The sequence below is a fragment of the Parasteatoda tepidariorum genome, chromosome 1 (assembly GCF_043381705.1).
Source record: "Parasteatoda tepidariorum isolate YZ-2023 chromosome 1, CAS_Ptep_4.0, whole genome shotgun sequence".
NCBI classification, from domain to species: domain Eukaryota; kingdom Metazoa; phylum Arthropoda; class Arachnida; order Araneae; family Theridiidae; genus Parasteatoda; species Parasteatoda tepidariorum.
In genome coordinates, this window is record NC_092204.1 from 31,765,604 (window position 1) to 32,035,287 (window position 269,684).

The following is a 269,684-nucleotide window of genomic DNA, read 5'->3' on the forward strand; positions in this document are numbered from 1 at the left end:
AACGATAGTGAATAAAAAAAAAAGAGAGGAGGTACATAAAAAAGGTAAAAGGGAAAAGGCGATGGTATTTTTTCATCATAAAAACTATATGCATGTAATATATATATAGAGTGTGAGTGAGAGGTGAGTAAATAGGAATGGGATCACTTTAAAAATTAAAGGGTGTACGTAATTTTTAAAAGTATTCTGAAAAAGTAAAGGCAGTCAGTGAAAATAAATTAATAAATACAGTTGTGTGTAATTAGTTCCATAACTGCAGATTCACATAACATTAAATTATTGAACTAACTGAATATAATGTGTGTTAATCACTGTATTCAGTTATTAAGTAAATAGTTAAAAAAAACTCAATCTTCAGAAAACAGATAAACATTTAACGGCATGCCCTCTTTGCTAACATTTTACTAAGTTAAAAGAAAAGATTTTTAGATTAAATTTAATCCCTAATTCATCATAATCAATCTACAATAAAATAAAAGTAATTAATTTAACGGTACTGAATGGGAATAAAATTGAAATTAAGAGTAGCTGATTCGGCGCAGTCTTGCATAAATTGGAAAAACTAAACATAGAACATGAAAGATGTGTTCAAAATCAGGATATTTAACTATCTTCCATTGCCCTATATAGATGGTCCAATCATAGGTTTGAGTTTTATTCTTCTAAAGTAAATCAACACTGATCTACAGGAATTGATCTTGATCACTGGGAATCATTTCATAGATGAAATGAATCCCAAAATATTTAAATATAATTCTTATTTAATCTTGGGAAATTTATTTAAATTTAACTTCTACACCATTCACATATGAGGTTTTCATACTATATCTCATATACACTAGCTTCATGTTTCTCTCACTTTATTAGATTATTTTGTTCAAGCTTATTCCCTTCCCACCATTGGTCAAACCTTTCTCTTTTTTGGAAGAAAGAAAGGGAAAAAAAAAGAAGAGACAAACCACATGCTTGTCTCCTGTTTTCATTCTATCATTTTGTGTTTTGTCACTGAGGAAAGTTATTGTTTACTTAACCAAAAACAAATTTTGCGAATTTTTGTCTACCACTTGTTCTCTAATTACATTGAATTATTCATATACAATAGTTAACTTTTGGTGTAGTAAAATAGTGTTTTCGGAATAAATTTTTGAAACCCTGTAACTACATTGAAAGCCTATAAAAATTAAATAAATTTAAAAAAAAATGATATCATGGTTAGTAAAGAACTGAAAAATAAAAACTATATTTATTTTAAGCATAATTACAGGTGTCCCATTCCTCACCTCTCTACCTAAATATATATGCAACTAGAATAAAAAATAAAACCTAACTAAAACTTTTAACCTTGAGATTAATACCTTGTAATAGCTTTGTAATAACCTTGAGATTAATAATTTCAAATGGCCACAAAATTATGTGTCAATATAAGTATGGTTATCTGAAACAGTAAGCCTCTTATTATAAGTTCAAAATTCTTTTTTTAAAAATATTAATTCATAAAATGTTTTATGTATTTATATTGGCAGCAACTAATAAGTGTTGACAGTGCACTTTGGGTGAGGTAGGTTGAAGAAGTGAAGGATAATAAATAAAAATAAAAATCAGGAAAAGAAGATTTTCATGTTCAGATTTTGTGAATTTTTGATTATCAGATTATTTTTCTTTCACATATTGAAAATAATTATTTTACAGGCATGTATTCATAACAACAATGCATATCAATCAAAAATTATTTAAAAATAAACACAGATCGTGCTTGATTAATGATTAAATTTTAAAATATCTAAAATTTGTTGAAAAATCAATTAATAGCAACAATTACAGAAAAAAAAATTATTGCTATCTTTAGTAGAGAATAAGAAAAATTGGAATGTGTAAATAAAAATATACAGGGAAAAAAATTACAAATAATTATAACAGGTACAGGAAATGACAATTTAGATAGAGAAATAATATTTTCTTACCGCAAATAACAAAGAAAGAATAAAAATTATGTTAAAGACACCTTTGGTAAAAAAAAAAACATTTAAAATTAAAAAAATTAGAAGTATCAATAGCTAACTCTGAAAATTTTTTTCGTAGCTTGAAACAAAAATTTTATGTGATTATTTATTTTCATTCAATAAGTTCTCTTACATTCTTTTATTTCTTTTTTAAAATAAGCTCTTCCACTTATTTTTTAATAACATTTTGAAAAGTTAAGTTACATTATTAAAATGCAAAAATATATAGATTAGTTTCATAAAATCTGACAAAATAGAAAAGGCTATGATTTTGATTATTTTTTTAGTTTAAAATATTAGCTATGATATTTTAAAAGATACATAACAAAGTCAAAATTAGTTTTAATTGAAAAATGCAATTTATTCATCTTGATTGAATTAAATATTTTTATTTGTAAATAATTATTATAAAAATATCAAAAAAAATGTTTATTTTGGTAGAATATAAATTAGAGTTAAGGGGAAAAAACATTCATAACTCTTTTCTATTACTTTTATTTTATTAAAAATATTTTGTCTCGGGATTAACTCACTTATTTGAGGAACTATTTTAATGTAACTACATCATCAATTTTAAATTTAACCGAATAAGCACTAAATAATCAGTTGTTTACAGACAAAGGTCTATTTAAATGTTGATCACCTTTGCTGAAATTAAGACCATCCCAGAGGCTTAGGATAGCAAGAGAGAATTATTAGACAGACTTGGCGTGAAAACCCACAGAAAATTGTCGGACACAAAAAGCAATATTTTTCAAAGTCATCAAAAATTAGCATTAAGAAATCGCCAAATTTTTTATTTTAATTTCTAAAATAAAAAATAACAACTTAAATCTTTTTAGAAAGCATTTCATTTAGATTAACTTTACATTTTGATTGAAATAAAAAAAAAAAATAATGTATCATTTTCATCAAAACAAATTTTATCACCACCCGATTCTGCACGAACTTTGTTTTCTTTTTTATATTTTAATAGAGTTGCTACAAACAAACAGATTAGGATATAATGCAATATTTTAAATAGAGCATTGATAGAAAAATTTATAGAAATAGAAAGCTGAAATTCTATATTTATCTAAAAAAGCACAATTTAAAAATCTAACCTCAAAGAACTAGGTGCACACTAGCTTATACAATATCGTCATGCCATTGTTCCAAAATCAAGAACATTATGGTTCTAGCATTAAAAAATAAAAACATATAAGCAATGAAAAATGTAAAAATCACTTGGGATGAAATTATGATTAAAATAAATTAAATTTCTAAAATCAATTAATTAAATCATGGAATGTATAGTAAATATTATGATAAAAATTTCACTCTATTGAAACAAAAGTATCACTAATTATAAACATTAAAAATATATCTATCCAACCAAACACGCATCCGCACAACAAAAAAGTGAGTCTTTATCTAAACATATTATGAGCAGCTTTCAAATTTTAAACTCACAAAAACAATCAAACGACCAAGCCTGCAAATTATATCAAATCAAATTTAATAAATCTATTAATTCTTATGTAAAATCATACTGCCACTAAAATTTTTTATATAACTCTACAATTTTAAAAATTAATGCTTGATGCACATGCAAAATATTTCTTCTTTGGCAACTTCGAATTACAAAATGCGAGTATTATTTATACTTATCACAGTCAAAGGCACCATCAAGACACATGTGTTAATAAAAATTACATGCAATACAGTAATTTATTTGTAAGTTAAATTGTATATAGATTATATTTTTCCAAACCCAATTCGTCAGCAGCTGAAGCGAAGATGTTTTGTACTGTTTAAGTATATACTTATGAATCTGAAGAGTCCTCCATTAATGCAACAGCATTGGCAAATGCCCGAAGAGAAGAGTGTATTTCTAAAAAATGAGGTCGTTTTTGAGGTTCGTATTCCCAACATTTGCACATAAGCTCATATACTGTAGGTGGGGTGTTGTCAGGAGCATGCAAACGATAACCTATAATAAATAAATAAATATAAACTACTTTACACAATTATGAATATAGCAGAGAAATAATACAGTCCTAAGAAAAGAGGTTAGGCTATGTATCCACACATGGTAATTTTGAGATCTTACAAATTTTGGTAAACAAAGCTCAGCCACCATGAAAATATTAATAGCTCCTTGAATTGTTTAACCGTGTAATAGTAACATAAAATAAGTATAATAAAAAAGAAAATGAAAAATGGAAAAATTCAGAGATAATATATTTTTGCTTAGGACGCATGAATAGAATAACGTACAGTACCAGGACGTAGAAATAATAAAATATAGGTTAAATTATAAAACAAACATTTTAGAAAATGTTAAGAATAATTATCCATTTATTGTTAAAGTTTTTAAACTTAAGAAATAGTTAAAAATTTTAACTTTATTTTTACATTTTATATCATAACCGTTGTTGAACAGCTGACCCAATTTTAGGTTTACGACTACTAATGTTGAACTCCGTAGCCTAGTAATTTTGAATCAATCCAGAAGACGAGGAAACTTCTGGATCAAATATTGGGAGAAACATGCCTACGTGGAGGACTTTTTGATGGAACTAACCGGCATATGAGTAACACCGAGAGGAAAACCTAGAAAATTATCCTCAGAGGTATGATTTGTTATAGAAACATGGAGGACATTGTGACTCGACAGATTTAATGTGCATCAGTCACCATTTACTACACGAGGTAAAAGAAAAATTCACTACACACTTTTAAGTCAATAATAAAAATTTCAAAATGTAATTATTTCATTAAACAAGCAAGCACGAGTGCAAAAAAAGTAAAATAAATTTCTTTTTAACAATTTGATAATTTTGATGCTTTATTACATTTAAAAACACTTTTATTTTAAATAAAATTTAAAATAAAAATGTTTTGATAATTTTATTATTTACTAAAAGATTTATAGAAGGTGAGTAAATTAATTCATAACACTTTTTCTTCTTTTTTTTAAAAAATAAGAATAATTTAGTTATCATATGTTAATTTCATGTTAATGAAATAAATCCATTTTTATGAGTTTAATACATATTTTTATTAGCTATTCAGAGATTTAGAATTAATGGATAAATTATTTTCTCGTAGTAATTTGAAATAAGTTTTGAAAAATACAAGATAAAAGAAAAATTTACAACACACTTTTAAGGTAATGAAATAAATTTCAAAATGTAATTATTTTATTAAACAAGCAAGCAAGAGTACAAGGAAGGTAAAAATAAAGCTTAGCATTGAAATGCAAACATAAAAGCAATTAACTATTTTTGGAGGATATAGATTGTTCCCAAAGGAAAAAAAATGATTGAAATCTAAAAAATAAATTTCCTCAGTAAGTAGTAGGAGAATTATACTTTCAACCAATTTTTGGGTGAAACAGAATATTTTGAATACAAGGCCATGCTAAGAATGTAAATGATAATATCTATTTCTTAAACAGACAGATGTGTCATTTTGTTAAACAGAGTGAAAACTAAAATTTTAATATTTTGTTAACCTTAAGTAAGCAACCATTTTTTAAATTAAACCTTATAGTTTATTTGAAAATTTGATTTAAGCTATATGAAAACCTTTTATGAAACTGATTTTTTATGTTAAAATTAAACTAAAGAAATCATATTAAAATTAACCAACACAATAATAATTAAGAAATTAAATTACTAATGAAAAGTACCATTTTCCACTAATTCTGCAGCTTTGTTATTGGAAAGGCCAAGATAAGGAACACTTCCCAAAGAAAAGATTTCCCACATCAGAATGCCATAACTCCAAACATCACACATAGTTGTATAAATGCCTATTTGAAAGATTAAAACTCTTAGAAAAAGATGTAACACATAAATCTGGCACAAAATCAGGACATAAAAATTAACAATTTTAATCCCTTCAGTTGGTATATTGAAATAATTATGCGAAAGTGTTTTCTTTTGGTACATAATTTACTACCCAAGATGACCATAATTTTTTCAAACTAAGCTTGTGAAATAATTTTTTAGAAATTTACTGGATTTCCACACAAGAAATAAAAATTTCCAGAAAATTTTCTTCTAAATATGGAAAATATTTTATGATTTAAGTATTAGATGGATTAAGTAATTACTTGAAATAAACCTAAAATAAATATAAGTTGCTAAATTATGTCTTAAAAACAAATGTAATGAGTTTTTGTGAAATATCAATTAAAATAGTTTGACTCTTAATTTTATGTTGTTATTTATCAGAAAATAAAAAATTATAATAAGACAATAATAAGTATCTTTAAAATCAAACAAAGCCAAAAGATTGTGTTTCTTATGATTATTAATGAAATTGATGTTTAGTTTAAAATTGATGATGGGCTATGTCAGAAAGGTTTTACATATGAAACAAAAAGAGTATTACTTATATTACATGGCATATTTAAAAAAATTAACAAGCTCAATAAAAATTGATTTGAGACATCAAAATGAAATTTTTATCCATACTCAAATATTGTTTTATGCATAATGCAATTTAAATCTTCAGTTTTTTATTTATTTATATCACCTAAAACAAATTGAAAATCATTTCAATGAATATAATTTTGGTCGCATATACAGACATAGTTAATGCTGATAAGATAATGCTTGATACTTTTTAATGAAATTTTTTGGTTAAATAAGCACACTGCGTGAAAATAGTTCTTTACAAAAATATGGATTGACCCTCTTAATGTGAATAACTTGAAATACAAATTATATTTAATAACATATTCATCAAATATTTGTTAAGGTCAATTACAAACTTCAAGATTTAAAGTTAAATCTAAGAGATTTATAAAAATAATTTTTGCTATAGCTACGGCAAAAAAAAAATGAATAATAATAATCTCAAAAAACATATTGATGAGTAATTTTAAATGTGACACTTTCTAAGGTTACTCGTACACTGTCAGTTGCTAAATGCGCTTGAAACAGTCTTCCACTCTAAAAAACTCAAAGACTATCACTTAGTACTTTCATCAACCGAAATCTGCTAAATGTAAAGACCCAGAACATAAATTAATGATATATCATTAAATAAGACTAAAATAAAATCTTTTTCCTAGAAATCTTAAATTTTTCAAAAATGATGAATAGAACAGTCTTCCACTAAGTTTTTCTATTATAATATGCAGATGACAGCAAAAATTTATACTTTTTATACAATTTATACTTTGTCATTCTATAAATATAAACATCTAAACAAAGTTATGAATATAGCTAAAGTACCATAATTCAAAGCTTCTGGTGCAGTCCATTTAATGGGTATCTGTTTCATGCCATCAGTCACAACATACTCTATTGTTTCACGTGACATCCCAAAGTCTGATATTTTCACTACATTATTTGTCCCAACCAAGCAGTTTCTTGCAGCCAGATCTCTAAATTAAAGTCAAAATATATCCTTTTTGATCAAAAAATATTTTGCAGTTCAATAGTGTTATCACTAAACGTTTGATAGATTACCTATGAATGCAACTCCTACTTTCAAGATACTCCATGCCTGCAGCTGCATCAATGCAAAAAGAAAGTAGTTGATTCTGAGATAAGCTTTCATTATGTCGCTGTAAGTAGTTTAGTAAAGAGCCACCTGTTTTAAACAGAAAAGTTAATCATTTACGAAGCTAACTAATTTACTCAGTTGAGATAATATAAAACATATCTAAGATACAATTATATTTACCAATACTTTATTTGTTTTTCTCGTCTTTATTTATACATTTAAAAAACTACTCCTACAATGGAAGTTAAAAGATGCAACATTTGAATATAAAGTATTTAAATGGGGAAAATTTTATCTAAACATTATTTCATTAAATAAGACTAATATAAGGTCTTAAGTATGCAGTAACTTGAAATGGTACTGAAGTCCAAAAAAAACAACCAATAATTTCAATGAACAGTGCTCATTGTTGTTTTAGAAGATATAAAATATTGTAAAATGAAATAAAAGTAAATAATTTTATTAATAAAAAATTTTTTAAAAAAATATTCTAACTTCATTAAAATATAAGTAATTACAAATTTCAATACTTTAAACAATAAAATTTAGAACAGTTTAAGTACTTTTATTAAATATATATATATATATATATGTATTTGTTACTTATTTTGCAATATTCTTTTATTGAGGAAATTATTTAAATCACTTAGAGCAATGAAAACTTCATGTTTTACTGATTATCATCATTGCCTTTTAACATCAAACATTTTTAGAGGACTGCATTCTTAACCAGGAAATTTTCACAGTAAAAATAGACAAAAAGTTACCAAATAATACATTATCTTTTCAAAGGTCTTATAGAAGAAGTTGCATTTGCTGAGACAATAAAATTAAAACATAAAAAAAAAGAAAAAAATTGAGACAAATGAGAACAAAAGTTACCTTCGAAAAAATGTTTTTCCCCTTCATATCACTGAAGTAGATCGGATTGCAAAAGTCATTAGAAGTTGACTTTATTTTTTATTCAACATTTTTCATTATTATTTTAATCAACATTTTATGTTCAGGGAATAAATATAACTTTATATCATTAAAAAGACACTAGAAGATCTTTGTAAAATAAAAATACTAAAGTTTAAATATGGCATATATTTCAAATGAATTACAAAAATTACCCCCATTAGTTAAAAAATAGTGTTATAGACTGTAATCAAATGGAAATTTTAATAAATTAAGTGTTAGATATAAACTGTTGAACTTTAATCATCTAGCATTTCCAGCCCTGAAGAAATTCTGAAGATGTTTAAGTGCTTTTTATACAGAACATAACTAAAGCATGCTTAAAAAATAAATAAATAAACAAGTATTTAAAAAAAAATTATACTATGATTAGAAAAATCAAAATTTCAGAATAATAACAATAATATGTAAGAAAATAAATAAGATCAACATGAAAAAAAAAATCAGACTTAATATTTTTGATATTTAATTGATCACTCCTTAAATATGGTTTAGTTTATAAAAATTAAAATTTAAAGTTTGGTCACTTAATTTACAAAAGTGACCTGTTTTTTTCTTAAAAATTTTTTTGGAAAAAATAAGAACACAACAAGTATTAAAATCTTCTGTAGCTTTTCACCTACATACTACGTAATTGAAACAATTTTTATTTATCCTTACTTAAAAACTAAAGGCGCTCCTGGTTCAGTAGCCCACTATTTTTTTTTAAAAAAAAGGTTCATGATAGAAAAGCTATACAACCACCATTTTGTTTCCTATTGCTTTGAAAAAAATTCAAAATTAACACTTCACTAGTTGTATAATTAAGACCTATTCCAGAACATTGATTTTTTCATTGTCTTGCTAAAAAAATTTCTCACATGCTTATTTTTTCTACTGTTAGAGTCGCTGAAAATTTAGAGTGACCTAAACCTTTAAAAGAAACATTACAAAGATCTATAAGTGAAAAAACGAATATCAGCAAGTACAGTCTTGCTATCATGAAAATTCCTCCCCATCCCTGTAAACACTTTGATAGCAAGACAGTAAAATCTCAATACGAAGAGTAGCAGATTATGAATAGTTGAATAATTTATTTCAGAATCATTTATTCTCTAATGGCAAAGCATTCTAAATTATTCTGAAATAAACAATTGACTTTTTCAGAAAGTTAATTGAGTAACAACATAGAAACATATCTAAGCTAATGTATTTAAAAATAAATTTCTTAAAGACAAAAAATTTAATATAATCAGCAAAATTTTGAAACTTTGTAATAAAATCATCAAAACACACAAATTTATAATTGTCATACCTGGTACGAGTTCCATTACTATCATATATGGCAGCTTTTGAACACAAATTCCTATAAATTTAACAATATTTGGATGATCATAGTCCATTAATATGCGGCCCTCTTGTAAAAACTTTCTCTTTTGTACATCAGGAAGATTTACATGACAAGTCTTGACAGCCACTTCCTCAGGATAATCAGCTAACTGAGCTTTGTAAACGTCTCCAAAATTACCCTAGAAAATATTACATAATTTATATTAAATAAATTTACTTGAATATATAGGAAATTTCTTCTTAATCATTTAAATGAAATAAAACTATTTTGTAAAGTTAAATTTAATCTTTAAATGCCATAAATCATGTTGAGACAATAGTTTAAAATTGAAGTTGAAGTAAAACATACGCAATTTCAATAAATGAAAACAACTTCGAAAAATGTTTACTTTCATAAATGTTTCCTTGTCTATGTTGTAAAAATGTAAACGTTCCCTTGTCTATGTTAACTGGCATAAACCAAACACTGAATTGACAAAGCACAAAAAGAAAATTAGTGGGGTGTTTTATGAGAGTACAGTGGGGATCTAGTGATTTGTACGCTGAATAACTTAACTTTTAAATATTCATTCCACCAGCAATGTTTCGTCTATCCAGTTAATAGTTTCGAAATAACATAATTCTTTATTTAGTTGAACAATATTAGAAAAATTTATACAAAAAAAGAACTATAATAATACAGATTAAAAATATCACAAATAATATTCAATTTATAACTCTCAGGCAATTTAAGATCATATCCAAGATTTCCAATTTCTCTAAGCTATACCACAATTTCCATTCTCATTTCTAGATTGCATTTCTCATAAAAAAAAAAATTCTGAAGCAATAAGTTATATAAAAAAATACAGCCAGCATATTGAAATAAAATATTTTTCATTACAAATAAAACAAAAATTGTTATAAAATTTTATTTGTAAATAAAATGTTTGTTTACATAAAAAAAGAGAGAAATCACGAAACAACAAAATCTACAAAATAATGTGGCTTTGCTTCAAGCAAAGAATATAAAACTTGCTAACATAACAAGCAATGAAAATAAATTTGTTAAAGTGGAATGAAATATGATTATAATAATATTTTTTTTAAAAAAGTAGAATAATTAGATATAGCTAAAATTTTACAAATGAACAAAAGTAAAAAATACTAATAAGAACTTCTTTAATTACACAAGTAAGTAAATGTAAAATATCATATAAAGAGTTTGGGACAATATGGTAATAAGCCACACTTTTCATACATGAGCCATTTTTACATCAAACTTTTTAATATAGTTTCCAGATATATACTTTACAATATTCTAGAATTTCCACTTAATAGCAACACAATACTTAAGAATTTTTTATAACTAACATAAAAATAGTGTATTTTTCACCAAAACTCATATTCTGCAAAAAAAATGGGAAAATGTGGCTTACTATTGCCCCAAACTCTTTAGATAAATAAAGAAAAATAATGCATCTTTGTCTTACAGATCCAATCTTTTCAATGAGATCCACATCATCATTATTAAGCTCCCACCTTTCACGTGGAATGGGTCGTCTCAGTATTGCTCCAGATTTCATAGTAACAGGTTGACCAGATTGAAATTGATGCATGATAAGCTCCTGAATGGTATTGAAACTTGGTCCCTCAAATCGATATTTTCTCTAGGAATTTAGAGAGAAAAAAAAAAATTTATAACCATACTATAGAATAACAGCAATCACTAAACTTTTGCCGCAACTCAATTTTTCATTTGTTGAATTCTCACTCAATCTAGATTTAATATAGAATGCTCATTTATTCAATATAGATTTTTAATAACTTAAGCCACTTACATATGCATATTTTATTAACAATTTAAGACCTTCATTCATTTCTCTTTGATAAATGAAAAACAAATTATGATTAATAGATAAATGTAGCTGAGTTTATCATTATGCATCTATAATCAAAAATTTGCATCTATAATCAATAATCAAATAGTCAAAATCAAGTTTTGGTCCATTAAAACGTTTAGGGGTGATAATACTCCTCATAATGTTAGAGTAAGAAATTTTCATTTTTCTTATTCACATTAACTGACACCTAAATTTTAACAGAATTCTCTTAAACACATAAATGAAACACTAAATGATTATATAACATATTATTTATATCTTTTCAACAAGTATTCAACAAAAATATTTTTGAAAAATTAAATATTGGTAAATAATTTTGCTTTTTAAAATAAAAAACACTACTGTTTTATTCTACAACAAATTAGAGTTAGAAATATTACAAAAGCTTATTTCTCAAAAAATGATCTTAAAGTCAAATTTTATTAGAATTCCTTGAGCTCAATTATCCTTTTAAGATATCTGATTTTAAGGACATTAATAATGCTCAAAACACATAAATTCTAATAATTTTTGAAGATAAATGCTTAAATCAAATATGAAACATCAATTACTAAAATGAGTAAAGAAATCTGATACTTTATCAACAGGGCTAGATAAAAGCACTTTTGTTTTTTTCCTCTTATAGGACATTATTCTTTTCTTTTTAGTCTTTTTTTGTTTGTTTTTTAGACTGTTTTCTTAACTTTTTATGAATTTTGAATATTTTTACATTGTAAGATTATTTTGCTCTCTTTTTCATTATAAATTCCACATTGAATCTGTTACTTTAAATATCTTTTAATAACAAGTGATGTTCTTGGACAAAGTTTTTCAAAATGTAAAAAAATGGATTTTGGGTAATAGGAAAATTTTTAACCATAAGAATATCAAAAACATTTTATAATACAACACATTTCTGATGTTCTTTATGATTGTAACTGAAAATTAACAAATTTTTTATTTATCTATATCAGGTATTAATTTTCATTTTATTTTATTCATTAATTACACATTTAATTGTTACTTTATTTTAAAATAAATTTATAGATACAAAATATGATTTAAAATTCCCTTTCATTTAAAAAAAAATGGTAATATAAGACACGTTTTTGAAAATATTTAAGAGCACAGTTTTTTATTTTCAAGTAATTTTTCACTGTGATTTTTAGAGGCTTTTTTAGTCATAAAATTTTTTCTTAGATCATAGACATCCTAACCGGTTATCAACAATTGCAACAAAAACAACAACGAATTGTTTTTCATATATGATGAGGATAACTCTAGCTGGATATTAGTTTCCATACAAATTCTATAAAGATTTCTCAATTCATCTGAAAGGTTATTTTTTCTAAATTTAAATATACTATATTTTTTAAATTTCAGATGTCCCTAATTTTCCCCCACATAAATAAATAAACTAACTAAAGGTAATTTTTTTTTCTGGCAGTCTAAAAGATAATAGTTTCATATTTGTTTTTTATTTTTATTTTTATGATGTGATTCTTTACAACATATAATTAATAATTTAAAATTCATACAAGGATGCATAGGATTTGCACTGCAAAATAAATTAAATATAAACTAACAAGTTTAAATAAACATACGTCACTAGTCATGTGAACAATGAAATGTTTGTATCCTTGAGAACACACTGATAAAACCAGCTGTTTTGAATCATTCCGAATGGTTTCACGGACAAGGAAATCCCCATCGTTAACAAGGAGTCTAACAACTTCTTCCCTAGGCAAAACACCATGAAACCAGTCCTCAGTTTGATAGCTTGTGTCTTTTATTTCCTAAAAATATTTTTTAAAAATTGTTAAGGATTTGTTAGGAAAGCTTTTATTAAAAAAAAAATCAAGTTTTAAAAGAAGAAAAAAAAATTATAACAATAATTCGAAATCTTTTAATTAAATGCAATTAATTCTTCAAATGTTAAAATTATATTTTTATGAAATCTTAAACTTTTATTAATGCTTTATAATGTATTATTAAAATAACAGAAAATATTTTAAATTAAAAAACTTTGCATAATAAATAAAAATAATTAATTATCAGAAGTACAAATTAATTTTAAAATCTAGAGAATCCTTACACTTTTTAACTGATAGTAATCAAATATTAATCATACTATGAAAATACAACAATGTCAAAACATTTTCCACAATAAACAAAAACAAACATTATTTTTAAATTTATTAATCACTTTACATTTTCGAAGAAAACTTTTCAAACAATTCAAATTCATTACTCTTTTAAAAGGATTTCTTTCATTTTCAACAACATTATCTAAAAAGTCTTTATTTGGTGGTGAAGGTGGGCATGGAGTAACCTAAAAATGAAAAATTTCAGAAATGAAGCATGAACTTTATAATATATTTAAAATAAACTTGACATGTTTAATAAATTAAAATTAATTATCCCTTACTTTAATAAAAATAAAAGCAATTTATCTTGAATTGTATGCATAGTATTTTTGAAGGAAAAAATATTCACACATTGCTCAATACAAATAATAAGAAGTTTGTCTATTAAAAATTTTTCTTTAGTGGAAAAATAATTTCAATATTTTTTACAGCATAAAAACTACTTTCATATTTATTCTAAAATACTGGAACCACATATTCCTTTAACATTGTATGTTAAAAACTTAATATTGCTAAAACTTGTATGTTAAAACTCTTAAATGAAAAATTTAAAGCACATTATAAGATTTTATTATTTTGCACAGGAGTAATTCAGTTTATAAATTATAGTTGCACTACTTTTCCCTCCGGGGAACAAGAGAACAAAAACTTTATTAAAAACTCCATGTTTTCTAGTAATAATATTCCATCAAGCCACAACAAGAATGATGGCTGAAGTAATAACTTTCCTTAATTTATTAGTCGTTTTCATCTGGACTCTTTTGCACTCCATATTTCATTTTACTTCAACTACAACTCTTCAATTTCGCCAAAAAGTGTCCTCCACACCTGTAGTGATGTTTCTTTTGTTACCGGATTGCAAACTGGAATTTGTTTTCTATATACACATATTTCAAAACTCAAGAAAAATATTATATATACACAATGGGAGTAGAAAAAAAAACATGAACTTTTTCATTTTTAAATAACTCTAAAAACTTGAATGCATAAAACGGTAATAATGATTTTATCAAAGTATGGTTTTAACATGTTTTAATGATGCAATGATTCTGTTTTTAAAGATTTGATTTTAAAAAGTAGCTGATTATAAAAAAAAAATCAGTGATTTTATTAGTGGTGGTCACTATAATTTAAGTTTTAAGAAATAGTGTGCTGCAAAAACATTCTTCTGTGGCTCAACAGTTCTGAGTGGGCCCTGGCCTTCTCCAGCAGTTTTCTAAATGCATCTCTACATTTGGCGACTACTCTAAAGCTCTTAACCCTAAGAATGCATGGGGCCATTCATAACACAGCCAATCATTTTAGGGGGGGGGGGTCGACCCTGAGGTCTTCTTTGAAATTTGCAAAAGACTTTCTTACAACATCAATCTTCATGCAGCAAAAACATATTAGAAGAGTAAATTTTTGTGAGAGTTGCTTGTGCATGCACTCTGAACTTTAAATAGTGTTTGTTAATTGAACCTTAATGAACCTGTAGACTGAACCTATATGTTATTAAACCTTAAATGGTGTTAAGAATCAAAAACCATTTTGCAAAATAATATTAATTACCCTTAACAAATTAAGTATATTAAAACAAAATTATTAAAAATCAAATAATTATAACTCTTGAAGGGACATAGAGATTATTTCTGAAAAAATAAACAAAATAATACATAAGAGATAATAATAGTAGCAATAAAAATTCATCACAAATCAGAATGAAACTATTTTTTATCATAAGCTGTCTTTTTTAATGATATTTACTAGTTCTAAAGAGTTTATCGAATCAAAATTAGATTTTTGAATTTTGGAAACATAATAGTAATGTGAACTGTTAAAAATTATAAAACAAATAATATTTAAATATAATATGTAATAAAAATGATGTATAAAAAAGAATTTATTACAGTACATTGGTCTTTAAACTTACATGCTTCTGTTTAAGAGTAAAGAAAGGCTGTTTCAGTTTATCCATTATTAATTTAGATTTCCTTCCCAATGTAATAGTAGATTCTTCTTTCTAAAGAGAAAATAGAATGTAAAATTAAGTTAATAATGTTATAGAAATTTTAAACTGCGCACTCCACAGTTTCAAAAACATAGTAATTTAGAACACACCCTAAGAATAGCATATTTCCCCATATTAAAAATCATCTAACACTACTAATGTTTGCAGTATTCAATACTGTGATCAAATTTGACTGCATTAAAAAAATCCAAACTTTAAATAATTCTGTGAATTATTAGATTGAACATAAAGCTAAGTAACGATTAGTTTTAAAAAAATGAATAAAAAACGTCTACAGACTTAAAAAACCATAAAAAGTTATAAAAAACTTCTACAACTTTATGGGAAAAAAATTGTTTCCTAATAGAAAATACAATTTTACAGCAAAAAGTCAAGTCAAATATAAAATTTAAAATAGATGGCAAAATGATAAAAATATTAATACTGTTTTCTCCATTTTGGGGCAATTAAATAAATGCAAAAAAAAAAAATTACGTATGTAACTGAACAATCACCATCTGAACAATTATCACTGAACAATCAATCATTTCGCCATCTGATTGAACAAAACATTTGATATTTAAAATACTTTTAAAATTATGCACTGTTAATTTTTTAAAAAGTTAATTTTTGAGGAATGAAAATTGTAGTATTTACAAAATAATAGGGACAATTCATTTTAGTTAAATTAAATAAGATTTAATGTAAATCTTCAAAATATAACTAAATAAATGTTTTCCTTTCTTCCATTCTTTCTTTTTTGTTTTGTTAAATGATGTAAATATTTCCAATATATGACTGAACTTAAATAAATTAAGGCAAATTTTCTCAAGGACAATTAATAATTTCCCCAATGATAGATTTAAACACAGGCAAGCAAAATGTTCTTTCAACACAAACCACCATAGAAAGAATTTCAATTAACACAAAGAATTCTCAACTCTCTAAATGAAATAAATACAGCATGTAAAAGTTGAAACAATTTAAAGGCCAGTTCTTTAATTCTAACAAAAAATGTCATGCAAAAATGAAATTTTTTCTTAAATTCAATTCAAAAATTTGTTCAAAAATTAAACTCAAAAATGTATTAAGTGAAGAGACATTAATTATTAAAAAAATAATAAAGTATTAAGTTTCAATAATTCACAATAAATATATTTTTAAAAAACTGCTTTGAAAAAAAAAATGGTACAATTCAAAGATTTGAAACCAAACATTTACTAGAGACTTAATATTTTATTATTTACAACATATTACTTAATACCTTTTGTTTAACTTGTTAGTCCTCAAGCTACTTGGACAAAAACGTTCATACAATTTAAGAGTACAAAACCTTTATCCAAAAAATTTCTCTACCACACGGTGGTTTTTTGTGAAGCATAAATAATGAAAATGAAAATTAGTTTACTATGTAGTAATTACATTTCGTCTAACTCATTCACACATGCATGTGATTAACATAGAACTACATAAAATATTATAATAGCTAGAACTTGCTTCCTTTAATCTATTAGGATCAAGTGCTTCAAATATTTCTATGAACGAAACTGAAAATATTCCTAGTTTTAAAACAGAGTAAAACAAATTAAACATAAAACATAATCACAAATACAATATAATGCTACAAAAAAAAAAGTCTACCTGTTCACTTGGAACATTTTTAGAGGTAGCTTTTGACTCATCTAGTTCCATGCCTTGAAATGGTATGTCATTCTCTATACACGAAAGTGAAAAATTGATGAGATGAAGTTGTACATTTAAAATGTGTTCAATGCATTGCAGATGACTGAGGTCCTTCACTAAAATGTCAACTGCACGTTTTTTAACTCTAAGTCTAAAAATACATAAACAAATTGTAATAATTACTAAATCTGCAAGTAAAGCAATAGAATAAAATTTATTACAATTTATTCTTATCAATCCTTAATCATCTCTATTATGCAAATATCCTTTTTAAATATATTATTAGAAATAATTATCAAACCCTATGAATAGTTATTTTCAAATATCTAGTATAAATGGATTAGTAAAATCTATTTATAATTAAGAGCATTGTACAGAGATATAAAAATAAACTTTTAGAAATTTATTTTTAATAATTTGTAATCAGCTCTATAATACATATATTTTTTTTATATATTAAGTTTATGGATGCTTATAAATAGTTATTTAAAATTATTTTAGTAAATGGATTTGGAAAATCTATTTATAATCAAAATTTACCTTCTACAGAGCAATAAACTTTTAAATTTGTCCTTGCACAGAAAAATAAATGTTTTGAATTTTCCTTCTACAAAGCTGAAATTATTTTTAACTGTCCTTGTTTAGAGAACAATCTTTAAATTAAAAATTTTAAACTTTAAAGAAATAGTTATAGGAAAATGTATTTTAAAAAAAATTAAAAATCTGGTATAAAATATAAAGGAAAAAAAATAGGATGATTTTCAAGCTGTTAGGGAGCAAAAAACTTATGTATGCACAAAAAGTTTCTCCTCCTCCTCTTTCCAACATGGGTTTTGAACCAGAGACCTAGACAAAAGTTACATATCTAGGAACCCTACTGTCTTAAAAAAGTTACAGTCTTTGGAACCTTACAATAGCAGCAACCAGCACCTTTCTTTGAATGTCTTTGTGAATGACTTGGGAATTTATTTAAATGGTTTCACACTATATAACACATTTAACTTTTTCAAATAAAAATGTAAAGGAAATTTTTTCATATATACATAAAATTTTATGTTTCACTTAGTGTCTTTTCTCTGGTGATAATCTGAATAAAACACAAGGTAGAGCATTAATTATCCACTACTTAAAAACTAAAAAGAAAATTAACAATGCATTTTGATAAGATATTTTGCAACTTTACCCCATAATTTCTGATTGTTGTTTAGATAATAATTTTAAAAGAGTTAAGTATGGAGTTAAGCATGAAATTACAGATAACTTTAAAAAAAGTAACTACTTTGTGCAATCTCGTTCCTCAAATTGACTCAGTTTTATTTCATCTTCATACTTTTGTAAATCTTCCTGTTTTCTTAGTAGCTCTCTTTCACATTTTCCAAGCTTTGATTCCAGATCACACTTTCTAAATAAGCAATAATAAAAATTAAGTTTGTAATAGCAACTTTTGAGAATTTTTTTCAAAAGTGTATTGTGTAATTTTATATGCATAAAAAATACTGCCCTTGAAATAAAAAATAAATAAATACAACTCATGTTAAATACAATATATTCTAATTAATAACATGCCTAAAATTCAATAATTTATTTAATTTTTAATTTAAGCAAAAACTGTTTAATAACATTTAATTGATTGTTGAATTACATTAAATGTTAACTACATTTCAATTACATCTACGATTATAACATTATATTTAATTTAACATAAATTGAACATTGGTTACACAGAAAATATATGTTGTGCATTATGTAACACATTTTTGCCATAACATAGTGCTCATTTTAGAAAATATAATAAACTTTAAAATAATAACAAGATAAATGAACATATGATGAAGAAAACTTACTTGTCACGAAGGCACTCTATAGTATAATCATCAGCAATCAATTCATTAGGTCTTAATGGTCCTGTAATCTCTCTTAAAAGAGAAGCATCATACCTGAACTCTATTGATGGAAGAGGATCAGAGCTAAAAAATATGTCAAAAATTTAAATTATTATCACTTTTAAAAATCAATTTCAAGTTAAAGAAAAACAGAAAAAAAATATAAACACTGGAACATGCTTACTGTATTTAAACAAAACCTCTAATGTTAACACCTTAAAAATTTGTGACACATATTAAACTGTGACAGATTTAAAATATTAAGTAAAATTTGGATTTTAAGAGGAATTTTTTAACAACTTCTTAATAATTACATTGAAATAGTAAAAAACAAGGGTACAAAACTATTCAAAGATATTTCATTACCTTTGTAAAAGCTTAAAAACCCAGATTTAGATCAAAATGTACAATAGAATTGTTAAATGAATTCCCTGATCTTTTTGCAATGAATCACATAACCAACAAGATTTTGAGGCTAGAGCTGGTAAACCAACAGAGAAAATAAAAATTAGCATTCATTGCAATGGTTAACAAAAGTTGTCCCTATAAAACCATTGAATGAATTTTATCTGCTATAGCTCATGCACAAGATACATCTGCAAGAGACATACACACTAGCCTAGTTATTTATTTAATCATGTGCCTGATTTGCTCTTCCTTTTTTGAAAAGCATAGATTTTTTCAACACACATCATTCATAATAAAATTGTACACATGATAATGCACATCGAATAATTACTGAAAGGCAAAAAGTTAAATCACTAATAAAATTTAGTTTTTCCCTTCAATGTAAATGAAATATTAAAAGTAAGCCATTTTTAAACATTTTATAGATTATTTTGGAGCATTATAACACTTATTTTTGATGATTTTAAGTAAACTCAGGTTTAACAAACAAATTGTCTTACTCTTAATGTTGAGGTAATAAACAATTTGACTTAATATACATGAGGAATGCTCACCGATTTTTGCGAATGAAGTCATTATATTCATCAATACTATCAATCACTTCAATGCTTTTGCTCATTCGAGAATGAACTGCCTGCATTTGTTCAGAGATAGGATTGATGATTTCAAAAAACTCTTGCAAAATGGATTTCCTAAATACAAATTAAAACATATTTTAATAAATATATNTATAAAGAAAAAAATGTGATGAATTTCAAACCGTTAGGGAATAAAAAACTTATGCATGCACGAAAAGTTTGAGTCAGAGACCTAGATAAAAGTTACATATCTAGGAACCTTACAGTCTGAAAAATGTTACAGTCTTTGGAACCTTACATTAGCAGCAACCGGGTTTCTTCTTTGAATGCAGGATAAATGTCTTCGTGAATGACTTAGAATTTATTTAAATGGTTTCACACTATGTAACACATTTAACTTTTTCAGATCAAAATGTAAGGGAATTTTTAATATATACGTAAAATTCTACGTTTCATTTGGTGTATTTTCTCTGGTGATAAGCTAAATAAAACACAAGGTAGAGCATTAATTATAAATTACTTAAAATTTAAAAACAAAATTAACAATGCATTTTGAGAAGATATTTTGCAACTTTACCCCATAAATTTTGATTGTTGCTTAGATAATCATTTTAAAAGAGTTAAGTATGGAATTAAGCATGAAATTAAATATAACTTTAAAAAAAATTTTACTTTGTGCAATCGCGTTCCTCAAATTGACTCAGTTTTATTTCATCTTCATACTTTTGTAAATCCTCCTGTTTTCTTAGTAGCTCTCTTTCACATTTTCCAAGCTTTGATTCCAGATCACACTTTCTAAATAAGCAATAATAAAAATTAAGTTTCTAATAGCCACTTTTGAGAATTTTTTTCAAAAGTATTGTGTAATTTTATAAGCATAAAAAATACTGCCCTTGAAATAAAAAACAAATAAATACAATTTATGTTAAATACAATACATTCTAATTAAAATCAGGTCTAAAGTTCAATAATTTATTTAATTTTTCATTAAATCTAAAAATGTTTAATAACATTTAATCGATTGTTGAATTACATCAAATGTTAATTACATTTCAATCACATTTACTATTGTAAAATTATATTTACTTTAACATAAATTGAACATTCGTTACATAGAAAATATTGAGCATTATGTATTATTATAATTTTGCAATAAAAAATTGCTGACAAAATTTAAAAACCTCCTAACTAAAGTTTTGGATTTAAAAAAAAAATCATCAATTAAAAATGTGACAAAGTATCTATAAATACCATTCCTGAATAAAAAAATAACGTTCAAAAATACAAAGATCTCTACAACTTTTTTTATTGTAAAAAACATTGATTACAAAATTAAAGTCTGCTAAAAAAAATTATAAAAAAATAAATAAATTTACTTTTAATCACTAATTCAGTTCTTTTCCTCTAGCTGGGTACTGATGTATCTGTCCAAAATATTTATCCTTACTGAGGACATTCTAGCATCAAATTGAGACTGTACAATAGCTAAGGTATCAAAGTGCCACAACCCAATTTCTACACTTGCAATAAATTTTTATAAAAAAATAGGTAGTTGCAGGCTTGGAGGTGGCTAAAAATACCAATTTAACATTTGTCCCTTTCGGTGATGCTTTCTAGTTTTTTGCATGTCATCAACACATTTTTGCCAAAACTTAGTGCTCATTTTAGAAAATATAATAAACTTAAAAATAATAACAACAAAATAAATGAACATATGATGAAGAAAACTTACTTGTCACGAAGGCACTCTATAGTATAATCATCAGCAATCAATTCATTAGGTCTTAATGGTCCTGTAATCTCTCTTAAAAGGGAAGCATCATACCTGAACTCTATTGATGGAAGAGGATCAGACCTAAAAATATGTCACAAATTTAAAGTATAATCATTTTTAAAAATTAATTTCAAGTTAAATAAAAACAGAAAAAAATATACAGTGGAACATGTTTATTGCGTTTAAACAAAACCTCTAAATTTTACACCTTAGAAATTTGTGACAAATATTAAACTCTGTTATTAAGAGCATAATTTGGATTTTAAGAGGAATTTTTCAACAACTTCTTAATAATTATATTGAAACAGTAAAATACAAGTGTACCCAACTATTCAAAGACATTACATTACCTTTGTAAAAGCTTAAAAAACCCTTTGTTAGATCAAAATGTACAATAGAATTGTTAAGTGAGTTCCCTTATCTTTTAGCAATGAATCACATAACCAATTAAAATTTTGAGGCTAGAACTGGTAAACCAACAGAGAAAATAAAAATTAGCATTCATTGCAATGGTTAACAGAAGTTGTCCCTCTAAAACCATTGAATGAATTCTATCTGCTATAGCTCATGCACAAGATACATCTGCAAGACACATACACACTTGCCCAGTTATTTTTTAATCATGTGCCTGATTTTTGGAGGAGCAGAGATTTTATTTACACACATCGTTCATAATAAGAAAATTGTACATATGATAATGCACATTGAATAATTACTGAAAGGCAAAAAGTTAAATCACTAATAAAAATAATTTTTTCCCTTCAATGTAAATAAAATATTAAAAGTAAGCCATTTTTAAACATTTTATATATTATTATGGTGCATTATAACACTTATTTTTAATAATTTTAAGTAAACACAGGTTTAACAAACAAATTGTCTTGCTCTTAATGTTGAGGTAATAAACAATTTGACTTAAAATACATGAGGAATGCTCACCGATTTTTGCGAATGAAGTCATTATATTCATCAATACTATCAATCACTTCAATGCTTTTGCTCATTCGAGAATGAACTGCCTGCATTTGTTCAGAGATAGGATTGATGATTTCAAAAAACTCCTGCAAAATGGATTTCCTAAATACAAATTAAAACATATTTTATTAAATATATTTAAATACAATACTTAGTAAATTCTCAGAAGTACGTATCAGTTTTTAAAACGTAATAAAAATCAGAACGATACATATTAATAGAAGAGTTTGCCATTGCTGAACTAAAACGAATAGACAGTTTAAGCATTAGGGAGTTAATAAATAATATAAATAAAGAAAAAAAAATTTAAAAAATATTAATGTTGCAATAATATGATAATATAATTTGACACTATATAAAGAATTAATTTAAAAATAAATAACTTTATTTTTAAATATATTTTTTTAATCTAAAGATGCAGATTAAATTTTAAGATTAATTATTATTTAGACGAAACTAAAATTAAAGAACCATAAAGAAACTATTAAAAATCCTCAACATTATGACGTTCATTAACATATTATTGTTGAGTAATTTTTATTATGGAAAATAAGTGGGTGAAAAATACAATAAGCAATATAAATTTAAAACAAAAAATTATGGCAATAACTCAAATAAGTTTATCATTGCACTATATTATATGTGTTAAATAAAGTTACTAAATGAAGATAATAAACTTTAAACAAATGAAAAAAAAAACAATAATTAAAACCATTTATCTTCAGAAAAGATTTTTAAACAAGAGAAAATTTTCTTTTATGTTTTACAAATAAAAATAGCAATACTAACAAAAACCATTCATTCTTTTTTGTGTAGAATAAATATTAATAAAAAAAAATTTAAATAATTATTTTTGCTTTTAAAAATATTTAAACATGAGTATTGACTTATAACAACTTGAGCAACTGTTTTAGTTTAAATATAGAGACAAATTATAATAGAAAAATAGTAGAAAGCTGATAGGATAATAACAGAAGGCTGAACTAGAAAATGCATACCATGTTTCAGCTGAATCTTCCATTACAATCTGTTGATAATACAAAAGTCCAGGCAACAAAGTTGTCCGAAAATGTCTTTCATATTCTGATGCTTCACAAAGAGTAAGAACCAAATCATTGTGCAAGACATGAAGTTTTTTCGCAACTTTCTGATAACGCTCTTTTGCCTCTTCCACTTTTTTTGCTCCTTTACCTACGAATTTCACATTACAATGATTTAGGAAAACAAATATTTTTCTCTTAAATATATGGAGGAAAAAAATGAAAAAGAATAAATTATACTGTTTAACATGTAAAAATTTTATATAGGAAAAATAAATTCAGTGAAAACTCCAGGTAAGACCACTACTATATAGTGACCACTCTTGGGAGACACAGAATATTTTCCATAGAGTTAGTGTTGAAGAAAATCTTTAGGAGAGACCATTAAAACTCTCCCAACGATCGGGCACGAAATGTGGAAAAGGTCAAATAAAGAAACACGAAAAATACCAAAACAAAAAAACTAACAAAACAAATAAATAGATAAAAATGTATTTTAAATATTTGTGTGAGATTCTTATTTATAGCTCTTTTTGACAACAGAACCTCATACTGCAATCAGAGTGTGCTAAAGACGATGCTAATAATGATTTACTTTTAGAGCTTGTAAGAATCATTGCCAATAGATGGCGTATACCCTCTAAAAAGAATACACTTTTAGAACAGAAAACTGAACTATTTCACATCTATCTTGGACTTGATGACTGTCTGGTAGTTTTGTCGGGTGCAATTTTATTTGTCCATTATGTGTGTAATTGTTCTATGCTGCTTAAATGACTTAATAAAAAGTTGCAGCTGAAAATTTGTTTCTTATATCATCATAAGTGAATTCATCAACGCGACGAACAACGAAATATAGGGAAACCCGTACTGAGCTGAAAGTTAAATTTAAAAAAAAGTATTTAAAAAAAAATAGTTTTATCCTTAATAATTGATAAATTTGTTTTTGTAAATAATTATATCAGTAGGGATTATTTTTATAGAGCTAAATTTAATTCATAGACTTGTTTTTTCATGACACCAACTCCATGTAGCATTTCCACTCCAAGAAAATAACACTAATTAAAATCAGTTGTGAAGAATCATGTCCCTTCGATAACAATTAAACTAACGCAGGTAACCTCTAAGAATGATCAACCTCCATCACGATTATTTTACTGTGGAATGGAGAGTGGTCGCTCCCAAGAGGTTTCACTGCACAAATATTTATTTACCTTTTATGTAATGTTCTTCATATTTTGCTTTAGCCTCTTTCCACATTTCCAACAATTTCTCATATTCAGTTTTCATGGAATCTACAGCATTTTGCAACTAAAATATATAATTAAAAAATTAATAAAATGAAAACTAATAAAATAAATTGATCAGCACAAGTAAATATTGAAACTATAAAAAAGATGATTAATTGTATTGTTTAAAGTACAATACACATTAGCTGGGAAGATATTTTATTTAAAAAATATAAGACTGAAATAACTAAATATTGAAAAGATTTATATTAGTGTACTTAGACATTTAAAAGATGTCCCCTTTAGCAGCACTTAAGGCAAAGATTTTTCCTTATATTGAAGTAATTAAGTCTGACCCCAAATGGGCTTGGTCCCTCCTAGAATTATTTGATTCCTCAATTTCAGTTTCAAATAACAAAAAGGAAAAATAATTAGACCTATAATTACTCTTTATATTAGTTATTGAGGCTTAATGAAGGATGATGACATGAGTCATTTAAGACTAAAGGACCATGGCCAACTCAAAAAAATTTTCTTACACCATTTCCAAAGAGCAAAAATAAGCTTGATAGCAAATCCTTCCTGTTTAAATACTTATTACGGTTGATTTTTAACAACTTAAACCAGTTTTCTAATGCTTGTCATGCATCAACCATTTTTTGATATCATAAAGTTAACTCTGTACATTTCTAAAAACATTTTGACATGCAAGAAAAAAGTAGTATATGTTTCTTACAAATGTTCATTCTTAGTTGCCTGACACAAATTAGAATAATTTAAGAAAAAAATACCAAACTTCATTTTGAATACTTAAAAAAAAAATAAACAAAAGAAAAAGCTTACTCTAGCTAACTCTTTATGCAAAGTATCATGCTCCTCTACATAAATTTTTTTGAGGGCTCGTTTTTCTGATATTAAACTGTTAATAGATTCAACTGTAGCAGAAGTCAAGCTATCAGCATTTCTTCGGATTATTTTGCTAGTTGTTTCCATTTCTTCAGATATAGCATACCAGGCCTAAATTATAAACGTAGCAATTGTTAAAAATATCATAAAAATATGCTCAAAAAATGCAATAGAACAAAATAAAAAGACAATAAAAGGGAAATAAATTATGATAATTTTTCTAAATAAATTAACAATTATTTTAATATAGTTAAAATTAAACAGATGGAGGAAATTTTCATATTGATACCTTTACACGCCAAATGCAATTACAAAGGCACCAAAGGGTTTTTGGCTACTTTCTGCAAATTTTTTTAGTGCTACAGCTCAGAAGTCACCAAAACATGGCTATTATTTTGGTGCAGGTACCGGTAAAGAATTCTTTTGTCTATAAGCTGTTTCTTATTATATGTATGACAGAAAAATTCAACCCTATCATAACAGGTTTAATAATTAATAAGAGAAGTCTATTCTTAGAATAAGTAAATGACAGAACACAATGAGGTGAGTTGAATACAAAGCGATTTAAAATTCATAAAGATGAGAAATGAGTTATAAGGTGCAAAAAAGAAGGGTACTACATAACCTAATGTGATAAAAGTATGACGTTAAAGAAAATGGAAACTTGAACCATGTTTACCTGAAGAATAAAATGCCCACTTTCCCAAGAGGAATAGAGCAGATGTAACGGGAAATATTTTTTACCAATGCAACACACACATCACATCTATATAAAATTTAAATAAAAGTCATTAAGCACACTTAGTAAAAAAAAAAATGGTTAGAGCATAGGTTTTATGGTTAGAGCATAGGTGAGCACTTCCTACCCCCTTCCCAATGAGCGTTATGTTTCTAAGGGTGCAGTTAAGATTTTTTAGAGGATGTGTAAAAACTTACATGCAAAAGAAACTTTTTTAAACATCACGAACACTTTAAAATTTATATATTTATTTTTTGTATCAAAAGACTAATACAAATTAGTTCTTTAAAATTCTGCATAAATTACATTATCAACGCAGTAATTCAGAAATTTAATGAGAAAAATTATTACTAACTAATTCGGGAGAAAAATTATCACTTTGCTTGATGTTTTACACAATAAGTGTAAACATTTGGAATTTTTAGAGATGATTTTTTTTTTAGATATCCCTAAAAGGGATACTATTCAATACTCTAACTCATAGGTTCTAGAGATGGGTTTGGGCTCGCTTTTAAATATCCAAACTCGAAGAGCTTTAATCTAAGCCTGAGATATACGTTAGATAAAGGTTAAATTTTCGTTCTAACGGTCGGTCTTTGATATTTAAACAAGGGAATTTATCCTTAAAACATTTTTTTTTAAATCACTAACCTGTAAAGGAAAAGCATGGAGCTAAATCAATTGTAACTCCAAGATGTATGTATGAGCATTAGTACTTACCAGTTACAGAAATTAAAAAAGAAAATCAAAATGTTAAGCTAAATGAAAATCATTTAATAATTAGTGTTGGTCTGACAAAGTAAAAGACAGCTTTAAGATTTTACAATTCATAAAATTTGCATTTTTTTTATCCTACTTAATAACTGAATTAAATATTTGTTTCAAAGTAGCAAAAAAGCTTATGAAAATTTTATTATGAGTCCAATTCTCCCCCCTTTCCATCCCAAAACCTGTTTTCAGTAAAGGAACCCTGGCTGTATCTATTATATTTCCAATATATTTTGGTTCACCGACCTCTTTTAAATGTAAATTTTTTTCACCCATTAAAAGTTTTTATTTACAAGTGTTTATTAAACAATTAAAAAAAAAAAGTTTTTTTTAATTTTATTACTTTGCTTCTAATCATACCATTAATTTATTGAAAATTTCAGCTGATTAATAATTTTATATTTGAACTTTTTTTTTATAAAAGTATCTTTTATTTAAGAAAAAACTATTTGATACCATCTTAGTACTGTGTAAAATAACTTTTAAACAAATTACTTAAAACCAAAACTACTGTATCGTTAACATGATGAATAAAAAAAAAACATTTAAACAAATTGTTAAAAATTCAAACATAATAATAGTTTGAATTTTTAATATCCTTTAGATTGGACAGTGTAACTTGGCAGTTTTGAATGTATGTGTAATCGTCCTTTTGTTCATTTATTTACTATATTTATGGCAATTTCTTATCATTAGAAAAACACACTTTTGAATATTTTTCCCAGTTTTTAATGAGTACATTAAAAATTGCTCAAATAACGGGGTCGCTCTAATTTGGCAATCAACTTTATCAAAAAATTATTTGGCTTACGCTAGCAATAAAGCTGCCTTCTAATTCTTTAGAGTGGTCCATCTTTAAAGCCTGAGCACTAACTAAAGATAAAGCTGCAGCATAATCACGGTCACATTTAGCACGAAGCAACACACATTTTTTCATATTATCTAAGAGTTTTAATTCAGCATCTTGTAATCCTACTAAAGCTTCATGTGAAAAAACGTCTTGAAGATCTGTTGAAAATCCCATCGTTAAGTCGGATTCGGATTGTAATCAAGTAGGAATGTTTTACGAAGAAAACACAACCATAAATATATTTTATAAAAAATACGAAACTAATTTCGCAAATGATAAATTTGAACAAATCATAGTACAAAATCTCGAAACAGCTTTCTCACTGAATATACAATACATCAGAATCAATATTACTGCTCATCATCTGGATCAAATACTAGCTGTCAGTCGCTACTGAGAATTTAGAAAATTATAAAAATGTTTTTAGTTTTCTCGGAAATGATTGCAAGACAGGATCGAAATTTTTGATCCATATTCGAAGCTGAGCTGACTTGAGTACTATTGATACGATATTAACATATAATTTCAAGCTTGAAAGAAGTTAGCTATTCAAATTCCTAAATAATTAACATTTTAATTCTTATATTTTAGAAGAATAAGAATCGGCATTTTTAGTTTGTATTTCAATTTTAATCAATTTGCTATTTACTTTAGAATCTGGCATCATGATTAATAAAAAGAGAATACATCATTTAAGACAAAGCAGTCTGGGACAAAACTAAGCAGTCGGAAACGTAAACGATTAAAACAAAACCAAAAGCATCGAACCACTAACAATACAGAACTAAAATGTTTCTCTAAAAAAACTCTATTTTAAGTGAACTACAATATAAATCGCATTGTGTTTAAAAATTATGTTATATTATTTTGTATGCTTTGAAAAATAAATTGTTGGTTTCATTTCAAACATGTTTTGAAATAATTGATGTAGTAATAAATAAGATAAGTGCGCTTAGCTTTTATACACAAAATATTTTACCATTTTCATTTATAATACATTTACTAAAAGCAGTAACAATTTGTTACACTCTGGTGGTTTCTAGTGCATTTAAAAAAACTGAGAAGGAGTTAAAAAAGAAAGAAAAATGGCTCAAAATTTATAAACCCAATAAAAACAGTCTTGTGTGCTAGTCTTGGCATACAACATTAGTTAAATAATTATTTATCTGTAGTGTAATGCAAAGCTGTTTTCTTTCGATCAATATAAGACATGTAATATTTTTATTATTTTAATGAGTTTTGCTTCTAGTACTTATACTGTTAAGAACATGTTTTTGAATGTCTATATAATTGTAATAAGACCAATCTTTTGAAAAATCAACAGTAATGTTCTCACTAAAAGCAAAGTAAATTTTCTATTTAAAAAAAGAAGACAAGTCTAGAAAGAATATCTTGCAAATTCCCTACTAAGAAGATAGTTTTTCAAGATTTAAGAAAAATATAACATTTTATATCAAGGATATAAATATTTAAGAATTTAAAATGTTAAATTTTACCACAGTGATTTAAAATTTACTATATGATTAAAAATCATAACTCTATTTTTGCTGTGCAAATAGTGAACTTGTTAATGTACAAAAACATAATTACTACTTAAGTGCATTATTGAAAAGTCTAGTAAGTACCATTATTGAAAAGTCTAGTTTTTCTTCCGAGAGACAACAAGTTGCATAGATCCTAAAAACAAAACGCTGTCAAAAACTATTTCGTGAATTACATGTTTACATCACAAATTGCTTATAACAAATCAAATAAAAATGTATTTAAGCTGCATTACAAATCGGATTCTCAAATTTTGAATGAAAAAAAATTTGACAAATTAACCAATTCTTATGATAAATTTTTTTTCCCAGTAAAATACACCTAATTCTCTTTTAAAGTATATCTTAAAATTTGTAATATACACATATTTGCCTTACTTTTAAAGTTGTGAATAAAAAAGCTTTCTGAACTTACAAATGGCGGACAAGAAACTTTTTGCAACAAGTGTCACAGCACAATGTTATTGAGAATTGAATTTCAGATTAAAATATAGTTATAAAGCACAAAATTTTTATAATCATGTTATTACATTACATAATGACACGATTTTATTGTTATGTCTTATAGCAATTACACAATATTATCTCATTAAATTTATGCTTCTAGATTTTTTGACCTAGATAGTGTAAATTAAGAAACCAAGTTCATGAAAAGCCAGAGCAATTAATGAGAAATACTGTTAATAAATTGTCTTTTTATACTAATTACCAAGGCTGGGATGATGATGATAAATGCAGTTTTGACTGTTTAAAAATAATGATGATAACTATTTGATGATGATAACTGTTTCCTATATGGAGCATTCATCACTATTTCATTTTTGACGTTTTTTTCACTGAGACTTTATCCTTTTTTTAATATTTTATTTTGAATAATATTTCTCATTTTAAATATCTTTCAATAACAAGTGCTTACCCTGTTCAGTTTTTCAAAATATATAAGAAGTCGCTCTTAGATAATAGACAATTTTTTAATTTAAAGAAAACGATTTCATAAAGCAATGAAATTCTAATACTTTTGCATATTTTATGTAAAAATTAATGAACTCTTATTTAGTGTTCTACCTGGTATTTACTTACATTTAATTTATAAATTACATATTTTAATTACATTTCTTTTTTCTAAATTTATAAGTACAAATTACAATTTTTTAAAAAGGAAATCAAGATAAAACAGGCTTCCAAAATCTTTCTAAAGAATTTATTTTCATTTTAGGGTCATTTTTGATAATTAGCAAATCTTTTTGAAAAAATTTTTAGATTATCATTTTAATCCTGCTAAATACTTATAAAAAATATTTTAAATAATGATAAAAAAATTATTAAGTTAAAAAATGCAATTATTACTCATGATTTTATTGTCTCAAAACACAGCAAACAGCCTTCAGCTAGCCACACTTTCATGAAACTTCTTGTACCTTCTACCAATCTTAAAAAGGAAGATAGAATAAAGAAAGAATTTCATAATCTACAAATATTTTATTGAAATTTTAAATTATAATGAACGAACATCCATCCTACTAAATATTTTTATGCATAAAATCAATCCCTTTAATATGTTATTTTATTTTATTATTGTGTTTTTAATGGAATTTATTTTAAAAGGTATTCTTTAATCAAATTATATCTGTTAAATAATTCAAATAATATGCTATAAACACAATATATAATGGTATTTTTACTTTTCTGATTTTTCTATTGAAAATTAAATTTTAAAAAGGCTCATCATACAAACACTCAAGTTACCAAATGCTTTAAAATTCCTTAAACAGTTTAAAATAAATAATTAAAAAAAATGTTAATAAAAAATTAAAAGTTTATTTTAAAAAGATATTTTTTATGATTTAAAAAGTAAAGTAATATTAACAAAAAAACAGTAAAAAAAATTAAAGTTCATCAATGTTTCGTTACAAAATATCACCCGAATTGATATTTTATGTAAAATAGAAAGGAAGTAATGCTTATGTACTAAAATATTTCTAATCAACTTTATGTACACATATATTTATCTACATAAAAAGAGAACCTTAGTTTAACTTACCTTTAATTTTCTAATACTTGCAAAGTTTTTGTATTTAAAAAAAACACTACTAACGCAAATTTCATAACTGAAAACAATAATAGTTTTCTTAAATTGATATACTGTATTTAAAATGCAAGTCAGAATTTAAAATTAAAATACTATACAAAATTAATCACATAACACAATTCTAGTTAGTAAACATTTATTAGTAGACAAAGTTATACATAAAATGTGAAACGAACAGCTGATAAGAAAATGCTCACGTGAAAACAAAACATACATATACTGAAATAGCTATTGATTAGAAAAATTATAATTCATCAAAGAACAGTATTAAAGAGTTTCCAGAATTCAGTCAATGAGGTCACAAAATTTTGCATATTATTCAACACAATTTACTGGCAATGGTTCATTTAGCAGCTTTAATCAACAAAGCACCAAATACTTTTAAGACAAATTAATACTAATGCTATAAGTTTTTTTTAAATCAAATATGAAATTAATCAAATAAAGTCTTCCAAATAACTTGACACAACAGAAAAATGAAAAGTCACTTACTGATGAATTATTTAAAAATGAAAAAGTTCATAACAGTTTAGAGTCACTAATTGGCTTCAGGTTTCTGAATACTAATAGGCACAACACGTTCATTACTAGGAGGTGGTTCAATAGCTTTCTTAGGAGCCTCAATCATCAAAACACCATTAGGAGTAAGGGTAGATTTCACAGTCTCTGGTTCGGTGCCCTCTGGCAACATGTAACGTCGGGTAAATTCTCTGGATATAAAGCCATGTTCATCAGATTTCTCCTCGTGTTTACCATGGATGACGATGGTGTTGTCCACTGTTTTGACGTCGATCTCCTCTGGCTTAAAGTGGCTGACATTCAACATTACTTGGAATTTATCTTTTTCGTTCTTTACTTCAGACTGTCCAGACGAATCGAGGTTTCCCTGAGTACGAGGACGAAGAACATATCCACGATATAAACGAGGTGGTAGAAGATCCGAATCTAGCAGACCCATTCCAAAATTCTGGTCTTGTAAAGTTGATGGATAATCCCAGGCATCCCACCAGGAATTTCGTGACATCAATGGCAGCATGGAAAACATTTTGAATCAAATAATAAAAATACTCTCACTAATTTCAATGAAATGCGCTTCGTGAGATAATAACTGCAGCTAAACACACTTGTTTAATAAACGCTCAACAATAGGCTATAGAGAGCAACTCCAGTAAGGTAACAACGGGATTAGACTACGATGAGCGCTTCGGCTCTTTTTAAATCATCAAGCCGGTATCTAGAATTTTCTCCGAGCAGCTGGATGTTTCCATAGTAACTGTCATATTATGCAAGTTTTCTTCGTGTTGGTTGCTATAATTGGCATGTTATGAATGTTTTTGGCGTAGCTTTGAATCTAGCTCAATATTAAAATTTATATCGCCAAATGATGTATTTTGTTCTATAATTTAAACGAAATTAGCTTGTTTATTTGTACCTAAAGTCTTAATTATTTATAAATTGCTTATTTTAAGTTTTAATATTGATAGTAGTGATAAAATATTTCTCTGTAAATTGCCAATGTACTGACTATATTCCCTCAGAGAAATACTTTTTGCCCTGTTTTCCTTGTATTTTGAATTAGATATAAATTCATTACTATAACTACTTATATTCATTACTATTAAGAATTAATATCATTATTATTAAGAATAAATGATTTACAAGTAAACTTTAATTTTTTAAATTTGATTGCTTGAAATTTTAATAAGTAAACGTTATTACTGGAAAACACATATGGAAGAATCCTATTCAAGCTTATAATTTGTACAGTGCCCGCCGCTAATAAAATCACTGGATAATAAAATCAGCCGCTTTATAAAATCAAATCGGCAAGAACCGAATCGTTACAATATTAATACGTGTTAAAGGCATCCTTTAATAAAATCAATGCCGCCGCTTTTTAAAATCAAAATTTTGACTACAAAATAAATCAAAAGTGCAATATTTCAGCTTCTTTTGTTCTTATTTATAAAATTTNAAATATAAATTCATTACTATAACTACTCATATTCATTACTATTAAGAATTAATGTCATTATTATTAAGAATAAAGGATTTACGAGTACGCTTTAATTGCTTGAAATTTTATAAGTAAACGTTATTATTGGAAAACGCACATGGAAGAATCCTATTCAAGCTTATAATTGGTACTTAATTTTTATTTATTTATTATTTTCGGCCCTGGAAACAATAAGAAAAAAACAGTATTACGTTATTTAAATTTTTTAAAAGGTACTTAAAGCCAATTATTTTAGATTTATTTTGAATTCAAATTAAATGTAAATATAAAATTTAGAAAACTAATAGAATTCATTCGCGTTTTTTATTTAATTTTTTTTAAGATTGTTTACTTTTAATTTGAAAGCATGTTATAAATATTTTGTCCCTAAAACTATATTTTTAATTTTTGTTATATTTTTTTTATTATTCTGCCCGTTTATTTTCTGAAGCTTACTTTGCGCATGATTAAGACCGTTATTTATAATAAATTTCAAAAGAATTATTAAGACTTCGTGCTTTTAATAATCAGACTAAATGTTTTCTTTTTTCGGAACTATACTTAAATTTTGATTTTATTGATCTAACAAGCGTTATTCCATATTTTTCTATCAAGTCAATAATTAAGTAATAATAGTTAATGACTGAAGAAGCAATTCAGTGTATTAGAATTTTTGTAACAGTATATTAGTGTAACTGTATTCGGGGAATCTAATTTAAAAATAAATTACAAATAAGTTTAGTAGCCTGTATTTCTTAGTTAAATTTTTTTCTTCTTTTCTTTCTTCTTCTTCTATACCGTAATACATTATAATTACTTCTCGATTGGCCATTTAGGCTAATTAAAAGTTAGAATATATATATAACAAATAAATAAACATCCATTTTAAAATATTATCTGGCAATCAAACAATAATGAATCGTCAAATTTTGATAACATTTTTGATCTAACGTCAATCAAATTTTAAACCCTCAATTTTCATGATATACGCATATACAGGGCCCGCGAAATGGCCCTGCATAACTAGACTTTTTTTCTCTTTCAAAATATTTGCTAATAGCTGGCTCGATAACTTCTTTATTCATCTGTTTTATCTAAGCGTTGATTATTATATTTAACGTCGTGAGGAGGTTTTTATTTATTTATTTTTATATATAGTTTTATATACCAATATTAGTCTGTGTAGAGATTATCTATTCTTTTCCATAAGTTATTTAATAGGAATAATTATTTAATATTTTAATGTTACTAATACGACTATCGGTTCTTTTAATAATGTGTTTTAATCGAGGTCATTTTTAATTTATTTTAAACGGTTATTTTCAATATGCTAGTATGTTTGGTAGACAATTTATTACAAGTACGTTGGCACTTCGTCATAAAAACTGTTATCATGAACAATTCTAGATACAGCGAGTGAATAAAATAATAATGGGAGATGAAAGGATAACAATCAATGGATCAGTGAATAAATACAAGTCAGCAATAAATAGCAGTGAATTTCTATTTATGGGCGAATTACTGAAAGACATTTTAGTGAATAGTCGGATGAATGAATGAGTTTATAAACGTATAAAAATTTCAGTAAACCTATAAAACGCTTCTCGACAGTCGACGACAAAACTTTTCATTTTTAAAATAATTTTTTACAAAATGACGACAGATTGATGCAAATTACAATAATGTATATCGAAAATGAAACCGCAAAAGCAACTGGTTTTGGAGATTTGTTAAATAAACAATTGAAGAATTGTTTAAATAAACAATTAGAAAACAACCAAATTAAATAGTTAAAAAAATTAATCTTAGTAACAAATTATTTTTTTCGCGGAATTATTTTTAGATGAACGAGTTTTATAATTATGGACAAAAAAAGTTCATTTTATTGATAGTTGCAGTGTTATGGCAAGACACAAAAAGAATGAATTTAACATTAACAAAAGAATGAAATTAACACCTCATTAAAAAAATAGATATAAAATTATAGAATAATGATATCAAGCACAAAAATTTATTTTTACTAAATAAGTAGAAGTCATGCATCTTTTTCTTTCCTTATTAATTTATTCAGAGATGTGTGTTTTTGTGTCTGATTCTGTGTAACTTAAACACTGCATGCGGGAAACTTGTATATTTATGTTCCAAAAACCACCATGCAGCTGTTTTAGATTAAAATTTAAAGAAGTGATAGGCGAAATTTTATCAAAGCTATCATAAACTTGTCGCTGTAATTATAACTTTTTCTTTCGCCAAACTATTGTAGTACTGAATATACAACTTCGAAATTATAATTAGTTAAATTATATAATTGGTAATAAACTAATGAGTTAGATTGAGAAAAAGTAGCTTTAATATCACATTTTTATATTTTGCTACGATCGCGGAAAGCTAGTGTTTATTTTTATTTTTTCAAAAGGATAAGTGTTCTCTTTTTCCGAGGGAAACGTTTTAAAATGTCATCTGCACTAAGTAATTTGCACATTTAAGAATTTTCGAAGAGCAATTTAAGAATTACTCCTCGAACGACTAAAATTGCAATTTAGTTCGGGCTAATCCGATCATTGATCAGCAGTTATTTCTATTTATTTATTTATTTTTTCTTTCTTAGTGCACTAAACACGAGAGACAATTATAGGAGAACAAAATTTTTTTCAATTTTCTGTTTTAAATTAATAAAAATAAAAAAATTAAATTTTATCCCAATTAAAATTCGGGTTCCCTATTTTAATCCGAAAATTTTACTCTTAAAAAGTAATTTGCATCGAGTAACTTGGCTTTTTAATAAAGAGAGTATATTTCTTAAGAATAAATTTTCAACTCGCACTTATTTTCTCAGAGCATTTTTCATAAGAACCGAAGAAGTTCCTCGAATTTATCAGTTAAAAGTTGGAAAGTAAACAGTAAAATGAAACAAAAACTATCCCTCTCAAAGATTACAATAACTGTTGACTAGAGCTTATTTGGCTCTTATTAGCTTCGCCAATTACTCATGAGGAGAAAACGTTAGCTCCAGTAACCCTAGAACGCAATCAAAACAGAGCGCGTTCTCGTGCAATTCAGAATTTTCTAGGCGCATCTAGAAAACTCCGGAAAACTGTTCATCTATATATATTCCCAGAAATCCTGACCTCCCTATCAATTCAGTCGTTGAATCTACTAATTCGTGAACTGTACTAGCAGAGTATTGTTTGTTTATTATCTACCCTTGTGCTATTCAACGCTAAAAGCTTTTTGGCTACGAAGATAATATACATTGCAGCAATTGTGTTTTTTATTGACATTTTTTGAACTGGAACTGTTTTATTGGTGAACTTAAAAAAACTTATTGCCTTCTAAAATTATTATCATCAAAGACTATTTCTGTGGTTTACTTCTTGTCTACAACAAATTAAAAGAAAATGTTCGCTAGACTTTTACGTGATGCTTATGATCCTTACGAATCCCGGCACTCGCACTCAATTGATCCAAGAGTTGTGTTAGGACTATTGGATGATTCTTATGATCTAGGCCGGCAAGGAGCTTATGAACATCCTCATGTTCATTTAAATATTTTCCGACCCCGACGACAAACTAGTAGTTCTTCAGGGGAGTGCCGAAGCGAAGGAAACAAATTTCAAGTAATGCTAAACGTCAAACATTTCAGGCCTGATGAAATTGATGTAAAGACTGTTGACAATTTCGTTGTTATTCACGGCAAACATGAAGAACAGGCTGACGAGCATGGTTTAGTATCCAGGGAATTTACTCGCCGATACCTACTACCGGATGATGTGGAGCCTGATACTATAACTTCGTCATTGAGTCAAGATGGAGTTTTATCTATCCAAGCACCAAGAAAGCAATTACCACCGCCTAAAAATGAGAGAGTAGTTCCTATTATCATTCAACAGCCAGCTGCTGTTGAAGAGGCGCAGAAACAACAGCAACAGATTCAGGATCAGGCTGCTGCTGCAGCAGCAGTAGAAACATCTGATGCACAAAATTAAGACTTTTCCAAGTGACATTTTTCATGAACTCTTTATCAATTGGTGAAAATTTTATGTTTATAATTTATTGAACTTTTTCATGAACTTCATAGTGTGTATTATTTTTTATAATTAAGTATGTGAATATTATTCACTTTAATTTCATGATGTTCTTTTATATTGTGATAAGTTAGTTAATAAAATAAGTGTTAATGCAGAGCTGCTTTTGTTTTCGTTACACGATTTAGTCAGCAGATGGTAAGTTATTTCGCTTATACTAGCATAAAATTTGTTTATTGTATTTTAATATTGCAGTTTCACTATTAATAATACATGACATACAAAAATTCTACCGTTTGCAAGTAGTATACTATATTATATGTTTAGCTTTAAACAAATGAATAATTCATAAATAAACCTAAGCTCATATATGAGTGTTACATTTATTTATCTTTAAGAACTAAACATACAGCTATGAAGTTTAATTTATGAATAATAAAGCAAATAGTGAGATATAAGAAATTTAAAATGAAAAAAAAAAGACATTATTTTAAGTTTAAATAATGTATATCTGAAAGATTTCAAGATTTAGTAAATTTTGCATGAATATAATGTTTTGAATATTGGTGAATGTCTTATACTCAAATAAGAAAATTGTCTCTTTTGTTCTAATTCTCCAACTATAAAGAAAGAATGAATTTTCTTTTTGATAGGTGGCAAAGCAAAAGAAATAAAATATTAATTAAATGAAGAAAACTTTTAAAAGACAAAATTAGAATGAAAATTCTGGTTATTAAAATGTTAATAGTAAAGTGACTCATGAGTCAAACCTAAAAAGATTTATTTTATAACATTATTATGTTCAAAGCAATTTAAAAAATAAAGGATGTTAGATATTTATAACAGGGCTCCCACATGTCTGGGAATTTTATTTCTACTCTAAAAAGCAGGAAAAGTTTTAATCTTTTACAAAAAAATAAAAAACTGGAAAAATTCGTATATCATATCTGGAAAATAACCAGTCTTAAAATTGTCAGTAAGAATAATCAGTTATTGAAATTGGAGTTAAATGATTCTAACATCTACTAAAATTATTTTAAAAAATTTTACTTTTTATTGAAGCTTATCCATGTTTCCATTCTTATTCTATTAGGTACATGTTTTTGTTCAGAAAATCTAATATTTGACATTACTAATTTTAAAAAAAATCAAGGTTTTCTGATGAAAAGTTGCTAGGTATAGATAAAATGTTACAATTATTGAATTGATTATTTTTATTGAAATTAACCTGACATACATGGAAGTCAGGGAATTTTTTTTCTTTCTGAAATTAAGTGGGAACCCTGTTAATCTTTGATAATACATAGTGAATATTCAAACAGCTGAGAGGAATCTTATCTGAGAAAAAAAAATGAAAGAAAGTAAAAAAGGATTTCAGAGAAAAAAAGGTAAGAAAATTCTTAAAAATACTTTTTCTGCATCATATAAAAAAAATTTTTTTTGCTTAAAAATTCTTTCAATTTCTTCCTACGTCTAACATTATAGTTTTTGTACATAACATATCTTCATTTGATTATTTCTTCTCAAGATGTTAAAATATTACTTTACTTATTTTAGAAAAGGAGCTTAATATTTAAGACAGAAGGGATAACAAACTTCATTAAAATAAAAATTTTATTAATATTAATAACTTAATCACAAAACAGATTAAGAGTAGTCTAACTGTTAAAACTAAAATTATTGATGATACAACTTATCAAACATTGAAAATAGACCATTAATACAGAAAGATAGAAAATATAAGGATTGTATTAATATATAATATTATATATTATTATAATAGAATAGTTGTAATACAGAAAATGTGGATCAGGGTTCCCTGACTTTCCAGGTATATCAGGTAAGTTACAACGAAAATCCATACTATATTTTAGCTAGCTATACCATGAAATTTTTCACCAGAAAACTTAGATTTGTTTTATTTGTAGTGTCAAACATAAGATTTTGTGAGCAAAAACATATTATTAGAATAAGAATGGAAACATGGAAAAATTTTACTATAAAGTGGAATTTTATAAAATAATTATAATAGATATTCTAATTATTTTACTCTAATCTCAATAACTGATTACTGTTACTTACAATTGTAATACTGGTTATTTTCCAGGTATAAAATAATAATTTTCCTTTCATTTTATTAAAAATTTGTAATTTTACCCGATTATTCCCTGAATTTTTAGTTAAAATAAAGTTCCTTGCATCGTGCTTCAAATACTTTTGCGAAATAAATAAAGTTAAAAATAAAAAGTTAATAAATGGATATTTATGAAAATATGATATACAACGTTAGATGCTGTCAAGTACAAGAGTACTTTCACCAATTTAACAATCGAAATTTTCAAAACATTTATCAAATTGTTATAAATAACAAATCAGAACTTAAACACTTTTACTACCCTCTTTTATATTTTTGAAAATGCATTTAAAATTATGGAGCGTTTGCTCAAAACTATTTATGATGTCACGCAGCATTTCTTATTTTCTTTAGATCTTGCTAAACTAGATTATGTGTATCGATACAACTTCAATGTAGAGCAAATAATAGAAAAAGTGAAAGAACGAAACTTGATGAATGTAACAAATATTTTAGATTTTCACAATTTTGCCTTTAGAAATTATGTTGTTTTATCCAGTGATAAAAAATTTTATGCATTAAAAGAAGAGTTTGAAAAATCTCTCGGGGGAATCCGCATCCACAGTGACATTACAACTTATGAGAAAGTTATTAGATGGAGGTAATATATCTAACAATGACATACTACAAGGATGCAAAAAATCTGAAAAATTAATCAAAAAAACAATACAAAAATTCATTAAACAGTTAAAATTAAAGTGCGAATTAATTAGAAAGTGCGGAAGATGTTCGTTTATTGAATGAAGAGGTATTGACAACAAATGAAAATCAACTTGAGTGAGACGAATTTCAGTCAAGAATTAACAGAAGATATTGAAAAAGTTTTGTTAAGCTATCCTGATGTTTTTGTAATTAAAACAGAATGATTGATTATTAAATAAATATTAAAAAACAAAATGACATTTCAAATTTTATTTATGTTAAGTATACAAGTTTTTTATAAGGATACAAGTTTTTTATAAGTATACAAGTTTTTTTATAAGTATACAAGTTTTTAGTAAGGATATTTTCTTTTTAAATTTAAATTTTTTTTTCATAAGGATATGTTTTTTTTGAAATTTGCACAAGTTTTTTGTTTTGGTGCCTTTAGAGTCTTTGGCTTTCTCACATATTCAGTTTTCAGTAATTCTGATGTCCTTCCTAATATATTCAAAGCAAAATTAACTTTATCCACAGATTGAGCTAATTGTATTACTGCCTTTTCAAGATTGGCATTTCATTTTCTAAATCTACTACATCAAATACTGGAATTCCCTTATCCAATTCTATGACTTCCAATTCTGCCAAATCTTTTGACGATTCACCTAACTTGAACTCAGTTGTTTTCATTTCAGTTGACATCTAAAATAAAAAAATTGAGTGATAAATAAAAAAAATTTAAATTCACCATTTAATTTTTTATATTTTCTATTAAAAAAAGTAATTTATGCAAAGTAATTAACTATGTCTACTAAACTTGTCAAATGATTTTGATAATGATAAATTTTTGGAGGTTTATTGACAAATGACATTAAATATTTATGGTTTAACATAAACAATTTAGAATTTTCACCCATTTTTATAACAGTATTTTTATAACAGTAAGTATTTTGATCATATTTGTTCACGTATAGATAGACTGCATTTTGATCAATCAATATGTATTCGTCGTGTGGAAAAACATGCAACAAATGCTTATTTGATTTAATTTCCCCCCACACGACTAAAGCATTTTTTTTTTGCTTTCAATTAAAAATTGTGAACTTTCGAACTGAAAAAAACAATAATAAAAGACATATAATTATGAGAATAAACTTCATTTACTTTGTTTTGTTACAAGTATTGGTCGTCACAATAATTAATTTATTTTATAAACCAACCCTCTTAAAAATGTTTAGTGGTTCACTTAATATGAAAAATCAATCGAGTCGTATTGTTGATACATACTATAATCCCTTCGATAAATTATTTTGTCCCATCAACGGTTTCAAGTGAACAGATGAATATTGTGAATGTTCTCACCTTTGCAAAGGAAATTATGAGAAAATAAATATTCTTCCCGATGAAGAAATGATTTTGTACAGCGAAAGATTGTCGCCCGGCACTTATTGCTTACCTTCGGGAGGATTAAATTGCAATCTAAAAACATCCCTATCCGTCTTTTCTACAAACGGTTGGGTATGTCTCGCGAAAAATGTGTCAAGTCATTTTTGTAAACACCCCTTAGCAAAAAACGATAACTTGAACGTACTGATAGATCGAACAACAAGCGCTCAACTTTAAAGATTTGTACGAATACCATAACNTGAAAGCATGTCCACTGCTGGAGAAGTATTCAAAAGATTTGAATCCACAATGGCTAACAGTTCTAGCTAGGCAATGGCTAACAGTTTTTTTTCTGCCCTATCCATAACTTTGATTGTGTTTAAAACAAAATTTCGTGTGTCGATGCCTTGGAAATCGCACCATTGTTCTATAATGGATGCGCTCTCCATTGGACAAAGGCATTCGATGTTTGGATTTTTGTATTCTTGTGAGAGTTGGAGTATTGGTTTATCTAGACAGGACTGCATAGCGAGTTGAAGGGCCTTTTTGAAATTTATCGTAAAATTTCTTTTACAAAAGATGTTATAAAACTCTTTTTTAAGATGAAAATAGTTAATTATTTCGGATTCAAAATAGTTAATTATTTCGTTTCAATATGCTCGAAGGTATGTTATTTTTAACATTCCTATTCAGAGGAACAACCCATTTGCGATTAACTCACCGCTGCTGCCTTAGCTCTCGGCTGCATTAATCCAAAGGTCCCCGAGAAATTGTTAATGGATTCTCCAAACAAGATCATATTTGGAAAAATTTCTTTCAAAATTGATTAACTTTATCCACAGATTGAGCTAATTGTATTACTGTTTTTCCTGCCACATCAGCAGTTTTTTTTGAGTATCCTGTTCATGATTATTTCGTCTTCCGATTGCAATAATTCATTCAGAGTGATAATCAGTTTGTTAGCTGATGTTACAATACTCTCTTCTATTACATCCAAATTATACATATCTCTTTCGTTAATATTTTTTGCTTCTTTTTCCAATTCTTTTATTGCGAAATTCACCTCACTTTCATCCAACTCTGGTAGTTCTTTTTCCAAAATTGGCAGCGTTTTTTTCATCTCTGGCTGTTCTTTTTCTAAAATTGGCAGCCTGTCCTCCAAGTTTAGCAGCTTTTTTTCCAAGTCGGACTGTTCTTTTGTTAAATCTTCTCTTTTCCAATCTGTCAGTAACTTTCTCAAGATTGGCATATCATTTTTCCTGTCTGTCAGTGCCCTGTTCAAGATTGGCATATCATTTTCTAAATCTACTACAAATACTGGAATTCCCTTATCCAATTCTATGACTTCCAATTCTACCAAATCTTTTGACGATTCACCTGCCAAATCTTTTGACGATTCACCTAACTTGAACTCCGTTGTTTTCATTTCAGTTGACATCTAAAATAAAAAAATTAAGTGATAAATAAAAAAATTTTAAATTCACCATTTAATTTTTTATATTTTCTATTAAAAAAAGTAATTTATGCCAAGTAATTAACTATGTCTACTAAACTTGTCAAATGATTTGGATAATGATAAATTTTTGGAGGTTTATTGACAAATGACATTAAATATTTATGGTTTAACATAAACAATTTCGAATTTTCACCCATTTTTATAACAGCCGTGTAAGTATTTTGATCATATTTGTTCACGTATAGATAGACTGCATTTTGATCAATCAATATGTATTTGTCGTGTGGAAAAACATGCAACAAATGCTTATTTGATTTAATTTCCCACCACACGACTAAAGCATTTTTTTTTTGCTTTCAATTAAAAATTGTGAACTTTCGAACTGAAAAAAACAATAATAAAAGACATATAATTATGAGAATAAACTTCATTTACTTTGTTTTGTTACAAGTATTGGTCGTCACAATAATTAATTTATTTTATAAACCAACCCTCTTAAAAATGTTTAGTGGTTCACTTAATATGAAAAATCAATCGAGTCGCATTGTTGATACATACAATAATCCCTTCGATAAATTATTTTGTCCCATCAACGGTTTCAAGTGTCCAGATGAATATTGTGAATGTTCTCACCTTTGCAAAGGAAATTATGAGAAAATAAATATTCTTCCCGATGAAGAAATGATTTTGTACAGCGAAAGATTGTCGCCCGGCACTTATTGCTTACCTTCGGGAGGATTAAATTGCAATCTAAAAACATCCCTATCCGTCTTTTCTACAAACGGTTGGGTATGTCTCGCGAAAAATGTGTCAAGTCATTTTTGTAAACAACCCTTAGCAAAAAACAATAACTTGAACGTACTGATAGATCGAACAACAGGACAAGAGGCGCTCAACTTTAAAGATTTGTACGAATACCAAAACGGAAAACTACGTTATCAGTGTCAATGCAATTCAGTTGACAAAAAAGGTAACAGAATGGTGGCTTTAGAAGAAGTCCCTTTTACCTGCGTTCCCGATTATTGTTTACAAAATTTAACAAACGTAACGGATATCGGATGGGATTCAGATAAAAAATTTTGTGATTGTAAATACTACGAAAACGAATTGGGTGACAAGAATTTACCTTGTCTCAAAACTAAACAAGGTTTTGAATAAATAAATAAAATAAATAGAAAAAAAAAAAAAACAAAAATCTCACACTTGAAACGTTAAAAAAATGACACTTAATTTTTAATCTCACACCTGAAATATTTTACGCACTGTGTGAGTAAAAAGGTGGAAAAAGGGGGGTAACCCTAATAGGAGAGATCAAACTTAAAAATTTTACAGAAATTATTTTTCAGCCACACCCACTTAAACTTTTTTTTTTTAGTTCATAGTTTCAAATTTCAGAAAAGTTTGGAATCAGTTTTCTGGGTCTGAAACTCGTCTAATAGTCAGATTTCTAGGTTTGATGAAAAACACTTCGTCAACAGTGTTTTTAAAAAAAATAAATGAGTTTTTTAAAAAAACTGTTGATGTTACAATAAGTTGATTTTGACGTAAAAATATTTAATTATAAAGACGTATTGATTTTAATATGTTGATTTGATTAGTTGATTATAAGATAAAAAACTGGATGATTTCGTTTGTTGATGTTGATATAAAAACTTGACTATATAAAAAACCTAGTGATTTTGAAATAACAGTTCATTTTTTTAGTTTCAAAATAAGTTTGAAATTAGTTTTTCAGGGTATTGATGATTTTGACTTCAAAGCTGCTGATTTTGACTTCAAAGCTGCTGATTTTGATTTCAAAGCTGCTGATTTGGATTTCAAAGATGCTGATTTTGACTTAAAAGCTGCTGATTTTGAGCGTCGTCGATTTTAAACATAAATGCGGCCGGTGCGTCGTCAATTTTAAGCGTAAATGCATTCGAATAAAATTTTTAATTTAAATAGGTTATTAAGTATTTCAAATTCAATACATATCAATGTTTTTTTTAATGGATTATTAAGAACGAATCATTTTTTTAAATGTATTTTAATAAAGTGAAATAAAACGTTAATGAAGTGAAATGAAACGTTAAAGTTTCTGAAACGTCTGATAAAATTTCTGAAAAGGATCGTTTTTCTTAAAATCGTTCGAAACTAGTAAAATCGTTTGGAAATTTTTAAAAGATTGCTTTTTTAAATATGCAAATCATTCGGATTCTTCTTTGACTGACTGTGAATGTATAACTCTGTATAAAATGACAATACTAGTTTCAAACAGTTTTGAACCATTCAAATTTTTAATATATAATTTTAATATGTAATGTTAAATCTACCATCTCTAGATTCAAATTTTCAATATATAATTTTAAAAATCTAGAGTCATTTTAGATTTTTAAATACAAATGCTTGTCACAATAAAATAAAATAAAAAAAAATAAATAAAAGTCATTTTTAATTGACTTGGAATTCCAAATTCTATTCATTTGAATTCATTTAATATTCTATTATGTAGAATAAAATTAATTTAAAAATAATCATAAATATTTCATTATTTAAAAATATTCAATGAATGTAGAAATGAATGTAAATAAATTCAAGTAGTAAGGCTAACATTCATTTATTAAAAAATAAAGATATTTACAAAATTTCATCTCCTGAAGCTCTTCCCTGTTTAATTATATCTTCCTGAAGCAAGTCCCATAGAGCTCTTCGATGGATGTTGGATTGAATCCTCAGTTCACGTCGATCCGTTGGTGATATGGGGTATAAGAAACATCGTGGACAGAGATCGGGTGTTCCTTCCCAATACCATCTCACCAAGCATTTTATGTGAAATGTACACCCACAATCCAGTTGGTAGAACTCCTCCCCTTTTGCTTTTAATCAGGGTGCGTAGCCAAATCTTTGAATCAAAAATAAGCACTTTTTAAAAACTTTTCAAGCACTTAACAAAAATTTTCAAGCACTCAAAAAATTCATATTCAATCAATGATATTGAAAAACAAAAACTTTTTATAAACAGTTTTAGCGTTAAAAAAAAACCAAAAAAGAAACGGGCGTAAATTGAAACAATCAGTACTTTCCCACATCACCGAGGGAATTCAACTTGACCCTGAACTCAGAACAAAAGTACCCTTACCCCCTACGTCAAAAAAAGTGTTTTATAAAGAAAAACATTTCATAAGGATCTGATATTCTCTATCCGAATTGGAGCACTCGGGTTTCGGTTTAAAGTGTGCGCGCATGCACAAGTCATAACGTGGGTACGACATGAAGTTCGCATGAATGATTACGTAGCAAACTCCCCATTTTTCGTGAAATGCATGGGATCCACCAGATATCACTGAAGGGAGAAAAAAAAAATTTCGAAAAAAAAAAGCACTTTTTAAAAACGCCAGCTGTAAAAAACACCTTTAAAAGCTTTTAAAAACGAAATCCCCAAAAAAGCACCTTTAAGTACTTTTTACAAACGTTACGCACCCTGTTAATTGATAGCAAACTCTGCACAGGGGTACGGGAGCCTTTATAGGTAAGTCCTCATCATCTCTCATTTTATTTAAATAATATGGCGACTCAGTTCTTTTTGGTACCTGTTTGTATCCTCTCAGGAGTTCAAAATAGAGGTACTCTTCCTCATAAATTTGCCTATCGAATTCCATTTTTTTAAAAAAAAGAACTGAAGGATACTGATGATTGGCAAAGGACTAGAGCTCTATTTATATTACCCATCAGAATTCACCACCAGAGGGCCAACCTATCAGAATTCACCACCAAAAGGTCAACCCATCAGAATTTACCACCAGAGGGCCAACTTATCAGCATTCACCACCAGAGGGCCAACTTATCAGCATTCACCACCAGAGGGCCAATCCATCATGCTATTTTTTACTTTATCATTTTAGAGATGGTATAAATACAGTTTCATTCCTAGTTTTTTTTAAACGAATTATGGATACACTCGATGATGGTTTTTATTTTGCAAATGCTTTAGTGCTAAGACTGTCAGTGTTTGGTGAATTTTATTTCAAACACTGGCAGTCTTGATGGAGGAACTTTGCAGTGCCTCTGCATGAACCCGTGTCTTGTGTTTCTCGAGATAAGTGATAATATTTTCTATATTTATCATTATGTAAAACATTATGTCATTTCCACACCCACTTAAACTTTTTTTAATTTATAGTTTTAAATATTGGAAAAGTTTGGAAATCAGTTTTATAGGTCTGAAAATTGTCTGAAAGTCAGATTTGATGAAACGTCGACAGTGTTTTGAGTTTCTAAAAAAAACTATTAAGCATTTCATTATAAGGACATATTGATATTAATATGTTGATTTTGATCAGTTGATTATAAGATAAAACCTAATGATTTTCGACTGTTGATATTGATGTAAAACTTGATGCTTTTAAAACCTATTGATTTGAGATAACATTTATTTTTTTTTAGTTTTAGAAAATGTTGGAAATTAGTTTTTCTGGGTATTGATGATTAGTGATTTTAAAATGAGTTTTGTTTTAAAAAAACTGTTCATTTTTGACTTGAAAACTGTTCATTTTGAAATAATAAACTGTTCATTTTGACTTGAAAACTATTCATTTTGAAATAATAAACTGTTTATTTTTGACTTGAAAAATATTCATTTTTTACTTGAAAACTGTTCATTTTTGACTTGAAAACTATTCATTTTTGACTTGAAAACTGTTCACTTTTGACTTGAAAACTGTTCATTTTTGACTTGAAAACTATTCATTTTGACTTGAAAACTATTCATTTTGAAATAATAAATGCGGCCGGTGCGTTGTCGATTCTAAACGTACATGCATTCGAATAAACTTTTTAATTTAAATTGGGTATTTTAAAGTCAATACATTTCAATGATTTTTTTAAACGGGTGATTAAGAACGAATCATGTTTTAAAATGCATTTTAAGGAAGTAAATTAAAATTTTCAAGTTTCTGAAAAGGATAGTTTTTCTTAAAATCGTTCGAAACTAGTAAAATTGTTCGATTTGAATTTTCAACATGAAGTTTTAATCTAGAATGCATTGACCCGATTCGAATTCTCAACATAAAATGTAGAATGCAGTGATACTGAAACAAGTTTGTTGTTTTCAAGTCAAAATGGAAAATAATTTTTTTACGTGTCCCGGATGTTTACAGATTATTTTTTCTTTTCAAAATGAGTTTTTTTAAACATTCGGATTCTTTTTTGACCGACTGTATCCAATGGAAACATTGGTCTTTCAGAATAAAATTGTGTAGCTGAAGATCTTCAGTCTTCTGGAAGTTGATGATGTGACTGCTCTATATGGTGATGCATATACACATAGACTGCGAAAGAAAGTTAGTTCAAATAATTATCCATTTTTTTTTATTGCTATTTAGACAAACATTTAAAATATGAAATTTTAAAACATAAAATTTTTGAAATTAATGTTTCTGTAGGAACTGATAATAATAATTAGAACTCTTGTATATGTCAATAAAAATTTGAGAAACAGAAAATTAGTTTCCAATATATATTATTATTTGGAACTATTGTACCCAATTAGAGCCGTAGGAAAGAAATAACCTTAGAGCTGATAATTAGGAATCTTATGAAAAGTTAACTTGGAAAACATAATTTAAAGGTTTTAATAATTTGTTACATGCAGGGTTGGAAAAAAATGGGTTTTTCTAGACAAACCCAACCCGGGTGGGTTTTATTGGGCTTTTCTAGGTTTTTCATGTTTTAATGGGGGGTTTTTCAAAAGAGAGGGCAGGGATAGGTACCTTATTTTAAAAAAGCTTATCTTAATATTAATAGTTAAGTTTAATTTTATAAATTGACTTAACATATAGGTAATTAATACAAATAAATTGGTGCAAAAATCTGAAAAAAGTTTCTTCTGACATCGCGATACAAAATGTTATATGTACTCATATCACACATTTAAAACTTATTTTTACACAGGATTACTTTTTATTTATATTTTAATCTTAAAAAATATTTAAAGAATTTTTTTCATTTGCATAGAAAGCAAATCAATGGCACTGAATAATCAATGGCCGTACAGTCAAATCTAGCCAGCAAGGTGATTCTCAAGTCTCCAACACAATTAATTTTTACACTATAGGTATTTTTTTTTAGGCTAGACAACATATTCTTTAATATAACAGAGGATAAAAGAGAAATCAATTTTAGAAAAACCCACTTTAGGGTGGGTTTTTCAGAGTGGGTTTTACTGGGTAGGTGGGTTCTTTGCAACCCTAGTTACATGTGAATTTTATATGCAGATATAGCATTTAAATTTTTTTAGTCAAGCATTTTACATTTGCCTATCAAATTCTTCAAGTAAATGGAAAATGGAATGTCACTGAAAATTATATTGAGTCATGAAAATAGTTTCAAGGAAGAATAAATAAGTTGAAAATAATAATTCCTTTGATCTTATAACAGAAAATGATTCATAACAATTGCTACAATAACATGCACATTAAAACAAATTGCTTAAAATTTTTAATAAACCTACCACATAAGAAATTTCTTCACGTCAGAGCTTTTAATCAATTCTAACTTTACATTCATCATGTGCATTAAAATTGTAATGTTACAGCAAACAGTTTAAATTAGAATAAATATGATGGGATCAAAGTTATTAATTGTTTTTCATCTCATACTTAACATTAGAAACTAGTATAAAGTATAACATTTATGAAAAAAATTGCAAGCATTTTTTTAAACTTTAGTCAGATTACCACTTATTTTGAATTTACAAGTCACAGCTTTTAATCAGTATTTTATTTTATAATTTCATAAAGTCATACATTTTTAAGCTTCTTATATTACTGCACAGGAAAGAGGGAGACCTAAAATAACTTAGTGAAGGATAATTATAAATGAAAGAAATCAATTATGAATAGAGCCAAAAGAAAAAAATAAGGTGGAGAGAAATGAAAAAGCCTTAAGCTCCAAGTTGGAGTAAAGAGGAATATGCATTAGTGTATGTGTATGCAAATTATGAATTCGTGAAAAAGCAATCAATCAAATTTAAACTATTTATATCTTTTAATAAAAAAATAAAGATACAGGCACGCATTAGAACTTTTTAGAACTCATTGAATCTGAGAAAGATATTTAATTAAGAAAAGAAAACAAGTAATTATTAAAATTTGTTATCTTGAAATGAAACAAAATTTTGTGTATGAGAACTGAAAAGAAAAAACATACATTTTAAAGTACATACATTCTACAAATATACTTTAAAGAGCAGTTACACTGATCATAAAGAGAGAAGAATTCTGGTAGATTTTATTAAATGAAAGAAAGTAAGCTTATGCAAATAATTCCTTATATAATTTAAGAATTTTTCTTTATAATCAATAATGGGAAACAAAATTTAAAAACTTTACTAAACTATTAATGACAAATTTTAATTTGTTGCAATGTTTTACGTTTGTATAGGATATTAAATATAATTTTATTTATTAAAAGGATAAAATTTTTAAATTCATAAAATTGAACAATAAAAGACACCTCATTCATTTTAGATATTAAATATCTATTAATTAGTGATATCTATTGCTTATTTCGAAATACATAAGTTGGAAATTTCAATGATAATAAAAATAATTATTTTTGAATTGATTTAAAAATAGAAAGTTCTCAATAAAAAAATTATAGGAATAAATTATGGGTCGATAGGAGTTTGAACTTTCACAAATTTAGGAAATTATTTAAAATATCAATATTCATGAGACAGAAGAAACAGGTAAAACACAATAAAGTTTGCAAAAATCAGCACATTAAATGATAATTAACTTAAAACAGTTCAGTAAAGTTTTTGAAAATACAAAATTATGAAATAAATGCAAAAATATAGATTAACATGTATTTATTATAAAAATATCATGAAATGCACATTCCCAGAATAAAAGCAGTTGCACGTGGTTATTTAAAAAAACAGAGGTTTTTTAGGAAAACCCGGCCCACTGGACCTTTTTCACCGCCAGGCGTTTGGTGTTTTTTCAGGGCTTTATTAATTCTTCTAAGTAAATTAAACTATTTCATTACTTTTTTTATTCTTTATATTCTAAGACTAAGTCTTGCAGTATTAATTATTGCCATTAATTTATTTTCATTGCATTAATTTAGCAATATTTTAAAAGCAATGTTCATAACTGTATGTAACAAGACTCACGGGTCTGGGAAAATAGTAGGGAAAAAATATTTATATAAAAAAATTATTTTCCCATTTCATTGAATTGAAAATATTCATTCTAAAAATATTATAATATAATATTACATTCTTGTTATAACAGTTTCATTTGTAGTGTAACTGTTGCAAAAAAAAAGAAGAAAAAAAGTTATAATATCTCACATTTTTGTGAAAATATATTAGCACAATATTTGCAATTTCTAAATATATGTGTTTCTAAAAGCTTAAGAAAAAATTTTGAAGCACAGTAAAATATAAAAGTAATGGAAATATATATACTTCAAAGCATTGAGCTTGTATTTTATTCTATTATAAACTTAATATCTAGAGCTAATTTATTATTAAACAAATGTAAGTGTGAAAAAAATATCAGGATTTTTTTTCTCCAGATTGGGTAAAAAAATAACCCTGAAGCTGCATATCCTGCAAGATTTGGGGATTTTGCAAAATATTTATAATGGTGGTATAAAAATAAGGCTTAAATTAATAAAGCAAATTGGACTTTTAAAAACTTTTGTTGGGATATGTCAATTCGTATATCTGACTTTTTATTTGTTACTTATTAGTGGACGAAATTTTTATAATTTTTATTTGTTAAAATATTAATGCATTTATTTTGCCACTACTAGGCAAAATGTTTTCCAGAACTTCGGAAATTATGTAGTAGTCTGAGAGTGTGCAACTGTATAAAAAACTTTCCATAAGACACTTCAGCAATTATCAATTTCGTTTAGTATGTAAGTTATAATTAAGTATGCAATATTGAAAATAATTCACGATATAAAAATGATTTTCACATAAAATAACTGCTAAAAAATTATAAGTTTACCATTTTTGCAAAATAACAATTCTTGAACCTTATTTTGAATGCTTTCAATCAACTTTCTTTTGGCTGTATAATTCTTCCAAATAAAGGTATATTTTTCTTAACTAAAAATAGAAATAAACGATATTATCAAATGAAGATCAACATTTTAGTTTTAAATTTGAAAACTTATGCACAAAAATCCTGAAAAATTACTAACACATTAATAAGGAGAAAATAATTTGATAGAAATGCACACACTTTATCAATAATAGGTACTTTGGCTAAAAACACTTTTTATTGCTAGTAAATAAGTAACTAAGAGAAAATTTATTATCCAAAATAAAATCTAAATTTTTTACTCTTTTGAAAATATACCAAAAGAAATATATGCTGTAAATGTAAATTAACATAAAAAACTTAGTTTTATTTCAAAATGTAAAAAAATGACACTTTTTTTACCAGAAAATCATATTTGATTTTGTATAAATAGTCAAATGAAATTTTACTAGCTAGGTAAGCATAAGTCCACGATTTTCTAATCAATACATTGTATAAAAAGGGAAGATAAAATTGTAATCCCATCACCATTTCCTTTTCTTGTAATTCAAAAATATCAATGCATCAATTTATAAGAAAAATTATAATTGTTAGTTTGAAAGTGACCAGAATGTTTTTCAGAAGAGTATCTTTTATACAAAAGAATATGTTTAAAATATAATTAAAAATCTCCTATACAATGAATTCATTTCAATAGTAAAGAAAAATTTAATTTTTCAATCTTACATTTTAAAATTATTCCAGTTATATGAATAGTTTCATATCTAATAGAAAATAATCTCTTTCACAAAATCTGAATCATTGTTCATGAGAATATGTATAGATATCTTGTTTATATTTTATGATATTACAAATTTTTATAAAAGCCTTTTTTATAATTTTGTAACCAGATAATATACATTTCAAGATCAATAAAATTAATCTTTTTTCCTTCATTTAACATTTAAATAATCATTGAAAACACTATGAAGTTTAAAATTTTTTCTCCCTTATTATTTTCAGTCTTATATATTTACCAAATTTTATAGTACTTGAACCAGTAATGTTCCACCATTTATACTCCTTGTTTTTAAATCACCCTGTACACGCACAGAATTGGATTATTATATAATGTATTGCGCAAAATTATCAGAAAACATTAAAATGGAAATGAGTTTGAATAACATTAACCAAAATTGCACTCACTAATGTGTATTAACACATTTGCTGCCAATCTTGTGCCACAGCATAACTTCAAAAGTATCCTAGACTGGTGTAAGATTAGCAACCAATGAGTTAATAGGAATTAGTATAATAAAAAGTACTGAAATAAGTGAAAAAAAATTTAAAGAAAAAAAAACCCTATTAATTAAGTAATAATTGAAATTTTATTTTAATATTTATTTTCACAATCACATAAACTAGCATTTTAACCTCTGATTATTACTTCATGGTAAAATCCCACAATTTTTTTTCTTTCTGTGCAATAAATCAGTTTTCAGAATGAGAAATAAAATTTGCCATAAAAAATTTAATACAAAAACTACATACATGAGATATTTTGTGTTGTAAAAAAGGTTAGTAAAAATATGCAAATTAAATATATGCATTCAAAGAAGAGAAAAACACCACATTAAAAAGAAGAAAAAAAAGGTCAGTTATCCAAAATTACTTACAATTAAAATATATTTCCCTTTAAACATTTTAAAAATTAATTAACATTTTTTTTTTTTAAATTTTGAAAGTTGTTACAAAAGGTCTAAATTAAATGGCACATCTGACTTCCTTGATACTTGAATAACTATAACCATTGAATACAAATTATTTTTATTTAAATTAGTTTGATTTCAGTTTTTAATTCTAATTATAAATTATTCTAATTATATTATGATTCAAGAGTAGTTAAGACATGATTAGAATTAGTAAAGAAAAAAAACTCATTTTTGGGATACACAAGATAGAATTGGTACCACCCAATTATTATGAATTATTGAAATTATTATGAATTAGCAGGTATAATAAAAATACTGTTATATCGATATACAGATTAGTCTTATAATGGACAATAAAGAAAAAAAAATATTATTATTAACACCAGTTAAATTTTTATCACCCTCTTAGTTTATATATTTTGCTTCTGTCAGAAGTAGAAATGCTTCATTAATTGCAAACAGAAACATAAAAACAGGATTTTATTTTACACAACTATTTTGCAATCACATAAATAATTACTAAATGGAGATGAGGAACATATTTTCAAAATAAAATATATAGATATATAACAATAATAATGGTTAAAAACAATCAATAAAAGGATTATTTAAGGACAAAACTATATATAAAACTATATCTGTAAAACTATATTTAGAAAGATTACTAGACAAATTTAAAGATAGAAATAGATGCTAAAATCAAAATATTATATTTTTTAAAAATAAATACACTTTTATAAAACATTATAAACTCAGTAATTTGAATTTATATTATTAGAAAATTACACAATTCAGTTTGATCTTATAATTTGTAGATAAAAATATGGTTCAAACAATAATATTGTACCATGTCACTACCTTACTTCTTGGTTTTAGCTTCAAGTCTATTAAAGATAAATTAATACAGAACATCCAAAGGTTTTTGATCTTCTGAAAAGAATAAAAGAACTTATAACAGTATACAATGAGAGGTAAAAATAAAATTAAGGTAAAATAAGAAATTTGAACTTTAAGTGTCATCATTTTTTACGATATTATAATTAGAAATTATAATATTGTACAAAATTTACATAAAAGTCACCAGTAAAACAGTAAAAGTAGGTAAAAAAAGTAGGTGTGAATTGTTCAATCATTCTTCAATTCTTTTTAAATATATTAATTTATAATTATAAAAAAAATGCTAGATATTGCTCGTACATATTTATAAAAAAAATATGTAAAGATATTGCTACTAAAAATAGAAATTGCTGGTACATATATATGCATAAAAACTCATACACAATGAAAATTTGAGAATGATTTTAAAACTAATTGACCGTGCTCATTCGAAAAACCTAGATAAGAACAGAAAAATTAATTTGATCAAGAATTAACACTAATAATATCATTCATAGAAAATAGAATCATTCAGAAATATCATTCATAGAATAATTTTTCATTGAGAAATAGTCAAAAGCTTGCATATAAAAAAGAAAAAAAATGCAAAATAAATTTTTCAAAAGACTGCTTGGGGCAGTCAAACAATACAAAATAGCAGTCAGAAAATACAAATAGAAGTCACAAAATAGCAGCTATCTACTGTGATTTTGTGTGGAGTAATACATAAGAATATTTTTGCTTCAATTCTGTCACAAGGGGATATAGAGAATACGAAATTTACTCTAAATAATAACTTACAACAAATGCTTTAAAAGTTTAATTAAAAGATTGAAAAATTATATTGCTATATATAACTAATATAGTATTTGAACAATGGTCAATTTATCTTGGAATAATGAAATAATAGTAGCATAAAAGATAATTAAATAAGAATATATAATGCAATAACATAAACGTATTATATTATAAATATGAAAGACTGAGTATAACTGATCACAGAAAACTCAGTTTAATTTATGAAACTTAACTATGAGCAGTACGCCCATTGGAATTAGGTAACAGCCATTTTTGGACATTACTATAAGGCACTATATGAAGAACAAAAGTGCAGAAGATTATGTAACAAATTAATATCCTTTTAACAAAAAGTATGAGTCAGTTGATTAGTAATGGTTTAATATACTAAAAACCTTATATAGTTACATGATTTTGTAGAACAGGGTTTCCCTTGATTCCACTTCATATCATTTGACATCCATCATGATACATAACGAAGTAAATTTCCCCAGAGTGCTAAGTATAAAGAAATGTATGTTAGATTGTTACATAATTAAGAACTAAATATGAAACAATAACATAAAACAATTAGGAACTAAAAGAAGAACAAACAAGAATGTCCCTCATACCATGCAATAATATAAATTGATTTTATTATTCTATATCTGTATTTATTTCTTAATTTTTTATTAAAAATTCCATAACTTAACATCTTATGCAGTTTATGCAAATTATTCAGAAAATAATAAGTACATAAGTATTTTGAAATTCTACAAAATGTTCCATTTTTATCATTAGTTTTTTTCTAAATTTTACCACTCTACATTCTGTTTGTTGTTAAATAAATAATAATTGGAGAAAACTTAAAAAAATTGATTGTTGATTCAAATATTTCAGTTTTTTTATTATTTTTTATTTATTAATTTTTTTAAAAGAAAAATAATAACAAAACTGATTTAAATAATCTTCCTTGTTTATGATAATGATCTAAAGATATTATGATTTAAAGATACAAACTGCATTAATAAAAATTTTATTTTTAATTTTAGGTAATTACTTAAGACATAAAAAATGGCCTCAAAACACAAAAATTGGTAAATCCATACTTAGTAAGTTTTTTTCAAAAAGCTTTTTTTTTAAAAATTGTAATTCACACTTTGATACCCAGAATATCGTTCATAGAGGGAAAAAATTTATAAAATGCAGATATCGGTCCAAAAGTCCAATATAAAAAGTCTGGACAAACTACACATTTCTGTTCACAAGTCTTGATTAGATTTTAGTTTTAAAATGAAATATTAATAAAGTGAATTTAAATGGAAAATTATAATACATAGAGTGTATAATGCCTTCAACTATGCTATATAGTGACCAAAACAGCTTACAGTCTTTTAACATTGAGGATTGAGATCACTGATTATTTATGGTGGCCCAAATCAAATCTTAATGACCATCAAACCACATAAATTTTTTGACCTGATAAACATATTAAAGTGTCAACTTCCACTTTTTTTGTCTTGGTACCTGTTTTGGCAGAAATGTAAAAGCCTGTTGGTTTGAATTATTCATTTTATGTATTACAGATACACTTATAATGTAATCGTCTGAAATATTTTTTTTTTTTAATTAATAACACTACACTTTTTTTCTTGAATTTTCAACCATTGTCACTACTCAAATAAAAACAACTTATAAATTTCAGATCTTTATAAGGAATTGGCAAAATTTTATTTCCTTACTTCATATTAACTCTACAGTAGAGCGCCGATCATCCGAATTCCTCGGGACCGAACGTGGTTCGGATAACGAAAAGTTCGTATAGTTGGAAAGTTGTTTAAAATCTAGTTTAAATGATTATTATTTATGCACTAACTTCCCTTTTCTCACTTTTTCCAGGCTTAGAACTGGAAGTACTATTCAAAATAGCTCTGTCGCATTTAAAAGTTTTTTCTGCAATTTTTAAATCGTTTTTATTTTATTTATTTATTTTATCATATTTCACCTTTTTATAATTTTTTTGTTGTCAATTACTGATTTAAACCTTTTTTGTTTATTTTCCATTGCAAAAGAAATCCAGCTAAGATTTGTTTCAAAGAAGATGTTCTTTTTTGAGCAGCCCTTATTCTTTTTAAATAAATCAACTGAACTGGATCAACATCATTTTGACATTCTAGAAACTAGACTGTCAAATGAAGCTCGCATTCTTTGAAAATAATTTTCAGTTGAAGAGGGCTAAAGGGGTACGTAGGTTTAACTGCATAACAATACATATATGTATGGCTACTGAAGGAAAACTGCTAAGAAAGGTTGTAAATTAAATATGATCATTAAATGTAGTGGATATTATTTATTCTTCTAAATTTAGAAAAATTGTCGATAAGTTAAAAAGTATTCTAAACTTGAAAGAAAAAAAAAACGAATTCGGACATAGTTCAAATAATTGGACGTTCGGATAATCGGCGCTCTACTGTACTTGGCAGTGTTAATAAAGCTAGAATATAATAATCCATCTTCGAAAATATAATTCTCTGATTTATGTTTTCTCGCAAGCAATTATGTTTGAAAATATTTGTATAAAAAATGAAAGAAATTTTTAAATGAGCTTTTTATATGAGCTATATAGAATTATAGCAATATTTTCACCCTTATTCCACTTTATTTAATATAATCTAAATCAAATCAATTGATTTTACAAACTTAAAATTTGCTTTTCTTGAGACAATTTTTTGTGTGACTGAACTATATATTTAGAAATAAAATTGATTAAGTGCTCAGATCATTTAAACAATGCATTCGTTTTTGAAAGCAAAACACTATTAGTCTTAAAAGAAATAATCATAAGTGAAATAACACTGGTATTTACCATTAAATTGAATGAGATTTAGGAAGGTATTATTAGTATCAGAGCTAAATGTCAATTACAGTGGTCATAGCTACTTCCATGTCAGATTTTTTAAATCAGTTCAATTTTTAATAGTGGTTAATTCGTTAACAGAAAACAAGTATATCATCTTAATTTTAACATACAACTTTAAAATTTTTATAATGCTTTTTAAAAAAAAATCTATTCCTATTATTTTCATTCTAAAAAATATAGTTTGAGTTCATAAATACATTTTGAAATTTAAATGCATTTTTTCATGACAATAAAATTCTATAATTAAACATCTAAATGTTTTCTCTTGGATGTTTAATTATAGAATTTAATACATATAATTAATAACTTATGTAAATAAAGCTACCAAATTAAATTGTATTGGTAATTTGTGTAAATAAGTCCACAATAATGACACATTACTTATCAATACAATTTTATTTGATCATTCCAATTTACATTACAGGATAACAGATGAAATTTATGACAGAGGAAATTATCACAGAAAACATCCCCAATTTTTCTATACCATTAACATTAATATAATGCAATTTACTTCATTAAATGTAAACAGTTTATAAACAGTCTTATTTACCTTCAGTATTTAGGAGGATCAGTTCAGAAACAGTTCATTTATCTTCAGATTTCTGGACATCAATTGGGATAACTTTTTCCTTTGAAGGTGGAGGCTCGATTGCTTTCTTTGGAGCTTCGATGACTAAACAACCATCGGGTGTAAGGGTTGATGTAACAGTTTCGGGTTCGGTTCCCTCCGGTAGCATGTACCGACGAGTGAATTCTCTGGAGATGAAACCATGTTCGTCAGATTTCTCCTCGTGTTTACCATGAATGACGATTGAGTTGTCAACAGCCTTTACGTTGATTTCTTCAGGCTTAAAATGACTGACGTTCAACTTCACTTGAAATTTATCTTTTTCATTTTTCACTTCAGACAGTCCCGATGCATCGATGTTCATTTGGGTTCGGGGTCGAAGGAGATATCCTCTGTAAAATTGAGGAGGACGCAAATCAGAGTCCAGCAAACCCATTCCAAAATGTTGGTCGAGCAGCGTGGAGGGGTAGTCCCATGTATCCCACCATGAATTGCCGCCGGTCAACAGAGGTAGCAAAGAAAACGCCATTTCGAAGCAGAGGTTTCACGATAAATACACAACGAAATAGTAAATCGTATAGCAATAGAGAACAAAAGCAGAAATAGGAATTACTCTTCAGTGAATGCAAAATCGTATTTTGACAATTCGCAAATTCAAATTACAACAAACATGCCGCCGCGTCATTATATAGGCAGGAAGAGATCCAGAAATTTCTCCTAAAATCTGGTTGCTATGGGAACAGTCTCATCGGAAGTGTGTGATCCTCTCGACAGATTTGGCAGTTAATCTATCCTTTTTGCTACAAAAAAGTTTACATGAAGCTTACAAAAGTTTACATTAGTTCAGCACGCTTAAAGTAAGAAGAATTTCAAATGTAAATGAAATATTAGTTGCATATTAATTGAAATGGTACTTTTCTGTGAGCCGTGCACAAGGGAAATATTTTTTTTTAACTTTTTTAGTTTCTTTAAAGAATTTGCTCGATTAAATTTAACTTTTCTTCAAAAGTCTAATGTTTTGTATTTTTATGATTTTTATTCCCCTGATAAAAATAAAGAATGTAACTCCCCCCCCCCCAATTGTTTTCCCTCATTTTTCAAATGAATTTTCGAAGCATTATTCAAATTAAAATAATGTTTGAGGGTATAAAGAAGTATGAATACATCTTCAAAAATTCACAAAATTTTATCCATTAAAGCGTAAATTGGTGAGAGAAACGAATGCAATTGGCAACTCATCAATTTTCACTTAAAAATAAATAAGTAAAATAACTTTTTATGAAAAAAAAACTTGTTTATGAAATAATGTCGTTGATGAACTAAAGAAATAATGAACATGAAAATTTTTTGTCAAAGTTTAACATTTCTGTGTTTTGAACAAAAACATGAATATTTCAATAAAAAATTTAACTTAGATCTTAAAATGCAATAACTAAGTTTCTCTATTTTTTTTCAAAACCGGCGTTGAACAGCCGACTCAACTCAATTTTGAGTTTACGACTTTCAGTGTTCAACTCGTAACAAGATATGTAGTCGTTCACAAAAGAAAAAAATTGGCTCATTTAATAATATTTTTATTTAGAAACTGATTCACACATTCGCCTTTATTCTCAAACTGTTAAGCCCATTTAACCGATAGGAAATTTAACAAAAGAATGGAACGGATGTCATAGTAATGGAAAGCACCAAATGCTTCAAGCAGTTGAATGACACTTGCAAAAATTAAGATTTCATCTCTTTAGACTAACATATGCTTAGAAGGGAGGGAAAAAAAACCCTGAAAAAATATTGTCCCCCCCCCCTTAAAAACTGTACTTTCAAAATATATCATAACTGTATACTTGGGATAGAAAAAAAAGAGAGTACTTTATCTAATTTATAAAGCAATTAATTTCCATAATTTATAAAAAAAAATTTATCACGAACAGGAGGGATAAAAAAAACTTCAATTTTAAATTTATACCATCCGTAAATGTAAATTCTCTAACTTATTTACAAAAGCAAATAAAAAAAAGAACTCTTATTCTTTGAATTTATTTACTTCATGAAATAAGAGTGGGAATAAGATATGATGTTTATTATTTGCTTATTTTGGGAAACTCAAATAAATTTAATTTATCGTAAATTTAAGAAGAAAAGAAAAAAAAAAAAAAAAAAACGACAGATGACAGAATTAGAATGTCATTTTTTTAAAAATAAAACATAAAAGAAATTTGATGCAGCTAATTTCATATCATGTGCATATATTTTCTAAGAGTAATAAGAAATAATAAAAAAATAAATAAATAAAATCTTATTTTTTTATATAATGCAAGAATGAGAAACGAATTCTGAAAGCATGCTATTCGACACGAGAATATTTGGCGATGTATTGGATAAGTTTTCGCCAACTTACACACGCGTTTCTGTCATTACATTACAGTAACCTCCAGATCCATCAAATCAAACAAAAAACGCTGGATGCCCGAGCATTTTCTCGAAAATTCTGCTCGCGTATAGTAAATTGCAGAGTAAATGTTGGCATTGTTTATAAACCCTGTAGAAATCGCTGACTGAAAGATTCTAGAACAGTTCTTGACAGTGAACTTAGTTACTTTGACATTAATATAACTTTTGCATCGAATTACCGAGCTCCAAATTTCACTTGCGAATTTGTTTTTGATCCTAGTATCCAGAGATTCAAAATGGTCAGTCGATTTCTACGTGATGCTTACGACCCCTTCGATTACCTCGTAGCACCTCGTCTTGGTTTGGGCTTACTCGATGATTATTTTGAGCCATCCCATATTCACTTAAATATAGTTTCACCCCGTCCACAAACCAGATCTCCTTTGTCTGAAGGTAGCAGCGACTGCAACCAATTTAAAGTGATGTTAAACGTCAAGCAATTCCGACCTGATGAAATAGACGTCAAGACAGTTGACAACTTCATTGTAATTCATGGAAATCACGAACAGAGAGCTGATGAACATGGGTTCATAACTAGAGAATTCACTAGACGTTACAAGCTTCCAGATGATGTTGAGTCTGATAAAGTCACTTCATTTTTAAGCCAGGACGGTGTTCTAACTATTCAAGCTCCCAGGAAGCAGATAGAGCCTCCTAAAAATGAACGAGTAGTTCCTATAATTATTCAGCAACCAGCTGCTGTGGAAGAGGCGCAAAAGCAGCAACACATTCAAGATCAAGTTCTTGAGGAACAAAAACAGTGACTGATTTAGACATTTTTGAACTGTTTTCTTGTATAATTTGTTCATGATTCTAACTAGTTTCTGTGATATCATCAAATGTGCTCATTCCGCCTGTGAAAGTAATAATTGTTGGATTAATTTGTTTTGTAATAAATCATTTAGTAAGTATTTAGTTTTTTCATTTCAATTCTGGTTAGTGATTAATTTCATTCTCTAATTTATGTATTCTAGCAAATTTTAATCTGTGGTGAAAGATTTTCCTTTAATGCCATTTCAATATACTCAATTCTAAATTATTTTATGTAGGTTGTGTAACTTAAAATTCAAAATAATTATTTCTCAATCTAGGTTTGATTAATAGCTAACTTTATTGTTTATAAATTGATAATTATTTTAACACTGTTTAGTAAACTGGGTAAAAAAGTTTTTAGAAGAAAAAATATTTTAATTTCTACCTTCTTACTATTAATTATTTTTAACTAAAAATTTTTGAGGTTTGAGATGTATCTTGTATTTTCCATTCTTATAAAAAAAAAGTATTTATAAATTTTCTTGTTTAAAACAATTTAAAGCTATCTGTATTCTTATCAGTTTGTAGTAAATTCTTAATTTATGTTTAAAAGGTAGTAAATAATGGGATCTTAAAATTAAATTGCTCTTTAAGAGTCTTATGGTAACATTGAAAAGTGAAAAATATATCTAAGAAAAATATATCTAGAGATATTTTGTTTATTCAGATGTATATTATGCAGCATTTTATTTAATATTTTTGATTGTTTTTCTTCTGTTTATTGTTAAGCTTCCCTATTTGAAATGCTTTATTTCATGTTTATATAGCAGCTTATTTATATAACAGCAAAGCCTTAGACTTTTTGGAGGCATAGACTATAACATTTTTATGAAAGTTGTGCTGTATAAATTTTTAATTAGAGCCGCAGGGGTGGGAAAAAATTAAATTTAGCATAACAAACTGTGAAGAATTTAGTTTTCTAGTTGATTAAAGATTTAGTTATATACCTTATATTGCAAAAAGAGAAGTATCTAGGTGTATATAATCATAATATTTTTTAAAGAGAGAAAAAAATTTAGCGCAACTTTGTCTTCAATATGGAAATTTATGTTAAGTTGAACTTTTCTTTATTGAAAAATAAATTTATTTATTATTCCTTCTAAAGACTAAACGTTTCAAATTTTTAAAGAAATCTTGCTACTATATGTACATATAAAAATACAAAAACAATCAGCTTGATAAAAAAAAAACACTCAACAATCATCTTATTCATTAAATGTTAAATCAATTATTATTTACTCTTATTTTAACTCCTCTTTTGCCTGAAGCATAAAATTACAATTTAAAAAAATTTTTTGGAGTCCTTTGTACTCAAAGTTGATTTTTCAGTTTTGTATGAATAAGATTGAAATTCGAAACTATTATTTTGATTGATGCTGAGCTGCATAGACTAAAATATAGACATACTAAAGCTATTATAACATAATAAAATAACACATAACTAGGATAGCTGTACCAAATATTAAAAGTAATTTTAGTTAAACCATTGAAATGATAGATTGAAAGAATTATTAACTCATTTTAGCTAACAATTATGTTTTTGTAAATTATAATTAGTTCACTAATCAATGATCTTATTATACATTAATATAATTAACATTAGTTCACTAATGTTCCTGTATATATAAGCGGAAGTGCAAAAAATTCTCAGAGCTTAATATTCCCCATGAATAAAGATTCTTTTTGGATCAAAATTTCCTCTAAAATTTTAGCTTTTTTTTTTAACACAGTGACTTATTACAATTATTTTTTGAAAATAAAGTTTGTATAAGAAAAAATTAATTTGAGTTTACACAATTCTTGAATAAACGAGCATATATGTTATAAAATAATAGAAATCATAACATATAGAAATAGTAATAATTATTAAATTTAAGGTTCCACTTTATAAACTTAAGGAATTCAAACTAATCAATACAAAAATTGTAATTTTTTTTTCTAAGAGAAAATTTTCCAAAGGCGACACATTTTTTAACAAGACATTTTGTAGAAATTTTTTAAGCCAAAAATTTCCTCATGGCTGCTTGAATTTCCTCTGAAACTTGTTCGTGCTGTCAAGCATACTCTGCTCTCCTGAATGTAATAAATATTTAGAATCAATAAAAAAGAAATTAAACCTTAAGATCAGACCATTATTGGTGAATACTTTAATTTTACTTTATCTGAAGAATCTACCTAAATTATAACATAAAAGAATCAAAATCGATATTTAGATTGATAATAATTAGCTACTCATAGTCATTTGCTGTAATGTAAGCCGAATAGTTCTAATATGGATCTTAAAGTATTAAGAGTACCATTAGAAAAACCAGTTATTATTTTCAATAACTGAAGCTACATTTTTTATGTGTCATAGATAATATGATTTGTAATTATGTAGTATATAATGCTAGTATTGTTCGAGAGGTTTGGTTTAGTATCAAATAAATGTCAAAAAAGAAACTTTTCTTGTGTTTTTGACAGTTTTCAACAGATTACGAAAGTTTTTGGCACTTTTTTTTATAGGTTTTTGACGTCAAAAACCCTGAATAATTTACATCTTATAATTTTGGTGTTTTCATTGAATCTGTATTTAGATTTAAGACAGATTGTTAATTGAATTAGGTAGTTTTTATGTTTCAATCGTAATTTTTTTTATTTTTATTTAAAGTAAGCATTGATTATTTAAATCTGACATGTAGGCACCTTAGAAATCCTTTATTTTCCTTTCAAATTTTTATTTCCTGAAAGTAATTATAAATCTGTCTAAATAAATCATTGTGGGATGTTCATACATGCATGTGGTATGCATTGTGGGATGTTCATTGGGAGAATAAAATGTACAGATAAATTATTTAAAAGTTTTATTTTAGTAATTTTAAATTTGGGAAGTTTTTTTAAATTATGCAAAAAAATTTTTTTTTTTGCTGGATTAAAATTGTTTAAACATATTTTTATAATTTTACATTGTAGAATATAATTTTATGGTGATTCAAAATTTTTCTTTTATGAAAAGGACAAAATAGTTTATCTATTTTAACTTTTATGAAATAATAGAAAAAAAATATATTTTTTATGAAGTAGTATGTATAAAAAATTTGCTCAATGTGATTTTGATGTTTGTTAGCATACTTAGATAAACTGAGAAATATTCTGCAAACACAAAATGTCAATTATAAAACTTTTTGCTATCAATTTATTGATTCTTATAATTAGTATATTAATCCTATTAGCCTACTCTATTATTCAGTTTATTGTAATAATTGGAACTTACGTTGTATATTAATGAGAAATGTTAAAGAAGTTTCTGCAATGTGACAAATTTTCCGCAAACGACTTTTGTGTGCATAATGCATATCTGTTATGTTAGTTAAGAAGTTTCTAGTTATGTTATAATTATTAGCAATGAAAGAAAACTTAGTAATCTCTGAACGTCCTATGACAATCTCATAACCTCCAACTCTACTATATTTACCAGTAGACTACTGGATTTTGCCATTTTTTCCAGGCCTACTAGTATAATAAAAATCCTCCTGGTTTTTGTACATTTTAGAAAATTCCTTATAATTGAGCAAGTTTTCCAAAAAAAAAAAAAATCCTATTGGAACAGAATTTTTACACAATTTATTGCTAGCCTGAATATTTAAGTATTACTTAGTACATAATTACACAAGCCTCTCTTATCAGTTTAAAACTTTACTTTTTCTTTGTTCTAAAAATTTCAGTTTGTTTTTATTCAGAACCTTATCCTTTTTATATTATCAATAATGATTTACTTTGTCTACTACAATTTAAAATTAAAAGTCACCATAATAAAATTACATTTAAAATTTAATGCCAATCATAAATAGAAAATATTACCGATCATTTATAGTTATTAGTGTAATAAGGCTTTTGTATTTTGATGACAATAAAAACTTCCCTATATGAAATATTATGGAACAGTTATCATGAAATTTATATTATTTTGTAAAATCTACTGGATTTTTTCCTATCCCTGTTGGCAGCTATGCAATATTTATTGGTACCTTAATATTTGATTTATTGAATTAACTGTCATAGCCTTAGTAAATTTTTATACTGTATACCACTATGATATCTTTTTTGATTACACAAATATTATCAAGCCGTTGTGACATATATTTTTGCCTATGAATGGCTCGATCCAAATCCTTAGTTCATGTGACGCTAACAATTAAAATACGTAATAGAACTTTCATGTTACTACTTCAATATTATCAAGCACAATACACAAATATTATCAAGCCGATGTGACATATATTTTTACCTATGAATGGCTCGATCCAAATCCTTAGTTCATGTGACGCTAGCAATTAAAATACGTAATAGAACTTTCATGTTACTACTTCCTATTTTACGCTTGAGTTTGTAAAGCATGCTAGCCTTTGTTTTTGTATTTATTAGTAATTCCGATTATGCGCTATAGCGTTTAAAATGTGTCCCTATTAAACAGGATGCATAATTCTTCAGTGTGGAAAAAAGTTAAAGGACCAGCAGATTTATGTTTTCAAAATTATAATAGAACTTATTATTGTGAATTTTTTTTTCTCTATCAATAGATAAAACAATTATAGATATGAACTAATGAATAAATGGGATTCATATTTTAACTAGAGACCTGCCTTTAGTAGAAAGGGGCCTAGAAATAGGAAGTCCTAAGAGACTAGAAGGTCCTTTAACTTCAATTTAAAAATATCACTCTTGTCTGTTTTAAAATTAAATTCTTCCGTGTATTAAATGGTGACTGTTGCACATTATATTTGGCGGGGTCACAAAGTTCTTCAAGTTCCCGTAACGATCAATCTCAAATTCAATACCTCTGGGGTATTGAATTTGAGATTGATCGTTCTCTGGTTCAGGTCAAAATTGAAATTCGTGGATGTGTGTGACTGCAGTCTTATTTTTGTCCATAGATGGGTCCATTGAAAAGTAAGAAACACACCTCTGTCTTAAAATTTTTTATTTTGATTCCCATAGTAGGCTTGCTGATATTGGCAAGTGTCATTAGAAACAACAGCAACTGAAATAAATTCCTAAATTGCAAACGTACTACTGTGGTAGTTAAACTGTCCGTCTATCCAAAAGTAAGTAAAAGAATTATAATTCTTCTACCACTATTTTAATTTTAATAGAATGCTGCAACCACCCTATATGTCATAAAACTGTGCGAAAGGTTACTTCAATAAATTTTTTCTTCATTGCTATTATAATACACTCAGAGGTTATTTGGTGAAATCTAAATCTCTTCAGATCGGATATATTTTGACTAAGCACGACCTGGAAATAGTTAAAAAGAGGTAACTAAATTTTAAAAAATATACACACTTTGAAGTATTTATATCTGACAAAAGCTCGTTTATCGTGGTGTGAAAACTTCAAAACTGGTTTTATAAAATTAAATTGGAGGTTAACTGTATGAAAGTTTAAGCAATATAGAGAGAGGTTCATCACCACTCTTTAATTTTTCCAGGTTGTGGGTACTCAAATCCTTTGTTTAGTTAGATGCCCTATGGGCACCTTTTCAGAGATGCCAACTGCTCCGGTCACGCCAAAATAATTTAAACAAACGGTAAATAACTACAAAGTAAATTTTGCAAAAAATAGCTTGAATTTGATTACATTCAGAAACAGGTTGGCATTTGATATAATAGTAGAAAATTAAAAACTATATCTTGTTCAATTTCGTTAACACAGTTAAAGTCTCTTCGCAGTCTGACAGAAATAATAATTCTATTTATACATTTGAATTATTTGTGCAAGCAAATGTTACGAGCAAAACCACTTTCAATCAAACTTACCAAACCGAGAATCATGAATGAAAATATAAAATTAACCAATAGAAAAATTTTTTCTACAAAGCAAGTTAGCATCTCTGCAAATGGGAGAAAAAAAAGTGTAACAAAATTTCCGATATATAGATTTAGGGTATCAGGACATGTTGCAATTATTATCCCGTGACAGGTTAAGAAATTTTTGTTCGAGAGTTTTCTTGTTCGCTTGTAAAAATAGAAAAACTTCCAAGTTTTAGTGACTCGAAAAATTTCAGAATTTAGTCCAACTTCACTTCAGTTGCATGTTACTTAAAGTTACAAAAACAAATAGTTTTACATTTTTTACGTTTTGAAAGAAAAGCAGTTATTAGAGTGGACATAATGCGTCAGGAGTGATTGTTATCTGGAAGCGGGAAACAGATGAAATCTTGAGTCTTATTTTAGAAAAAAAAAGGAGGGGGGAAAAGAATTTAAAAAAAGAAAAAACTGTATCTACCACTCATTATTAAGTAATAAATTATTCATGTATATCCAATTTCAAAGATCGTTAGCTTTGCGCAGAGGCAGTGTCATAGCCAATGAGGTTCTACCGAGGCGTGACTATTGCTAGTTGAAAACTTTTCCCAATACCCCGCCATGTCGACGTGAAAAACCGTCGGCAGAGGCAATTTTTGGGAACCTCTTCGGAGGTTTTTAAACTAATTAGTAGAACTATCTCTAGAATAGAAATAAAGTCGTGTTTCTTTGTATATGGTGGAGTAGAAAGTAGGCGTTACCACAGCTTTTTTTTCAACGTTGAGATAAGCTAAGAATAGAAGGTAGGCGTTACTTAATCTAGTGAACCTAGTAGATTGACTGAAAATTGCTATTCTAATAGTGCGGAGAGAGTTCTTTATGGCTTTTTTAATTCTGTAAATTCTATTGCTCAGTATTCTTAACACTGACGTTTTTCATAATACACCCTAAATGAGTAATACTATTATGATAACGATGAAATTTTAATAACCAAATAAGCTCGTTAAATTATACTTCGTGTTTCATTTAAAATAAAAAATTGAAATAAATGAATTTCAGGAACAAAGATAATAATTAGCTTTGATCATTAAATGCAATAAGATTATTTTTTATTAAAATTGTGATAGAAGTTAAACATAAAATAGAAGTTTTAGTAGGAAAAATAAATTTTCTTTAGGACTTGAAAAATTAAGATTTGCATATAAGATTAGAATCAGTCATAACACAACAAAATATTTTTCTCAATTGCAGTGTAAGTTGCCAGCTAAGATAATTTAAATGCTAAAAAAACTAAAATGTTTATTATTTAAAAAACATAAACAGCGTTATAAAGAATAAAGACAAACTTTGAATCTACCACTAAAAATATAATAAAAATGATTATAGCATTTATAAAATTCTTGATTAATTTAACCGTCCTTGTCACGGGTAGTAACTGTCCAATGAACGTCAAGTGAGGGCAGCGTGCTGACAACCATGTGACACAATTTACCGCATCGCTTGACTAATACTGTTAGGTTTGGATGCAATTTTTGGAACCCGCAAGGGTGCACCTGTTAATTGAAGGAAAAATTTATAACAGCGACCACTTATTTCATCGTAAATGTTTTCATAAATGACTAAGGTGAATACATTAATTATGAAAGTGTTTTATTTACGAATGTATTCGGGTCATAAATATTATTAAATTATAACTGTTAATTTTTATTTGGACAAGGCAAGTGCTGAGTTGATATGTTTCTCTAAAAATGTCAAAAGTGGCGAAGATTTAAAAAGAAAAAATCTATTAAAGGAGAACAAAATTGGCATTACTATATTGTTTTTAGTTCAATTTTAAATGGAAAAGCTATGAAGATTTTCGTTTTAAATATGCATTGATTATGTCGTTATAGCCACGGATGAACGATTTAACAGAAATAAAAATACAATTATTTTTCTATCACTTTTTGCATTTTTTGGAAGTTCGTATCTATTATCACTGCTTTTGACATAAAATGTGCAAATCAAATGCTTGGCAAATTACCTGCCAACTCTAATACACACTCAGACATAGAACCAAGATAGATCACAACTACAAAATTTCTGACACAACTACTAAAGATTTTTGTTAGAGATTTGTTAGATACATATTTATGTTTCATTAGTAGTTTATTAAAGTGTATTTAAAAGAATTTTAATCACCACTACCTATAAATAACTTATACATAAATCTATGAGGCTAATTATATTTTTAAGTGTTAAGGCCGTTTTTTTTTTTTTTTTTTTTTCAAAAAAGAAAAAAAAAGTAGTACGAGGGTTTCATAATTGGGATTTAGCGTTTGCCTTCTAAAGAGGTGAACTGGATTCGAATCTCAGCAAAAGCTGGTCGATACGAATTCCGCACCTAGCTCGCACCGACCACAGTGTTGACGTAAAACATTTTCAGTCTTAGGTGGATCATGGGTTAGAGTTCCCTTGCCGTCAGACTAACCGTGGGAGGTTCTCGTGGTCTCCCTATATTTGATACGGGAGCTCCCTTGTCCACTGGATTAGGTTCATAATTACAAGGCTACGGAGTTGAACAATAATAGTCGTAAACTGAAAATTAGGTCGGCTCAACTACAGTTATATATCATACTATATTAAATCGATAATTCTAACATAGTTACTAGTTACGATTTGTTCATTATTGTTTGGGCCATCATGATTCAGAGTGCCCATTGATTTCCTTTATGAGAAAGTTTTTTTGAACCACACAGTGCTGCTTGATCAGCAGTTGTAAAGGTAGCGAACAGGAGATTAAAAATTTCTATTAAATTAATATTAAAATAAATCACATAAATTGTTAAATAAATGTTTTTACACCTTAAAAAAAAAAATTATACTGATATTATATTTATCTATCACTACGAAGTGAACATGGAGGCATTTCTTCTTTTACACAAAACTGCACAAACATTACTAATTTTAAATTTCTTTAAAAGAAACCGATGGTGAAAATGAAACAAAACCAGTTAATTATNTTGATGGTATTTCTCAACCGAAACAGAAATGTTTTTCATGGATTAAAATGAAACAAAAGGTCTATTTGGTTTGCAATTTGGAAAACGTATTATATAATTTGTATTAAAATGTTTATTTTACGGAAAAACAAATAAACCGTAATTTATTGTACTTTTTAATGGGAGGAGTCGAAGACATATACAGTCAAACCTCGATGTCTCGAACTTGAAGGGAGAGGAGAAAAAATTCGAGATACCGATAATTCGAATTATCGCAAATCGTATGTTATCGATCGTGGAATAAAGAAAAATGCTCTTTACATACCTTATTTACTATTCCATATTTATTCTAAAAACACCTTTTACACTTTTATTTAAAAAAAGATTCAATTGTTGTTTGCTTAAGAGATGCGTAAGGAAGTTTGTCTGTAACACTTTCTATGTGGACTATAGCTTTAAATGTCTCCTCTGACATATTTGGCTGCCTCTCAATGAATCTCCTTACAGTGTCCACTGCAGAAAGTGCTTGTTTGTTAGTAACATTGGGTGGTAAATCTTCGATTTCCTTATCCTCTTCTTCTGATATTTCACAAGAAGCGTTTGTTTGAGCGATGATATCATTGTCATCCCACTGACCACACACTGTTACTGCATCATCTACGTTTACAATGTCATGAAATTTCATGTCATCAAGTTTCATGAGTCCGGTTAATCTGTCCCAATCATTTTCGGTGTAGTTTTTAGCAGAATTAACGATATTGATTGTTTGACTATTTCGTGATCTTTAATGAGTCCAGCCTTCTTGAAGCTATTCATTATCGTAGAGTAAGACACATCATTCCATGTCACTGGCCATCTTTATGTCCATTTTTTAAAAAAAGTTTATCATTATGAGAATTGGTTTTCGATTCTTAAATTTTTTAATTTTTTTTGGAATGGTTTTTTATTTTCAGAAGAAAAATCTACACTATTTGTGGAAAAAAAAAATTCAAGTTATCGAGGGATTAGAAAAAAAAAATTCGTGAAATCAAGTTTTTTTTAACACTGAGTGTATAGGAAATTTGAAGGGAATTTTTTATCGAAAAATTCGTGAAATCGAGGTTAGAGTTAGCGAGGTTCGACTGTATATATAAAAGTCAGAAAAAATGTAGGTAGTGTACAATGCTTAATGCTCTCCCATTATTAAGTAAAAGTGACTTGTCCCGAATAACTTACTCACGAATCGAGCTACAATAAATTTACCACACTGTAAATTAAGTTTATTTCCTTAGATTAACTTAATTTTTAAAATATCCGCCAATGCAGTGAAAAAGGCTCCTTATTTGTTAAGATATGCTGTGAATAACTAAAAGGTGACACCTAGCTGCAAAACCAGCAATTATTGTAGACAGCACCTTTAATTACATTATTTATGGAAAATAATAAATTTTATAATCCCCGATCTAAACTGCCCAAGAAACGTCTCCTCTACAATAGCTAGGCTACGTACTGGACATTTCAAGGGCATGAAGATCTCACGCACCCATATAAAATTCTATCCCATCTGCAAGTACGATCCTCATCTGCAACTAACTCCAGACCATGTTATTGACTGCCAGGCCATTATCGGCTCCCTCTTTCAACTTGGAGCACCTCCCATCGACCATCGGGCTCCAGAACTTGCAAACCTTGTTATGAAGACTTTTGGAGGACTCTAATTAAACTTTTCACTAACATTGACACGACAACAACATGGAAAATAATATTTAATGATTCTACAGATTAATTTTAAAATTAACGCACTAGATTTGGAGCTGTCATAAAAATTATTGCGGCCGATGAAGAATAATTCTTATTTTTTTAGCATTTTATCCCACACAATGGGGGACTCCAAAAATTGTCAAAGTCCATGCGTCACATCACAAACCCCGAATATAATTCGAGTTTTGCGAAATGAATCTGCATTGGCTTATCAGATTTTGCACTGTTTTTGAGCATTGGGGAGCACAATAATAAATTAAATTATATAAAACATTGCATAAATTTATTTTATAATTTATAGTGGTTGATATATTTTCCGTCATTAATATTCAAGTCTAATCTTACATAACTACAAATAACGCCTACTTTTCGATATTTAGTGCCACGAAGGCGTATATTGAATAACCGTATTGTATGTACATATACAATAGCCGATTTCCTGGTTGATAGAAATGATTACAATAGTATCACAGCATTTAATGCAGGTGATAGTAGAATAATTGTAAAATCTAAAGATCCTAACTTAGCCTTGCAGAAAATGTAGGATAAAATTTACGAAATGAAACAATGGTGCCTGTTCAATCTAAAATGAATTCTTGCTTTTTCTGTATGAATCGAGGAAATGGAAAATGTTCCACTTACCTTCTATGACCGCCTGTTTGAATATCCATAAAACATTTATTGATTTTAATTACAATATGACAAAGATGATGAATTTACATTAAATGGGATGATTCATGATAATTATAAAGTGATGAAGGGGTTAAGCAAGTTACTAGCGGGGTAAGCCGCTTCTAGAGTTACATTACATCTACTTTTTTAAGTGTTTGAAAAACAAAAAGTTAATATTTCTGCTGCGCTTGCGGCGCCATCTGGTGACAGTTTGGACTTTGCTTGTTACAGTGCCAAACCTGGAAATTTCAGGTCAACGATCTGAAATCACAACTACTAATAATACATAAAAAGAGAGCCCTCAATATCCTATCTCAGAACCAATTTAGTACTCCTCAACGAAACCATCCCAATTGTCAACAAAGCCAAATACCTTGGAGAAAGAAAACAAAATATTTGAATCTATAATAACATAGCTTCCTTTAAAAGAAACGCGCAAAGCAGCAGAATTTTTCATAAGAAAGAATAATTGAAGCAATAAAGAAAAAAGAAAACGATGGAAATAAAAATACAAATACGGCTACCGAGGCTGACGTCTTCAGGGGGTACCAGTAACGGAAGCCATGAAAACAAAACCTTTTCTATTGAGAGAGCCAGACAAATGTCAAAAATTGCTCTCTCAGTTCCCCGAAGGTTCTGCAAATTCCAGGAAGAAATACAAAAAATGCATAATATCAAATCAGAAGAAAAATTTTAAACAAAATCATGAGAATATGATACAAACATGAGAATACAAAAACTCACAGCAAACTAGTCAAACATCAAATTCATGAAACTAACTTAATGTAAAAGAAACATTTGAAATGAAGGAAAACAATGCCCCTATTATAATGAACAGTAGGAAGAAAAAAAAGGATAGGAAAGGTAAAGATTGCGTAACAGATTAATATAATGCTTAACTGGGGCTGCTCAGTCAAGACTTTAATTTCGCCCTGTTAAAAGAAAGAAATAATGAACCAATATGGATTTCAGTCGGAAATTCAGCTGGAATGATCACGTACAGAATATTACAAAGTACAAGCAGCTTGCAATAAACTACAAAGCTTACTTTACAACTCCACTATGCAATTAAAATTAAGACGTTTACTATACCTAATCAGACCAATTTTAACATATACATCTCCTGCCTGGGCTAATATATCTCCAACTCTAATTAAGAAGCTTAATATACGAGACAAAATCTTTACGTAAACTCACCAGGGCTCAATGGTTTATACGTACTAAAGAAATTCTCAAAGACCTCAAAATTGTTAATATCGATCAGTATATTGCCAAACTAAATTCTAACACTTTTTTTAAAAAAATTATCCATGTGTGAGACCGCCAACTTTAACGAAATTTTTCTTTACGTAAATCTGGGAGAAGACATCTCAATAAGACCCATAGCAGCTTTTTATTGAAGTAACGCTTCCTTTTCTAAGTATCAAAATATGTAAATAACATCTGTATATATCACTCAACCATCACTTTTTCTCCTCTATTTAACTACATGATATATTATGGACATAAAGACATTCTTCAAGTAACTTGTTTTTATTACAATGTGAACTTTAGAGACCCAAAAAACTTTTCATTATTTATTACTTTATTTGTAATATTATAGGGCAATTTTTGCCCCCCATCGTTACTTTTGTAACATTTTTTTAAAAAGACTCAATTGTTTTTTACACATTGCTTGTATTTTTATGATGGATTGGAAACGGGCAGAAAGCGGTCCGAGTTGTCCAATTAACAAATTCAGTTCAGTTCAGGAATTCTCCTACTTTATATCTTTATTATATTCATGATATTGTATTTTGCATTCTATATAGTATTTAAGGAAAAAAGGTATTTAAATTAGTTTACCTACTTAATTATTCCTGGCCATCCAACTTTTTACAATTTTTTGGGAAAATTTCTTACAGTGGAGCCAAGTTTATATTTTCATATATTATTCCAAAGTAATTTTTCCCACCACTATACGTAACTGATTCAAAAGTTTATATCAAACCCCCTTTGCGTCAGTTCTAGTCAAGTCAGTCAGTTCTTTAGTGTCGTTTCACGGCGCAAGTGCCCAATAAAATCAAAACACTAGGACTAGGACAGTTCTTCAGTGGTGAGGCTTTTAATATGTTGGCAAAATTATTAACTTATATGCTTTAGTTTTTAATTCTCTACTACTGAATAAAATATTTTGTAAAAAGCATAATAGTTTACAGCTATGTTATTCTAATCATATGCTTATTAGTCTGTATATATTGTAAATATTCTCTATGTCTAGTCACTTGGTATCTAAGTCACTTGGTTAATTCACTTATTGTAAATTATCTCCATTTATATTTTGTAAATATATAATTGAGATAATTTACAATAAGTGATTACAACAATTCAATCTGTTTATCATATTACATTACACAAAGAACAGTTTCAATGTAAATATTCATTTAGCACGCATAAATTAATTTTTCAACTATTGATTCTATTCATCCGACTAATTCAATTTAATGTGCTTAAAATTATACTATTCCATGCGAATTATCTCTGTAAATATACGTACTAATGTATGCAATAATCCTAATAGTTTTATGTCCAACTCCTTAACCTTGTAATTTTGAACCCAATATCTAGAATACAAGGGAACTCTTGGATCAAGGATTGGAGTGAGGACATTTTGATGGAACAAACCCGCATTTGCTATACATGTAGAGGAAAACCACCTATTTATGTGTCTGACACCTGAATCTACACAAACAAGGCATTATTTCTTACGAATTTCTTATACTGAATTCAATAGAATCAATATTATGCCGGTAAAATGAATTATTTAAAGTTATTAGGATATAATGCGTAAAAAAACATAATCGAAAAGTTATAACTTTAATATTGAAACTTTCAACTACTATTAATCTATTAACCCTTTGCATTCCAAAGGTGCTTTGCAGACACTGTCAACTTTAAATTATCTACTACTCTAAATAATAGAAATTTTACATTTTAATGTCTAATGGCCACTTTGTATAATGGTTACACAATCTAAACAAACTCTTCAAAAAGCACAAGGCGCACATCTTCCCTGAAAGCGCTAAGCTGCGACATGGACTAATAAATCACGACAAAGACTAATAAATCTTTGCAACAAACGTTTGCCTTATATCATGTGTGCATACCCCAATTATCACGTCCAATCATGTAAACCGTATGGGAGACTGCAATTACATCTCAAAAGCAAAAAAATCAATACCTCCCGTGAAAAATTACTACGATTTATGCTAAATGCACCGAGCTACATGACCAAAGATAACATATACAAAGTACAAAGGCATGAAGTTAATTGACAAATTCAGTTACATTGAAGAACTGAATACATCATTGTACAGCGAAACTATTAACTGCAACACAACGAATTTCAACACCATATTTCAATAAAGAACTTATTGACACAACAGTTGCATTTAAATATTTTCCTTTTCCTCCTCAGTTAATTCAAGATGGAGGCTAAAGATCACCATCTGGGAAGTGGGATAAACTTTAGTTATCTACTGTTTGTCTAAGATAGGTACTCTGACCGCCACTAAGTCTGCTTCAGTCTGGTGCTATGGAAACAAGAAGAGGGCATTTTAGGGAGGGTGGCTTCGATGAAGAGGTCTCCTTTTCTTTCGCCGAAACCATTCCCAAAGAGGGACCTCGCATCCCTACTTGAAATAATTATACCTCGTAACCATAGTCACCGCCACAGCTACAGACGAATGTCTGGCAGAGTACCTATCGTAGACAAACAGTATATGGAACCCAAATCCCAATTTCTAAAACAATTTTCGACTTTTTTTCGACCTTGTTGAATTACTCAGGAACTGGCCGGTATCGTTTCTTCCCGGGAAAAGTTTCTGACAGTCTGTTACACCCACTTATCGTTAGTGTAATTCAGCCTTCATATTGTCTTCTGTTGTTGACACTGATATCGGGAATATTAGGCTTACATTTTCATCTGATTAATAAAACTAAACTATAATATTAAGAGCTCAGCAAGCATGTCCCTAAAGGGAAATTTTAAAAAAATAATAAGAACCAAAATTAGTTGTAATTTTAGTAATCAGTATCACAATACCTTTTAAAATAGTTGAATTAAATTAAAAACAAAACAAAACAATCGTAACATTAATAATGGCAAAGTGCCATTTTTTCTTTCTTATTTCACGAACTCCATTTCTGTAATGTATGTTTCTTAGTCTAATTTCATGATGAATGAGAAAAGGGCCGTAAGGCCTCAAACACCCAGTCCCATTACAACGAACGAACGAACAATTGTAACATTTTCAGGCTGTGAACAAATTTAACTTTAATTAAAGCTTGCTCATAATAAATTTTTGTGAATAAGTATGTAATGTAAATTAGTTGAAGACTAGCTAAGTGCCATATTGAAAATTATGACTTTAATAGGGAAACTTTCAACTCTTTGTAAACTTATTAACCTTTTGCAATTCAAGTGTGCTTCTAATTCTAAAACACCACTGACACCTTCAAATTGTTACCACTTTTAATAAATAAAGGAAAGGAAATGATTTACAGGTATGTACTAGCATAAGCTTATTCCATTATGACCTGAGAACACAGGACATCACAGATTCGACGAATCAGTTAGTGGAGCATTCGCGCCAAACACTGAGCTACCCAAAATATGCAGCATCCAGTGATTTACAGGTATTGTGATGAGAGTGTAAACAGTAAGTTATGTAACAAACAGTTTGGTTTCCCACTTTAATGACATTTTTCTTTTGGAGAATTTCAAGAAAGATTCCGCCATCAGACCACTGGCGGCAATCTTCTAAATAGGCATTTTAAACGTTTAAATAGATAGAATTTAAAAAAAAAAATGTGCTTTCATGTAACTCTTACTAAATCCCTTGATACTTCTGCGATTAGTTCTATCATTTTTTATTATGTAATATCAATGCTATCAATGATTTACTTCTAGAGCTGAAAGTTAAATTAGAAAAAAATTTTTTATTTTAGACCAAACAACTCTTCTCATCTTTTAAAGCTAACTAAGTTTTATTATATGAAATTAAATGCATACTTAACACGTTCACGCCGGGTGTTGCGCCTGAAAGCGGGACGGAAAAGAGAAAATACTGGTCGAAGAACTATTTCAGAGATACCAACTTGCTCCGGACAGGATGTGTATTTTAAAGTGGTAGTTTATCAATTGTGATTCTAGGTTTAATAAATTCAATTTAGTAAATTTTTATTCACCACTGTTTCTAAATAATTCGTAGACTTATATAATTCACCACTTTACAGTGCTTATGTCATGGTCATGCGGACTCCCGGAGCTGATGTCATGAGCTGGATGTTTTTGAACGAGATCGGTTCATACTTGATTCTGATGATCACAGATGAGGTCTGATACAGCGAGTTTCAGAGTTGATTCAGATCCTTGACGATTCCGGTCAGCCCATTTGATGTTCCTGACGAGGAAAAAATTTTGATNAATCTAGCGTAACCCACCGGTGGGTCACCCCGCCTTGAATGTGTTAACAAAAATTATAATTGTTCATTTATTTAAAATAGCTTTATCACATATAGTTCGTCTTTTTTTTACACATAATTATATCAGTTGGGATCATTTTTATAAACGCAAAATTTTGTTCAACAATCCGATTTTTTAAGACTCCAACAGAAGCTTCATTTCTGCACCAAGAAAATGATATTGAGAAAAATGAAAATCGATTGAGAAAAATCATGCACCTTAGATAACAATTTTGAGGTCAATGAAGGTATCCTCCAAGAACGACTAACCTCCATTAACCCCTTGGGGACGGGTGATTCAGAAAAGCTTTTGTACAAAATCAGAATCAAGTTGTAATTAAATAAAAAACGGTAACTTAAATGTAGTCGTTGCTAATTTAATAGACTTACTTTGCTTTTACTTTAATTATTGTTAGTTTAATCATATATATAATCAATGTTAATTCAAAGTATAACTAAATAGTTTTATTTTGAACAAAGTAATGGTGAATTAAAAAAATCAAACAATTATAACTCCTCTCACAAATGAACTGCTAAAGAAATACTTTGATTACCAGTTTTATCTTTTTACCCTGATTGATACGGTTTCATGCTGTCACGTATTTGTGACAGTCGTCGCGAAAGGGTTAACGTCCATTTTACTGTGGAACGGAGAGTGGTATCTCCCGAAAGGCAACACTGTGCATTAAACACACATTAGCGTTTCAAACCTATTCTCGGTCCCTTTTGCTTTACATGCTTTTCCGGGGCGCCCTGCAGTCCCTCAAAAATTATTACAGTGGTAAATAAATTTTGCCATAAAATGTATTTTAAAAACGCTATCATGAAGCTTTCCTGATCACCGCTATAATTTGATAACTAAAACACGTAGATGGAGTTATGTTATCAATGGAGTGAAAATTTATATTTGAATTTAATTTTAATAACTATTATGATAAATTAGCTACCACTATAATAATTTTGAGGAATCACAAGAAGCCCTGCTTTGTAATTATATTTTTATATGTAAAATATATTTTCGAAAACGAGTCGGTAAAAATCCTCAATTAATATCTCTCCAATAGTCACTTTTCCCCATACCATGAAATGCCTATAAGGGTTTGTTCATGTCAAGTTCTTAACCGGTTAACGCCCAGCGTCATATATTTAAGACAGTTCCTTTTTTCAAAGACATTCATTGTGGTGGGTAACTTCTTTCAGTATTTTCATTTGTCTGGGTGAATTAAAAGATTCTCAGATACCACAATGATTTAGTTACTTCAGATTAGATCTAGAATTATTAGGAGCAAGTACTTTTTGATCTATCAAAGACTTTTCGAATGCTCTAACTGTAGAAAGCCCAATTAATTTCGATAATCTATCATACCACTTTTTCCATAAAACCACTTTCTGTATCATTTCAATATATAAATTTGGGACAAAACGGGTTAAAGTTGTGACTTGGGGGGTGGGAGGGTACCAAGAAGTGTGACATCACGCATTTTGATTAAAATCTGCGGATTAAAAATTTATGTAATTAGTTTTTATATTTTTGTTCATATTTTTCATCAAAACAAGTACACACCTAACCATTATTGTTATGCTCTTAAGTCTTACTAAAGCACGTCGTTCGCACCTAAAACACTAAGTTTAAAAATAAAATTTGAAATTTAAACTATAACATGTGTTGCGTTTTTGAACTGTTAATATGTATTTATGTAACGTAACGTGACTTGTGACAAAGGAGCGTGACATGATTGTGAGCAGTGGCGTGCAGAGAAGTGGAGGGTGCAGGAGGCTAGGTCGCACGAACAAGGACACTGAAACTTTTAAAACTAATACTTTTTTAATGTAACTGTTCTTTTTTTTATTATTTAGTGAGTTTTTAAAACTTTAATAAATGTATTACTGAATTTGCGAATACTGAATTATTTTAATATTGTTCTATATCGCATTGAAAGTTCACCCATTAAGTACGCTATTTATTTATTTGCATAGTTTAATTTATTTGAATAGGATTCAGATTAGCAAAACACATACATATTATGCTCAGTTTCATTATATATACATTAGAGAATGTTGTTTTCCATTTTTTACTTTATACATTCTTGAGATTTAATTTGAACAATAAATTAAAACAATTTTTGAATAAGTTTGTTTTTCTTTTGATTCATAATTATTTAAAATTGCTTTCAAATATTTAATCTATGTGATGGGCATTAGATACAAGGTAGGCTTTGAATAAACAGTGAGAACAGTTAGAACTTTAAACATTAGTAACACCTAATTAAGTAACGTGTAATTTTTTGTCGAAATTTAATTAAAAATTGTAAGAAGTAAAGAATTAAATATTTAAATAAAAAAATATCTGGAATTTAAGAATTTTACTTTGCAATTAATTATTATCAATTATATGCAATTAATTAATATAAATTTTTTACAAAAAATTTATTTCGGTGTAAACATTAGTAACATCTAATTAAGTTACGTGTAATATTTTGTCGAAATTTAATGTCATTATTTAATTAAAAATTGTAAGCAGTAAAGAATGACACATTTAAATAAAAATTTATCTGGAATTTAAGAATTTTACTTTGCAATTAATTATTGTCAATTATAAGCAATTAATTAATATCTATTATTTGCAAAAAATTAGTTTAGGTGTGAACATTAGTAACACCTAATTAAGTTACGTGTAATATTTTGTCGAAATTTAATGTCATTATTTAATTAAAAATTGTAAGAAATAAGGAATAAAATATTTAAATAAAAATTTATCTGGAATTTAAGAATTTTATTTTGCAAAGAAAGAAGAAAAAATCTGCGGAGAAACTACAGTAATGAATAATTTTATTGTATTTTCTTTCGGTAATGTTAGATTTTCCATTATATGTAGTTCAGATTTAATAACATTGTTAAATTAAAAATTGAATATTTTCTAAATTTTATTTCGCAGACTTAAAAAAAAAAAAATTCTCAGGTTTAATAAAAAAAATTATGTCAATTAAACTAGCAAAAATTTCGAAATTATTGGCAATTTATAATTTAATGACCAACAAGGTTAATAAGATAAAGATAATTGTTGTTTCTTGAAAATTAAGAAGAAAAGGTAAAGGAAAAAAAAATCTTTGAATTCTTGATCAAACAAAATGGATCGAAAATTTCAATCCATTGATCAAAAATCTAACAAAACAAATAAATTACTATGAACTGAAAGAAAATTTATGAGCCATAAAATAAAAGCTACGAGTCTCTCAAAATGTTAATTTATGCCTTTATTTTACGCCTAAATTTTAATACTTTGATCGAGAATCTAACAAAATAAATAAATTACTATGATTGAAGAAAAATTTATAAGCTAAAAAATAAAAGCTTTGAAAATGTTATTTCATGTCTACACTGATGGCGCCATCTACTTGAAACAATGTTTATGACTCCATATCTTTATTCCTTTAAAGAAATATACTATTAATTCCAATCACTTTACTTTTAAACAGAATAAGAAATCCAAAAACAGCATTAAAAAACTTCATATTACATTAACCGAATTATTAATTCATATCAAAACCTTCACTTTTTTTGCAATGATTAGAAATTAGAATATTCCACACTGGCTTTTACAACAAGAGGGAAGCAGAAGCAAAAGATAGAACAGCCAAGCAAAAACTGTCAAAATGTAACCCCTCCGTCAATTCATTTGTAGCATAAGCAGCTTTGTGGCTGGCTGTGTTGTGTGGGATATATTGTGTGTTAGAAACATGAACATTTTCATAACCGGATTCAGTGTTGTGTTATTTTCTCTCATCATCAGCTCATCTCGTCAGTTCATTATCAAGAATATGTGTTAAAAATTCATCGCTTTTTCCTAGTTATTTCTTATTAAATCGGGAAGCATGGCTTCGGAGATGTATTTATCTGTGAATCTCAATAGATTTTTATGTGTGTCAATTATTTATTTATTTACTTATTTGAGATTCACGACTGCTTCTACTGTACTTAGTACTGTATCCGCCACATCTAAAGAATTAGCTTGTACAAATGTAAAATACGCATATTCATTGCGAGGGTTTAATAACCTGGAAGTCCCTATCCAAGCAATATCTGGTAAGTTGCTTACAGTTTTTATATAATTCTTAGATGATGCTTTCTTAATTATAAGTTCAGTTGTAACGTGTTTAAGTGAATATGAGTAATTTTAAGTGTAAATGGAGTACATAAGAAATATGAAAACTAAAATTGATAAAAAATGTTAATGAATTTTAAGTAGTAATGTAATGAAGTGTTGTAAATAATTCTTTATTATTAATATTGCTTCGGGTATAAGAAACTATGTTAAGAGTATTTTTAATTTAAGTTTGTTTTCATTAAAAATATTTTGGAATGATTAGGATTGCGTTTTGTGTAGTTTCATCCCAAAAGCCAAACAAAAGAAAGGATATTTTATATTTATTAATTTTTATGTTTGTAGAACTTTTATGTATCAAAAATGGGGGACATTAATTTTTCTCATTAAGCCCTTTTAACTAAAAATTCAATGATAAACATTTGAGAACTGACAAATTAGTTAAATATAAATTTTTTTGTCCCTTAGATCAGAATGAACGTAGCTTTCCGACAAATAGTTTTAAAATGATTATGTGTCGTCAGAATACGGTTTTAATAAACAACGCTTTTCTTTGAGTTATATTAAATGGCGAAAAATCAGTCATTTTTAATTAGCTTCAAATAATTAATCCTAACAATTCAATCAATAGTTAATTCTAATCAATCATAACATAAATTGATAAAAATGAAGATTTAAAGGACATAATTTTTTTTTAATCAGAATTATTTAATTGCTCATGATATGAATTACGACTTTTTGTAAATCCAGATTTATCTAATGAAACCAAAAAACTATAATTCGTTATATCAAAATTTTCATTTCTAAATAGTCCTAGAGAGGAACAATGAATTACTGTAAGTCCTTAACTCCATCCATGCGCCAAAAGATCACGTGTGTTGATAGATGCTATGATAATATGTTACATCTATGCTTAAATTAAATCGATATTTATTTAAATTGGCTATCACTTAAGTTTAAATATTTTTTCGCTAGTATAGTGTTATAGGTCTAAAGCATGTGTTTAGTAAGTGTATGATTTTAACATAGGATTAATAGATTCGATAAATTGGCTAAGGTGTTTCGCGCCAATATACTGAGATCCTCGCTTTTTCGAATTAGGTGCTTTAATAATTTTATAGTGAATGCAACATTTTTAAATCTTCATTGTAAATACAAGTAGAGAAATAATTGTGCTACCGGTTTGAAAGACAGAGAATTATAAATTAAAATAATTTTACTGTTTGAACCAGTATAAAATGTTTTTCTTTCTTTTTTTTTCCTCTACCGGAATGAAATATTTTTTAGTAAAAATGATACCTGTAAAATGTTTTATAAATGGTTACATTAATTAATAATCCTTGATTTAGTCAAAGAAGGCAAAAGTAGAACTGTTATTTATTTATTATTTCTAAGTTAATTTGGATAGCTGGGGGTGAATCGACTATTTTTCTCGTCTTATTAACTAAGTTACGACATGACTTCCATCTGCTGTTGATGTATTGCGTGCACTTCTATTGAAACAGCGTTGATGAGGGGTTATAAAAAATTTTTTACGTCTCACTTTGGCAACATTTAAAACAAAATGTAACTATTTTACTTGCAGAAAATATAAGGCAGTCTATCTAAAAGAAATAATAACAAAAATGTAATAACTACTCAGTGCCCTAAGCAGGATGATTAAAAAATAATTAATACCCAATTACCAATAAATTATAAAATATTTAGATATTCTGATGTCTTTGTCTCGAATTCCTGTCTTATCTGAGTTTGAAAACAATTTTAAAAATACATCGAATTCACGAGAATTATTATTATTTTAGCATAAAATCTTTCATGAACTGCTTGATAAATTTTTTTTGTAATCGAAAATGTTTTCAAAACTCTAATTATATAACTACTTTGTTATTGAGTTTACATCATTTTTGATTGCGATTGCACCAAAATTTAAGGAAACAATTAGTTTAATTTATTAATTAATTTCGTTACATCAAAAAATATTTGTGAGAAAATGCAATTTCTTGAGAATACAATTGCCTAATTGAGAAGATACAAATTACTTTTTCGATTTCCCATTTTAAATAGTGATTCTACTATTCCTATAAATAATTTTCGAATTTCTGACATAATGGGGCTTAGATTTAGGCTTCATTAAATAAGTACTGGTATAGACCACACCAGGGTTTTCCAGGGCCTCTTATCGCCACCAGACGAGTTAAAAGGAGAAAAGTGTGACAGTCTTCTTTGTGGTATTTTGTGCTTTGTACGGTGACAACTAAAATACAGGTTCAGTGCATATCGATTGATTTATGTTCATATTTCATTGTGTGCTGCTGATTGCAATGAGGAATAGAGACAGTGAACAAACTCTTGTTGGAAGAGGATTGATGGATCTGTATTTTATTTCCTGTGTTGTTATTCTACAGGACCACCATGAAATTAGACAGTTGACACCTTGGACAGCATGTGGCGCTGAGTTATCTGTTTTTAACCATTGTTGATACTCCCTATAGAAATCTTACTGATTATTCTGTGCGATTTTTAAAGCACTTTCTCCTGATTGAAGAAAAAAAAAGAAAACAGTTTGAGTGCCTTAAATCCGGCTGATTTTAATCTATATTGTATGCTTTTTTACCATAGAGAATTATCTTAACTTTGGAACAGGCCAAAGCTTAGTTATTTAAAAATTCTCCAATTTGGAGAATTTCTTTTCACCTAATTAAAATAAATAATTTTCAATTTTTGCATATTTTCTGAGTCCAACCAATGTAGCTTTGGGGCAACTTTCCTCCTTCTTTCAGCACTACAGCCGTTTTCCAACTTTGCTTGTTTCAAAGCACCTTAGTCCATGCCGATCTATCCGACGCCTATACTCGCCATCAGTTTACTACTACGAAGCAGAGCAACTGAGTAATTTGTAAGCATTGAAAAATTAGACCATTTTCGAAAAACTGAGACTTTTAATAAAGAAATTTTGCACCATTTTCAAAATTACATTATAACGATGGCGAATAAATGCCACAAACTCACATCGGTTAGAAATATAGCATATTACTTGCTAAAAATCATTATTTCATACACGAGAGGGACAAACTCACATCAGTTATAAATACAGCATATTATTCACTTAAAATCGTTATTTCATACACGAGAGTGACAAACTAACTTCAGTTAGAAATATAGCATATTATTCGCGAAAATTCTATATTTCATACACGAGAAGAACAAACTCACATCTGTTAAAAATATAGCATATTATTCGCTAAAAATCGTTATTTCATAAACGAGAGTGACACTAAAAATCTTATTTCATACACGAGAGTGACAAACTCACATCAGTTATAAATATAGCATATTATTCGATAAAAATCATAATTTCATACACAAGAGTGCCGTCAAAGATATAATATTGAAAATATAGTTACTAAAATAAAAGCAACTGTGGAATTTAAGAGAATTCACTCAAGATAGTTAAGGATTAATCGATTTTATTTGAAATATCATCGTTTAATTTTGTGTTAATTATGAACAACTCAACTCAAGACAGTGAAGATAACTTACATTATTTATTTACTTTATTGGAACTAAGTTTTTCTAAATTCTTTTACGCACATTTTGCTTAATTATTCAAATAATCATTAGATAGTTAAGAGATCTGTATGGTTTAGAAGAACGATAACAAGTTACGAAGTATAGAGAAAATACACGGAGCATAATTCCTTCAATATTTTATTCGTAATTATCATTTCGGTTATGCTATCTTACGGTTTGGGGCGAAGTGATTACATTTTATCCTTGCATAATGATAAAAGGAAACAACATTTTTCTTTTGAAGAAAAATGGGAAAAACTACTTTTTCTTTCTTTTTTAAATCTACATCTCGTTAGTTCTGAATTAATAGTTTAATATTTTTTGAAAAGTCTTTTCTAGTTGAAAGCGCATCTAATTATTTTACCTTATCTTGGGAGAATTAGGAAAACTTTGGGTTCATGCTGTTCGCTGATAAGAAGAGGTAATTTAGCTTCTTTGTTTATTTACGAAAAAGAACAGATTTTTTAAAAATATTCTAGCTCAATTACAGTTGATTATCGATGTTTTTTACTCTTTCTAAACCTGATACTTTAATGGCCTTCTAGATTAAAGAGTTTTTTTTTTTTTGCAGAAAAAGCGATTTGACTTTCTTAGTTATGTAACCGATTAGACACGTTTCGTTTTATTAATTCATTCGTTTTATTATTTTTGTAAGATTTATTAAAAAAAATTTCCGTGTTCTAAGTTGCAATGGATACGGTTTATAACTTAGATGGGTTGATTAATCTCTGCAGACGATTATTTAACTTAAGGAATCCAAAAGTGTGATAATTTTTGACTTAAATAACAATTAAGTGAGTTGCAATAAGTAAAACATTGAAAAAATAATAATTTAAAAAAATAACTGATTTAATAATAAATAATTTAATAATAATATATAATAAATAATTTAAAAATTAAACTTTCGTTTTAACTATTTTCTAATATTTTTTTATAGATTTTTAAATTTTATTAACGTTTCAATTTTTTCATTCAATTTGAAACTTAAATATTCTATCCCTATTTTGTCTAACATGTTTTGTTTTTGCTAAATGCGTTGATAATTTAAATTGTTATTATTGATTAAATAAATGTTTAATTTATAAATTTTTATTATTAGTTTTTATACTTAAATTTCTATTTAATTTTTGATTCTTGTTAACTAGGCTTGTTTTGGTGCAGCTTTTCTGTTTTTAAAATTATGAATCTCTTTTTTAAAATGCTCTGTGTTGTATTTATAAGAGCTATAGCCAAAAATGTTGACCTCAGTGTGACGTATCTTTAGTCAAACGTAAGGAAGATAAGAGCGTCCTTCTTTGTTCCATCCCGGAGAAAATTTTGTTCATATCGTGCAAATATAAAGTAGTTGCTAATGGAAGAAAATATTCATTTGATTCAATTTTAAATGTTTTAACACTCTTTGAATATAGGAATTTTCATATTACTGAAACTGTTGAGGCGTATATGGCCATTTGAAATCTTATTACAAAAAAATGCTTAGTACCACGTGGCGCATTCAAATTTATTGCGTCATTTGAGTTAATTGCATTATTTTGACATACCAATATTGAATTCAAATTTAAATATTCGTGACCAAATTTGCGTTTACGCATAATCAGTGTTAGGTTTCTTCTTGTTTTAAGAAAATTTGTTTAGCTAAAGTTACTTAACGCTTTCATTATCTGTACGAAATCTATATTCTCCTTTTATAAAAAGCCATATGTTGCAGTTAAAGGGAAGGCGAAAGGTGAAGAAAATAATGTTATGCCCAGGTGTTCTAACCAGCTTTCTCTCTTTCTCTGCACCCCAAAATATTGTTGTGCCAGCTGCCATTGAAGTTCACGAACTGTAGTTGTTGTTTGTGAACAGACACGTGTCCATTCGTCCATAGGTTAGCATTAGCCAACCAGTTTTATAAATACACAATCTCTCTTCCAATTTTCAATTATGTAATTGCATATTACGTCAGTTGTTTTTCTTGCAATTTGAACATGTAGTTGTAGGGCTGTCGAAAGCTAATTGAATTTGCTGGTTGTTTCTAAAGAGCCACCTTGCAATACATAGTCATGTCGTTATCAAATAGTTAAGGAGCAATGCGCTGGGCAAGTGTTTCCCAAACTGTGGTACGCGTACCCCCAGGAATACGGCAACAGTTTAGTGGGGGTACGCGTCCTTATGTGAAATATCTTGCAACAAACAAAAATTTCAAAAAAATTTATTTAAAAACAAAGTTAGCAATGAAAATTTACGGTTATGTATTTTTCTATTGGCTATTTTTTGCCGAGTTAACAGTTAAAAATTAGTGGTGTCAACAGCAAGTTGTGATTTTTAACTTTTGCGCAATTTCTTATAGTAAAAAATACATTCATTTTTTTTTTTTACACAGCGTTACGAAAAATTTAGAAAGGGTACACAAAAATCATAAGTTTGGGAAACACTGCACTAGGCTATTTGAAAAGATCTCCATTATTTTCTAATCAACCTGATCCTTCTTAAAATTTTTGCAGTCAGCCTACTTTTTTAGGCTAATTGAAGAATCTATATCATTTTTGTTCACATTTTCTATTTAGCCTAAAGACAAATCAGGTGATTATAATAAGCCTAAAAATTTTATGCTGATTAGATTTTTGCAATTAACTTTGTAAAATGTTGGATTTTTCAATTAGCTTACGGCGTCGATACAATTTTCAGGAATATTTTAGTCTGGGGGATTTGACAAGTTTTTATTTATTCCTATTAATGCAAAATAATAATAATGATTATTAATGATAGTAATAAAATATAATAGTCGTTCAATATTTGTTTATAGATAAAATACCATGTGTTGATCTGAGTAAGGTGGGTTTTATTCAATTTATGTAGAAATGTCATTTTTAAAAGATTTCTCTGCTAAAGGAAAGTTTTTTGTTCTAGCCAGTTTAAAATTTAGAATGGTTGAGGGCCCTGATTAGTCTGGTTTTCTGTTGAGATCTGAGAGTGTGTAGTTTGTTAGATAAATGATTCGTGTTGGAAGTGTTCTGTATGGCAGCATTTTAATAAAATAGAAAGTGGTCGAAAAAATTGCGCAACATGCAAAATATATGGTGAAGTTATGTCAAGTCGTGCTGAAAAACTGGAAAGTCATATACAGCAATGTTTCAAAAAAAAAAAAAAAAAAATTAATGTATAAAGGTAAAAGATGTTAAAAATTGAACACGTTTTTGATATTTAATAAGAGCAAAATTTTGGTTTTTATTTTTGTTGATAATCAAAACTTTGAGATATGTATCAAAGTATTTAATAATTAATATAATAATAATATAAATATGATAAATATTTATATTTGATGGTATATTAAACTAAATTTTTAAATATATATCTACATAATAGCAAAATTAATTGTTAAATTTAAAGAAAATATTGTTGCAAAGGTTTTTGACTGTTTTTACTCGTCGTGTCAAAAACTCTATCCTGGGGGCAGAGAAAAGTTCCAAGTGCATATAAAAATGTTGCTTAGAATTTTCATTCTCTCAGAACATCAATCGTTTCACAAACTTTGATGTGTAATGAGGATCTTAAATAAAAGAAGTTCTTCATGGTTTCTTGCATATTTATTGCCGATTTTTGCCCTTCTTTTTTATGTTTTCCATATTCTTTATCATTTTCCTAGTTTCTTTTTCTTCTTTTTTTTCCTTCCTGTTTGTGATGTTTTTTACATAGCTGCCATCTTCTTTCTTATCTCGTTGAAGAAAATTTCCAGCAACAACGTGTTTTAATATTTAAATTTTAGTATTTTCAAGTTCAATAAAAGTTTTACCCTCTCTAAAAAATTAATCATTCATATATATATATAAATATATATCAGTTCAAAATGTAGAGAAAACATGGAAAAATTACAGTACAATGAAAAACGGGAAAATTAATAATAAAAATCCGAAAAAAAGAAAAATCTGGAAAATAAGATATAATCTTTTCATCAGCTCACACGATTATATCCGCAAGAAGGAGTGTTTTCTAATATTGCATCAATATAGCCAAACAAAATATATCAATACAATAGTGTGAGGAGCACTAAAAAAAAAACTTACTGTTTTTCTTAATCTTCTACGTTTTTTTTCCTTTTCTTTTTAATATATATATATATATATATATTTCATTTTTCAGTTTTACAAAAAAGGAATTTGAATACTTCGTGTTTTTCAATGTCATGTTTGTGCTACCCAATTTTCTTTCAAAGACAACCAAATCCCATAATTTCTGGAGGAAAAAAAAATGTTAAATCAGATCAAACGTACGACATCCGCAAACCTTTACAATTTACATTTTGTCGATTTAAGCATGAAGCATGAGGGGAAGATTTATGAAACACGAATTACGGAGCATAACAAAATAAAAAAGATATAGTGCGCATTTGCTTTAAAACTTGTTAGATTCGAATTTTAGAACCATAGAGTTGATATAGTAGGTAGAGGAACCAAGTCCGCTTTATTCCTTCCGAAAAGACACGCCACAGATAGCAAGCAAAGAGTTACAATCACGTGATGGAAAGAGTGCAATACTTGGCGCAGTATCACAAATGTTGGCGCACTAAGTTTTTAAACAGCTTTATTTCGATATTACCGATGCGCAAATAATCGGAGCATTTGAAAGAGAGAAAAAAAATATTNAAAAAAAAAAAAAAAAAAAAGGGAAAATGTAATACACCATAAAGGTAAAAGATGATATAAATTGATAATGAATGTATAATAATATAAATATAATAATATAATAACATAATATATAATAATATAAATATAATAAATATTTATATTTGATGGTATATTAAACTAAATTTTTAAATATATAAATACATAATAGCAAAATTAATTGTTAAATTTAAAGAAAATATTGTTGCAAAAGTTTTTGACTGTTTTTACTCGTCGTGTCAAAAACTCTATCCTGGGGGCAGAGAGAAATTCCAAGTGCATATAAAAATGTTGCTTAGAATTTTCATTCACTCAGAACTTCAATCGTTTCACAAACTTTGATGTGTAATGAGTATCTAAAATAAGAGAAGTTTTTTATGATTTCTTGCATATTTATTGCCGATTTTGCCTCTCTTTTTTATGTTTTTCATATTCTTCATCATTTTCCTAGTTTCTTTTTCTTTTTTCCTTCTTGTTTGTGATGTTTTTTACATGGCTGCCATCTTCTTTCTTATCTCATTGAAGAAAATTTCCAGCAGCAATGTGTTTTAATATTTCAATTTTAGTATTTTGAAGTTCAAAAAAAGTTATACGCTCTCTGAAAAATTTATCATTCATATTTATCTATATGTGTAATACTCACTGGTCTTTTGTTACATTTCCGGATGGCTTCATTTTTCAGCTTTGCCTCTATTTTACAAAAAAAGAAAAAACAGAATTTGAGTGACAATATAGCTCCCCAATTTTCTTTCAAAGTCAACCAAATCTCATATTTTCTGATTTTTTTTTTTTTAATCGAATCAAACGTACAACACCCGCAAACTTGTTCAACTTACATTTTAATCGATTTAAGTTAGAGGGGAAGATTTATGAAACATGAATTACGGAGCATAACAAAATAAAAAAGATAAAATGCGCATTTACTTTAAGATTTGTTAGATTCAAATTTTAGAACACTAGGGTGCGTGATTTGTTTTATTTTGATTTGCCTCCGCCCTAATTTTAAACATATTTTCTAGAATTATATTGTCGAACTATGGAATTTTTTTTTTTCTTTCTAAACTGTGTTATAGTTTTTATAATTTTTATTCCATTCTTAAATCCCATTTATTGTCTATACTTTTAAAAACACAGCTCTAAGGAAATGCTTTTTTTCTTTCTTCTTTTTTTACCTGCTGTTTTCGAAATCCTCGTTTCCATTCATTACTCGGTTATTATATCAATTCCGAGAAATTCCATCAGCAACGATTAACTAAAAAAGAACAAAAGCAAATACCGAATCAATATCGTCTGCTTCTGTAATTACTTTTCTTGTTTTCCATATGCCGGTGTTTCTCATATACCTACCATTCCTACTCTTTGAGAGAGAAACTAATCTGTAGGCTTTTAGATATCATATCCGCTATGACAAGATAAAAATCTTCTGGAAGTTATTATACGCCCTGCAATAAAAAAAAATCATCTGAATAATATTTAATGAGGGTGTATGGTAAGAAATTCTATCGGGGCAGAAGGAAGGAAAGGGGGGTTTCAAAAAGACAAGACTTCCTGTTTGCCCTGTGGTTTTCAGTTGAAGTAATGAGGGGTTTAGTGCCACTTTTTTCTGCTTTGTGTATGAGCACGTCGTTTCTGGTGTTTTCCCCTTCATATTCTCATTAGTACGTCTTTAATATTTTGTTGAGACTATTTTAGTTGTTTGCACAATTCGATCATTTGTATTATTTGGTGTTTTTTGTCCGTCTGATGGATTGTTGTTGAATTGCCAAGGTAATGTGGTATGACTTGCTACCAGTGCGCAGTATACCACGCCTAGTTTTTGCTTCACTGATAATTGTTTGTTCCGACCTCTTGATTTCTATCGGTTGTTGAAGTTGCCATTTTATAGACATAATTGTAGTTGGATTATTATTATTACGATCTTGATTTAAATAAATGTGAATTGAATCTACGAAGCATTGTTTATTGTGAAATTTCTTAATGGAAACTAACTTGCTTCAAACAAGTTTAGATCATTGTTTGCTAAATCGTTTTTTTCTTTCTGCATAATCCTTAAAATGTATCCTAATATGGTTCAGTACCAAGATAGTACCAAAATATATTAAACATCATAAGTTCTGTTATAATCTTTGCCCATGGTTATTTATAGATAATTTGTTGGCAAAATGTATTCTTTCGCATCGGGCTGAAAAGTTCAGGCCAGGAAATTTCTTTCAGGCGCAATTTCTGCTCGTACAACCATTAGAAGGTTTCTGTTTTCTCATTGTCGTTTTGACACAATAATCAAAAAAACCTTCACGCATGTTTTAGATTGTTTTCAGTTGAGTTTACCATCTCCTTTGCCTGCAATAGGATTGTCGACGTAGGCACTTTTCCTCTGCATTTAGGCCGTTTTTCAAAGGCTCTGTAGTCGCATGAAGTGGTGCTTTTTTCGAATAATATTCTATTTTCATGACTGTTTGGTCAGATTTGGTTAAGCCTATCTTTAGCCAGAGCCTTCTTTGTTTATTCTGAAAATGGCGCAAAACGTCGATATGGAGAAAAACCACCTTTTTTAAAAACGAAAAGCGTTTGTGATCAAATTTTTTAATATTTAAAGACTTACACAATGCTGTATTATCTGGGCTCTTAGAAGTTCGTAAAAAAAAAAAAAAGGAATTAATCATTGATTTTGATAATTTTCCTCTAAGTGGAAAAATGTCGTCAAATTGTTGATTTTTAAAAAAGTTTTATAACTTTTAAAATACTTTAGCTATTTGCTTGTTCTAAAGCCCAGATAATTCTTTACAGCAAATGGCATACTATATAGTTTTTTATATTTTTTTATATTCGTTGTTGAACAGCAGACCGAATTTTGGGTTTACGACTACCAGTGCTTTAACTCCGTAGCCTCGTAATTTTGAACCTAATCCAATAGACAAGGGAACTCCTGGATCAAGTACTAGGAGAAATTTGCCTCCGTTAAGGACTTTTGATGGAACTAACTCGTATTTGTGTTATATGGTGAAGAAAACCACGAAAACTTCCCACGGTTAGTCTGATGGCAAGGAGACTATAACCCATGATTCGTCTACTACTGGGAATATTTTTACGTCACTCTGGTCGGTGCGGAATATGTATCGACTTGTTGGGATTTGAACCCGGTTCACCTCATTGGAAGGCGAACGCTCTATCCCCTGAGCCACCATGGTTCTGCCATATATAGTTTAAAATTATATCTGTGCTTTAAGTGTAAGACTGTGGCTTTATTTGTTTTATAAATTTTAACTTTTAAACGCTACCACCAACTAATCAACAATTTTTCTGTGCATTTTTAGACACATTTTCATAATTTATGTCCCAATGAGGAGACAGAGAAATCAATTCCGAGTTAAAAGATTTTGCATATTTTTTATGGTAGTAGTTGGCAGCTTTTCGGTATTATCGCTTAATTTTTAAAGGAACTATCCAGCCCATCCTAATGTATTATACTATCGGAGTAAAGCAATCCATTTCAATACATATTTGTTACCAATGGATGATATGATATCGTGGAACACTAAAGAGCAATTATAGTTTATCTATTGCCAAAGGTAATGTTAATGTAAAACTGATAAGGAATGCGTAAACTGAATTATAGTTAACATCCTACCAAGGGTAAAGCTAGTGTAAAACCGATAAGGAAATGCATAAACCGAACGAGCAGTAGCACGTTCTTCTGTATCTGTTTGCCAAAAACCACTTCAAGAGAACACGTTTAAAGAAATGAGCCAATAAAAAAAAAAGATAATGCGTTTAATACTCTCCCTAAAGTTGTCGGAGAACTTAATCCAAAATGAAATATCGCCACCCGACGTCGTAACATTCCACGCTTCAAAAGTGTAGAACAAAGCAGTTCTAACGCCTCACCAAATTATATAAATAACTTGGTGGTATCCCAAAAACAAAGACACCATTCGACATCCCTCCTTTGCACCATCCATCTTCAGTGTTTAAGTCTGACGCAAAAAAAAAAAGAAAAGAAAATAAGTGGAGAGAACTGCAGCGACAAAAAAGAAATTCCAGGCATCTACCGGCATTCCGCTATCGCTGTATCAGGTCCCTATCGCTCAGTTGGTGCGGGCAATTGCCCGTCAGAGTAAACAGAAATAGTAACTTCTCTAAACTGTCACTCTGTATTGCTTTGCTGTTCTTGGGTAGAGGGTGAGTTCACCGAACTCGTGTCTCCTCCATAGCTTAAAATCGCAGGATCGCTTATGAGTTACTAGTCTTCCTTATTGTTTGTAACAATATTTGATTTTGTTTTGATATTGATGGTCCAGATTTAAAATCAGTTTAAGATTGATGGTCCAGATTTAAATTCAGTTTAAGATTGATGTCCGGATTTAATATCAGTTTGAGATTCATGGTCAGAATTGGGGAAATATTTGCTTCTTTATCCCTTGATTTTATAACTCTTGGATACGAATTCATTCAACTGCGACTTTGCGAATTAAGGAAATTTTAGGACTGCATTAATTTGTCAAACATTTTTTTTATCATTGTGTAAAACGCTATAAAAAATAGATTAAAAAAGACAGAATTAAGGTAAGATGATAGCAAATTTTTTATACAGTGGAACTGCGTGGATATCTGAAGAGTTTAAAACATAGTTGTAATCAACAACACTTTTTTATTAATATATTTTTACTTCAAACTGTTTCTTAGTATAGTTTAAAGATAGGTAATTTGCGTGTTTTTAGAATTATAACTATTTATCTTTAAGAAAAGGCTTCCCTGAACAGTTGGCAAATATAGACTATCATCATATTGCCATAAAAAAAATAGTGATAAAATCAATATTCAAGTCACATTGTGTCGCATAGAGGTGTTAATTTTAGGAGGATATAAGTTTTTTTTCTTCTTTCTTTTTCGATAAGTATACCGCATTTTGTTAAACTCCAAAATTTAATTAAAACTGCATTATTTTGTAACATTTATTATGTATTGTATGTACTGTGCAACATTTTTGTGTCAACGGTATCTATTTTTAGAGCTTTCAAAGTGCTTTTTTTTTAATTTGTATTTTTTTTAAAGTAAATATATGATGTACTCTATATCAAATTGTGTTAATTATTATGGAGAAAAAAAAATTATTTCGGTAACATAAATTAATTTAAATTACAAATACGAAACCCAAAATATAATTTTTAAATCAATTTATTATATTTCATCGGCTGCCTTTAACATTTTATTATTGTAATTATTACCTTTCATTTCTGCATTCGAATGTTTTCAATCGATTGGAAATCATTTAACAAACATTTTGTAGTAACATTGAATGAAGCGTTCAGCGCGCTTTTCCGTGTTTCAGTGTTTTTAAAACTCCTACCGAACTATTTCTGTCATAATATGGGGAATTCCGGTCTTTATCGAACGATAAGTTATTCAACAACCTTTTATCTTAAAAGGAATTGGTGATAAAAACGAAAGAACGCCATCAGTTTTGAAGTTAATTGACAATTAGTATATAACTCTTACTGCCAAAGAAAATTTGCCGTGTAAAGCTCTTTTCGTTTTAGCTTTTTTGAAGTTTAATTTTGCTTTGGAAATTCCGAATGGGATTTAAATTTTAAAGATTATGATGCCAGAAAGGTTGTACCACGGCAACTGCAAATTTTCTAAAGCTGGATGGGGGTTGATGGGCAAACTATTTTAATGGACGCAGGGATGATCGTTCACATTCGATTGACAGGTCCAATTACTGTCTGTTTCACAACCACTGCCATGGTAACGGATTCAAGTGGGTTGATGGCCTTATTTTTATTAAGTGATGGAATTGTGTTATATCCATTCCTTTATTTAAATATAGGCCTATACTGCTCTATGGCTATGTGATATAGCCAATGGATCAATACATACCTCTTTTATTAAAATAGAACAAATGGAGAATGCTTGAGATTTGTTTATTCTGAAATATATTAATTATGCAGATAGATATAAATATATTTTTTTGTAATTTCTTTTTAACGAAGTTAAATATTTACGATATTAACAGTACTTTAAGCGCTTTCCAAGAATTAGGTTGGTATACTAAGTAGCCATAATCCAGTAAGACTTAAATCGATTAAAAATATTATTTATTCGATTAAAAATTATCAATTATTTAATCGATTAAAAATATTAGTTAATTAAAAAACTATGTTACGACTGATCAACCAAATTCCTAAAATTGACGTGAAATTTAAGCCTATTAAATTTATGACAGCTTCATAAAATATTTGTCATCATACTGTTTAAATTTTTTCTAGACTGTGGTATTACCCTGATGCAGAGGTACTAAAATAACAGCGGTGTGACCTGGATTTTATTTCAAAAGGGGCCATAAAGCTGTGGGGAAAAAAAGAGCTAAAAGTTTCAAACCTTGTGAAAGGACCATGGTGGCTCAGGGGATATAGTACTCGCCTCCCAGTAAGGTGAAGATGACATTGGTTCGAATCCCAGCGGTGGCTGGTCGATACGATTTCCGCATCCAGCTTCACCGACGGCAATGCTGACGTAAAATATCCTCAGTGGTAGATGAATCATGGATTAGAGTTCCTCTTGCCGTCGGGCAAACCGTGGGAGGTTTTCTCTCTATGTAACGCAAAAGCCGGCTAGTTCCATCATAAACTCCTACGAGGGTAAATTTTCCCCAACACGTGATCCAGGAGTTCCCTTGCCTTCTGGATTGGGTTCAAATTTATAAGGGTACGGAGTTGAACATTGGTAGTCGTAAACTCAAAATTGTTCAACGACGGTTATAATGTTTACGACCGTTATGTATGTATTATAAAATCTTGTGAAAACATTCTAAGTGTTTTTTTCTATTAATCAAAATATAAATAAAATTTTTGATAGACGCTACTTATAAAATTTTTGATCTACACATTGCACGCTACTTACATATAAACCATAGTTCAATTCAACGCCTATTTAGGTTCTTGCAAATTTGCACCGTAATATGATTCAAAGTGAAACTTTTTTTTTCCTTTAAAGAGTAGTTTCTTGAGTTTAATTTACCTCAGAACAAACATCAAAAGCCACTTGCGTTATATATCTTCTTTTTCATAAGCAGAAGAAATAAATGCATTTTAATAACTCAGTGCATTATTTAGGCAATTATAAATGAAATCTTTAAACGGCAATTTCTGTGAGAAATCACTTACAACTTCACTGCGGATTGAATTACGGTCAAAGATAAAATAAACCTCCAAAAGTGAATTTTCTTATCACATAAATGACTCTTGTGGTTAAAAAAAATGCCACTTGAGAACCCTGAAGACTATGGGACATGGAATTTTGGAGACTGGCGCCTTCGAAAATTAACTCAGCTACTTGTTGAATTACCTTTGAAGAACTTTGATAAGAAAAACTATTGGATGCAGTATCTGTCGAAAGTCAGCTGGCGGAATTTCAAGGGTACGGGGGGTAGGTCTCTACGGGCCATAAAGCTTCACTTTCCCTCCCTGGAGGCTGGATAAGAAATGTTTTATGTATTTCTGGTGTTTTGTGGGGGGTTGAAAAGCTTCATTCCTTCGTATGAGGTAACGAAAAGTAGGCGGGGTTTGGGGGCATTTTAAGGGCAAGTTGAAGATAATAATTTAGCTTGTTGACACAGAAAAATCTCTTGTTGAAATCTTAATTAAAATGCCATTATGTTATTGTATTTTGTAGTATTGATAGACTTCATTTGTTTTAAATTGATCGACGTTTTCTTACCCTACGCCTTGCATACATTTGATTTATACATATTTGTATGCTGATATTAGTACACCATGCCCTACGTTGTTGGGTTCAAGATCACGGGTTCTCCTTATTGTGTAAAATAAATAAATAAATAAATAAAATGAATCACAAATGGTGTTAATTATAAATTTCTTTACACCATTTCTGATATCTTACAATTAAAGAGCTGAGTTGAAGTATGTTATAAATTTGCTTCATGTTTTTTAAAATTACCCCATAATGACATAATTATAATATGCTTTATGATTATATAAGTGAAATTTAATAAATTTGATTTATTATATAGTGACAAAAGTAAATAAAGAATCTGATTTGTTTTTTTTTCCTTGTCAGCAAGCTCCAAAAAGGGGTCATTTTAATGTTACTTGTCTACTGTTTATTAATGTTACTTATATGCTATATAATAAGCAACGAATACGAATCCTCATATGAAGGAATGGTTATACTGTTTATTAATGTTACTTACTTGTGTACTGTTTATTTACTTTGAACCTTCATCTAGTTCAAAAACACTCAAATATTGTCAATTAATTAATTACTCGTCAATGCTGATCAATTTTTAAGTCTTGCCAAAATAATTGGTTATAGTATAGTTAAATAAAGGACTTAGAAAAGATCTTTCTTTGAGAAATTTCAGAAATGTTTTTTGAACCTTCTTCCATTGTTTTAACCCTTTGTTATACAACATTTGGATAAAAAATATGCATAAAATATGTATAAATAATACAAATGAGTATTTTTTAAAATTATTTTTATTTATTTATTTATTATATATTTTTTTTTAATTGTTGATAATTTACCTCGAAGATAACGTCGTGGCATACCTACTTCGCACAATGTTTATCAGGTTTTAATTTTTCGAGATTTGTGACGAGTAGGTACTTCGAAGTCTAAAGCATTAAACCAATGATAACTAGTCATATTTAGGCAATCACTAGACTTTTTGAGTCATAATTTCAGTTTATTACTTCCTATTTAACACCAGTTACGTATGACTACTTTTTATGGTAGCAATTTTAATCTTTCGCGCATATTATAATGAATAAATAATCATTATATATGCGTCATTATTTTCAAAATTTGCTGCAAGTATTCTACCACGTAGATTATCTTGAAAGTAATTTTAAAAGATATACAGTTATTTATTATCCATCAAGAAGATATCCTGATTCCGGATATGTATTGTGTGGTTCCTTCACCCCACCCCTTTTGGTCTGCTCTATATGAAGAGGATGAGGGGATCATTACTCTTGGGCGAGGACACATTCTCTTGTTACTCTTGATGGTCTCCTGGCCATCTTTGTTGTCTTGACAGCAATTTCCTTATTATGATGACACTAGATTGTGCACCACCAGGGAAGAATGCTGACAGCATAATGAAAATGGAATGATGATACTTTACACAGCGGTCATTTCATTTACAAGCTTATATTCTGGTTACCCCGGTGGCTTGTTTTGAAGAAAGGAAAAAAATATCCACTAGAAATGATAATTTTAATAAGTTTTGGTTCTGTTGTGGTATGTTTTTGTTATATATTATCAGTAATGAAGCATAATTCTAAAAATGAATATTGAGAATATATTCAGAGATTGTTTGAGCCACAAGAAAAAAAGTGCTATTTGAAAATAAACTGGTAGTAGGCAGTTGCTACTACTGCTTCGATTCTATTTACACCAGAAATTTTTTTAATTTAAATGATACTTTCCTTTTTATTGCCAATATTTTGTGGTGAAAATGATTGACTATTTAAGAATAAACTGGTAGTAGGCAGTTACTATTGCTTCTATTCAATTAACACCAGAAAGATTTTAAGCTTAAATGATACTTTACTTTTTATTACCATTATTTTGTGGTGAACATGATTGACTATTTAAGAATACACTGGTAGTAGGCAGTTACTACTACTGCTTCTATTCTATTCGCACCAGAAAAATTTTAAACTTAAATCATACTTTACTTTTTATTACCAATATTTTGTGGTGAACATGATTAACTATTTAAGAATAGACTGGTAGTAGGCAGTTACTACTACTGCTTCTATTCTATTCGCACCAGAAAAATTTTAAACTTAAATTATACTATACTTTTTATTACCAATATTTTGTGACGAACATGATTGTGTTTTTCGTTGATGACTTGCTTTTAATGTTTATAGAAACTTCAAAAAAAAAGGGAAAAAAACGCAGCTTTTGAAATTTTTTTTACAAATACCTACATGAGCTGTGGTAGCTCAAGGGATAGAGCTTTCGCCTTCCGAAGAGGTGTCCCGGGTTGGAATCCCAGATCGATACCACGCTGATTGATACGAATTCCGCCCCAGACTTGCACCAACCACAGTGCTGACATGAATAATCCACAGTGGTAGAAGGGTCATAGTTTGGAATACCCTTGCCGTCGTGCTATTTGTCATTGTAATGCAAATGCGGGGTAGTTCCATCAAAAAAGTTCTCCACGAAAGCAAATTTCTCATGATACTTGATCCAGTCCCTTGTTTTCAGGATTAGGTTCAAAATCATAAGGTTACGGAACTGATCATTAGTAGTCGTTAATCTAAAATTAGGTCGGCTGTTCAACTACATTTTAAAAATTAAAATGCTAACCTATAATTTAAATAATTGCATAAAGCAGAGAAACGTAGTATTTTGCTCATTCACGTACATAAGTTCAGTCTACAGTACATAAGTAAAATCTACAGATCTGTGTTGCACGATTATATCAGAATATCTCTACGCTACTTTGCAAAGCTTGTGCAGAAAATACATACATGCATGAACTTGTTTGATGCTTGCTAAGGGAAAGTGTTATATCTTTTTAGTTTTAGGTAATCCCGGCGATATATTTAGAGCGATTTAAGTTACCCAGAAGGTTAAAAATACATAACTTTACAATATTTAATGATTATTATTTTAAAATAGCAATTATATCAAAGATTCCAAAGTAAAATAAAATTCTTTATTTCCATAAATAAATGTGATCAGCTTATGTGTTAAGTTAATAAATTCGAAATGGAAATGACTTTCGCCATAAAGGGTTAAGCCTTTCACAAATTTTTTAAGCGATTAATTTTGTTTTAATTGCCAAGGAAACAGTTTTTACAAAAATTGCCTTTCCTTAAGAAGCTTATGTATGAAAGTTTTGTCAAATGGGAATCGTTGATTGAGCCGTATGTTATATCTTTAGTCGCTAGATTGATTTCTTTAACGTATCTGCAAAAACTCAATTATGGTACTGTAAAAATTTTCTCTAATGTAGTGTACTTCTTTCCTTAAATCATTATAAAGTTAAAAAGGGGAAGAAAAAAAAATTAAAATCACTTTTCTACTAATGCTTTTTTTTTGTNTTTTTTTTTTTTTTTTTGTACTGAGTTGTGATATTTTCCTAATAGTATCTCTTTATATTTGCGATGTGGAATTCAAAAAGTAGATTAATTTTAATCTCTCCTTAGTATTCGTCAAAATATTTCTTTTTTTTTTTTAATTGCTAACTTCAAAAGTCGGTTGTAATCCCTGTACACTGTGATGAGCTAATTCCGGCCAAAAGTTTTTTAGAATCAATTAATCTTTTCCACTGGAATTTTTAGAATCAATTAATATTAGATTAAAGGATTGAAAGCCTCATTTTTTTATTTTTATTTTATTATTTCCCTCTAACTGTTTTGTCCATTACAATAGCTCAACCGTTTTCTCGTTTTTTTTTCCACCTATTTTTTTAATGTTTGAAATGCTTTAAATAAACTTCAAATTTTTTACTTTATTTATTTTCCTTTCTTTTATGTTGAATGGTATTAGTGGAGATTAAATTAATTAGGTGCGTGAAAAGTTGTGATCGTGGTAATTTTTTTTTTTTTTAAACACGTAGCTTCGTTAGATTTTTTTCCCTCCTTATCTTATGCAAAGAAAAGTCGAATACATTAAAATATATTTTTGAATAAATATAATCCGATGTCATTTTCATTTTTAAAATGTAAGTTTTTAAATGATGTATGAAGAATTAAATATTTAAGTCTTGTTTTTTTTTTTTGCTAACTTAAAAAGAAAAGTGAGATATATTAATATTCATTGATTGAGGAGAAGAAAAATTTTTGGAAAATTAAATCACTGTAAAATTATGTTTTTATGAATTATCTTTATTAAATGCGTATTTGAATGCAGGACAAAAAAAAAAAAAAAAAAAACTNNNAAAAAAAAAAAAAAAAGAATACTAACTTAACTTTTTTCCATCAGTACTCAATAATCATTCGGCCGTGAAAAGTAGTATAAATAAAAGTGATAATTGATTTGTTTATTTTTATTTTAATTCAATTTTAAAGTAAAATGCGTGGTATGAAATTTTTTTGTATTGTGGTATTTCTTATTTATTTTGAAAATTCTCCGAAAATTAAACTTTTAAACTAGTTCACGATTAAATGAAAACATTAGGAAGAAAAATAAATAAATGCGAATTTTTATACTCGGATTCCTGCTAATTTTTATATTCGTTTGTCGGAATCTTGAAGTTAGAGTGACTTGTTTACTCGTAAATAATTAATTCTTTTTTTCTTTTTTAGTTTATGGTGATAAATCAAATACCATAAAAGGTCACATTCAACACTATATATTGTTTTTTAGTTTCACAAGGATAGTACCACAACAGTGTCGACTAAAAACATTTACGTTGCTTATTAAATGCCAAAGGGTGTTTTCTAACTCTGTAATTTTAATCTTTCTCAGTCGTATCGATCAGGAAGATCAAAACCAGAATTAATGTGGAAACTACTGCCTCACCCACCATACTGACCTGTTATTTCGCCATTTAGATTTCCATTTTTTCAATCTCTACAAAATTAACCCTTTGACGCAGAATTTCTATTAATTATATTTTTCATACTTTTTCATTAATTTAAGTCAAAATAGTTGAAAAATATTATATTCTGAATTTTAATAATTTATGGTTAGAAGATGTATGCAGCATAAAACACAGGTGCTTTTTCTGAGTTAAACGTAAAATCTTCCAAACACGGCTCCCTTTTAAACATCACTTCTATTCATATTTTTTCCCTTTAGATTTGCAGTTATTTAGATCTAAGAGAAACAGTTATTTATCATTGAAATTTATTTAATTTAACAAATCAATTCTTGATAAATTTTGTGTTTATTTTTTTGTTTATTTTTTTTATTTATTTACCGATTTTTTTTTGTGTGTGTGTGTGTATGACTTTTTTTGGATTTTATATTTTAGTTTTTATTAATATAGTTTCTATAATCTAACAGGTTTCTTTTAGTAATTATTGCACTGTTTTAAAAAATACCAAAATATATTTTTGCTTGTTGTAATTAGAGCACCAGAAAAAAAATTCAATTTTTAAAGGGGGGACCGGTGTTCCATCTGCGTCAAAAGGTTAAGGTTGCAAAAAATTTGAAAATCAATTTTGAAAAAAATTGAAAATTTTTATTATGCTCAAAATGAAATTTTGTCCAAAATAATCTTTTGCTCAAAACCCATTATTTTATTTTTTTTAATCTATCAAGCGTTGAAAATTTGTTTATCAGTTTACAAAACGTTTTATTTTTGCTACAATAGCTATTTCTATTCTAATTTATATTTAATGAATTGTTTTAACATATTAGGGAAAAAAATGTTAAAAGGAATAAATGAATGATTATAATTGATCATCAACGCATTCTTAGATTCTCAATTAAAGTGTCAAATTATCTGTATAATTTTTTAAATTTATTTTCTACATTTGACGAAGGCTTTTATATTCCGAATCTCATTAATCATTTGGCATTTGAACGCATCGTAGTATCTTGTTTGGAATGAATGATTGAATTGAATGATTGATTCTTATTTTGACGCGTTCCATCTGCCGTAATTGAAAGTGAATGGCAAGGTTAACAGCATATTTCTTGTTTTTTATTATGACCAAAAACTGTTTTATGAGGATGTTAATTAAATTTAATGCGAAAGACTACGTTCTTAATATTGTGACCTATTTCATGGTGGATATGACACAGTTTTCATTGTTAAGTTTAAAATTTAAAATGTCTATCCGCTTTTATAAGTTGAGGGTTATGAAATCAATCAGGTTCTTTAGTGTACCCCAAATAGTGAATAGCCTGGTATAGAATTGTGATTTACCTATATTTTATCTCGTATTTTTATTTACAGCTATTTTTTATTTATATCTATTTTTATTATCTCGTGCCTTATAAGATATATTCATTACATCAAAGATCTTACATAATTTTATCACCGTCGATCTCTTTCAGATTAAGCGCTTTTGATTTAACTCCGTAGTCACGTAATTATGAACCACCAAAAAGACAACGGAACTCTTGTGTACAAATTACTGGCACAATTTCGCTTTTAACGAGGACATATTTATTGAAACTAACCCGTTTTCGCGTTACATATAGTGAAAAATTACGATAACCTCTCATGGTTATCCCTACGGTAAAAGAATTCTAATCCATGAATCGTTACTTTTGGGAATATGTTTTATCAGCATTATGATAGGTGCCAGCCTTGAACTAATTTGCCGTCCATGGGGTAGTAAAATTATGAACCTAGCCAAAATGGCAAGGAAACTCCCACCCAAAACATTGTCTCAATTTTGCATTCGTAGATGAAAGTTTTAGTGAAACAACCCCACTTTTACGTTGCATGTAGAGGAAAACTACAAAGTCTTCTCTTCGTATCTCAACGGTAAAAGAACTCTAATCCATGCATCATCCACCTTTGGGGATATGTTTCATTAACTCTGTGATAGAGACCAGCTGTGAATTATATAGCCGTGGATGGGACTCAAACCATGCAACCTGCTCACCTTATTTAAAGGCAAGGGGGAAAAAACATCATGAAAAAGTTTCAAATATGATTAAAAAAATTTATAGTTCACTGAAATAAGTAACTTATAAATACAAATAAATAGTGAAAATTTATAAGTTTTTGTAATTTATTGTAATTATAAAATAAATTATTGCAATTTTTTATAAATACTAAATTGTATAAATATAAAAACTTATAAATTTCAGTAATTTATTATAATTATAAAATAATTTATTGTAATTTTTTTTATAAATACAAAATTGTATAAATATAAAAATTTATAAATTATGAAAATTTATAAATTTTTTAAAATTATAATCAATATTTTAATTTTTTTTTAAAATTTTGCAAAGACACAACAGTGGTCTGTCCAGACATTTTGTGAAAGGTCCGTTTTTCGTGAAATTGTGAAAAAATTACTCACATTCTTTCAACCAGGGTCGGGTTTTATGAATTTGTGCAAATAGGGTCCGTTATTGCAAAAAAAAATTTTTTTCAAGGAGTTTTTAAATTGTATGGACATACAAGANTGAGATTTTTTAGGTCATCAAGTCCGTTTTTATGAAAAGATATTTTGTGAAGGGTCCGTTAACGGACCCAAATTTCTTCTAAACAGACCCCTGCACAATATATTTGGAAATATTTATATTTTTAATATTAAAAAAATAGTTTTAAAACGCTTACATTAGCCATTTACGGCGCCACTTAATCTTAGATTGTTGATACCCTGGAACTTTTCGTCCAAATCCCCATCACTTTTTATGAACGGTCTTTATTGCCGTGGAAGAAAAAAAATGGCTACAATTGCTTTTGGCACAATCCGGAAATTAAAAAGAACTCGTGTTGATAATGTGATTCATGCCTTCAGTAAATGAGCTATCTTTTTTTTATATATATATATCCTTCGCCTAGAAAAGGGTGTGTAAATTTTCTTCTATTGCGCTAAGAGATTTGTCCCGTGGCGCTAAATTTATTCTCTGATTTTGGGGAGTTTTTTTTTATTTCTCTCTTATTTGTTTCGAGATAAGTTTTTGTTTCAGTTCTAGAGGAGAAAGAGAACAATAGAATTTATTTTTTGAAAAATGATGCGGAAGTTCAGTGTTAAAAGTGTGCTCACGTCCCTATCATTGGAAACTATTGACCTTAGCGTGGATTGTAATAATGTTATTTGTTTACGCGAGGAGTTATGATAATTCATCACTTAACGCTGTTTACTATTTAATACTATTTAGTATTTTTTTTCCAAACACTTAAGTTAGTATTAGTACAAATATCGGAAACAATTTTTCTAAGTGTGGATTGTAATGTTATTTGCTTACGTGAGAAGTTATTATTATTCATCATTGAATGCTGTTTACTATTTAGTATTCTCTTTCAAACACTTAAGTTAGAATTAGTACAAATATTGGAAACAATTTTTCTTAGTGAGGATTGTAATGTTATTTGCTTACGTGAGAAGTTATGATAATTTATCATTTGATATTCTCTTTCAAACACTTAAGTTAGTATAAGTACAAATATTGGAAACAATTTATCTTAGTGTTGATTGTATTGTTATTTGCTTACGTGAGAAGTTATGATAATTCATCATTTGATATTCTCTTTCAAACACTTAAGTTAGTATAAGTATAAATATTGGAAACAATTTATCTTAGTGTTGATAATTGTTATGGTAGTTACGTTGTATAATTGTTATGTTTTGCTATAATTGTTATTTGTTTACGTGAAAAGTTATTATTCATCATTTAATGCTGTTTACTATTTAACATTCTTTTTCAAACACTTCAGTTAATATTACTACGAAAATTACGAAATTATATAACTTAACTTTTTAGTATGTAGATGTGCATGTTGTATGACTTGGCTTGCAAGTTTTAGGTTAACTTGCATTGTAAAAGACCTGGGATATCAACATAATTATTCCGTATTGCTTACTATTGATAATTTTTAATATTATAAGATTGAATTATATAAATAGAATATTTGTCAAAAATTATTCATTCAAATTGTATATTTCTTAGAAGGATTTGAATTTCTTCCTGTATGATATACATATTTACAAATAGTATCATAATAATAAGAATAAGTATTATACATATAATTTAGATTTAAGCAAATACAATGAAATCTACTGCTACAAGCTTCACAGTTACAAAAATAACTCGTCAATAGTAAAATATTTTGAGTTTTTTTTTTATTGAATATATATAGCTTTTTATTGTACATTTTAATTAAAGCTGGAGCCAATTTGAGCTCATTTTGGCGCTGTAGAATAAAAATGGTCTGAAAATAAAGACTTTTTATTTTATTTTTTAAAAGGAGTAAATCTCAAATCCAGTACTGCAGGCAGTGGATAACGGAATTTTCTTTTTCACCAATCAAACATAAAGTGATATTCTGTTTTTTTTTTATATGACATTAAAAGACTCCGTTATAATGACAAATTGTTCTAAAATCGAATTTGCCGTTATTGCATCATTTTGATAAAAAACATTACTGTTCAAACACTATTATTGTAAAAGTTATCCTTATCGTATTTTAGAAACTCACGTTTATAAGCGATTGAGTTTTTACATTTATTATCTTTTATTATGTTTCTTTCAACATTTAAGATTTATACACCTTCGAAAAGTTATTTGGTAAAGAAAAATATATTTTATGTTTAAAAGTAATAAAGAAAGTCTGATGACATTTAAAGAAATAAAGAACATTTTTATAGCTTGGAAAATATTTCACAAGACTGATTTTCCTTTTTTTTATTATTTCATTTTACAAAATACACATTCAATAAATGTGTTACTCTCTTCAATTTTATGTGTTACTAAGGATAATAAAATGCGAAAGTATACGCCTTCTTCAATCATTGGTGATAAAAACTGAACTGTTTAGTTTTCGAACTATTTTTGAAACTTATTTGGCGAATTCGAACATCATTAGGCTTATTTCCAACACGGTTTTGAGCATAATGACCAGTGTTAAGTCATTTTTTATTTTAAAATGCAATTAGTTTTCCGGAAAAATTAATGGCCTAGGTATGATTACACCTCCTATTTTATTTCAAAATTTATAACGATGATATGGTTTCTGAATAATTATTACTTTTTGATTTTGTAGATATTGTTAGTTTAGCCTCTGCTATGTTAAAAATTAAAGAGATAATTTATGAAGCCAGGAATTAAATCCATAAAATATTTTTATAACCTTGTTTTACACTAACGTTAATCAAATTCAAATGAATATTTATGAAGTAATTCCTCTAGGCTACTCATTCAAACGCGTTTTTAAATTAAAGTAGTTTTCTAGGATTTGTCTAATCGAATTTGTTTTCTTTGTGGTCATGAATTTGTAACTTTTTAATTAAGTAAAAAATGCAGATTTTAATTTTTTTCTTCCCAAATATAGTTTGTATTAAAAATAATTAATTATTATTTATAACTTATTTATATTACTTTCAAACTCTTACTAAGCTGATGTTGAACTCTACGGTATTTATACATATTTAAATATACAGCATTTTTAAAAATGCAGCTACTCATTTATTAATACTTTTGATAATTTGTTTTAATATTCGTGACGTTATTTATTACATGGAATAATAAGATAAAATTAAATTATTTTAAATTAAAATTACATTATTTGGTGATATTGCATAAAAATAGGCCATATGTAAAACATATAATCATTTTATTTCTTGACTCGTACAAATCTATACACTGTTTGAATTTCTATTCTAAAATTACGGTAAAATAACTATTAGCAGTCTGTTCATCCAATTAACCGTAAAATTTACGGCAAAGAACTTTATTTATCTTTATGGTTTTGAAACCATTTAACTCTAGTACTGTCAAAAAACCATGAATACAAAACTATACGTTTTTTTTTTTTTTACCATTTGCAACAAGCATGGTTTCAAAACAGTAAAAAAGAAATTTAACAGGACATTGAAGTTAGACTTTTTGTTACGCAATGGGCCTCGGAGTAAGGTTGTATCGAGTTATGTTATATTGTGCTGTCACCGCTGGTTCTCGAACCTCAGATTAGCTCTCTCAGTTATAACACGTAGCAGCTTAAAGGAACTAAGTGTCTTTATTTAGTGGACCTAGTTGTTGCAATAAAATTCTGGTTGTTTAGCCGTAACTGTTATTTATTAACTGGTTGCCACCAGTTGGTAATCGGTTTCACTCACAGTTAAAAGTTTTAAATACCTTATCTTATTTCTCAATAATCTTATTTGTGGCTATTTGACTGTTTTGTTTGAATATGGTAAAATAGCAATTTAATAAATTGTTGTTTAATCATTTTTTCCAAAAAATTTCTAACAGTGTAATGTTGAAATTTCTTTGTCAAATTGACGTCAATTAATGGAGGGTTTGTTTAGCTTATCAATTACTTTTGTGTTTCCTAATCTAAACGTTTTACAGTTTTTACACCCTTTTTATTTACATTTTTTAAAAATTGTGATAGTTTTGATTGTAATAATTTATTATGTCTAGTTTTGGTATTAAAAAATGCATTATTTTTGTTTTAGGTAAGCACATTTCATTATTATGTTATTTGAAACATCAAAACATCACTTAGGTGAGCTATGTCAANGTGTTTCCTAATCTAAACATTTTACAGTTTTTACACCCTTTTTATTTACATTTTTTAAAAATTGTGATAGTTTTGTTTGTAATAATTTATTATGTCTAGTTTTGGTATTAAAAAATGCATTATTTTTGTTTTAGGTAAGCACATTTCATTATTATGTTATTTGAAACATCAAAACATCACTTAGGTGAGCTATGTCAAATTTTTTTTATTTGGCCAAATTATTTGTGTAACTATACTTGCCATATTATAATTTGTATAAATACTTACATACAAGATTACATTACATTAACGTAACATTACATTAACGTAAGAATTGTGGTTTTAAGGTATCGTTGAATTGCATGCATTAAAGAACTATTGTCTTTCTTCCTTTTTTTTTGGATTTTCTGTTGAATGAGATTTTTTTTAAACAGATCTTAGATACTTTCGTGTCACTGATTTCAAATTTTCAATCGGTTTCTTTCTCCAAACCAGTTTTTTTAATGACATTTTATATGTTTTGTTGAAATGTTCAAAGTTAAAAACGTTTTATATAACACACTATGTTGCGACAAACTTCTAGGGAGTTACGACACATTATCAGGATTAAAATTGCATCGGAACCTATGACAGGAAATGCCGTCATATGCCACTAAGGGTGCTTTCCTAATGTAGATTGCTTCTTAACGGGTCATGATAGGAAATGTCCCTAGGCGTACGACGACATTTCCGGGCATGGGTTCCTAATCAATTTATTCTAAATGGTGTGCCCTAGCTTCCCTAGATGTTTATCATAACATTTATGTGACCCCTAGACCGTAATGATCGTCTTTTAAACTTGTACTATTTGACAAAAAATAGAAAAAAAAGGACATTTTAAAAAAAATCTGTAGCTTTTAGGAGCAAAACTAATTCCCGATTTGAAATGCCTCCTCCAGAATTAGGTAACATCTAACTTTTGTATATATGCACAAGAAGTTTTTTTCCCCCTAATGTCATTAACCTTTAAGATGCACATATTTAGGCCAAACAAAACTTAATTCTTAAACTTCGTTATTTCACACATTTTGGTTCAGGTTTAGCAAACTATGGAATTAGTTTGATTTCTAATAACTAGCTGGCAGCACAATATTATTCTCTTCGTTCACGTATCGTAATAATTATGATGCGTTTCAGAAAGGTAAAAGAAAGATTGTTATAATAGTAGCTGTAAAAAAGAGGACATTTCTAAGTTAATTAAGTTCTCGTTAGGAAGTAACTGTTATGGTACATTACAAAAGTTACAAATATTTTACTTCCCAATAATTAAAGTTATAGAAGTTAAAAGGGAATATATACTATATGTTCTTAACAATAACTTCCGTAGTTTTTCACAACAGAATAATTGATAATTTAAATCGGTGTTAATAAAGCACGGTGAAAAAAAAAATTTATCACTATTCATTACCTTAACAAACAACGCCTTAATTTGAAATCTCTAGCGATACGACAATTTTTCCACGTCGCTTCTTTCGATGAACATATCAACTGAAGTGTAATGCGTCGCCAAAACATAAATAAATTTCACACATCCCATTTCTAACGCTTCTTGATCAAACCTTTCTAATACCCTTCTTCACTCTTAATATTTTCTCTCTTTAACTGTAACTTCCACTTCCCAGCACCATTTCTTTTCACTCGTTGCCAGTTACGCGGAGAAAATTTGAATGCAAATGGGATTCGAGCAGTGGCATTAGAAATCGTAACGGCAGCCTACTTAGGTGTAGCACGTGAGCCAACATCCTCTTTTCAACTACGCCTGAGCAAATAAAGAAATCTGGAATATATATGCGCCGTTTCAGTTCCATTCTCAAAAGAAAAAAAAAGAGATTTTGTTCTTTATGTGCCTAATGCTTAATGTATTTCATTCAAAAGTAACTGACTTCGTGATCAGTTTGAATTTCTCACTAAGTTTCGAATTACGCATTAATAACAAATTGGATATATTTGAAAAGATGCAGATTATATTCGGTTAAAATTCTTTATTGAGTACTGGTATGATTATAAGTTAAATGAAATTTGTTTAAAAAATTGTTATTGTAATTTTGTTTTATTGCAAATTATGTTTCTATTCTTTCAAATTATCTCTCTGTTGTTGTTGTTTCGAATGCCACTTGCCAACACCATCAAGCCTGCTTTGTGAAACCTAGCGAATTTAAGGCAGATGGTGCATTTCTTGCTTTTCAGTGGCGCCATCTATGGCCAAGAAAGCAACTTCAGCCACACACACGTCACAGCCTGTTTATAGGGCGGATCCAGTCATTAAGCCACAGATCACAATTTTGACCTGAACCAGAGAACTATCAATCTCCAATTCAGTACCCCACGAGGTATCTGTTTGTTGTGGGAACATGGAGGACTTTGAAACCCGACAGATTTAACGTGCACCTGTCACCACTTGCTACACGGGGAGTCTTCGGTCAGTGGGGAGCGAACTCACGACCTTTTGGATATAGGCATATCGCCCTACCAACCAGACTAGTCCGGCCAATTATTTCTCTATGTAACGTCTAAGTACTCCATAGTAAGAATGATAGCTTGTCTGTCATCTGTGGTATGTTGAGGTACGAGAATGTAGGGAGCGCGAATGTCCCTGTAAAGAAAATAGTAATAAAGAACTGGAAAAAACTATTTAATTAAAAAGTAATCAAATTTATTGAATCAATGCCTAAACATCTAAAATAATTCATTTCAAGCATAGGTGTTGTCTGTATAATTAAATAACTGCCCTCTCCCGTCGTCTTAGCGTTGTCAGAGAATATAGTTACGTAGTTGAAATGTGCTTTGTCTTGTTTCCAAAGATGCAGAGAGCTGCTTTGTGAAGAAAGGAGTTCTTGGATTAGACAGACAGTAGACCTACTACATTTATCAATATTAAAGTCATACGTTTGTTAAAATATTTAACAAACCTTAATTGTTTTAGTAAAGAATAACTTCCCCACTTATGTTTTTATTATTTTTGCACAGTATTGTCCATTTCAAATGGATTCGAATGTGAGAATAACTAGTTCTGTAACTAAAGATTCGAAAAAGGATTTACAATTATTATGATTAGCATTGTAATTTAAATTTTTACATCATCATGTGCTATCTTAATGCCTTATTTCGAAATTTCTCGCGTTGATAGAATGATTTTTTTTTACTTTTCAATTCATGTAGTGCATTAATGTACGGCATATGATCGATACAATTAAGTTATATAATGCAAAAGCGTTTAATATTTATTGCATAAATCATTCAACTGACAAAGGAATATGTGAAGAAAGTTATATTATACTTATCTAATCAATTTTGGCATATATTTCACCGTTGATCTCCATCATTCTATCTTATCTCTTGATTTTTATTAATAATTCGATATCATGAACTCACAAAAATTGATTTATGAGGCACTATTTTTGTTTTAAAGGAAGTTCTATTTCGCCAAGTTTTCAAACTTAGTGGATTAGGTCAATGGCGTAGCCAATAGGTTAAGAGGGGTCATGAGAGTCATACCCCTCCATTCACATAATTTCGGAAATTTTCGCAAATATATATTTTTTAATAATTTGCAAGTGTTTATTTTCATACTTGTTTCCATATTTCTAACAAAATAGAAGAAAACTTTTCTTATACCATAATGAACATGTAAATAAATTTTCGAAGTTGGAATTCCGTCTGAAATAAGGGCAAAGAAACGCAAAATTCTAATCTAGCTATTGCGAACTAGAAAATTTATATACTTATTGTTCTTTGTTTTCTTTCTCATTATTGTAATTTTTTAAGTTACAAAATTTTTAATATTAATAGATTGGATTGAATTTGTTACATGTCTATAGTTTTTGGTGCCGACCAGCAATTTTCCTAAATAGTAAACAAATGTAATAATCTAAAAATGTTTTTTTTTTATAACTTACGATAACTTACTTTGGTTATAATTATATGGTATTGGTTATAATTATTTGGTATTATTATAACTTACTTTGGTTATAGTTACGAAAGAGAAAATATTTAGTGTTTATAAGCAATAGAGGAACCAATACTCAGTCTATTCCTCACCCTTTATTATTTAAAAAAAACAATCAGTCCTTTGCTATTTAAAAAATAATAAATAAAAATAAAAAATAATTCAGATTAAATTTGTTACATCTGAAGGATAAAAAAGAACACTGTGCTTAAAGATTACAAGAAGAATATGAAAATCTGACATTTAATATAGATACTTGTATTAGTGATATTTCGACCCCTCGTCATGAAAATCTTCCTCTAGCTTTACCCAAACTAGAGGTTAATTTAAATTTTTCCCGTGTAATTTATATAAACTTGTGCGTTGGTTTAAGATCGTGTATTAATTATAAGTTAATTTTTACGGGTTAAATATTTTTATATACGCATCTAAATTTTTATTCTTTGTTCTACACTTCATTTCAATGATAAACAAGATAATTAATTCAATAACCATATAAAAAATGAATGAAACTTAACAAAAAAAACCTCTATAGGAAAATGTTTATCATCCTGGACCAGTATTATTTATGTTTTTGTAATGATTTGTTTACTTTATTGCTTCAATGCAGTGTGTTTCTATAAAAGTTCTATCAATATAATTTTTTTTTTTAAAAAAAAAGTTGTTTTGAATGGACTTGTTTTGAATGAAATCTAGTCAAAATACAGGTAGAAAAAAAAAACTCAAGAAAAACATTTTCTTTTTCGGGAAAAAACCCCACATCAAACATGGTAACAAGTTTTTTTTTTACTTATTTAGGTGATGTGTTAAAAAAATATTCCCTCTCTTTTTTTTTCTTTTTTAAAAATCTCTTTTCTATGAAGCCCTGCAGGGAATTCATACCATCTTTATTAGTTCCTACGTAGCGCGCGCATTAAAATAGTTCCTACAAAGAAGTTCTAAGCTACCAGATTACATTTTTTTCCTTTTCTTTTGCCTCTATTCAAAGAGTATTTGTTTGCTCATGAAATAAATATAGGAAATGCGAGAATGAAACTCTCTGTTTGTCGACGCAATAACGCTTTAAATTTTTTATGTGAGCGCTTCCGCCTATTGACGTAACTGATTTCAAGTTGCCAGAGGGCTGGGTTAGAATACCTGAATGTTCTAACACCGTCATACTCATTGTAATTTCGGTATAGAAATAAATTCCTTTCGAGGCCCTCCCCCGTAATCCTTCATGGGTGGGCCTGCGGCTATGATTCAGGGTGCTGAGATGTCAGGGAAAAATAGGTAATTTCCCTCCCCTAAATTGTATTCACGGGACGACATTGAATTTGCATAATGATAGAACGCCCAGGGAAATAATAATTGAATTCACTTCAATTTAAAGTCACAAAAAAGCCTAGAAAGTTTAGGGAAGATATTGCATTTTCTTGTTTGTTTGGATGTATGGCGTAAGCAATAAGGAAACGATTTGAATTTTTAGATTATATTTAAAAATTCCCATCCCAAGTTTTCTTCGTCCATTCTTGATAACAAACTACAGAATATTTTTAAAAAGATAAACATGGAAAGCAATTTATACTTAATATTATATCCTCTATCCAATAAAAATATATAAGGAGTAGTTGTCGAACTGTTTGGCGAAATGGAAGGGAAAAAAAAGTATCGAACTAAATTTAAAGATAGGATGGTATCTTTTAGCTGAAATATTTCAAACCTGACACTATNCCTGCATGCTGCATACTATACAGCAGGGATGGCGAACCAATGGCACGCGTGCCATCTATGGCACGCGACGCAATATTTTGGGCACGCTACCGATCACGAAGTTCCGATACGAAGCATAATAACAATTAAATTAAAATTCACAAAAAACTGAACAATTAAAACCAAAAAAGCAATTAGTAACCATAAAAAAACAAGCTAACAATAAATAACTAGCAAACAGTTTTGCTTAAAATAACATCTTATAACTATAATATAAGTTATTTGTCATCTAATCTGCAACATCAGAAGTCACACTGATGTTAATTTAAGTTGAATTACGCGTATAACTGAGACATTGCAAAATGTATTTTATTTTGTAATGAATAGTTTTGAGTTGATAGTATTTAGTATTATTACTTACGCTATAATCACGAAGTCAAAACTATTTGTCGGCACGTCTATGACAACATTAAAAAATTTTTTAGAAAAAAATGGCACGTTGGTGCATAAAGGTTCGCCACCCCTGCTATACAGTGTACATATAAAGAGTGAAGCGCCGTCACTCACTGTTTAATTGCAATTTCATGCTGTCCACTCTTTCTTTGACCTAATGCGTAATGTATTCTCTATCTGGCTATCCGTGGAAAAACAATATCCCATTTTATACAAGAATGCCATCAGAGTGTTAATACAATTTGCATCAACGTATTTAAGTGAAACTGGATTTAGCAAACTAGTTTCAATAAAAACTAAATACCGCTCGCGTTCAAACCCTGAAGATGATATGCGAATTGCAATTAGCAACATACATCCAAACATCGATGAGATAATTAGAAACTTGCAGCCACATACATCTCATTAAAGGGCAATTTACTGATTTTTGTGTTATACAAAAAGTATTGTCTTGAAATTATAAATAAAATTAATATGAGTCAAATATGATGATGTTTTTATTCGATGAAACGAAAGAAATGCTCAAAATATACATCGTATTTGTGAACATTTATCTCTAGGGGTCGCCAAAAATTTTCTCTCTACAAAAGGGGTCGCAGTCGAAAAAAGTTTGCGCACCACTGCTCTATCCAATAAAAATATATAAGGAGTAGTTGTCGAACTGTTTGGCGAAATGGAAGGGAAAAAAAAGTATCGAACTAAATTTAAAGATAGGATGGTATCTTTTAGCTGAAATATTTCAAACCTGACACTATTATACTGGATGTCAAAAAAATAGCAGATGATTTGAAAAATCCATTGAAAGAAAACAGGAGTTGGGAACTTACGGTTTGCTGCGTTTTGCTTCGGAAACCAAAGGTTATTTGCATCAGATCTCAAAATTTCTCTTTACATAGAGTTCTGTTATGATCACTATAGCATATATTTTAGAAACTTTTAAAGTAAAGTATATAGTACATTTGGGATTGCAATTTCATATTTCAGTAAGAGAATGGTAAACACTCTAGTGAAATTTAACGAATTACTACCGAGGAATAAGAGACTAAAAACATCTGTGAGAAAAAAAACGAGTTAAAAAGGTGATTGCAGGTAAAGCCTCTAAGTTTCGTCAGAAAATCGAACTGGTTTATATATTTATCCTACCACTTTCCTCACTAGTGGTTTGACAGATTTCGATAGCGTATTTTTCTTTCCTGGCTTAAATGTCAATTTGTGGTTTCTAATGTATATAATTTTTTTATTACAATTTGATAAGGATTTTAAAAAAATATGTTTTTTAAGGGCAGACTTTACAGATCACCCTGAATTTCAAACCTGAAAACGGTAAAAAGCACGAATGAAAATTATTAGAAACTATTATATATATTTTTTATATTTTAAAAAATTTCCTAAAAGCGGTAAACAGATTTTTGACTCAATTTATTGCTTGCTTGAGTATTTGAATTAGTTTTACTGCAAAACAATAAAATAAGCTAAATTTATATTAATCAGTTAAAAGCTTTTCTTTTTTAAATAATCAAAATATTCGATTTTTTTTTTTTTTATGCAGAACTCTTTATTTTTAAATTGATTTGAATAATCAAAATGTTCAATATTTATTGCAGAACTCTTTATTTTTAAATTAATTTAGATAATCAAAATGTTAAAATTTTTTTATGCGGAACTCTTTATTTTTAAATTAATTGAAGATAATACTGAATTTATCTGAGGATATGAATTAAATAGGAGAATACTGTTGAAAATTATGAATTCAAAAATTACAGAAAAACATATTATATTTTTAAACTGTTTAAAGACTGTCATAAACGTTAATCATTGCAGGCAATTTAAATCTACAGTCATTAGTATAATCTAGTTATGTTTCATTGATTATAAAAAACCCTAAAATTCCCTGAGTCTGAAATAATTTAAACGTCACCCAAATCGTTAGCATGAAATGTATGTTTTTTTTTGCTAATTCTTCTCATATTGGCAGCGATGCATGCATGTCATTTGACTTTAATAATATGTTTCCTATTTTTAATAATTTAGACATACTATACTTTAAAGGACTTTGAATTATCTTGTTGATTGATGTCTAATGCTCAGCCTATTTGGCCAAGATTTAAATTTCGCATTAGGCAGGGCTGTTTGCTCAAACGATATTTACGTATGGTAATGACGTTAGGCTATTTCTTTTTTTATAAATGTACCGGCTGAAGGAGGTTATTCTTTATTCTGGCTGTCACATGAACTAATTTAAGCGTGGATGATACCGTCAGATGTCTTAATGGCGTAACATGATTTATGATGTGTCAGTAAATGATCTTTTTCTGCTGAAATGTCATTCAGTAAAGATAGTCGTCATCGTGGGAAGTGACTGAATTTCAGTTCTTCCTTTTCATTATCCATGGACTTGAAAGACATTGATGTCTTCATTGTGCAAAGGTTCTTTTTTTCCTTATTTGTGATTGCTCTGGCGCATCTTTTTAGACAACATTTTTAAAAATATAATCCTTCTTTTTATATTTGAAGAGATTTAAGGTTTATTTATGTCTTCTTGTGTAACTAGCTATTTTTTTCTTTCTATGTTTTTATTTGTCTTTGAAGAACATGTTCACAGCTGTAACGAAACCATGAAATGTGTTTTTTTCTTCTGTTTATTTTTACAGAGAAAATGAAAAACATACATATTTTCAGAAGTAAGAGTAATGTTGATGTTCGTGATTTTTGTACGTGATAATCTGTTAATTTTTTTTTCTCTCTCTCTCTTTCTTTTTTATTTATTTACTTATTTATATTGTGCTTGAAATCATTAAAAAAAAAAAAAAACTACTAAATTGCTAGTAATTTAAGTAGAAACGTACTGAGCGAATTTTTTAAGCATTGAATGTATCGGTGTTATGAACTAATTCTTATGTAAAATAAATAAATAAAATGAATAAAAGAAGAGAAAAATCCAACAAAATAAAAAGAAGAAATGTCATTTTTTACAACATACTCTAGAGTCATGAAATTCATTTATTATTTAAAAAATAAACATCCAGAATGGTATAAAGCTTTATAAATCTTGCATTTATTTAGTAACATTAGTGGTGATCACGTATGTGAATTGTTTTCTTTCTTCTTATTATTGTACATCAAAGAAATAAATTCACTATTTATACTGTTTTTAAAGGACAATTATCAATACCATGTGTTTCATTCATTTTAATGCTTCTCTCCCCCCTTTTTTTTCTTAAAAAAAAGGATTAAATCTTCATTTTTCTTATTTATTTATTGTTATTTTCATATTTTTATTAGAAAAATGCATAACTAGTACATTCTTAGAAAAACTAACACTAAAGGAATCTACATGCAGAAATTATTGTGTGTATTTTCATAAAATATTAAAAAAAACTAAAAAAATTTTTCATCGAAAAATAGAAGAGTGCAAGCGAATTTTATATACATGCCTTATTTTATTTATTTATTTATTATTATTTTCTGCACAGAATAAAATTTACTGTCATTTCATTTATCAAATTTGCTCGCAAATTGCACTTTTTTATTAAAACATTAATTATAACAGTTTTAATTTTTAAAATATACACAGTTATTATAATTGAACTTTATGTTATTAACTTATATATAGCAGTCACGTAATGGTGCAAAGAAACTCGAACTTATTTTTATCTTCAAGATCTGAGAAAATTACGCTATATGGACTTTCCAACAATTTATAATTTGTTGCCTCTGGTGACAGTTCAAATTATGCTAAGTGGATCTACAAATGAAAATTGCACTGACTTAATAAATCTGATATCTAAAACAAGATCGAAACAGAATCCAGAAGATAACTCACATTATATACGGACTTCTTCCATTTTTATCGCGATAGCTATCTTATCTAAGGCTAGTTTTCCCGTTGTTTCGTTTGAGATATCTTCTTCAGGAACAGGATTTCTGGATTAATGGATCCGTAATTCTTGCAAAAAGGAAGTACAGCATCCTTTCTCTGTGCTTCATCATCTGAAATTCGTAAATGAACCTCCAGCGTCCAAAGCTGCGATATGGGTAATGAATGCTTAAACCCGTTGAGTCACTGGACCTAGACACGGGAGGGCGACAGAAAATGAGTATTTTCCCATTTTCTTTTGGAGGTCACGTGCTGTTAAAAAGAGGGGCTCTCCCACCCCCAAACCAATATAGGTTATAAATGATCACTCATATAATATTGTTTGGCAAAGTGTGAGGACACACAATAGAAGTCTGAGTGTGTTACGTAACTCTTCATCAGTTGCGCCCCGACTCAATGAGCCAAGAACTTGAAACAGTTTAATGGATAGAATAGAAATTGTGCACGGTGTATCGCTTGAGGGGTCTGGGAGGGGGGGGAATTGGAGTGTTTTACTAAATTTGAAGCTCGTGCGGCTCTGAAGAGTGATAACCAATAACTCAGTGAGTATTTTTTTTTTAGTTGCATCATTGCATTATGTGTGAAGCTGGGTGATATATTGTGAATTGCCGATATTTTTTTTAATATCTTATACGACAACGATATTTTATTTTATGATATTTTATTCGATGACGATATTCTGATAACGATATTTTAAAAAGTATCTTAATGATATATTACAATAAATATCAGACGTACGATAATTACCAATAATGTTAATATGGTGACCATTATCGACAACGATAGATAATGAGTGGAAAATATCGCAAATATTATCAAGAATGATAATATCGTGATCACTATCGATAAAAAGAAATACGGAATACGATAATATTGCTAGTATTATCGATGATAAATATTAAGTACAATAATATGTTTGATTTTTGTCCTAAAAATAGATGTAAGTTAGTTTAAATGGAAAAAAATAAATAAATTTGTTTTATGCCCTGAAATTTTGATTTTTTTCTTCTATATTTATTTTGAATCGTTAGTATGATTCGGTTAAAACTAGATGGTTAAAGGCGGGATATGTTGGGGTTTTTTTTTTTTTTTTTTTTTTTTTTTTTTTAATAGTCGTGTTCTTATTCTTATATTTGTTTATTTTTCGGGGAAATTTCTTAATACTGCGTTTTTAATCGTATATTTTTCATAATGACCACCCTTTTCTCCTGATCTTAATCCTAGCTACTAATTTTGATTGTGCAGTATTAAAAACAGAATTTAGGCAAATAACTTCAAAACATCTCTGATCTTAAGTAGGACACTCAAATTACAGATGCCGCGACACTTAAACGAGTTTTACAACTGCATCGGACAATTACTTTCCCGTCGGGCTAACCGTGGGAGGTTTCCCCCTCCTTTTAACACAAATGCTGGTTAATTCCATGAAAAAGTCCTCCACTAAGGCTAGTTTGTCCCAATTCTTGACTTTGGATTTCCCTTGTCTTTTGAATTGGGTTCAGAATTACAAGGCTACGGGATTGAATATTGATAGTCGTAAGCTCAGATTTGTGTCAACTGTTAAACGCCGGTAATAAAATAAGAATAAAATGCATCAAACCTATCATAAATTATTCTGTAAATAAACCCTGTAGTTACTTTTAACCTGGGTCTAAAATTTTTAGTTTAGTAGTTCTTGAAAAGAAAAATGTTTTTATTTATGAAATAAAAGCAAAATTATAATATTTTGCCGAAATTATAATAATCGCTACTTTTTATCAAAAAATTCATCTTTTTACCAAGTTAATAATGTTTTAATTTGTATAAGATAATGTTAACGTAAACATTATTATCTTTTTTTATCTACGTGTGTAGATTTAAAATTTTAAAAGCATTTAGTTTTCATCAGTTTGATCTTGAGTATGATAAGACTCGTTATCCTTTTCCGTAGTATTCTAATAAATAATTAAATTATATAATAATGATTTAACAAAGTTCCGAATGATTATATAATAATGCATTTAACATTTCATAAGCATCCAGCAGTCATGAGATTTTTCCTTTATCGGATAAGATTCAATGATATGATTTATATTATGCATTCATTATATTCTTAAAATGAATTTCTAAGATATATTTTTTTTAAATTTAACGTTTTTATCAATTTAATTATCTGCATTTTTTGTACAATATAAACCTATTATGTAATTTAAACTCAGCCTACCATATTTAAGGACTAAATCATTTTCGGAAATACTTAACATTCCTTTTACATCCCTGATAAAAAATTTTTTATTTGGTTAGTTGAATATTAAAATAAAAACACATAATACATAAAAACATCTTAGATATTTTCCTGTCTTCAATCTTTTTCAGACCTGCTCATTGAAATTCTTTTTCTGTCCTTTGGTGACATTTAGTTATCTTTATCAGACCACAATTAACATTTTTACCATGCGTAGGAAAATAAAGACATAAATTATATATATTCTTTTCACATTTAAACGATTTATTATACTTATTAAATACTCGTTCCGTGTCGTCTCTTTGCAAACATAACTTTTTTTCCCCTTGTATCTAACGTCTGCGCGAAGAGATTTTTAATTACCGATTATTCAGATTAGAAGCCATTAAATTCTTGTCTAAGCTAACTTATGATATATTTCACGAACTATTAGGCAAGAAAAACTTTCCTGCTTGTACGTACATGACAATCCGTTTAGGGGGGAAAAATAAACAAAAAATTGTGGAACATTTCCGAAAACTAACTGGCAACAGTTTATAATTTACAAATTTTTATGTCACTTTATGATGGGGGAAAAAGTTAAGCAGTGCTGTGATCTGTGTTTTCGAACCTTTACAGTTTTTCAAATGCAGAGTATCGCCATGTTTGGTTTGTTGGGCTGTACAAGTTAATTCTTATTTTGCACCTTATTTTTTTAATTGTTAACTGTTTTATTCGAATATCAGCATTTTTGTGTGTTTAACGGGTTGTAGCTATTGCGCATACTTATATGTAGTTGGTTTTGAAATAGTAATAAGAATAATAGTAAGTGTTTTTGTGAGATAACTGATATCCATAGGTGTTGCTACATTAATTATTCACACTTTTATTTTTAGGTACTAAAAACAACATTGTTAGTTGCCTAAAAGTTCTTCAAACAGTTGAAAATAATGCAAATGATGCAAAATTTTAAAAATGGGTGCCATTAAATAAATCAGATCTTTCAGGCTTTATTCTAAAGTAACACGATAAAATATATTTGTTTCTATTTTTGTAATCTTTGTGATAAATAAGCAAGACTTAATGCATCTTGAAATCTGTCAAACCTTTAAATTAAGTATCTTCAACGTGTGAAATAAAAGTCAATTGTTGGCCAAGGAGGTTAAGACTCCTCATTATTGAGACCCGTACGATGGTTGTTATGGGGTCAGCATTGCCCATGGTAACCTTTACTGTGCACACTGTACAGACAGACTGGTGACAACCGATCTGATACTTCAAATTATCTACATTGATGTTTTCTAAAACCTTATATAAAAAATAAAATTTAAAAAAGAAAAATATTTAAGAAAATAAAAATGAAAAATAATATTTTATTTAAGAAATGAAAAATAATATTTTATTTAAGAAATGAAATGGTGTGTATATGCACCATTGCTTAAATCAATGGACAAATTTCTAGTTCTTTCTTAATCAATGGACAAATTATTTATGACATTTGCTTTATTTTTATTTTATTTACAGAATATACAAATTTTTTGAATTATTAAAACAAATGATTAATCTCAAATGGAATAATTATACATAAGTTCTCAATAGAAAGGAATATTGAATTCCTATATTTTATAGATGTCTTCAGAACCCATGACTATAACAGAAAATTACAATTGATAAAAAATACACTTTACAATAATGATGAAAAATATTTATTGAAATGGCCCGTTTTCATACTTATGGTCAAAAATTAATTAGCTTTGTAAATAGTCATTCGAAATTAATGACACAATTAAACATAACGCTATTAAACGCTTTAATTCCTAACGCTATTAAACACGATTTTTTTTAATGCTATCCAACACTTTCTGACTTATTATGCGATTAGAGTAAAGGTGGAAATATGAATGAGAGAATTCTTTGCTTACTCCAAATTCGCTGCCTATTGTATAGTATTTGATAGCAACAGACGCAATTTTGAGTTTACTACTATCAATGTTCAACTCCATAGCCTTATAACTTCGAACCCAATCCAGAAGACAAAAGAACTCTTGGATCAAGTATTGGGAGAAATTTGTCTTTGTGGAGGAATTTTTATGGAACTAACCACCAAATGTGTTATATGGAGAGGAAAACCACCAACGGTTAGCCTGACGGCAAATGGGACTTTAAACTATGATCCGTCTACTACTGGGGATATTTTTTAACATCAGCACTGTGGTCGGTGCGTGCTGGGTGCGGAATTCGTATCACCTCAAGAGATAGAGCGAGCGCTCTATCTCTTGAACCATCACGGCTTTGTCAAAGTTATTCAAATAAATAAATATTTAATTTAAAATTTTATTTTGGATTACAGATATGCTGTTCGAATTATGGAGAGTGCTGAACGATAATATCGCTCATATTTTCTGCCAAATCTCTATAGTACTAAGTTCATATTATTGTTTTCACTTGATTTCATCATACTGTGGTTCAATTTGAATAAAAATGTGATTCCTTTAAAAACTTTTTAAAAGGTGCTTCACATTTGCCACGCCTAATGATTCTAAACGGTTGTTTTTTATTTTATTTAATTATATGTTTATTTTTTGCATAAATGTATGTGGCTATTATATGTGGCCAAGTATGGTGGTCATCTGAATTTTCATTTCACAATTTTCTACATAACGTACGGCCTCCATATTCACACGTCGCCGGCAATAGTAAAAAAAGCGCGCGCAAAGACGCATCTAGCCGTTGAACATGAAAGCTTGCGACTTTATCGCCCTGAAGTATGTCAGAAGCAAGGGCCGTTATCACAAATCACGACAAAAACTTCCCTTGCTCTGCTTCATTTTCTTCTTATCCGCGATATTTATTTTCTTTCTAAGTGACAACGACGCAAGACTTGTGCGATAAGAAGTCCCTATAACTCCAATCTTGTTATTATGTCTTTTCTTCTTCTTTTTTTTTCCACTAAATATTTATTTATATTCTTGACTTCAACTCACGTCTCTTCACTTCGGTGGAATTAAAACACCTTAGCCGTAGTTGATAAACATCTGTTGTAGACAAGATATCGTTTGCTAGTATAAAGCCGACTGGTTTGTGTTTGCTTTTTATTTCTGAACCGTAAAGATCCTGAATTATCGTTTGTCATAAAAGAAACGGTACGAAATAATTATTCCGTTACAGTCTCCACTAACTATATGTCTACAAAAATAATGGCGTTTTTTTAATTTTCCTCCGCTGTTTACAAAAATGTACTATAACATTAATTATCGTTTGCAGTTGTTATGGAATATTGTTTATTTGAATCAATTCATTTATTTTACCTTTGTGAGATAAATTTTTATTGTTAGAAAGTTTTAGCTTTATATACGTTGCACAAGTACATCTTACAAAAAACTAATAATAATTAAAAAATAAAAACGATTGTTTTGTTGGCATTATTTGCGTTCAGTCGCTTGTGTTGTTTTCCTGCATTAAACCATACATTGCGGTGAAAACACTTTTACAGTGTGTTACTTGTTAATTTTATTCGCTCTTTCAATGTTTAAAAAGTTCAAGTAATATATTTTATCTTTGTACGATTACAACGTTTACGAATTATTTATAATTTAAATCTTTTGGAAAATTTTTATTATTTTATTATTATTTTTTATTTCCCCTTTTTCTTTTCAGTATATTCGAATATAGCACCTAAATAATACGTCATATGATGCTTTAGGCAAGATTCTTCCTGAAATTAGATTTAATGTTAAAATCTGTTTGAAGTAATTCAATATGACAATTTTTGACATTGTTTGCGTTACAGGGAAGTGATTTTACATATCCGAATTGAATTATGCATTGAAATGACAGCATTTTTTAGAATACGCTTCACGTATTTTGGTTGTAGATTTTATTTGATCGGTCAGTTTTAAATAGGGGGGAAAAATCTTTCATTTATTTATTTTTTACTATTACAAAATTTTAGAATTATATTATTAAGTGTCTTCAAAGATTAATTGCAGAAGTTTGAATCTAAGGGTTTATTTATTTCTTACTTTTCTTAAATTGGACTAAAAATGCATTTAACATTTATTAGTTCATTTATATTACTTTCGATTTTCGATACAAGAATTTAATATTTTTTTGTATAAAGCTGAAATTCTTTATATTTATAATTAAAACACTCTTAAACTAAAGTTATTATTGTTATTATTTTGGTTCGTTGTTAGAAATAACGTTATAAAAATATGAAATGATAACTAAATGTTTTTGATTTTTATTGGTTTAAAATGTGTTTTAAACATTTAAAAATAATGTATGTTTTTATGGAAATTAATCTAAATATTTAATGAATCTCTTATTTTTTTAATTTCTCCTGGTTTTTCAATTTATTGCATGCTGCGTTTAAATATTTAAGAATAATGCATATTTTTATGGTAATAAATATAGATGCCTAATCATATTATATTATAAATACAATAAAAATTACTAAATTGTTTAAAGTTAAATTGTATATTTAAGATTTAAAAAAGAAAAAACATTTTTCATGAACCATAAATGAAGAACCTATTTATTTAAACGACTAAATAAGATAAATATTCCAAATTGGGGAAAAACAGTTTTTCTTTTTAAGAAGTAAATATTTCCCTTTCTGTTCATAATTGATCGCCAAACTCGTTCTTTTCTGCCTCCAAATTATTACGTTATTTAAAGTAGTTTTAACTACAAAGCTGAAAAGCACAAAGGGGCAATATCTGCCAACATTAAATTAGAATAAGAAAAATATAGTCAGAAAAATGAATAAATAAATAAATAGTAATAAGCAGTAGAAGTAAAAGAAAGATATAAAAATACTATGAGAGAGAGAATTTATGGTATTGCCCTCGGGCTAGACTTGTCGTAATTAAAGGTGGTGATAACAACAAGGTTGATCTTCTATGTGTGTATGTTATGTGAAAAAGAGCCTAACAGACGATAAGCCTTTACTCGGGCCCTTCACAGGAGGCGTTCTCTCTCCTTTCACAATGCTTACGTGTATTTAGGCTGCTTGAAGAGGAGGACCGCCTCGTTCGAAATAATTTTCTTTCTTAGGGGTGATTGTAAAATTAAAAATATTGCAAGTTTTCAAAATTTAAGCGCTCTTAGCACGCTACTTAATATCAGGTAAAAGTGTTGTGTTGTAAAATTTATAGATGTTAGATTAAATCATTTTTTAAACAATTTACCATCCAATATCTCAGCCATATTTATTTCGAGAATTTAAAAGATTTATTAACTTTTTTCCTCGCCATTTTGGAACTAAGGTAAAATATTTGATGATAGATTATGCGATTTATTTAGCCTTAAGTTTCCAGTTACAGTGCTTTTGTCACCATTTTTTAAAGGGATATTCTATATTTATATTTCTAACTGAATCTCATAACATCTCTTCGTATTAATTTATCATAGTAATCAGGGTTCTGTTTAGAAGAAATTTTGGTCTGTTAACGGACGCTTCACAAAATATCTTTTCATAAAAACGGACACTTCTCAAAATATTTTAACTTAAAAACGGACCCTTCCCAAAATAATTTATCTTTTAATCGGACCCTTCACAAATTTGTTTATATATTGTTTTGTTAATTGAATAAACCTTTCCCAGGCAGGGAGGGGGGAAGAAAGACAGATGTAAACGAACTAAATTTTGTCTTCGGCAGACGCTTCTTCCTTTATTCGTCCGAAATGAATATTCCGCGTTCAGCAGTATAGACTAAATACCAAATATTTGTATGTTGCATCGCTTATTTAGTAGCTGCAATTGCTGTTTATTTTTTAAAATTTAATTTTTTAAATTATAATTTTACAGTGTTGAGCATAATCTTGTATGTCTTTACAATTTAAAAACTCCTTGAATAAGTTTTTTTTTTGCAATAACGGACCCTATTTGCACAAATTCACAAAAGCCAACCCTGGTTGAAAGAATGTGACTTAACGTTTATTTTATATTCACAAATTACGAGTAATTTTTTTCACAATTTTACAAAAACGGACCTTTTACAAAATGCCTGAACAGAACCCTGGTATATATTAATCCAATTATTTAAGTTATAAGTGATATAGAGTATACATTAAAAATCGTATCTTACCATAAAATTATCGATTTTTTTTAAAAATAATTTTTTTTTTTATGTATGAGAAAACTAAACATAAGATTATACTAAATTGCTCGTTATTTTTTTAATCGAAATTTCTTTGTTGAAAATTTACTTTTACACCAATAACACAAAGTAACATCGATACAAGGTTTGGAAGAAAGACTTAGTTTAAATAAACAAATGATAAAATAACTCTTAACTAAATAAGTGAACTCTTTTATTTTATATTCATTATATGTATTAGATAAAATAATGTGTTTTAATATACATTTACACAAACTTTACAGTTTAAATTTCTGTTATCCAATAACAACATTATTTGCCTTTTAATCAGATCCTTTCAAACATGGATACGATATGTTAACTAATGCACAATCTTATATCGTCTTGACGATTTCGATAAATATTGATTTTGGAGAGTTCTCATCCTGTCTTGGGTTTAGATATCTATCATATCCTGTCTTATATTCTTATCTAAATTAAAAGCGAAAATCATTGATTAGTTATTATTCATTGAAAAGTTAAGATTCAATTAACATTCGAGGAATCAGTGTTTTTGTATTGTATTTTTTTAGATGTTGTTCAATTATAAATTAGTAAATAAATAAAAGGCTTTCTGAAACAAAACCGCAAAAATAATAACAGAATAAATATATATCGTTAAATTTATGGTATAATTTGTATATAGGCCTCCTTTTCGTTATTTACCGCCTTAATTTTATGAATTTTAAATCTTAATCATATATATTTTTTGTCATTATAATTATTTTTGGCTGTCACAATTGTGTTATGTGTTTTTTAATATTTTCGAATTGTTGATCTTTTTGCCCTGTTTTTATGCCTTCTATTTTTATATGAAAGAACAGATAATCCATCAAAACCAATATTTAATATAGTTATGCATCTTTCCCTTTTTAATTTATATTTAGTGAAGTAATGTGAAGTTCATATTTTCAAATGTAAGAAATAATTGCAGTTTGGAAATATTTTAATTGAAAAAAAATATTAAGCGTCAAATTCAAATTATTCACCCTTTCAACTTACTTTTGTTTTATTAATTTTTTATTGAGAAGATGAAAATAGATGTAAGTAAAGCATTTTTTTTTCTCTTTAAATTAAGGGAAAAAATTTCTTTTACAAAAATATTTTTAAAACAATAAACAACTTATTTAAAAATAAATAAATAAAAGAATATTGAAATAATTTTAAAGCGAACAGTTTGTAAATATTAAAAAAATGTTACTTGAATAGTTGATGAAAAATTTTCATTGGCTTTATAAATTACAATGAAAAAATTCGAATATATTGAGCGCTAAAAACTGGCACCAATTATCAAGACCCACCTACACATGAATTTGAAAATGAAGTTTTCCCATTGACAAATTTTTTCGTTTGTCTCAGTTTCTTGGAACTAATCTCAAAGTTATTTGATTATTATTATTTTTATTTTTCATTTTAACTTTTTTTAATGTTCAATTAATCAATGGCTGCAAGAAAATATTGTCGGAAATTTAAAATTCTCTTGTTTGAAAAAAAAAAAATAATGATCCTCAAATTGCAGATTTAGTTGAAAGGATAACACCAAAGATTATTCAATTTATTTTAAACTTAATTTAGGATTTAGTGAGGATCCTAATTGTTTTTAGGATTCAACAAATGTTGAAAAGCGCTTGTATTGACATTTTATTTTCTATTAATTCTTCTTATATTATGAAAATGTTGAAGTCATACGCCTTGTATAATAAGCAAAATCGAGAAAAAGAATTGTTAGATAATTTTTTATTAATATGTTAACGTAATAATATTTTTCATCAATATTTCTCTCATAAATTAATCACGTGGAAAAAAAAACATTTAACACGATCAAATATTTCATTAATTTTTATCACATCAACGCTCCCTCAACCATTATGAATTCCAAACATACCAACTTAAAGAGAGAAGGGAAAAAAAAATCAGTTTTTTTTTTATTAGTATTTATATAAATTTTTTTTAACTGACCTTCACTATATGTGTGTCCAGTGTATGGCGGTCTCCGACAAAGAGATGATTACAGGTTTCGGAACTTTTTTTCAGTGGATCCCACCCCCCTGTCTAATTTCTTCGTTCCGCTGCTTATTCTTTTGTTCTGTTTTTTTTCTAACTCCACGGTTCTAAACGTCTCACAGTTAACGAGATCGTAAAGGTTCATGAAAGAATGCAGGTTCCTATATGTTATCACCTGCGATAATGGTTTATATCTTCGTTTGGAAAAACGAGGGCAGAGCACCCATGGGAAATATGATTATGATATAATTTCCTTTCTTTTCTTTTTTAGAGTTTTGTTAATTTGGTTGGGGAGGAGGAGGAATGATCGTGTTTGTTTTTGCTTAATTGACCTATCTGGAAATGAGGTGTTGCCACACACGGTGGAATAATGGAAACCGACAAATGACTAATGACGTTTTTTTTTTTTGTTAAATAATTCTTATTGATTTAAAATTATGTAACACACAAGCTAAATTTTCAGACATATTTTGTAAGTTATAGTCCACAGTACTACTAGTAAAAGCAAAATTACATTACGGGTGATACTTATTTGTACTTAATATTTACTCATATTTGAATTTGGAAAGAAATAAAAATTATTTTAAGTCTTACATACTAATATGATATATTTTATACTGAGAAAAAAGCAATACTAGTAGCAAAAACAAATTATAGTATTAATTGCGGTAATTATTACATAGGATTGAAAAATTTTTTTTTTTACTCAACGAATGCATTGTTGTAAGTATTTACTCACTAGCGGTAAAAGCAAATTAATTTGTGGGTAGGAATTATTGGTATGCTAAACTATGAATATTATTGGTATGTATGCTATGTTTGAAATTTTTTGTTGATGTTTCAGACTAGATTTTGTCTTGTAAATTGTGTTAATTTATATGTTCAGAAAATGTGAATTTTTCATCTACTTTGAGATGTAAGGGAATTTTTTATTCAATACACATATTAAAGTTAGCAGAAAAGTATTCTTTAGTTTTACAAAATAATAATAATAATAATAATACAGTAGGGAACCGATTATCCGGAACGATCGAACCATCGCTATTCCGGATAACTGATTTTTCCGGTTTTCTGAATCGCTACAAAAAGCCGTTTTTTTTATTGTTAAACCTAACTAAAAAAATATATATATCAGGAAATAATCTTAAAAAGAAGAAAAAACGATGAAGTAATACAGTAATGATTATTTCTAAAATGATGGTATGGTAAAAATCTTTCAAAAAAGAAAGAAAAATCCTAAAATCTTATGAGGAAATAAAAAATTNTATGAATATTATTGGTATGTATGCTATGTTTGAAATTTTTTGTTGATGTTTCAGACTAGATTTTGTCTTGTAAATTGTGTTAATTTATATGTTCAGAAAATGTGAATTTTTCATCTACTTTGAGATGTAAGGGAACTTTTTATTCAATACACATATTAAAGTTAACAGAAAAGTATTCTTTATTTTTAAGAAAAAAAAAGAGAAAAAAAATTCTTTGTGTGATAAAAATAATTTCATAAGCTTGCAAATTATATTAGTTAGGCTAATTATAAAATTTTTTGTAATTATTGTAAACTGAAGTTTAATAATATTAAGTTCATTGAAAAATAATGCTTTTCAAAATCCCCCCAAACTGTTTAAATTAATGAAATTTCTTTCCTATTATGAAAATTACATCAAAAATCATTATTTTCAAATTGTGAGTTCTTACTTTTAATTCTGTTTTCTCGTTTGACTCATCTTTCATTTGATTGATGGTTATTGATGCGTCATTTGGCTTTATTGTTAAGCATCAATCAATCAAAAAACTTTTAAAATCATCCTCTCCCACATAATGGGGTTTCATTTTAGAAGAGGATTCAAATAAAATAAAAGGTGGCTTGCAATCGGGAAAAGTGTTCGAAAGTGAGTTCGCTGTATTCGCGTGTCTGTTGCGAGTTGCGCGTGTCCCATGTGCGATGCACGTGTGTTGCCAGATTACGTACAAGGGAACCTGCTGTTCGCAAGCGATAACAAATTCTGTTGGAAAAAGCTTTGAACCCCATCTTATACCCTCTTACATCCTTCTTCCTACGAAAAATGAGGCTCAAAAGGGTAAAAGGAACTTCTCACGCGACGCGAATTTCGAATCATTTTCGTTTCGCACGATTGAACCAACAACATCACTCCCGAGAAGAAAAGACAACTCGATTATTATTATTATACTTCTTTTATTGCCGGACACAAACTACAAGCCAAACGACTTCTCTGTGAACTTTTTGTCAAACGAAATGGCAACGAGAAAGCAATTTAATTCAAGATCGTTTTCTGAATGCACTTGGAATAATTTTACGTTGCTTCGATACAAAAAGATATTTTGTAACGTTTTCAAATGACAAAACGTGGAAGTATTTATCAATTATTTTTGAGAATAAAATCCGTAGTTCCCTTGTTACTGTATATATAAATTTATACAGGCTTATCTCTAAAGAATAATTTAAAAGAATTTTTTATTGCCAATGAAATATTAAGTTAATAATTTCAAAATAATAAATTATTCAGTGTAAATTAGTTTTAAATATAATTTATTGTATTGTTTTTACATTGAAATTACTTTTAACTTTTATTACTTTCGTAAGGGAAATATATTTTAAATGTGGAACATTTTACCTTGTATTTTATAATGTCTTGTCAAAAAATATGAACAAGATTTAAAAAGCTTTAAAAAGTTCTGAAAAATGCTTTATTTTCTTCGTTTTTATTTTGGTGCAGATATTCAGCATCGTCTGATGATTTTATTTTTGATTCTCTATAGATTTATTATCTACTATTATTATTTGATAAATTAGCTGTCTTAATTGTCCGATAATACACAAAATTATTTCAATTTTTTGAAATGAGCATAACAATCATCGGATAATAATAATAATAAAATTAATAAACAAAAAACTAACAATAAAATTAATAACAAAATTATTAATAATAATTGTAAAAGTAATAAAAAAATCAGTTAATAAATTATGGACCATACAAACAAATGCATTTTTTACTCTTATAGCTTACACAGCAACTTCCTAAGAAAAGACAAAAATTCATGTCTCGTCAATTAATTGTGGTAAAATTTTATAATCTTATCACTTTTAAGGGTTGCAAGAATTAAAGTAATTTCTATTGTTGCATAAATGTTATTCCTTCACAAATTTTGAGTCAATAACAAATTACGCCTACAACGAATCGATACAGAAAGACGAATCGAGCATCCCATTCAATTTAAAGCTAATTATTATTCTAATCGCAACGTAATATGTTTTCTTTTTACACAACCTGATGTCGAAAATTCCTTCATGCTGATGACATTTTTTGTCCAATTTCTCTACGCGTGTACGCTGCCACCTGCCACAACATGCTGGTCGACCAGTCCTAATTATGTCACATCCGGTTTCATTAATCTTGCAGAAGACTACATAATAACGATTCTTAATTCTTTTACATGGGGATCTTTATCTAAAGAGGTGCATTTTCCTTTCATCAATTTCATGATCATATATTCTATGTTGCTATTTGGAGCATTTAAAAAATCAACTACCTTAGGTGCAGGAATAACAAATCCCCAAGACCACCTGCCACCCAGTGTAGACACATCTCGTTAACCTTCATGAAGAATTTCCACTCGCCTTGTTGCCAAAAGCAAAAGGCAAAATAATTGTTCTTTTTGGCGGTCGCCATTTTCTTTTCAGAAATGATTCGTTCAGGTGGAGGTAGAAGGAGCTATTTGTTTTTTTAAAGCTATCCATCAAGAGGATTGCTGAATACCGTGACGAATTGTGGCTGAGATAGTGAAAGCTCCACCTATAATTTTCTTTTCTTTTTTCTTTTTGTCAGTAATGTACCATCATAGTTAGCCAACGGGAAAGTTGATTCCCGTCTTGAACTTATAATTGTTGTTTTAATCATGTGGTGACAAGCTTGTTTAGATGCCTTTCTCTCATAATCCGGTTTCAGCTTTCCCTGTGATTGAACCAATGACTTTATTGTAATTTAATGGATTGATAAATATATCGACCTTGGAATTGCGACCTTTTAATTCGAATAGATTAAAACTTATTTAAAGTAATTATTTCCCCATTTTTTAAATTTAAAAAAAAAAAATAATTTTGTTGTTTAAGTGAAAGATTATTTATGAAATTTGCGTTAATTGAAAGAAATAACATTTTCGTTAAATAAGTAAATAATAAAAAAATTACATGCTTTGAACTGAATTTATAATGGTTCATAAAATAAATTTTGTCAAACTAAGCGCATTTTCAGTCCTACTTCTTCTTGGATAGTTAACTTTATTATTTTATTAAAAAATTTAACAGTGTGTATATTACCGATGTTATAGCTTCTGATACGGGTGTTTTTTTCTATTATTTTTTTTTAAAATATTGTTTTGAATTAAATTAAAGCGTAAATAATAAAAATGCTTTAAAATTTTGGGAATAGCGTTTATTTAATCAAAGATTGTAAACGCAAGAAATAGTAATTAAAAAAAAATCACTTGTGTTACATTAATTTTATTTTGTATACATGAAGTTAAATTTTAACATGATCAACTTGAACGATTTATGGAGTCCGCGAGAATGTATACTTATGTTTCTGTTTGGGAATGTTAACTTTCATTAGATGTAAATTTCCATATTCTTATTAAAATTAGCTGATTAGATTTCTAAGGCGAAGTAGAATTATGGGGAATTATTGCAATCAAAACCTTCAGATACCGATGTGATCACATTAAACGGTGGTATTTGCATTGATTAACAATGTGTTTTTAGTAAAATTGCCCTTCTTTGAAATAAGGTTTGTTAAGTTTTTGCAATCTATTTCAAAACTACCTCAGCTATTTATTTTTACTTTATTTTTAACTGCCATAAAAATATATTGTCGTTTTTAACACAACTAGAATAATCATTAAAATTCTCGAGTTAATGTTGATTTCTTAATGAGTTGAATTCTTTAAGTTTGAAAGTCACTGGGAGACAAATTTTTCGTTGTATTTATGTAAGTATTTGATCCTGCCTGATTCGGGTAAAGGTATTTCAAATCCGAAACTAGTTTTCTCCTTTAGGCTATGGAATTTTTTTTTTTTTTAAATGACATTTTTAGTCTGAAATGTACAAATTAAAAACCGTTATATAAAGCGGGGGTCGACAAAATGATGCGACAAACTTCCGGGGAGGTTATAGCATATCATTAAAATTGCATAGTGACACATACCCGGAAATGTCGTCATACGCTGCTAGGGGCGCTTTATTATTGCGAAATGCTTCTTCGTGTGCTTCTGAACTGGTAGTTGCCCCAGTTTATATAACGTTTTTAAAGACGAACATTTTGAAAAAAATAATATTTAAAAAAAAAATTGTAGCTTCGAGACAGATGCCAACTGCAGATTTGGAATCAGATGTGAATAGATTCAACATCCGTTTAAAAATCTCCTGCAACCGAAAACAAAAGAAATTTGTTCCTTAGTTTAATTAAAATAGGCTAGCGGTAAATCTACCTTAAAATAAAAATTTAAAATTTTGCTGTTTCCAAGAAACTTCGAAGCAAGCCACTTGAGTTTTCTTCTTCTTTTTTTTTTTTCATGCTTCATGGAAATTCTCTTTTGGCTAGTCTCTCTCTCTCTTTTTTTAATCGTATGATTTTTCTCACGGTGCAAGTCAAATAGAACGGAATTCGTATTTTTTTAGACCTATGTCTGCATTCCATCTTCTATTTTTTAAACAATCTGTTATTTATTTAAAAAAAAAAGTTTTTTTCCTGTGGAAACTCGTTTGCTGCTTTTTGAAGAACAACATGCCAGTAAAGAGCATTAAAAGTTAAGAGTAGAAATTAACCAAGGTCAGGGAATTGAATAATTTTTAGTTTTTGTTTTCCTTCATCGATATTTTAAGTGTATTCCAAATTGGATTAAATAAAAAATAGATAAAAGTTTATTGCACATTCACCATGCATATACCTTGAAGACATTCGAATAAAGAATGTCTTCAGAACGTCAAACAACGCTTTGCTACCTTGTCGCCATGTTTATTTACATATGATGATGAATTCTCAGAGCTGTTTCAGTTTTGAGGAACACTACTATATATTCATCTTTGTATGTCACTATACACGAGTTTTGAAAATTTTTTTGCTCAATTTTAGAAACCCTTTTTTGCAGTGTGTTTTAAGTATAATGAGCGTTTTTGCATTAATAGTATTTTTTAAAGCTATAAAGTAAATTACACTATATATTTTAGCAAATAAGTATAAAATATAAATAACTACCAATGACGTCCAACTATCAACAACTCGAACATATTAGAAAATGATATTGGAGCATAATTTTTTACTTATTTATTTGTCATGACAGTCGTCTGTGGGCCAGAGTCTTTCCAATAACCTTCCTCCATTCTGCTCTTTTCTTTGCAACTGTTCTCCAGTTAGTAATTCTTAGGATTTTGAAATCCTATAATTTTCCACAGTTAAAATCAATACATTGATCGCTGTCGAATATCCCATTCCCCTAACTTAAATCATAATCATCGGTGATTTTTCCCATTTTTAAAAAAAAAATAGATCTCATATTTCATATCTTTGTCCTACCATATTAAAGAGCAACTTTCGGTCTAAAAGCATTTCAACAACAATATTTTTTCTTCCACTTCAAACACATATCTTGAAATAGAGCTTTATTTATTTATACCTAAAGCATAGCAAAATTTGGTTTGGTTTTCTTTCTAACTTTTAAAGTTGACAAACACAACTATTGGCTAGCAGTAAATAGGCATTAAAAACAACCCCTTACGACTTCAACTTGAGCGTAGTAGAGAAGTATAATTAAACATAAATTTTGACAGCTAAAGCTATAACTTTTTGAGCAAAATATGGGCAATATTTAAATTCTTTAATTACCCAATTGCAGTGTAATCCTTAGCGGTATTTTCCCATTTTTTAATAGTTCTCCCACTTCGAATCGTTGTTCTACCGCATTAAACAGCAACTCCAAACCAAAAATTTTATTTTTTTATGTATATACATAAAAAAATAAAAGAGGAAGTAAAAAAAAAAAGTTAAAAAAAATACCTATTGTAAAAATGTCATGCTGCCCCCTCCCCTTCCTACTTGACTTACTTTAATGACCCATGATTTCATCCTGACACTATTTCAACTCCTCCCAAAAAATCTTTGAAAGCTGAAAGCTAGTTTTAACTTCTTCGAAAAGTATTAAACACACTTTTTCATTGCATTTTTTATATTTTGCAAAAACCTGGCTTCTCTTTTGAAAGACAGTAAATAAAAGTTTTAATGTGTTAAGGAGGAATTTTTATGCGGAGATTTTTGGTTAACTGCTCTTCTTGTTAACTTTCGCGACAAATGACAACCTTTATGCCGCTTGTCTTTGCTGTTACGTAAGTGAGCTTAACATTTTGATATTCATTTTTTTGAGAAGTAAAACCTTGTTTCATTGATATTATGAGAGGTAATTTTGGAGCTGTTAAGTTTTATTTTTGTCTTTCAAAAGCTAGTTTATTCTTTTGGATTTATTTTTCATTGACATGAAAATTATTTTTTTTTAATATAAGTGCTTTATTTTATTAAACTTTTTTATATATGTAATGATTTCAAATATTTATTAATCATCTATTTAGTAACACTTGCGGTACAAAATAAAACGATTTACTTGCAGTGGTCAACTTATTAAGGGGAGTCGGTGGGGCTTATATCAAAGTGCTAAAACTGACCTTTTTCGATGTACTCTCTTATAAGAAACTATTTATGATAATTCTTTGAAATTTTTGTGGGGATATTTGGGATTATATCAGTTACATGATGTGATAAAACATTTTATAGTTGACAGGAATACATTTTGAGTTATGAAAGATTTTTGTTCAAAAATTATGAAATTTTTTAAAAATTAAAAATTTTCTGTTCATAATTTTTAAAAAAAATTTCTGCCAAAGATATGTGTTAACAGTTATCACAGTGTAAACAAGTGTTTGTAAATATTCTGTGAAAAAAAACTGAGGCAATATCTTGGTTATATGCTGAGAAAAGGTATTGCATTATTGGTATATGCCCTACCTACTCCCCCTTAAAGGTTAATATAATTGTTTGGCCTCTTTTTTTTCGTCGCTTCATAATAGTTAATTTATGTAATAATAAACTGAAAAAGGTGGTTATAATAACAAATTTGTCCGCAGCATTGAAAGGGGCTATTTAACTATTATGCAAGCCTGTTTTTAACAGTGTTTTTAATTGTCATTACATAACAAGTTTACGTTTAACTTCGTTTTATTTTACTTTCGCTGAAATATTCTTTCGGTATCCTTTATGTTCTGAAACTCGTTGAAAACTTTTTCCACCCTAGGGTAATTTTTTCTAAATGTTTTTGAAAATGAAACAAAGATTTAAGAAAGAGGATTCATTGCTCACATTCCTTCACTCCCTTTATAAACAAAAATAGTCAATTCTTAAACCCTCTCTTCCCCTTAGATGCTTACGTAATATTTAAATGGTCCCCTGTTGAAAATATAGTATTATTGTTAGCCAGATTATTTCGGTACAACCTTTTTCTCTGAGTTCTCTTTCTTCCTTTTCAGCACAGTTTTCGCGTGTTCTAAGGTATAGGAATATGCTATATAAATATGTCACGTCTATAATTAAAAAAAATTAAGGAATGAACACTGCATTAATAGTACGCATTATTTTATTTATGCCATTTAGAAAATGAGTGAAAAGTACTGAATAAGTCCCTTTGGAATGATGCTTCATTTTAATAGTTTTGTTTCGTATCATACATAAATGATATTCTGTGCTCTATATAAAATGATGACATGGTGCTATTAACTAAGTTTGACGGGGAAAAAAGATATCTCGATTGTCTTTTAATTAGAAATGAGCGGTTAAGGTGAAACCTGAGAGGAGTCAGTGTTCTATAACTACAAGCTGTGGCTTTGTTCATAACAGTTTAAACTGAAGGAGGGGAAAAAAATACATGTTAAAATTGTACAATTCTTCTTTTTTTTTCTCCCCCCCCCATATCGTTTGAGTCATTCAAAAGCATTGCATTCTAATTCTATTCTACGCGGGAAAGAATCATTCTTGGTTTTCCTCCCTTGAATTTAAACACAGAAATTTCATTCCCCGCTGCGAATTATAAATGCCATACATTTCTTAATCTGGCAGGTCCACCCCCGTGCTTCCCAGGGGGACACCAACAAGTCGAATTCGAATAAAAGCTGCCGCCTTCTGTACACCCTGCTGCGTATCCTATTGAATGGAGACGCCTCATTTTGCACCCGTTGCGTATACGCTCAAGCACCCCTTAAATTACAAAGAAAACGGGGTCTCGCAATTTATTTTTATTTAAAAAAAGAAGTACCACCTACGAAACAAAAAGTACCTGAATTGTAACTTCTTTTTTTATTGCTTGACAAGTTGCAGAGGAAAAATCTACATTGGTTGTAGAATAATTTATTATCTTTACTTGCATATGCTTGATTTAATCTCTTTATAAGGAATTCGCCGCAATTTGTTCTTCTGATCGTCTCTACAGACTTAAAGAGAGTCGGAAATAAAAAAAAATAAAAAAAATAGCGAGAGCAAACAGGAATGTGGGATGTTGAGTTGAGTGGTATGGCTGGAAATTGTTATCGACTTTTTTTTTTTCCTTTCCAGTATCTCTTATTTATTTATATATCTTCTCTGCTCTTGTAAATCGGCTGGAATAGAGACAAGTATACTTTCGTAATTTAATGGTAGTTTGAATAAATAATGTTAAGGTAATTGTTCTTGTGATTTATTTGCATAGTGCATGCGGGTCTTCCTTTTTTTTAAAAGTTGATCTTCTCTTTCATTTTTTTGAATGGAAGTCATATTTAGAAATTTCATTTTAGAATATAGAAAGTCATATTAGAACATAGAGAGCTCAAGTTATTCTAGGTGGGGAGGAGATCTTTTTTTAAATTAATAGAATATATTGTAGAATACAGCTAATTCTAATTTTTCCTAAGATGAATGAAGAAATTTTATGCGCTATTTCAGTGAACTAAAGTGATTCTAAATGGTTGGGGAGATCTTTTTTAAATTAATAGAATATATTGTAGAATACAGCTAATATTAATTTTTCGTAAGTTGAAAGAAGAAATTTTAGACACTATTTCAGTGAAATAAAGTTATTGTAAGGTGAGATATTTTTTAAATCAATATATTATATTGTAGATTGCAGCTAATACTAATTTTTATTTGCTATTTAAAATTTTAAGCACTTATTTTTAAAATGTAGAGCCTAAAAAGTATTTGTTTCGTTAAGATTCCGCAAGACATGTGAGAATTTAAGAGATATATATTATAAGTTATTAAAGGTAAAATGTAGCGAATTTTTAGCAATATGATCTATCGACATCATCTAATTCTGTGTTTCAATTCTGAGGAAGGTTCTCGAGTTTATAAAAACGAAACTTATATGTATGTTTTTGTGGTTTCATTCATGCTTCAATCACGTTGTCTAGTGTTATTATGAACATCATATTACAGTTAAACCTCTCGGGAGCGACCACTCTCTGTTCAACAGTAAAATGGTCGTTAATAGAGGTTGGTCGTTCTTATGTGTTTCTTCCATTGACTTCAAAATGTTATTGAAAGTTCTTAATTTTTCATAAACCATTTTAATTTTAGTCAGTGTCGACTTCAAAATGCTATTGAAAGTTCTTAATTTTTCACAAACCATTTTAATTTTAGTCAGTGTCGACTTCAAAATGTTATTGAAAGTTCTTAATTTTTCATAAACCATTTAAATTTTAGTCAGTGTTATTTTCCTGGTGTAGAAATGCCATTTGTGTTGGTGTCAAGAAAATCGGATCGATGAATAAAATTTAGCTTCAATATAAAAGATATCTATTGATATAATAAGGATTAAAAAGGAATACACCAATTAAGAATGATAGAACTATTTTAAATAAATAACCGATTTTTGTTCATGTTTGCATTTAATTTCTTATCATAAAAATTAGTTTAAAAACGAGAAGAGGTTTGCTTGTTTGATACGCTGTGGCTTTTCTCCTGATTGATGTTTTGCGCCATTTTCAAAATAAGCTTAGACAGCTCTGACTTTAGATAGGCTAAACTTGACCTATTAACAGTCATGAGTAACCTTGCTGACTGGGCTCGTTCCTAGGCTGGTGTAGCTGGTTCCAGTAGCCAAGCTTTGGGCTATATGGTAAAGGGTCCATAATGACCTAGGCACATGTCCAACGCTTGGAGAAAAGTAAAAAGAAAAGTAATGAGTAACAGTTGCAAACTCACAGCAGTTATAAAAATAGCATATAATTCACAAAAAAGCATCCTTCTATATTACGACGGAGCCTTCGAAAAACCACCTTAATATCTTCTTTTGCTAAAAAGAAGATTTATTATCCATTTTAATAAGAAGAGTATATACGAGGCTTTATTTGTATTGTTCATGTCATATAATCGTTGAGGATTTAAAACATCAGCTTGATTGTGCTTTTAAATACATTAAGTCAGTGATCATCAGAATTAACTGGAGCTGATAAGTTGATACGATAAAGATAAGTTCCTTACCCTAGATATACTTAAACCATTGGTGAGCATTCCCGTAATTGAACATACATTCTAAAATGTATGAGTGAGTGATCGACCACAAAAGTACCTATGGGCTTGTCCGATAACCATTGACCGCGTCACGTCAGTAGATATCTGAAAACGTGGTATGCGTGATACTAGTCAGTTAGGAAGGTACAAATGGAAGTAGATTAAATCTGAAGCATCCCATAAATTCCCCACCCATACATTTTATAACCATCGGGACTCTGTGACAATCGTTATTTCAGCTGCTCCGTTAAAGGTTTTACATCTTGTTTCGAACAAAAATGAAGATATTTTAAGAGATTTTGATAACGTGAGGTTTTTATTATTTTTTCCAAGCTATTTCTCACTGACGTTTCAGAGGTTTAGACGAAGGAAAAAAACGCGATGGGGGAATAAAATTGACTATTTTCATTTCGGGTATCGATAAAAGATATATTTTTTTTTAATTAAAAAAATAGTCGTTTAAAAAATGTTTGAAGCTTTTTTTAATAGTTAAAAGTTGTTTCGCTTTAGTCTTTGCTAATGATCGCTGCAAATATGCATTGAGAAAAAAAGTATAGTCAAAACTACTAGAGTAGGGTAAAATTTCTTCCCGGGTTCTAGGGCAGTGTTTCCCAGAGTGTGGTACGCGTACCCCCAGGGGTACGGGAACAGTTTCGCGGGGGTACGTGTTCCTATGCGAAATATCTTGCAACATATGAAAATTTCAAAAATTTTTATTTAAAAACAAACCTAGCCATGAAAATTTACGATTACGTATTTTTCTATTGACTATTTTTTGCAGGGTTAACAGTTAATAATTAGTGGCATCAACAACCAGTTGTGATTTTTAACTTTTGTGCAATTTTTTATAGCAAAAAATACGTTCATTTTTTTATTAGTGGTACACAGCGCTACGAAAAATTTAGAAAGGGTACACAAAAGTTATAAATTTGGGAAACACTGCACTCTAGGGGAATACATTGCATCTGGGTAATTTTTACCGAAGTAATTTCGACGAAATTAACAATAAAATGTGGTTTTATAATGTGCGATAAAATTTGGTAAATGTGGCAAAATTAAGTAATTTTACCATGGCGTCTTAGAGCATGGCATAAAAACCACCAATTCAATTAAATTTACTTTTCAGTTTTGTACTTTTTACTAAATGTGTGGTAGTAATAACTATTAATTTTTAGAACCAGAATTTCTGGTAAACCGTTACCAACTGAACGGAAAAATTACCAAATGAATAGTCTGAATACCGTATATTTTGATTTTTTTTGTCGTTCTGTATACTGTGCTGTTATTAAGTGTAAATTTCGAAAATTCATAAAGTAAATATCTAAAAAGCAATACTAAGAAACAGTTTGACGTGAAACTGTCACCTCTGTCAAAATTATGTGGCTTCTGATTATTTTGTCACAAATAATCGAGCTTTTAGTTTTTTATGAACATCAATAATTACGAAATACGGTAGTTTAAAATACATTTGGGTTCAAATAAAGAAAATATCTCCAGAACAAGTTAGAGAAAGAAACGTTCTTTTAAATTTTAAGATTTAAAATTTCTATTTCAATTCATTACTGACGTTATGCGGAGGAACTCACTATGATTCAGTTGGAACCAACACTGGTTTGTGCCTCCATTATAAGAAAATGTAAGTAAATGTGCATTTAACATTGAAATAGTTTCTTACAATATGTAAACGTTTCACCCTGCCAGGTCCTAAATTACAGGATTGATCTGACTAGAGGACCTACACTCTATAGCAAGATGGCGTAATTCCAATTTTTGTACTTTTTTTCCAGAAATTATGTATTATTTTACAAGAACAAAAGCCTATACATTTTTCTGGTTAAAGGGCGTATGCCTATTTGCTGTCCCCCTGATTCCACTCCTGAAAATAAGCAAAGGAAATAAATATAATTATACTTATCAAGGCAAAAAAAAATAAATAAGTAAATAAAATAAAATACAGAATAAATAAATAAAATAAGAAAAAAAAAATTTAAAAAAAAATGGTTATTAATTATGAGCTAGATAAAGGGAAGATTAAAATGAATTGTAAAATTTTATTTAAATAAACGTTAATTTATTTTAAATTCTTTACTAAATTTCTTTATAAACACACAATTAAAACTCTGCCTTAAATAATCTATGCAACATTTGTTAGTAGTAGGTTTATTTTCTTGGCTTCAGTCCGTTATTTACCTCTTAAATTTTCATTTGATTAAAATCTAAAAATGGTGACATACTTTTAAAGCAAAATGAATGGAGTGATTTTCTCTTATTTAATATTTTAATGGCTTATTGCTGCGGTCAAATCTTCAGTTTAATTACCTAAAACTCTTTTTACGGTAATGGAATTATTGTTTTTAAGCATTTAAAGAATATTGAAATTGTTTCTTGTGCTTCAAATAGTTCTTAAATTGCTTTTAAAATCCATTAACCATTAAGTTTTGATTCTGCTTTGAGTGAAATTTTCCTTATCGTTTTTAAATTTGCATATTTAATGCTTTTACGTGGTTTTAAAAAAGGTAATTTTTGTTGTATATTAACTCGGCGCTTTTGCTAAGCTTTCATCTGCGGGGTAAACAAAATTTTACGAAAAGTTTTAAGTTATTAAACTTCCTATACTGTAATTAGAATGCATTGTATTATTATAAGTGCTTATAACATAATTTAATGCTTTTAATATAATTTAGTGCTTTTATTCATTTTGAAATCATATTCTTGGAGAATGTTTTCTGTGATTGAACGTCACTAAAAAAGAGGAAATGGAAATATTATCATGTATTTTTATTATCTTTTAATATATCATAAATGATAACTTCAATTATCTACATAACTTTGCGTTATTTACCATAGCTTTAAGTGCAGAAAACTGCAATTTTAAAAACTATTTTCTTAAAAACTTTCTCATGAAATAAGATGGGTTTAAATTTACTTTTCTATTAAATAGCTTTAACTATTACTGCTTGTACAATTATTCTATATAAAACTAAGAACTGTCTTTATTATTGTATATGATTAGGTTAATATAATATTAATTTTTGTATTTTTTACCAAATAAATAAATACGCTATTTTTCATAAAATCTTGTTTTAAGCATTTCTAGATACTTTTTTCATTGATTTTTTAAATTTTTCGAACTGGCTGAAAATATTTTAAAAATTTAGCTATTTCAAGTCTTACAGCAATCATACTAATATCGTTCCATACAAGTTTTGAATGAAATAAAATTAATTACTTTTTCTAATTTATAAAATAACGTTTTCATAGCTTGTTTCATACAGGTCTCATAGTACTTATATTTTAAGATTTATGTACACATGAAAAGTTCGGAGTAATATAATAATAAGCCACGTTTTCAAAATTTTTAGGAGTGTTTTATTATGTGCGTTTTTGGTGGAAAAAAACATCCGGTTTTCTATGTAAAGCACAGGTGTTTCCGTATGATGGATTGTTGTGTAGTGAAATTTCGCAATCTTATCCCGTAACCTATCGAGAAAAAATTCTAAGGAATAGTGTTGATAACTTTTTGATGGAGATGGGATACCGGTGACCTCTTCATATATTTTTTCTGACTCTCAATTACTAGATAAATTTTTTTTTTTTTTGGTATTTAACTAACAGTCTAATAATTGCTAAGGATCTGTTAGATTATAGGAATTATATTTGTAATGAAATATAAAATCCAAAAAGATGTATTCGAATTTTTTTTCATTCAAATTAAAAAATTTATCAATAATTGATTTTGTAAATTAAAGAAATTTCTGTGATGAATAACTGTTTCTCTTAGATCTAAATAACTGTAAGTAAGTGCAAATTTTAAAAAAATAATGTTTATAAGTGAGCGTGTTTTGGAGATTTTACCTTTAATGCAGAAAAAGACACCAGTGTTTCATGCTGTATTTCATAACTATAAATTATCAAAATGCTATATACAATATTTTTCACTTATTTTGACCTAAATGAATGCAAAATGGTGAGAAAAGTATATTTAAAAAAAATTCTGCGTATTTAAAATATCGATTTAAATAAAAAAACGTGCCTTATATTATGGCTTAATATAAGCTGTAATGATCTGAAAATGTGTGGAGAAATATTTGTTGCTAACAAATAAAACAAAAAGTACATAAATGCTATAAAAAACAACACTTTTTTACGAAGTGATAACATTCGTTTGCCTCATAAAACAACTCATAACATTTTTATAATGATAATCGGAAAAATTTATGAGGTTTTAAACTTTAGTAGAAACCTTTTTTTTTCTTCCTTTTACAAAACGGAAATTAATTTTACTATTTTTCGAACAGAAGAAATGGATATGAATTTCGTTCATTTAATTAATTCATAATTTAACATCCTTTTTATCGCCTGTCTTCTTCCATTTAATTAAGTGTTTATTAGATTTTTATATCGCTATTTCTCATTTTTACTTAAGACAAAATACTTGCTAAGAATATGCACATTAAGTGGTGATAATAGAATTACGGCCAGTTTAATTGCTTTTCTTTTTTCTTTTTTTTTTAATCCTTTTATCATAAAAGTGGCATTAAGGCCAAGAGGCGGCTATTTTTTTTTCTACCTATTGTTTTTCTTTCATCTGTATAAGTTCGAGATAAAAAAAAAAACATTTAGAATGTTGTTTGTTTTCAGTGAAATGCAATTAGAAAACTAGTTTATAACCTCTTTAGATATTACCTCTTATCTTTCTAATTTGGTTGGTAAAACTAGCTAAGTGAACTGAATTTGTAATTAACATATTGCGTATTGTTTGATTTCATGCATTGTATGTTTAGTATGTATGGAAAATTTAAATATAGCAATTTAGCTATATTTAAATTCTATGGTTATTTTATTCTCTCTTTGGGATAGGTAAAATTCGTCCTGAAATTTTTCAGATTTGATTGATAAAAAATAGAACTTTTCTGTAAAATTTTGCGTACGTAGTGTTTTTTTTTTGTTTTTTGTTTTAAATCTATAGCGGTAACTAACGTTGAACCTGAAAGTTTTCATGAAAAAAAAAAGAAAAAAGAAACTGTTAAAAAGCCTTTTTTATTGTAAAAGCAGTGAAATTCAAGTATTCATTTCAATTAGGGATGCTTCCTGAACCGAAATACATTTCTGTATTTCGTAAGGACATGCATATACATGAGTTGGTTTTTTATTAATTAAATTTTTTGCAAGTTTAACTTTTATTCAAATTATACAAATTATTATACTTCATTATACAAGTGCATTTTCTATTTACTTTTTTGAGATATCAATATTAAAGCTTTTAGTTCCAGTGTTGTCAGGTAGTAACTAGTCTAGATTGACTGATCATACAGGAAAGCTTTTTAAGACACCTTATGTAATATGATTAACGGAAAATAACTAAATTGAAAAAAAAATAGGCTATTATAACTTGCTTTATAATGCAATGAACTTTATCTAAGATTTAGAAATATGGGAAATAAGTAAGTTGAGTAGTTGTTCTAATAAAATAAATTCAAGTGTATTCAATCTAATTCAAGATTATTTTATTTATAAAATCTTATCTACAGATTAAATAGTTATGCATATAAAAATAACTAAATATTTTATTTATAGTAGTGTAAACATTTTTTACCTAAGAAATTATATCTAATGTTAATTTGAGCTATGAGGAATAGAAACTTAATTATTTTGTGTGAGGGGAACATGGTATGCTCGGTGTTTCCTGGTAATTCGTAATTTTTGTTCCACCGAATATTTTATTCTATTCTCGAATTTGACCAGTTGTTCGATTCTCAATCCTCAACTTCGTGGCCTTGTAATATTTAATTGACTTTGAAGACAAAAGAACACCTTAGTCAGGTTTAAGAGCAAATGGTTTTCGTTCAATTAAGCAGTCTTAAATCGAGTAAAAAAAAAAAAGAAGAAAAAAAGAAGAAAAATCCTGCAATTAGATTTTTAATTTGTAGATGTTAAAATGTTTGCGGTGGAATTTATAATTAAGATTCGTTTACTATAGTCTTTGTAAATAGGCATTTCAAGTTACTCGATTTCTCCACTCTGTTGCTATGATATCCACAATCCTCGCTTTTATCCCACGTCAGTACGTTATTATAATGAAATATAGTTGTGAGTTAAAGATACTCCCTAACTAATGTGTGAATAAAAATAGTAAGTCTGTCATACCGTTACCATGGCGATGAAGGTAGAAAACCTGACCTTGAAACGCCATTTTTTAATTGCAAGGAGTATCAGTGCACTATTAGATATTTTGGAGAAGCTGAATTAAAAAATATCGTTTAAATTTAATGGTTAACGTGGTTATGGATTTTATGGTTAACGTTAAGCCGATATTTTGAAAGTAAACCTATATTTTGTGTTAACGTAGTAGCTGTTAACCAACAACTATAGTTTGTCTATGGTAAGAACTCCCCCCACCATAAAGTCTGCTGCTCTGGTAACAAGAATAGTGCATTTCAGGGAGGGTAGCTTCTTTTCACTCTAGGGCTAACACAGTAGACCGAAGAAAAAGATTCCCGTTCTCTTGCCGATCGGAGCCAAAACCTGTTCTGAACAGTGACCCCACACCCCTACTTGAAATAGTTATACCTAATTAACATAGTCACCGCCACCGCTTCAGAAGACTGGCTAGGAAAGTTCTTACTTTAGACAAACTATACCATCACGATTCAAAATTTCGATGTCAGTTTCAACAGCTAGTGTTTTAACCTTGGTGCCTTCCGGTGCTGTAATAAGCAAAGTGCACCCCTTTAAAAACCTTGTCAAGAATCGATCCTCGCTATTGGATGGTTGTCTCACGTGACTACCGAAAAATAAGAGATGCATCTAAGTGTTGATCATTGAAAAAAAGAAAGAAGATTACTATCTTCGTTTCATTTCGTTATTTGATTAAGAGTTCGTCATTTCAGTACCACTGAATATTTGAGTAAATATCTCATTTTAAAGTCAATGTTAGCAAATTTAACGTTATTTCAAGAAATTTTACTTTCATGGGCCTGTTAACTATGCCGCTATTAGTTTCTTCTCCCCTCTACATTTGTTACTCGAGCCTCCGTCCGTTAAAATGTTCAAATTAATTGTTTCCTTCTTTTCTCATTTTGTGCGTATTTTAATTTCCTTGTTTCTGTGAAAGTCCGGAAATTAGATTTTCTGTCACCTTCTCTTAATGGATTTTAAATCATGTGACTTCATTTATTTTACTTTATCTATGCATGCTCAGAAAATTGTCCCTTTTAGTTAAAAGCTTGTTACAGCCTTTTGGGAACATATGATATAAGTTACATTCTAATTTATTTTAACTCTTTCCTACCCACGTAAAATTTTATATAAAATAACTAATTTTCTCATAATTTTTAAATGCTTGTTGCTCAATTAACTGAGCCTGTCATGTTTTCATTTATAATAATAAAATAAAGTTTACAGTTTCTAGTCTAACCGTTACTATTTCACTTTTAAACTATAAGTTTAATTATTAAAAATTATCATTTTCGATTATCATAAATCATTTTTCGATAGCAGATATTCAATTCAAATAGTTTTAATTTTTTTAAAACAAATACTCCAATTTAAAAGTTAGTAATTAGCTATCGGATAGAAAAGAAATTAAATGTATAATTATTTTTTACACATCTGATTTATTTTTTGAAATTAGACTGGGATTCATGAAATTTTTTTTTGTCTTTTTTGAACGCTTGAATAAAATGACATTTTTAATAAAATAAAATGTACTTATTATATTAATTATAGTAATTGCTTAATTTTAAGCATTAAAATTTATAAACAAGGTTTGATTTGCGTAATTTTAGCTTACTTACTGTTTGAATAGTTGATTATTTAAACAGAAAATTGTTGAAATAGGGTATATAAAAGATGCAATTGATTTAGTTATTATTATTCGTTGAACTTGATATAATTCTTAATACTAATAGTAGATCATAATTAGCTTGATATATTTTTTTTATTTAAAGCATACAACAAAGAGTTCGTATAATTAGATTATAAACTGTAAGTTAAAAAGTAAAGCATTCCCACAACAACACGTTAAGGGTCAGGGGAGGTTAAAGAGGGAAGACTCCACAATTTTGTGATGAATGGTCATGATGGTGGCAATGAGGTCTGTATTGCGCACCGACCACTTTTACTTGATACCCATCGATCTGAAGCTGGGTAGGTTTTAAGCCAACGCCAGGAATCAAACCGTTAGTCTTCCATGACAATTTAGGAATTTAACCGCTGAGCTATCTCGGCTAAAGCTATAATTTAATCTACTGTTTTTATCGTCTTCTTTTTTTCAAGTATGATAAGTACCTGTTATTTTAATCTTATTTTTTACTTCGTACTTTTTTTTAAACAAAATAATTATCAGTAAGGTGAAAAAAGAAGACTATTTTTAATAGTAATTTTACTTTTACCTTTAAAATGCAATGGTGTTATTTCTAAGAAATTCTAAGATTAAAAACACTTTTTAAAAATTAAATTTTTGTGATTAATGAAAAGTTAGTAAAAGTAGTTCTGTCGAGTATTTATTTTTTAACGTTACAAATAAAAAGGAATAACGACTTTTTTTTAAAGCAAAAAAATAAATAAATAAATAAATAAAACTGTTTTTATTTTAATTTTGTCATCTCTTTCCAATAATGTTTAATTTTTACCAAACTTACCACTATTTTAACATTTTATTTAACATTGATTTAATAAATTATTTTAAACTTTCTAATCGGGGTACATCTAATATTTCAACAATGTTTCGGCCATTTTAACGCCTTGGTGTCCATGCTGTCAATAATATTCTTCCGCTTGACCATGCAGGTGGCTAGACGTCACAACTGAATAGAACGGTCGAATAGTTTGAGACTGTGAAATTCCTCGCTGCCTACCTGTCGGGGCTGTTGTTGCTCGATTGGAATTTCCCCTCTCAGTTTGGGTTGGAAATGGGAGATCTTTATCTGGGCCTACATCGTGGAGGGCCCAGTATTTTTCTTCTTTCTTTCATTCTTTGCCCGTGTGGGATGCATTGCTTTGGTCATTCATCTCTTTCGCTGTGCCTCCATTGAGAAATTATGTGCTTGCTTTCTGCCAAAATCTCGTTGATGCTTGCATACTTTATTCTTTAAATGTGTCTTTGAGGACGTTATATCAGTAGCATAGCTGCCAATTCTACTGGATTTTGCCAGTTTGTCTACTGGTTTAATAAAAATTCTTCTGGTTTTTGTGTATTTTAGAAAATTCCCTAAAATTGAGTAAGTTACCTAAAAAAATTTCGACTGAAATAGATATTTTGCACAGATTTTATTACTGTGTTAAATATTTAAATACGTTTTACTAATGCATGATGAATCTAGTCTCATTTATAGAAATCAGTTTAAATCACATCCCACTGCGTAATCCTAAGTAATTCTGCCATAATGTATTTGCATTTTGATAATAAATTGAAGTTTCACTAATTGAAGTTTGATGGTTTGTTCTAGGTTTACCAGAACTCATTTTTTTTATACTTTAATTATTAAATTACTTATGGAAATGAAAGAGAAGTTGCCATGAAAGATTTCTCCCGTAGTATAGCGTCCTCCTAAGAAAGACTACGGACTATCCTGTGCATTGTACTGAACTTAAAAATCTCTCGAACTCATACTGTTGTTGATCACAAATATTACTTTTGAAATAATACAGATTTTAAGAAATAGAGCTAAACCACAAAGAAAATATTTATTGACTCCAGAATTGTTTAACTGTATTGTTGTACTGTGTAAGTATTGGGAACGCAATGAAGAGGAAAGCCGAAAATGGCAAAAATTGGAGATACTATCCTCTTGCAGCACATTGAATTGCTTTGAGGACTTCTTGTGGGAAATTGAATTATCTCTTATTCTGAAAGTTGCAAAAATAAATGTACTAACTAAATTAATATTATAAATAAGTAAATAAGATTAATAACTAAATAAGATTAATAACTAAATAAATAAGTTCTAAGAAAAGGTAAAGAAAAAATGCGGAAAAAATTTAACTATTAACTTTTGGAAGTGATAAGTTTTGTCTTTTGATTAATTTAAATAAATGTTTTTGTTTTTAATAAATTCAATGTTAATTTCATTTAAATAATTAATAGGAATGTAAAATAATAATTTTCGATTATAATAAACATTTTCCTTAAATATGTAAATAAAAAAAATGCACTCTGGGCCACTGGTTTTCTTTTTTTTTAATAAATAGTTTGGAATGTCCACAAATATTTTCCATAACTTTATAGCAACAGTTTTGTGAAAAGGCTAGTCATTTTTCTTTTTAGCATTTTCTTTAGCTTGGAAAATATTGCTGGATCCACAAACAGCAGGGAGCTTCCTGAGCTACGGGGGATTTTTGCGTATTGTAGAGAAACTTTTAAGAATTTGCCGCCTTTTTTTTTTCTTCCTCTCTCTTCCCCTGCTACCTGCATTCTTATAGGTCAACTAGTTCCAAGATTGTGTGCATATCTTCTTTATAGGAATCTTTTAAAACTCATCAGTTTACCTGGTGAGTTTAAGAGGGGCCACTCCTACATTTACTTATATTTTTTTTGTCGGATTTTCGCTAACACATTATTTTTATACATAATTGAATTTTTTTTCTTGATTGTTTTATCTTTTCTGAATGTCAGTTGGGTTTTTATTTCTTTTATGTTCAAAATTGCATCTATAAATGATAGTCAAAAAGTCTTTTTGTCTTTAAATTATAAGGATATGGTTGTTGTTACGCTCATTTCATTAATATGTGTATTGGAATAAGTTTGCATTTTCTTACCTTTAGTACTTATATCTGTTTTTCTCTTTTTTGAATGTCATTTAGTTTTTTTTTCTTCTGTAAAATAACTATAAAAGACAATTTAAAAAAAAAACTATGTATTGCATTAAATATGATAAAGCTATTTTTATTTTATTTATTAACCTACCTTTAGTACTTATATATGTTTATATTTCTTAAATACTTTTTAGTTATTATTATTTAGTTCAAAATTTCAAGTTTTAGTTCAAATTTCAGTTTGAAAAAAAATTTGTTTTTTACCTCAGTATTTTCCAAAAAATAAAAAAACAATATTAAAGTTTAAATTTGAAAGTCACTTTGTATAATAAGCTTCTTAACATTGCCTTATTTACTTGCAATACTTATATACTATCGCTTATTAACTCACCTAATTCTCATTTATATGTCTTTTTAATAAAACAAGTTTTTTAAAATCTCTCTATTATATAGCATAGAAGTGACTTTTTTATAGTTTTTAAATAAAATAAGCACAATCTTTTTGACGTGTCTTATTTTACTTAATAACTAGCCGCCTTTCTAGCCCATCTTTATAAATGTTATTATATGTTATGCTTTATATTGTAGAGATCAATAAAGGTTGTCCGCATACTGATTATGGTAAAATTAACTATAAAAATATGGTTTTATAGAAAGTAATTACATTTTGTAAAAGTGGTAAAATATGATAATTTTATCATGGAACCATAGTGCTGGATATAAAAGTCATTTATTCGGTTAAAAAAACTTTTCAGTTTTCCATTCTTTTACTTAGTGTATGGTAACAAGAACTATGATATTTAAAATCATATTTTCCGGTAAACCGTTACCATATGAGTGGAATTATTTTTTTACAAAAAAGGTTTAAATACCATAATACCTTTTTATTAACCAAAAGTATGTTTTTTTAAAAAAAAATTTGTTTTAATTTTTTTTTAAACTAGAAATGTTATCACTATACAGCACGGCAATTTTACCGAATTTTTTCCTCTGCGTAATAGTAGGTATAATTTATTTACAACAATAGCAGGACAAAATTAATTTTTTTTTATATAGGTTGTAATTTCGAGATCGTAGTCTGTCATTGTATTAAATTGCTCAGCCGTATTACCGTATGCTAACTACATTATAAAGTAATGATAATCCCTACAGTTATTTCTTTCAGGAATTTGTGATGGCATGTTTTTCTAAAACTCTGTCAAACTATGGAATGACGCACATATTTTCTTTCCAAACATGCGATTCTTTCAAAAAAAGAAGGAACTCCTTCTGATTGTACTCTCCAAAACTCTCCTCCCTATAGAAATTCATTCTTTTCTAAAATGGTGGGCGTGTAAAAAGCATTCTACTCACATTGAAGTGTTCACTGCCATATTCTGCAGAATAAAAGGGGTGCCGGCTGTGTGAGTAATAGAAGGGGTCCTTGCCACACCTGAAGTCAAGATAACGCTGTTAGGTTTGAGTTATAAAAATTACGGTTTTTGAGAATTTCCGTAACAATCTGTTTAAAATAAATCTTATTTTTCCCTACCAAGAGTTATGAAATTTGCAGCGAACATTCGAAAAAAAGTATCACATGCGTGTTACTTTTTTAAAACAGTAATTTCGTGAGTATTATTATTAATTTCAGGTATACACTTACGTAGTTAAAACACCTTAAAATTGCACTAATTCGAATTTTTTCAATGTTATGTGCATCTTTATACTTCTGATTATTGATAGCTAGTTTGGAAAATTGGCACCTCTGGTAACCTTATCACGCAGGATTTTTATTAAAGATATTTTTCATACTTTTTTCGTTATTTTGTATCAGTTTGGGTCAAAATATTATATTTAGCATTTTAATAGTTTATGTTTATGAAATAAAGCTCGAAACTTCGGTGTTTTTTTTTTTTCTTTCTGCGTTGCATGTAAAATCTTTCCAACATGGTTCACCTCCAAGGGGCTTTTCAAATTTGCAGTCCGTTAGATCTAAGAGAAACAATTATTTAACATTAAAATTTCTTTACTTTACCAAGTCAATCATTGATGAGTTTTTGAAAATGAATAAAAAAAATTTTTTTCAGAAAGTTTACTTTTATTGGATTTTATATTTTAATACAGATCTAATTCCGGTAATCTGACATATTTTTTAAAGTTACTATTAGACTGTTTTTTATACTTAAAAATAACAAGTTATATTTTCAAATATATTTAGAGTGTAATAATATATTTGAGTAAAAAATATATTTAGAGCGACAGAAAAAAATAGATAAAAGGAACGCTTGTGTCCCAACTGCGTCAAATGAATTATGTGAGTCATGGTGGCTCAGGAGATAGAGCGCTCGCCTCCCAATGAGATGACCCGGGTTTAAATCACAGCTATGACTGGTCGATACGAATTCCGCACCCGGCTCGCACCGACGTAAAATATCCGCAGTGATAGACGGATCATAGGTTAAAGTCCCCTTGCCGTCAGGCTAACAGTTGGAGATTTGGTTTTCCTCTTAATGTAAAGCAATTGGTGGTTAGCTCCATCGAAAAGTCCTCCGCAAAGGTAAATTTCTCCCAATACTTGATTCAAGAGCTCCTTTGTCTTCTGGATTGGGTTCAAAATTACAAGGCTACGAGGCTGAATATAAATACGGGAGTAAACTCAACATTGCAGAGATGTCAACTTGCTCTGGACAGCAAATAAATATTTTTGAGTGGTGATCCTTGGTTAATAAATTCAATTTATTAGTTTTTTATCTACCACTATTTCTAAACAATTCGAGGAATAACTCGACACTTTGTTACTGTTAAGTCATGTCACACCGTATAAAAAGTAAGCAAAATTAGCAAATTATTTGTAAATTTTAGCTTGTAGTTGTATACCGGTTTTTAAATTATTATGGCGCATCCGGAGCAGTTGACATCTCTGATATTGGATCAGCTGTTACAATGATGGTTATAAAATAAAATAAAATGGATAATGTAAATTAGATTGATCGTAAGAGGCTCCAAAATATTGAATAAAAATCTTAAAAATAAATTCCTATATTTTGCTGCTTGCATTCACATATTGCGATAAATAAAGTGTTTTGAGACTTTCTCTGAAGTGTTTTCTTCAAATCTTTCTTTTTCTTTTTTTAATTTTTTCTTCCAACGTAGCCCCCAACCGTCCACTTGAAACCCAGTAACTATGTGGAGTATTTCCTTTCACGCTTTGAAGGAAAAGCAGGGATGGTGTAAGGGAAATTTTTTTTTATATTTTCTTCTTTCCTGGCTGCTTTGATGTCAACAAAAAGAACTGCCAGTTAGAAATCGCTCTTTCGACGTGAATGACTCTCGTTGAATAAATATCAGACACATTTAAACATTTTGAGTGAATGACTGAGTGCATTTAACGTCATTTCAGACGTTCTGTGGTATAATTTGCGTCAGAATTTTGTTCTATTGTGCGGCAGCATCGCTTCTTAGATCTCATTGTTTGCTTGGATGGAAACAAAAAATACATAAATATATTTGTTATAAACATAAATGTAATAAATACCTCAAATTTTAAGTTATACAGAGGTTTATTTCATAATTTTATTTTTCATTAAAAAAATACTTATAATATTGTCATTTGGGTGATAAAGCAATATCAAACGATTTTATTCATTAATTTATACTGGCGATCGAAATGGGGTACAGGTGGCGCATAGTAGAACTCTTTACCTAAGGCAATACTTGCATATTTACACCATTAGCGTGTGGATAGTCATTGGAATAGGAAGTACGTTAATTTCTGTCTTGATTTTCAAATCGGTTAAAATTTTATAAGCATGGAAATTATATAAATTGCATTATATATAGTGCTTAAAGTGGAAATAATGGAAATTTTGAAATATATTTTATTTTTGACTATATATATAGTCAGGAAATCATAATATATGAATTTTTAGCTGTATATGTATATTTATGTATTATGATTATTATATGAAGGGGGGGGGGCATCGTAATACATTTCCATACATCTTAGCAGAGAAGGAGAGAGACGAGTGGAGGCTCTAAACATAAAACCGGTTCTCTCCGCAGATGGCGTATTCGAGTGTTGCGATCGCGAATAGTATTTTATTTTAGAATTAGTGAGAATATAGCATAATCTAAAAAAAAAAAATTTAATTATTGATTTCTTATTTGATTTAAAATAATTCTAAATATTTTTAACAAATTTTAAATTGGAAAAGAAGGTTTATATTTTGAACTTGAGGTTATAAGGAAACACGTTTTACGATACTAAAGGACAAATAAAAATACGAAAAAAAAATAATAATTCTTACTTGAATTACATTATGTAATTATTTTCCAATAGATGGCGCATCCTGTTGTTATTGAGCGGCACCGAGGAAAAAGAAGCTTCATCAGAGTGGTTGATTGCATGTTGATGTTAGATTACCTACGTTTAGAATGCCTAATTAGAATCTATTTGAATGTCTTTATATCTTATCAGTCTTAGTCCTCATGGAGACGCACCTTTATTTTCTATAAAAACGTATAGAAAAAAATATTTCCTTTTGTAGATTTGATGGATCGTTGTAGCTGATTATGATCTGAATTTGTCAGGCGAAGTTGTTTATAATCTGAATTTGCTCATTTTGCATGGCTGAAAAAAAACGCAAATTATGATTTTTAATTTTTTTATAAATAGAAAAATAATAAGAGAAATAAGTACACAAGTCTCGTTAATTTTTAGAATATTTGATATTTTTTTAAGGATTGCAGTTTAACTATAAAATAAACCTGGCAATATTAGTTTTATTCAATTCACAAATTAGTATTCTAGTTTATGGCAAACTTTCCTCAATAATAAGCAATTTTAAAATTTTCCTGTTTTTTTTTAATGCTATTTTAAAACTGTCGTAATTTTCCTTTCTGTTAGAGACATATATTTTAATTCAAAGATAGAACTTCTAGTAGTGGCTAAAGTTAGTTATGGTATTTTAAACAGCTTTGTAATTCACACATTTTCTTTTTTAACCATGTAATTATTGTAAAACAAACTTCATTTTACTCCTTTTTAACTTCACAAAGCATTTTGAATTCAAACGATAGTTGCTTTTTCTTTCCTCACTGTTAGAATTTTTATTCTAAAATTATGGTAAAATAACCGGCATCTGTCCATTTCAATTAACATAACCGCAAAGTTTACGGTAAAGAACATTTTTTGCATTTACGGGTTTGAAACCGTTTACAGCAAGTATGGTTATAAAGCCATTGAGTACAAAACTATACGGTTTTTTAACCATTTACAACTAGCATGGTTTCAAAACAGTAAAACTGGGCATTGGAGATAGTCTAACATCTTTATGGTATTACCATCAATCTATGCGTGAATGACAATATCGTAGTTTAACAGTCCAGGGTCACAAATTGGAGAGTGCAGGACACTGGAAACTTTTCATGTGTTGAAGGGAATGGATGAAATATTGTAGTTTCAACGCTGGGATTCGAGCCCCCGTTCCATCGGTTATAAGACTGACAGATTACCCCTCTCTGCTATAATATGTAGTTTCGTAAAAATTTATTAAAATAGTTTAAACTGGTTTTGATATTAAATTTCCTTACAACACACACAGTCATATTTTATGTTATAACCATATTCTGATGATACAAACTAGTTGCCTCGCTTGTCAGCCTGAAAATTTAAACTTGCAAAACATTTCCAAGTTCAAACAATGGAGCCATGGTCTACACTTTAAAATTTCTAAAAATGGCTAGTGTTGGTTTTGGATATTAAACATCATTTTAATTCCCATATTTTCATATTTCATGTCATGGCCATATTCAGATAATACAAACGACTATTCGCTCCGCTTGTTGGCTTTGAATATCCAACACCGTCAATCAGCCAATCAGAGCTAATTGCAGTAGTCTCATGGTAGTCCTTGTTCAACACGATTGCCCATTGGAGTTCGTAAAATGATTCTGTCTCCACTGAATCAACGGAAATGAGAGTAGGGGGCATCTACAATTTGTCCATTCAGGCTTTAAGTTAAAACACGGGGATTTTGTAAATTAAATTGAACCGGAACCTTAACGAATGTCCAGAGATTTAGGGATTTCCTGCACAGCTTCCTCTTGCAAGGCTGCTTAACGACAAGCAGTGCATGTTTAATTAGAAATGCTTTCCTCGCGAATTACGAAATAAAATAATTATATTAATGGATTCCTGCCCCCCATGGAGCTGAGCTTGAGCTTAAAATAAGTTTCGAGAAAGCCAATACATCGCAATGACGGAGATAAGATGTCTTAACTGTGTTTGAAACTGCGCAAAACACAGCTTTCCGAGAATCATTTATTAACGATGGTTAGTTTTGAAAAGCTGAGTATATAAGAATAACAATAACAACAATAACTTTGTCGAACAAGACTTGAGGCGGATATAATAACAAGTAGAATTATAAGAACAAGTAGAATAGATAGCTTTCCGAGAATTATCATTTATTAATGATGGTTAGTTTTGAAAAGTTGAATATAAGAATAACAATAACTTTGTCGAACAAGACTTGAAACGGATATAATAAGAACAAGTAGAATTATAAGAACAAGTAGAATAGACTTTTGAAAAACTAAATTATGGCTTTTTATCCATGTTATGATTAGCTGATGAACAATTATCAATCAGTAATGTTTTTCACGATAATTGCAATTTAAAATAATAATGGGTTCGTATCTTCCTCTCTTAAGAGTTACGCCCGAGCTTAAAATAAGTTATGAGGAAGCCAATATATTTTTATGACGGAAATCTGTTAGAAACTAAGCATAACACAGTTTTATGAGAATTATCATTCATTAATTAAGGTTGTTTTTAGTGTTAGAACATGTTGAGCTGACATTTTGAAAATACTCACATTTATGCTTTATTAAAGTATTTAGGTTGTAATTAACCTTTATTTATGTATCTTAATTTATAGAACTGTTAGATCATAATTTATCAGTCAAGTCTGAAATTAAAGCAGTTTTCTGTGGTAAAAGTTGTATTAGCAACTAATCCAGTTATTTTTATACATTTTAAAGCTGTTTTTTTCTTATCAAATTTCAATGACTAGAAAGTTTGTGTCATTTTTATTTTTTGTGCGGATATTTTGAGTGACACCAGCATTTTCATTAAATTTTAAAGATAAAACGTTTGCTGTTAGCCTAACAGTTGTAAGTTTATACTAAACCCAATATCGTAATTATAATTGCAAAGATATCAAAATAAAATTTCGCACTAAATTTTAAAAGAAATAGTGGTTACAATTGGATCAAAGTAAATTATTTTGAGATACTTTTCAGAAGTTATTTATTATATTGAGAGAAAAAAAAATCAATTAATTTTATTAATCAGTTAATTTTTAGTTAATTTACTTTACTACATGTCTTGGACAACTCTTTATTGATAAAGTAGAAGGCTTGAGTTGTATTTTAAGAAATATTTAATCTTTCAAATAATAATAAGATTGATAAAAATGCTTTTAATTTTTAACATAAAAGAAAAACTACAAAATAAAGAATAATCATCATAGATTTTTAGTTGTAATGAAATATTAATTAATTCTACCTTTAAAAGATAAAATGTACGTAAAAATCATCCTTCTGTGAAATGCATCGCCAATAACGATTTATTCTCAGAAAAAAAAAGATGTTAATTTATCTCATTTTTTTGCAACATATATATCTCGTAAGTTTTATTGCTAAGCTATTCGTATTCAGTAGATGATTTTTTCTGTATTCAAAATCTTCTCCCTGTCTCTTTCGTGTTACATATATAACGGTCGCTCCGATTTTTCTTCTTGCTGCATTCGTGAAGATAATTGTTTCACGCACGAATGCCTTCTACGCTGGTTAGGGTTACAATGTTTGTTGTGCACGTGGTTTTCAACTCCCTTTCGTTCGATACGAAAAGAGCCAAGTGAAAAATCTCGCCAAACAGCGACATAATTTTTTTTTGTAGTCGTGAAAAAAAAAATATATTTCTTGGCTGAAATTATTTTAGCTATTTTAAATTTCATCATTTAAGTTTAAATAATGACACAGTTATTGGTAAAACATTTCTTTAGTTGTATTTAAAAAAATAATGGAAATTATAATTATGCCATAATTCTTTTAATTATTGCAGTATGCATGATATTTTAATTCGGTTATGAAGTTTGCAGACTAAATATGTTTATTTCTGTTTACTACATTAACTGTTTAAACTTCAGCGGTGTTTACAGTATTTTAATTCGTTAGTGTAGTTTTTTTTCCTCTCTAATTTGAAATACTATTTAGGATGCAAAATATCTGAATTTTACTTTATTAAAAATTTCAAGTTGATTCATTGACAAGACCTTTTCCCTCGCTCATAAGTCAGAAGGATGTGAACGGAGGGAGAAAGTGATGTATATGCTTTTAAACAGCTTTATTAGTTTTACCTAAATATTGTGGTAGTTGATATTTTATGAGCTTTGTAAAATAAGAGATTGACGATCAGTCGCAATGGGAGTTAATGTAAGATTAGAATTTCTACGGATATTTTCCGTTAAAAATTTTATTAAAAAAGAACTCTGTAGCCTTCATTTTATACAAAACCATTTAGTATATGTTTGCTTATTTTTAGAGTTTTGAAAATAACTTTGTTTCAAAGTAATTTGGGTTGAGAAAAAATAGCGTTAGATAAATTTCATAACTGGCTGTTTTAGCTAATAATTTTTTTTGCATATATTGCTTTTTAGGATTATTACACCATGATCCAAATCAGTTTTTATTAGTTCAAACAGAAATAAAATTAATAGGAAAAAAATAATAAAAGGGAACAAACACAGTATAGTATTATAATACTATATCCTTAACTACCCTTAGCTTCATTGTGTATTATTATCACTATTAGTTTCTGTTTATATTTTTGAGAAATAATTCATATTGATTCATCAATTGCTATCCCCCCTCCCAATTCTAAGCAAAAAATCTTTATTTTTCTCCCATTTTTTTGTTGATTATAAAACTTTGTTGGAGAACAAAAGCGGAAAAATTATTGAAGGAAAACAATCAAAAACTTTAACGAGAAGTCCTGTTTTTTAAAGATCTGGGCTTTCCGGTTCAAGATATCAAAATCTTTCATCAAATTGAAAATATTAATTTTCATTCTGTTACCTTGTAAACAAATTATTCTAGAGACCGACACAATAGTTATTTGAAATAAAAATAAAATTATTTTGTCAAAGTCTTAAAAAGGTGATAATTTCGCCAAAAGTGGAAGACTTTTTCCTTTCATTCATCTATTCAATTCTATTACACCTGCTCCAGTATGTGCCTGGAGGTGAAGTCAATTTCTGTTCAATACTAGGGAATGACTTCGAAAATCGTTCTTTCTTTTCCTTTTAGAAATGTATTTCACCTGCGTTTTTTTTTTTAAATTTTTTTTTTATTTTATTCTCTCTGCATTTTTACAACAATAACATCTTTCCTTTCATCCAGATCAATTAAAATTTATTGTGATTTTTTATTAAGAATCCTTTTTGTAAACATTAAAAAACTTCTTTTTCTAATCACGGATGACTTTTTTTCCCCAACTTTCATTAATATTTATTCCCTTTTCTTACATATTAATGTCAATTGCATTCTATCAGTGAGAGGGGAAAAATCTGCAAAAAATTAATTAATTTTTTTAAATTTAAACCAAATATCATCAAATTTGTGTTAAAAAAATACATAAATTTTTGAGATTCCTAGTTAAAAATCTTTTGATATTTGAGAAATGTACAAATCGATCCTAATTTTTGGATTAAGGCTGCTAGAATATTTTCTTGTTCTTCATATCACCCCATTGGTTTTCAATATTCATACTTTGCTGATTAAATAAAGCTGTTGATTTAAATCATTATTTAAATCAACTGATGTTTCTTTTAAAAATAGTAATTTCAATCAATAACTTTTTTAAATCCTCGATTTAAAAATTTGTTTTTAAACCTTTATTATGCCATCGTTTTTTTTTATTTATTTTATTTTATTCATTTAAAATTTATTCTTAATATATTGCTGTGATAATTTGTCCTAGTTGTCATATGTATATCAGTTGTACTTTCTGTGAAATCAATTTCAGCACTATTGAAATAAAATTTTAAAATTCATAAAATGCTTTTCGCAAACATGCTTATCTAACAGCTTTAACTAGATATCTCTAAATAAATTTTGTGTGGTGATTTTCTTTTTTTATTTATCATACACATTATTAAACATATTATCTGTGATTATTATACATATGTATGATTATTATACATATTATGATGATTATATACAGTATTTGAAACACTTGGTTAATATGATGCTTAAAAATTTTATTAAATTTGTAATATTAACTGATCGCTCTGCATAACAACCAATAAATCTGGTGAATTTAATGATTTCTCACAATTTTCTCTAAATGAACTTTTCTAACTTAATAAATAATAATGAATGAAGATTATCACATTAGCTATTCATTTAAATGTTATGCAAAATAACTATTAAGTATTCTTAGAACTAAATATTTTTTGAAAAAAATTTTATTAAAATTTTAATTTTTAAATAAAATATTTATTTTAAATAGTTATAATTTTTTTCTTAAACTTAATTTTTTTCTGAAATTATTGTAAAAATCTTCATTTTTACTTTGAATTGGGGCTGATTTTATAAACATAGCTGATAATTTCTTGTTTAAACATATTTCATTGTAGAAATGAAATTCAAAAATTAATTATGTATTACTAATAAAATATACTATAACAATTTTATTTAGTTTGGTTACAATGTACGAATATAAGCAAATAAAACTCTTTAAGAATATTTTAATGAGTAATGATTGTAAAATGATCTATTGCTAATAAATGTGTAGTAATATTTAACTATACAATGCTAAAAAAACCCGTTAATATTATACAAAACTTTCCATCTTTACTTTTTTTTTCGAAGTTTTTTAAGCAAAATGTTTTTTTATTTTTATTTTTTTAAATAAGAAATAATAAGATGGAACTACAAATAAGAATGTTATAGTAGGGAACTTTTAATTTTTGTTCTGTTTTGTTGAAGAGTAGAAATATTTTTGTTCAATTTAGTTTGTCTGATATATTTTTATTTACTCTTGTTTATTTCCTTTTTATTTCATTTTGTTGCATGATAAATTTTACAATAAACAGATATTGATGCATATTAAGCATTATATTAAGTATAGAAGTAAATTTTATACAAAAAATGCAAAGAAGGTAAAATAATGAAATCAAATCATACTTTACTTTAGATACTTAAAAAAATTTACTCTGTCGTTATTAACACTCGACATCTTTAAGGAAAAAACGTCAAAACATTTTATCGAATGAAAATAAAATAAGTCCCCTAACGTTTAGAGAATTTGTTTAAAATTAATTAAGAAAAATGGTAAACTCACAGTCCAACTAGTGTTTAATATTTCTGCCGCAGAGGGGCGTTTCACGTTTATGGAGCAGTGTTTCCAAACTTATGACTTTTGTGTACCCTTTCTAAATTTTTTGTAACGCTGTGTATCACTAATAAAAAAAAAATGAATGTATTTTTTTAAAAATATGTTTATTTCTCTTTTTTGGTACAAGTTTTGTTAATAAGTTTATTTGCATCAGTGAGAAGGATGATATTGTTTTTGCTGTGATAAAAAAATTGCACAAAAGTTAAAAACCACAGCTGGCTGTTGTTGAATTTTTTTGAAATTTTTCGTTTATTGCAAGATATTTCGCATAAGAACGTGTACTCCCTCTAAACTGTTCCCGTACCCCTGGGGGTATGCGTACCACACTTTGGGAAACACTGTTATAGAGTAAAAGTCGCTGTCTTTTTCTGAGCTTTGAAAAAAAAACACGTTTTTGTTTCGCATGTTTGCATTAAAATGAATACCATTTATTCTTAATACTTTTTATGCTACTTATACTTCTCGGTGGTACTTGTACTTCTACTACATACTAATACTTCTTCTCTGTCTTAAATTTCACCTGTCATTGAATGTGTTAATTGCTTGATGGTAGTTAGTTTCTTCTTGTTGCCAGCTTTAATAGTGCACTTTATTATTTTTAAAATCTCTGCCGTGCATGTTGAATACTTCGTTTTCTCAGTTAAAATTATTTCGCGTGCTAAACAAGATGGGGTGAATTCCTAAATAAGCGAGACTTGTCTCCAAAGATGAATGAGCAGCCATTAATATTAATAAGGTGTCGACGAAATTCAGCATACATTTGTGGGTTCTGATGTCAAATCGCTTTTGCCTTCCTCTTGCAATTAGAAGGGCCGTTGCCATGGGGGGAATCAACAAAACATTGAATGTCTTAAACGATAAAAAGAATGAAATTCGTTAATAAGTTTACACTCTGTTTAGATGATTTAAAAGTTCGAAACTTCTTAGCAATTATTTTTATTAAGTAATATTTTTTATTATTAACATTTTAGTAGATAATGTTGAATAGCGCACATTTCTGAGTAATGTATTTTTCTCTGGACCGTTAGTTAGTATAAGTAACGCATTAATTAATTAATTATAAATATACATTTGCAGGTGATCATTTTTCTAACATATGTAGTCGAACATTTTTAGTGGATTTTCATGTTTTATAATTTTTTTAAAGTGAAAAACAGTAAAAAGTGAAACATATTTAAAAAAAAGTAAAACTTAACAAAATATTTTTAAAAAAATTAAACGCGTAAAAGACAGCTAGAACTTACAAGTGGAAATTTGTAAGAAACAGAGGTGTCCAAACCAGAGGCTGAACTACATCACTTAACTATTATCATTCCATCAATTGTCGTAATATTTCTGGTTGTTTTAACTTTACTTTGAAGCGTATTCTGATTGGTTGCTGTGTACTAGTAACTGATTGATTATTGATAATTTTTTTTTAGCAAAAACTACCTGACAAATAATAAATCATAAAAATAGTTATTTTAAAGAAAGTTAGAAACTTTCTATTCAACTAACTATTACAATTTAAAACAACTAAAAATAAACAGATGAAAATGGTTATTTTTTAAAAAAAATATTGACTCGTAAAAAATTAAGAAACAAAAAGCTTCGATATGTGAAAATTTTCATTTTAGAGGATAGTAATTACTTTTAAAAATAAGAGTAAAAAGCAAATCCTGACACGAAATTATTAATAATGTACTTTTAATAATGTATTTTTCTTTCTCTCAATTATTGCATAATATACATTTATTTCCAGCTTTTTTTAAAAACAAAAAATGTTACACGAAAAATATATAGATTAGATCGACTTACAAAGAATAAATTGTTTATGAAATGAAATACATGATGGAGGGGAAAAAAATTGTTTTCTCCGTATCAGAAAATTCGTAATTTTTCTATCGAACAAAAGGTTTTTAATAAAACATGAGCTGGATAGCAATACGAGTTTGTTCTATTTGAAGTCGTTTGATGAAAATTTGAGGTCTTCTTTCGATATCGAATTCTATAGGAGAGATATTATATCTCAATATCCCAATCCTTCTTTTTACTCTATTTTTCTTTTTGTTGTTGTCTCTCGGAGAAGTTTTCGTCTGCTTTTATTCGTTCAAAGCAAAATCCGATTGTCGTGGCGATCTAGATAAATTTTGAAGATTAGTAAGGGTACTAACGATAGATACCTGATATTCTTGCCTGCTGTCAGAGTCCTTGTTTGGTCACAAAAAAGTAGGATCTGGAAAAAATGGGAACTGGATAAATCGCATCCGAATACTTTGTTTCATGGAACATTTTCGTCTTTCATAGGGTTAGTTTTAATAGCATAACGCAAATTAGATTTTAATAAATAAAATTCTTTTTGTTTAATTCAAAAATATCTGCATTTAAAAAAAGAAAAAAGGTCAAAACTAAGAACATCCTGAATAGCTATTGGATTAGAGTCGTTGTGATTTTCAGGGTTTGAATTTATTTTGTTCTTCGTTTATTCATTTCTGTATCTCACCAGTCATATTATTTTTTTCATTTATTTATTCCTTCCTTAGTTCTTGATTGAATGAATAAATAAACCAACATTTATTTATTTCTCTGTTTATTCATTGCCTTTTTTTTAATCTTTTTCATTTCTTCAATGTCTTTACAGTTGCTTATAAATTGAGTTAAGAAATTAGAAACAAAACACACTTTGATTGAACGGTATAGTATTTTGATTCTTTTAAATTTTAAAATTTGAATTAAAAAAAGTTCTTGGACGGTTTTTGAAAAATAACACTTGTATCAAGGAATGAAAACTTAAATCCAGAGCTAAACAGAGTACTCAAAATTTTTTTAACAGAGCTCTGATTTCGATAATAGTTCTATAGTTTCCTGATCGCTATAAATTAAATTTAGTACAATATTGTCATCAGAGGGAATTAATCCCGAATCAAAATTTTAGCCAATATGTAAATCTAGAGTGCTCAAATTTCAGTTGAAGCTTTGCGTCTAGTGATAATTAAACTTACAATTGTTTCTTAAATTGTATAACCAAAATTTATTGTCATTTTAACGCCAATCGAAGTTTTGACGACTTTCCTACATAAGCTATCAAACTGACACTAAACTAAAGTTGACGACTTTCCTTTATAAGCTGCTATCAAACTGACACTATACTAAAGTTGACGACTTTCCTACATAAACTATCAAACAGACACTAAACTAAAGTTGACGACTTTCCTACATACAGAGACTAAACTAAAGTTGACGACTTTCCTACATAAGCTATCAAACAGACACTAAAGAGTAGAAAATTATAAAATGAAAACAAAAAATTTTAAAATAATTTTATTTTTGTCAGACCTAAAGCGAAAAATGTTGAGTTCATCAATTCCATTGTAAATTTTTAATATGAACACGAAATCCCCCCCCCCCGTTTTTCCTAAGTGATGCACCCTACGCTTTTTGTTTCAGGTAGTGCGAAAATGAAGTTTTTATTCACAATTAGTCTAAATAAAATATGTAGTTTTTAAAAGTGATATTATTGTTATTATTTTTTCACATATTTATAAAAGTCCTTTTGTAAGCAGCTTGATACTGATGAAAACTTTCGCTGTCATCAGCATTATGTTTTGACGAAACTTCTGTGGTTAACAAAACATCTGTGGTAAAGAATGGCGAATGTTTTTTAGAAAGACCTTTGGCGACAAACTTGCACGACGAAAGCAATTGAAAACTCATTTCTCGAAATCTGTTGAAAGCAAATCCACGCCGTTACGGAGCCACAAACAACTAAAATATAAATATAAATCCACAGGGCCCCGAGATTATACGTGGGTGGGTGTATGAAATTTTTCCCTTTCAAATCCATCCCCCGAAATGTGCCGTTACTATGACAACCAAGTATCTCCCCCGTATCATGGATAATGGAAGAGTGTCTCGAAACCTTTCCGCTTGCTTCTTAAAAATGCTCCATCGCCAAATTAAAGCCAACACAAACATGTTTCGCATTATGCACGTGTATGATGCTGTTAGATGATCTCAGCTTTTCTATACGCAAGTGGAACAGAAAATGTTTTTTGATGCATGCGTGTCTTACAGTGTATCCTTTTTCCATTTCATAGATGGGGACGGTACTGTTCTTGTAACTTGAGAGTTACCATTCTGCATTGATCTTAGTAACTTTAAACCTAAGAACTACGAACATGAATACAATGAAGCACAATTTCACGGAAATGTTACTTTTGGAGCTGCATGGCGAGAATCCAGCTCTTGCCGAATCTCTTTCGTTAAGGGTGGATTCATGAATTTAAAAAGTTTGGAAAACCGAACACCTTGTTGCAAGTGATAGCAGATTTATACTTTATTAATTAGTCTCATTGTCATTTACTTTTACTAGAATAATGAGAATAATCAGAGATTATGGATATTTATACCACTTGGTGGCACACGACATATATTTCGGTGGCGCAGAAGTTAATGACAAATTACTTTTTATTAAATTACATTACTTGAAGACAACACTAAAGGGAAAAAAACTCGAATGTAGAGGCTATCAAGGGAGGATTCAGAAACAAATACGATTTTGAGTACCAATATGATATTTTTCATTATGCAAGGGTGCCTATAGTTTGTCTAAAATAAGAACTCCCCCACGCATTCGTCTGGACTTGTGGCGGTGACTATGGTAACGAGGTATGACTGTTTCAAGTAGGGGTGCGAGGTCACTGTTTTGGAGTGGTTTCGACTCGGAACGGCGAGAGAAAGGGAATCTCATCGGTTTACTATTGTGTTAGTCCTAGAGTGACGCTACCCTTCCTAAAACTTTGCCTCAAACTTTGTGGCGGAAGGAGTTCTTATCTTAGACAAACTATAGCACCCCCTCCACTATGAAAGTCCATATCATTGGAGAAACAGGCTTTCTCTTGGAAAGTACGTGAATGCAATAAGTTGTAAATAAAAAACCTAAACTAAATTTCAAATCTTGAAGAAATTACCAATATAATAAGTTTGCACAATGTCTAATCCAGGTATATTCATCAATTAATTTTATATAATCTATTGTAAGCAAGTTAATAACTAAATATCAAATATAATTATTCTTCCATCAGCATGACAGCCTAGTGCAGCAAGAACCGTCCCAACTAGTCGTCTCCATCTAGCTCGATCAGACAGAAGGTTTCGACAATTATTGATTCCCATGGTTTTAAGATTTTTTTTCCACATAATTAATCCATCTGGTGTTTGGTCTTCCCCTTTTTCGGTTGCCAGTAAACTTTCCAAAAGTCAGCTTCTTAACAGGATCACCGTCATCCCTCCGATCGACATGTCCCAACCATACATGATCCAATTCTATGGTTTGAAATCTAAGCAGTGGTTGACACTTCATTTTTTTTTTTTTTTAATGAAAATATAGCAAGTGGTAGACTGGACACCTAAAAATAATAAACCGTAATTTTATATTAATCGAAAAAAGTTCACTATCTCTTCTTTATATTAATACAACGTTAGTTTTACAAATATTTTTATTCATTTTAGGGGATCATCTGAGGATATGTGATAGAGGTCTCACATGTTGCACAACTGACATGGAGCACAAACTAAGCACACACAGCAGGGCGGAATTTGACCGTCTTCTGCGGGACACCATTGGTCAAACTCGCACTATATTTGCTGCTCAAGCACAGAGGTTCGATGGTAAGTTGATTTTTTTTTTAATATTTTTATTTTCAAGCATGGGCTTACGATTCCTAAAAAGTGATGTTGTTTTAAAGAAAGAAAAAAAAAAAAAACTCTAGACGCATATAAAGAAACTTAAAATGTCTCTACGCTTCTGTAGGATTATTACCTGATTAAAAGCTTCATTCGCTTCAAGCATAAATAAAAAGTAAACAACATTTTATTTTATTTTATAACCGTCGTTGAACAGCCGACCCAATTTTTTGAGTTTACGACTGCTAATATCCAACTCCGTATCCTTGTAACTTTGAACCCAGTCCAGAAGACAAGAAAACTTCTAGATCATTCATTGGGAGAAAATTGTCTTTTTGGAGGACTTTTTGATGGAACTAACTCGCATTTGCGTTACATGGGGAGAAAAACCACGAAAACTTCCCATGGTTATTAAACCTCCACGGCTAGACGGCAAGGGGACTTAACCCGTGACCCGTAACACGGGTTAACCCGTTAACCCGTGATCCGTAACCGGTGCGAGCCATGTGCGGAATTCGTATCGACCATCCATCCCTGGGATTCGAACCCGGTTCACTTCACCGGGAGGCAAACGCTCTATCCCCTGAGCCTACACAGCTCAATGCATGCTGTTATAACACATTATAACATACTGTTAGTACAAAGTGTTATATACTTTTTATGCATTTTTGTAATCATCAGGTAATTACAATAATTATTCGTCCCCTTCCACCTTCGCTTAATCATGGCAACCTTACACATTTATTACAACGTTACGCACAAAGGTGAAATTTTTTATTTCCCAAGTTGAAATGGAAGATTCAAACTATTTTAAAATTCATTAACTTTCGAACAATTAAAAACATTATCTGGAAGAGGGTAGTGGGAACATCAGGTCATTTATTTAATACAAGAACATTGTCTCTCTCTCTCTATTTTTTTTTATAAAGTTTTTTAAAGTTATTATCAGTTATTCTATTTTTAAAATAGGGTTGGAACAATACACATTTTACCCGTTTTGTTCGTACGAAAAGGAGCTAACGATTTTTGTTTTTATTTCTCATCCCACAAAAATATAGATTTTTTATTTTTATTACTTGTATTTGTACTTTTACTTACTCTCGTTGCATAAGATAAGCTAAAATGAATGGATAAAAAGGTGGTGCTTGGCAAAAATTGTATTATCTGGTGAAGAAAATTCTCATTTTTCATTTAAATTACATTTAAAACTTTCGATTTCGGTCATCGGGGCAAAGTGGATCTGAAAAATAGAATGATCGAAAAATTCTTGTTTTTGTTTTTTTTTCCTATTAAAAATGCATTTTCTGAGTAAATGAAATTTGTTTCTTTTTTTTTTCCTGCATTATAACGTGATGAGATTCTATTTCGTAATTTAAAATTTCGATTTTATTTATTTATTTTTCTCAATTTTATTTGCAATTGCAATGAAAATTGAAATTCTTTTTCCATTTAAAGTTATTTTTCGATACAGTTGATTGAATATTTCGCGAATTTATTTCTTAATATATTCTGATTCTTCGGAGAAAGTTAATGAAATATACCTTTGGTATAAATAAATATTTTATATATGTTGTTAATAATACTTTTCTTATGAAAGGCGTGTTTTCAGAATTTTGAACTTAATAAAATTCAAATTACAGTAAAAATGTTTTTATTTATTTATTTTTTTTAAAATCGTTAGGTTAAGTTGTATTTCGGGAAAGCAAATTTTTTTGTTGGATTAGATTGTATTTTTTCGTTTTATGATTTCGCTTTGAAATGTTTGAAGGAAAAATATTTATTTAATTTCTCACGTATCCTTTACATTAAATTTTACAGGAAAATCTAATCTTGCATTTAAAAACAATTAATTGCATTTTACTTAAATTAGTTTTCGAGTAATGTCGTTTCTTTTGAAATTTTCACATCTTTATTATTTTGTTTTTAAATTTTATTTTATTAAATTTGTATAAATGATTGAATCAATTATTTCTGTATTCATTTCTTCGTGATTGTATTAAAATTTTATTAGGAAAACTATCGAAACAGGGTGCCGACCGGCCTGTGTAGGGGGCAGGGAACTGTCCTTGCATCAAAAAGGTCCTGGGTTCGAATCCCGGGTAAGGCATGAATGTTTCTTTCTCCGTCTGTGTGTTCTATGTCCTTTCTCCTTTGTGTGTGAATGTGACCCGCCCTATAAACGGGTTGTGGTTTTGTGAATGGCGTGGCAGAAGTCGAATTCCTGGACATAGATGGCGCCACTGAAAAACAGGAACANAAAAAAAAAAAAAAAAAAAAAAAAAAAAAAAAAAAAAAAAATCGAAACACGGTACCATTATTTATGAATGACACTATTTGTCACTATTTAAAAATATAATATTTCTATTTATTTTATTTTTTCCAAATAAATTAAAATTAAAAAATTTAACTGCATTTTGTAATTTTTGAAATTGTAATTTTCTTCAACCCCTCACATAAATTATTAGATCTTTTAACTAAGCTTTCCATTCCTTGCTTTTATATCAAAATATCTTGAAAGTAAATGTTAGTTATACTGGATGATGTATTGTTGGCGCCTTAACATATTAATTAAAGTTCTTGTCAACATAGAACTCACAGAAGTAGACGCATTATGCAAGTTAATATTTAATCGAGCAATTACTCAAATTAATATTTAAGGTAAGGAAAAACGTTAACAAAACCTAACCCTTGATGTTTGTTATGCACAAAAAGCCTTATTTTTGTTAAGTTTTTGATTACCTTTTTTTGCAAAATTGTTGTTTTTATATGGATATATAGATATTCTCTGCAATTTTCTTTATTTTTATGCAATTACTATATTTTTTTACGGAATTCCCTCATAAGTACCGGACTATTGTTCCTCTCTTTCTCCGCCTAGAGTACAGCCTTGACAGCCATTCTTGATATAGAGTACAGCCTGTATTACAAGTCAAATGCATACTTAATTTTCTTAAATTTTCGTTTTATATATAAAAAAATTTCTGCTACTTTTTCTCTGAAATTCTATTATTTTCAATTTTCCATTAAGTTAACATCTGTACCCGGATTTACCCCTCTAGCGGTTGGAAGATCGGATGATTTGACTTTTTCTAGAAGCAAATCGTTTATATATGTATAAAAAAAAGTAATACATCAATGATTTTAATGATTTTTCGAGAATGAAATATTGTACACAACTAAACAATGATTATCTTGATTAGATTTGGCAGTTTCTAGATCGAACAATTTAGTTCCAATAAGCCTCCGAATTTTAGCTACTCGAGTATTACCCACTTTCTTTATAAGCAAATTTCCTTTTCTCTTATTTGAATTATTCCTGTTACTATACATGTAAGAAAATCGACTCTTTAATTATCGTTACTGTAAACACATATATAAGAAGACTTATATAGTTGAATTGTATATTATTTACCATAAACAGGGGTCTGGTTAGAAGAAATTTGGGTCCGTTAACGGACCCTTCACAAAATATCTTTTCATAAAAACGGACCCTTCACAAAATGATTTTTCTTTTAATCGGACCCTTCACAAATTTGTTTATCTTCATTATTGTTTTGTTCTTGGCGAACAAAGTCGAATAAACCCTTCCCAGGGCAGAAAACAAGAAAGATGGATGTAAACGAATTAAGTTTTGTCTTCGGCAGACGATTCTTCCATTATTCGTCCGAAATGAATATTCTGCGTTCAGCAGTATAGGCTAAATACCAAATATTTGTATGTTGCATCTCTAATTTAGAAGCAGCAATTGCTGTTTATTTTTGAAAATTTAATTTTTTTTTAATTATTATAATTTTACAGTGCCGAGCATAATCTTGAATCTATTTACAATTTAAAAACTCCTTGATAAAGTTTTTTGCAATGACCGGACCCTATTTGCACAAACTCATAAAAGTGGACCCTGGTTGAAAGAATGTGAGTAATTTTCTCACAATTTCATGAAAACCGGACCTTTCACAAAATGTCTGGACAGATCCCTGATAAACATGTATGTCAAAAAATTTCTTCTCAAGAAATGCATAGTTGAATTATAACTGCAGGAAGTTTATAGGCTCATAATATTGTTTTGTACGCAACGTCTAAAAGCATTTTATTTCCTAAACCAAATTTAAAATATGAATAAGTGAAAGGATTACATTTTCTGCCCACATTTTCTTATCTTCCATCCTCTTTTAAAAATAATGAATATTTTTTTCCTGGAAAAAAATATATAATCCGCCTTTCCGGATTGAAAGCCCCGGATCTGATGTTCTGACGTACCCTTGTAAACATACGTTTCACAAACAGCGAGAGGGGTTGCAAGAAATTATTTTTTTTTCCATCCTGTTTCAGTCAAATACTGTTACTTTGGGATGTGTACGATGTTGAAACAACGTCTAAAGAGTTAGAAGTTTTCTATCTAATCCATTACTTAGTCTTGAGCAAAAATGCGTATTATGAATTATGCAAAAGTAATCTAAAAAAGAATTTCTCCCCCATTCTTGATTCGCCTATTACTTATTCGTGTTCACCCTACCCCTATCTTCAATTTATTACGAAGTATTTCGTATTTTTTTTACTTTGTTTGAAAAGTTCTGAAATAGCGTGTTTTGTTAAATTGCTGTATTTTGTCTACCAGCGAAGAATTTTGCTTTGGAATATAACAATCTTGACGTTTGCGTTTAGTTTATATTTTTAAAAGAATTATATTCAGTGAATATAAAAGAGATTTTTATTGTATTTCTTGACTACGCTATTCTTTTGATTTGCTAGTTGGGAAAATGTATTTTGGTATCTGGTACAAAATTGTTCCTTGCATGGATTGTGGAAAGAGATATACTTTCCAGTAAAGTAAATATGGGTTAGAAGTTGGATTAAAAAAATACGCTAATGTTTTCATTGCTTCAGAGAATTCTTTTTCTTGCCTTACATCCCTTTATTTTCAAACTATTCATTGCCTTATTTTGCTTGAATTATTTGATGTTGCAGCGTGTTACATCTTTTTAGTTTGTACAGCCTTGACACACGTTCCGAGTGTCCAAGAAATGACCGACGTTTTGAAAAATTAAAAGGGAGGAAATGTATTCTCAAAAATTTTAATATTTAGATTCAAAGTTCGTCAACTGACGGTGTTGTGTATTTTATTCTTGATTTTATCACCGACGTTGAACAGTCGACCCAATTTCCGACTTCCAATGCTCAGCGCCATCACCTTTATTTTTGAACCAAGCCAGAAGACAAGGGAACTCCTGGATCAAGTATTAGGAGAAATTTTCTCCCGTGGAGAACTTTCTGATGGAACTAACTAGCATTTGCGTTACATACATGTAATAAACATGTTTTCTAACTTAAGCGACATTTTCCCACATAGATATGGGAAAATATCGTTTAGGAAAAAACAATAATGTCCCTGAATAACATGAAAGTAATATACCCGAATATAATAACTGAATTTTTGAGTGGTGGACTAGTTTTGCCAATATTTAAATATCGCTAACACTTTTCCTTTGGTGAAAATCTGTTAGTTTTTTGCATATTTTCTTTTTTGAGCCGGGATGGCTCAGGGGATAGAGCATTTGCCTTTCAATGGGGTGGACCGGGTTCGAATCCCGGCAATAGCTTGTCGATACGAATTCCTCATCCGGCTTGCACCGACCACAGTGCTGACGTAAAATATCCTCAGTGCTATCATGGTTTATAGCTCCCCAGTTGTCAGGCTAACCGTGGGAGATTTTCGTGGTTTTCCTCTCCATGTAACGCAAATGCGGGTCAGTTCCATTAAACAAGTCCACCATGAAGGCAAATTTCTCCTAATACTTGATCCAGGAGTTCTCTTGTCTTCTGGATTGGGTTCAAAATTACATGGCTACGGAGTTGGACATTAGTAGTTTTAAACCCAAAAATTGGGTCTACTGTTCAACGGTGGTTATTAAATTATATAATAATATTTTCTTTCCCCCCCGTTTTTGGAATCTAAATTAATAGTTCTGAATAACTGATACAAACACATAGCAGTTACAGCATACAATTCGCTAAAAACTGTTATTTTCATAAGATGAAGGAACCTCCAAAAGCCTCTCAACAGTGAAAAATAATTCACTAATAAGCAGGATAGGAGGGAAATTTTAACACGCTGAATTTACTTGCACAAAAATACAAACATCTCCCCTAAATTTGTTCCATAAATAAAAGATGTGTCGTCATATATCACGTTGTCCCATACCACGTACTATCTTTCTTAATTACATTTACCCGAAGAAAACTCGTAACTAATAGACAACCCTAGCGCATTTAAGTAGCTGGAGGCAGCTGTTGAAATTTTCACTTTGGATAGTCAGCGTGTGGCACCTTTACAAGAAATATCGATTTTTGATTGCGCTTCGGCTTTTAGGCTTTATAAAAAAAGACATGTGTCTAGCTTATAGACTTTTTTTGAGTATCATCCGTTGTGAATATTTTTCCAAAGAAGAACATGAACTTAGAAGATTTTCATTTATTTTATTAGATTTTTATTAACCCTTTGTGTACACAGAAAAATTTAGGTGAACTCTTTAAAAACTTGAAAATTGCCGTTAATGATTAATATTTTTTTAAAACTTATTTCGCAAAGGCGATTATTGATTTGAATATTGATTGTTTCAATTATTTATACGTGGTAGTAAATATTATATATATGAAAAGTTAATGATGAGAAATAAAGATTTTGTAAACGGCGTTCAACAGCCCACTCGATTCTGAATTTACTACTACCAATGTCCAACTCCGTAGACTTGTAACTTTGAGCCCAACACAGATGACAAGGGAACTCAAGCATTGGGACAGACTAGCCTTCATGGAGGACTTTAAGATGGAACTAACACCTATTTGCGTTGCATTGACTGGAAAACCACGAAAACTTCCCAAGAAGAGCCCGACGAAAAAGGGATCCTAACCCGTGATCCGTCTACCACTGAGAACATTTTATGCCGGTGCGGTGGTCGTTGCGAGTCGGGAGCAGAGCTCATATCAATCAGTTTCTACAAGGATTTGAATTAAGGTCATTTCATTGGAAGGCGAGAGCTCTATTCCCTGAGCCACCACGACTGTCGCTACTTATTTTATTTTATAACAGTAGTTATACCCAATTTTGAGTTTACGACTACTAATGTTCAACTCCGTAGCCTTGTAATTTTAAACCGAATCCAGAAGACAAGAGAACTCCTGGATCAGGTATTGAGAGATATTAGTCTTCCAGGAGGACTTTTTGATGGCACTAACCCGCATTTGCGTTCCATGAAGTGGAAAACCGCGAAAACTATCCACGGTTAGCCTGACGGCAAAGGGACTCTAATCCATGATCCGTCTACCACTGAGGATGTTTTTACGTCAGCACTGTGGTTTGTGCAAGCCTTCTACCGAATTCGTATCGACCAGCCGTCGCTGGGATTCGAACTCGGTTTACCTCATTGAAAGGTAAACGCTCTATGCCCTGAGCCACCACGGCTTTGTAGTGTTTATTACCATCTCTCTGCTGTAAGAAAATTCCATTATTTTTCGAGATAGATTTTAAGAAGAAATTCGTGTATACATGTTTTGTTTCATACACTCTGAATGACATTTTAGTGAGTTTGCGCAAATCAGTTCTACATTTTATTGGTTGATGATTGCAATTAAAGATTGCAATCATTATCATTATTATGAAGGCAAAGATTATTCTTTGCCTTCATTTCTTGTCATTTCTTTACTATAATAAAATTCCATTATTTTTCGGGATAGATTTTCATAGACATCAGGAGAAATTCATGATCACCATGCCAATTTACATATTCTCTGTGTCACATTTTAGTGAAATTGAGCATATTAGTTTTGAAGTCTGTTGATTGGCGATGGCAAATAAAGATTATTCCCAGCCTTTATTTCTTGCCATTTCTTTACTGTAAAAAAATTAAATTAGATTATTTCTCGAAATAGATTTTCGTCAGGACATCAGGAGAGATTCATACGCGTATGCCATTTTTCATATACTCTTAAGTGACATTTTGGTGAATTCGAATATATCAATTTTAAGGTTTATTGGTTAGCAATGGCTATTAAAGATTATTCTTTGCTTTCATTTCTTTGTTGTAAGAAAATTTCTTAATTTTTTGAAGATAGATTTAAGAAGAAATTCATGTGTACATATTCTTTAATGTATTTAAATGACAACAACAATAATTTAAATCTTTTGTGTCAAACATTTGATTTATATTTTATTAATTGTTTTAGGTTGGAATTGAATACTCAGGAATTGTTTATAATTTTTGAATTATCTTAATAAAACGAATACATTAATGAAAACAGAATGACTTTGTTAAATCTGAAAGCAATTTTATTTATTTTATGAATTTAAATAGGTGGATTTCCCGTTATAATTTCCACACTGGTTTCTAAAAATTCCCATGCTAAATTGTAACCGCACCTATAAAAACCTGTTCCTTACTAAATGAAATAATACCTCCAAAAAACACTGAATGAAAAAGCGAACGGAGGTCATTTGTCAGGTGATTTCTTACAGAAAAAAAAATATGATAAGGCAGCAATCAAACTCCTTTGATGTTTGCCGCTCCTTCCAAATGCTTGGATTAAACATGCTATTTCGAAAGGAATAATAAAAATACAAAAAGAAACAAATTTGATAAATTATGGGAAATACATTATAATTAAAGTTCCGGAATGTTAGAATTTGAAAATGCTTGACAGGAGGCTAACAGGGCATTTGAGGAAAGAGTGAAAATTTTTATCTTTATTACATGTAATTCTGTTTACTATTGAATGTTGTTTACTGCTGATAACAATTTGTTTTGTTTGTTTAAAGGCATGTTTACCTGTATTCTTATTTTATTCATATTACAATGAACAAATTTTATCTTCGGGTTGAAATGAAAATGGAAAAGGCTTAGTACTACTTCATATTCGCCGGTAGTAATATTGTGAAATTTGAGTTTACTCCATATATTGGTCATAACAATGATATAAATCATCGATTATTTTGAAAATTTGATTTTATTCGAAGCCTGACTTGTGTCGGTAATATTACTGAAAATTTGGGTATAGTCTACACATTATTACAGACTTAATTAATTTAATAATAATGATAAAAATTTGGTTTTACTGAAAATTTGGGTATAGTCTACACATTATTACAGACTTAATTTGTCAATAATAATGATACAAATTTGGTTTTACTATTCATATTGGTCATAATACTGACAGAATTTTTCCATAATAACGTTGAAAATTTGGGTTTACTCCAAACATATGTAATACTGACTTAATTCTTCCATAATAATGTTGAAAATTTGGGTTTGCTCCACACATATGCAATACTGACATAATGTTTTGTTTAAAATATAGAAAATTCGGGTGTACTCCACACGTCTGTCTAAATACTGGCATTATTTACGGGTTAAAGTACTGAAAATTCGGGTTCACGCTAGGTTTTACAAAGTATCGCATTGATTTAATTAATGAAATTTTTTTCAATAATTTAACGATACGGCAAGAACTGGAGACTCGTTTTATTTTAACATTTCTCTGTTTTATGATCAGTTTAATATTTGGTGCTACCGCTTTGACCACTTTTTTTAATTTTACGAAATTATTTTCTAAGTATTTCAGTAAAAACGCACACTTAAAGAGCGATCGTGAGGAGAGAGGCATACAGGAGGTGAATTCCTATACTTTTGCATATTAATGCTCAGAGCTTATGCAAACGTATAGGAATTCGGTGCGTACTGCAGCCCGCCTGATACTTTTATTCAACAGGACATTGTTTCAACATATTCTTATTTTTACTGTTCTTATTTTATACTTGTGTGGAAAATTAGTATAAGGTAAAATGATTTATTGCTATTTACTTCTCCCACCCCCTCCCTCCTCAAGAACAAAATTATGCTCAACGCACTTTTTTCTAGTACATTAAAGGCACAACTGGATTCTTTTTCTTACATTGTACCGTTGATGTTATAAAATTTCGGTAGAAATATTCTTATTCTGTTATAAAATTTCGGTAGAAATATTCTTATTCTGTTATAAAATTGCAGATATTCTTTAAACATGCATACATGAATCCTTTAAATGTATAATTAGCTGAATTGCAAAGTAGAGAAAAAAAGAATTAAATTCTTTTAATAATTTAGCTAATTCTGTAACTAGGGATATTTTGAGATGACATCAAAATATTAATAAAAAGTAAATTTTTCAAACATTTCAGTCTTTGATTCTTTTTTCTCTTACAAATAAGTAAATCGTTCAAAATTTCTCTACTATCTCTATAAAAGAATAATATTTGATTACCTCCTTTGTTAAGGAATTATATTCTTATACCTTATACTTCTTATACTTTGTTGAGGAATTATATTCTTATAGTTTTGTACAGTTTATTGTACTGTTTTAAAAATTTTGTCTAATTAATACATTTTTATGGCGTTATGTTTTCTCAATTTTTTTGAGATTATTTTCTTAGCTGAAAGATAACTATCTCTATTCTAACGAAAAACCAAAGGATTAAAATGACGCCCTTTTGTTTCTCAATAATGGTATTCAATAATTAAGAAAACGTGTGGGAGTGCAAAATAATAATTATTATTTTTTTTAGTTATATTTTTTTTTAGGAAATAGGAAATAATTGATATTCCTTTACTCGATAATAATGCTATGGGGTGCATCTGTTACCCTTATTCTTTCTTGTTTAAATTTATGAAAAGTACTTGTTTCAATTTATGCTTGTAGTCTCATTTTTTTCGTAGAAAATAGATTGTTATGATTTCTCAACTTAAATTTATGAAAAGTATTTATTTCAAATTTTGCTTATAGTCTTATTAGTTTCGTAGGAAATAAATTGTTATAATTTCTAAACTTAAATTTATGAAAAATACTTGTTTTAATTTATACTTATAGTCTTATTAGTTGGAAAATAGATTGTTTGGATTTCTTTACTTAAATTTATGAAAAGTACTTATTTCAAATTTTGCTTATAGTCTTATTAGTTTCGCAGAAAATAGATTTATAATTTCTCAACTTAAATTTTTTAAAGTTTCAATTTCAAATTATACTTATAGTTTTATTAGTTTAGTGAAAAATAGATTGTTATAATTTCTAAACAAGATCAATAAGTTTTACAATTCTTTTTATTTTTATATTTCACTCAAGTGAATGAATGACATGAATATTGCAACAATTCTGACGAAATAAATCAATATTTTTTCAGAAATAATTTTAAACCTTTTTGGTTATTTTTATTTTTTTATATCTGACCATTTTTAGTGTATTGTTATAGAAAAAAAGGAGAAGTAAAAAAAATAAGAAAGAAACTCAAAATTCCAAGGAAAATATTAATCTAGAGATTCGCTTCAATATACTATATAAATGTTTTTCATTCTACCAAAAAGTAATAAATCCCAAAGGTTTAAAATTTCCATTTATTTCAAGGGGGGAGGGAATGAGAGAGGAAAAAGTTAGCGGAGAGGGCTTAAGAAAAGAAGAAAAAAGAAACGGAATACTTATCTTATTATTTCCTTCGACCAAAAATCATCTTTTTCGTCATGAGGTCAAAAGAAAACATGGAAAGGTAAGTAAGCAAAAAAAAAAGTAATCATCCGCCGAAGAAGAAATTGAAGGCAATAACGCCCAGAATAAACAAACAATTATTGGTCAAAAGCTAAAACGAGAAAATCCTTCCACCCTTTCTGCAAATAAACAACAACAACACATAAGAAAAAGCAACTTCTTGAGAGAGAGGAAAGCAATAATAAAATTGCTGGAAGAATCGGAGCAATTGGCTCTAGTAAATGATCCAGAAGTAAGAGTTCTTCTGTGTTTGATAAGCGAATGTCATTTACTTTCGTTTGATTCCACAAGAGAAATATTTTTTCGTTTTTATCTCTGAATTTCGTAGTTACGTTTGATCAAGTTAAATAAATTCTTTTTGATATGCCAAATAAACAGTTGTGCGTTATAAAGGTTATGCTATTTTCCGTCTAAATAGATTTTTCAGTTTTGATTCAGTAATAAAAAGGTAAAGTAATTAAGTTCTTTCTGGACTTTCGAACTTTTTATTTCCTATGCCCACTCGGATATTGGCATTCGTAATTCGTGTATCAAAAAGGCAGCTTTGTTGATGACTCTTTCAGGGGCACCATATTAGTAGGGCCATTCTCGCTCCCACAGTAGGAAGAACAGATAATACTGAGAAGAGAATGAACATCCATGCCTTGTCTAGGATTCGAACCCTGGATCTTTCTGTTGTGAGATCAGCTCCTTGACCACCATTTAGGCTGGTCGGTAGGACATTCGAACTCACTTAGAATGATATCGATTGCTCAACTAAATATGTCAACTTGTTTATAAATCAAATTCGAATCATCTTAACTGCGCTTGATATTTCTGATCCTTGTTTAATTTCCCTTTCAAAGAAAGGAAAAAGCGAGAAAAGAGATTTTTATTTTTAATTAGGTTCGAAGCCTGCTAGTTCTTTTTAGCACAAAAACGGTAAATTGTGCCAACTAAGGATGCTCTGAATGAAACTCCGGAATGGACATTCACTGAAAATATAAGTTACATCCTTTTGAAGGCGAAACGAAATTTTTTGCCTGCGCTTTCAGAAATTGTGGATTGTTTTGAATGATAATATCATGCCAAGTTTCAGTAACTTACGGTAACTATTAGTAGCCAAGTTGAACCTTATTATCGGGCAAATGAGACCATTTAAATTTGATTACACGATACTGTGGTGCAACCTGGACTGAAATGTGGTCACCTTAAAGTTATAACAAATTCGTTTTATATTATGATTTAAGGTACCGATGGTATGGTTCAATATTGTATCCGAACTTCGTCACGTCCTATATTTAAACATATCAGTTACTGCTGCGTAAAAATAAAATCGTATAGCCATCTTAACAAACTCCGTCTTCAGTTCGGATTTTCATTTCATCTTATTCAAAAGTTCTTCGCAAAGAAGCTTAATCCTTGAAGACAGCAGACGTCAAAAAGCAGATGGGGGGAGGGGAAGAAATTCTTTTTCTTGTTCTCATTGCCTTGAAAGCAGTAATCCATGGTGGCATCCTCTCTTAAAAGCATTCAGCATTATGCATGAGCTTCTCCGATAGAGACGAAAAATGCTCTCATAGCAGACCTTATTAAAGCAGCAGAGACTCACTTATAAAGCGTTGTGTGAGATCATAGCCTCTCCATCTTAACGTTACCTGCTACAGAAAACCTACATTTTATATTGACGCCTCCATTCTAGGGGGTCTTTTTCAAAGTGGGAACATTGACGCTTTCGTTTTGTTTCTTTCCTTTAAAACCGTACCAGGTGGTCCTGGTATACACGATTTTAACGAGGATGGTGTTGTCTAAATTGGTTTGTCGTTTGTTGCACAGCTATTTCCTGCCATTGCGCAAATCGGAATAGAAGTTAGATTCGTGTGTTAAAAAAAAAGGCTGGGTACTTGTAATTGGTAGTGTTTGATATTGCTGATCAAAACGTCTAGCTGTGTTCCTCCCATTCCAATGAAACGAATTCTCAATTTATTCGGTCTCTTACGTTTGATGATATGGTCATGAGGTTAGAGTGTTTAGAATCGGGTGCCTCTTGGTTTGGCTAAAAATTTTGTTCCATTTTGCTGAAACTTCTTTTCTAATTGCATGATATTCTTTGATTTCATCGACGCCATCTTCGAGATACTGCAACTATTTTTTACTGTTATACGATTGGTTCTTGGTTTATTTTCTTATTTTTAATACCGACAAAAATAAATGAACACTCGATTCTTAATTTTTTTCCGGGTATGAATAGTACCTTTTAATAAAATGAAATATTTTCGAGTACGAAAGGTATCAAAATGACCTTGTAGAAGTTTTTGCAATATCGTGCCAAATTGCTGCAACCTTAATATGGCTCAAAATTTAACCATATTATGATGCGCATCGAACTATCTTAAATTTTATTTCATTATTATATTTGTACGGGAACAGCATGAAAATCATGATATATTGTATGATTGTACGAGAACAAAGTTCAGTTTTTTGCCTTATTTTGCAGACCAATAGCACGATATTATGGTTAACGGTGAATCTATTTTTTGAGAGTATAACATAAATGCCACAAAAATTGTAACTTTATGCCATTCACAGAAATTTTTTTATATTTTTGTCATGATCTTTAGTTACAAAGCTATGAGTATTCTCCATCCAATCAGTTCATCACTTTTCTTTACATCTCTTAGAAAGTATCAAGACAAAAATATAAAATGTACCAGCATCTAATAACCTAGGCTAGCAACAGCAAAAAATAAACAAAACAGCACTAAACTGTTGTGGGAATAAGAAGTTGTCCATAGAAAACTTTTCTCTGGCGTGTCTTTCTTCGTCCAGCCATTATTATCTTCGTCTTGATCCAAAAAGAGGAAGATTGTGGATGTCCATTAGCTGGATTGCTTGTGGATCAAGTGCATTAAAGGAATAAGGAATGAAGCACGATAGACTCTTAGATTCAGCTTTCATTCAAAGTCTCCTCTTTTCTTTTTCTTCTCATCTTGTAGATGAGATGTCTATCTATCTTGCTTACAAAAGCTTTGTTTGCGGGTTTGTTACAAGAAAACTGATAGTAATTATCATACAGCTATATCTCATTTCATGTTTACTTATTTTGAACCTTTAAGAAATTGCAGCGGAAAGCTTTTACCAGATCAATTTCATTTTTAATCCAGAATATTAAATATTAAATCAAGGGTTCTTGAAAGTCCAAGAACTCTTATCGAGTGAGAATTTTTTATTTTTTCCCAATTCTAGCCCAACCCTATGTATTTGGCGTTGTATGTGAAAATGTATCGTTGGTTGTTTTGTTAAATAATCTTTCGCATTTATAGATAGAAAAAAACTTAAGTAACTAAAAACAACTATAGATAAATGTTTTGAAATAGATCTTATTCTAATGTTTTTTGTAATTAATTTATAGAATAAAAAATCTTCAATAAGTAAGAAGAACTATTGAGAAATGTTTTAAAACAGATCCTATAATGTTTTCTGTGATTAATTCTTTCTTTATAAGATGGAGCAATTATTTTTCTGAGTTGTTGTCTAGAAGTTGTTTTCTTACACGGCGTCTGGTTTTCAGTCTGAAGAACAAGCAATGTATTGTTTTATTTATCTCTCCGTAATTACAGTTGAATAAAAATAATTAAATAAAAATAATTAAATTTTACGAAGTATTAATTTGCGTTAATGTCTACTTAATAACTTATTGTTATTATATAATGTCTTGACCATTAGGAATTTACTTAAATCAGTTATTTGAATAAAAAAGAGAGCGTTTTGGCATGTAAAGTTAATACCATAATATGAAATGTGTATAATATATATAATATGAAATGATACATAATATGAAATGAATGAAATGAACATAATATGAAATGTGTATAATAATGACCCTTGTGTATAATATGAAATGTATGTTATATAGGTTATACTGGTTTTAGTTCATAAAATAAGTTAATGATTTTTATTATTTTATTCCAGAATAATTACAAAATAAGAAATGTAAATTAGATTTAAGTGCAATTTATATTTTAAACATAACACCATAAGCTCTTCCCCATAATAATTATCTCGTTAATTTTATAGTACCAAGTTTGTGGCATGTAGAAGTTCAGAAATTATTTGAAGAATTATACATTTCATATTATTCATATATACCAGAATTATACATTTCCAAGGCTGCTAATTTTCTACTCTTTTTGTAAGAATTTATTATGACGGTAGCTAAGTTAATACTTTCATGTATTACATTTCCAGGGCTGCCAACTTTATACGCTTTTTGTACGAATTTATTTTGACGGCAGCTAAGTTAATGCTTTCATGTGTATTACATTTCCAGGGCTGCCAACTTTATACGCTTTTTGTAAGAATTTATTTTGACGGTAGCTAAGTTAATGCCTTTATGTATTGCATTTCCAGGGCTGCCAATTTTCTACGCTTTTTGTAAGAATTTATTCTGACGGTAGCTAAGTTAATGCTTTCATGTATTGCATTTCCAGGGCTTCCAACTTTCTACGCTTTTTGTAAGAATTTATTTTGACGGTAGCTAAGTTAATGCTTTCATGTATTGCATTTCCAGGGCTTCCAACTTTCTACGCTTTTTGTAAGAATTTATTTTGACGGTAGCTAAGTTAATGCTTTCATGTATTATTTATTTAATGTATTATGTATTCATTAATTAATGTATTCTTAATTTAAACTTATTTTCCACACCACTATATATACATGATTTAAATGTTCATATGCAACGCCACTTTGTTCCAGCTCTTTGGTGGTGAGGTTTTTAAAATGTTGGCAGAATTACTAAAAATTCTGAAAGCTTCGGTTTTTAAATGCCTACCACTCTATAAAATCTTTAATAAAAAGCGTAGCAGTTGGCAGGCCTGCATTTCATATCTAATTCCCCTCACCCCCAGGTGAGAGCATTGATCTTGAAAAATCGAAAATGTTAATTTATGAACTTTCCAGGCATAGGCCAGGGTATTTAAGATAATAAAAATGACCTCAGCTAAGTAATAAAGAAAATGATATTAAATGACAAATAAAAAATCATATACGTTTTTTAGGTTGTACTGAAAAAATCATTTTTAATCAGACTTTTAATCTTATAAATACAAAGATCGTTAATACTTTGTATAGGTAACCTCATTACAGCTTTCATAACTTTTTTTTTTCCTTTTTTAATTTTTCTCAATTTTTTTCCCCAGGAGAAAATAGCTTAATTAGAGAAGGCATACAAAAAAATATTTCAAATAAAGATATGTTTGGTTATGACTGGGATTCTTTTTTGTTCTATTTCGTGATTTCATATTTAAATTTATTTATTTTATTTATTTATTTATTTTTTACAAAAATAATTCTAAATGAACTTAACATCAGAAAAAAAAATGCATAAACATAGTGATAATGGTCTATAAAATAAAATAAAAAATCGCATGGATAAATTGAGTATGTGTAGATAAATACATCCCTTCTTTTTACACTGAATATTTTTATGAAAACATTTTATATTTCAAGTCACTGAATCTTTTAAATATCATTATTTATAAAATAAGTATTAAAAAGAGAAAACTGCTTGAACGTGTTAATATTCTTATTTTATTTTTTAAAAAAAAAGTTATACATCGCATAATTAATGATGTTTATTTTGCACTGCAACGAAAAATATTCGAGAGAATATTTTCAGAAATTAAATTTTAATTATAAAATCTCATCAAAAAAAATTTATACTGAAAAAGAAATGATCTGAAGCATTAGAATCTAGGAGTTAATTAAAAGGAGTTGAATTTCAAATAGCTCTGGAAAATGTCTTTCTTCAAAAATATAGCCCCCTCTTGTAACCCCCCCCCCTCATCTGACTGAAAGAGAGTTGAGGGAAAGGGGGAGAAGGGTGTCGGGTAAGTAATGATTTTTTCAAAAAAATACTTTGTGGGGGTGTAGGTAATGAAAGAACTTAATTTTCTGAAGTATCTTCTCTTTTAAGAGGAGGGTCAGAAATTAATTACCCTATCCGCCCAGGGTGCCTAAAATTCTATTTTTTAAAAACAGGGCTGTGTTTTTAAAGTGACTGTTTTCGGTATAATAGATTCTTTTTCTTTTTTTTTTATCACGAAGGAATGAAATAAAAACAATGCCTCGCGTGCAGTGGTACTAATTATGCGGACAAACTGACTTATTCCTTTTTTAATTAATGTTTTGTAGTAGTATATCTACTTAATTTTTTTTTTGTAGTGTAACTTTTACTTATTGATTTCTGCGTATTTAGAATTTTTTAAAACCTATTTTTTTTTAAAATAAGTTAACTTTAATTTGCAATTGAAGTGGCATATAATTTTTTTTATATAATTGATTCATTTGTATATTATGTTTAAATCAGTAAAGGTATTTTTTACTTTAATTTCTATTCCTTAAGATGGAAACACTGCTGGAATAAAAAGAAGAAAATAAGACCATGTGTTCAAATTAGTTTGATAGTTTTATAAAAAAACAAAGGTGTTTCGCGATGACCGCTCTTCAAATATAATTACACTCTTTTTTTTAAAAAAAAAACCAATAATAAGTGAATATTCTAATAATAAAAATATTGGATCCGCAGTGGCTCAGAAAATAGAGCTCCCTCTTCCCTATGAGGTGACGCAGGTTCGAATTCTGCTCCAGGCTCGCCCCGATCATAATGCTGTCGTTAAATATTCTATAAATGTTTTCGTAGTTTTCTTCCCCATGCAACGCAAAGGCGGATTAGTTCCATCAAAAATTCTTCACAAAGGCTGTTTCATCTTATTGCTTGATCCAGGACTTCCCTTGTCTTCTGGGTTGGGTTCAGAAATACAACCTTACGGAGTTGAACATTGGTAGTCGTAAGCCCAGATTTTTGTCGGCTATCTAACGCCGGTATAAAATAAAATAACTATCGAAATCTATGGAATCATTACTGGGGTGGGTATAACTGTAAACCTTAAAACCTGTTAGATTGCCTTAGCATTGATTCCATAGATTTCGACAGCGGTTTCGCTTCTCTCTCACTTTGAAGTTAATGTGTGACTACTTATATTTATACTTTTTTAGCTTAGGTTTCAAAAAATATACATTATAGGCTGTAATTACTAAAAAATAAAGGAGCTAAAGCTCTTGTAGTAGTATTAATTCCTATGATTGAGCCGTGGTGGCTCAGGAGATAAAGCATTCGCCTCCCAATGAGGTGACCCTGGTTCAAAACCAAGTGGTGCCTGGTTGATACGAATTCTGCTTCCGTCTCTCACCGACCACAGTGCTGACATATCCTCATTGTTAGACGGATTATATGTTGCAATCTCTTTGCCGTCAAGCCAACCTCGGGAAGTTTTTGTTAGTTCCATCGAAAAGTTCTCCACGAAGACAAATTTCTTTCAATACTTGATCCAGGAAATCTCTTGTCTTCTGAATTGAGGTCAAAATTACAAGGTTATCGAATTGAACAATAATAGTCGTAAACTCATTGGGTCTTCTGTTCGACCCCCAACGGTAACAAAATGGAATAAAATAAAATTCTAATGATTCTAATGAAATATTTGTTATTCAAATCTGCTTTTCCTTCACAAAACATTCTCAAAAGTGTTTCAAAACAGAAATAAATTCGCTTCGTAAGAAAGCCAAAAATGCGTCTTTTCTTCCGAAAAATTGAAAAATGAGACTCACATGTTGAAGAACATGTTATTTAGTTACACGTATATTTTTTTTCAAATGTATCTGTGAGAATCGGATTTCAATTTCTGCAGATTCGAAAAATTTCTATAGTCCATGTACCTTATCACCGTGAAAGCCTTGATATGAAATATGAATCGTGTCTTTCCCGTTTTTTCCCCAAAAAGAATGTTTTCTGCTTCTCTGACCACAGGCCGGTGGGCAAGCTGTGTCCTGCCAAAAGAGTCGTGTCCGCATTTTCCCTTTCATCTCTTTAAGTAGTGCGTAGCCGAATCAGGCTATCGATGCGTTATTTTTTTTTCCTCCTTGAATTTCGTGGTTTCAAATGTTGTGATCAATACAGAAACGTTTCACGTGTTCGCCCCTTTTCCACAAGAATCGACATTTTATGTCTTTTATACCTGCATTTGTTGTCTTTCCCGATAAAGCTTTAAGATTCGAAATGTATTTCGATAGATAAGATAAAGTTTTATAATACTTTTTTTTTCTTCTTCAGAAAATACATTACTTATGCGCTTAAATTTCCTTTTGTTGTTTCCTTTTGAATTCATGTGCATTTTTTTAAAATTTCTTTTTTATTTACGTAACATGTATCGAATTTCGAATTTTCAATTTTGATTAAAAAGATGCTATATTTAGAAATCCTGCATGGCAAATTCTCTTTAACAAACATAAATAATTTAAACTATAGAAAAAGGGAATTCTGGTAAACCTAGAATAAAACATAAAGTTTCAATTGATAATATTTTTTTAAAAATTTAAAAGGCAAACAAATGATGACACGTTTACGTAGGATTACGCACTAGGAAAGTTATCCTGCAATGATTTGTTTGCATTTTAATATAGTTTTAACTTTAAACTATAGAAAAGGGGAATTCAATGTAAACCTAGAATAAACCATAAAAAGTTTCAAATGCTGATTTTTTTTTCTTCAGAAATTCAAATAGTAAACAAATTATGACAGGCTTATGTAGGATTACTCAGTGGGAAAGTTATCCTTCAATGATTTGTTTGCATTTTGATAAGTAATTCAAACGTTAAACTATAGAAAAAGGGAATTCAATGTAAACCTAGAATAAACCATAAAGATTCAAATGCTGATTTTTTTTTCTTCAAAAATTTTAATAGTAAACAAATTATGACAGGCTCATGTAGGATTACTCAGTGGGGAAGTTATCATGCAATGATTTGTTTGCATTTTGATAAGTAATTCAAACGTTAAACTATAGAAAAAGGGAATTCAATGTAAACCTAGAATAAACCATAAAGTTTCAAATGCTGATTTTTTTTCTGCAAAAATTCAAATCGAAACAAATTATGACAGGCTTATGTGGGATTACGCAGTGGCGAAGTTATCCTGCAATGATTTGTTTGCATTTTGATAAATAATTTTAACTTTAAACTATAGAAAAAGGGAATTCAATGTAAACCTAGAAAAAAAAAATTAAGTTTCAAATGGTGATTTTTTTCTTCAAAAAATCAAATGGTAAACAAATTATGACTGGCTTACGTTGGATTACGCACTGAGAAAGTTGCCCTGCAATGATTCGTTTGCATTTTAATAAGTAATTTAAACGTTAAACTATAAAAAAAGGGAATTCAATGCAAATCTAGAATAATCGATAAAGTTTCAATTTTTCTTCAAAAAATCAAAAGGTAAACAAATTATGGCAGGCTTATTTTGCTTATGGCCTGCAGTATTTTGTTTGCTTTTTTATTTTTTGAAAAAAATTTTTTCACCATTTCAAAGCGTTTTTTCACAATTTATTTATTCTGGCTTTACTTAAACTCATTGTTCTCTAAACTTTAAGTTTTAAAATACAAAAGAAGTGAAACAGAGAGAACGGTTGAATATTTTGAAACAAATATTAAAAAACGCCTGTTTACAGAATAGCCACTCTCTCTCTCTGGAAACAGGGAAAACTTGGAATGTTCAGAAAATTTCAAAATATCCCTGGAAAACTTGGAATTCTCAGGGAATTGTTCTCTCTGGAAATTCCTGGATAATCTTGGATACTGGCAATTAAGAATAATTGCAGGCAATTTAACACTGAGTGTGTTTTAATCTATTATTTATTGGGCATTAAAATTTTTTTTTTCTAATCAATCATTATCATATAAAAACTTGTCAACTAATTTATGTTACAAAATTCTGTTGAAAAAAATAAAAAAAATTCTGTTTTACTCTGGAAATCTCAGAAAATTTGATTTTGTTTAGTAGCCGGTTATCCTGGTTTAATATTTCAGGAAAAAATTGATGATATAAAAATGATGCTTTGAATTTTTAGCCAGCAAATGGCTTCTTTTCTTTAAATTGAGCTTCGTACGGAATTTTCTTTAAAGTGTTTTCGTTAAAATTAAAGTGTTGAAGTTAAACCCCTTTAAGTTAAATATGACCATTAAAAACTATCTCCTTTCTCCAAATATCACAAATAATGTGTTTCTCCGGAATTTTTTAAGAAAATTCAAAGAAGCATTTTATGTGTCTAAGAATTGATAAATCAAATTGTAAAGTCGTTGCACTTCTACTCTAACTGATATTTTTATTCATATAATTATTGAATTTATCTAATTACTTAAAAACATACTCTGCAACCGAACTCTTTTGCCTACGGTTCCTTTCGTCACATAGAATACTATTTCACTCTTTTTTAGTGAATGCAATACTATTTTATAACTGTTACGTGTTCGTAACAGTTGAAAACTGTTAATTTGAGTCCATCAGCTCATTTTATATTGATTTTGAAAATGGCGTGAAAATGTAATATAAAGGAAAGTCTCACTTTTTTAAAAAAGAAAAGTGTTTGGGAGATAATTTTTTTAATATTAGAAAACTTATACCATCAATTCAATGCATTGTTTTGACTCAAAATAAATGCGAAAATCGAAAAAATAAATCATACGTTCTTAAAATTTTCTTCTAAGTAAATATTTTTGCCAAATCAGTGACTTTTTAAAAATTTTGCTAACTTTTTTAATGATTAAAATAACTGTCAGTTTTAAAGACCTGTCAATTCTTTCTAGGGAGGTAGTATATGTCGTTTAAAATTGAAGCTTTGCTTTTAGTTTAAGGCACTCAAGCGTTTATTATTATTATTATTCCTTGGAGAAAGACCCAAAACTTAAATTTTATCACCTGGGATTAACTTTTCAATTTTTTTCCTTAACTGCCTTGCCATTGTTTTTCAAGTTCGACTCATAAGTAACTCATAGTAATTTACCAAAAGAAAAGTTCCATGTTTGTTTAGTTTTTATAATTTTTTTTCTCCAAATATTTTAGTAATAGCAATTAGGAATGTTTTTTTTCTTCCCTCTGACTATCGTTAAAAAATAGATTTTAGTAGCGTTTTTGACATTTTCCTTTATTCAAAATTAGAAATAAAAATTTTTTTTAAATATTTTATTTGTTTATGAATTTTCAATAACATATTGCAATTTTTCAATAATATATTGATACGCAAAATATTATTTGCGAAATTTCAACTAGGGTATTTTTGGGTTAAAGTGTTCCATGTTTTCTTTAAAAATCATTCCATTGATTACCAAAACCATTAAATCAATCTAATTTTTTGTTCCATTTTTGCCACTAAATCGTTTCCCTTTCTATTCAAACCGAATTTTTTAAGTGCCTTTTTTTACCCTTACTGTAGCATATGGTCCTTTGATGCGTCCTGCTTCCGGACTCGTTGCCTTGGGCCGGATAATGTCCTGCATAATGGATCTGAAACGCTTTCCTCCTCTCCTTCTGTTTTCTACGGTATTTCTAAGTAAAGGGAAGTCCCCTGATATTTTAGACCATTTGGGCTCTTTTTTTTCCACTTTGTGACTCAATACTGGCTTTAGTGTGGCTATGCACTTACAGCACAATTGGATAAGCGAAGAAGAACTTACTTGGTCCGATCGTTAAGTTATTTGCAGCTTAATGTATCTGAGGCTGCAAGCGATGAAGTTTTTATTGGTCCTTCTATCTAATATTTCTTTGATGAAAACAGGTGACGGTATTAGTATGTCTGAGGCATATTGTATTTCTATACCAAAAACTGCAACTGTCACTAATGTCCTGCCGTTTTTAATGTTCTTTTGCTCATAACTTAGCTTGGTAAAAATATTTCGGTCTGTCTTGTTGCCATCATTACGTTGATAAATTTTGATTTTTAAAAAATGTTTTTTTGGTTCTCCATTAAATATACGAGGTTCCCTGTTCAAAAGCAAATTAATATTAAATAAAAAATTAAATCTAATAAACAAATAAAATAAAAAATTAAAAAAGTAAAGATATTTATACACACATTGAAGAATGACAATACTAAAGTTTGTTCTGTTGCCAACATTGCTAACAAATTTTAAATTTTATCGTATAATATTTGCTTGGGTCTGGAATAAATATCTAAGATTCGCTGTTCAAGAATAAATAATAATAATAGTAAATAAAAATAAATTGACGAATAAAATGAAAAATTAAAAAGTAGAGATATTTGTAAACAAATTAGCTTAATGACGAAAATATTTCAGTTTGTCCTGTTGCCAACAATATGTTGCTAAGAAATTTTATCGTACAATATTTTTCGGTCTGCACTAAATATCTAAGGCTCGCTGCTCAAGAACAAAGCAATCAAATTAATAAATAAAAACTTAAAATAAATAAACAAATAAAAAAAATTAAAGTAATGATATTTATACACAACTGATCTTGACTTCAGTTTGTCTTATTGCCAACATTACGCATCAATTGTTTTTAATTTATTAGGGTTCTCTAAGATCTCACTAAAATATCTAAGGTTCTCTGGTCAAAAATAAAAGGACAAAAAATATCGTGCTGAATATTTAATCAGTTTAAAATTAAATGTATTTAGTGCTTGACCCAGGTAATATCCCCTGACCTCTACACGCCACCAATAACATTAATCTTCAGGATTCTGTGCCAAATTAACAGACTATTAGAATCTACCGGCCACTGGCTACTAACTGAAAATTTAAATTTTTTGGTCTACTATTAAGTAGAATTTTTTTTAAAAGCAGAGTGTCAGAGGACAGTTTATGGAACTAAAAACAAAAACGCCACAAACTACCACAAAACAACACTCCCTAAATCAATGTTTCCGTGACATAAATATTTCAACCAGATCCAAGACCATTTATTCACATTTATAGGTGGAGTTCTTTTAGAGACATTTAGAGAAACTTGCACAAATATTACGAATAGAACTTTTCACGATAACATTCCAGAATCGTATTTTTAGAAATAATTTTCCGGGGCGTATTTTCCTTTTCCGTACTCTCTTTTTTAATAGTAAAAATTTTATTTTGTTCTTGTTTTACTTCTTTTTTTTACTACTGGCAAACTTGTGAAGAATTCTCCTGGATATATTTTTAAGTATAGAAATACATGCACGGGAAACGGATTTTTTTTAGTAGAAAAAGAGCATTTCTCGTGCTAATGTGCTTCGTTTCTCGCCAAGGAATTGTAGATTATTTTGTCTGTGGTTCTTTTTTACCTTTCCTGGAGATTCGTTACTTTTTTTTGTTGTTATTTATATATATATATTCCGATGAAAATGCGTTTGGAAGAGAGTAAAAATCTGAAGCGTGGGCTTCCACTGGGAGGAAAAGTTGTGTATTGTTTATTTTTTTCTAAACAATCTCGATTACTGCTAAGAAGGAAAAAAAAATAATAACTTTTTTATGTCTAGAACTATTTTTTTACTGCTCTTAAAACTCGTTTCGAAAGTGATGGAGCAATTTTGTAGTAAGGTTTGTAGCAGAAGACTTCAATTTTAATCTCACTGTCTGGTCTGGCAAGATGAGTAAAAAAAACAGGATGTGTTGTGTCGTTCTCAAAACTTCGTATGCCAAGATTGATTCTGTAAGTTTTGAGTGTAAAAACAGTTTTCTGAAATGTTAATATTCGTTAATATTTATATTACTTAATAATAACTGCCAATGATTAAAGTATTATATTTCAATCCACTCTGATGAAGTGCGCCTTTTTTTTGTTGAACGATTTAAAAATGCTATAGTTATGGATGAGCAGAATATAAAGTTTAAATGGCTAGTGCCGGTATCAGCTATATTGAAGTTATCGATTATAACTACTGAAAATAATGATAGTAGAAGAATGATGGGAAAAAATAACTATATGTTGTTGTTCTCCTTACTTGTTTTTATAAACGTCGTTGAACAGTCGACCCGATTTTGGGTTTACGACTACCAATATTCGACACCGTAGTCGACCCAAAAGACAAGGGAACTCCAGGATCAAGTATTTGGTAGAGATTTTGCCTTCGGGGAGAGGACTCTTTGATGGAACTAATCAGCATTTGTGTTACATGGAGAGGAAAACCACAAAAACCTCCCACGATTAGTCTGATGGCAAGGAGACTCTTAACACGTGATCCATTTACGTCAGCACTGTGATCGGTAAGAGCCAGTGCGGAACTCGTATCGAACAATAATCATTGGGATTCGAACTCGGTTCACATCATTGAAAGGCGAACGCTGTATTCCCCGGACCACCACGGTTCCTCCTTAATTTATATTGTCCGAATTAGATCTATACGTTTTGAAATGTTATAGTTCGTTGAAATGTTCGTTATAATTTCTATTGTTATAATTATTATTGTTCGTTACAATTTATATATAGACAATTTATGTAGTTACAATTTATATAAGATTCAAGTGTATTCAAAATATTTGTGAGTGGCTCTTATTTTGAGTCTTTTTTTGACGATTTATGAAGGAGATTGACAACCTCATGTTGCAGTCGAAGTGCAATAAAGATGATGTCATCAATAATTTACTTTTAGAGTTGAAAGTTAAATTAAAAAGGAAAAAAAGAAGTTATTATGGAGAAAACTAAGTATCTCAAACTAACAAACATCTTCTCATTTTTTAAACCTAACTAATTTTTTTTGATATAAAATTTAATGCAAGCTTAAACAAAAACCATAATTATTTATTTATTTAAAAAAAAAACGTTCTATTATTCATAATTGATCAGTTTGTTTTTACGCATAATTATATCGGTAAAGATCACTTTTAATCGACGCTAAATTTTATGAATCGATCCGGTTTCCATGACTCCAACAAAAGTGGCATTTCCGCAGCAAGAAAATGACACTGAGTATAATTAAAATTGCTTGCGAAAATTTGAACATTCGAACAGTTTGAAGTCAATGAAAGTTACCCTTAAGAATGACCATTTCACTGTAGAACAGAGAGTGGTCACCCCTTAAAGGTTTCACTTTATTTATTTAATAAATAAGTTATAATTTAATATGAATGTAAATTATAATGTGCACTTTTTTGTTTATGACAAGCAATGGATTTTATTAATTTCCTGCAGCATTTTGATGAACTTTTCGCCTAATATTGACTTGGGTGATTCATTGTGGTTCCACAAATAAGAAAATACAGTCGGAACTCTATTTAATGAAGCTGATAAGTTCGTTATATGAAAAATTCGTTAAATAGAAAATCACCTTTGAAATACTTAAACAACACAAAACAGGTTTTAAATTCATGAGCACTAGACATAATTAAAATAGGAATTGATACACCTTTATCTTGTAAACTAATATCTACTATTTATTTTATACATTTTAGCCATAAAAGAAATCTACATGGAAAGCAAGAATAAAGCAAAACATTATCCAGTGTTACAACTATTATGCTATTTACATTTTCAACTAGAAAAAAGCTAAATTTATGTATAAAATTATAACTGCATTTATTTGCTGTATAAAATTATAACTGCAAAATAATTTTAAACATACATTAGCACATGCGTTCTTAAGTTTAATTGCTATTAATAAAATCTGTTAATTTTGTCTGAGTTTTTCGTTTGAAATGCAAACCAAAAGGGAAAGGGATTAAACTGCTTTCTCTAAAAGTTAAGTGGCTTCGAAAATCAATTCAAGGTCATTCCCCCCATAAAATGCATTAACAAGTTTGAAATGTTCTGAAATATTTTGGGAAATAGGGAAAGTGGATCTCAAAGAAAAGTTCGTTAAATAGAAAATTTACTTCGCTATTTGGAAGTTATTTGACGAAGAAATTTTCAAAATGTTCTTGGTTCCTCTAAAATTTTTGCATAATGGGAAGTTTGTTAAATAGAAGTCCGACTGTATAATAAATCTAAAGTTTTCATTATAAGAACAATAACGAACATCTTATCTTCAGTCATATTTCTTATATTTTACAATTTATTTTCTTCTACTGAATTTTTAAAGCATCAAAAAATAACAAATCTGGTTTATATTTACTTATCAATTATATTTTCGCCCAATAACGTTTTTACCTTAACAGATCAAGTATTTTTTTTCTTAATACATAGAAAAAGTATCCCTTTTTTTTCCTTTTTTCCACATTTTTCCGGAGGATTTTCTTTTATCCATTCTTTTGAGTTATTCTTTCCCAAACTATTTATGTTCGATTTTAATGTGATCAAAAATATTTTCCAACGTCATGTCATACTGAAATTCTTTTAAAGTTGCTTTTCAGAATTTCTTTTCGATACATTTTTTTAAAAAAAAACTACTCCCTTTGTTGGATACTCGTTAAATAAATAGAAGAAGAAAGAAAAAAATAAACAGTTTTTTCATATTCGTCTTTATTTTATTCTTTAGTAAACAGTGTTCTACAATGTCAAAGTCAAATAAATCCCAGGAAAAAATGCATTTACTGTTATAATAGCGAATGCTTTATAAAGCTTTCTGCTGTTTATCTTAAGTTACGTGATATCTGGAACAATGCAAAGCATGTAATGGAACACCATAGAATTTAAAAAGGAAGGTAATGGGATGCATTTTTTTTCCAAAGGGGTTAGGGAAACAATTTTCGATTAAAATTTTATTTATTTTGCCTTTTATTTAATGGTTCCTTGAAGATTCTGTCGATGTATATGAAATAAAGTTTTTTGTGAATAATATGGGTTTTTTTATGACTCTTGTGAGCTTGTGACAGTTAACTCGTGACTGTTTGACGAGTCTTGTAAAATCATTAACTAGAGCCCTTTATGCCTATTATGAAAATAGCAAAATAAAGAAGGGTTGCAATTTTAAGAGAATTATAAGTATTTGTAATCTAATTTTTTATAAATTTAAAAGCTGCTCCAATGATATATTGTTTGGGCTCATAAAAATATGCCAAAATTGAGATTTATTCATTGATGATTCTCATTTAGTAGGAAAAATCTTGCCAAATTGGCAATTTTTTAATAATTTAAAATATGTTAGCTATTTCTCTGTTTTAAATGCCAAAAGTCTGAACAAGATATTGTACATTGTTTAAAATTAAAATTTTACCTCAATTGTTTTTTCCTTATTTTCCTTGGGAAAAGAGCTCCAAAAGCTGAAAATCTAATACAGATTATTTGTTTTTATTCTTATTTTTTTACGTAGTGTCACGATAATTTTTTTAATGAGTATTATGTTCTTTGTATACATTTTTTAATGTATCTATATAGAACGTGCAGATTCCCCCCCCCTTTTGTAGCGTTTCCCAGTTTGAAAATATAGTTTAGAGTATGGGGAAATCAACTTTAATTGGATTACGCTAAGTGACGTCATCGTACATTTGCCAATTCAAAAGCCAATCGGGTTCGACTCACACGTGTGACATCGCTTATAGGTATCCAATTAAATCTGATTTAAATCACACGGTTAGGCATAATCACTTCTTCTTGAGTTGTAAGTATCCAATTGCCCTCTCTATGCGAAAAAATGTACAGTACTCAATCGATTAAGATGTTTCTTTATAAAGGTATAAATAAATAAAGCATGAATGAAATAAAACCATTGCCAGAACATTGGTAATTTGTATTGCAATATTTAGCTCAACATTTATCTACTAAATAACTTGTTCTTTAATTGAAAACTTTATTGTCATCAATAGATAAGAAGAAAGATTAATATTATTGCTCTCAAAGTAAGTAAGCCATCAGCGATATCTATTTTCAGCACACTTATTATCACTTGAATCCTATTAAAGGAAAAATAATGATTCAAGGTAAGAAAGGAGGAAAATACCTTTCCTTTATTTTGAACCGAGTCTTTCCAATCTTAAAATAAATTGCAAAATACTCTTCCCAGCTGATAGAAAAGTCGTTACAGCTCCATTAAAAAATAAAATATCTAATTGAAAACAAATATAATCCGCCTCGTTCACCATATTCTTTTTCTGCTTCATTTTTTAGCCGAGATTGGAAAAGAAGATTTGCTATTCTTCTGAACCTTTTACCCCATTTCGTGGATAATCTGAGGATAATCTGAGCTATGTCTTCAGAATTTCAATTACGATTTTCCTCCCACGTCCAGCGATTGAATTCTTTTTTCTTCCTCCCTTGGTCCCCCATCTCCCTCACCAGGTGATCGATGTTACTTCAAGTGGTAATCAGTATTTCGTCATTGCTTCTTGAAGATATAATTCCAGTCATTCACACTGCACAGTGGTGTGAGTCAGATTAAACAGGGAATTCTCTACATATAATGGCCGAAGAGGGATAGTTGATGAAGACCCCAGATCTCTGTGACTCAGTCAACCGAATAACTGTTCAGAATTTGATACGTGTAAAGGATTTATATTGATTCTCTTGGAAGCCATTGACACTTCTCTGGAGAAAATACAGATCAAATTTACCAGTAACCAGAGTGTCGTTAGATAGTGGCTTTAATATCCTGTGACTTAATTTAAAGGGCACGATCTGTAAATATTGCATGCTTGCGTGAATGCATCTGTGATGTTGTTCATCTCACGTTTTCTCTCTTTCTCTCTACCTTTATTTATAATTATTTTGTAAACTTTTACCATCACCTTTAGCTTTATTTTTAATTGAATGCCTGCAAGTGACGTCATTGTGGGTAAATCGTGGTATTTGACGATTCAGGAGCCAATCAGGTTCAACACATACGCGGACATCGTTTCAAATAAAAATAAATAAATCACATGGTTAGGCATGATCACTTCTTCTTCTCGAGTTGCATGTATACAGTTCCGTTTCGAACTTATGGGTAATTCATATTTTTTTTTCTCTATACGAGCTATAAGCTGATCTTCGCGAAGTTAGCACATTCTTTCCAGTTCAAGCTAGGAGCCTTAGTTCAGCTACTGATAATATGAATAAATATCGAATGCCTTTTTTGAGAGTATTTCAATTATCGTGTTTCAAATTGACCTTGTATCAACATGTTGTTGCTGACTGGATTTTACAATAGACTTAAAATTTCTAACATAATCTTATTAAATAAAACTAGTTCATAATCTTATTTAAGAAAACTAACTAAACAGCGCATTTTGAATGTTTTAGATTTCTTTTTTAATTGCTTTATGCATAAATTACTATATACATTATGTATTATACCTGTATTATGTATAAATTATTAGTATTACACATATAGCATACATAAATTATACATAGTATTAATACATAAAGCAAAGCAAACATGCTTTTGGAGCCAGCTCCAAACTGTTCTGATTATGCCGTTCGGAAACAATATAATAGGTTTTCATTTTAAGTAAAGAGTGGAGACATTATTTCCTTGTCTTTTTTTGAGAAACACGTGATTTTGTGTAGAATTTAAATAATTTAAAAATAAACTTTTTATTTTAATACAAAAAGTTTTCTACAGCACACTGACAATAATTTTGTCCCTATTTCATCGAAATAAAAATTCATATAAAATATAATTTATTTTAGAAACTGAGATTGTGCATTTAAAATAGAACGATCAAACCGCATTCAAATCAGCAAGAACGTTCGCTAAGATAGTAAAAGTCGTGAATTGTATTTTATTATCCTTTAAGATTTTAACTTTTTTATTATAGTTTAATTTTATGAAATAAATATTTAAAATATTGACAAAGGAATTATTATTAAATAAAGAGTAATGACGTCACGCGAAAATTATGAATAAATTCTGTCGAAAATTCTACCATTAAACGATTAACAATCTATTACTGTAAACCAGTGTTTCCCAAACTTATGACTTTTGTGTACCCTTTCTAAATTTTTCGTAACGCTGTGTACCACTAATAAAAAAATTTAAAGTATTTTTTACTATAAAAAAATTGCACAAAAGTTGAAAATCACAACTGGCTGTTGACACCACTAATTATTAACTGTTAGCTTTGCAAAAAATAGCCAATAGAAAAATACATAATCGTACTTTCTTATGGCTATCTTTGTTTTGAAATAAAATTTTTTGAAATGTTCGTTTGTTGCAAGATATTTCGCATAGGAACGCGTACCCCCACTAAGCTGTTCCAGTACCCCTGGGGTTACGCGTACCACACTTTGGGAAACACTGCTGTAAACTATAAACTTCTCAAAAGCTGGAGAAATTTGGAGCGGGCTCCTTCAAAAGGCTTCTCTGTACCGTGAAATAGGCCCATAAAGAATTAATTTTCTTTAATTCAATAAATTAATTACTCAAGAAACAATTTTCTTTAATTTTATTTCAACTGCGGCTGCAGGTGAATTTTATGAATGATATATTAAGGAATTTCCATTTAATAAAATTCATTAGTTCTACAATATAATGTATATTTTTTAATCTATTATGAATCTTACAATAAATTAAGCATTATAATCCTTACGAAAGTTATTCACTCTAGTAGAAAGGTATTTAAAAACAAATCAATTCTGTTTGCCCATTATGTTTCTTCATTAACTATAAATACATAATTAAATTATAAATTAATTAATAACTATAACAATAATTATAATCATAATAATTATAATTGTAATCATAATAATTATAATCATAATAATTATAATCATAATAATTATTATTATAATCATAATAATTACAATCATAATAATTATAATCATAATAATAATAATTATAATTATAAATTAATTATTAGGGTATGTTTTTTAAGGTCAAATACTAGATATTAGTATACCTGAATCACTTGTGTACTTTTCACACAGTAATGCCATTTATGTTTTAACCTATAACTGTTAATCTGTTTCGATGTATTTGCTTTTATATATAATTTCATGACGTCTATTTCCTATAGAATATCTGTAATTCGTTGCCCAAATATTCTAAGTGTACTTTTCACACAGTAATGTCATTTATGTTTTAACCTATAACTGTTAATCTGTTTCGATGTATTTGCTTTTATATAGAATTTCATGACGTCTATTTCCTGTAGAATATCTGTAATTCGTTGCCCAAATATTCTAAGTGTACTTTTCACACAGTAATGCCATTTATGTTTTAAATTCATGACGTCTATTTCCAGTAGAATATCTGTAATTCGTTGCCCAAATATTCTAACCACAACTATTTTGCGTTTCAGATCATCTGTTCAAAATTGAACCACAAACATGTCATTTTATTCTGTTAATATCCATTGAGCCGTCATTAATTGCATCATCGATGCACTCTTAACTGACAGATGGTTCTCGTAATTGGTAGCACACCACTGTAGCTCAAAATCGTTGCCAAATCCAACATCAGAATTGCACCGGCGGGGCCAGAATCATTTACTAGGGTTCCTCTCTTTATTTGTATTCTCGGAGACAAAAGATCGCCAACAAATAATAGAAATAAAAACAGGGCGAAATCGTCACCACGCCTTTTGGGACCATTGGCGGTGCTGGCGAAACAAAAACTAAAATGATGATTAATGCTGTGGCACTATCTGTGATATCGGATGCTGTATCTCTTTTCTAGCTGCTATTCTTTGGCGAATAGAAGTAAAAGACGTCCCATGTGTGTTGTTTCCAGCTGTACAAGATTACAGAAAAGGGCTGTGGTTGGAATGATACGATACGGAATGAAAGATGGAATACTCCAATGAAAGATGATGATTCTGGCTGATTTTTGCTTCATCTAGAATCTCGCTGTTTTTCCCTTTTTAAAAGCTTTTCCCTGACAGATATTTATTGTGGGGATTTTTTTTTATGATTGAAACGGCTTGTCTGATTCCTTTTAGCAGCTTCTGTTCGTGGGAGTTAATTGAATTTAAATGATGTATAACGTAAAACGAGTAATATATTGTATATTTTGTATTGTTGGCTTTTGAATTATTATTTTACGTCTGTTGGTGTATTTGAATTCCATGTTTAACTTGTAATGTTATTTTATTTTTTCCTCACTGTTAGACTATGGACATCTAGAGTTCATTTAGATGTAAAAGAATTATGTTTTAATTTTTAAAAATTATATTATACTGCTTTAATACGTAAAATTTAAAATTAAATAGGTGTGATAAAATTCTGATAAAATTGCCGTAGGTAATGACATTTCTGGTGGGGAAAAAAAAAACATAATTTTTGCAATAAAAACCAAGATATACGGTATTTAAACCATTAATTCGGTAATTTTCCGTTCTTATGGTTATAGTTTACCGGAAATTCTGGTTTTAAAAATTATAGTTCTTATTACTACACTTTTAGTAGAAAATACAAAACTGAAAAGTAAACCTAACAGAACAAATGGTTTTTATGACTTGTTTTTAGGCATCATGATTAAATTACCAAATTTTGCCTATACTTATCAAAGAAAATTGTGTGAAATACCAAATGTGTTAAAAATGATAGATCACATAGTTTCTGCCTTTAAAACGTCACCATCAATATTTTTTGTTTTGTTTGAAACATGTAAAATGGTCGTTTTTCACTTCGATTCTTTTAGTTCAAAAACTTGTTTTCAAAAAATTAGATTAGTGAGAAAGAAGCGCACTAAGAGATATTTATTCAAGTATCGATGCATAAAATTTGGAACACAAATGCAAATGCAAACCAAGATTTAGATCATCCTTTGAAGATTGTAGAATAGATGGCTACTAAACATGGAATGCGCGCAAGGGAAAATCTTCAAGGAAAAAAAATCAACGGAAAAAACAAAGGATTTAAGAATCTTTTTAATGATATACTTTAATGACATAATATGTGATTAGAAATTATTAACAATTTACTTCATATTTGAGTAGAATTTGTAAGTTCATATTTTATCCACCAAATATTAGTTTAACTAACTTTAAAATTGCCTCAACGTGATCTAAAATAGACATTATTTTTATACTGATTTCTAACATTCGGTCCACTGCCTAATTATTTAGTAACATTTATATTTAAAACTGTAGAACTTCCTGATAAAAGATGAAATCATTTACATGCATATATATTTCTTTTATGTGGCACTATAAACTCGGTTATCTTTTGGCAACATAGTTATTATTCATTTTGTTAGGTTGTCAGAGTAATAATTTAAGTAGTGTTAAATTAGTTATACGTTAATTACTTATTTAAATTTATTGTGTTAGTTAATCTACAATAATAATTAAGTAGTGTTGAATTGTTAGTTACGTTAGTATGTTTAAAATAATTTTGTATTTTTATAGAAATAAAAACTTAGTTACGGAGTAATTATTTATATTCATATTTATTTTTGATCTTTTGTACAATGGCTGTATAAATTTTAATCATAAACGGTGCTATAGTACCGTATACTTTGATACCAATTATTGGTATGACAGTATGCGGAGATTGCCGTTTTCAAACAATAGTCTATATACGGAGTCTCAGTGGATAGAGCGTTCGCCTTCCAATGAGGAGAACCTGGTTCGAATCCCAGCGATAGCTGGTCGATGCGAATTCTGCAGCCGGCTCTCAACGACCGCAGTTCTGACGTAAAATATCCTCAGTGGTAGACAGATCATGGTTAGAGTCCCTTTGCGGTCAGACTAACCATGGAAAGTTTTCCTCTCCATGTAATGCAAATGCGGGTTAGTTCCCTAAAAAATTCCTCCACGAAGGCGAAATTTCCCCCAATACTTGATTCTGGAGTTCCCTCATCTTCTGGATCTGGTTCAAAATTACAAGACTATGGAGTTGAACACAAGACTATGGAGTTGAACAGTGGTAGTCGTTAACTCAAAATTGGGTCGACTGTTCAACGACTGTTATAAATTATAAAATAAAATTGCCTTTATACGATACTCAAGCAACGATACTTTTGCACCACGCAATGGAGCATTGTGATGAGTTTTCTATCTTATTTTACGACAGAGATGAGAACAATTTTGATACTTTACTGCCAATTATACTAAAATGTTCCGAACTCATTCTTACGGTGGTTTGCGTGATTTAATAACTGCCGGGCAGATTTTAAAATATTGCTAAAATTCAAAACATAGAGAACTTTAACAACATCCTGAACATCTCTTGAAAGTAGTTGAAATTGAAATCTAAATAATTACGCGCATACAGAACCCCTAGCAACAGCTAAGCTAGATGGTAAAAAAATTAGGTTATTACATTGTTTTAAACTAATTAAGATGTTAAGATTAGAGGAAGAGTTGAAGAATTAGAATATTTAAATGCAAGTGTGCTCTGTATTGCTTGGTTACTATTGGCGTTTATATGTTGCATAAAATAATTTTGAAAAGTGACCAAACTGATGCAAAAGCGGCTAGTACTGATATATTACTGATTAAGTCATTAAAATGAAAATATTAATAAAACATTACCAAAAATGAAATCAAAATCGAAATAAGCAGGAAGGAAAGGAAAGCGTATAAATATTTTGATCTTAAAAATAATAACTACGTGGTGAAACTGTTATTTGTAATTACCACAACACTTTAATACATAAAAATAGATTAGGCTTAGATAACGGCAGAATGTGCATGAAATATTAAATGACACTTTGATAATTATAATTCTATTCGAATATCACGACATCATCCCATGTTGAATATTCCTAGCTTTTCTTTCCAATTGAAGTAGTTTTAGAATACTAATGAACTCATTTTTAGTTTTATTTGACGTTACGGTTTATTTGAAAAAAAAATATCTAAAAGCAATTCGTATTTACTGTCAAATAATGGAAATCAAAATATTTACTACATTTCAAATGTTTATTTTATTATTAAAATATAATTTTTTTTTCAAAACATATCTTATACCTAAAATGTAGGCTACCAAGCAAAATCAAAAGCGTTAATGGATTTTTATTTGAAGTTCTAAGAATTCTTATTAAAATGTTTTCAGTTCAGTTCTGTGTTCTACGGAAAATGCTTCCCATTGCTTACTTTTGAATAAGTAAGCTTTTAGATTCTTAAATAAATAAAAATGCTTCTTATATTTGCATTCCATGCAGATCTATATCGCTTGTTTACGTACTTAGATAACTGAATAAATAAGATAGTAATATCATTCTTCACTTAAATTCTGTAATTGAATGAAAGAGAGTCTTTCTTTACTTAAATACTTCCTCTAATGCATGTCTATCGCACATCTAAAAGATCTTATTACGCCATTTTCTTCACAGCAGACGATCCCCTACGCCGAGCTCTTAACTTGAAACCAAATGAAAAGAATCCATCTAAAATCTAATTTTAGGAGCCAGCTAATTACTTGTAAATTTACGCCTCTTCCCGTCCTTTTAACTCCTTTGGCGTCCATTTTTAATTCAATCATAATTTTCCTTCCTGACGACTATGCAAACAGCTATCCCCTCATGTACTTTATCATCAGGGAAAAGTTACAGAAAAGCCTCCGGGATAAAAGCTGGTTACATATTCTTATTGAATGGAACATTTTAATTTTCATCAGTTGCTGATGGGTTTAATTCGGTTATTTCATTGCCTTTCAAAAATAATTTTGTTCCAGGATAGTCGTTTGCTTCTTTTTGAGTCTTTTTATCTTTTTCAAAGAATTATCGTCTGTTCTCTTTTGTATTTATTTCTTTAATAAAAGTCTCAATTTAAAGTCGTGTCCGTGAAGAAAATTATTAATTAGCTCTTTGTTTTAATTTTTTAACGAAACATTTTGTAGGATTTTTAATTTGTCTATTAAAAATTTGCTGTTTGATGTATTATATTATTTATTTTGACTTATTTTTCTATTGTAATTTTCGAAATTAAATGAAAACCAAAAAAATAAATAAATAAATAAAAGTAAAAAATACGTGAAATGGGAGAAACTGAAGAAAAAAAACTATAGCAATGGGCTCAAAGAACATAAAATCTAATATATATAATTCTCTTACGTGGCTCCCAAATTTTGGCTGTATTTCTTTTCCACCGGTGGCAACGTTTGCTTTGTTTTGTTTGCGCTACTATTTCTCACGGCGACAAAAAAAAATTCTCATTACAACTCCCCGAATGGCAACGCTAGAAAATCGACCAATGATTGCTGCTAAAAATGTCTTTCATTATAACTTACNAATCATAATTTTCCTTCCTGACGACTATGCAAACAGCTATCCCCTCATGTACTTTATCATCAGGGAAAAGTTACAGAAAAGCCTCCGGGATAAAAGCTGGTTACATATTCTTATTGAATGGAACATTTTAATTTTCATCAGTTGCTGATGGGTTTAATTCGGTTATTTCATTGCCTTTCAAAAATAATTTTGTTCCAGGATAGTCGTTTGCTTCTTTTTGAGTCTTTTTATCTTTTTCAAAGAATTATCGTCTGTTCTCTTTTGTATTTATTTCTTTAATAAAAGTCTCAATTTAAAGTCGTGTCCGTGAAGAAAATCAATAATTAGCTCTTTGTTTTAATTTTTTAACGAAACATTTTGTAGGATTTTAATTTGTCTATTAAAAATTTGCTGTTTGATGTATTATATTATATATTTTGACTTATTTTTATACTGTAATTTTCGAAATTAAATGAAAATCTAAAGAATAAGTAAATAAAGAAAATAAAAAATACATAATGAGACAATGAGAAAAGCTGGAGAAAAAAAAACTATAGCAATGGTCTCAAAGAACATAAAATAAAATTAAATGTAAAATGAGTAAATCAATTAATTTTTCGAAACTAGACTTTGAAATTATAAGCATTAAATAAAAATTACTTATAAAATAACGAATTTAATCGAATGAATCAATTATTAATCTATTATTTTATTTATATAGCTTATTATTGTGGAAGATAAAACTACGGTTTGGCAATCACGAGATGAGTTCTCAGTGAGGTTGCATTCAGTTAGGCTGGCAATTAATCTCATGATTGCTAGATTACGTAAAATCGACGATACAACATGTCGTCCTTTTAATAAATACAGTGAAACCCGTTTGAAAATTTTTTCCTGTTTTTAAGCAGTTTATATTCCAGTTACTATAGTCAATTATTTCTACAATACAAAACTAATCATTTAAATAAAAAATTCTTTAAAAAAAAAAAACAACTTTCTAAGGTTGGCAATTTTGCTTTCAAAAATTAAAAAAATTACCAGAAAAAAAATATACGAAAGTCTTTAGAAGTGAAACTCATTGGTCTAATATTTAGGTTAAATTTCAATAAGTGTAACTTAATGTGTTTATGATATTCTCAACCAAAATATTGGGTATTAGTTATAAAAAAATATTTATTATTTTAAAATAAAAGTAGCAGCCCACCCGCTCAAAAAATTTAAGAAAATTTCCTTTCTTTTTCCACGAAAAATATCTGCATCAGGTTTCACTGTAAAATATTAATACATTTTACTTCTCGTACTTTCATAATTATATATGAACTCACTTTTCATTAAATCTCTTTATTATTTTTACATTTTCAGTCTGTTATTATTAAAATATATTAGGATTTTAAGATAATATTGCGTTTTATCATTATACAATTTATTCTAAACATGTTTTCTTTATGCTACTAAGTTAAACACTTCAGCGTTGCATTTATTAACTTATTTAACATTCAATTTAACTGAAATCTAAAGTATTTACAATATTTATTTTGCATATTTATACAAGCAATCGAAATGAATTAGAACAACAATCATATTGACTCGACTTTCTCCATTCTGTGTGCAGTGACGTCACAACGAAAATATCCTAATATAGATCTCTTCATCAGTCTTGCGACAGAGTTATTGTTACATCCAAACACTGCCAAGCACTTTATTAGACAGGGTTTTATTTTTACAGCCTCCATCTATTTGGCGTTGACATATTTTTCCGAAAAGTGCTATTATTTCCGCCCATTTAATGCAAACCTCCCGATCACTCAATGCAATTGACGTAGCTCAGTAATTAAATTAATGTATCGATAAGTTGCATTGATTTTATGCTTCTTGTTTACTTATAAACTTGGCTGCGTTGTTTATTTTTGAATAGAAGGGAAAGTAAACCCATCGAGAAGTTTTATCACGCATGTGGTTTACCCTAAATAGTCTTATTGATTTTGCCGATCATTATATTGCATATGGATTTATAGAATTAAGAAAATGCAGACTGTTGCGGTTTTAATTAATCAATTTATCTCGTTAAATCATATGTATTTTGTAAGGTTTTAGGTTTGTTTATTTAACAAACGAATAAGTTTAAATGGAACATAATATTTTCCTTTGAACTGAAATGGAATTATGAATCCAAGTATAAACATTTCTGAGACATTTCTGTGTTCTTTTTAGTGTAGCAAAGACGTTATTAATATAATTTTATTTATTTTTGTTGTTTTTGCAAATATTCTTATTTATTCTTCGAATGTCTTTTATGCTATTCCTTTAACAACTAAATCTTTTTCTTAATTTATTATTCAAAACTAAATACCTTCTCACACTTTAATATTCACATCCTGTCTTTTAATCTATTTTTAATTCAAGTATGCATTAATTAACATTTTAACGTTTTCCCTTTTACTAACTTGTGAGAAGCATCTTATTCCCTAAGACGAAACAAATTACGGATTTATTTTCCAAGATTTTTACGTAATTTTTATCCGAGAGCACTTCGTGTGTGTCACTTGAATATTTATTCTCTGGTTATGATAGTTAAATAAAATTAATTTGATCTTTTGAAATCCTGTACCTGTTACTCCTGTTCCCTCGAATATATATATAAAAAATACAAGAAAACACTAAGAAAGTTAAGAAAAACAATAAGTATCATGAGTATATAAACATAAGTATATAAAAAATTTTTTGAGTGCTCCTCACACTATTGTATTAATATATTTTGCTTTGGTTTTGACTTTATTGATACAATATCAGAAAGCACTCTGNTGTAATATTTCTATTAACGTGAATGTCCCAAAATCAAGAGAATATCGACATTCACCAAAGAATGTCAACAATCACATGGTCGCTTTGGTGAATGACCGAAATATTTGTTATATCCGATTTGATATTATTTTATTTTTTGATATTATATTTCCTCGATATTTTAATATCTGCTGAGAATAGATTAGGAGAAACATCAGTGGTCGAATGAAACGCATGCTGGGCAGTGGCACTTGACTTTTAAAAAACGTTGGTGTAGGGCATACCGGACAAAAGTATACCGGACAATAGCACTGAACTTTAAAAAACATTGATGCATCTTGAAAAAACATTGAACATACCGGGCAAATGCATGCAAAGGAAGTGGCACTTAACTAAACCAAGTATATATTTCGGACAATTACCAAAGCAACTATGTGATTGTCAGCATTTACCGGTGAAAGTCAACAACCTACAATTTCGATCATTTATAGTTACAGTTCCATGAAATATGTACAGACTTTGAAAAACATTGCTAGAAATATAGTAAAATTTTTTCCGAAATAGATTGATTAAATCTGTACATTAGATTTAGATTTTTAGAATATTTTTATTTATTTTGCTAAATAAAATTCGTACCTTACATCTTATTTAAGTTTTTCATAGTTAACTGTTGTGTTGTTTTCTATATTCTAACTTCACTTTTCCTTAAATCACCATCTCACCTCGGCATTAAGGATAATTGACCACTTGTTGGTTTAATTTCAAACAATATAATTTTTTTTTGTATTTTTGTTCTCAATATTCCATTATTTTTGTTCAAAATATGTTGCGTACAGGTATGAGAATTTATAATATGCGAAAACTTTTTTATGCAAATTTTTTTTTGTTGATGTTTATGGGATTTGTGGTGCTAATTTTTTAAAACTTAATTACCATAATTATTGTACCAATATAAATTTAAAATATAAAATCTTGGCGGTTTTAGTTTTTGTATAACATTTGAATTTGTTTACATAAATATTTATTATTATTTATTTCTAGTTTTAATGTCACTTAAGAGAAGATTTCGAACGTTAAAAGTTAATAATCATTTTAAACTTAACATTTTCTACTAGCTGAAGATTTTTCTCAAATTAAGATTAATTCATAAATTAGCGATGTAGTAATTTGTCAGAATTAAGTTCAATTAGCGACGCTTAAGTTTTAAAACTAGAATTACAATTATCGCCTAAATGGATTTTTGAGACGATTTCTAAAAGTGAATGAATGTGCTATTAGATTCATAACTAATCAAAGTAGGATTAGTTTTAATCTCTTTGTAACAAACGTATGTACTTAAAACTTGATTGTTAACATTAATTAACTTCGAAAATTGTATAATTGATGCTGGAATTTGTGATAAATACAACGCAATGAATCATTAGTATAGAGTACTGTAGATTTCGGATTATCATAATTTTAGTTCGTTCATTAGTTCAACATTAGCCTTAAGTTTTAATTAATTTTAGTATTAAAATTAATCAATTGAAAAATGAATTAATAAATATAAAAATAATTTGTTTCGAGCAATTTACGTTTAGTTTTAGCTTTTTATGAAGCTTAGTTTGTTGATTCTTATTTATTTATTATTTTTATTATATGTCTATGAAAAGGCGACTTACATTATATATTTCCACGTTCAACTTTCTTCGTTACTTTGAAAGTCCACAAGTTTTCAAAGCACACTTGTCTTCTTAAATTTAGATTTCTTGAAATTAAGTCAGCGTTTAAAATTAAAATAATGCTGATTTTTGATTTTAAGCTTAGAATTCCGCGGTCGACTGTACCAGGGTTCTTCTTTGTTCATGACCAGTCGCATGAAATTAATAAATAAGCTGACAATATACGATGCAACAATTGGTCAGCTTAGAGAAAGGCAATGTAATTGTTTTTTTCTTACCAGCTTGATGTTTAATGTAAAAGATCAGCTTAAATTGATAAACTTAAAAGATAGTGTCCTTAACTGGTTTTACCTTATGACTATATTAAGTTATTAAAGATGGAATGACTGACATTTTATGACAAAATCACGCTGAAGAGAACTGTCATTTCATGAACAAATTATTTTGAAGAAATATGACATTTAATGTACAGATCTCGTTAAAAAAAGCATTGTAATTTATGACCAGAACAAGTTAAAGAAGGATAAGAACATAATTAAAAGTAAGAAGAGAAAAAGAAGTTATAGTGTTATGATGCTAGAGAAAGGAATCACTCAATTTTTTCATCTCCTAAAATAGCAGAATACTTCTTTATAGCAATCGAAAAGTACAGCCTTTAGTTAACTGATAGCTTTACTATTCACCACTAACTATTCTTCTGAGTAGAATAAACTAATATTGGAAACCGATGTTTGACCTACTGTTTTCAACTAATTGGTAAAAATGGTAAAAAAAAGTTTTCCTGCATAATAAATTATTTGAGCCGATACGATTGCACTAAAATTACCTTATTACTTCCATTTACATTTTTCTTTCTTATTTGCTTCGTAATTTAACACGTTCACGCCGGGGTGACCCACCGGTGGGTCACGCTAGATTGTCTCAATAAAAACTGGTAATAATAAATTTCATTTTTTAGTTTTTTCCCGGGAATAATAAAAATCCATAACTACCAATTGTTTTTAACGGATGCAATTTTTATATTGAATTGCTTCTTCGCCGTGATAAATTTCCTCACAGTGAATTGTTATTGTTGAGAATAGATTAACTCCTCCCGAATATTATCTAATATTGAAATAGTTCTTCTACCAGTATTTTCACTTTTCCCGGCGTGAACGTGTTAAAATAATAGATAAATTATCTACTTATCTAAGTTATATAATCTAACTTATCTCATGTTTTCTTTCTTTTTCAGAATATTTTAAAGAATTGCTAAAAACTTCTAAAAAGGACTTTCATGAGATGTTTCTTCGAACATATGGCATGCTGTACGATAGGAACTCCTACATCTTCAGGGAAATGTTCGATGACCTGGAAAAATACTATCAAACAGGAGGGGTCGATTTGACAGCAGCATTGGAAAATTTCTTTGATCGTCTCTATAGGAAAATGTTCCAGGTAATTTTCAATTTCTTTTTCTTTTCCTTCCAGACCACAAAATTCCAACTGAATTCGTCTCTGCTAACAAACGATTGCGCATTTCCGTATTATTGAAACCAGTCTACTTTATTGTTTTTTAATTATTATTATAACATGTTAATGTAACTGTGACAAAAGGATTTGAAGAAATAAAGAATTTAAATGTGTGATATGTAATTAAGATATATTATTAAGATATCTCTTAAAATGAGTCTCTAAAATATAGATTTTTTTTTCAACGATGACATATTTCTATAAATCAAATTTGATGTCTTTTTTTTGCCATATTTGTGCCATACCACTGCCATATTTGCCTCAACCAAGTGTGATGTCATTTTTAAATGTCTCAGTAGAAAATGGGACTAGTTTTAAAAGTTTAAGAGCTAGACAAATCCTTAAATTTTTTTCTACTCAAAGAACTTGCATTTTTATGTGGACCACGTATTTAAAATTGATTTTATTATGGTAGTAAAAATTCCCTTTAGTCGCCTACTCTCTCAATAACGTTAAAATGCTTCTTCGATTTCTTCTTTGGCTGCAATTCCATAAAACACATATTTTTACAGAGTGTTGCCGTAGTGGCCTCATTTAATATATATTTCTAGACTCTTTAGGAAATGTGGAATAAGAGGTCACTAATTATTATTTTAGAAAAAAAGAGCGAATGTGTTTTCAAATTCAGACGAATTATTATTGAGGCTAGTAAAATCAAAGGAAGGATTAAAATGATCAAAAATCAGTTTACTTGAAAATGAAGCTTAAAGGTGTTTCCTCTCGAAAGGTGATTGTATTCGACTTTAACCAGGAAAATAAACTGATTTATTACGGTTATTTTGTCTAATGAGTGAGTAATATATATTAAAAGAAGAATGTGTATATTTAATATCTATAAAAACATCTGTTTCATTCACTCAAATATCCAGATTTTTTTAATTTTTTTTTCTTTTCTTTTTTTGCGTTGAATTTGGTGCAGCAGTCTTTTCGAAGTCGATTGAGTCCTTCAACTTTACATTTTATCCAATCCCACCATTCAACTACCATTTCGATTGCGTTATCTAAATTATTTATTCTTTTATCCTACATTTTTAACAGTTTTTAATTTTATAATTTAACGTTTTATTTACAAATTTTTTGCATATAATATTTTTATTTTATTTGTTTCGAAAATTATTTTTAAACAAATTAAAATTTCAAAATAGTAACATTTTTATACAAATACACAATAACTAAAAAATAATAAGCGTGTTTTTTCAGTGTAAATTTTTTCATTGCCTCTTTTAACTTATTATGATCCAAAACTCCCACTATTCGCAAATAGCTGACAAATTACTTTTCGTTCTTTATTGAAAAAAAAAGTAAGAAATTCATATAAAAATAAAAGTTCATGGGACTCAAATCATCTTCTTAACAATGGAATTTCTAGTTTTATCAAACCTAGACTGATTTGATAAAGAACTCAATATGATGTAAAACGATTTATTTTCCCCTCTTCTACTTTTCTTCTTTTTTTTAATAATAGTCTTCCTTGAAATATTTTAAGGCTTTCAAGAAACTTCTTTTAGAGCTTCATTTCACTGAAATGAAATTCTTTCATTCCTGTAGCTTCGTTTTGTATAGTGCAATCAAAATATCACATTTTAACTTGCTTTTTTGATGCATTTCTATTCGAAAACTGTAAATCTTATTTCGATTCCAAAGATGAATTTCGTAAACTTGTAAACAAATAAATATTAGTAAACACTTATTTCAATTACTATAACTATTCTGTATTCAATTACAACGAGTATTATGATTGTATCTATTCTTTAATAGTTAAATAATTATTATTGTATAGTTATTTAACTATTACAGAATAGATATAGATACTATTCTTTAATTATTAAATAATTATAAAGTCTTTATTAGTTTAATAGTTTTAAGTAATGCAATACTTTTGCTACCTAAATGAAATTTATCAAAAGTCATGATAATATCGCATTCGACAATTATCGTTATTGATAATACTCGTGCTTACATTTCCGTTATTTATTATTGCCGTTAAAGATTGCGAAATATTGTATTTTATAGTTACCGTTACAGGTAAATCTTGAGAAAATTTTGTATGCGTGTTTTATAGTTGTTAATATTGATCTCGATATGATTTTTTAAATTAGGATTTCAATTTTTTTTCTTGCGTTAATTATAGTAGACCTAGCGTTTTTAAATATCGTCATAGCAATATTTTAAAATTATCTATAGCTATATTTTATCTATAGCAATATTATTATCTATAGCATTTATTTAAAATTATGTATAGCCTATATATATACCGCCCAATTTAATTTTTCAAATGATTTTTTTAATAATTATTTTTTCTCCTTACTTTAATTTTTTTTTACAAAAAATGATTTAAAAGATCAATTGAAGATTAAATTTTTAGCAAAAATATAATTAAAAAAAAATTTTTTTCCACATTAATAGAGCTTTAATACGAGGACGTTTTACCATTGGTTTCCCCCCTCCTAAAATACGCAAAATAATTTTTTTTAACATCAAAACTAGATTAAACTGCTTAATTCGTGCCTGTGTAGTAGTTAATTAAGAAACAATTACCTTATGAGTTATATTTATCTTAACTGAAGGCTTACTATTCAATTGTTAAGACATAACTTACAGTAATTCTATATTATAATTCTGAACATAACCTAATTAAAAAAAATCGTTTTTCAAAAACATAAAAATGTGATAATATAATTATTAAATTACTTTGCATTTATATAATTTAATTAATAATTATTGATTTGAACGTTAATAAACATTTTCTTAATCGTTAATGGGTTTGTCTAAAAAATAAAAATTTCGCATTATTTCTCCATATGAAATAAGTATTTCTTTCTAACTCCCTTTATGTAATTTTTGGATAAGATAAATCGTATTTGCTTTGATCTAAGTATCTGAATGGGTTTATTTGTTTTACTTATTGAAGCGAAAGAGATATTATTTGTTTCCTTTTACTTAATGTGTACCACTTTTCTTTTCCTTTTTCGCCCCATTATTTTGTTTATTTGTTATTATAAAATATAAGTGGAGCAATAATTGTACTTATCGTACTAAAAAGTTTCAAACCTGGACACAGCTCGAAATCCTTGTTTACAAAAATAAAAGCAGAAATGGACATAGCATTTGATTCTATTATTCAAGCTTCTTTTATAATAACTGTTCTTTAGAATAAACTAATGTATCCAAATGAAGTCGTGATTTTATACGATTTTATTTTATTATATCGTCCATTTTCATAAATCACTTGGTTTATTTTATTAAATTAGTCTACTTTTTATTTTTATTTAAGAAAGACTTCGAAATCAACAGTTATATTTGCAAGGTTGCCATAGGTGCTATAAATTTATAACTGTGGTAGTAAACTTACATTGTTACCTTTACTTGATCGTTTAGACTTCTGAATACGAAGACATCACCTAAAAAGTTGTGACATCGCGTGCTGCTGTGTCCATCGCCTGAAGATCTGTAATTTGTCTAGCTACCCTCACCTCTAAGTACGGGACCTTGCTCGTAATAATTAAGCTTAGTTTTAAAATAAGCAAAGGACATGTGAAGTAGTAAGCACGTAATTCCTTGTTTAGTTGTTAAATTTGAGTTATTAACTTAAAACGTTCATTTTCTACTCTGTCCATTCACGTAAATACGCATTTCGAGCTAAGTTCATTTTTGTAAACGCGCGTTTTGAGCTGTGTCCATTTTAACAAGCATTTAAAGCTATATCCATTTTCTTAAACACGCATTTCGAGCTGTGTCTATTTTCTTAAACACGCATTTCCAATTGTGCCCATTTTCTTAAACACTCACCCGAGTTGTGTCCATTTTCCTAAGCAAGCATTTTGAGCTGCGTTTATTTTCTTAAACACTCATTTCGAGTTGTGTCCAGACGTAAGAACTCACCGACCCTAGTTGTGGGTGTTGTTATTCATTTATTTTACAGACAGAAATACTATGAGTTTTAACACAAATCATATTAATTACTTTTCAAATGATTTTCGAATAATAATTATTAAATAAAGATCTCATGCTTGTGACGAAGTGATTTAAAAGTTTTAATATCGCGATATATCGTCAGTAAATATTGATATTTTACGATATATCGCTTTATTTTTCTAGTGTAACTTATTTGGATTAATTTTACATTGGTTAGTATTCCAGTTAGCGAAATTAAATTTATCAACACGCATGATAATATCGTATTCGATTGGTATCTTTCCCGATTATACTCGTTATATTATCATGTTATATAATTAGCGCAATATTATCTTGTTCGTGAGAATTATCAATAACGATGTTATTGTTACCGTTAATTATCAACAATCATTGGAGATATTAATCGCGTGGTTATCGTATTAGATATTTATTATTGTCGGTTATAGTATACTCGATATCTATCAACCGTGGTATACACTATGAAAATGTTTAAACTAAGATGTATAAAAATATCGATACTTGATCATATATCGTCCAGTTGTTATGATGGAACTAAGTTTTCCATCGGAAATAGCAATTTATATCTTCGTCCGCTTATACCCGATATAGCTAAGAAGACAGACTTTTGAATGTTTGAGTGAATACATTTTTGTTTTTAGTTTGTCTAAAGTAAGAACTCCCCTAGCCATTCTTATGGACACGTGGCAGTGACTATGATAACGAGATATAACTATTTCAAGTAGGGGTGTGGGATCACTGTTTAGGAGAGGTTTTGGCTCAGGTCGGAGTGAGAAAGGGAGTCTTTTTCTTTGGTCTATTGTGTTAGCCCTAGAGTGAAGTGAAGCTATAGTTTGTCTAGGCCAGTGTTTCCCAAACTTATGACTTTTGTGTACCCTTTCTAAATTTTTCGTAACGCTGTGTACCACTAATAAAAAGAAGGATGTATTTTTCACTATAAAAAAATTGCATAAAAGTTAAAAATCACAACTGGCTGTCGACACCACTAATTATTAACTGTTAACTCTGCAAAAAATAGCCAATAGAAAAATACGTAATAGTAAATTTTCATGGCAAGCTTTGTTTTTAAATAAAAAAATTTTGAAATTTTCGTTTGTTGCGAAATATTTTGCATAAGAACACGTACCCCAGCTAAACTGTTCCCGTACCCCTGGGGGTACGCGTACCACACTTTGGGAAACACTGGTCTAGGCCAAGAACTCCTACCGCCACAAAGTCTGAGGCCGTCTGGTGCTATGGAAACAAGAATGTCTCATTTTAGGGAGGGTAGCTTCACTCTAGGACTAACACAATAGACCGAAGTAAGAGATTCCCCTTCTCTCTCCCACCCGAGCCGAAACCACTCCAAAACAGTGACCCGGCACCCCTACTTGAAATAGCCATACCTCGTTACCATAGTCACCGCCACAGGTCCAGACGAATGTCTGGGGGAGTTCTTACTTTAGACAAACCATACTCTCCCTGAAATGCGTTATTCTTATGCGTCCATAGTAACACACGGCCTCAGACTTTGTGGCGAGAGGAGTTCTTACCGTAGACAAATTATAGCTACCTTAGAAGTTGACTTTTTAAGTCTTACACAAAACAATGACATGTCACTTTTTTCAATGTTTTTTTATCAATGAAATTTAACTTCATTCAAATTTTATGAGTTAATTAGGCCTATAGTTTCTGTTAAATAACATGAATTCTGCTTATTTGAATGGAGACATTTCTTCTGTGCATGAAAGTGCTTTCTCTCATTAAAACAAGTCATGATTCTGCTCTTTACACAAAAGTGCCTTTTTCGTTATTTATAAATCATTGTGAACAAGCTAATGCGCAGATACTGTGAAGCTGAAACAAAGATAATTTGACATTTATTTCTCTTAATGTAGGTGCTTAACAGTCAGTACACGTTCAATGATATCTACATGACTTGCATAAGTCAACAAATGGAACAGCTCAAACCCTTCGGAGATGTTCCTAAGAAATTAAACGTGGAAGTCAAAAGATCCTTCGTAGCCACGCGGACATTTGTTCAGGCTTTGGTCATTGGAAGAGATGTTGTGAAATTCATACAGGAAGTAAGTTGTCATTATTTTTTGTTATTATTATGAACACTAAAATTTATGTTAATATTATTTTTCTTTCACGGAGTGAAAGAAAAAACGTAATCAAACCTACTTTGTCCCGCCTTGACGTCTAATGTATATATTTTTTTATTTATTTCTAATGCTCACCTGTGTTAACATTTCGTCAATTCAGGCATTTACAGGGCATATTTGTTAGCCATTCTTTCAGGTGCACCATATTAGGTGGGCCAACGTTGCTCCCACAGTAAGAACAGATAGTACAGAATGAAGCAACATTCATGCCTTGCCCGTGATTCGAACCAGAACCTTTCCCTGACCACATCTAAAATATACATAATAAGATAACCAAGTTATGTTGCTTGTCCGTGTCAGAACGGCAGCGAAGCAGGATGAAACTAACAACTATGCTTGAATACATGTAGGAATATCAGAAAGACATTATACAAACAAGGAAAATAGCACTATTAAGATGTAGGCTTTTAAGAATTTTATTTAGTGTATGATACACTGTAAAATATTCAGGATCAATAAAGTACTTTAGGTGTAGCATCAGTAGAATCCATTTTTTACCATAAAATGTAATACCGGAATTTTTTACAGTAATATTTATTTAATTAGAGTGATTCAGTGATTTTAGGGTAATTATTTCTGTAAAAAAACGGTATACCAGATTTTATGTTCCGTAACATATTCCAAATGGTAAGCTTCCATCGATAAAAAGGAGAAATTCTTTTTAATTCTACGAAATAAAATGTTCTAAGATGCAGCTCAATATCTTAGTTTAGAAACGATTTGCAAATCCTTATTTAGAGTTTTTTTCATTTGATCAATCCATCAAAACTCTCCTATCTTTCATAGTTGAACTCAAAGTTGCTTCATAGAACGGCAATCTTTCATTCCGGCATAAATCTAAATCACAGAAAAATCCCAGGCTCTTGCAATGGACATGTGATAACCAGTTTGCTTCATACTCTCTGGAGCCTGGATCCTTCTAAACAAGTCATATAAACAAACGTTTGAGCGCTTGGAAAAGTGTGGCAAAGGAATAATTGAAGTAATTTACAGTTTTTACCCCCCTCCCCCTTTGGGTCAGGGTTGACAGCGAGGACATGCTTTCCATGCTTAATTTCGCTTTCGTGTCAACATCAAAAGGAGCCGACTAATATGTTTTTTATATATTTTTTTTTCTTCCGTTCCTTTCGCTCATTGAAGTCTTAAATGGCGGTAATACTTAAATATTTCTTGAAAGAGTTATGTTTTTGTGTTAGATTTTTTTCCTTCTTATTTTGGTGTTACTTATTGCGTGAAAGAATGCATTTCCCTTTCTAAAGAGAATGCTTACTTAGTGGAAGAAGGTTCTCCGTGGTAGTTTCGAAAATCAAAATTTAGATTTTTCAGGAAAAACCTTATTTAATTATACAATATTAATTCATTTCCAATTGCTATTAAATCTGAATGGATGAAGGCTCTAGTGAGAGTCTCTAAGAAGTGTTTTTGCAGTGGAAAAAGTTATTTAAGTGCTTTTGGTCGATGGCAATCCTAGTGAGCATCTATTTTGGTAGTATATTAAGACGCCACTATGTGTAATAATCCATTTCCTTTTCTAAAGAGAATCGTCATTAAACTTAGTGGATGAAGGTGGGAAGAGACATTTTAGAAAAATATTTAGATTTTTGCAGGGAAAGGTCTTATTTTAGTCTTGTGAAACTATACAGTATTGATTCCTTTCTTCATGTTATTAAATTTCGTCAATCTCAGGGGATGAAGGTTCTAAATGACGGTCTTAGTGTGTTTTTGGAGTGGAAGAAGATTTAAATTACATTTTGCTACAAATGGCAATAAATCATAGAGAGTCTCCCTTTAGCAGCATATTAAATCTTCTAGAGTTCGAACAATATAAATACGATCAGTTGAATGTCAATAATTTATAGATTTGTCAAATTAGAAGCTTGCAAACAAGCAATAAAGCCTGGGTATTATCAATTGGAAAAATGTGGCTTATATATATGGCTCCAAGCCCTGTATATCAGATCATTGAATATTATATCGTGCATAGCGATGCAGCATTACAGGATTATCTATCTGACTATTTTTAAGGAAAAGAAATACCTTTTTAAGGATTGATTTTCTCAAAACAGTGTTTAGAAGATTTAAAACAGTGTTTAGAAGATTAACAAATCTTAGGAAAATTCCTTAAAACCTAAAGCAAGCAAACTCCAACAAATATATGTAGCTGCCAGCACATTACCAATATCAACCTACCATGCACTGCAAAAAATGGATGCTCAAACTTGTTGAAACTTTTATAGTTTTAGACGAAAGCGTTTCCTGCCATTTGCTCCAAAGAAATGATTTTTATATTAAACATAAAATATCAAATAAATACCCTCCATAGAAGAAAAGTTGAAAGCTATGGATTTAAGACATTCTAGTTTTGTTTTCAAAACGCTTTTTTTTTCTCCCTAAGATCTTTATATTAATGAGTACCGAAAAAACTGCATTATGAAATAATATGCATTAAAAAAAAAGGAAGGGAAAAACTATATTTATTGGCATGAAAAGAACAAGTCTATTTCCTGGCACTAATTGAGTCTACCGAAATTTAAGTTTTCTCCTTATTATAACTTCCCAAGTGCTCTCTCCATTCTTCCATTAATCCATATAAACCATAGATTTTGAGAGGAGGAGATCAATTTGCTGGGGCTTAAACTTTCTCTGCAGGGAATGTTGTAGACAAAACCCAACTTCTTGTTCCCATAATTGGGTACTCTTCCTTGGCTGTACACATCCAGTATTATTCTACGTTCACATTACTTAGAAAAATCAACGTCCTGAACGCATCGCTGTGGGAAATTAAGAAGTTAGAAGCATGTCCCGGTCAGCTCCATTTAGCGTAATTAGATAGAGCGTACTTTAGTTTTTCCCTAGGGGCTTCTTACCCAAGTACCAATCTGACACTGATGAACCACTTAAAAATTTCCCCTCTATGCAACTTGAGAGGGGGTTGTGCTGTTATTACGCGCTGCAATTTTTTTAAAAATGATGCTTTTCAAACCAATTTTAATCCTTAAAAAAAAATAAAAAATAAAAAAAATGCTTTCCTCTGCGTAATACTTTAAAAGTTAATCTGATTTTTTTAAAACTATACCATTAACGTCTGGCTGATGTGAAAAGTGATATTATGAAATGAGGGACAATTTATTTAGAGGAAGCTATACCGCAGGAAAAATCCTTCATGGCAAATTCTTTTTCACCTACATAAGTAGTTTAGAATTTAAAGCATAGAAAGAGTGAGTTCAGGTAAGCCTAGAATAAACCATGAAGTTTAGGATGCTGAAATGTTTCAAAAAAAGATATCAAATTGCTAACAAATTAAAGCAAGATTACATAGGATTACACATTGGAGAAATTATCCCGTAACAATTTGTTTGGAAGGAAAAAAAATGGAGGAAAAATTTCAAATTTCATTGCTTATTCTAGGTTTACCTGAACTTCCTTTTCCTCTAAACTTTAAATTTTAAGATGCCAATGAGGGTGGAGAGACAGAATTTGTCATGAAAATTGCCCCCTCCCCCGGTATGGAGTCCTCTTAATGTTTAAATTATAATTTCATGATTATCGGTGAAACTTTAGAGTTTTATTTTATTAATATATCACGCTGTACAGGCATGTTTATGCTATTCAAATAAGGAGTTACTTCAAATCTGGAGCAATGTATTGTTTTGAAAAAGTTAAACATGCTATTGAAATTAACTCTTTAATTCTAGCACATTACAGTGTGTACCTCTAGCAAAATAAAAACATATATATAATGCTTTAGATGTTAGATTTAGAAACCCTTAGATTTAAAGCTTTACAAAATTCTACTAAAGCTTAATTGAATTCTTACAACTCGTGAGGAAGTGAAGTGATAATGCTAATCAAATCAGATTAAATTGGATACCTGTAAGCGACGATATGCATTAGTCTGATTGGTATTTGAATCGACAAATGTCACGAATTACCTACAATGACTTTACTTGCAGGTATCCAATTGCATGTTCAATTGCTCAGCTGTGAGATATTTATATTTAAAATGAATGTTCTTAAGATAAGAAAAAAAAAAAAAAATTCTGTGAATTTAAACTAGTAGTTGACAAGTACAGTTTATATTCTTAATTTTTCGCGCATTGATATTGCAATATTTTTAATGAAACAAAAAATAAACTCACAAAAACCTATCTCTATTGCTTTAGTTGTTTTAAAAAATAATACACTGCGCATAAAACAGAAAATAATACAATTTTATTTAAAATAACAAATACATTTAATGTATTTTTAAGCATTGTTTTTCCAACATGCAAAAATCAAACTTCTATTGTAATTCCATTTTCTCTCAGACGGTTCTTTAAAATTTACAAGCTGTCAATTACACTATTCCATTTTATTTGAAATAGTCAATCTATTTAACATATTGCAAACATTGTTTTTGCAACATTCAAAAAATCACTCTACAACCGTAATTCTATTTACACTCAAACAGTTCTTTAAAAATTGCAAGCTGTCAGGATCAACTACCCTATTCAAAATTATTTAATCAATACATTTAATATGATTAATACATTTCATATATTGCAAACATTATTTTTGCAACATTCAAAAAATCAAAACTCCAACCGTAAATCTATTTTCTCTTAAACGGTCCTTTAAAAATTACAAGCTGTCGAGATCAACTACACTAGTCTATTTTATTCAAAATAATCAATACATTTAACGTATTGCAAGCATTGTTTTTGCAACATTCAAAAATCAAACTCCAAACGTAATTCTATTTTCTCTTAAACCGATCTTTAAAAATTACAAGCTGTCGGGATCAACTAACTACACTAGTCTATTTTATTCAAAATAATCAATAAATTTAACATATTGCAATCATTGTTTTTGCAACATTCAAAAATCAAACTCCAAACGTAATTCTATTTTCTCTTAAACGGTTCTTTAAAAATTACAAGCTGTCGAGATCAACTACACTTTAAGCTCTTACTCATTAGCATATGGTTTGGAAACTTTCATCCCACTTTTCCAAGAAAATCCCCCTTTTGTCAGCAACTCCAGAAACTTTTAATCTGTCAGATATTCCGCAATTTACTACTGAAAGCGCTCGGGACCTCGAATTTCAGAAAAATCCCGATAATTTCTTAAAACGGTACCTGTTCTGCATCGCTGGGGACAGGGTGTGTCACTCAAAGCTGCGAACGATTAATTTCCTACTTCACCTCCACGCCCCCGCCTTGCCTCTTATCCAAAATTCTGCCGAGTCGATAAGGCTGCATCACCTTGCTGACTTTGACTTTTGGCGCGTTTCTCAGTAAAGGCTATTTTCTACGCTGCGAAATATTTCTTAACTATTCCTGTAGGTATGCAGAAATTTATTGCCCTGTTTTTAATTTGAACAAATTAATTTCCGTTTCTGGTAACGTGACTTTGTTTTAGATCGGTAATTTATGTATGGTATATAACTGTGTCCCGCAATTTAAGCGATAATAGGTGATAATTATTTGTAGTCATATTAGTTTTTCTTTTTTTTCTTTCAAAATATTTTTTTGAAACTAAATTTATTCAGTATGGAAAAAAATTTAAACTTTTAACATTAAAAGTTATTATTTTTAAAGCAAACATTGGTTGCATTTAGTTTGAACAATGACTGATTTTACTTTAAACTTACCGGTCTTATTTGACACAATAGCAGATATGCCAACTTGCAACAGCAAATAAATATTTTAAAGTGGTAGTTTATCAATTCTTGGTTTAATGAATTCAATTTAGTAGATTTTTATCCACCTCTATTTCTAAATAATTCGTAGGCTTATATAATTCACCACTTTATAGTAGTTATATCATGCTATACCTTTAAAAACGCATGTAAAAATAGTCAAATATTTGCAAAATTTAGTTTGTAGTTAGTTACCGTTTTTTTAAAATTATTTTGGCTTGTCCGGAGCAGTTGGCATCTCTGCAATAGCTGAACTTATTTGACACAACTGCTGATCTTGTTTGTCATCCTGGTAGCAGAATTTACTGAGTGAATCAGCAGTACAATCCTTATAAATCCAAATTTGTCTGCTACCTTAACTCAGGTGGAGGATCGTTTTGAAAAAATTAAGTTTAATCTAACATAGGTAAAAGTCTTTACTTTTTGTGCTTTGCAGTGTTCTTTCAATTTAGCTTTTTAATTTTTACTAAAAGCTATATTGAGAAAACACCGCAAATATTTAGAGATGTTTCAAAAATTAGTCTCGGTTCTTCATTATTCATCAAAATTTATTTGTTTGCTTTAAAAAAAAAAAAAAAAAAACTAGGAACTAATCTGTTGATGCTTTAAAAATTTGCTACACCCGTTGACGTGCTGGAGATTTTCAGCTACCCGACTTGTCACAATTTCTGATCTTATTTAACAATGGCTGATTTATTAAAAATTATTTTCATCTCTTTTTTTCTACAGTTTTTAGCGGTCTTGATCTTACATATTCCATTTGTTCTAATTAATGATGTGGAAAAAATTGTTATTAATCTTATTTATTGATAATAATTTGAAGACATGAATTAAATAACAATTGTTGCATGTTGCCAATAAAGTATGAATTATGAAAAAAAAAGCAGCTTTTGAAAGGACCACAAATAGCATCATTTTATTGCTTTTGAGGAAAATTCCATAGAAGTTCTAAAAATTATCAAACGCTATTTTTCTTAAACTAATAAAGCGACCCCCCCTTCTTTTTTTTTACCATTTTTGATAGATATTTTGCTATCCGATAATACTACATCATCAAAAGTTTGTAGAGTACAAAAAAAATCAAGGAAATCCAAATTAAAAATGTAACCTAAAATCCAAGATGGCGAGAATAGAGTCTTCTTAATATGGAGAGAATATAATCTCTTCTTGTAAGAAAAACAACCCTAACAAAAGCTTTTTCTAGTAAAAATTCGAATTAAAGTTACAGTTAAGAAAATTCTTTAAATGTAAATGACTGTTTTCCAACTGTTACTAACCGTCAAGCATCCACATAAAATTTTAATTCCGATCTTGGCTAAAAATAGAGGTATTTGTTCAATGAGTGACAGTCGCAACTTCTTGTGGAAAATATAGATAAAAAAGACTTAACAGTGTCACTTTTAAAATGCTAAAAATTTCGTAGCCAAGATGGGATTAAGAACGCACTTGGCGCCAGCTTTGTGATAAAGAAAGCTTTGTTAGCAACTACTGAATAAAACACTTAATGTATAAATAAATACTTGTCAAATTTGTCCTTTCCATTGTTTTCCTTGGCGAAAATCATAAGATTTCTAGCCGGATTGTCAATAAAACTATTAAGATTGTTACTAAACATCAAAAGATGTTCGCAATGGCTAAAATACGGAATTAGATCATTCTTTTTCTTTATTAAAAAAAATTAATTCTTAGACTAGAAGTTAGTTATTAGAATATTAGAAGTATCAAAATAAATAATTTTTTTAAGCATGTCTTTGTATTTTTTTAAAAATAATTACTATAACTATTTGTTTTTCAAAATTAAAAAAAAAAAAAAATTCTTAATGATTAAGTGTGTTCAGAAAAGTCCTTCCTATTTCTCTCCTATATTTTTGTTAATCTCACTGCTCCAAATTTTTTCGAGTGGATTAAAAATATTGATAATGAACAATTTGTATTTATACCCAAATAATTTCGGAGAATGAATTTAAACTTGCAACATCAAATTTAAAAAAAATGATATGAAAATGACAGATGCACTGATTTTTTAGAATAACTGTGTTTTTAACATTCATTTAAAAAAAAATCTATTAAAATTTCGTTTAGCAACAAACTAAACTAAACTAAACTAAAGCGTTGACGGACAAAATTAAATACAAAAATATCTTTTGTAAACAATATTGTGTGGACTTGATATTTTGCAATTAGGCAAGTTTTGATGATGTTTAAATAATATACGCCATTTTGTTTACTGTTATTTCGATGTGATGTTTTGTCTGGAGAAATTCTATCAAATGCTTCAAGAACTGAAACACTTTATAAATATTTAAGTAATAAAAAAAAAACTTAAAATATTTAAAACCACAAAAAAAAACACACTTTAGAATATTGATTGTAAAATCAAGTTTAACCCAAATGCATTCAGCCCTTTTCCTCGAAATGCTTTTGTAAAATGAAAACTGACTGTTTAAGTAAACTGTTTGTTTCAATAACAAAGCCACTGCAGAAAAGAAAAAAAGTGAAAAAAAAAATTTCAGCACTATCGGTGCTTACTCCCTTGCTGTCGCGTTTCACCACTTAAAACCTTAATCTAATTTATTTTATTCCTCGCACTTTCGTGCATGCATTTGACAACCTTGATGAATGTAACAGACTACCCCTAGAGGACGCTGCAATCTGAAAAGGGAATATTTTTTTGCATTGTTTTTTTTAACAAATATAATATTAATGTTTCGCAAATTGTCTTTTTACGAAAAAAATTTCCTTTTGACATTTTATGTATTTATATTGTTCTATTTCGTATTCAATTTTAATATGCAAGCATTTGTTCGAAAATATATCCCGCTTTACATATAATTTCAATTGAAAATATTAAATATGTATGGAATGTTCGTTGGCAAAAGCTTTTGCAACTTCGTTTATAATTCTACTAAGCGGAGATTTCTGTGACTTGTTATCATCAAATATTAATATTGATCAATTCTCATAAAGTATGTTATTCTTTTATTTGTCACTATTTATATTCTGTGCTGTTAGGAATTTAAGATAGTCCCCCTCCAAAAAAAAAAAAAAAAAAAAAAAAAAAAAAAAAAAAAAAAAAAAANAAAAAAAAAAAAAAAAAAAAAAAAAAAAAACTAATGTATTTCTTTTCGAGAATTTATTATAGTTTTTAGTTCGGTATTTATTAAAACATATTTAACTCGTCGAATTTAGATTTTGAACTCAATGTAATTAAGTTTTCATAAGCCATTATTTTCTCTCTGTGTTCAAAATATAACAGAGAGGACAAATTATAAAATTGAATCTTAATTAGAGCGGAACAAATGGTACATTAAATATTTAACATTTATGATACAAAAAGGAAAATTAGGATTTTAATGTACATCATACAAACAAGATGCTTCTTATTTTATTCAAAAAAAAAAAAAAAAAAAAAAAAAAAAAAAAAAAAAAAAAAAAAANAAAAAGAAGGAGAAGAAAGAATTATAATTGAAAATAAGAAGTCTGTTACCAATTACCTGCTTAAAAATTTAGATTTTTTTCTTCCAATTTCGAATATTGTTTCACAATACTATTGATTTGTTTGGTTTGTATATCAAATCACAGAGTCTCTCAAGTGTTTAAAAAATGTGAAAAGATGTAACAACTTAAAGAAACATTTTTTCACCGTGCCTGGATCCACATTTAAACTTAATAATCGAAATAAATGTATGAGTTCGAAAAAAGGTTATCTACAATAGATTTCTTATGGATTGATGACCTGTTCTTGTCTTCATTGAGTCAGTTCTACGACACGGAGCCTTTGGAGCCCACTCCAAACTGTTCTGTGATGCCGTTTGGAAACAAACAGTAAAATTATTCAGTTTTCATTTTACGAGACTTTGGCCACCAGAATAAGAAGACCTGAATATATTTAATCCTTGTATGCCAAGTACGAGACCATTGGAGATATTTATTCCTTTTCTTTCTATTATAAATAAACAATTTTGTGTAGAATTCGATTGTTTTGGAAACAAACTTTTCATTTTAATTCACAATATTTTCTAACGCTGCACCGACAATATTTTTTGTCACTTCTACATAAAATAAAATTTCATGTAAAATATACATTTTGATATTGAGAATTTGATTAACGCATTTAAAATAGAACGATCAGCCACACTCAGTGTTAAGGTTCACTAAGTTTGTGAAAATCGTGAATTGTACTATATTATTCTTTAAGATTTTAACTTTTTTATAGCAGTTTAATTTTCTGAAAGAAATATTTAAAATATTGAAAAACACTTATAATTAAATGAAGAATAATGATGTCACACCGTTAAACTTTTAACAACCACTAACCGTTAAAAAGTATTCTCAAATTTTCAGCGGCCTCCAAAAGGTCCATGTTGGTCCACAAACCCATTGATTCAAATAGAGTTAGATATTGTTTCTTCTTGACTCAATATCGTAATACACATTAGTGTGAAAAAATAAAAACACATTATTGTGAAAAAATATATAGATATTATTGTGAAAAAATATATAATATCAACATTAACAGTAAATAATAATAACAATAAAAATTTTTTTAAATAGAATTGTTTTTAATAATATATAATTTTAATTAATTATTTTTTAATTAATTATTTTTAATTGATTATTTTTAATTAATTATTTTTAATTAATTATTTTTAATAAATTTTTTTAGTTAATTATTTTTATTAAATTATTTTTAATTAAATTTTATTGATTAGTATTTTATTATGTAACTTAAAAATAACTATTGGCATGTTTCTTTTTAGAAAATACGAATTTAATTTCTATTTTATTTATTTATATTTTTTTTACATTTAAGAGTAGACGACATCAATTATTAAAATGTTTTATTTCAGCAACTATCATTTGTTATAAATATGAAATTTTCATGGGAACCAAATGTTGCACATCTGGACTAATCTATGTCACTGTCATTTTTTAATCCATTTATAATTATGATTGCAGGTAGGTCCAACCCCGGAATGCAGCCGCGCCCTCATGAAGATGACATACTGCCCTCACTGTAGTGGTTTGCCTGATGTGAGGCCCTGCTCCCACTACTGCCTTAATGTCATGAGGGGTTGCCTAGCATATCACGCAGAAATACACCAGGAATGGAATAATTATATAAGTACGCTCATTTAGTTCTTTTCTTGAGTATAAATTGTTGAATGTCAATTTTTTGTTGTTGCTTGAAGTGCCTACCATTTTGTCACCCAATTCATCACCAATGCACATGAGTCATGTTGCATTCTAATTTGAATTACTTATTTGTGTTTTGTCCAGATCAGTTCAAATTCTTTACTTTTTTTTGAAAGGAAAACAACATTTTAAAATTTTCAAAAAAATTATTACTTCTTATTTTTACTTACTTTAAGTGTATGATTGTTTAAGAATATTGTTCCAAAAGTAAGTCTAGAAATTTTAGGAATAAAAAAAAACCTTATCTGTTATCCTTATCCTATCCTGTTATCCTTAAATGAGGTTCGCTGAAAACTGCGTTTTTCATACTCGTAGGTGCATAACTCGAATATGCTAGGTAATGCCATCCAAACATTCATGTTTATTATTTTTTTATTTTATTTATTGCGTACTAACTCAAAAAGCGCATCTGTTTCTTGTTTATATAAATTTTAACTCACACGTTTAGGGCGATGTATTCAACTTTCCCAAATGTGTATGCAGAAAAAATATGCTTTTTTTTCATTCATTATATGTCAATGCAGAGACATTGCAATTTCTCACTTATACAAAATTAAATTTATTGCTTCTACGGCAATGCTCTCAAATGTCATTAAAATATATTTTTTTTCATTCATTGTGTATTAATGCAAAAAAAGTACTGTGTTACTCATTCTTATGATTTTTTTAAACCTATATTTTTAGAACTCTTATACTTTTAGAACAATTTCTCAAATGCCCTAAATACGGTCAAAATATAGTTTAAAAAAACTTTTTTTTTCCTAATTTTTAAAGCACGAAAAGTAAATTTATTTATTTTTACTTACAATATTCTTAAACAATCATACTCTTATAATTTTTCTAATAACGAATGTTAACTTTTCTTATAAGTCATTAATTATTACAAGCTTGTTTCGAGTCTTATTCTTTGTTGGGGTAAATGATATAAATTGTTGAATGACAACTATTTATAAGTTACTTACACTTTTGTTTACTGGGAAAATCTTTCACAATTTTTGTTTTTGGCTAATTTTTAAAGCAAGAAAAGTAATTTTTTTTCTTTTTTACTTGCAATATTCTTAAATAATCACAATCTTAAACAAATATTAGCTTATAATTTTTCTAACAAATGTTAACTTTTCTTATGAGTCATAAATTATTCCAAGCTTGTTTCGAGTGTTATTTGTTGGGGTAAATGATATCAATTGTTGCATGACAACTATTTAGAAGTTACTTAAACATTTGTGCCTTTTACACTTTTTTTTTGTGGCTAATTTTTTAAGCACGAAAAGTATTATTTTTTTTTACTCAAAATGTTCTTAAGTCACAAATTATTCCAAGCTTGTTTTGAGTATTATTCTTTGTTAGGTGCAAATGATATCGATTGTTGAATGACAACTATTTAAAAGTTACTTAAACATTTGTGTCTTCGATCTTTCTTTTTTTCTTTTCTTTTTTAAATGTCATTCACTTTATTTTGAACCATGTTATGGCCAAATTAATGTCACCTCTGGCTAACTTAATTCAACAGAGCATAAAGATTAATTAGTTCCATGTTTCTAATTCCAGATATTTTCTTTTTTATGAGAGTCGATGATTTAAGAGATGACATTTGTTAACAACGAAACCCACGACGTCTTTAAATTACGCGCTTCATTTTGCTTTAATTTTTACACAACCGTCAACGACACACTAGGGACCTTTACATCTCATACTGGGAACACTTTTTTGGTGTCACTGTTCCTGGAAGAGGCACTTGTTTTTCAATAAGTAGCTTGTTTTACGATTTCGTCTTGTTATTCTATCGGCAACCATAGTGGTGACACATCTCTCTCTATTTCCAGAACTTAGTCCCGAACAGAAAAAGATTGACACTCGGGTGTGAAGGAAATAATGAGAAGATATCGCTCTTAGAAAAGAATAACAGCATCGAGAGGCATGGCAAAAAAAAAGAAGAAAAATTAGATAAATAAGATTTCATTTGGCGCCACCCTGAACCGTAAAGTTGTCCTTTTAATCAAGATTCGGACACGCGCGTAACGGCATTGGCAAAGAAGAAAAAAAAAAAAAAAAAAAAAAAAAAAAAAAACGAAGCAACCGTCGACAAAAATAATTTAGCGACTCTGAACACGCTGGGTAATTGAAATATAGGAGTCTGAGGGGCATGTCAAATTTATTGGAGATTTAACAAGTAGCGTTTAGGTTTTATTTTTGTACAGATTTTTTTTCACTTGCACATTGCTATTTGTGCAAGTGAAACTCTCTACTTGCCTTGCTTTTTTTATTGAGTTTTCATGTTTAAGATTTAAAAAAAATTCTGTTTATTTTTTGTGATTTGTGTAACAATATCGTTATCTACCAAAAATAAACAGAAAGGTTGTGATTATAGAAATATTTACTTTCACATGCCATCTTGCACGTCCACGTACTAAGTTCTGCTAAAGCTCTGTGAACAACTGATGTTCTTTAGTAGAGCTAAATTTACGTACGTAAACGTGCGAGATTTCTGTAGCATTCGGCATATTCCCTTTTGGCGATTCTATGTTGTTTTGTGGTAACTGCTCTGCTCAGAATTAACGTACGAGATTCCATGTGAAAGTGAAAATATCTTTTCATATCAGTTTGTGAATATTTTATGAAATTCAAATTCAATAATTTATTTTGGATGAAAATCCAAGTGACATTAAATCTCATAAAAAAAATTTAAAAAAACTCTGAGTAATAATAATATAGGAGTCTGAGGGATATGTCAAATTTATTAGAGATTTAACAAGGAGAGTTTAGGTTTTATTTTTGTACTGATTTTTTTTTTCCCCGCTTACACATTGCTTTTTGTGCAATTGAAACTCTACTCTCCTTTCTTTTTTTTCATTGAGTTTTCATGTTAAAAAAACAAACAAATAATAAATAAAAATCGTTTTTTTCTTCTTTTTTTTTGTAATTTGTGATATGAATGAGATATTATCGACTAGGAGACATTTTTTGCATTTTAATATTTTACTATATGGCGTTTATTGCTTAGTTAAAATGTTTTGAGGCTGTTGAAAGTTAATAAAATACGCAAAAATGCTTTGTTGAAAGAGTTTCGTATCGTTGCATTTGAATTTTTTTCTTAATTAAAAAATTAAGGGCGAAATCTTTATTAATATTTTATTTTTAAATGAAAAACGATTTTTTATATGTACCCTATTATTATATGTACATATTTTTTTTGGAGCGGGAGGTTCTCGTGGTCTCCACGAAGGCAAATTTCTCCTAATATTCGATCTAGGAGTTCCCTTGTCTCCTGGATTGGGTTCAAAATTACAAGGCTACGGAGTTGAACATTAGTAGTTTTAAACCTATAAAATTGGGTCGGCTGTTCAACGACGGTTATAAAATAAAATATTTCAGAATGAGCTGTGGTGGCTCAGGTAATAGAGCGATCGCCTCCCAATAAGGTGACCGGGTTCTAACCCCAGCGATGGTTGGTCTATACGAATTGCGCACCCGTTTCGCAACGACTACACTGCTGACGTTAAATATCAACAACGGTAGACAAATCATAGATTAGAGTTCCCCTTGCAGTTCCTCACCACGTAACGCAAAAGCGGGTTAGGTCCACCAAAAAGTTCTCCAAGAAGGCAATTTACTCCCAACACTTGATCCAGGAGTTCCCTTGTCCTCTGGATTGGTTCAAAATTACAAGGTTACGGAGTTGAAATTTAGGTTAGCTGTTCTTCAGATGGTTATAAAATAAAATATTTTTTAACTACTTTTTGTTTAATAAACAAATAATTTATTCTGTATTAAAATAATTTGTATTTATATAATTTAATAAACTTACATCCGTAGAACTAGCATAAAACATTCTTCCTTTTTCTTTAATTTCTGTTTCTAATTGATTTCATTTCATTTCAAACTCCACATCAGACGATAAATAAAATTCTTCCCAAAAGAAAATAAAAATAACTGCCTTTATTTGGATAGAAAACACGCGTGACCGTATCCGGATTCCAATGGCGAAAAGAATCTCAATGAAAAGAATAAATGTCTAATTCCGTGGTCTTGGCTCCAAACGATAAAAAGTATCTCTAAAGTCGATCGTTTGCCGTCGGTCGTCCGCTGGCGCTTGACCCCTGAGTTCAAGATGCCGAGAGATTCGGCGAACTTAAGTTGTAAATCTGTCATTAGTCCACTTGCTAAGTAAAAAGATCGTCAGGCTGTATCACTTTTAATATCCTTTGTTTCGAAGCAAAAGAGCTATTTGTAATGGCCGTTTTTATGATGCGATTGATGGCAACACAAAATACTATTCATGCTGATGATGATAAGGCAAATGCTAAGTCGCCTTAATAATTATTATGTAGTGATAAATGACTGAAGGGTAGCTTTATAATTCTTAAATAAGGAAAGGAAAGGAAAAAAAAAATCTTCGTGCCTTATTATCAGCATTCACTTTTTCTCTTTTTAATACTTACATGTTATTTTATTATTGGTCTATAATTAAAGCTGGAATAATTCGTGGTTTTCTTAGAAATAAAAGAAAAATGGTTTCAATTATTTATTATTTTTATACCTCAGCAACAAAGATCGTTGATTGTTCACTATCATTTAGTGAATTGCTTAATCCTATATACATTTAAGAAGTTTTTCTCCTAAGACACGAATAAATTTATATTGTGAACCCTTGCGTGTATCAGTTTCCATTGTGTTTATCTCATAGAAATTTAAAACAAAACCTATTCGATGTTATAGATAGTATCTCCCTGCATATCGTTTCAACCAGTCGTACTCATTTTACTTATTCATAAAATTTATCTAGCTCTATAAATTGCTCTTATTTTACAGTATTTCTAACAGAAAATAACTTCACACAATGCATTAATTCTCACCATTTTCATATTTTTTATTTGAATCGTAACTAGAACTCAACTTCGGTTGCCATTCTGAAAAAAGTAAATACAACTTCCAAAGCATTAAGAATATGTACAATAACTTGTGACGTCACACGCATAAAATTTACTAAGGTTGTTAATCTAAATTGATTTGTTTTGCAGATGCCATGATGATGCTAGCCTCGAGGTTAGAAAGTTCCTTCAATATTGAATCAGTAGTAGATCCAATTGATATTAAAATATCCGACGCCATCATGAACTTTCAAGAGAATGGACAAGCTGTTTCTCAAGAGGTAAAGTTCTTACTTGTAAATTTTTAAGGAGGTTTTCTGCAATGAATTGAACATTGCTGAACATTTAGGGGTCTCTTTCTTCTCGACTGAACTCAACTGTCGAAGGAGTGGTAGAAGAGAAAAGTACTAAATATGCTTTTTTACTCTTCATTATTTAATTTTCATAAAATAAACTGATGGTTGATATTTATTTCATACGGCAATATTTTTCGATACAATTAAAATGCAAGGCCGTCGCTCAAACAGAATTGAAGTTGTAAAGCGTGTGGTTTTTTAGATGATCTGTTCTTTTTTTCTTACAAAATTATACCTGTACAATACTGCAAGCAGCAGTTTTTGAAAGGTAGTTAAATACATACTTGTTTTTTTTAGATTTTTGATAAGTATGTTTTTTGCAATTAACGTTAAAAATTTTTTTTAGCATTATGCTAATCGGTTTTCATCAGGTTAAATGTACAATTGACGTTGAGAATTGAGAAAATTTTGTACAATCAACGTTTAGAGAATTTTTTAGCATCATCCAAATTGATTTTTGTCAGTTTAAAACAGTAGAATTAAATTTTAAAAAAAAATATATATATGAAAGTTAACAAATGTGTTTGCTAACTTTTAGATTTTTTGAAATTGCTGATTCAAAACCACAAATTGCATATTTTATTGCTTTAAAGTTTGGAGGAGGAATTCATAGATTAGTTTTAAAAGGTATCGTGCTGTCGAATAATAATATGTCATCAAAAGTTTTTTTAAGTATTCATCAAAAGTTTGTTAAGTACTAAGGAATGTGTGTCAAGGCAACGTAACTCAAAAATTAAACCTAAAATCCAAGATGACTAAGTTAGTTAGTTCTTACATTCACTAAATATTTTCAAAATAATTAATATTCCTTCTTTTATTAACATACTCACGATTGCTAATGAAATTTTTTCATGAAGTCTAAGGGCTCAGAAAAAAAAGAATTATTTAGGGTTCCATGGGCAAAAAAAATTGGGAACCGCTCTTCTCACGGTTGTAATAAATCTAACATGTAAAAGAAATTGCTATTCAAAATCCTAACAAAATATTATAACGTTTAATTGCTACTTTCTGTTTTAACCTTGCTAGTATTTTTTTCTGTTTGCTAGTATTTTTGTTTATTTCTGTGCTTTATAATGCCTTAACGTCTTAATAAGTTGCTTTACTATCTTTCCAGCTTTTCAAACATTGTGGAAAACCTCGATTGGGTAAACGTGATGCCCGCCATGAACTGAATTTTGAGACTTTGAAATTCGGTCACCGAGAGAACGCTGTCCGTCCAACTACAGCTGCTGGGACGAGCATCGATCGGCTTGTTCAAAGTATTAAGAAGAAAATTAAGAAGACAAAAAATTTCTGGCTTCAACTTTCTGGCTTCATGTGCAATAATCCTCAAGTTGCTGGTGATAAAAAAGTCTTGCCCCAAGAAGAATGTTGGAATGGTCTTAACAAAGCCAAGTAAGTTTCTTCTTTGGTTTTATAGGTCTAAAACTGAATGGATAGGTGGCTTAGAGAAATGTCCAAGACATTCGGATCTTTCAAGGTGAAACCATATTTTTTAAAACTTGTACCATCGAGATTTTAGAAACTATATTCATTCAGTTTCGTGTTGCTTTCTTTTATGAGGCTATGAATAATTAAATTTTCTGCAATGTAGGATAAGATTCTTTAAAAGTTTTAAAACTACATTTTTTTATGCAAAATACGAAGAAAAAAAAAATTTGAAACCTATACAAATTTTAAAAAGGGAAATATCAAGAAGTGTCTTAAGCTGCATTGTAGTGTATCCGCATTTTGGTATGCATATTATTTCATAAAAATAAAATATAGTTGTTTTTATAAGATATCTTTCACAAAGTAAAAAAAAATATGCTCGCCTGACAAACATTAAAAGTTTAAAGACAAGTATGTGCTAAATCGACTTTGGCTGTTAGGTTTGGTTTGAGATGGTTTTTAGCTCATCCATGGGTTTGAGTTTCAGAATGTCATTTCAAATAGAAATAACAAATTAGAGAAACTCACTTTACTTTAGACGAACGTGTCCCGTTTTAAATTCCCAGCATGGACGAAATTGCATTAATAAAGATAACATAACGTCAAAATAATAAAAATAATTTCCAACAGACAGACAATGAAACACCTGCTTCACACACAGACACGACAGTCTTTAAATATTATTTTCAGAGATGGATCTACTGCATAATATAATTGCCCTATATACTGTATTCATCTCTGAAAATATGATCAGATAGATGGATCTACCTCACCATGTCCCGTTGAAAAAGCAAACGCTTCAAACACTGTTAAGTCAACGTTACAAACACTGTTTCATAATGATCTTATGAAACAGTGTTTGTAACATTGACGTGACAGTTGTCGTTGTACTCTGATAGTCACCGAAAATACGTTAGTCTATCTATCTTGATCCATTTTACTGTTTATGTCTGTACCTTTAAAACAATATTCAATTAAATTTCCCCTTCTTTCTGACTATCCGCCGATTTCGTTTCGCCGACTTTCTTGCTCCGAAGATTTTACTTATTTTATTGTATGTTTAGCTGTGTGAATGTGTATTTCTCATGACTTATTTCTTTAATAGGTATGACGGGGATTTAATTGGAGAAGGACTAATCAACCAAACTAAGAATCCTGAAGTAAATTTTGATGTTTCGCGCCAAAATTCAGTCATCAACCAACAGATTTTAACTCTAAAACTCATCACTACTAAGCTCACCCATGCCTACAATGGACTCGACGTAGAATGGCAAGATTCTGGTTCGTATAAATTTATATATAGCATAAATCCATTTTTTTTTTCATTTTGTTACAGTTACGGTCTAAATTTTTTTAAAACTCTTTTAGTATTAATTTAATTGTTTTATATTTTGCAAATCAAGAATTTAGTGGGAAAGATTACGTTGCGGGATAATTTTATGAATGTGTATAATAGCTGTTTAATAAAATATTTTAAGCTAAAAAACCGCCTTATTCAAAGAATTTGCATTTTAAACTAATATTCCTTTTCTTCCATTAATTATTGCACTTAAACTTGAAAATTTTAAGTTTAAAAATATTACTTGAGTTGTTTCTTCATTGAACTAACTTTTCAATTATAGCAACAATTGAGCAAATATGATTTTTTTTTGTGTTCATTTTGGAAATTACCTAATTTAAATTCTCTTTTTTAGATAACACTTAATATGTTCCTCTCCTTAGACATGTTCCTTCTATTTAATCCTTATATCCCTTAATTTGTAATAAATGAAATATCTAAATATTTTGCATTCTAAAAACAGTATTATATAAGATTATTTTTTCTTCCGAAATATCATTTTACATGTTTCTTTAAACTCTTCAGTTGTAACTAATAAACAAATTATGTGATTGATTTTCACTTTAAAAACGACGTAATTTAAATCCTCCCTTCAAAATATCACTTGTTCTTTAATTATAAATGTTCTTTCCTGTAATATAATCCTCCAAACCAAGAAAAATGTGTACATTTTGCGCAATCTGAAAACAACGAAGTCAAGTTCTTTTTTTCGAAATATCACTTAACATGTTTCTTTACTAGAGTCCTCAATTGTAACTAGGTGCGAATAAATCAAATAAAAAAAAATTTCTTTCAACTCTTCATTATTTTACTTTAACAAAGAGTGACTTGTTATGTTTCTTCACTAAGATCTTCATTTGCACCAATAAACGAAACATGTAGCCTTTCTAGCTATTGAAATACAATGTAAATTTTGATTATAGCAATTAAATATTCCCCATTTAACATATTTTTAAGTTGAGTTTTAAAATAAGTAGTAGGGAGTAACTTTATAGTTACTTATGTGACTACAATTTTTTTAAAATAATGCAAATGCACATAATATCTGATCAAAATTATTTCCTTTGTAAAGAAAAATTACTTATAATTTCTATGATATTGATGAAAGTTTATATATTTTTCACCCAGAAAATGTAACAGAAAAAAAATTAAGTTACCAATTTTTATATTTATGAAAAAAAGACTCTATAATTAAAACTGCAGATCTTTATTGAGTTTTTTGGTAAAATTTCTTCTCGTGGTAGTTAACTTTTGTTTTAATTTATGTTTCTTAGTTTTGCTAATTCAATTTTAAGTTATTCCTTACTCCAGTTAATGATTAAAAAATGCTCATATGCAACGCTGTTCTAACTCTCTCATGGTGGTGAGGCTTTTAAACTGTTGAAAAACTACCAAAAATTCTGAGAGCTTTAATTTTCTGATTTACTTACCAAATATTTTGAAAAAAGCATAGTTGGCAGTTCTATATAAGGAATGAAATTTTTTGTGATAAGCGGATTAAGGAAGCATTCTGTTATTTTTGTTTTAAATATTTTATGTAGCAAATTGTAGTAGATAATTATCAGTGGCTTTAACAGTGTTCATCATCTTACCATTTTCTACTACCTTTGTAATAATCTTGGAATTGAATAGCATTTTTAAAGTGAATTAATTAAAAAAAATTTATCCTTTTTTTCACACTCTATTTTCAATTTTAAAACCATTCAAAGACCTTCTTGCTATTCTAATAAATATTGAAATATCTAATAAGTATTTTGCTATTCTAATAAATATTGTATTATCAAGAGAACAATATAAATACAGTGGAACCTGTAAAAGTGACCACCTGGGTAAAGTGATCACCTGAGTAAGGTGACCATTTTCTATAAGTTTTACTTAAAGAGTCCTTTTTAAATAGTCTTCATAAAGTGACCACTTCTATATAGCGACCATTTGACTTGGTCCCGAGGGTGGTCAATTTAGACAGGTTCCACTGTACTATTTATAGTTATTATTTAAGTTCTAAGTACACTTTACTTTCAATTTTAAATTCAAACTATGAACATAACGACAGAAGGGGGAAAAAGTTTTTAAATACAAAATGAAAATAATAATTAGTATATTTGTAATAATCACTATGCGAGGGTATAAAAAGAGGATTGTATTTCAAAATTAACAACATTACTGTTTTTTAAATCGTTAAAATTATTCTTTATATAATGTATCATATAACCATGATTTTTTTTTATTTTATTGCAGATTCTGAATGGTCATCAAGCGGTAGTGGAAGTGGTAGTGGTTTTGGAGAAGAAGAACAGACTGATAGTTTTGAAGATATTTACTTCTCAACGCCATCATCACCAACTAGAATACCTAAACAACCACCAACTCCTCCTGAAGTGTCATCAGCGAATACTAGATGGCACCACCTAACATTCCTGACTCTATGTGGATACGTTCTATGGAGCTTCGTGATAGTGAGATTTTTTAATTAACATGAATGTACGAGCATGGTTAGTCTGCTTTTGGTCGACGTCTAAGTGCTTCCTAAATGACACGTTAATGAGCTAGTTATATAAAAAAAAATCCACTGCCTTCAAAGCGAAAAGACAGTTTTAAGAATTTTCGTTCCGCAGAAGTTTTGTATAATTTCGAATATCATCAGTGTACAAATGAATTGTAGATATTTCTTTGAGAGATGATGAAATGATGGACTATTATCTGTTTTTATCATAAATTTTGTGAGATCTTTAACTTTTTTGTAATTGCTCATTTGTGATATTTCATTCAAACTATACGATTTTTCAAACATTATTTTGTATGAAAGTTTTCATTTGCCTAAAAAAAAAATTTTTTTTTGAAAGAAATTTTGTGTCAGATAGACTATCAGGACAATGATATTATTTTTTTATTAGAATCTCTTGTACTCTGAAACTAGATTTGTGAGAGTCTCTAAAGCTAGAGCTGATAGTCATTACTCTAGAGAAACCAATCTTCGGAGTCATTGTGTTATAACTCTCATTCTTGAAACAGGTGCTTATGAATGTAAAAAATGTATATTTGAATATAAATTAAGATATTAAACTGTTTAATGTACATTTTGTGTTAGTGTGATTTCTTTTCTTTCGAACTTATTTTTAAAAAATAGATTGTTTATAATGTAATGTCAATAAATAAGTTATTTTAATTATCTGTGTTTGGTTATTTATTGTTTGTATAAAACTGCTGCGATTCATTCAAATGTATAATATTATAGCAGAATATTATACACTATCGCACATCTGTTTCGATCTGATATTACAAATCCACTAAAAAGCTCACTTTTAATAATCCCATTGGAAATAGAAAACGAGGAAGACCACAAATTAGGGGTCTTGACTTGAAACTTGATGGATAAAGACTTTCACGTAGTAAACAAAAGAAAATTGGAAAAACTTTGCTAGGGATAGGACCAGATGGTAAAGACTTTTTGGGACGGCCTTGACCAATAACAGGCTGTAGAGCCTTTAAAGAAGAAGAAGATTATACACATTACAATGGTGGATAAGTCAATAATCCAATTCTTGTTTCCAGTGCTAATGAAAATTGAATAAGATAGAATTGAAAACTTTTTATTGCACCTCAATTAACTTATTATGAGGCACAATTGGGCAAATATTAACGACAAGTGAGCAAATTATTAAGAAACTATAAAAGATTGAATGATATTTTCTCATAAATTTAATTCATGTACAGTGAGTGATAAAAAGGGTATCACCTTGTCTCAGTTTTATTATTATAAATGGTGCTAAAATTGAAACATTTAGAATAATGTTTGGCAATCAAAAGAGTCAATAATCTAATATATATAATTCTCTTAAGTGGCTCCCAAATTTTGGCTGTATTTCTTTTCCGCTGGTGGCAACAGTTTTCATTTTTAAAGAAGTACTTTGTACAACTAAATAAGATTCTTTTCACAACGCTTAAATATTTACTTTATTTTCTTCATATATACAGAGAACTGTCGGCAAAGAATTCTGTTAGGTTAAAAAACATTTCGCTAAAAAAAGAACGAATTCTAAAAGAAATAAAATTAAACTACTTAAAAAATATAAATGCTGTTGCCAGCCATAGAATTTTTTGAAAGTTAACTTGACAACATAAATCAAAATTACATAGGAGCGCAACTAGATCAAAATTAGCGCCTTACGTCAACCTGACCTGTTTGTTACGTCAACCTGAGCGCTTGACGTAACAAATCCTTCAATTCTATAAGTGTTGTATCGCCAAATGCCCAGATTAACAATTGTGTTTTTAAAGAAATTCTATAAAAAGTTTTAAATAAAAAAAACTTCTATCCAGCTACTTCAACAACTGCTTCTTGAAGAACTTGGCTCATTGATTAAAAATATTGTTTTAATTTTACAGTACTAACTTTACTTCTACTTTCATTATTGCTATGGCCCTCTTTCATTACATTTTACAACTTCATGCTAAATTTGAGGACTTCAAGTTGTTTTGTGGTTGAATACTGACATTTAGAAATGTGTACATAAAAAAAATAATATTTAGAGTTTAAGAGTTGCGTTAGAAAAATTTGAATTTTTGACGCTGAATTTAATAATGGAAACAATCGTTTTTGTGAAAAGTGAATTGTATTGCTGACATCAAAACTAAAAATATTGTGTTTCAACTTAACAATACTACTACCTTAATATTTACTTATATAATTACTATGATCCTTTTTTTTTCCATATACATATATATATATAGATATATGCATTTTACAACTTCATATTAAACTTCTGTTGTGTGTCTGAATGCTGACATTTAGAACAAAATTAAGGTTTAGAATTGCCTCGGAGAAATTTGAATTGTTAACAATAACTTAAACAAAAAGTTTTATTTGAACTGACAAATACTATATCATAATTTTAACTTTTTCTATGACTATACTCATTTTCTCACTCTTTTCTTTGTTTTTTATACATTTTTTATATTTGTGATAAAATAAAAAACTTATAGTTGTTCTGCTTCTGAACACTGATGAAAACACAAAACGATGGGCTTCATCAACAATCAAAAATATATACATTTATTTTACAAATTCCATATTATTAGGGTGGCGCCCTTTAGAGAATTAAAAATACAAAATTATCATTATCGAAGCCGATGCTTTACATCCGGAGTTCAGTGGCAGACTACTATTTCATATTGTTTTACAACACATGGCTTTAGCCCTGTGGTGGGAAAGACTTTAACCCTTTCGCGCCGACTGTCACAAATACGTGACAGCAAAAAACCGTATCAATCAGGGTAAGAAGATAAAACTGGTAATCAAAGTATTTCTTTAGCAGTTTATTTGTGGGCGGAGTTATAATTTTTTGATTTATTTAATTCACCATTACTTTGTTCAAAATAAAACTATTTAGTTATACTTTGAATTAACATTGATTATATATATGATTAAACTAACAATAATTAAAATAAAAGCAAAGTAAGTCTGTCAAATTAGTAACGACTACATTTAAGTTACCGTTTTTTATTTAATTGCAACTTGATTCTGATTTTGTACGAATGCTTTTCTGAATCACCCGTCCCCAAGGGGTTAAAACAAAGCTTACAACAGTTACTTTTCTCAACAACTGAAATTTAGAATAGTGTGATTAAGCAAAATATGTGAACTGTTAGCAATTTCAAATTAATATTGAAATGTACAGGTTTAAAATTTTCTACAGTGAAAAGTTTTCGGAACTTCAGTATTCAAAAAGGTATGCAAAAGCTAGACGTTAAGAACGTATCAAATGAACTGCGAAAGCAGTTCCGGGGTTTGGCGAGCGCTAGCGAGCAGGGGGTGAGGCCTCCTAGTGCACTATAATTTGCATTTAAATACTCATATACGTGAATATTTTTCGATCAATAAAAAATCTTTTCTTTTGTCCATATTGTGTCAGTATACCTGAATTAATTATTTAAAACATTTTCAATTTAAAACAGTGTGGTAGATTAAAGCACGTGAAACAGGAGATTTTCACTTCAAAAAATATTTTTCGTAAAGCAATTCTACCTTGCTCTCTCGTTTAAAAAAATAAACAAAAAGTACTCCAACAAAAGAGGTTTCAGTCAAGTTTACAGGTAGCAAGAATCTCCGGTCGTGGCGCTTTTGATTTAGATTATGTGACTGAACAAACTGAGTTCGCAAAACTGTATCGGTTAATTTTTGGAGGCTTTCCATAATTTCGTCTAAGATATTTCAGTGTAATATTAGCTGGTAATAATAAATACAATAATAGTTACAAATAACTGATTGAAGGTTGTAATTAACTTAAGGCTTAAAGAGTAATTAATTTGGATTAGTACAGTAATACTAAGTGATCTACTCAATAACCAATAGATCGATCCATTGCAGGAATCGATTGAATTGATTGACTGTTGAAATGATAAATATTACTCTATAACAAATAAATCTAAAAAAACAACTTATAAAAAAAATATCTGCTGATCGATTCATTAATAAAATTAAATACAAATTTTTAAAAGCTGAATAACAGTTGCTTACAAATCTAGCATAACGTTCATCAAAAATTTAACAAATAATTTCAATTAAAATTCAGATGCATTTTTATTTAAGCAAGAATAATAATGGAATGAATAATTTTATATTTATTTATTTATTGACATTGATTAAAGAGACCTAAAATGACCTTTTCATTAATATTTTTTTCAAGGAGAACATGAAACGTTATTGTGTTCCAAATTAACTAAACTACTTTAAAGCGAAAATTATTTAGTTCTCCCTTCCATATAAAATATTAAATCACTGTTGTGTTATCAATATTTCCATATACTAAGGGTATCGCTTACATGTTTGTTTAATTTCACAATAATTCATTCGTTATAATAATATAACATTTCTTACGAGAATTCAAACATATAAATTTATCAAAACATAATTTCTCAATACCAGGAATAACAAATAATTCAGAATTTACTTTTTTTACCTAAAAATTAAAAAGATGCATTAATATTACTTAATGAGTAATGTTCTTCAGGTAAACCATCAAAACATGAAAATAAAATTCCCGAATGATAAATTTCTCGTGCTTTACCTTTAGTCCGCCAGGAAAATCAATCCATGCATTTTCATAAATTTAATTTACTCCTAAATGAAGTTAATTAAAAAAAGTATTTCAAATAAATCCGAATCTGAACTAGCCGCTTATTATCCGAAATATTTATTAGAAAACAGCTACAAATTAACATTACTTAAAAATTTAACGATAACATATTGTTCAACATGTGTCTTCTGCTCAAAAAGGAAAGAAAATTGAAAATAATGAAACTACGAATCAGCACACTTGAGGTGATGTCATCAAAAACCGAAGAACATTTAGTTACAATTTGAGGAAATTTTTTGATTGCTCAAAACTTTGTCTCACACTCTTTTGTTCTGATGTTCAAACAATACACATACATACTAAATACCAATCTCAATGGTTCAAAGTGGTGACCTCCAAACATGCTAATTTATTGCTTATTATTATATTAACTTACAGAAACACACACAAACGTACTTTCTCCGAATGACCACGCCTTTTTTCGACGGATTTAATTTAGAATTTTAACTGTAAAAACTAAGAGTTACATGAGTGCATCAAGAAATTGGACCACTAAGAGCAATTTTTCGGTGCATTAAGCATGTGAGACCATGTTTTCCAGTTTGCAGCTACATTTTCATAATCAAGAATCCAGATCTGTAATAAAAATGTTTATTCAGAGAAAGTATTTTTTTTTTTCATGTCTGATTTCGAGAGCACTAATTAATTCACGTATTTGAGATCACCTTTTTGAACCATTAAGATTTGCTCGTAATTTGTGAAAATCCCGTCATTCGATGAAACTTGATCAGATTTCTATAAAATAGTAACAATTTAAGGGATAGACCTAAGATATAATAATCAACTAATGCAGATGCTATTTAAAGTATAAAACCAGACAATACACGGTGTAAAATCAAACCGAGAATAGGTCTAAAACTAAGCGTTGCTTATCGTTCTTTGGTTACCGATATCAAAAATAAGAAAAGTGGTAAGAAATTTATTTAAATTTTTGGATATAACTTCAGATGTGCCTGATATTCTCTACATTACTTTATAAGATTAGGAACTATCCTTGATAATATGGAAATCTCATATTTGGGAGCTGTTATTAGGGACATTTCGCACTTAAACGTTAGCTTTCACACGCTCCCTTACGTAAGATCGAAGCATGCGCATGCTCGAGTATATTTCAGACGCTTACGTATCTTTATGTTATGCTGGCGTGATTTACGCTACAAAGGCAAAGCTACAAGTGGTTGTTTATAGCTGTTAAATGCTGTTTTCTGATTAAGCGTGCCTTCGAACTAAAAACATGGGCATGAAAAGCGAATTTGAAGAAATGTATTGATGAAATTTAGAAATGAATCATGTGATCTTTACAGCAATTGGTTCATTCAGTAAAAAAATAGTTTTATTGGTTTTGTTTAACATCATAGCTGCTTAATTGCACTCGTTTCATAAGAAATTAAAGATATTTCTTCTATTTTTAAAAATTATATTTATGTTTTAACTATGCAATTTAGAAAAAGAAGTTAAATAATTAATAAAAGTTCAAAATTATTTTTTTTAAATAATAATAATAATATGCTGCATTCATTATCGGTGAATTCATGAAAATCAATAATCTGCAAAATTTTTCTGCTTATAGAACCATACTTTTACGTAGAGTAAAGCATCTTGAATGGTATGCCACCGCTTTAAAGAGATAGTCTACCAATCAGGAACGAGATGTCCACACTACGTCACTTGCAGGTACCTCATTGTAATAACTTGCAGATTTCACTACATTTTCGAAAAATGATTTTTTTATTTTATTTCGCGCAACTAAGGATTAACGTTGCCAAATTGTCACACTTACTTTTCTGAGCTCGAGTAGAAAGTAGGCGTTACTTTTCAAAACATTTCCAATTTTGACAGCAGAATATTTTCCATTGCTTTTGATCTCAGGCCATGGGATGGATAGTAGAGAGGTTTAGGCCAGGCCTGAAAGCGGGACGGAAAAGAGAAAATACTGGTAGAAGAACTATTTCAATATTAGATAATATTCAGGAGGAGTTAATCTATTCTCAACAATAACAATTCACTGCAAGGTAATTTATCACGGCGAAAAAGCAATTCAATATAAAAATTGCATCCTTAAAAACATTCTGTAGTTATGGATTTTTATTATTCTGGGAAAAGAACTAAAAAAGGAAATTTATTTGTTACCAGTTTTAACTCTTTTCCCTCTCAATATATATGGTCTTTCAGCCCTGGTTTAGGCAGGTAATGACACCGGTATAATTATTAAATCCAGAAACCCAAATCATGCTCTTCAAAAACTACAGGACCATATATATGAAATAGAAGACTGGTGCTCAAAATGGAAAACTGCAGTAAACGCTGGAAAATCACAAATATTAATTATACAAAAAAGAAGAATTAAAATACTTCCACAACTTCAACCAAAAATGTTCAATATACCAATACCAATAGTTAAAAAAGCAAATTATCTTGGCCTTATAATCAATAGCAAACTCACCTGGAATGATCATATCAAAAGCACAATAGATAAAGCAAATGCAGCAATAACAGCCATACAACCATTAATATATAATCAGAATATGTCACTTAAACTGAAGAAGCAACTATATACAGCAATGATCCGCCCAATACTTACCTATGCCTCACCTGCCTGGACAACGATACCTCAACATCTACTGAAGAAATTAAACCAATGCCAAAACAAGATCCTTAGAAAAATAACCTGTGCAAGATGGTTCATCCGGTATACCAATATACATACAGACCTCAAAATACCAACTCTATCACAGCATATATACAAGCTAAACGCAGATTTTGCGATAAAGCCAAAGAATGTAAAACAGCAAATTTTAATGAAATCTTTAAATTTGAAAATTATATCAAAGACAAAAACTACAGACCGATAGCTGCACATTTCACCTCCGACCCCTCATATCATAACTATCAAAACAAATAATTCCATTAACCTTTCTGAAAATAACGTTTCCTCATGCTGATACAATTCTGAACAACTCCAAAATGAAACAAGCACAACTATAGAGCAAGCTGCTCATTTAATTTTTTGATTGCTTTTTAGTTATTCAAGCAAAGTGCTTGAAACATGCACAAAAGCAACTCTACTTCCTGCTTACCTCAATGGTCAACCAAAACAGTGTAAAAATTTTAGATGAATTGGATAGGGGTCGCTTCGCGACCCAGGTGCCCAATAAAATTAAAACACTAGGACTAGGTTTAGGCAGGTAAGAAAGACAGCGCTCAATTAACAGGGATGGCATCAGATTTCATTGATAACTTTTTGGTTTAGATATGTTTATATATTTAATATACTGTCGATAGTTGTTCAATGCAAAAATATATTGATACAAAATTGTCTAATTTACTGTTTCGCTTATCGTAACGCTCCTAATTCTTTTAACCTTCCTGTTTAAGTACACAATACGAATCTACTTGAAAGTAGAATTCATCTACACTCTTATACAACTGAAACTTTTTCGATTTCTTCATACCCGTTCACTTGTTATTCGAAAGGATAGATTCGTAGGATCGATTTCCTAATTGAACTGTATCATTAAATCACTATAGAAGTAAAAGTGACGCCCTTCGAAGACGCGTATCGTTTTCTGCTGGTCACGTGTAGTGTGGTTTTCCTCCTCCAATGAAAAAACGCGTTCTCTCAACTATGGGTTAGGGGAGAACTTTTAACTATGACTTTCGAATTAGCGTCTGCTCGCCTAGTTTCAATCTTATTATAGATTTTTACGTTTGTAATTTTCTGAAATATTACTTACACTTTTTAAAAATTTCGAAACATTAACATTTTTTTTTAAAGAAATTGTTTTTCAAAATGGAATTGATGAAGTTTGCTTGATTTAGAAAATTTATTTTGAGCGATTTTGGGCACAATACTGAAGAGTTTTCATTGTTAAGATTCTCCTTATTGAACGTTTTATACTCTTAGGATTACATATTTTATATTTTTAAAATATGATTAAAGTACTTTTGACATTCGTCTTAGATAAGAATTCGTTGTTTTCATTCTTTTTATACAATTTCAAAATAATTATGCATCAGAGAATACATGCATGTAACTAAATCAGAAAATGTTAGTCTGTATCAAGAACTGCAATAATTGCGGTTACCTAGTAGAAATTGATAATTAATCAAATATTGTCAATTTGTTTTCATCAATAATAAAAAAGCAAACATGAATTAAAAGCTACTACGGATGAAGATCGAATTATAGTTTTGAATTTCAATCCGGAAATTACTTTATAAATGCGAATGGGTAATTTGAAATACTTGCATCTCTCAATTAAAATTAGTATACCATTGTTGAATCAACGTATTATTTATATAAAATTATATAGTAGTGTTTGCAACATATAACCAAGTTTTTATCTACCTATCTCCCTGATTTCTGTCCACCACTGCCATTAAACGGAGAGTATCAGCTTTGTGATTGGTCAGAAATAGTTCTATCGAACTTCGAAGTCAAGCTATCGTGCTGTCACGTGACGAAAAACATTCGAAATGTTTCAATCGAATCAGGAAACGGACATTTTTTTCAAAAAGAAATCGAGCGGAAAAAACTAGTTTGATCGAATTTTGTTTCAGTTGCATAAGGCTGTTAACCGGTTAACGCCCAGCGTCATATATATAGAACAGTTCCTTTTTTCAAAAACATTCATTGTGGTGGGAAATTTTTTTCAGTATTTTCATTTATCTGGGTGAATTAAAGGATTCTCAGATACCACAATGTTTTATTTATTTCTGATTGGATCTAGAATTCTAAGGAACAAGTACTTTTTGATCTATCAAAGACTTTTTGAATGCCTTAACAGTAGAAAAACCAATTAATTTCGATAATATATTATACCACTTTTTCCATAAAACCACTTCTTGTATCATTTCCATTTATATATTCGGGACGAAACGGGTTAAACCCTTCTCTCTCCGTCAAATTTGTCGAACGAGAAGGAGCACGTGACAGAGGAAACTGATGTTTAGGACGAAAAGAATGGGGAAATATAATAGCGGGCTTACTCTATTTGTATTGCAGCTCTATGGTAGAACCAGGTTGACAACCATTGGATCATACGATAGCTTACGGTATTTAAATATGAACACAGAAAGACTTTTCGAGCGAATTGCAATAAGATTTAGTGTGATGGCAGAGATGCCAACTCGCTTTTTGTAAAAAATATTTTCTAGTGGTATCGAAATTTAAGTTATTTTTAGTTTAGTATTTTTCAGTTCCATCGCCATGTTCCGGTCGGCATGTGTAGGCATGCCGACCGGCTTGTGTAGGAGGCAGGGAGCTGTCCTTGCATCAGAAAGGTCCTGGGTTCGAATCCTGGGCAAGGCATGGATGTTTCTTTCTCTCTGTGTGTGTTCTATGTCCTTTCTCCTTTGTGTGTGAATGTGACCCGCCTTATAAACGGGTTATGGTTGTGTGAATGGCGTGGCAGAAATTGAATTCCTGGCCATAGATGGCGCCACTGAAAACCAGGAACAATCGCACCCCCACTGCCTAAACAGGCATACGACAAAAANAAAAAAAAAAAAAAAAAAAAAATCGCTGCGCATCAAAATTTAAAGTATCAAATGAAATGTAACTTTACTGCAGTTATCTCGTGGTGATTCTTCTAAAGAGTAAAAATGATTATTCTTATTCTATAAATTTTATACATTATCAAAACTTTGCAGAAGGCGGAACTGTTGGTCTTCTGGCGATTGGCAAAGCGTCAGTGATTGTCAAAGCTTCTATAAAATTAGAACATTTAATGATATCTTTCTTGACGAAAAAAAAATTCGACAATCTTTCGACATAAATTTCAAACGACTTATACTTTGCTAAAGCTGTGACAGAAAAATGAAATTTTATTTCATTTTTCGCGTGCTGTCTTGTTAGCTTTTCATTCGTACAGTAGTGTGTAGTTCCGAGTAGAAAGTAGGCGTTACTTTTCATAGTGTTTCGACGTTTGGTTGAAGGCTTCTTTCCAATGGTATTTGAATTAAGATAACTGCATTATAAGTATTGAGATAACTGGTATTGAATTGAGATAACTGCATTAATGTGTTGATATTGAACTAGGTGTCTACCTTTCGGCAACTGCCTATTCATCTGAATTAGGTGTCATGTGGCAACGAAAGCGACAAATCGGTAGTAAGTTAATATAAAAATAAACAATATACAGAGTTTTGTTTATTTGTTTATTTTTTTGTTTATTTGTTTTTTTTAAAAGTCTGGGTTCAATGAAATACAAAATAATAAGAAACCAAAGTCAAATTCGTCATCACAATGCCTCTCCCACCCCGTTGATGCACAGAGAGATTGACGAAGCACATTAAAATACAATATAATTTCAATACAATAAAATAAGAATATTTACACACTATACTACAATAAAATTTCGAGAGAGTGCCGCCGAGAGTATATCTAGTGTTGATTAATTCTAATTTGAAGATATTGAAATTCGCACCTTTAGTATAAAATTTAGCTTTCCTTTCTTCAAGGTATTCGGTCAGTGGTAATATTTCCATATCTTTATGAAGGTCATTATTTCTGATTCACTAGGGTGCAGCAATCATTCTCCTTAAGAACTTCTTATCACAAATTTAAAGTTTTTAAATGAAAGCTTTGAGGGCAGGGCCGCAAGCAATAGTGCAGTAGGTAATAACTAGGCTAATGTATATCTTATTTTATTTTATAACCGTCGTTGAACAGCCGACCCAATTTTATGGGTTTACGATTTCTAATGTTCAACTCCGTAGCCTTGTAATTTTGAACCCAATCCAGAAGACTCCTGGATCGAGTTTTGGGAGAAATTTGCCTTCGTGGAGGACTTTTTGCAAACCCGCATTTGAGCTAGCCCGCATTTGCGTTACATGGAGAGGAAAACCACGAGAACCTCCCACTGTGAGCATGACGGCAAGGGGACTCAAACCCATGATCCGTCTACCACTGAGGATATTTCACGTCAGCACTGTGGTTAGTGCAAGCCGGATACGGAATTCGTATCGACTGGGATTCGAACCCGGTTCGCCTCATTGGAAGGCGAACGCTCTATCCCCTGAGCCATCGCAGCTCGTGAATGTATATCAGATAGATGGGCCTCTTGTTCGAAAAATTAAGATTAGAATGTTGACGAATAAGAAACCGTGGTGGCTCAGGGGATAGAGCACTCGCCTCCCAACGAGGTGAATCAGGTTACAATCCCAGCGATGACTGCTCGATACGAATTCCGCATCCGGTTTACACCGAGCACAGTGCTGACGTAAAATATCCTCAGTGGTGGATGGATAATGGGTTAGACCCCCCCTTGCTTTTAGACTCCACGAGGGAGGTTTTTGTCCTTTTCCTCTCCTTGTAACGCAAATGTGGGTTAATTCCATCCAATTGTCCTCCACGAAGGCAAATTTAACCCAATACTTAGAATGTTCCAATGTCAACAATGATCCCCCCATCTTCTTCGAACTATCAGTATGTCAAATTTCATCGCTTTCAGTTAGATGATTTTAAAGTCTTTAACCCCTTAGGGACGGGTGATTCAGAAAAGTAGTCGTTCAAAATCAGAATCAAGTTGTAATTAAATAAAAAAACGGTAACTTAAATGTAGTCGTTGCTAATTTAACTTACTTAATTTGCTTTTACTTTAATTATTGTTAGTTTAATCATATATATAATCAATGTTAATTCAAAGTATAGCTAAATAGTTTTATTTTGAACAAAGTAATGGTGAATTAAATAAATTAAACAATTTTAACTCCGCCCACAAATAAACTGCTAAAGAAATACTTTGATTACGAGTGTTATCTTTTTACCCTGATTGATACGGTTTTATGCTGTCACGTATTTGTGACAGTCGGCGCGAAAGGGTTAAAGGACTGACAGACAGACTCTCGTATATTTGTAGACGATTTCTTTAACTTGAGCTGAATATCAATATAATTCTCTATTTCAAATTTTATATTTATTTAAATATCATTTATAGTTTGAATGGCTTTCAGGATTAGATTTCTGAATTTTCAAATCCTTCTCCTTAGCAAATACCTTACGAGTGCGAACACATTTCTCTATTCCAAAGATATCCACCTTACCAAGCTATTTCAACGGTATCTATTTAACCCTTTGACGGTTATGAACGAGTTCAGCTCGCAATCGAATCGTGCCTCACAATGCGCGCAAACCAGTTCCGCTCGGGAGCAAGATTTTGACCGTAATGGTTAGTAACGAGCACTACTCGCGTAGTGAAATTTTTCCCCAATGCGTGCTGACGAGCTGAGCTCGTTCGCCATTATTATTCTGCATTGACTATGTTAAAAACGAAAAGTACGTAAAAACTGTTATTTTTGTACTTTAAGAAATTTTTAAAACGCGTGAGGCGAGCTATCTACAGAGATGCCAACTTGCTCCGGACAGCAAATATATATTTTAAAGTGGTAGTTTATCATTTATGATTCTTGGTTTAATAAATTCAACTTAGTAGATTTTTATCCACCACTATTTCTAAATAATTCGTAGGTTTATTTAAATCACCACTTCTTTGTACTTATGTCATGCTATACCTCTTAAAAAGCAAGCAAAAATAGTCAAATCTTCGCAAAATTTACGTTGTAGTTATTTACCGCTTTTGTAATTATTTCGGCGTGTCCGGAGCAGTTGGCATCTCTGTATCTACCGCATCCAGAGATGCCAACTTGCCCCGCTTTATTAAATAGTATTTCCTAGTGATAGCGAAAGTCAAGTTACTTTCAGTTTAGTATTTTTCCTTTTAAGTAATTTTTTCACCACTAAATATCAAAAACTATAAGTAACATTAAAGCAACAATCTACTGGTTACTCTATTAAAAAGAAAGCGTAACTGTTCTTCTCCAACGAAATTTATTACATAATTTGCTACCACTTAATTATAACAATTCCAGATGACGGAGCAGTTGGCATCGCCAGAGAAGGGTGACATTTTCGGAAGAACGGAGGTGCAAAACAGATGCCACTTTCGACTACTATTTGCACGTAATACTGCGCGAATTAATGAAACGAAAACTGCTCATTTCCCTGACCGTCAAAGGGTTAAAAACATTATACTAACTGCAAAAGAGTAAAATATGTCTTAACCTATCTAGTTATATCAGCTTGTTTAGAGAGAAACGTGAATCTTCCAGATGTTCTGCCAGACGTGAATCATTACGTGTGGCAAGTCTTGAAAATGGGCGCCTGTTTTGAGTGCTTGAAACACTTGAGCGCTGCTATTTCCTACTTATATATTATCGAATGTCCAAGAGGTCGTGGGTTCGATCCTCTCCGGCCGAAGACTCCCCGTGTAGTAAATGGTGACTGATGCACGTTAAATCTGTCGAGTCTCAAAGTCCTCCATGTTCCCATAATAAATCAATAACTCTGGGGGTACTGATCCAGGAGTTTCCTTGTCTTCTGGATTGGTTCAAAATTACAAGGATACGGAGTTGAACATTAGTAGTCGTAAAACCATGAAATTGGGTCGGCTGTTCAACGACGGTTATAAAATAAAATAAAATAGTTTACAAAGGCTGGTTGGTAGGGCACTGGGTCCATGTGCAAGAGTTCGCGGGTTTGATCCCCGCCGTCCGAAGACTCCCCATGTAGTAAATGGTGCAAGTTAAATCAGTCGAGTCGCGAAGTCCTCCCTGTTCCCATAATAAATCAATAACTCTGGGGGTACTGATCCAGAACTTTCTTGTCTTCTGGATTGGTTCAAAATTACTAGGCTACGGTGTTGAACATTAGTAGTCGTAAACCCAAAATTGAGTCGGCTGTTCAACGACGGATATAATATAATAATAATAATAATTTACAAATATTATCATAGCAAATAATCTAAACAATTTGAAAAGCAAAAATAATTCATTAGTCTTTTACACACTAGCTAGTGTCTGTCTCCCCTATAATTTAAAAGAAGCCAGCAGAGATTCTGTGACAGAGCTACATATAGGTGCTATTCAAGCGAATTATTCATAAAAAAGATCTAATCCTGAAAAAATTTAATTTTAAATTAAACTCTGAAAACTCAACACGATATTTTTATGGTTTAAACCCACTAACAGTTCTAGACGTAAAAAGTCGTAATTTAACACAGTCTTCTTCGCATAAAAACCGGTTTTTTTTTAATGTTATGAGATAGGAAATCAATGGAATTGGGAAAAAACATTATCCCAATTTTGCTCATTTGCTAAACCGCCAGTGGGTTAAGTTTATTCTAGTCACCACTTAATTTTATTTGAATAAAACAAGGGATACAAAATAATTTTCCCACTCCTAATGTGGAGGGGGCGTGTTTTGAGCAGTGTATATGCTTTTCGACCGTCTTTACCGGCGGCAATTAACAGGTGACCTCTTACGAGTGTAAGTAGGCAATCTTCCTCAACTTCCCTGAGCGTTGTCCTCTATTTATAATGCATAAAATATAAGTTTGAATAACTCATTTAAAATAAGTAACTACAGCATATACAAGCAATACTCGCCCCTTTTATTTTTAAGTGTGGATGTTTTTAAAAGTAAACACAATTAAGTTTTTGTCTGATAATGATGTAAGAGAAATGCGGGTAATGTTCCCAGGCAGGGACAGTGTTGGAACTGTGTATTTGCTTTTCGACCGTCATTCGTTCTGGCAATAATCGGTGGAATCTATTTCTTGTGTAAGTAGGCAATCTTCCTCGATTTTCGTGTGAGTAGTTAAATATAATGTATATATATATATATAAAAAATTTTGAATAACTGCTTAAAAATAAGTTACAACTTATACATGCTATATACGCCCCTTTTTATTTCTTTTATGTTTTTACAATTAAATGCCCAAATTTTTGTCTTAGAATGACATCTCACTTCTTCATCTGACTATATGTTTGCCCTAAGGCAACGCAGACTAAATGTCTTTAGAAATGGAAAAAAATTCCACAGATGAAAATCTGTGGTCGTCTTAATTGGCTGTTTCTCCGCGTGTATACCTTGGTAGGTGTAAGAAGGTACTGGATCAGGGAAACTAATTCCGCATCTTTCAAGAGATCCTATAGTTCTCTAATGATATGTGTAAATCTGGCTACTGGGTTTGCAGCTATTCGATGTTGTTGTCCCCTCCTTGAGGTGAACTTTCTCTTTGGCCTGGCTGAGCAACCTGATAATTATACCTGGCAACCTGATAATTATATCTGCTTAAAGGAATACCATTGGTTCCAGCCAACTCTATTCAATTTAGCAGATTATTCGATTATAAGGGAAGAGCTTTATTCAATCTTAAATTACACATTATTGGGAAATTTTTCTTTTTAATGGTATTTAATGCATTAGTGTAGTTTTTTGATTAAATAAATTCTACTTTATGATCAATAAACAATTCTAATTAAAACTGTCTGCATCATAAAATATGAATGTCATTTAAAGTTCACTGGAATAAGAAAAGATTAGTCTATTCAAGAGAAAGAAACACTGAGCATTAGTTAGTGTGTTAGGTTTTTGAAACCTTTTCTTATCAAATATAAAAGCACACTAGGAGGGGACTGCAAGTCTTGACCACAAAACAAATCACTTTGTACCTTTTTTACATTCTAAATGAGGTGTGAGGGAAATAAGTCAAAGAAGGATAAAAAAATCCTTCATTTACTTCAATGTATAACTGCCAGCAAGTTTAGATTTATTCTTACACTATAACCCTAATACCCATGTAGAGCAAGAAATGAACGGGTAGTCTCTATTAAAGTAGCCACCTATTGTATTCTTATTTTCCTAACTGAAGAATGAAAGTTCCATTCTAACTAGCGAAACATTTCTTTAAAAAAATTGTGTTCGTCTTTTTAGCCTAGAAACAACAAGTATCCGTTTAAACGAAGAAATTTTACTTGCTGATATACCATCTGGTCCCAGTGATTTTGTGCAGTATTTTGTTTTGATGGATGTCTGGAATCGTGCATTAAGCAGGCGAAGCTTATGTAACTATAGGCCAGATCACTGTGGTATACAGAAGTCTCTTTAGTGTTTGGCTCATTTGGTATAGATTTGTGGCTCAATTTGTAGGATAAAACGTTAAACATTTGCAGGGACACCAACTGCTCCGCTTTCTGCAAAAATTTAATGCATTTGTAGCGAATTAAATAATGAATCTTGAATGACAAATAAAATAGTTACGCCCACTTTTTAAAAGTGCCACCACGAGATAACTGCCGTAAAGTTGTATTTCATATGACACTTCGAATTTTTGACAGTAAAGGTTAAAAAATTTACCTAAAATTTAGTACTTAACTAAAAATAGCTTAAATTTCGTTTCCACTAGAAAATATTTTTTTTACAAAGTTGAGCAAGTTGTCTGCTTCAAACCCATAGGAGTTATGCAATGGGTTAGGATTTTCTTTTAGAACTGGACATCTAAATTCAACACTTCATCATTTATTGCTTTATATTTCTTAAGCTAAAATCTATTTGGTTTTTATAGATTAAAATCGTTCAATTTAATTATCACTTTGGAATTTCCGTTTGTTAATTATCAATTAAAAATAATGAATTTTAAGAAATTAAACTGTTTTTAAAATCAAAATTCATACTTTAAATTTTACATTATTTTAAAACAAAATCAAGATTTTTTTTCAAACAAATGCTTCATATGGGTCATTCTCACGAAAACTGTCATTTTTCAGTTCATAAAATCCCCAATAAAAATGTGAATAAAAAGCTCTGAAACTTTTTATATTAATAGAAATATGTAATAGCATTATAAAAAAGGTATATATCCTATAAATTATACTTAATATTTAAATAAATTAATTAATTTCACTGTTTAAAAAGTGAGGGAATGATATTTTATTTTAACACCATGTTTTCCTCTAAGTTACAGCTACCTCAAGTTTGAAAATGATAACATACTAAGTATATCTAATATTTATTATAATTTAGTTTTATATTTTTAATATTTTTTACAGGTTTGGGAAATAAAATTGACTGGTACGACTGAACAAAAAAAAATTTAATAATATACTCATCTTGAATCATTCCCTCACTTCAGCGTCATTCCCTCACTTTATACACTAGTGAGGGAATGACAAATTTAATAAAATTTAAAAATAACGATTAGGCCTAATTAATTTCTGAAATCAATCACATACAATTATATTCATACAAGAAAGCAACGTATAATTATCCACTTTCTCGATGAAGTTGTATTTCATTATACTCTAAAAAAACGATGTGAGGGAATGACAAATGTAAAATTTTTTACCTGGATTGATTCATTCAAATTTATTCCACAGCAAAGCTTCTTTAAGTTGAAGATGGAAACATACTGCAATTTTGTTCTATGATGCCAGTTGTTAACTTCTGAAGTTTTTATTAAAATATTTTTATTCTANTGCTGTATCATCAGCGTAAAAAGCAGTTTGTGTGTTCGGGTTTCCATTCATGACTGGGAAGTCAGTGCAGTATATTAAAAATAGAATGGGCCCAAGGATTGATCCTTGCGGCACACCTGCTTGTATCATTCTGCTTGTCGAGTAAAACTCGTTTATTTTGATTTGGAAAGTCCTATTTAATAAATAGTCATTGATGATGTGGATGATATCCGTCGGCAACTTTTGGCGAATCATTTTGACGATTAGTCCGGTGTGCCATACCCTGTCAAACGCCTTTGCGACGTCCAACATGAGTACGGCTGTGGCTTGTTTTTTATAGAACCCTTCGCTGATGAACTCTATGATCCTAATGAGCTGCTTGGTAGTCGAGAGATTTTTACGAAAGCCGTATTGTTCATTTGGTAAAAAAATCTAGGAGAGGGTATAGCCTGTTGAGGATAATTCTTTCCATAATTTTTGAAAGGGAGGATAGCAGGCTAATGGGCCTATAATTTTCAGCGTTGAGATGGTTCTTTCCTGGTTTCGGGAAGAGTATAATGGTTCCGTGCTTCCATTGTTTCGGAAAATAACACTTATTGATGCTTGCATTAATGATATTTGTGAGTTGATAAATTCTGCTTGGGGGTAGGTTTTTTATCATGAAATTTGTGATGTTATCTCTGCCAGGGGCTTTCTTTTTATTAAGCTTTTTGATGATTTGTGTGATTTCTTCTACGTTAGTAGGGTTCATAGTATTATTCAGTTGTTCATTATTAAAGAAATTGTTATAATAGGATATGACGTGATTGTCAGAGCTCTTATCAGTTGGTTCTTTGTTAGGGGAGAACTGTTCTTCTATAGTGTCTGCGAAAATTTCCGTTTTTTCTCTATCTGAGTAGATCTTCCCTTTGTCGCTATTTAGAGGCATATTAGTAATATTGTTTGATTTGAGTGATTTAATCATCTTCCAAACTGAGTTGTCTTTTGTGTTGAGTCCGATAACTTTCTCATTCCAGGTTTCTTGTCTGAATTCCAAAAGCGAGTTGTTTATCATTTTTTGGAGTTTATTGACTTCTGTTTTGATTGCGGGATCATTCGTACGTTGATATTCTTTCCTCAGTTTATTTTTCTTTTTAATTTGTTCTTTTATGATTTTCGGTATGAATTTGTAGTCAGCTCTAATTTTTATTTCTTCTGTGGCATCCTTGTATGCCTTATTAATGTCTGTGGTTAATAAATTAATTTCCTCGTCTATATCATCTTTAAGTACAATGGTTCTATCTTTGTATGATAAATTTAGGATGTTGTTGAAAAAGAGCCAGTCTGTTTTCTTTTTTGTGGCGATTTTTTCTTCTCTGTTGAAGCATGTAGTGGCAATAACTGGATAATGGTCGCTGCTAAGTTCGTGTAGAACTTCTAAGGAGACGGGATTACTAATATTTGTGATTAAGATATCCAATATTGATTTGTTGTTATGAAATGTAGGTTCACTTGGGGCATAGAGATGTAGGTTATATTTATTTACAAGACCGAGGAGATTTCTGCCAGCGTCATTCGTGAGATCACAGCCCCAATTTTTGTGTTTAGAATTCAGGTCACCGACCACTATTGTATCAATATTTGCAGGGAAGAGATCTTTAATCGTATCTTCTTGTATGGATTGACAACCACGGTCTGGTCTGGTCTTGTGGTTTGGTCGAGGTGCCTGAGGCCATAGGGCCCTTTACCTCTTCATCATGTGTTGCAGATCCTTCTGGTGTAACCTTGAGGTCTTTGTTCCTAGAATTGAAATTAGAAAATTAGTATGAGCCATTGCTCAGGTATAATCATAAAGATGATTTAATAGTATAATTACGAGATATNGTTGTATAAGCTGGTAATCTTAATCTTTCTGTTGTTCTGTAGAGTTAACATAATGGAGATCTCTTCGTAACCTTTACTGTTGTTTTGGCTGTATTGCGCGGTGTTGTAGCATCTTTTAACATAGATTGCCGTGCCGCCGCCTCCAGTGGTTCGATCACATCTATATTGTTTATAGTTTGCTATGTTGCATTTATTGAATTTATTCAGGTGTGTTTCGCTAATAGCGAGGATGTCCAAGTCGTGTTCATAGATAAAATGCTTGGTTTCATTGAGTCTATTTTTGAGGCTGTTGGCGTTCCAAAAGGCAATTTTCAGGGGAATAAATTTATTATTTGGTGTTGTATTCATAACTGTTTGTAAGATTTTCCGGGAGAATTTTGCACATATCTTTGAACATGTTAATGAATCCACTAGCAAAGTTGGCAAAGGTAGCGATCGTTTGTAAGTTCTTTTCTGCATCAGCTGCTATATTCGTTGCTTCGGGGACTGTTTTCGTGGTTTTCTCCTCGAGCAATGCGGTAGCGTATGTTTTGTTTTCGACGATCGTCTTTCTTTGGGGTGCTTGTTTCATTTTGTTTTTATTTTTATTGTTGTTGGTGGCTAGGGCTTGGTATACTGTGCATTCTTTGCTGCAGGCTACGTGAGGGCCCTTACAATTCGCACATTTAGCTGCGTCATCTCTAGTTAGCTTGCAGTCTTTTGTTAGATGATTTTCTGCGCATTTGACGCATTTAGGTTTTTGCCTACATCCGTTTTGCGAGTGTTTGAACTGCTGACAGCGGTGGCACTGTGTGGGCCCTTGGCCTCTTCCTCTGTATTTTTCTATTTTAGTTGTGCATCTGAGTAGGTAATCGATTTGCCAAATTTCCTTATTCTTCTCGCTTTTTTTGAGCGTTACGAGGTAGAGTGGTATATTTACTCTGTCTCCGTCAACTCTTTTGGTTAGTTGGACTACGTTCTCTGGGATTATGCCATGTTCGTTTCTGAGAGCTAGGTTTACTTCTTCTGACCCAATATCTTTCGGAATTCCACGTATAACAATTTTTAATAGCCTGTCTTCTGGCAGTGCGTAACTGTGATATTTAGTATTGGTGTTATCCAGGGATTGCACGATATATCTGTATGTGTCTGGAGTTTTAGTTTTTATGTTCATCCTATCACCTACACTTTTCCCAGTGAAGTCGGAGATATTATTTTCTTTCATTTTTTCTAAGAATGCTTTCCAGTCAAAGTTTGGATCTTTCACTACGATCGGTGGAATGTTCGCCGATTTTCGTGGTTTTCTGTATTCGTTGTCGTCGTTTTTGTTTTCAACTTCCATGTCGTTTTGCATGTTTATTGTTTCTCTGTTGCTGGGTTCATCATCAGCGTCCTCAGATGTTTGCGTTTTTTGCCTTTTAGAAGGATTTGATAGGGTTGGTAGATTTGGGAATTCGACCCCGTCTTCTGGGTTGTTATCGTCCACATTTTCTTCAGCGAGGGCTGAGAATTTGTTTTTGTTGACGAAGTTAACTTTTGCGGTAGTGTAATTTCTACCGGTTCTCCTAATTGGGAATGGGGCGGGGGGGCGGTCCCTGGTTTGTTTTATTTTGATTTGTTTGGGTTTTATTTTCCCGTTTTCTAGAATCTGATCGTTCAGCACTTGGATATGCTTATCTAAATTTGAGACGCGTTTTTCCATTATGGTTGAATTATTTAGAAGCGTGTTAACGTATCCTGTTAGCGCTGAAATAATCGTCTGAAGCGACTCGTCCTTTAAAGTGGGTGCGAAAATATTTTGGATGTTATTTACGCTGTCCCTAATTTTGTTTAGGTCGCTTGAATCATTCGGGGCTACAATCTCGAGTACAGTTTCTCGATCTATTTTAACAGTAGTCATTTCGGGTTGTTTATTATTCGAGCCATTTTGATCAATAGTTTGCTGGCCTTTAAAAAGGCCTTTCTCTGACTCAACATTACCCTGCGAGGGTTGCGCAAAAAAGGGGGTATCCTCATCCTCACTAACTAAAATAATATCAGTATTATCTGAAGGGCCTAACGAAGTCATAGTGGTAGTCAAAGTGGAAGTCAAGCGTAACCTGGTCCCACCTAGAAGAAATAAACACCGACTAGCAGCTTCGTTGACACCGGGCAGTCATTCGGAACTTAAGGTTTCCACTGCTAGTCGATCAATCCTTACCAGAGTCTGGATACAAAAAAAAATAAAAAAGCTTAAAAGAAGCTCGGGAACAGCAATAGAAATACTGCAGCGTCCTACTCTCAATTCGGAGCACTGCAGTAATCTAGTCGTCGGGAAGGCACGCCGTCTACTTCTTCGCGGAATCCGTAAAGGAGACGGTGTATCCGCGCGGGAGCTTTTCTTGTGAGAGCGAGGTTATAGAAGAACCTTCTCTCACGACTCGTCTCGTCTTCGGTTTGGCTGAGGCCTTCAGGCCCCGAAGGGGCCTTTTACCTCTTCATCCTCATCTGGTTCATCATCAGTTGCTACTATCTGGAAGTGGAAGTCACGGTGGCTGGCATAGCCGTAGATTAATGAGGTGCCTGGGTCCCTGACCCTTAATCCTCGTTCATAAAAATTAATGGGTACATAGCACAAAAATAGTTTTGCAGATCAATGGTTCAATATACATGGAAAAATTGAATTAGTTAACTAACTTCAGGTAAAACCTGATGAAGGTTGATGAAGAAGAAAAGAGAACTAGGAGAGAGTTTAAGGAGAGAAATTTAATTAAATAAGGGAAAGCCCTTGGTTTAATTAAGTAAGGAACAATTAGAATAAAAATAACCTAATTTATTTGTTTATTATTTATTAAAAATTGTAAAAATTAATTGAATAAAATTGAATTTTTAAAGTCAATTGCCCGCAAGAGGGCTGAGTAGGAAAAAATAGTGGCGCTGCAATCACCCAACGGTGAAGGCGGTGCTAAAAATTATAATGAGTTGCGGACCTGTGAGAGGTCTGCTTGAAGTGAGGGTTAAGTTGATTTGCCTTGGCGGCGAATCAGTGTAATTTAAATTGGAAATAAGTATGGAAAATTTATGGAATAATGAAAAATAAGAAAAATTTAAGAGAAAAATTTAAGAGATCCATTGAAAAATAAGATAATCCCAGATCCCCCGATCAATGATCGGGGGATCTGGGATTTTGGAATCTGAGAATTGATCTGGGACGGTACCTATTGGAGGGGTCATTGGGATCATAAATGGGGAGATTTTTAATGATTTCATTATTAGTTTGATCAATCCTGTTGTATAGATTGTTGCTATTTTTAGCGAAAAATGTCCGAATTGTTGGAATATTAAGCTCTTGCCTAATTTTATCACCTCTGACATACCAGGGTGCTTTAGTGATGAGTTTGATCATTTGATTTTGGAGAGATTCCAACTTATTAATTTTAGTTTTATGGGTATAACTCCACAGGGGGGATGCGTACGTGAGTAGAGGTCGGAGATAGGCTTTATAAATGATAATTTTATTATTAAGAGAAAGTTTGGACTTCCCATAAAGGAGTGTGTAAAGTTTTGCCTTAGTGGCCCTAAATTTATCAGAGATATTGTTAATGTGGATAGTCCACTTAAGTTTGGTGTCGAATGTGACACCTAGGTATTTACAAGTATCAGACCAGGGCAGTGTTGTATTGTGTAGAATAGGGTAGGTATTGGGTATGATTCTCTTTTTGGTGAACAGGATAGAAGTGCTTTTATCAGTGTTAATTTTTATCCTCCATTTAATGAACCATTCTTCAAGAATGTTAAGATGCTCATTAAGATGTGTGGTAATATTATTAATGTCTTTGTGTTGTGCGAGGATAAAAGTATCATCTGCGAAGAGATGAAGTTCGGTGAGTGGTGTGGTGGGTATGTCATTAATGTAAATAAGAAATAGCTTGGGTCCAAGTTTTGAACCTTGTGGAACACCAGCTGAAATAGGCTTAGTATTTGAGTATGCTTTACCGATTCTGACTTGAAAGGATCGGTTATGAAGATAGGAGATAATAAGTTTAATAATGCAGTGAGGGAATTTAAGGTTAATAAGTTTGAAAATAAGTCCTTTAATCCAAACCCGATCAAAAGCTTTCGCTATATCGATGGAAATTGCTCCAGCGGAGTGGCGTTGTAATAGGTTATCTGTGATTGTTTCTCCGACTCTTAGAAGTTGATGTACTGTTGAATGATAGCGACGGAATCCGTGTTGTTGAGGAATGAGAATATTGTTGTCATCAAGGAAGGAGTTAATCCTACCAAGGATGACTGCCTCAGCAATTTTGCTAATGGTCGGGAGGAGGCTAATTGGTCTGTAATTAACAGGCATGGAGTGGTTTTGTTTTGGTTTTGGAATAGGGATAACTGCAGCATTTTTCCATGCCTTGGGAAAATAGCAAAGGGAAAGGATAGCGTTAATAATAATAGTGATCCTGAATAGATAATTTAATGGAAGAGATTTTAACATCTTATTATTGATTCCGTCGATACCTGGTGATTTGTTGTTTTTCAATTTATCGATATAGCTACTCACCTCTGAGGGTATGGTAGGACTAGAAGGTGTTGTGTTTTCCTTTGAGAGGAATTCAGCAATTGTATCGTTGACTAAGTTAATTGTTTGTGGGTGTCTAATGTCGTTGGGTTTGAATTGTGTAGCATAAAAATTAGCAATAACTTCAGCTTTATCATTATCTTTATAAATCATGTTGTTGTTGTCATTGATTGGGGGATAGTTGCAGGAGTGTTTTCCTTTTTTATTGTTGACCAACTTCCAAAGTGAGTTGTCTTGTGTGTTAATGGATTTAATGTGTTCTCTATATTGTTTTTGGTTGTAAGATCTGAGTTTATTCCTAAATGTATTATGTGTTCTGTTGTAATGTTGTTTTGCTACAGGATCTCTAGTGTTTTGCCAGGTTTCTCTAGCTCGGTAACTCTGTCTTCTGAGTTCGAGTAGAAATCCTGGCAGAATGTGTGATTTATGTTTGGGTGTAGTGGCGGCCCGCAAACCTGGCAGTGGTTAGCTCGACGCAAAGGTCGGTGACATCTTGTTCTAATTCCTCTGGTGTTTGGGGAACATTAAGTGATAAACTTTTATTATTTAAGATCTCTTGATATTTTTTCCAGTCCGTGTGTGTAATGTGATAACTATTGGGATTGGCAGGGATATTTGTGTTGAACTCGATCATGACTGGATTATGATCAGAGCTGAGTTCTTTGATAGTATGAATATCGCTACTATAGGGTAACCCCCTAAAAAGGGTGAAATCTATAGTAGACGCTGTTGTTTTGCCAAACCTGGTAGGTGTAGGTGGTGTTAAATAATTTAATTTGGCCTCATTAATGAAATAGTTTAGAATGTTTCCTGTCCTGTTGTTTTTTGTGTTGTTCCAATTAACATGTTTAGCGTTTAGGTCTCCACCAATAATAATAGAATGATTAATAGAAAGCAATAGTTCGAGATCGGTGTTAATAAAGTTATATAATGGGTGTGGTTTAATGTAGGTGGAGCAAATAGTTATGTGTGGGAGGCCCGTAATAGTTAGTGTAATAATAGTAGCTTCTATAGTTCGAAGCTGTGGTGTATTGTTTCTGTAATGAGGAATAGAATTTTTTATATAGATACAAGTGCCACCGTGAACCTGTCGCCCGGCTGGTCTATCATTCCTGTAGCATGAATAGTTAGAAATGTTGGCGTGTTGCTCTGGTCTGAGAAAAGATTCCTGTATCAAGATAATATCTGGTTTATGATCCAAAACAAAGAGTCTAAACTCTTCAATTTTTACTCGGATGCCGCAGGCATTCCAAGTACAAATTTTAATCCCGTTTTGTTTAGTACTATACATTATTGTTTTGGAAATATTTGGCTAGGATAAAAATTTTGTCAATAGGTGTAGCAGCTGTTTTTATATCATTAATAAGTGTGGCGATGTTTACGCCTTTAAAAATACAATTAAGTTCATTAATAAGAGAGAAAATGTCAGATAAATTACCGTTCAATTGGGGTACGGCATGAATAAAATTGCTATTATCGGTATTGTTTACATTGGCTTGTGGGGGGGGGTAGTCGTAAATGAAGGAAGAGCGGTAGCATCCGAAGAGCGTTCTCCGGCGGCCGCGAAAAAGGGGCGTGGTTGCTGACTTTTGCCGTTCCTGAGTGTATCGGCATACGATTTCCTCCCGGCTAGATAGTTATGGGGGGCTGTTAATTTGTTATTGTTTTGATAATGGTTTGCTTTTGGGAATTTATTACATCCTTTGCAAGATGCTGGGTGTTGGGAAGCTCAGGTAACACATCGTAGATGTGAGCTGTCAACCCTTCCGTTCTCATCGGAGTGCGGGCACTCATTAGTTTTATGATATTCTGCGCATTTTACGCAGCGTGATTTCATTCTGCAGTTTTCTGCAGAGTGTCCGAAGCGTTGGCAGTTAAAGCATTGAACCACCGTCGGGTTTCCCCGATAGTGCTCAATGCTAACATCAACGTAACATAAACGTTTAATATCGTAGATTGAATCTAGGTTATAGCTGGGGAATTGAAATATCTGTATAAGGAATAGGGGGAGGGGCCTGCTTGTATACTGATTCGTCATTCGACTGACTTTATGTGCGTTGAATCCAAGTTTTTTAATATCATTTTCAATGTCAGTGGTATCTGATGAAATGGGTAATCCCCTTACAACAAACTTCTTTGGCTTATCATTCTTGCCTCTTAATAAAATGTACTCGTAATTATTCTCGTCAAGATAAGCGATTATTTCTCTATATTTTTCGGGTGATGGGGGAAATAGCTTTAGATTTGGCCCTGAGGCCTTAGCAGTTATATCATAGTTGATTTTTTCAATGAGCTTGCTCATGAAAGAAGTGTGACTTTCTCCGAACCGGACAATAATAGGTTGCACCTTAGGGAGGGTAGCATAGTTAACTTCCATAACATTTGAGTCTTCCTCCTGTGGAGTTAGAATTTCGAANGAAACCACCGAAAATCCCCTAAATCAGTTGTTCACCATAATGAACCAATTCTTCAGAAATAATAACCAAGGGTTTATAGGTTTTCTTGGTAGGGGGCTGGGCAAACTCTCCCTCACCTTGCTCCTTTCTCTTAGTAACCTTTTGGTAATTATTTAGTCTATTTGAGTTGTTATTAACATTAAGACTATCATTTCTATCCCTACCGTTAGAAACATCCTCAATAACATTAGTATTAGTACTGGTATCATAAAAAGTGTCACAATCAGTAACAGTAATATCATCATTCACAGAATAATTGGAAAAATTATCAATTGAGAAATTTTCAGTGCTAGCACTGTTAAGATTAATATTAGAATCATCATTAATATTAGAAACATTATTAGAGCCATTGATCGTACAAGAACCATTTAAGTTTCCACGTACCTGTTTTGTGGGATAAGACTTAAGTTGGAAAATTTGTACTTCTAATGCATCTATCGCTGATTGGAATGGGTTGATGGTGGATGTGCATGGTCGTTGACCCACGAGATGGGTTTTCGCCTCTTCCAATTCAATGATTAGCTTCTTATTTTCAATCAGTTGATTGGTCTCTCCTTTTTCATGCGCCGGAGCGCTCGTGATCAAGGTACCCTTATCCATGATAGTAAGCGGGAGCGAAGCTGAATTAGTTCCGTTCCCTAGTATATCAATTCTAAGAATGACCCTTTTCGGATGCATAGGAAAATTGACCCCTAGGAAATATGGACTTTAGAGATATCTCCATGACTTTCCACAGGGCGATAGGATCTCGAAACTAATCCCCCCCCCCTTTTTTTTTTTTTAATCAACTTTTAGATCTTTCTTCAAGTTCTCCCTAAGTCTACTTAGATATTTTTTCATCACTTCAAGTAAAATTTTTCCACCTGAAGAAATCTTATCTAATCAGGCACAACAACTTTTCTACTGGGGATAAACACAATTGTGTAGGTGCCCCAAAAATTAATGTAGTTCCAGTTCCCATTAAAAATCTCCCCATTTATGATCCCAATGACCCCTCCAATAGGTACCGTCCCAGATCTATTCTCAGATTCCAAAACCCCAGACCCCCCCTATTATATACAAGAATCAAGGTAAAACATATTTTATTAGGGAGAAGGTGAGATTTACATCTTGTTACGTTTAAAGCTGAACAACAACTGACTAGCGCGGGATAACAAAAG

General features: G+C 29.4%; 5 protein-coding genes and 2 non-coding genes across 13 annotated transcripts; 4 read left to right on the top strand and 3 right to left on the bottom strand.

The window, feature by feature from the left end:
• Positions 1-2,641: 2,641 nt before the first annotated feature.
• Positions 2,642-29,273, bottom strand: LOC107436792 (tyrosine-protein kinase Fer). 2 transcript variants are annotated; one of them, XM_043049172.2, is made up of 17 exons: positions 28,588-29,273; positions 26,207-26,380; positions 25,349-25,445; positions 24,093-24,285; positions 20,322-20,459; positions 19,321-19,443; positions 18,756-18,878; positions 17,435-17,627; positions 15,716-15,805; positions 13,908-13,988; positions 13,261-13,452; positions 11,267-11,443; positions 9,760-9,973; positions 7,469-7,592; positions 7,232-7,383; positions 5,677-5,799; positions 2,642-3,972 (listed from the first exon to the last, which is right to left on the bottom strand). In XM_043049172.2, exons 1-17 carry the CDS (start codon positions 28,798-28,800, stop codon positions 3,806-3,808), a joined length of 2,574 nt encoding a protein of 857 aa, XP_042905106.1. In that variant the 5' UTR covers positions 28,801-29,273; the 3' UTR covers positions 2,642-3,805. The 2 variants fall into 2 exon arrangements, with proteins under 2 accessions (XP_042905106.1, XP_042905108.1); XM_043049174.2 differs by lacking the exon at positions 28,588-29,273 and adding an exon at positions 26,949-27,017.
• A 3,102-nt stretch (positions 29,274-32,375) lies between these two features.
• On the bottom strand, positions 32,376-33,576 carry LOC107436795 (protein lethal(2)essential for life). Its single transcript, XM_016048611.4, has one exon. It carries the CDS (start codon positions 33,299-33,301, stop codon positions 32,795-32,797), a length of 507 nt encoding a protein of 168 aa, XP_015904097.1. The 5' UTR covers positions 33,302-33,576; the 3' UTR covers positions 32,376-32,794.
• A 3,929-nt stretch (positions 33,577-37,505) lies between these two features.
• LOC107436797 (uncharacterized) lies at positions 37,506-63,124 on the top strand. The gene is made up of 8 exons (XM_016048612.4): positions 37,506-38,236; positions 40,766-41,012; positions 44,402-44,681; positions 45,628-45,754; positions 57,327-57,386; positions 59,754-59,899; positions 60,105-60,275; positions 62,318-63,124. The coding sequence occupies exons 1-8, from the start codon at positions 37,651-37,653 to the stop codon at positions 62,975-62,977; spliced, it is 2,277 nt and encodes a 758-aa protein (XP_015904098.2). The 5' UTR covers positions 37,506-37,650; the 3' UTR covers positions 62,978-63,124.
• LOC107436798 (alpha-crystallin A chain) lies at positions 41,437-60,521 on the bottom strand. 6 transcript variants are annotated; one of them, XR_006225952.2, is made up of 5 exons: positions 59,748-60,521; positions 56,704-56,793; positions 55,485-55,551; positions 52,895-52,995; positions 41,437-41,752 (listed from the first exon to the last, which is right to left on the bottom strand). XR_006225952.2 is itself a non-coding variant. In XM_043049175.2 (2 exons), the coding sequence occupies exon 1, from the start codon at positions 60,292-60,294 to the stop codon at positions 59,782-59,784; it is 513 nt and encodes a 170-aa protein (XP_042905109.1). In that variant the 5' UTR covers positions 60,295-60,500; the 3' UTR covers positions 56,637-56,793; positions 59,748-59,781. The 6 variants fall into 6 exon arrangements, 1 of the variants encoding a protein (XP_042905109.1); XR_011636353.1 differs by lacking the exon at positions 41,437-41,752 and adding an exon at positions 43,813-43,874 and having other exon boundaries at positions 59,748-60,506; XR_006225957.2 differs by lacking the exon at positions 41,437-41,752 and adding an exon at positions 43,813-43,874 and having other exon boundaries at positions 55,485-55,548; positions 59,748-60,500.
• A 6,222-nt stretch (positions 63,125-69,346) lies between the features above and the next one.
• On the top strand, positions 69,347-69,487 carry LOC122270710 (U4 spliceosomal RNA). The gene has a single exon (XR_006225958.1). It is a non-coding gene; the product is annotated as a U4 spliceosomal RNA (small nuclear RNA).
• Positions 69,488-70,224: 737 nt separating this feature from the next.
• Positions 70,225-70,352, top strand: LOC122270711 (U4atac minor spliceosomal RNA). The gene has a single exon (XR_006225959.1). It is a non-coding gene; the product is annotated as a U4atac minor spliceosomal RNA (small nuclear RNA).
• Positions 70,353-83,327: 12,975 nt separating this feature from the next.
• Positions 83,328-242,407, top strand: LOC107436350 (glypican-6). Its single transcript, XM_043049176.2, has 9 exons — positions 83,328-83,793; positions 170,791-170,949; positions 214,011-214,213; positions 220,099-220,287; positions 231,008-231,173; positions 236,263-236,393; positions 237,583-237,863; positions 239,005-239,180; positions 241,477-242,407. The coding sequence occupies exons 1-9, from the start codon at positions 83,583-83,585 to the stop codon at positions 241,710-241,712; spliced, it is 1,752 nt and encodes a 583-aa protein (XP_042905110.1). The 5' UTR covers positions 83,328-83,582; the 3' UTR covers positions 241,713-242,407.
• Positions 242,408-269,684: the final 27,277 nt, after the last annotated feature.

Coding starts and splice junctions, on each gene's coding strand:
- LOC107436792 (XM_043049172.2), bottom strand. CDS start 28,800: ATGGGATTTTCAACAGATCTTCAAGACGTTTTTTCACATGAAGCTTTA. Junction 13,453..13,907: donor AAAGAAATCCTTTTAAAAGA/GTAATGAATTTG, acceptor AAATATTTTTAG/GAAATAAAAGACACAAGCTA. Junction 7,384..7,468: donor AGTAGGAGTTGCATTCATAG/GTAATCTATCAA, acceptor ACTTTAATTTAG/AGATCTGGCTGCAAGAAACT.
- LOC107436797 (XM_016048612.4), top strand. CDS start 37,651: ATGTTCGCTAGACTTTTACGTGATGCTTATGATCCTTACGAATCCCGG. Junction 38,237..40,765: donor AACATCTGATGCACAAAATT/AAGACTTTTCCA, acceptor TATTTTCTTTAG/ATCTTGCTAAACTAGATTAT. Junction 59,900..60,104: donor CATCGGGTGTAAGGGTTGAT/GTAACAGTTTCG, acceptor TTTTCACTTCAG/ACAGTCCCGATGCATCGATG.
- LOC107436795 (XM_016048611.4), bottom strand. CDS start 33,301: ATGTTTTCCATGCTGCCATTGATGTCACGAAATTCCTGGTGGGATGCC.
- LOC107436798 (XM_043049175.2), bottom strand. CDS start 60,294: ATGGCGTTTTCTTTGCTACCTCTGTTGACCGGCGGCAATTCATGGTGG.
- LOC107436350 (XM_043049176.2), top strand. CDS start 83,583: ATGGCTTCGGAGATGTATTTATCTGTGAATCTCAATAGATTTTTATGT. Junction 83,794..170,790: donor CCCTATCCAAGCAATATCTG/GTAAGTTGCTTA, acceptor TATTCATTTTAG/GGGATCATCTGAGGATATGT. Junction 220,288..231,007: donor TTGTGAAATTCATACAGGAA/GTAAGTTGTCAT, acceptor TTATGATTGCAG/GTAGGTCCAACCCCGGAATG.